This window comes from Balearica regulorum, chromosome 19 (genome assembly GCF_011004875.1).
Source record: "Balearica regulorum gibbericeps isolate bBalReg1 chromosome 19, bBalReg1.pri, whole genome shotgun sequence".
Taxonomy (NCBI): domain Eukaryota; kingdom Metazoa; phylum Chordata; class Aves; order Gruiformes; family Gruidae; genus Balearica; species Balearica regulorum.
In genome coordinates, this window is record NC_046202.1 from 9,827,778 (window position 1) to 10,116,135 (window position 288,358).

The 288,358-nt window shown below is 42.8% G+C and overlaps 1 protein-coding gene and 1 long non-coding RNA gene across 2 annotated transcripts; both read right to left on the reverse strand.

The window, feature by feature from the left end:
- Nucleotides 1-11,173: 11,173 nt before the first annotated feature.
- CASTOR2 (cytosolic arginine sensor for mTORC1 subunit 2) lies at nt 11,174-133,242 on the reverse strand. Its single transcript, XM_075771207.1, has 9 exons — nt 132,805-133,242; nt 68,547-68,617; nt 21,805-21,998; nt 20,956-21,088; nt 19,514-19,637; nt 18,834-18,944; nt 17,371-17,453; nt 15,808-15,902; nt 11,174-11,738 (listed from the first exon to the last, which is right to left on the reverse strand). The coding sequence occupies exons 1-9, from the start codon at nt 132,915-132,917 to the stop codon at nt 11,673-11,675; spliced, it is 990 nt and encodes a 329-aa protein (XP_075627322.1). The 5' UTR covers nt 132,918-133,242; the 3' UTR covers nt 11,174-11,672.
- Nucleotides 133,243-133,612: 370 nt separating this feature from the next.
- Nucleotides 133,613-135,386, reverse strand: LOC142604571 (uncharacterized). The gene is made up of 3 exons (XR_012838436.1): nt 135,326-135,386; nt 135,094-135,183; nt 133,613-133,659 (listed from the first exon to the last, which is right to left on the reverse strand). It is a non-coding gene; the product is annotated as an uncharacterized LOC142604571 (long non-coding RNA).
- Between the last annotated feature and the right edge of the window lie 152,972 nt (nt 135,387-288,358).

Here is a 288,358-nt window from a genome sequence, read left to right on the forward strand (position 1 = left end):
GCTGGGAGTAAGGCCCAGCGTGGCCATAGCTTGGAAAAATACGACAGCTACATCTTATAGACAATGCCAAGCTCTGCTTTATTTTCATCAGTTTGATCAGTACAAAAGCAGACAGCGTATCTTTCACTTTTTATTCTTTTTCATTTTAATTAACACTTTACAAAGTACAAAATATACTGTCATTTATTTTGGAACATTAGGATTTTTTTCTTTTTTTTCTGTGGTTTTTTTTTTTTTCCATACAGTACATAAATCTCAGCTTTTCAGCGTAAGACCAGCAAAGAAAAGAAGCGTGTGCACTCGCTGGGAAAGCAAAGCATCCACTTCTCAGCTCCACACTTTGTGCCCAGCGCACGATCCTCAGCCGCTGCCCCCACTGCCCCCGCCCCGCGGCGTAACGCTCCCCTCGCTCAGGGGCCGGCATGAGGCCACCGACGCCGTCGGGCTCCCCTGCGCCTCGTGCCCTGAGCTCTCACGAGCTGTTGCCCGCACGGCTGGCACGACGGCCGCAGCCCGGAGCAGAGTGGACCCCAAGTTGGTTTGCTTTAGTCTGGTAATTAAAGGGAAACAAATATGCTTTTTTTTTTTTTCCTCTCCCCCAAAGGAAAGGTTCCCGTGGGTTTCTCAGAGGTGAGCAGGGAGGTCGGGGTGCCCAGGGCTGCTCGCGCCCCCCCCCAGCCCGACTTCAGCCAGTTTGGTGGGTGTCTGAGGCCAGAGGTGGTCTTTCACTTAGAGAAACCAATACACAACTAACTCTTTTTTTTTTTAAAGAAGGTCCTGACGATGTGTTTCCTCCCTGGGCTGCCCAGCATGGCTGTTCGAGGCAGACGGGAGCAGCGGGGCAGACCCTGGTCCGAGCCGGGCGGCTGCTGCACCAGGAGCCTCTCCACTCCCTTGGCAGTTCTAGAAATTCGGGTCAATGCTACAGCCGTGCTGGGTGCCGGGGGAAAAGCTGGGCTCCTTCCGCAGTCCAACAGAAGGGGAGAACGAGAGAAATGCTTAGTCTTGTCCAAGCCAGTTGAGACACTAGTGAAGTGGCGATGCGCTACGGCCGTGGAAGGGCTGACCCCCACGCGCCCAGCTCTGGGCCCGACGCAGCGCAGCCGCGGCGTCAACCTGCACCGTGACCCCGCAGGGCAACAGCTCGCTGCATTTTACCCCAGAGGAACCAAACTAAAAATCCATCCCCAAGTACTGATGAGGATGATGAGGCTCCCTCCATGCAACGCTCTCTCCAAATTAACCCTCCCAGGCGCCTTACGGTGCCCAAAGAGCGGGAGACAACCGATGCAAGGCAGCGCCGTGCTGCGGGGCTGCAGCCGGACACGTTTGCAGGGGGGATGCTGAGGATCCGGAGCGGGTTCCCTGGGCGCTGCGGCACCGAGGAGACCCCAAATCCCAGCAGCACCAGGACCTGCTGGCGCGGCTGGTGGTGGGAATGGGTGAGCGCGTTCACCAAACTGAGGTCATCACACTCCCTAATTTTAGTGAAAACAGGGAGAGCAGGCTACCTGGGGAGCTAAGGGAGGGAGGGAGGGAGGGGGAGAGACTCTTTCACAGGCTGAATCGGAGCATCCAAAGCCGGATCCTGCTGGGAGTCACTGCCCGGCGGCCTCTTTCTCCCCTGCTGCAGAGGCAGCAGAGGAGGAGGAGGAGGATGCGCTGCTCCCTGCGCTGCTAAAAACAATAGCTCACCCCTCAACTCGGTGTCTCAGGAACTCCCGATCCGAGCCGGCTGCCCACGTGCAGGGGAGGGATGCCGGGAGGGGTGACCCAGCCACAGGCAGCAGGGACAGGGGATGGGACCGTGCTAGCTGTGATGCTGAGCGCAGCCCCGGACAGGCGAGTGCATCACCAGGGCCCTGACCCGGGCACCGGCGACACTCAGACGTCATCCTCGCACCCCTGCTACATCGATGGCCATCGCATTAGCACGATTATTGGTAGCAGCCATAGCAGGGAGGTTTTCGGGTGAGAGGTGAGGGCAGCGCCAGCTCCAGCACAACCAGAAACGCCGGGACAGAACCCTTCCAGTCCCTGTGGGGAGCTCTACCAGCGCACCAGCCAATGTGCTCCCTGTTGCCCCACGCTATCGGAGCTGTTCACAAATGCAGGGCAAGTAAAAACCCGGAGGAAGGAAAAATGGAGACGGCAGGCAGGGTCTGGGGGGAGAACGAGGGCACGATTCATTTTCTAATTCTATAATGAAACTAAAATGAGGACGAGGTCATCGAGCCAAAGCAGACAGCATCCCGTCCTAGCGTTCAGAGGAAAACCTGGGTGCTCCTACTGCAGAGCCGTCCCTCTCGCAGCTAACCTCCCACCCCGGCACGGTCGCCCCGGTGCCCGAGCAGGGCTGGCCTCAGCCCCGGCTCACCCGCACCACACAAACGCCGCCAGGGAAACCGCGGAGGTGTGCTCCCAGGAAGGAGACGTTCGAACTTCAGCGATTTCTTCAAGAATGAGCCTAGTTAAATAGGCTGCCTCCGCGTATGGCTGCAGCTGAACGGCGCGGCCGGACGGGAGAGCCCTGAACGCCCCGTGCCGCAGCACTGAGCCGCGGTGGGAAGGGGCCTGCACCCTGCGCAGGCCGGTCTTGCCCAGAGGCACGGCTGCCGTAGGGAGGTTTGCAGTTCCCACAGTTGTAGCAGCAGAGCCAGCTCTTAAGGTAATTTCAGTGACCCCAAAAATTCAAAAATTTCACAAGGCTGGCCTTAAAAATAATTACAAGAAACAACTACAAGAAGAGGCTGTGGGTTTTTTCTCCTTCGCCCTCTGCATACAACCCCCTCGCCCCTTCCTTCAGCTTCCCGCACGGCAACTGCTCTTTCGCTCTTCCCACCGACCACGAAACGGAGCAGGACACCGCCTGAGCGTGTTTCAGCGGCAAACGGGGCTGGACTCCTCTTTTGGGTCCTGAAGGAGCACCAATGCTCACAGCAGCTGTCCCGGCAAGCGGGGTGCTTCCAGCCGCATTCCCACAAGGGCCGGGGAATCTGGTACCTGGAAAACTGTTTTTCAAGTTACAAAAGAGCTGGTAGGAATCCTCTGGGACAAAGTTTATTACTGTAATTGCAGAAAGCTGGTTTCAAACCCTCAAGACGCTGAGATAGCAGCAGAAAGCCGGGGGGGCACAGCGTGACCCCAAACTACAGCCAGCCTCTGACGGCACCCTTCCAAATGCGCCATGCAAGGCAGACGCTGCCTCTGCCGCAGCCACACGGAGGGGAAAAAGCATCCAGCCCCCCCAGATGAAGGACAAAGGAACCCTTTTCTTGGCATCATCTTTTAGGGCTGGGAAGACACCGCTAAAATCGCCGGGTCTGCCTAGAGAGGGACACTCAGCAGCTGGTCAGCTCTCCTGCGGTACAGGCAGCGGACAGAGACGAGACAGAGGGGAGCGAAGTGTTCCCGCTCCACTGTCAGAGACACTTCAACATTTCACTCCTGCCAGATCCCCGCTGGGCAACTCCGTCCATCTCCGATCCAAAACCCACCCACATTTCATTTACAAAATTTTGCAGAAAGCTAAAAAAGGATGAACACAAACCCCCAAGGGAGCCCAGGGAATTAAGCGGCTGCTTTATCACCGCACCATCGCTCGCGCAGCCCGCGGCGGTGCTGAGCCGGGCCGGCCGTGGCCACGCTGGAGCCGGGGCAGGAGGTGGGCGGCTGCCGTCCCCGCGCCGCTCCCTGCGCCTCGGCTGCAAAACTTCGGGGCGTTCAGCCGGGCTGACCTGCCCGGGGTTCGTGCTCCTTCTCGGTCAGGCCCTGGCCAAACCCGGGGCAGGCAGCGGCACAGGCAACCTCCGAGCGGGAATTACAGAGCGGGGAAAAGCTCCTGCATGTGATCTGCACTTACAGGGAAACATTCAGTCCTCAGCTTCGGTATGCAAATAATCTTCCCAACCCGAAGGAGAAATGGCTGGTGCTGTCTAGAGAGACCAAGGAGGGACATCTTGGCTATCTGTGTTCCAAAGAGGTATGTTTCTCTGCACATCCACACCCTAAAATTTTATATAAGAGACTTTGTTAGATACATACTTCATTTACTCCCCCTGCTTAAACAGGGTCTGTGCACTGCTCCACGCTCACCAGAGCTTCTGCAGGCGCTACTGCTGCTACAGCAAGGCTTTGCTGATGGGCCTCCAGCGCCCGTGCCGTGCTGCACAACCCAGTCCTCTTCTTCACCTCTGCTAACTACAGCTGGTACTTCAACCCAGCTCTGCTTCGTCAAGATTAAATGGAGGCGGCCAAGGGATGGAAAACGGGGAGGGGCTGAAGACAGCAGAGTAACTCAAGATTCGCAGTCGAGCGTTTCCCTCCCGGGTGTCCTGGGAAGGTCCCGCAGCCTGTGGGACGCACACAGCGTTTCTGTACCGGCTTGGTGCTGCCAGGGTGCCCGCGGGATACTGCCGGTCCCTGGCGCCAATGGCCCACGCAGGGCAGGGACAGACGGACAGACAGACGTGCTCGTGGGGAGAAGGTATCTAAATCTGGAGGCAGATCTGCACGTCTCAGCCAATGTAAACACCCCCCAGCACATGCTATAAAATGGAAATACTATTTGGCAAAGGATTACCTGGTTTTACTCTCTAGCAGGTAATGTAAGTTTAATCCAATCCAACGCTTGCAGGCAGGACTGCAACAGGTAAGTGAGATGCCTTAAGCTGCTTACTGGAGATGTCCACAACAGTCACAGTAACAGAGAGAAAAGAAATCCTCATCAGAAAGTGATTTCTTGTCCCTCACTGAATGCTGCAGGGAGACACCTCCGCTCAGGAGCTAGCAGCCGACGCTCAGGCCTGGGCTGAACGAAGCATTTCTCCCTTGTCATTATCAGAAAATACCAACTACCCAGTGCCAGGACAGGAACAGTTGCTCTCATTCAGCACCGCCTGTGCCAACACGGGACCCAGCACCTTCTACTCAAGTCGTTGACCTCTGAAGTCTGAATGCCCCAGTGCTCTCCAACAGCACATGTGAGCATGTGGATGGGAAAAATGACCAAGATGCGACTAAACCCTCCGGTCCCAGTGCCCGACACCATCGCTGCCTCAAAACACACTGTGATACTTGGAGGGGAGGTTGAGCATCAGAAGATTTTCTGAATACCGGGGGTTTGGGAGGGCTCGTGCCACCCTTGCTGGGGTGGTGCAACCGGGACAAATGCAGCCCCAGGGGTTCACCGGGCTGGGCAGGGAGAGGAGGTCTGTTTGATTCAAAGAGGAAAAAGAACAATGAAAATGCTTTTGTGTTCAAAACAACGAGCAAAACCACGTACAGAAAAGACCAATTCCCTTGCATCGCTGGGTGCTCCAGCTATCCCTGCCTCTCCCCTGGCCTCTCCCCGCCTGGCCACCAGCAGGGACCTGGGCAGACCCCCCCGCCACACCACGGAGCCGTGCGGGACAGGGATGTGCACAGCGGGTCAGCACGGACTGAACCCGCGGCCCTTCTGCAGCCGGGGCGGTAACGGCTGCACTAGCTGACACCAGCGGGGTGGCCCCTCTGCAACGGAAGAAAATTCAAGCGTTGTACAGCAAAGCTAAGAAAAGACGGGAAACGGCTTCTTTCAGAGCCAGACTCTGATCAAACACGTGCAATTTAGCCTCTACCGTCCCAAACAGCTTCCCTACCTTCACGATATGTCAGGGTCACGCAATTAAACCCCTGTCCCAGGGCCACAGTGTGAGACCACAGGTCCCCGCACGGGGCAGCTGGTGGGAGAAGGCGTCAGGAGCTCATGGCTGGGGATGGCAAATCCAAAATCCAGCCCCTGCAAACGCGCCGCATACGCCAGTGTAGTCTCTGAGCAGAGCTGCTGTCTGCCTTGCCTCTCTCAGGTGTCCACATGCTGTTGAGAGCGTCAAGAGCATCAGCAAAACAACTGGGTGCTCATGGAGCTATGCTGGAGCCTGAGCGACCTCCTCTGCTCCACGCGCCCCGCACTGCAGTCCCTTGTTTCCCTCCCAGCATCTGCGGGACAAAACTTCACGCTTCAGAAAAATTAAACCTGATACGCTTCTGTTGGATGCCTTTCTTAGCTAAAGCAATCATGACCTTCCAGCGACATTTTCCTTTGCGTGTCAGGCCTGAAACCCCCCACGCCTGCTCTGCGTGGCACGTCTCAAAAGAGTAAATCACCATTTGCAACCCCGCGAGCAGGGTCTGACACCAACAAGCTTTTTGTTCGAGACGAGCGCTGATTCATCTCTGACCAGCAGCATTCCCTACCTGTGCCCCTGGGAATGGTAACACTGAGCTTGGAGTTCAAAATACATTCGGAAGCAGCAGCATGATGTTTAGATGATGAATGCTCTTTATAAATGGTATCGCCATTAAGTAAGCCTTAATACTAATGTCACCCGCTGCAGGTGCCACGATCTCCGCGCTCCAGTCAAATCCAAATACTTCCATTAAGGCCTCCCTATGCAAGACGGGTTATCGCACGCCACTTAAAGCACGGTATTTCAGAAACTCTGTCAACTGCAAACCAGCCTGACTCCAGTGTCTGACAAGGAACAGAAAGCTGCACAAACCTGTGCAAGCTTGCACTGATGGGCAAGTCTGAAAACCAGCAACCTGAAAAAGCCGAAAGGTCAGCTGCAAGGCAGCACCCCCTCTGCGCTCGGTGAAGCGTAACTGAAATATCAAACGAGGGGATGCTTTGGGTAAAAACCTTTTCCCACCCGGCTGCTAACAAACAGCTCTCCTGGTCAGCAGGAAACTCTGACGAGGAGATGCAAAGCCCACGCGCTTCCAGTGATGGAGTTCAAACAGCCTCTGCCACTATCAACGGGAAAAGACCCTCCAACGGTGACGTCTGTTGAAAAATAACCCACTGATTTAAGCTCCTCACAGGCCAACAAACGCGGGTTCCCAATAAATACCGGCGCTCTGCCTTAGCCACGGGTTGCCTTCTGGCCACCGAGCCCCCACCAGCCACACCAGCCAAACCCCGGCCCGGCAGAAAGCAGCCGTGCAGCCTCGCGCCGACACGCTGGGGAAGGTCGCTACGGACCGGCTCCGGAAGAAATGCGGGGAGAAGCCCGGGGCAGCCCGCAGCGCTCGTGTGCAGGAGGCTCCGGAGGTCTCCCCGCGGCCCCTGCGGGGAAGGCGAGCGGCATGGGCACCGGCTCAGCGCTTGCGGGAACTGCAAGCCCCACTGCAAACCCCCCAGCCAGGGTCTGGGCAGGCACTTTGCAAACACACCGTCACTACTTACGGGCTGAAGCAATTCAGGGCAGCAACTAAGATATATATATATATATACACACACACAAAGGAGCAATTTTCTCTGTGCTTGAGGCACCGAACTGAAGAGGAACAGGGTGTTTCTGAAGCAGGCAGGAAAACCCGATGCTGCGAATCGGCGTGGATCTCTGCCTGCTCGCAGTGAGCGGAGCAGCCACAGCTTTGCTCCAGGTCAGCTTCGTTGCTGCTCTTCCCCAAAACCGTGTCGAGAAATCCCGAGAGCGTAACTGAGTATTCACACTGCCTATACACTTGAATTAAAAATATATGGTGAATAAATGTGTGTATACAGCACTTACTACACATCTATATGTACACACACACACAGAGCGTGTGACTAGAGTATACACACATATACTCACACAGTATATATTAACCTATATTGCTCAAGTATATATGCTATGTACAGCATATAGCCATACGAACATAGAACACAGGTATTTATATATGTGTACAATAGAGACATACTAAGTATTTCTATATAAACACTATACAATTATATGAACATACGCACACACTTGCACAGTAGAAAGGAATTTGCAGCCAAAATCTAATCCGGGAAAAAAGACAAAAAGCTACAGAGGAGCACACGGACCATGAGAAAGGCTGACAGCTCTCAGCAAACAAAGGCCTCGGAGAAACAAGGAGGGTGCGGGAGGGCTGTTAGGTTCTCCCTCCCCCCCACCCCTCCTTGCAGGGCTGGAAACGCTTTTTGCATTTCACCGTTTGGTGAATTTTTGTGCAACGAGAGGAACCGAGGGGGCACGGGGAGGGTCCCGCAGCGTTGAGGTGATCCCTGATTAGCAGCACCCGCGGGCAGACGAAGCGCCCCAGCCAGCCGAGCAGGGATGCTCGGGGCAGCACGGGTGGCTGGCAGGTGAGCCGGGCTTGCAGCGACGCGGACGCCCAGCTGAAGAGCATCCCGCTAAGCCATGTTCCTCCTTCTATCCACATATCCACACAGCGTTAAACAGCACAATGCCAAGGATGCTCAGGTACATTATCATCATAAGGCATTTAAAAAAAAAAAAAAAAAAAAAAAAAAAAAGACCCTTCAATTTTTCCCCACCCCAAAGGCTAGGTGCTGGGAGAGCAGGAGCTGTGGAGCAGCTTTAAGAGCTTTATGCTCATTAAGCACTGTGGTGTTACATTAATATTATTAATATATTTTTTAACCAAGCCCCTCCAGGCCCCTTCCTGCCTTATCCAGTGAAGGTCTCACAGGCAACACCACAGCGCAAGTTTGCACCGATCCTGACCGCACGCCGGCCCCCCCTTCCCCAGGGCTCTGGTTCGAGGTTCAACCAAGTCTGGCTAAATTTGGAGAATCTCAGTTCCCACCAGCAAAGGGAGGTGGGGAACACTAAAGGGAAAGCATCAAATCACCCCAAGGTGTCCGAAACAATCCTCCTGGTTCTCAGGACTAAACAAGAGAGGAAATAAAAAGGTGAAGCCGAGGATGATGGCAGAGACAGAGAGTCCCTCAACGGCACCTGACACCTTGGGCATTTTTCAGGCTAACTTTCTCGTGTCAGGACATCAACCTGCTTCATGGAATTCTGAAACAACCTAAAGACTTCTGCAGAATTCACAAATTTAAGGAAATAAAAGTGGAAAATTTAAAGTAAAAAATAAGCCTGAGTGCAAAGTCTGGAAAAAAAAAAATTAAAACCTTTTTTTTTTTTTTGCTTTCTCTTAAGGCTCAGTAAAGTTGTTGCTTGTTTCAAGTAATTCCTTACTGTACATGTCGCGGTCCTTAGAGAGCAGCACTAGCACACACAGAGGGCAACGCACGTTGCTCTCTGATACGGAAAGTGGCTAAATAATCATTTTCCAATGGTTGACAAAACCCAGGAGCACAAAGATGACCCTGTCCTGCTGACATTGCCCACGCACGCAGGGAGAGCTCAGGCTCAACGCAACACAAAGACAACCAGAAAGCCCGGCTGGCAACTCAGTAGCTGTGCACCAACTAAATGTGCTGGTATCCCTCTCCAAAAAAATCCTGCACAGTCCTACAAACGCCCCAATCTGCCGTCCCGAGGGAAAACCCTTCAACAATTTACGTGATGAAAAGCCACCGACCGCCCTGCCGCATCCTTCAGCTCAGCTCACTGCCAGCGACGCTGTGCAGACCCACATAAACCATCTCCGAGTGCTTTTTTCTTAACTATTGCACCACAGTGCCTGTGCTCGCATCCTTACGGCACGTGGCAGGAGACCAAAGCATCTTTCCAAGCAAGTATCCAGAGACGCGTGGTGCTGCACCTGGAATAAACCTTTACTCCAGAAATCTGGAGTGAACATAACGTATCACGGGGCAGTTCTGAAAACCCATATAAAGGAAGAGCAAACCTGCGGTAAAGTATTAAACACGTGCCTAAGTGTTTCTCAGTAGGGATGCTTTAACTCAGGGCCTACAACAGAAAGTTACCCACATTTTCCTGCGGATGCTCTGACTCCCTGTCCAGCTGCCACACAACACCCCACTGATTAAAAACCAGACGGATTTGAAGTTCAGGGTCTGGGTCCAGCAGCACCAGAAACCACAAATGTTAAGCTCAGCCCTCCAGCACCATGAACGAAGAACTAAACAGCGAGCTGGAAGCTGGTGTGTGTGTTTGGACATCCCACACACCAGTATAAACCATGCCCGTGGCATGATCTCAGGTCCTTGCTTACTGCCTCCAGATTAATGCAAAACCCTGGCTCAAACCTGCAAGACACAGCCTCAGCAAAACTGTGCCACAAGCCGTCTCTGCAGCAAGGCTGGAAAGCCCTCATTAAAACTGTAAGACCTGCAATTTCTTCATATCAAAAATGAAACTGGAAGAAGTCTAGAAATGCAAGAAATCCTTGGGTTCCTAACCGTAAAAGCAGAGTCCTCTGCAGACGGCTTCTGCTCCCCACCAGCCCTTGCTGCACGGTCAGAGCACGGCGCAGACTGCTGGTCCCTACGTCTTGGGTGACGTTTGCTCTCCTGGCACCGGTCACCGCTGCCTTCCATGGTGCTGGGAGCGGCCGCAGCCACGCTTCGGAGGGGAGTGCCACCGCGGGCCCGGACGCCTGGCTCCCGCTGGCCCGCAGCTCTGGCTCACGCCAGGAGCAAACACCTTCCTGGTGCCTCACGGGCAAAGCCCACATCACCTCCCACGACAGGACCAGGAGGAGATGCCTCGGGTTTTATGTGTTTTCAGCATCATTCTGCTTTTGAAGGGCTACCCGCTGAACCCAAGGGAAAAACCTCAGGAGTCAAGTCACCAGCTGGCAGTGACTTCCACCCCGGTGATGAAGGAGCTCATGAAAAACAGCAGGAGGGTCCCAGCAGGGCTTGGACACCCTCCTGGCCATGGTGGGGACAACCCGCTGCGGCTCTTGGCCGAAGTGGCCTGGGATGTGCAGGAGCAGCTATCCATGGCCCCCGGGCAATGCTTCGTGTCCCCATGAATGTGTACCACGTGGATGGGAAAAAGCCCGTGGGGACAGGAGAAGAGATGGGTCCCTCCTCTTGCTGGCCCTGGGGGACAAGGGCTCGGGGATGGTTCTGATGTGGGGGCCAGGGGACAGCAGCTGGAGCAGGGGACATGGCGGGAGGACACTGGGGGTGGTGGGAGGGTGACTGGGGAAAACTGAGCTAAACCAGCCAGGTTTCAATGCAGACAGAAGTCTTGGTGGCACCACCTGCCAGGAGGTAGGCCAGAGCAACGCTCCCCCTGCCCAGGCTTTCTCAAAACAGCCAGGCTTTGACCGCAAGGAGAAAGGGAAAAAGGGGAAAAATCAAACAGCTGGATATTTCCCCATTTTCCAACACCAAACAGTTTTGCCAGGGGAAACAGAACTCAATTCCCATCCTATCTCAACATACGCAATGACGGACAGTCCTCAAAAAGTCTGATGCGAGGAGACAAGCCAGCACTATGCGACGTCTTTTCTGTTTAATTCCACGTTTCATTTTGTTTGCGGTTTTCAGCGCTCTCTCTGAGCAAGCGGCCCATCCGTCCCAGCCGTGCCGCGAAGCTCTCGGCAGAGCACCCGCACGTGCGGCCATCCGTGCCGCCGCGCTTTGGGGAGAGACGCGTGTCCCCGGGCAGCTCCTTCCGCACCGAGAACGTGGGCAGGTTATGCTTCGCCTTGGAGCTGAACGTCAGGAAACCATCTGAACTCCCTTTCCTCCTGCCCCTCATTCATAAATTTAATAAAATAACAATAATAATAATAACAATAATAATAATAATAATTAAAACAAAGGCTTATTGGAGCTGTTTCTGCTCAACTTTCCACAGTCTCTTTTCATGTCACTCTCTGGAATCAGATTTTTCAAGAAATACTGTGAGAAAAAAAGAATAATAATAATAATTATAATAATAATAATAATTATAATAATAAAAAGCATCTGGAACCAGCTCAGAAGATTTCTAATGCTTTTCAGCTTGACTGACTTGGAGTGCATTGACCACACCGTTTATATTTTCTTCAGGTACCTGCAAGAAAATAAAAAGAAAGGTCATGCTCCAGCAAAAGCCAGGCAGGGACGACCAGACAGGAGAGGCAGGAGCCAAAGGCAGAACGGCCCCAAGGAGCCAGGAACTTTGCTGTTGGACACCTGAACTCTGCTGAGAAAGGACTCCATCTACAAGAGACACCCTCCAGTTCGGAAGTGCTAACCCATGGTGTCCCTAGGAGCAAATGCTGCAGCGAGGTCTGGCTGTTCTGCTGTCTGTATGGTGGGTGCTGGTGGGGAGGCAACTGTTTGGGGGTTTCCCTTTCCTTCTCCTCCTCCTCTCCCCTCCTTTCCCTGCCTTTTGCTGGTAATGCATTTGTACGCCGGGAGCTCGCTCATGCAAAGGGCCTGCGCTGCTGGATTTCTGCGGCTGCCTAAGGGCCCCCTGAGGCTCTCCAGGGCATCCTGCAGGTTTGAGACCCGTAAGTGCGGGTGGGGACACCACGCTGGGTGACAGGGGAACGTGTCCATCTAAAGAACCGCCAGTCTGCTTGTGGGGGGGGGAGGTCCCAGATGGTACGAGATAGCACCTGAGCTTTCTGATCCAGCCTTCTGATGAGACTTAACCATAGAAGTCCATATACAAAATTATTAGTGGGTGTCTTTTCACACCTACTGCAAGAAAAAACCCTTGTAACAGATGCAAAAGATCTCAGAGTGACTGTCATGGGTAGAAAAGAATATCACAAGTAAAGTTACATCAGACAGAAAAGAGGGGTCTGACCGTTACATAAACTCGAAGATGACACTCAGGGGACAGGCAGCTAACGGCTCTTAGAAAGTGGAAAGGGGACTGAGGGAAAAATAAATTATCTGTGAGCTGCTGCAAGAAGCCAAAATAATTCTTGTTAAGTAAGTTGAAGAAGGGACCGTCTCCTCTGCGAGGTATTTGAGTCCTTGGCCAGGAGACAGTACCTGGATTCACTGGACATCCTCCAGAGCTCAGACAGTGGAAATACAACTGGACTGTGATTTTCTGCAAGGCTTTTAACAACACTGAGGAAAAAAATCCATGAGAAATAACAAGAAAAACATTCTATTTTCCAATGGAAGATGGAATAGGAGCGGCTAACTGATGATGTATGAACAAAAGTCAGCTAGGAAAGGCAGAAAATAATCTTAAAACAACCATACGCTGAATTCTTCTGGGTTATGAAGAAAACCCAACAAACTTCCATCATAGGAAACAGGACTTCTCCACTGCCTCTCCTCCATCATTTTTCCCAGTACGTTGAACACTGCAGTGGAAGAAGCTGTATGACTCTCTGCTTCTCCAAAAGATAATGAGAAAAGACACAGGAATCAATTTTGCAAAACCCATTCTCTTAGCCAGCCCCGGCGGATGATCAGCGGGTCTCTCCGTATGCTCCTGTAGTGCAGGACAGAAGCAGGAGGAAGCAGAACCGGCCCGTTCTGGCCAATGGACCCACCTCCTCGCTCCAACGCAATGGGCTGAACCTTCATTCACTGCAAAATGTTTGACTCCCTTAACATCAAGGGAATGGGATCAATCATATCACAGATGTTTGGGCTGGATTTTCTCCAGGACAGTTGTGCAAACAGTTATGATTTGTAGGACACATCCTAGTTTGTCACCAGTGGAGAAGTCCTTCCCCTCCCTGCCCCTTAGAAAAGATCCCTATCCCAGGGCAGCTGGTGCAACCTGCTCACTTGTCTGCCAGAGGGCAGATCAAAGCATCCACCATGAAGGGAAAAGCAAAGCTCCAAACTACATCCCAGACATAGTTTCAGCCTCATTAGGTGCAAAATGTTGGTGAGGAAGAGCAAGAACCTCCTAGCAGGAGGCAGCTAGAGCAGAGCACCTGGAAAAGGGAAAAGGGACTCTTCTCACTTGCTCTCTCTAGAGGGAGCTGGAAACCATAGCTCTCTCCAGCCCGACCTCATGTCACCCAGGGGACACAGCAGAGACCTGGAGGTTCCCATCTCAGCATTATCTCCCAAAGGGATTTCTTCTCAAGCACAGCTCCTGACTTCCAGGGCAAAACTCTACAGCTACAGTGCTGCAGGTAGACCTGAGTATTAACACCCAGAGCAAATTAAAAATTAAGCAACAAAAAACACCTTAAGATGCACAGGAGAAAAAAAGATCAGGTCAAAGGGAACGCCAAGCTTTTATAAAGCACTCTAAATTGTTGACAAGTACTGAACAACCTTAAACAAAGAAAGAGAGGATGTAGAGAAAGGATTCAAGATGCACTTAGACCTTGAGCAATGTCACTAGAAGTAATGGTGTCTGGTTGAAAAGTTAGGGAAAACATAACAAAATCTAGGTGAGGGTCTTGGCCAACAAAACCAACCGAGAGCCTGCAAGTACACAGCCCAGCCACCACTCCCGGGGCAAAGTCAAGCAGAGGAGGGCTTGAAAAGCACCTTCCACATGGTGAAAGGACTTGGCAGCTCGAATAGCGCTGTCCAGATGAAAAGGCTTTTAAAACCGTACGAAAACAAAACAGCGAGTAGCAAGGAAAAATGCTAAAATACTGATTTGAGTGAGGAAGATCTGCAGACCTTAGTGCAGATCTTAGCCCAAAGAACACCCTGCCAGCTGCTCGGAGGCAGGGATCTGCTGGGCTCAGATGCAGCAGGATGAGACACTTTTAAAAGGCGGAGCTGCCTGCAGAGTCATCACAATTGCATGGCACAAGTTTTAAGGGAAATATCTATTTTAACTGACAGGGCTTAGCTCTCCAGATATCGCTTGACAACTAGAAGCACTCTGCGTCTTGGGCTCTGCGCAGAAAGAATGCACCTGGGGCCACAACAACAGGTAGGGATGGGAGGCAAAGCTAACAGTATTGATTTTTAAATGGTGTTTTATTAGCTTATCTTATCAGCACAGTTAATATTCAAGAAAATAAGGCAAACATATATAACACTTTGACCTTTGCTATCTGGAATAATATTTACTTTTACTCTTTACACACATGACCTATAGGCTGCAAATGGTTCACACCAACTGTGAAAAACCAAAGTAATTAGCTGAAAAAAACCCGCCTTGAACTCATTGGAGCTTTTACAGGTCAAAAGTAGGGCTTGAGCAGTAAATTTACAGTGATGAAAGGAGAAGTATAATGAAATAAAGGGCACATTTAATAAAAAAAACCCAAAAGCAGAAAGCAGCTGAGTTTTGCGAGCTTCGTTAGCGCATGGGCTACTGACTCCCTCCCTCAGGACCTGGGGAATGGGCTCCAAGTCAAATGCCATCCTGTTTGTGGCTAGAGGCGTAGCAATATTCCCTTTTCAGGGAAATTGCGCATTTTTGAGGGTGTCCTATACAGCCAAAGGAAGAGCAGAGGTAGGCTCAATGCCGAGAATGTAAAATATCTGCCAGTATAAAAGAGAACAGAACCCTGCATGACTGGCAAGACCCTCACGCTGGTGACCGTGCTGCAACTGCCAATGGGCGCTCACGAGAACCAACATGGCAAGACCCTTCTCTGCTTCGGAATCACCTTCCCTCGCCGTGCTGCCAATTCTGGCGATCTTATCACAGGCCTACACCACGGGGAGGACGGTGCAGGGACAGTAGAGCTAATCAGGCCCCACAGATGGGACTCAAAACGCAAAGGTTAGGGTCATGTGGGTACCAAGAGGTGAACGCAGGGCTCTTGCTATTGGGAGACTCTCCAAAAAGTTCCCCCTCCCCAAGAGTCTGGAGCCTCCGACTACATTTGCAGGAAAATGGAGACAGTTTGTGGCTGTTTCTAATAAAAGATAGTGACGCAGTGGAAGAGACTGCTTGGGGAGGTCATGAAGTCTCCATCGCTGCAGGTCTTTAAGGACTGAGAGCAGCCCTTTGCAGGAATGACACCCCCTAACATGGCTTTGCCTTGAGGTAGGGCTGGGCTTGGTTCAGGAGCCTCTGACCCAGGGCAGTGACAGCCAGGAGGCTGGACAGGTATCTGCTCGGCTACATCAGAGCAAAGGCACTCCAACAAGCTCTCCAGATGAGAAATGATCTTCTCATCATGAGATTTCTCCCAGGGAAAAGGTCTCCTCTATTCCAAAGAAGTTGTCTTGATACTCACCAATGCGTGATCAAACTTAAAAGTACTGATGTAGTAGGCTGGGATGTCAGCTGCGGCCAAAGGCTCAGAAATCTGAGCGACAATTCCACATTCATCTGTGGGGGAGATAAAAAAATCAATCATTGTCTGAATGGCACCTGTGAGTCTTGCAGAACTCCTGGGTCTCACCAGCTCCATGCCTATAGAGGGAGGAGGTTGTCTTCACAAACTCCAACCAGAAGGGATCCTGGTAGTAAAATGTGTTCTTTCTCACAGAATCAGGCTCTTTGGGCCACCACAATACACTGCACATCGGATTTTATTGCCTTCTTTTTGTTACAAAGAAATGTAAATCCCCAAAGGCACAAAACATTAGAACTGAAAGGATTTTCAGAGGTCCAAAGAAAGGCAATTAATGATGTTCAGGAAGGAAGCACCAAAACCAGTCTCATATACCCTTAACCTCCATTTTTCTCTTTAGTTGTTGCAGTTAAGGACTTTGCCCTGCTGCTCCGAGAGAGGAGATGCTGACCTGCTGGTCAGCCTGGACACGTGGTTCCTAGACCACAGACCAGCACAGCCCCTGAGACGGGATTTCACACCAATTTAAACGGCTCATCTGTCCTGTTCATCACAGAGCACTGGTACATTGTTTCCAAATGAAATCTGAGTTTCACTAATCCAAATTGAACATTCCAACTTGATTGTAAGCTAACATATTTAAATGTCACACATTTAGGGGACTGGCAGGTGTCCTGCTGTGGCATCACTGACAGACACCATGCCATTTCTACACATTTTGCCTCTAAGATGCATAAAGAGAAGGTGCATGAAAATTTCCTTCTTGCTACTTTTGGTTGTCTGGAGTAGAAGTTGCAATTAAATATAAAAATTGGCCAAACATTTTTCAGAAATGTTCTCAAAGCCTGTATTTTGTAACTGTTTCAGAGACCATGGGATGGAGCCCCAGTGATTTCTGAAGATCAGGCCTTTGTTGCAGTATTCAGATCGGACTCCTTAAAATTACAGGGGACATAAAAATAACAAGAACACTTCTGCAGAGGTGAAGTGTTTGTTCTGTGCTACTTAGGTCCAATATTCTTTTGCGTAGAGAAAACGTTTGCAGCACTGGATGTGAAAGAGGTCTATGAACAGGACTCCCACTTGGACTGCTACAAATCTATACCAAATCTACTAAAGCCACAGAGTTGCCCAAGCAGTGCTCTGGAGTACAGCAGTGCTTTCTGACCACTGATTTCAGCAATCTACAATGCATTCTCATGCATTTTTGTCCACTTTTTCTTTTTAAACAGAGATCCAGCTGTAGCTACTTCCAAAGTCCAGCAGATGAATGCCTTTTAGATGGAGCTGTCAGGCACGTAGCACTTTCAAAAGTATATTTAGAAGTCTGACTTATTAGGTAGGAGTCAGACTCCTCCTCTCGGAAAATCTCAGCTTGCAAAGTCATGTTAAGCTGCTGGCTCTTAAAAAGCCTCAGCCTCAGATGGATTTTTCCATCATCCTTGAAGGCCCTGAGGCGACTGCCTACCTGTGCACCAACTGATCCCCCAAATGTTTACCTACCGAAGCCAAGAGGCTGCCCACCAATCCGCACCATCTTCCAGAGTTCGCCAGATGCACTTGTAAACAACAAATTATTAGGAAATCTGTAAAAGAAAAGGAACACCAAACGTGGCAATTAAAACACAGCAGCATGTCAGATTCTGCCTGCAGGGATGCTGCTGTTCCGTATCCCTGCATTGCTTGAAGCCAACAATAGCGGTGGCAGCAGCTCGGTGAAACAGAAAACTCCAGGCAAGCAGGACAGATGCACCTGCCTGCCCCTCCAGATGTCCTGTGGTCAATCAGCAGCTGATGCTGGAAGTGTGCATAGGCACCCACAGAGACACGGAAAAAGATTTCTAAAAAAAAAAGCCATGCCCCAGCTTTACTAACCTCAAGATCGTTAATCTGAAGGTGTGATTTGAGCTGCATTTAGAAATGCCTAGGGACAGAAGATGTTTTCATACCTACTCTCTTGGGCACATGAACAGTGACCACTGTTTTTGTGTCCGAACTTCATCAGCGCTTTTTCCCATACCATCCCTGGGAGGTCCCCAGGATCCCTGCAGAGATCCCCATGTCTTAGCAGGGGAAAGACCAGTGGCTAAGAGTGCCCAGGGTCATCAGGCAGTCTGTGACAGAAGGAATTGGCCGCCCGGGATCCCCAAGCCCCAGGCTGCTCCTCCAACCCTCTAGCCTCTCTTGAAGGCAGACAGAGGTTTACTCCAATTAAGGTCGAAGAAATTTTCAAGAGGGCAATTAATAGTTTGCGAAACAAGTCCCTAGGGCAGGCAAGATTCAAAACCAAACACTGTGCTGTGTGTCAAAAGCAAATCTATGCGTTGCATCTCAGTGCAACATCCTGTCTAGCCTCTGGACCTCAGAGACTTCTGTGATGTGAAGCTGCAGAAGTACACACACACACACACAAACAGGCTGATATTTGCTCCCTCGCTGACTTTCTCCCTGCCAGAAAAACAAGTCATGGGCTCCCCGCTGCACAGGGATGACTCAGTACATTATCATCACAACAAGACTGCGCACCAAGCCCAGCCACGTGTAAAAGCAAAGCAGGAGGACAGCATCATTGACATCCCCACCCTACTTTTGGCCTTTAGCAGTAAAACTTCAACCATGTACACCAGATTTTTTTTGGATTTTGCTCTTAGAAGCACACCTAATGAACAATGGAATAAAAATGTCAAAATCACTTTGTTCCAGTGTCCCTCTTTCAAAAGTGAGATAACCCTGCATTGCATTGGCTTGTGATTTCACTGAGGGCTTGGACAGAGAAGCCCAGCCTTCAGGAGCTGGGATTAACATGCCAGACTTCGCTCAGAGAAGTGACAGGGTGTACAGGCACATGGCACCCACACGACGAGGCTCCCAAGAATTAACACGTAGGAGCTTAAGCTGCTTCTTGCTCCTTTAGAACATCCCAGGTGCTTTTTTGAGGTCCAAGAGATCCTAAGACCAAAGCTCACCTCTGCTGTGTCTGGACATCCATGACCAAGGAGATGTAACCCTCAATAAGAGAAAAGGAGAAAAAGCGAATATGTCCCGAGTCTTCATTGCCCACCACCGAGTCTTTTACTCTGAAGAAACAGAAGAGAACAGCATTAACTGTGGCTAGAAGAGCAAAGGAAGGCTTTTAAAGCAGATTTAGCCACTGAAACCAGAAATGTTCATACACTGACTTAGGGAAGTGACACATTATACTGCTTTTCCTATTTTTGATTTTGCAGGGGACAAAATGTCAGTTGCCACAAAACTCTCCCATCCCTGCCCCAAGGGCCTCTCGCAGGAGGCTGAGGGCCAGGAGCCGCAGACACCGTGGGCAGCAGCACAGCCGGCCGTATGTCCTCCGGTCATGTGTGGGTATGCAGCACGCTGATCACATGGCTACTTGTAGCTTAAATTTGAAAAGGCTCAGCTTTCCAAAGCCAACGGCTGTCTCTAAGCACCCTCGATCTCCTGGTTGGCTTCCACCTGTCAGGACAACCCCCTTGAGGCTGTGAAGCCTCCCTCCCTCCCCGGGTGCAGGGCACCGCAGCAGCGTCAGGCCGCAGCAGATCCTTGGCCATCCTGGAGGAGCAACATGACTTTGTGCCTCCGGACACCGGCCACACCTCACCGGGGAGCCTGTCTCCCTGCTGGGACCTACCCATTGGAGTAAAACATCACATCCATTAGGAGTGTAGCAACAGTGGGAAGGGTATCTGGATCCAGGCTGGTGACGCAGAACATGTTACTCGGACTGGAAAGGGGATGAATGACAGGCCTCTGAACTGAAAGAGACACACACAGACACACACAACTATGAAGCCACGTCTGCAGCGCGTTGACGTCCCACCAGACATGCTATCCACGCACCGGCGGCGGCCACAGAGAACTCTGACTGTGTTTGTAAGAAAGTTCCTCATTGCTGAAGCCCTGCTGGTTCTCAGGCAGGGACCGAGAAGCCTGCAGACAACCTGCTCTTGCGATGTCCTCCCTGGGGTATAGGCTGAGATCATCCCGAGTACCCTGCCCTGCACGAGGCACAGGCCAGCTCCCCGCTCGCAGGGGCTTTCAGGACACTGGGCGCATCCACATCAGACCAGGGGCAAGCTAAAGGAGGTGGCAACACAAGCCGAAAAGCAGAAACAAATTCAGGCTTCCACCATTTAAGAGGCAGGGCTATGGAGGGCATTTCTCTGGCTGTGGTTGCTAGCAGTACAAATTCTTTTCCCTCCTTTCTGGGGGTCTATTTTGCCATAACATCTATAAAAATTAAAACCCAGCTGACATGCAGCAGCTTGGCAAACACATTTGCAGCCAGTAGCTGAGAAACAGCCGATATTTAGCCATGCAACTATTAAACACAGCAACACAGCAAACTGCATACCTGTGCATAATCAACATGTGTTTCTCCCTGCCCTTCCTTCACGCTTTTTTGTGTAAGGCTCATTTTCTTAAACAAGATGATTTATAGCTATCGAGTGACGAGGCTGAGTGGCACTTCATAATAACTGATCTCTGCTTTGTTTGGTTAAGGGCACAAAATTACACAAAGGTGTGGAGGTAAACATATGTATTTAAGTAGTTCCTTTTCCTGACTGTGCCCTTTGCTTGATGCTTGTTCCTCTAGCCTGGAAACATCCAAAGGTTCTGTACAGCCCTGGGCTGACAGTGGCCTTGATCCTGACTGGTACTGAAGTGTGAAAGTTGAACAGCAATGTTCTCTGTGCATCAATCACTGCAATACTTAAACAAGCTTTTCTACAAGCCATTTTCCTTCGTAAATGTTGAAACATGGAAGTATGGGCTACAGACAATGTTATTTTTGCAACTGAAACGAACTGTACTTTAACCTTCTGTCCTACAAAAGGCCTGTCTGCCCTAGAGATGCGGAACTAGCATGAAAAAGCTCAAATTCAGCAAAGCTCATCAGCATCGCTCAGAAAATTAAGCAGAACTGGGATATACTCAGGTAGGTGTTAAGATGGTTTATTACCTTACAACAGGATAAACATTCACCAAAACACTGAGGGCAGGGAGCAGGCACAATTCTCATGTGTCACAGAGACCAAGTCCCCGGCAAGCCGAGCCCGTGCTGGTCCTTACCCAGTTTTGGTTTGACAAATCCATTTGTTATCCCGAGGTCGTCGGCAGCCACTGTCTCCCCATTCACCACTCTGAGGATGGTGAACTCGGCAGCCAGTGTGTGCATCACGAAGGGCAGGTCTCGCTCACGTACCTGAAGGTGACAACAGGATTAGCTCGTGATGGTACGCACCAGAAATGCAAATACACTGCGGTGGAGGTTATGTACTCTCAGGGCACTGAAAAGTGGACACATCACTTCTGCTTGAGCCAGCAGGTGTGTAAGGATAATTACCATCTGGATGTGTCCAGAGAAGCGTATTTGGTGATAGCATTGCAAATATCAGTGGGATTAAGCACCACAGTGCTTTTAAGACTGTGGAAAGAGTGTGGAGACTTCTAAGAGGGAGATGTTTCACCTCTTTTCCAGCATCCCTTCAAGAACTCAGCACTGCCTGTTCTTCAGCCTTGTTTCCTAAGGAAATTGTCTATCCCCCAAACAACTTTGGAGCCTCCTGGCCATCAGTCAACCTGACAGCAGGCACTGTGTTCCTCTAACTTTCAGAAAACCAATGTCTGAGTGATGGTGGGAAATGTTGCCAGTGCCTCCATTAAGAGAGAGACTGCAGTGTGGGCTCAGAACTCTCATTAGACACCACACAACCTATACCAACAAACGCCTCATCCCATGGGAAAAGCTCCTGAGATGTCAGAGAGCCTAACTACAAGGCACAGAGCTCTGGGGAAAGCAGACTTCGGTACTTCTGCTGCTCCTCAAACATCTTGTTCCCAGAAATGCCATTAAAACCACCCAACTGAACTTTCATCTGGCAGCAGATGACTCTGCCTGGTCCTCTCATGTCCTCTTACCAGGATGAAGTCCGTCTGATAGGTGGAGAGCATGAACACTGAGATGTTTTGGTCAGCTAGAGGTGCTATTACTGACTTGGCAATTTTGGTCACTCCGATGGGCTGGGAGCCAGAGAAGCCACCTCCGCCAGACACCACGTTGAGGGCAAGCCATGTCGCATCAGCCACACTCAAGTGTTCCGAGGAAGGGAGCTCTGCAAAGAGGCAAAGGTTTGGTTTAGTGGCAGAGAAAGCCAGGTCCAACACCTGGTCCGTATGTGGTTAGCACAGACCTCAGTGCACGCAATGAAGTGAGCCCACTTGTACAGCCAGACTCCTGGACTTCCCACGCCGCTTCCCAGGTTGGTACTGTGCCGCTTGTTAGATGTACCGATTGCATCAACTTCCACTGCAGGATTCATACAGATTTTCAAGGACAACACAGGGAATTACATGAGCCTCAGGCACTCGCTCAGGTGCCGGTGACCAGCGCTGCTGACTTTCCCATGTGGGAACAGCCTGAGATCCTCGACTTAACTTGAATCTCCTCTATCAAACAATTTCTCCAAATACTTCACTCGAGTTTTTCTGGTCTCTTTTGTTTCCCTTTTCTTGCTCTACACCCCAATTTTGTTCTCCTGGACTTGAGACAGAGGTTGACAGTGCAGCCTGGGCACTATCCCAAGACTTGGGAGATGCAGAGCAGGTACTCCGTGCATCTGTGGGCTGCTGCCCCAATTCTAAAGCAGTAAGGGATGGATGGTGTAACATATATGTTAGAGATTACAGGGTGATCACATACTAAGATAATAGAAATCTTTTTAAAAATCACCCCAGTTCCATTCCGTTTGCTTCATAGTCTATTGTCATTAAGCAGTTAAAAATCTGCAGCCAAACCATTTAATACAAATTATTAACTATTTTAAAGAAACCTTAATGTCTTAACAGCCCGTAAAACCAGACGCGGACTCTGGAATGAAGGCATAAACTTCTCTAAGATTCTCTGGACTTTGGATTTTGGTTTGGCAAATTATAGAAACAAACAGTTCAGATTCAGATCCAGACTTACAAATGCATAATCCCAGTTAAATCTACTTGGCGTAAGGAAAGATGCAGATCCAGCCAGCAAAGACACAGCGGAGATCGCAGCGGAAACCTACACACTTTGCTTTGGTTAGGTGCAGCCCAGCAGCCCGAAAGCATAAATCCCCGTACCGCTGCTCTTGCAGCCAGCACCCTGGCACCACCGGCCAGCCACTTCATGTCTCCGTACCCACGTTTCCTACTCTGTCCACCCACTCCTGGCTCCTCCGTACAGTACCCTTCCCTTCTCCTCCAGCAAAACCTTTGGGAGCTGTTTCTGTACAGCTCCAGACACCATGTAATAAATTCATAACCTCACACCCCCCGAATCCCCAGGCACCGCTGCTGTGAGACAACGACAGCGCTGAAAACCCAAAATGAACTGAATAACAAATACTGCTCGTTTTGCTCTCCTCAATAACCTCAATTGTGTGTGGCATGAAAATAACCCTGAGCAAACACACTGCAAACAGTGGGGACACTGAGGGTTCTGCTTCTGCATTTTGATGTTTAGCTTCATAGGCCAATGTTTCTTTTTTACTGAATAATCAGAGCTTACATGGAATGAAAACTAGGCACCAGGGAGAGCGGGTAAGTTTGTGCATTAATCAACAGCATGTTACCTCAGAGAGACCAGTGCAAGTTGCTTGCAGAAAATTATTGCAGCAAAATACCATTTACTGATCAGACAGCCCTTTGCATCAGAAAAGCACCCCCAAAACAAAGCTTACTACATCAACCGGCATGGAGAAGCTAGGGCTCAAAACAACTGCTGCTGATCTAATAAGCAGCTGACGTCTTTTTTTCCTTTATTTCCACCTCTGCTCCTTGCCTGTGAAATAAATAAGGAGGAGGCAAAAAAAAAAAGAAAAAAAAAAAAGAAGATGTGTTCCTTCTTTGGACATGTATTTGCTCCCTGGCAGCACGGAGCGGGCAGGCGCAGGCGAGGCCACCTGCACGTCATCGGTATTTACACTTCCATTTCCCGCATCCCAAAGCCATTAAAGCAGCCAGGCAACTTAAATCACAGAAAGGTCAAGTGACACCTTTCCTCTCTGCAAACTCATCCCCAGAAGCCTCCGGCAGCGCGGCTGCGCAGGATGCACGGGCAGCTCCGCGTGCTCCGGGGTCCTGTGCTCACTGACCCGTCCCGCCCGCACCGGGCATCTGTCCCAGATGTGCCCAAGTCCACTAGTGCCTCATTACCAGCAGCGAGAGAAGATCGCAACTCATTTCCTTCTCTATAAACAGAGTAGATGATATTCCTGCTTTCTACGGGTGACGTGGGCCTGGCTGCAGTTCATTAAATACCAGTTTAAATACTATTTTGGGTCAGGATGTGAAGGAAGATGCCGTATCTCACGGTGGACAGAGGCATCATCACATTTCACTCCAGCAGCAGCGGTGCTGGAGGAGATGCCCCAAGAAGACCTCGTCAACCTCTTCCTCAAGGGGCAGGAAGGTTGATTTGCCCATTGCATTTGTAACTACTGGAAAGCGTTGATCATGTTTGGGTTTATGTGTTTAACAGGCCCTGTGAAGTGTGACAGGAGCCATTGCATTTGCTTAAGTAACCTGCCTCTCATAATTTAATTAACTTTGCAAAAAATACATAGAAAATGACTGAAATACCAATTTTGGACACTGTTTCCACTAGGCAGTCAGATGGAAAAGTACAGCCCAAATTTTAATGAAACAAATCCAGGCTAGAGGCTCAACAAATTCAGCTAAATAGCATCAAATAAGCCACGTGGGAAGGTGCTTTGCCCAGGAAGCTGTTAAATGCAGTAAACCCAAGGAGAGCTGAAAACACCAGACGTTAACATTAACGCAGAGTCAGTGAGGCAGAATAAGGTAATAAATATAGAGCAAAATGAGGAATTGCCCATGTTTCCACCAACCCAGGAAACCCACCATCTCTACCACTTCCCCACAGGAGCGCAGAGCTCCTGACGCACCACGGCTTCAGCACCGCAGCATCCCCTGTCCTCACACTGCGAGATCGGCACAGACATCTCGCTGTTGGGCTCTCAAGATCCTCTTGCAACTGGTTCATCAGAGTGCAGGTCACTCCTGCTCCTGATCACAGGGGACACCTCACCTCTGGCTGAGAAGGACCTCTAAGAGGTCAGAGACTTGGGCTTTGTTTAATATAACCAGGGGTTTTGTTTTGAATTTGCACTTGGGCGAAGCCTTTTGATTTTTGTGGTTTCACTGTGTAACACTTTGCAGACCTGCTGCCAGGAGCAGGCACCCCGGCGCGGTTCTGCTGCCTGGAGGCTCCATAGCCTTCATTTGCTGCCCGTTATCACCACCATCACCAGCAAGCAGCGGAGGGCGACAGACTCCGGCTGCCATTTCACCCAGAGTAGCTGGCATGGAAGCCCACCAACCTACACAAGATGTGATCATCCTGATAGCCCAAGCACAGCACTCATCTCGCGTCTGATTTTGCCTGGCAGTGCGACACTAGGTACCAGTTGCTGGTGGGCTCCAGTAGCCCGCGGTACCACTCTCTGTTGGCACAACGGTTTCTCCCAGCCAAAGTTCTCCGTGTGAAATCTGCAGTGCCACCAAGCAGATAAAGAGATGCTGTGCGGGACATGGATCCTCCAAGGGAGATACTAAACAAATGCCAATCCCTGCTCAAACCAAACCCAACAAATGTGTCAAATAAGCTTTAGGACACAAGTTAAACTGCTTATTCACACCACAGGTGACTGAAAAGGCCAGAGGTCTATCCAGAGCCTCACTGGACCATTTGGCAGGTACGGTTGAAGCAAAGCAGCCTCTATGGCACACGTCATCCTGGGACGCGAGGTGGTGAGTATCATATCGGCCATAATTGGCTCCTCAGCTCAAATAATCGATACCATTTCCAATGAGGACAACAAACGTTGGACGAAACCCAAATAAAGATTGAATTGCTGCCGCCGGAGCGCTGCGAAATGCTGTAAGCACTGCAAGCTGGTGCTCCACGCAACACTCTTAAAATACCTTTGGGAGAATGCTGGCCAGATGATGAGCTTCCAGCTCATGGGTCTTTGCAAGCAGCCAAGGTGATCCCAGAAAGCAGGGAAGGAAAATCTCCTGCTTTATAGCCCTGACCAGACTCAGCCCGATGGTGCGGGTCTGCACAACGGTGGGAAAACAGCAACATTTTTCTGCGTCCATTTACCATCCTGGGGACCCCTCAGCCTCACGCGCCCTGCACAGCAGGAGGCAAGACACTGGGAGAGTCCTCCTGCTCCGGAGGAGCGCTGGAAAATGTGCAAAATGCTTTGAGAAAGTGCAATACCACTAGAATTTTTTTTTTTCCCCTTTCTGCACCTAATTTAAATGGATTCAGACTTCTCATAAAAGGGTTACAATTAAGGGGACGCAACTGGAAAAATGCACAGTTGCACAGCAGAAATGCACGTCACCTACCCACATGGATATCTGGACCGGTGCTTGCAAAGCACTGCCAAGCAGGGACCTATTCCCTTCCTCCAGAAGGATACCCCGTGAGCTGTTTCCGTGGACCTCATTCCAACTTAACAGCGATCAGATGCCCACTTGAGGACACCTATTAGCTTTCAAGTGAAACTGTAGATATATGATGGATTTACTGTAGTGTCCGGAGAGAAATGAAGGTGCTCAGCTGGTTTGTTTCTTTGGTGTGGTCCGTTGGATCATCTCCTAAGCACTTATCTTCACTCAGTACACCAATTTTTGCATTACAGCAGAGTACTCTGGGTGATGTGCTACTCCTTGATTTGTTCTGGTACTCTGGATGAACCAATTGCTCGTTCAATTCATCATTATAGGACTTAGGTTTGCAGCCACGGCTAACTCCAAATGTTAAAAAATAATGAAATTAAAAAATACTGTGAGTTTTTTGATGAGCCTTTTGGCTTTAGATCCCTTATACTGTGCTTATTTCACCTTTTATAGCCTCCCTCTGCAAAAATGACAGCTAGACTCTTGCTTGTATTAAAAAGATAGAGAACAAGGCTCCTGCAATAGCAGGACTCCAATGGTCAGGCATTAAAAATAAAAGCGCTGCCAACTGCAAAATTTATGATAAATTGGGAGAGCTGTCGCCAATGCCTCTATGTGGCAGCACAGTTTATGTATATATATATTTTAACAGGATTTTTATGTTTATTAAAGGGTTCTCTTCCCACTGCCCAGTGGAAGCTTTTCATTGCTCTGCAGTTTTAAAATCCCATCTTATCATGAAGTGAGGGATTATCTCAGGTCATAAAGCCTCGTCCGAAGCCCCGGCATCTTTCTGACTCCTCTGCCGGCTTTACCACGCAGCCACTGAGGAGGGGCTGGAGAGGCACCGGCCGCCGCAGCGGGTGCTGCCGAGTAGATCGTGCGATGGCCAAAGCATCACCGGGCCCACGGGGAGCCGGGATGCCCCAGGCAGGTTTCCAGCACCCACTGTGTGGTTTCCCTGACTTCTAATAAAGCACACGTGTTTGAACTGCATGTTTCTGCTCAGAAAACTTTTTAGGAATTTTTTAACCTTGAGGGCGCCGTGGAAACTGGCTGCATGAGCTGAAAATCTTGGGGAGGGGGACAACGGGAAGAGGATAACCACCTGAGCCTCATTTTTTTTTGAGAAATTAGGGTAAGTAAATATTCTTTTAATGTTAGGGAACGGAATATTCTGTTTCACTTTCAGAAAGCCATGCGAAAGGGGATAAAGCAGGGTAAAGATGTCATTTATCAGTTTCTATAGTATGCTAAAAGCCAGAAAGGGCTCTGAAGCTGGTCCGATGCCCAGCTTTGTGCGTCCCAGTCCTCACCGCTCTGGAAGCACGAGGGTTATTCTTGCAGGACGCCTTGTTTTTCACTTTGCTCTGCCACAAGGACAAGCCAAAGCAATCCACCGCTGCGCTTCCCCCACGGAGACCCCGCCAGGGCAGCAAAAACATCTCGGGGATGTTACAATGCAAATCATAACCTTTCAGAGGACACAAATATCCTTTCTTTTTGCCTCAAAACACATATGCTGCCAGCTTCACACTTAATAACTGGGAGCAAAGACTTTTGCTGCCGCACAAACTCTAAAGAAGCCCCACCGGCAGTTTGCAGCGCGGTGCGAGATGGCTGCCAGGCAGAAAGTCCTTGGTGTCGGTTTGATTTGAGTGCCACAGCGTGCTCCCACACCAAGGGACTTATCTAAGCACAATAGCTGGGTGAGATGAAAGCACGCCGCTTGGCTTCACGTTGGGAAACATGATGATTAGGTCCAAAAAGTTAATGCTTTTGTGCACGAGAGATGGAAGAAAATCCCACAGCTCTGATTCAGCTGAAAACATCGCACATGTCAACAAGCTCAAGCTCATCCTGGGAGGAGGTCAGCACGCTCACAACCAAGCAGCTTTTGCAATTTTTTTCCATTTATGCTAACAGTTTGGTCAGCTGCCACCTTCAGAGGGCAATACCAGAGGTGGTGGGTGCCAGAGGCAGGCACAGAAGACAGCCCCGAAGCAGGAGTGGCGACATGAGGAGCGCAACGCCTCCAGCATCGCATCCCTGCCCCGCAGCATGCGCGCGGGCTCAGCCGCAGAGGCACGAGTCAGCAACGAGACATCTCATCCAGCAGCACATCAGGAATTTTTAAAGCGCTGGTAGCTCCAAGCATTCATTAGATACCCAGCGCTACCACCAAATGGGACGGCAGGTTTCTGCAGGATCACAGTGGACCATTAAACTTCCAATTTTTGTCTCTTTTATTGCTCTTTGTGCCTCCCAAATTTGCTCCTGATGGGATGCCCGTGCACCTCTGCGGGGCTGGATCCGCAGCTGGGGAACCTCGCCATCTCTAACTGCGTGCTTCTGTGTTTTTGACATTTTCTCCTAACAGAGCATGCAAAACTGAGGTTTTTTATTCCAAACTCCCTCAACAGGGAAGCTGTGAAACCTGTCATCTCATTTTCCTATTTAGGTATTATCCCACTCACAAAACTGTCAAAAGAACATTGTTAGGTTCATAAACTCAAACACTCTGCAGTGAGGAAATGACAGCTTGACATTTTGTATATTTAACCTCAATATTTCTGTGCCTCAGTTTCCTATCTATAAAGTGGGTACAAATAACCCCATTTCTTCTAAATTTTGCTCTCAAGAAACAGCTGACCTGTTCAGCGGAGGTTTATACACATCTCACAATTGAAGCATTTCACAGTTAATGCAAAAATCAGCGCTAGGCAGACAAGCAGCATGGAAAATTTCTGCCCAAAGAGGGAGTTTGGCAAAGATTTAAGTGTCTGAGAACAGGGTGAGAATGGAAGGAACTGGGAAGTTTTGCTCTGGCCTCTTTGAGCATCTTTCCGTCATCACTGGGGGAGGAAGCTGTTGGCGCTAGTGCTGTTCTGGGGATATTAAGGTAGGTTTGAAAGGCAAAGGTCTCTCACTTTCCACTATCCAGACCATAAAAGACAGACAGAGAACAGAGGGAAAGAAAGAAGAAGAAAACAAGAGGGAAGGAAGCAGGAAAGCTGTCCAAGGAAAAAAGACAGGACACCCAGAGCCTGTCGAAGTCCCACTGCCTGAGCTGGGCAGCCAGCGCTCGTACAGCACCCAGTATGGCCCCGCTCTGCCCAAATCCGCACCTCCCAGGAGTGCTCCCAAAGCACGTCGAGGAATGCAGCCATCTTCCCTCATTTCTCACGTGGAATTTATCTTATACTGGTCCTTGTCTGCTGTTACGGATTTTCCTTCAATTACGGATTAAATACATCTAAAAGGCTATTTATGGGTTTACATTAGAATGGGCGAACATACCCAGTGCAATTTTCTCTTGTTTTCCTGACAATTCAATTCATTCCCTACCCAGCGTAACGACCAGTTTGAATTTCACACTATTCCTGTGAATAGGACAAATTACATACCCAAGGAATTACGCACGGTGAGCCCAGGTCCCGTGTCCATCTGACAGAAACTACTGCTATTATTCACAAGCAAGGGAGTTCTCCAAGCCCTTTACTGGAGGGAAATTAAAACCACATTCATCTCACCTTTATTTTATAAAAATTAGGAGACTCAAACCCACTTCCAAGAGCACCGAGGTCATTTGGGGCATTTTGTCAGGCCCCATTCTCAAAGAGTGAGAAATAGCTCCTAACCAGAGACATCAAGTGATTTAAGACTGAATATTTCCAGCCACTGCGGGAGCTACTGGAGAGACTACGTCAGCTCAGCCAGATCCACCAAAGCTTCACGGGCCCCGTAAACAATTTGCAGGGGCACGTGAGTATTTTGAGTTTTCAAAACAGCTGCTAACTTTTCATGTACCTCTTTTTTCTAAGCAGCCCCATCCGCTATCCCGCACAACACAACCATTTCTGCAGGCACTACAATCAAGCGGCTCTCTAGCAAGGCTTTTGTAAAAAGTTTGTAGGGAAGGTAGGGTACACCGCCGTGCAGCTTCTCCACTGTTAAATATCTGCCCACGTATCCGCACGAAGTAGGGAAGTCTTTCTGACAGCGCTGGAGATGTCATACTCAAAGATGGAGAAGTCAGCGTATTTTTACCATTTATGGTACAGTTACAAGAAGACACCCCCAGCACAACGTCCGTGCCCCGGGATGATGGAGGAGGACAGTTTGTTACTGCTTCTCTTCGCCTGTCCGGGAACACGTGCATCCCTTTCTCAGCAGATGCCGAAGGGATCCTCACCTCTGCTGACACGGACACGGCCTACGTGGATTTTGAGGAATGAGATGAGGTAAACGCTGAGGGGTGGCACCTTCCTGGAAGGTTCACTAGCTGGTCTGTTACAATCAGCAGAAGTGGCAATGTATTTATACTAGTTCCAGAGCTTGGGAAGGAGTATGTGCTAATTAAAATTATTCTTTCTGCTCAGCACGTCCTCAACTGCATTTGTACAGAGCAGAGATGATGCCATGTGGCTGACGGATCTATTTACACCTCTGGAGTCCCCTGCTCATCCCCATCCCTGTTTCCCAATTAAGGGTGCAGACAGAAATTTGGGCTAGTTCCAGCAATCAAATACGCCTGGCACACCACTGGGGCTGAAGAGACAAACCAGTGACTTTTACCAAACATAAGCTGTTCAGGATCTCTCTGCTGCATGAAAACAGGCAATCCGAGGAACCTGAAAAGCCCATTACTGGGGAAGAGCTAAAATAAAGTGAATATTGTTGCTGGAGCCTGTTGTCAATGCAAAAAGCCAGCAAAAGCCAGGTTAAAACTGTCTGCCGCGTCTTCTGACTTTAAGAAGCAGAGGCAAGAAGGGTGCTGTGTTCAGAAATGCATCGCTTACTGTGCAGCCTCTGGGTTGCTGGCCCGGGCACGTTACGTGGTCCTGGAAGCAGCAGGGCGGACAGCCCAGGATGCACAGGCACCTCAGCACGCAGCAGCTCCGGCCCAGCACTGCTGCCCAGGTCAGGCTTGGCCAGAGCTGGACTCCTCCACAGCCCGGTAACGCTCACCGGCTCCGTGCAGCCCCGGCCAGCTGCGAGCCCACGTCCCCCCACCTTAACGAAGGTACCATTATATATTTGCAAAGATGTCTCCTCCACCTGTAGAGAAGAGAAGGCTTGACTGACAGCTCGTGAACGATCTAATTCAAAGACAATCATGGCACTGCAGATGGGGAAAAGGAAGCTTCTAGAAGACGTGCCTTTGCTGAGGATAGCAGCACCTCGGGGCTTTGGCTGGCTCCCCAGCTGGTCCCGGTCACCGAAACACCAGTGGCTCCAAGAGTGATTTTAACACTTTGCTCTGTTCTTGCAGGGATGGGGCTGTGTCTCTACACCCCAGGCCTCTGTCAGCACAGGCCACATTTCTGCCACGTGCTCGGCATACAGATCCAGAAAGCAGAGCCAGAACTAAAGAGCAGCTGATGGCTGAGGTGGTGAAGAAGCAGTGCAGGGGATGAAGCTCTCCCGCTGTGCTCTGCCTTGCCTAGATGTTGAGAGATGCCCTTCCAAGTTGGAGATGTGGGTCCATTCCTCCCTGCAGCACCCTGACCAGTGGACGAGGTGTTTACACTGGGTTATGGCCGGAGCTGCCTGTGGAAGGGACTCCTCCAGCAGGACACAGCTCGTTTTGGTACAACCGTGCTCCTGGATTTGGTGACCATCCAAATTGCCACTGAACAGTAAGCAAATATTTGCACAAGTTCACGGAAGCTCTTTATGGAAGAAAGGAGCAATGATATTTAAAAGACGAACACAGTATGCTGCAGGTAGGAAGATTTTTGTAATTGAAAATATGCGCTGAGGTGCTGGGGAGCCCACATAATGCTAACATTCATCAATATTCAGAAAAATAAGTGAAATATGTTCCTTCCTATTCCCACTGCTTATTTCTCTTTTAAATATGGGGGAATTAGAATATGTATCAACTACACGTTGGAAAAAAATGAAACTGTTTGCTGATTTCCCACAGCATTTTAGCACTGGTGTTGCCTGGAGCAGCTAGTTCTCAAGACGAATACTCTTCTGGCTGCAGCAACAGCATCTCCCTTTCTTCCAGACTTTTCCATCCTCCTTGCCCAGCTGGCTGCTGGCTTAGGGGTAAACGGAGCTGCAGGCCGTTCCACAGGTGCCCCGTCCCTGCCAGAGACAGACCGCATGCAGGGATGCCGGGGCCGTGGCAAGGGCTGCAGCGTTGCAGATGGATGCTGTGAGCCCATCACAGTGGTCTGGCCCCAGCAGACATGGCTTACCTGCCTTATTGCCGCTATCTTGTGAGGTGACCTTGAGCACCTCACGTCCTCTCCCTTACCTGTGTTTCCCTTCCACATTAAGTATTTGGTTGCTAAAGTCCTTCTCTCTTGCAATATGTATGTGAAATATTGGCAGCACAGAGCATTGTGGTTCCTGGCTGTTACAGTAATAGCACCAAAAATAAGCTCAGGAGATGTGACTTGGCCACCCGTCCTGGTGCACCTAAAGGAAGCAGCTCCCCTTTATTTGTCTCCTGGTATTTTCATTTCATGCCGTTTTCCCAAAGCCACCTGTGTCCGCAGCACCGCGGCACTCGCAGCCATCCCCAGCAGTGCCTGTGCCACTAAGGTGAGGGGTTCTCCATGCCTCCTCCTTCACGCTGAAGTAGGAAAAACAGCAACAGCTGCAGAAATCCAAGCAGTTGCTTTTTTCTCCCTCCATTAGGCTCCAACCTACAACCAAAACAAGTGACTCCTTTGGTCTGCATCTGGAGAGCAGCTGGATCCCCTTGCATTAATGAAAGGCCAGGATTTCCCAGGGGGGAAAGAATGTGTTTGCAATGCAAGTTCCCTTTGCAGGAGAGACATCTTCAGCCACGTGAAGCATGATATATTTGCTCTCAAACCAGCAAATGCTCCTCTCAATCTCAGCTTCCCCATCTTCAAGCAAAGAATTAGCATCCCTGGGTCAACCTGATGGAGAGCTGAACTCAACAACTGCTGAGCGCTGCAGCCTCCCAGGCGCTGCAGGCAGAGGCCAGAGATGCCACCTGGAGTCTGCTTGTCCCACACTGACCACGGATATACCCAAGCAGTGACATGTTCTGCTGCAACATGACCTGCTGCAGCCCAAGCTGCTTCACCAGAGGCATTTTTGTAAATGCACCCCTCCCCTTGTTCCAGTTAAAAGGTGTGGAGGAGAAGACAGTCTCTCTTGGAGACGTTCTGGATACACACGAATGACCACACTGAGTCACACCAGAGGCAGTTTCAAGTGTCCAATGACAGATGATCACACAAGTCCATTTTCTGGGTGTTCCCATGTCACTCTGAGACTACGGGATGGATCCAAAGCACTGCCCAAACAATTACATCAGTTTAAAAGGGAACTTTGGGGCAGTGCAGACATATCTGCATGTCTGCAGGCAAAACAGAGAAACCTGGGAGTGCCGGCTAGCCCGCCCATCATGGCGAGGATGATACCTGTTTGCTGCTTGTCATCTGAGCCCGTCACCATAAAACCCACAGCCCCTTCCCAGCTGGCGGCCACGCAGACCAGCTGAGCTTTGCTCCGTCCCCGTCTCCTGCCAGTGCCGGGCACACAGGTGGCACAGCCTGGTGCAGGGAGAAGGATTCACAGCAGCTCCGTTTCCAGCTTGTGAGATGTTTCTTTCTTTCCTTTCCCTCCCACTCTACCTGTGAATTTGTGGATAGACAGAAGGGATATTTCAGTGCTTTGTTTGAACTGGGAAAATCTTTTCTTGGCGGGAAGGTGCTGAATTATTCCAGAGGTGTCATCAATCTTTGTCATTTCTGGAAAGCCAAGTACACAGGTGTGAGGGCTGCGCACGCTCGCTCAGGCAGATCCTTTTGAAACGGCAACAGAAGAAATGCCACCTTTTCTAAGATTAAGTCCTTAAAGCTATGGCTTAGTGTGCATGAGCCAGCATCCCTCCAAAGGCACGGTGCGAGGCACCAGCGGAGAGCAAACCTTCCCTCCTGCCAAAGCGAGAGATCTGCCAGAGGGACGGGATTTACCAGCCAGCCTGGGAAGAGGCCGGGACTGCAAATGGTGCAAACATCTCCCCCCATCCTACCTGGTTACACGCACGCCTCAGGGCTGTCCTCCACACTGACCCAGCCGGGCTGCGGCATTTCATCAAAAGGGATCTGCGCCACGGGCACTTTCTCTGACCCTGCAAAGAAGGGGCTACTTTGCTGGAGGAGGGAGATAGGTCTTATGTTATATGTCACTTCTCAAAATCTGCTTATGATTCAGGGGTAGACAACTGCTACTCATTCCTCCTCATGCACACACACCACCTGGAGACAAGGCTGCTCCCACAAACGGGATGCAAAGCTCATTCCGTGCTGTATTCACCGGCGCTGCTGTCCCAGAGGGGTGCAGCTCCCTGCGTGCAGCCCCACCAGCACCGGGCTGCGTGCTCCCCTTCGCCCCCCTGCCTGCTCCCTGCCCAGACCTGCCGCACAAACCTTGCCCTCTTCCCTGGTTAGCAAAACAACTGCTGATTTTATTTAAAAGGTACGAGAGCAAGTCCTTCAGGTAAACCGAACCTGCGCATACAAGCTGGGGAGAGAAATGAATGCAGATGAGTTTATTTTTGCATAGCCTCCTACTACCAGAGCACCGGGAGTTGCTAACATTACATCATCCGCACACCCCCGCCCCCTCGAAGGATCAAACCCTGCAAAGGCACAACGCTTCTGCTGACGGTTGCTGGAAGCAATAGCCACAGGAAAATTAACTCTCTGCTGTGCAGGATGCATGCTGCACTCTCCAGTGGCCAGTAGTTACCCAGCACCGGTTTTTTTGTGGTTAGCTGTTACAGAAAGGGATGTCTGAATCCTCAGAGACGAGCGACCCCAGCAACCTCTGCCTCCAAGTATTTATCTAACAGAACAAGCATTTTTCTAACAGGACAAAGAGTCCGAGTTGCTCCCGGTCTGTCCAAAATGTAGGACTAGAGATGGGTGGGAGAAGCCACCTGATACCTCCAGGAACAGACTAACGGTTTTGATAGAGGGACACGACTGAGCAGGACTTTCAATTCCCACCCACAGACTTCAATTACACAAGAAACGGGTATTGTTAGTGTCAATTTTCCTCGAGACCCACGTGGCCTGACGGAGCAGCCGCCGACTGAGACACAGGCACAGGCATCTTGTCGAGAGCAACACAAAAGCTTTTCTTTGCAGGAAATTAAAAACAAGGAAACAAACACCAGCACTTGCGTAAGCCCCAGACTGGCTCAGACAGAAAATTACCTCCAGCCTGTTTGTGTTCCAGATCAATGGATCAGCTGTGGCGCAGGGCAATTAGCACCTTGAAATTATTCAGCAAGCCAAGGGGGTGGGAATTTTAGGAGAGGGTAGCAAGGGAAGGGTGAAAACAAGCAGGAATAACAATAGATCTTTCTGGATACAAAAGTCACCGCTTGGCTCTGGCTGAGCCCAAGCTACGATATGAACGTGGCTGTTGGATGCTTCTGCAACCAGGGAAAAGGGGGACAGGAGGGAGCTGGAGGGGCTGCTGACACTGCATCCTGGGAACAGGTATATGGCACGAACATGGAAAGCAGAGCAATATTTTCTGTCTGGGACTAAAGATATCTGCCCAGTTACACCACAAGCCCTTTTCCTGCTGTACCCAGCATTCCAAGCAAGGCAAAACTACTCTGTAAAAAGATCCTAGCCGTGCCAGATATGTGGACGGGCACGATGTGGAAGCTGGCCGCAAGGCAAACACTTGAAGCAGGCAGGTATCAGCTCAGTGCAGGCTCTGCCCAGGTCCGCAACGAGGCTCAGGACCAGCCCCTCTCAGAGGAGCGAGCATCCTCACAGGGGCTGGATGGTCCTCTCCAGCCACGCTCCTCGGCAGCACGCCTCCCAAAAACCTTCATCGTTCTGGATGCTATGAAGACATTAGTCTGATTATTCCTGCCACTGTTAGGAACAGGAAAATCTCGTTACTGCGTACGTCCTGACATAACGCTCACATACGTGTAACATGCTTCACTGTTGCCATCAGAGGAGGAGGAGGAGGGAGGGAAGAAGGGATGACTGTGGCTGGCTCCAGTGTAACCTCCTTCATAACCCCTTCTTTAAACAAATCAAATCTCCAAACTCACCCAGGAGAAATGAGACATTTGCTCAGATGGGCGCTGTTCCCCAACCCGCGGGGATCAACAGGAATCACTCCCTCTCCCTGTGACCCGGGGAAGCACACGTGGCCTTTGCAGTGGGACCTGGGGGCTTTCTCCACTATTTGGAACACCAACCCACAAAAAAGCCAGATACCAAAGACATAACGAGGATTAAAGCAACTACATGAGAAAGCCTTGCTCCTTTCTAACAGGTCTACATGCTTCCATTATTAATCTAGGATGAAAAGAAAACCACCTCTGTCCAAACAGTTTTCTATTATCATGAATGTGTTCGCATCTAATCTGAACATGGGGAGGCCAAGGCAAGCCGAGTGCAAAACTCTTTCAGGCACTGATGCTCTTAACACTTTGAAATCATGCTAATCTGATAAGGCACTGAGGGAATTATACAAGTAAACAAAGCCGGGCCCCGATAAGGAGTATTAGAGATAGGGCACACCACATATTTAGCGCTCGGAGGGAGGGAGGCAGCAATGGTTAGCACACTTCCCCGCAGTCCCGTGCAAGAGAACCTGCGGCAGGGCCCGCACCACGGCCAGCACGGGGAGGAAAGTCAGTCCGCCCCAACCACCGATCGCTGTAGCCCACGACAAGGAAAATTAAACAGCAGGACGTGAGCGCTGCTGCTCACAGCTAGATTTTCCTGAGCATTAACATTTGATCACAGCACTTCCTTCGCCAGGATACAGAGAGATGCAGGAGGAAGACAGGCTAGAAACCATGAATAAAAATGGCCAGGATGTAAGGGTTAGCCGCAAATGAAGCAAATGGGAGGCAGCAGGGGTTTTTTTCTTGCCTCTACATGGTTGGTTGGTGTTTGGCAAAACCCAAGTCCTCTCTGCATTCCAGGTTGCTGGTAAGACTTGAGCTTCATGCTTTGTGAAAACGATGCAGGAAGGCTGCAAACTGCTGCCTGTCCTCCCGCCGTGCTGGCTTCGCTGGGAACTCGCCTCCTGTCTCCTTGCAGAGTTCTCCAGAAAAACAAGCCTCACAGTTGGAGGAAAGTTGATCTCCGTCCTAACTCCTAAATCAACTTTCTAATTTAGGGGCAATTTTTCAAAAGCCTCTCCCCACCCTGGGACACGCAGAGCCTGGCTTTGTGCAAGCGCTGCTCTCAGCCCAGTGGTGCTGGCACTGCTCTGGGACTCGGCACCTCAGAAATAGCAGCCTGCAAATCAAACCCCCAAAGCAGACACCCCCCCCCCCCCCGCCCCCCAGCAGCAGATACTTCCTATGAAGTTTTGTTGCTACCTTCTTCATCTCGCTTTCCTTATTTATATAATGGTGATATGAACCCTGTCGTTTCAGGAATGCTGCTGAGTGATTAATAGTTGCAAAGGGTTTGGAAGGTAAAATGGTCTGGGTAATTATTACCCTGAGCGACAAAGAACAAGACAGTTCAAGACTACACAGTGATAGATTACAACATCCTACTACGAGGGAGCACCCAAAATCTCCCAGAAAATCTTGCTTGATGGACCAGGTCCAACGCTATATGTTGTGAGAGATGCTATGGCATTTTCACCTCTTCTTCAATATTTGATTCTTTTGTTATTAGGGGTTTTTTGGGGGGAAAAAGAGATTAATGGGGTGAGGAGAAGGGGAACACAGGCTCCAGGAGGGGCTCACAGTGATGGGATGAGGCAGGAATAGCCGCTCTCCCACCGCTGGCTCTCCTTCCCTTGGCATCTGCTGTCTGGAGCAGGATGCAATGGGAGCAATGCACGCGAGGAAGCCTGGTCCCCTTGATGTGTAATGTGGGACCTTTCCCTGGGGCAGGAAAGGGTGAACTGGGACACAATACCTCTCCCATTTCCCACTCACTCATTTGCACAATTAATTGCAGGAATCTGAGATCCCCGATAGCTTTTCCTCTGCCTCCAGCAAACTTGGTTGAAACTGGCCAAGCAGAGAGACTCATTCGTACAAACCTCACTTTCCTACGGAGAACCTTGGTGTCCCCGAGACAGCCAGGCTGTCGGGTAATCCAGCGCTAAGTGCCACCCAAACAGCAGTGTTAGCAGTAATTAAAAATGAGATGTTTTCCACACCAAGCTGTATACTTCGGAGGCAGCCAGTTCACCCAAACAGGATTATGATAGCTCAGGGTTTTACTTCTTTATTTCCACTCCCTTAACCACGAGATCAATGCAGCCAGCCTCAGAAGAAATAGGCACAAAATTCACTTACGCTGAGATGGGTCTGAAGTGAAAATGTATTTTTCCTCTATTTCTCCAGAACATTCAAGACAAATACAAATATGGAACAGGACTGACACTGGAAAGCAAATAGCATTTAGTCACCCACACAGACCTCTAACAAGCACTTTACTGCGTAAGTGAAAATCCCCTGCAAAAGCAGTTTAGTTCAGGGGAAGGAAACCTTTAGGAGAGTGGTAGAACTCCCTGACCGCTCATTTGTGGGAAATTAGAGGTAAAACCAAAACATACGAGGGAAACCAGAATGGTTTCAGTGGGAAACCTCCAAATTGAGGAAGCAGTGGGCTGTGGTGGCCTGCTAGCACGTAAACATATACCGTTGCTTGTGTGCATCTGTATACATGCTCCTGTATAGAACACATAAGTATGCCAGCTTCTGCACACACAGCAAGGCTCTCTCCTCCTGACCAGCTCCATTTCCAGTGAGTACCAGGCTTGCAGGACAGGCAGTTTGTCTTCAGGCCACACATGTGAGCTGGCATCAGGACCATCTGTCCCCTTTTTGACCCCAGCACATTGGTTCATTCTATTTACGTATTTTTGATCTGTAACCCAGGACAGAGGTTTTTGGCACTGCTGCCAGAAGGTCAGGGAGGGACCACAGAAGAGCAAGTCCCAGGCACAGAGCCCTTGCAGAGCATGATCCGTCAGCTGCCTCCACCAGGAATTTGCTGTTTTTTGAATTCAAAGAATCTTTTTCAAGAACAAAAAACCCACTCAGGCCTCCATGCCAAGACGGCAAGTTGGCGGCCCAGAGCTGGTGGAATAGCACAGGGAGCATCCCACGTTCAGACAGGGCAGCCGACCTTACAGAGATGCTTGGCCACAAGACCTGAAGAAGGTCCTGGGGAGAGGGAAGGAAGGGGGTGAGATGGAAAAGGGACATTCATGCAGGAGGAGAAACAGCCTCTGCAAACAGGCTCTACTCCTGCCCAGCACTAAGCATGCTGCTGGGCAGCTGGTTTATCAGCATTGCCTAGGGCAGGAGAAAGTCCATTAGGTGCCGGTGAACATCCCCTGATGATTTCTGGCACTGTCTTGTTGAAGGAGTTGATAAGAGTCCAGGACATGTGCCAGAGAGGACAGGAGGTTCAGCCAGGAGGATGACTTTGATCCTGAGCCCCTGTGAAACAGGTGAGGCTGAAGAACAGGAGATGACTAAGTGAGAAGGAGCCACGTCTACCAACAGTGTGGGGAAAAACACACCAGGGTGAGGCTACCAAATGCACGTGTGCTCTTCATGAGATCCCAGGCAAACTCATGTGTATATATGTTACACATCCTAGGAGAAGACATCAAGGGGGAGAGCTATGGGGCTGGGTTTTCAAATGATAGAAGAGCACAAATCTTGGAAGGGATGGCGCTCAGGAGTTTCCAGCAGTCCCACTTCTAAAGCCCTAATTCCCACGTGTCTGAAGAAGGTCTAGAAAAGAAGGTGAATATGGGGGCCAGGCCCTTTGCACAAGGCAGGTTTACATTTAAAGAAGCAACAGCAGAGAAGAGTTGAGTTGTACATTCCCTACTGGACCCAAACCACAGCATCCTGTTTTTCAGTGCTCAAGTTTAAAAAAATCCCCCAAACCTGACAATTCACGCGCATTGATCTCACAAGATAGTGCCAGGGGACTGTATCATTACAAATGCTTCATCACAAGATCACCCCTCTTGCAGTTTCACATCCCACGGTGGGGACAGCCCTTCCTGGGAAGGGACAATCCCCACCCACAGGATTAGAGTATTTTGCGGACGAAGCACAGGCTCCCACTGCCTCTCCACCTTCTCAAAACACACTATTTATTAAACAGGCCCAAGTAAAGATGTAAGAAATACATAAGATGGTGATTTTCCCCGGGGGGATAACAGCATCTTCCCTCCTCTGGAGGCCCACCTCCAGGCTGTGTTGTGTATCAGCAACCGGGCGCTCCCCTGGCCGTGGCTGGTGCATCGTCACCGTTCACCCACTCACGTTCTGGCACGTGCATTTTCTGTTTAATAAACTTTCCTGCAGTTTGTGTTTCTCAGTAACCCTGCTGTAGTAGTCATGGTGACAAAACTGGGGTCCTTGGCAACACACCAATGATGCTGCAAATCTATGATGACTAATCCTAAAAGCCTAATTTGTAGAACTCATTTAAATGCTTAAAGATACGCAGGTCACCGCAGGGGTCGATTTAATGGCTATGGCATATCTAGTGGTAAAGCAGTTGTTACAGGAGCAGCAGCCAGGGCATCTTCTGGTCATAAAATTAAGTGGATTTTTAATGCAAGATGTAGACTAAAGAGATTAAAAGGAAAGCACAATTTAAACATAGGCACAATAACAAACCCAGCTGACTTCCAGTCAAAGAGCTGGTCAAAGCTTCCAGATGAAACACTGTTTTAAATAACAATCCCACACAACAATATCGCTGATACAGTATTGCCTGGTTTATTTGTGCCTATTCAGAATGTAATGAATGCTCTTCTCAACACATCTTGTCCGTGAGCGTGCAAAACCACGGCGCAGCACAGCCAGTTCCCCAAATTGGCCCCATTAAAGGCACACAGAGGATGCAGACTGAGGACCTACCAGTGTGACGGTTTCCAGCTTCACTGGGACGGCCAATGGGCCAAGCATCTGCCCTGCGCCGCCTTCCCCCGCGAATCTCCCAGCAGCTCTCCTTACCTATGCAATGTTTCAGACTTTCAGCTCTTTGCTGGCACTAAAAAATTCATGGCTGCATCTTCAGTTCATATGCTGGTGATGTCACCAAGGGAAGAGCGCCAAAGTAAGTATATCGCTACGACTGTGCTCGGCTGGACCAACAAGGCAGCGTTAAAGCCATTGGCTCTTTCTTCCACAGCTTTTGCGTTTCTCCTCTCCAACTGTCTGCCACCTGGCATTTAACACACATCGGCACAAGCAAACGGAGAGTGGCTTCTGCTAACGCATGCATCAGCAAAACCCCCTCTGCACAGGCGCTCTCTCCCTCCTTACACAAATAATGCAATAAGCACTGCAGACAATAGCTTACCCCACAGAAAGCAAATCACGCTGGCCTGAGGCTGTAGAGTCCTAAATCTTTATCCCATAGTGCTAAACAATTATCGCCCACCTAATTTGTTGTGGGTTTGAGTAAGCGTTCACATCACTCTACTCAGCAACTACCAGAGACAAGCATCAACACAACCAGGTTAAGCCGTTTGATCACACGGTGATACGATTTCCATGTCCTGACCCACTGCCCTTCCTACACAGGCATCTTCCAGGAGAAGGACTTCTTTCACCTGACCAGGAGCTGGGACATGAAGCACATTCACGTGGCAGAAAGTAGGCAGCTCTAGTTAAAAGCAAGCAGCCAAAAAATACTTGTTTGGTAAAATCCTAGTTCTACTTATCAGGATTTCCCACTCCGTAAACTGGATGCAACGTGACTGCACTTGCCATTGTGGCTGACAGAGCCAACTTGAGCGCAAAGCATCGTTGGTTCCCTTCATTAGTTTGTCAACGTTTCTGTTCCTGCAGAGAAAATTAAGTTTAACCAATGAATTTAACCAGTGAGTTATCTGCACTCATACTTCATTATATTCCTGTAATAAAGCAATAGCAACAACAATAATTACTATGGGTATTAATGACTTCTACTGCACCTTCAAGAGGAAAATGCACCACACCATGTATGTAATGCTTGCTTAGATGCAATCAAGATCCTTCTTGGGTAAATTCATGCAAAATAAATGCTCCATAAGTCTTGTAGATTGGTCTTCTGAAAAACAAAACCCCCTGCTGATCTCACTGGGGACTGAACCATTGATCCTGGAGGGCTTAGACAGTTAGACACGATCTCTGGTCACCTAAAATAGCACCCATGACTCCTGCAATGGAAGCATTAGTCTCCTTGGCCACAGCGATGCCATAGCTCGTGAAGAGGATGCATCGTCTATAGTACGAAACCTGAATATAGGTTTATGCCATTGATACTGACATTCTGGTCTTAGTGCTTAGGTACAGAACAGCACAATGACTGTTGTCAATGACGAGGACCAGACGCGGCAATGCCGTGCACCAATCACAGCAAGACAGGAGTCCAACCCTGCTTTCCGAATCCCTGTGTGTGAACATGTGATCCAACTGAAGTTGCTTCAACCACAGCTCAGTTTCACCGCTGGTGGGAACAGGTCTAGGTACCCTCTCTTGGTATTACTGTGAGGCTTTAATTAAAGCACTCGTATAATTTTGCGATACGTAGTGTTATTTACAGTGTTGTAAGTCTCTATGCAGCCTGAAATCCTGGATATGTGGATGTAAAGAGGTTTTTGCTCATGGCTTTTTCAGGCAGGACTATTTGAGCTTCTCTTGTCAAAATAACCTTGCAGGGTCCCCATCAGTGATGCAGCTCGCTGCTGCCTGTGTCACCTCCAGTGGCCTGTCACGTCCCCTTGTCCCCTGACCCTGTGCAGGGGACCACAGCTGGTGCTTCCTACCCTGCCCCACAGAGGCTGCCACTGCCCCCAAGCCCCGGCCAAGGGACCTCCATCTCGCAGCGCTGCGCAGCCTGGGCTGCCCGCCCTGCCTCTGGGAACGATGCTCCAGGCCCTGCACAGCCACATCAATGTTTTTCCACAGAAAATAAGGGCAAAACATGGTCGGCATCACATCTCTCCAGCGCTGAGTAAGAGCACCTTGGCGTTTTACTCCATTTCTGCAATTGCAACTGGGCTGAGCATTTGGGCATGGATGTCAGGTCCTGCTGGCAGCTCAAGGAGGGGCTTAAGGATGGAAAAGGCAACATACTTTTAGCTGCAGCTCAGCTACAGGAGAAGAGCTCCCTATAAAACACTGCCTATGAAGCTGTCGAGTTTGCGATGGCTGCTGCATGAGCAATTGCAAAATCTATTCCCTGCTATGCTTTACGCTCACCTCCTCCTGCAAACCCAGTGTCTACCACAGACATATAAAGCTCAGCTGAAAAAAGCATTAGAAAAGGGACTGCGTGGAGCGGTGGCGCGGTCAGTGGGGTGTGCAAAGAGGTGACCCGAAGAGGCATTTACCATTTCTAAAATTCCAGGTAGAAGAGAAAAACAAGACTGCAGAAAAAGACGGCTAAGATACCAAACAGGTTGCTGTGCGGTCTAGGGGACTTGTAAGCTCTTCTTAACATCTGCAGAAGGGTTTGAATCCAGAACCAGAAACCCTGGGACAATGCTAGTTAAATGCTTCAATGAATTGGAAGTTATCTTCCCGTATATTTTTAGTTGGCACCAACAGGCATTACATAATGGCTATTATATAACAGCACTCCAGCTACAAACACTCTTTTGGGCTTTTTGTTTATTTTTCCTTTCCCTCTCTCTCCCCCCATCCCTTCCCCCCCCCCCAATCTTTTCCTTAGTGGGGGATTGATCAATAATTGCACTTTCCATCAAATGAGGGAGGCAAATCCTTAGGAGAAAAATCAAATGGAGTAAAAATATTGTTACTAAGCCTGTGAGCGCTTCTGTCTTGCCCAACCTCAAACAGAATTAACTATTCCCAGAATAGAAATTCCACTAAGGCTTATCTGTAGTTTAAAGGGACAGGCTGTGATTCTGTGCAGACACTAAATTTCTCAATACTGGAGGGTTTTTTATCTCGTAGTGATGATAGCTCAGAAGACAAAAATAAAGGGGGGGTGAGCACTATGTTAGAGACGCTGAGGAAAAACTGAAGGAGGTTTTCTTTATCTGCCAGCAAGATCATTGCCTGTTGGCGCTCCTTTAAAATACCCCCCCGGCATATTTTTTATCTCTTCTTCCTAACAGCCATACTGGCAGAGCAACAGAGACTTCTGCTTCCAAACTAGGTGCTACAAGAAAAAAAGAAGAAAGTTTCCAAAAGCTAGAAATATTTCCTTTCCTTGATTTTGTATCTCTGAACCTAAAGAGAGCCGAAGCAGGCGCTCTGCCTCTGAATGCAAAAATAAAAATCAGTTCAGTGGCATACCACGAGCTCCCACATCATGCCGCCCTACGGGCTTAGGCAAGGGCTCACTTTGCTTTTGTTATCCCAGCACAGAGCCTCTCTGACAAACACAGCACTCGGTAATTCTGCCTTTATTGGGCTGGTCCTCTTTGAAACAAATAAGCTGATTCCACAAAGAGCAAAAGACATCACCTGACAAATAATCACTTTTTTGCTAGCAAGCTGCTCCCTTCGGCTGTTTCACTCTCCCACCTCCCCAAACCCAGTAATGCCACCGATGCTCTCCTGACTCGCGCTAGGTTTATAAATAAACCAAACCCTGGGCTACCTAGATGGGAAGGCATCGTGCTGAGCGCATCGCTGGGTGTCACACACGGGAACAAAAACAACCCTGAGAGAGCAGAGAAGGAAAAAAATACAAATGCAGCTGCTTGGAGAGCACTAAGTCAATTCAGAGAGAGGCTTTTTGGCTTTAAAAGCTGTCACAGCACAGAGCAGACCCCACTCCTGATAGGAGCTCTGAGGGCAGCGATTGCTGCTCAGTACAGAAGGACAGAATGGCAGGGCTGGCATGAGCCAAAAACCCAAGAAAACAGGACAAAGAGGGAGCAGAAGGGACAAAAATGAATTAGCTGGCATGACAGTGCTAAGTTTGGGCAGTAGTGCAGATGGGGGAGAAGGAATAGCTTACAAAACTTATCGAATGTACCAAGGTATATTATTACATGAGGAGTACTGCCTTGCTCTGTTTTGTGGGCTTCTGACACCTAGCTGTTATGATCTTCAATAATTAAGTTGAGAAAAAAGTAATTTGCTGGAAGAGCTGGCTTGAAAAGTTGTTTGAGCTGTGAAGATACAAATGCATGAGACTCCTGCTCTGCAAGTGGTCCCTGCTAACCACAAAGAATACAGCCATTTGCCATTCAGGACTGAAAACATTAGAGAAAGAAGCATCAAAACAAGCAAAAGCAGTAAGTTTACTTGCATTTGTCATGGTTTTCTCCTCTATACAAGCCATTAAAGGATTTTACAGGAACCGATCTCTTGCAGCACTGGCAAATAGCAAAAACAAGCTTAAATGAGACAAACATTCCCGGTTCTCAGGAAAAACACTCTTAATTCATTTCAAAGCTCCCCTGCCCTGCTGAGCCTCCAGCCCCAGGTGCTGGGGATAAAGGCATTTGATACAGGTTCGGCTGCAGTGCTGTTTCTGCCATTGAGTGCCCTTCTCAAGATCAAAGCTCTGCGGGCAAACGCGGCACAACTGCTAAATCCCTTGTTAATGAACAAGGGATTTAGTTGTACATATGTATGGCAGTACATATACACTGGTAGCTTATTCATGCATGTATGCAAATGGAAGGGGGGGGGAAAGACGTCCTGAGGAATCAACAGCTGAACATACTGTCGGGCACTGTTTATCAGACAGACGATTGCAGTTGCTGGTGCAGCTCTTCTGTTGGAGTCGGCAGCAAACAGCCTGTCCGCAAACAGCACAGCCACAATGGGAGCGCGCTTGGGGGTCTTCCTGCCGGCGGGGCTCGCCGGAGGGGTTAGAAAAGGATGTTTAATTTAAAAGGAAGGGAGCAGCGCACAGACTGTGTGAACTTGTAAAAATCAGGTTTCACTCTGACACATTTAAAGTTTGGCCAAAGAAAACCAGCTGAGCTCTATGAGGATGGAACAGCACAGCTCTTCTCCATCAGCAGCCTCCTTTGTCCAGCTCTCCATTAATCCCAGCCAGCGGGGAGGGGGAAGCGGTGCTAAAAAAGGGCTCCATATGTACCTCCTGTGCTCAGGGACCAGACTGGGGCAAAGCCCAACACAGCACTGCTGTGATGTGCCTGGGACGCTGCAAACAGCCTGGCAGGAGGGAGAGCAGCAGACGCTGCAGAAGGCACTCCTGGATTTTACCCCTGCTCTGCCACAGGTGTGAGCTCACATCTGAGCCCAAACCATTTAACCTACCAGCCCAGTGTCCGGGAGGTGACATAAGCACATACCTCGCTCCTTCCCTCGCCCCACTTTATCTCCACACCTCCGTGGACCCAAACATGCATTCCCGTTCCCACCAGCCTCTCTGCACGTGTCTTCGCATCAGCCCGACGTCCCAATCCCCTCTCCTGTGAAAGCAGCACAGTTATCCCTCAGAACCTTGAGGCATAATGCACTGAGGTTCAGTTTGATGGTGTTTCAGAGCTCCTTGTTTCTTACTTTTATGAGACTTCTGGGGAAGTGCATGCGACAGGACTGCGAAGAATCCCAACTAACCAGCTGCACGTCCAAGCGCGAGCCTCTGCAAACATGCTGCTGCTGGGTAACAAAAAGCCAACTTCACTGTAAAGAGTGTTCCACTGTATTTAAGATGGAATTAAAACATATTTAACTCATATAAGTGATATGTAATAAATTTAAGAATAAAATAAAAAGCCTCAGCTCTGCAAAATATGAACCATTAATCAAACAGACACTCTGAAAGACTTCACTGTGAAATCTCTAGTGATTAGCTACGGGCACTCAGCCAAAGAGGCCTGCAAGCTCTGTTTCACTGACATGTATTTTTAAACTAGCTCCAGCACAGAGGAGGCCATTTGGGGCACAGAATACCAGCTTTGGGGGCTGGGACCAGTCCCCACCACAGATTATCTTGCAGAGGATCTCTTTGTATCTCAGTTCTCCACCTCTAAGACTGGGATAATATGCCCTGCTCGTAATTCCTGCCTAGCTTTTATGTCTAAACCTGCAGGGCATGGACCACCTCTTCCTACGTTTATGTTGTATGCAATGCAACTCTGTCCCTCTTTGGTGATGAGAGCTGTGTACATCTGTAATGTACACCATGAAGACAATAAATAAAAAAGGGTTGAAAGATCTTCAGGCATAACACAGACGGTCTATGGCAGGGCCAGTTAGCCCTAGATCATTCCCAGTTCTGTTTAATGCATTATTTGAAACCACCCCGCGATAGAGAGCCTGCTGCCTCTTTAATAGCCTATTGATTAAATGCAATGCCACAGCCAGTGACACAAACTACTAGAAGCATCTCTCAGACTGCATTAACATCCCCTGCAACTCCAGGTATGCCGAAACCTGCTGGGGCTGGGTCAGGAGAGCTGACGTTTCGTCAAGCTAGTGACCCTTGCAGATCTGTGCTGAGCAACATATGTATTAACTTCTCTCAGTTTGCAAATTGCCCAGAATGCTACAGAGACAAGAGGTTATACTGGTAACAAACACAAAATTAAGCTGACAGTTTTCAAAGATTAGTAAAGTGTTGCTTTCCATTCAAATTAGGAAAAAAAAAAAAAAAAAAGATTACTTATAAAAAAAAGAACTTCCCCCACAGAGTGTTTACTCCCTCCTGAGATGCAGCAACAGATATTTGCGTTGCTGCAAATCTTCATCAACAGAAAAGCAAATGTTTAAAAAGAGAGAGAAAAACATAAGAGTTTGGAAAATGATGCCAGTTCAAAGGTTTTCAGATTGGTCTGCATGAAAGAAAATGGCTAAACAGTGCTCATCCAAACTCTGCCACAGCAAACGACCTGCACCGCGGTGGTGAGCAGAGCGGGCTGCCCAGTGTGAGTCCCACCGCAGTGTCTGAACCCAGGCACCGCGGCCCGGCTGGAAGCGGGCAGCAAATTCACTCTCCTGTTCCCTTCAGAGCCACCGCTTCCCTCTCTGACAGCGATGGTGGGAGTTCAGAGTCACAGTTCTTTTGTATCTGCTGGAGATGCTCAAGCAGAACAAGGTACAGACCCAAAGGAGGGCTGCGCGGGCAGATTCCCGAGCAGGCAGCACCACTGCGCCCAGCTCCTACCTGCTAACCCTGCAGGACACAACAGCTGGGGAAAGGGAAACCCTGCGTGGGAAGGTGAGGTGCTAATTAAAAAAAAAAAGAATGGAGCAAGCAGAAAAGCAGCCATCAGTATCTCCAGCGTGCCTCACCAGCTGGGAGTGATTTGATTTAACACACAGTTTTGTTTTAAATGCTTGTACAACGTAAGTTTTTAATATAAGTTTTTACTGATCACTTTACTTGCAACAAACGGATCAGAGACAGCGGTACCTCTGAAGGGCTCTGCACTTGTTTCAAAAAGATGTTTTTTGCCCCCATGAGTTTACATTTCAACCTAATACAGAGAGACAACAGACGTAAGCAAAAATGCATTCTGGCTGCTTTCACAGCATGAGAAATGTTAAGAGAATAAAGAAGATAAGTATAGACAAGAATAGTTTAAATTCATTTCTGCAGACATAATCCGAGAAGTGCGAAGTGGAACTTCTCTGTGCATTGCAGGGAATCAAACACAAAAGAAAGTCCCATGACAGGGCTTAGCAGAAGCTCAGCACAAGCTCTTGAGCAAAGAAATAGGCATCTTCATATAAACACAAGTTCTGAAAGAACTGATTGAGAGATGATGGATGTCCCAGAGCAGGAGGCTTACAAAGTGACACAGACTAAAACACTGCTCCACAGCTTCACCCTCTCCTCTTGAGCTGGTCAATCTGTGGGGACACGGGCACACAGCCTCACCAGCAACGTCCCTGCTCAGCACGCTCTTTGGCTTAGAGTCTGGCCTTTGGGCTATCCTCCCCAACTCAATTTCCAAAGTGCTACCCTTACACAGCTAAACTCCAATTTCTAAGAATTAGAATTGGACCCAGTAATCTTAGGTCCTAAAAATATAAATAAAAGGACAGCTAACTTTTTCAACTCTACTGTGCCCTGTTGTTGTTGTGAAACACCATGGGACAGCATGGTATGAAAGAAAGCATAGAAGCGAAGCATCCTGCAGAACAAAGCCATTGTGTCTGTGTTGGACTCGCATGACCTCTTCCTTAGGGTAAACAAATCTGGACTTCTTCTGAACCAGAAACAGTTGGAGATGCCTCTCCACTCCCGGGACTCCCAACTGATCCTGAAGATGAAAGAGAGCAAGAAAACCCTAAACACTGGGTTGCTGCAGCACCATTGCTCCCATGTGTAGCATGGATGGCCCTTCAAACAGGTAAAAGCAATCTCTTGACCTGCTGGACTCAAGTTAATCATCAATTAACTACTTATTTATCATTTATTAACCTTTTATAACTTCCCTAAACATGTGCCCTTAACGAAAAGGGTGATCCTTCTTCTCAATATAGCTAGACATTATCTGCAGAGTTTCTCCATAGGCACAATTTACTCCAGATCTCATGACAGCCTGGAATTTGGGGGCCATTACCTATGCTTGGAAAGCAATACACTCACCAATGGTCAGGGATCATGCCCCACAGCACTCGTCAGTCCCCAGGGAGACGGTTCATCCTGCAATGATGCTGCAAATCAAGTAAAGCACTAATGCACGTGCCCAAGGCCCACTGATCTCCGTTAAACATTTAGCACCCGGAGCTGGAAACAGTGGTTCCTTGCAGACAACTTCTCACAAACCATCATTCCGGAGCCTGCTTTACACCAACCACTCAGCACAGCTACTGAGGATTTACCTCACACATAAAAATGTTGTTTAAAGTGGTGCAATATTGAGTGCTCTGAAGGTAGGAGGCTGCCAAACTGAGGTTGTCACAGACAGGGACACAATCCTGTTTACCATGAAACCAATCTTTCTTTTCCTGCCATTTGCTTTATTTAGTCTCCAGCTCCCAGCAGTGCGAAGGACGCAGCTGCCTGCAGCCCCCGCCCGCATTTACCACCCGAGCCAGATGCCACCCCAGTTCAGGAGCTTTGGGCACTCAGGTAATGGATCTCAAAGCAGTAGCCTCTAATGATGCAACTGAATGCTTGCATCACGAAGCAGACACGAGAGGAGGTAAATTACCACAGGCACAGTGAGTTTTGGCATCAGCCTTTCTAACAACCCCAGGCATTTTTCATAATAGGTAAAACAAAAGGCTCAGAAACAAAACCAGTGCAACTACCAGCTTAGGCACTGAAAACTGCTGAAAAACTGCAATTGCATCAGAGCTTCATCCTGTTCTGCACATGCTCCTGGTTTAGAGCCAGCCCATTTAGACCTGCTGCGTGTGCCCTGCAATTGTGGCTGGCCTTTTCCACCGCCCAGAGCTGGTGTGCAATGAGACGGCCTTTGCTGGTGAGTGGGACAGGTACCTGGTGCCATGGGTGTCCTCGTGGGCAGCGGAAGGACAGAGTGCTCTGGGTGGACAATTTTTGCTCATCCGCAAATCCGACATCCATCAGCCTGTCCCTCTTTCTTCTCTTTCCTCCTTCCACATCCCCACCCCAGTCACCCTCACCAACAGCACTTGCTCCTCATCTCCTACCACTGCCCTTGTTCACACATCTAGCTGTAGTCTTTTTTGTCCCCTCCTGTCCTCCCCACTGGCCCTGTGCCCCACACCTTCCCCTGACACTAGGTCCACGCCTCCACCCCCCCAGCCTGTCCTCACCTCCATCACTGCTGCTCTCACTCATAGATTTCCCCCCTCCAATCCCAGACTCACTATTGATACCTTCATTCTGTTTCTTCCTCTGCACTATGGTGGTGACAGCAGGACCAGACACCTCCCTTGCTCCTGCACACCCCCGGAGGGTCCCTGCTCCCCACTCCAGCACCGAGGCAGTGGTTACAAGGCTGGTTCTTCTCATGCCTTACCCACAACCTGGGGGTACAGCATGCTCTGCCAGCATGAGCCACGCTACGGACTGCGAAAAATGACGACAGAGTTGACATCACTTCTGACACTTGGGCCGAAAAAGTCCAGGGTGCAACAAAACTACACCTGGGCTGAACGGTTTTAGTCAGGAAGGCAAAGGTACGTTCTCGTGGAAAGATACCTCCCTTGCCAAAGCATGAGAGGACTAGAGCTCTTCAAAGAAAGAGCTGTCAACATTTTGCAGTATTTCCTTCCAAGCTGCTCCCAAGAAAAGCTTACTTAAAAAAATATTTAAAAAGTCAGGTGCCCTTCCATAGAGAACCTCACCCTGGGTCACCAAATCTAGCAGAGAATCAGGCAAAGCTTAGGGCATTCTAATGGCAAACCCCGGGCAGAGTTAACAGGAGGCTGTACTATCAGTCCCACCTATACCAAGTTTTAAACTTTTGCTGACACAGTTCATTATCTTACAAAACAAATTGCTCCAAGTGAACTGTGACATTAGTGTGTGTGATTCTCCAGTCACTCAGGCTATTAATGTTTAAGATGTAATTAGAAGTAAGGGCAGAAAATAGCCTTTGCAGAATATTTTTCAGACCATTAGTTGAAAGAATTTTCCACACAATTTCTCTCTGGCATTTCTGAGTACAAGGGCCTTCTCTTTATCAAGTGCTCCCCACCCCGCTAAGCAATACGTGTTTTCGGCAGTCACGCCAGCCACCCACCCAACGTGCATCAGCGACTCCAGCTCTTATTCCGCTACTTCACCAAACCGGAGAAGATCAGGTCAAATTAGACTTATATTGACAAGGAGCTGCCTTGTTGGAATTGAAATGGAAATGGATTTGGCCTCAATGGAAAAAGGCCAAATCAATCTTACTCTTTAATCTACGAGTCCCTCTTGGTAGCCAAATTGTTAAAGAATTGAGGAAAGAAGCTGGGAGAAAAACAAGAAGATTATTGCACATCTACGCGCTGCAGAAATTATATGTACTGTCACTACGCAGCAACAGAGACTCTGCCCACTTACTAACATACAGCTCATTAAGCCAGCACTTTTCTATACCAGAAATTATTCACATTAAGCCTCTTTGCCTTCTGCTCACCTTGGAAATAAGTACCTTCTATGCTTTATTTAAAACCTCTCTTGCCACCTAGAACCTTCTAGCTGCAATGGCTGCTTGGAAAAAAGGACTTGCCAAACACACAAGAGTCTTTCAGGTTTTTTGTTTCGTGGACCACATTACTATTATTATTTATGTGGTAGCAGAGGCTAGGAGACCTGGTCATGGACCAGAGCCCAGCTGCCTTGAGCTCACTGGAGGGGGAAAAAAAAAAATCAGAAAAATTCAAAAGCACAAAAAGCAGCGGATGAAAAGCGGTGTCTAATTCTTTTCTTTTTCTCAATTTTCCACCAAGTGCTTTTTAAGCATCATCTTTCCATCTTCAAACAAGGAAGCAGGCTGCACCCTACGTCAGTAGCCCAACTAATCAAAACCAACAACAAAAGCGTCCCCACCTAGAACAACCCATCAAAAACATGCCAAACTCAACCACAGGAATCTCTACAGAATAGGCTCTTTTATTCATACTAAATTTCCTTCCAGTAACTTTTCAACTGGAGAGCATTTTTAAAGCAGCTGAGGAAGGACCAAGAATCAGTGACAAACACAATCTGAAATCCTGCGGCGCCCATGAGAGCTGCCCTGCAGCAAGCACTCCAGCACGCGCCTTGTCTGCTGTACTAAAGAGCCCTGCTGCAAAGCCAGTGGTTTGCACTGCCAATAGACCATCAACTCCCCTCCTCACATAACCCAAGTCAGACACATCCAACGAGGAAGCTTTCATGCGAGTAAAACCTCTGCCGCTGCCCTCCTCCTTCCCACCTGAAAGAGCTGGGCTCCCTCCGACTGCCTGCCCTTATCCCAAAGCCCTTACCCCAAAGCCATACACTTTACCAGGCGGTACATGAAGGGGTCCAGATCTTTTGGATATTTAAGCCACGTTCAGCACGCGAGTGGTTCTCTAAGCCCCAGTGGAAGAATATGTACCACTTAATATGCTTAAAATTAAGCAGGTGCATATGCCTTAAAGGTGCAGCCATTGCTCCACAAAGAGCATTGCTATTAAACCTCCCGTTCTCGAGAGTGTTTTTCTTTGGGGCTGGTGAAGTCTAATCTGCAGTTCCTTTGAACTTCATGTTTATGAGACACAGGTTGTACTTTTGAAAGCAAACTGGTTTCAGTTTGTGGTTTCCTTTCATCCAACTGGGAGGCAATCTGAGAAGCTGGCATGGATTGTCCTTGATTCTTGGACACACAAATACATTTCCTTGTAAAGGTACACACAAGCCACTAAAACCAGGCACAGTGTGGCATGCTGCAGTATTCATCGAGGTCAAGAATTTGTTTATACAAATTCTAAAAATGAATTTGTCTGGGGGGAAAATGATCTCTTCTCTGTTTAGAGCATGAAGAGACATGGTAAACATCCATCAGAGCAGGCACTGCTGTCTGCTGCAAACAGCAGAGAGCTTGGTCAAGAGGCTGTTTTATTTTTTGTTCACTGGTTGAAATGCCAAAACAGACATCCACCAGAGGCTCATCCACGATGACCCACATAAATCCTCATCCCACATCTCCAAAGGCTCAATTTTAACTTTTCTAAAAAAAACCCAAAACCCCACAGAAAACAAACCCAAAACAACTAATTCACCAAACCTAGAACCTGCAGTCACTGAGGATTTCAGCTGTATGACAGCAGTACTCGGAGATCAGGACAGAACCTGCCATCGAGCTCCCGAGGATACCCTGCTCTGTTGGACTGCCCGCAGTTAAGAACGTTCGTGTCTGTGTGTGAGCTGCCTATTTAATTCACCAACTAAAGAAAACCCTGGTTTGGTCCTGGACTGCTGAGTCCTGGCAGATACTCTCATTAGATATATTAAAGCTTGAAAATCCGATATAACTTTCAGTTTTAAGCTAGAGTTTAACGACAAGTTTCTGAAAGAGAACAGCTAAAAATGCTTTCACTTAATCTCCTTCTACATCCCTGAATATATACATATACAAACATAGGTATATACACATATGTACACACAGACATTATATATATATAATTAAGAGTTGTCAATTTATATCTATATATAAATTTATGTCATCACACAAGTTCAGCTCAAAGTGTTTCAGTAAATAAACATCTTACCCAAGCTCAGGGAAGCAAAGTAGAAAAACAACTGTGAAACAAATACCTCGCAGACACAGTTACTTCAGCAGGACTCCAGAGATTACCATTTATTTAATGGTAATCTTACAATCTGCTCAGCAACGTGCAAGATATAAAGATAAAGGACTCGGGGTGTTGGGGACCCTCCAAGGACACGCCAGCCACAAGCCCAGCTGCTGACACCTCCAGCCCTTGAGAAGTTGCCTCTCACATCTTATAAAACTTTTCAATTTCACGTACTCCAAAACCATCTCAAACAATAAATGCAGACTGTGACCGCAGAGATACGGTTCATTCCAACTTTGAAAATTCAATAAATGTGGAAGTAGGGAAGTTGGAACCGAAGAGAGATCGGTAAGTCTTGTAAAAGAAACATGAGAATGTTTCGGTCGAACATGGAGATGGAAATCCCAGAACGATCACACTCAAAAGAAAATGAAAAAAACTCATGCAAAGCAAAACTGGAGACGTGTTCACCATTTTTTGCCTGGATGGTAATTAGAAAGCTTGGAGAGGGATTATGGAAGAAAATACTCGAGTTTTTATGCTACTCTGAACGAAGTTAACCACCGTATATTGTACCTTACACCTAAACTAGGTTCCTAGAGTCAGGATTTAGGACTAAAAAATCATGTGATTCAAACCGGTATGTGTATTCGGGGAAGGGGGCGGGGGGAATGGCGATGAACCCAAATACATTGTGATTCCCTCCATTTGTTTTCTGGGGATGAAATGTTCATATTTTAAAATTTTATTCTTCTCTATCATGAGAAGATCAACTGGATTTTTTTCAGGTTAAAAAAAAAAAAGTACTACATCTATAATATAGTTCTCAGAGATGGGATTTTAAGGGAAGACATATTGTGAAACACCTTATCAAAAGGCAGAATTTGTCTTTACACATTTTCTCACTACTTCCCTAATAGAATGGAATGAAAGCAGAGATCCTCTAATGGACTGTTAAGAAAAATAGCAATAAACAGTTCTCAATGGAGGGACTTTTGCAGGATAAACCAACAGGGACCCCTGGCAGGACCTATGTTATTTTACATTTTTATTAAGGCTCTGTTCATCCCCTTTCCTAAGGGTCTTGGAGGCACTATGGATAGTTCTTTGGGAAACATCACGTCGATGGTCAAAGATCTTTAAGAAGTGTTGGGAGGGGGACTGTGAATAAGACAACAGGCATCATTACGCTATGGTGCAAACAAACAACACCTGAACCCCAATGAAATTATCTGAGAGCAGGTTTAGAGGATCTGCAGTACAAATTTGTACAGAGCACACGCTGCTGCATGTGCTGACAGAGGATGGCACGGAGACTGAAAGAATGAAGAGGTTTCAAAAGGGGTTCAGGCAACTTTGCAGTGGATTGGTATACTGATAGCTATTAAATATGGTAATGTGGATCCCACTTGTAATTTAGGAAGCCCTCCGTTATCGACTGGTGGGGAACAGTAGTGCAGAAGGAAGAATACACACTTTCCTGCTCATCTTCTATCCTTGCAGATCTTACACAGAGGACAACCCATGGGCATTGCAATTGATGCAGTCATCTCTTTCATCATCAGGATATCAGTCACCTAAAAGGATATGGATGTACAGAATCCATATCAGAAACCTTCAAAAGAGCCCTCTGGTCAGTGGTACTGTAAAGACCGCTCCATTAGAAGGCAGTTGTAAACTCTGACTGCAGATTAGCAAACACCTAATTGATGTTGCAAGACTTTTGAGTTGGTATCCGATGTATCATAACTGCAATTCTGCATCATGGTTATATAAACAGGACCTTAAAGAAAGAGCTTAAGCTCTGCAATGATGAGGACTTGGTATGGGAACTGTCAGAATTGTGAGATCTGGAAAGAAATCAGGGAGTAAAACAGTGAAAAAGAAAAAAATAACCTATTTTCTTTTAGATTCAAGACTTCAAGGGAAATCTAAGAATTAAAGGAGGGGAAGGACTCCTGAACAACCGCTTCCTGCTGTCACAGGAGGAAATTCAGAAATCATCAATTTGTACAGCCCAATGCATAAAGCTTCCATAAGCGCAAATCATGAGTCAGGATCTAATTAATATAACCTGATGCTAACACCCTTTCCAAATTGAATAAATGATTTGGAAGAACAGTTGACTTGTATGTTTATTTCTGTCGCTGCCTGATTATGTACTAAGCGCATGAGCTATAAAAGCAACATATGGGCTACTCCACAGTGTAATAAAACCCCCAAGAAGCTACAACCCTCAACTACAGGTACATCTCTCATGTTTTCTTGTTGCCTGCGTGTCTCAAATGCTCTGCAGCCTCAGCTGTGCAAGTCCTGTTGGTCTTGCTGTGCTGATAAAACATATTTCTGGAAGGTGGTTACAGCTGAAAGACAGATTTACTGATGACACAGTCCAAAAAGACGAGAAGCGTTTTAACCACAGGGGCAGAAGAGCGGGCATGCCTTTAGCATTATGCACTGAGTATCACAAGATAGACACATCTCTGCCAAGGGAAGCTGGAAATGCAACTCGCTCGACTTTCTCATGTGTAAGCTGCATACAAAATACTAGTGCCATAGTCAAATAAAACATTCTACCATTTTAGGCACATTGCCTAATTAGAGGCCATTGTTATCTGAGAACACTGTTTTTGCAGCTGTCAGGAAATTAAATAACCCAAGGGTATCTTGGAATTAAATGAAGCTGTACAAACACATAGCCCAGCTCTGAAATCCTGACTCTGACAAGTAGCTCCTCTGCTTTCCAAGGGACTAAACATCTAACTAGGCACACAACTATCCTTTTCTATCGAGCCATAGGATAACACGATACTGGTCCTTCTCGAGTGGCTGACGCGGTAGTTCTTCAGAGACTGGCAACGTGCAAATGCATACATATGCACAGGTACTGCCTTCTCTCCACTTAAATAATCAGCACCTCCAGTATGAGTGTCCACTAAGAGAAAAATCAAGGACTAGTAAAAGAAAATGCTTATACAAACCCCCTGCTTGTGTCTCATTCTCAATGAATTACTTCTCCTCTTGCAATCCTTGTAACTTTAAACTCTGACAGCAATCTAAAAACTAAGCTGGTTATACTTTTACAGTGACTTTTTAAAAATTAAACAAAAAGGAGCAGTGCATTTCCAACGAGATTGGCGCAGTCATGTGAAATGCACAAAAATGTCCGTTTAGAAAATGTTTCTGGTGGTCTCCTTTCTTAGCTTCCTACTTGTGATTTCTGCTGTGAGAAACAAAAAACTCAGACTCACTGCAATAGCCTAAGAGCAGGAGGCGAGTTCTTGACAAGCCAGGCACCGATTTAGCAATAAATGGCATTGCACAAGAAAGTCAAGTTGTAATGTAGACGTTGTTATAATGTGATCGCACACTTCCCACCTGGCTGGGAGCTCAGAGGGATAAGTGACTCACTACAGATTACTGGGAGGATCACTAGAAAACTGTGGTTTTACAGTAGGGTCTTAGAATAGATACTCAAGTCTTTGGAATACGGAGGTAAACAAAGTCTGATTTTGAAGGGCAGACAAGCAGATGGCAATTTGGGCTTCTAGTTAAGGCAAAAACTGATCTGATCCATCCCACACAAAGTGTGTGTGACTTGAAATAAGTCGCTCAATCTCCTTTTTATCAGTTTCCTCATACGTGGGAGAAAAAAAAAATTAATTCTTACCTCACAGGGGTATCGTAAGACAGGAAGTATGAATACAGTCCACAAACAAAGCATCATTATTATGTTTGGCTAAAAATGTGGAACATGGTAAGGTAGATTCCAAAAATAATCATTATGTCCACTCTCACTGGAGAGCCGGGTTAGGAAGACAAATCCAGGTTAGGCTCCAGTCTGCTCTCAGGAAATCAGGCTGCTCTCTTCCTTCCTCTTCACAGGATAACGCACTACTAATAATGAGCAAACCTGGAAAATCAAACCCAGATCCAGGCTCCACAAGCTAGTGTTTGCTTCAGAAATTGGCTTTTTTCTTTAGTGATAAGCAAAGGAAGATTAAACGTTTGACTCGAGATGTGTTCAGAGCACGAATATGGGTTGCCTCCTGAGTGCGCTGACTTTGATGCCCTCCCTGTGCTGTGATCAAGACCTGGCTCCTTCCATGGTCCTGCTGACCATGGCTCTTTGCTCCCAGCCAGGAGAGCATCGCTGACGGCCAGCCTCTCCTCACCCACTCGCTGCTTCACGAGGAAATGGGCTCCACAGTCTGAAAGAATTGACGATTTTGTCTCTGGTAATCAGGGAACAGGAACTGCACAAATCAGCAGATTTCCCATTTGTGACAAAACTTTCCCTGTGTTTCAAAAACTCTTGGCAAAGACTTTGCTCACAGAATCTGCAAGCCGGAGGGTGGGGAGGACCTAGCCCAGCTGAGCAGTTGAAGGCAACCGTGATGGCTCAGGTTACTGTCAGCAAGGGGACACAATGTGTTTCACTGAAAAACGAGAAACACAGAAATAAAAGAAGATCACGAAAAGAAATTGATGCAGTTGGACTCACATTTCCAATTCTTTCTACATTTTGAAACAAAATAGCGCAAGGAATCCTTTTTTTACCACTTCTTATTTCGAAAATCACATTTCAGACAATATTTCACTGGACTGACAGAGCAGAGCAAATAATTAGATTTCAAACAAGACTTGAATACGGAGCCACTAAATTCCCAACTGTTATATGACTGTAACCTTGAGGTTGTGAGACTTAATCCTGTGCAAGATTAAATACTAAGATGTGAGATTTTAAAAAGATTATGCAACTTTTTTCATAAAAGGGTATTTTTTTCCACCATAATCTCCAATCTGTTCCGCTGTAGAGATGGTTTATTCAGTAGGTCTGCAAGCATACCCATTGTAAGTGAATCCTGTGGGACAGAAGCTACCTCAATTATTATTAATCATGCCCATTACCCATTATATTATCAAAGCATTTCCACATGTTTACTAATTAATCTTTATAAGGCCTGTTACGAGGTGATTTAATAGGATTATCCCTATTTTTCAGATGAGGAAACTAAGACACCATGAGAGACTTGTCCAAGGTCAAACAGAAAAGCCTGCAGCAAACCTGGGAACTTCATCACGCTGCTCCTACGCCCTGTCCCTTCACCTTGCGATTGCAGCAGCAAACCTGCTCGCTCAAGAAGGGCTCATTTGCCCAACAGGCAGCCCTTCTACAAACCCAAAAGAGACTTTCTGTGACCATCAGGCCAAAAGCCTGAAGATGATGGTTGGCCAGTGTGTCGCCATGAGCGAGAAGGAAAGAATATCCCCTCTTTGTTTTAGTTGCACAAGAATTGGCTCAAAACACCAAGCCTCCTCTCATTCACCTCAAAAGAGAATTGTTAGTTTGGAGTTAAGCACATGTATCACTGCATTTCCAGAGTTAGACACAAGGAGTTCAACTGACTAGTAAAACCCAAACAACTAGATGCATTGCACCACGATTATGAGAGTTACCCTGGATCCATCAGTAGCTCTGGAGACTGTACCGAGGCTGGCAGAAAGCTGGAAAAGACTGATCACTGCACCAGGAGAAAACTATAAAGTTGGTGAAGTTTTAGGGCACAAAAACTTGCCACCTCTGCCCAAGAGCCACTGTGCAGGTACCGACAAGATGGAAGTTTGTTTGGCTTTCCCTCCCAGGTCACTTGACCAGGAAGATTCTCCAAGCTTGCTAGGGACAGACATTTTCTCATTTCAACAAATGACTGCTGATCCTTGGGAAACCTGAGGCATGGGCACCTCCATCTCCTGCACCAAAGAGAACATTGGGCAAATCTGCTCAGAGACCAACCCTGGGGACTGCTGTGTGCTGGCATTTTGCAAAGGATTACCACGAAAGAAATGTTTTCTCTGTTTACAGGTGATGACAGATTGGTTTTTTGGAGGGTTACTGTAGCCTCACCACATCTAGACTAAGGTCACAGCAATTATGAGATGCCAAGGTGGAGAAAATCCACTTCCTTGTTAGGTCACAAACTTGAGAAAAGTATGGCATGAAACTTGAAGTAGGTGCACTAGCAATGTTTGGGAACTGAGAGCTGAATGCTTTCAGCCTTGGGAAAAGGGGTTCGTTTCTCTGCTCTATTACTGATCCCTCAGCTCTTGACTTGTGACCCCCCAGTGTAACAGCACTTCCTCATCTCTCACATGGTGCTCCATACAAAATTCACTTAAAAAGCAGAGTAAGATCACAAATTACGCTCCTAGCAGCACTTACAATATACAAATGCTTCAGAGTGTCTTACAGAGTATATTCAGCCTTGTCCCTTCCTCGTCATGGGGCGCACCGTTTGCCACCCTGGCAGACTGTGGATAGCTCCAGGTATGGGTAAACAATGGAAGCCACCAAATCCCTCTAAGTCCTGCCTAAAAAAAACCCCAAAACAAATCGAAATCCACCAGTGGAACAGCATGCAGACGGTCAAATTCTGTCTAATGAAACAAATAAGCAGGGCTGCTACTTCTCTGTTGAGCTGCATCTTGCTTTCAGAGACCAAGCTAAAATTTCGGTGAATCATTCCACCATTTCAGCCAGAAAAACTTTTTTAGGTCCTGCATTTATGAGAGCGGGTTGATAAGAGTGAACCATGGTATCTATCTGCTCATCTATCTCAGACTTTGGAAAGTACTAGGAAGCAGCCAAGACGTAATAAATTTAAAGGAGGAAATCATGGCCAGTCAAGTGGTTCAGGAAGAGATGTCTGGGCTTTCTCACCACGGGCTGTGAAACAAAAATAGATATCCATACACACCCATCTGATGGAGGAAACATTGAAAAATATGTATTAATTATGCAGTATTTCTTTAAATAGGAGCAAGCAGAGAAACTGGCCCAAAAGACTTTATGTGGCAGGTTACAACCACAAGGAATAATATGTGCTATCAAGATTTGCAAACCCACTCACATATGAGCACTACGGAGAAGCTAAAGTGCTCCCTTCCCCCAGTGACACAAACCAGATCTTGGAATATTACACGTTTCTCGTCCTTCCCTCCCTCCCCCCAAAAGCTTTAACTACCAAACCCTCCCGCCTCTTGGGAGAGGGCAAAAATCCCATATAATTACAGCCCCCATCATGCTTATTGATCTATATCAGCACATACACATTGCAGGAAAGACCTTCCCAACCAAGCACAAACTTCTAATTAGCCAGTAGTCAAATCTCCATGTTTTTAATTTGAATTTAAGTCATTAATACCACATTACTTAAAAAAACCTGAAAACCACAGACACAGTGTAGTCTGGCCAATACCGAGATCCAAAAGAAAGCAATTGTGCACGTGTTTAATAGAGAAAAACATCTTCTGCCTAGCAACCAGCAGGCTCTCCTGACGGTCCAGGGGAAGGAATTCAGCGCTATAAATGTCAGCAAGCAAATTAAGCCACCGTGCCTGAGATACAAAGACCCAGTCACTGGGCAATAAAAAATTAAAGGAGAAATAGTTATAGAAGAAATATTCAAAAAAACAGATGCATCTATTAGCTTGCTTCCCTCTGTATCTTTAAATAAAGTTACAGCTTGCTCCCAGCTAGATGGGTTCTGTGCTTCAACTTATTTATAAGCTGATTTCTTGCCCATTTTATATACAGGATGAGAGAGAGGACACTAAAAGCAATTTACCATTTTGATGTTATTGAAAAAGGGACTCAATGTGGTACTAAAGCATATGATGGTCCTGAATCCAAGGTCAGATAGAGAACAGGTTGTCTGAGGATGATGGTTATCGAAACAAAGCACTGCCAGCAGGAGGGCTTATTTTCTTCTTATCCTTTCTTTTTATTAGAATGAGGTCAACGTTTTATGAATTCTGACAAAATCTCTCTGCCACTCTAGCTAGTTGGAATTTTTCAAACAGTTCCATTATTCTTAATGTACTGGGCAATTTATTGTGAGGTATGAACTGAGATTAGGAGCCTCCTCATTCTGGAAGCTCCGTAAATGCATGGATTTCTGGCCTTAGAGAAGTTACCAGCCATATGAGGCAGCCAAGAAGGTTAAAGGAAGGACTGTCACCTCCATCTTGCAGATAAAGCTCAGTGTGGGGAGACAGAGAGGCTTGCTCTATGTTCACACAGAGGACCTTGCCACTGCTGCTTCAGTACTGAAATCAAATTGCCCTTCCTCTCTGGTTCCAAACCTAAGGTCTGCTGACTGCAGTGACCTATGTGAAATGGGCTAGCCGTTCCAGGAGACCGAAGTCCAGAGTACTGGTGATGTGTTCCCCTCCCTCATCCCCAATTTTCCTCCAACTGGAATAAGCATTTTTACCAGCTTGGAAATCACAAGGATGCACTCCTCTCTTGACTCCAGCATTTGATTTCTTTTCCCCTTCTCTGATACCTTTTAAGTTCACTGCCTACAGAGAAAGAGTGCATGCAAGGGACACCAAGCAAGTGCCAGGGGTGGGAAGGCGGTGATCTCGCCTTGAAAATGGCAGCAACGTGTTGCTTTACAATCTTCCATCTTCAGGACAGATTCACCTGGGTGACAAACTGTCACAGACCCCATTTATGCAGATGTTCATAGAGCCGCCAAGGTCACAGAAGAGGCTAAGATGGGGTAGCAACAGGCTAGGGGCTGTCCTCTCAACAGAGAAAGAAGCCTTCAAACTCCATCCACTGCCCTGTAAGAGGTCTCAAGCAGTGAGACTCCTCTTTCCATTACAAATAGGGCAGAAACTCTAGAAGTAGAACTTGCTGCCTTCTAGGTGCAAAGAGACTGTCTTCCCATAGGACTGGTAGTACAGAGGAGCTCCTTTTCCCTTAACACACAGCCAGGTCCCAGTCGTGGTGATTCTGGGAAGGTCCTTATCAAACAGCAGGGCTTTGTTTCAAGTGGATGCAAGAGATACTGAAACAAAGAAATGCCTGAGGGTAAACCGTAGCCATTTCTCACCTCCATGCAATCGGACCAACTTATATGGATGGCACTGGATTGGTTCTTCCTTCATTAGGCTGGTAGAGAATAAAGGTGGTTGAGGGAGAATTTTAGTTCTTCATTTCATGCTGTGCTGTGCAATTAGAGAAGTGCTGTAAAATAGGAGGCTAGATGGATGGCATTTCATTGAAAGCTACCCAAGCACAGCTATCGCTAAACCTAGTAGTGGTCTTCCAAGAGAAAAAAGGATGAATAGGACTGCAGACAGACCAGCTGGAGAAAACGGAAACAGAAAATGGACAATCAAAACAAACCAAACACCCAAAATTCCCCTTTACCTCGAATAAAAGGCTCTCTGGACATATGGTACAGAAGCTATGATGTGACAGTTGCTGGAGGGAAGTTGCTACCCCCAAAGTCCACTGTTTTATTCAGATGGCATCTCCAAGACAGGATTGCAATGCCAGCAACTGCTTCCCAGTGCACATACACAGGGTTTCCGAGGGCATGGCCATCTCCAGATGTGCTGGCATGCACTTTCCTTTCAGTGTGTGAAAGCTAAAACCTTTGATGAACAGAGACTACTGAGACCAGCAAGACCACAGGCTAAAAGCTGCCCAGGGATGGAGGGAATCTGTCTTTGCTGCCCTTTGAAAAACGGACAGACTACCCAGAGAGCATAGGAGCTGTGGTATATCGGCACCACGCACAGGCAGCTCCTGCTTACAGCCAAACCTTGGGGAAAAAGCAAACCAAACTCAAACAAATATTCCTGTATTTCAGGGAGCAGCAGCCGCTCCACTTTTCTGCCACATGCTGGCTGCACAGCGGGTGATAAATGCAAGGATTTTACATGGCTGTCCAAGTACCCCAGTAGCTGAGACACTTGTCTTCAATGCAGGAGGGCCCGTGGCCAAACTCCTTCTGCTAATTCATCTCAATATCAGCCAGGAAAAGAGCTTTCTGAGCACTGTCCCCCTGTGTTATTTGCTGAATAAAATTCTTCCTCATTAACAGCCCAAAGCCCAAGAAACGGTCACTGGAACAAACAAGGTTCTGTGCAGATATAATCCCCACCTCACCGCCGGGGAATTAAAGCAAAGAATTAGACTGTAGCCATTCCCTTCCAGCACGATGAATGCTTAAGCAGGTTATGGCTTTGCACTGCAGATGTTTTCTGGGGAGAAGAAATAATGACTTCTTTACCAGCCCAACTCACTTGCTACTCTCAGGGAAACAAGCCTGAGGATTATTTTTTGACAAAACAGTTAAGAATGATTACTGCATGTCAGTATGTTTGAAGTGTTAACCTCAAGGACTGCTGAAAGTACCAATATTTCTCCAGCCTATTCTTTTCCCTTCGGTGCTGTTTGTGATATGCAGGAGAAGGGGCCAACCCGAGAGATGCCAGCTAACAGGACAATCTTCTCATTGCTGCTGCAGCAAAAATTCATATAGGTGCCTGAGGAAAAAAGGTCCTAATTTTCCACACAGAAAAGCGTGCTCTTCAGAAACTTACATCGAGTTTCTCAAGCACTGGAAGAACAAAAGTTACCTGGAGAGGAAAAAACAGTCACTTCTTGCTGCTGGACTTGCTACCTAAACTGCTCACCAAAGGTAAAAATTCTTGAGCCGAACCTGGCACTTGGCTAGTCAGGAGCACTTGGGGTGGACATGATTGGTGCTGTTTTGCAAGGGTGGGATGCTGCAATTCTTAGAGATTTTGATCCTGTTCAGGTCCACGGGCTGATTACACGCTATACAAAGGCGAAGTGAGATTCCTCCTCCTGATACGTGTAGCCAGACTGAGGGAAAGCAGGGAGTGAGGCAGAGCCCTGTCACCTCATGAACCACATGAAGTTCAACAAGGCCAAGTGCAAGGTCCTGCACATGGATCGGGGCAATCCCAAGCGCAACTACAGGCTGGGCAGAGAATGGATTGAGAGCAGCCCTGAGGAGAAAGAACTTGGGTGGACAAGAAGCTCAGTGTGACCCAGCAATGTGCACTTGCAGCCCATAAAGCCAACTGTGTCCTGGGCTGCATCCCCAGCAGCGTGACCAGCAGGTCGAGGGAGGGGATTCTGCCCCTCTACTCCACTCTGGTGAGACCCCCCTGCAGTACTGCATCCAGCTATGGGGTCTCCAGGACAAGAAGGACATGGGGCTGTTGGAGCGAGTCCAGAGGAGGCCACGGAGATGATCTGAGAGCTGGAGCACCTCTGCTATGGAACCAGGCTGAGAGAGTTGGGGTTGTTCAGCCTGGAGAAGAAAAGGCTCTGGGGAGACCTTAGAGCCCCTTCCAGTCCCTGAAGGGGCTACAGGAAAGCTGGAGAGGGGCTGGTGACAAGGGCAGGGAGTGACAGGACAAGGGGAATGGCCTGAAGCTGAAGGAGGGGAGATTCAGATGAGATCTGAGGAAGAAATTCTTCCCTGTGAGGGTGGTGAGGCACCGGCACAGGTTGCCCAGAGAAGCTGTGGCTGCCCCTGGCTCCCTGGCAGTGTTCCAGGCCAGGCTGGATGGGGCTTTGGGCAACCTGGGCTAGTGGAGAGTGTCCCTGCCCATGGCAGGGGGGTGGAACTAGATGGGCTTTGAGGTCCCTTCCAACCCAAACCATTCTATGATGCTAGGAGTCACTGTTATAAGACATCCTAGATGGGAAATCCTGAATTCCTCCAGATCGTGAAAAACTTATGGCATATGGAAATGAGGAACAGGGATGGAGCAACAGTGGAGACTGCGGTCAGGGCTAACCCTGAGAGGAAATTCTGGATGTGGTAGTGACAATTCAGAAAGAAGAGCATGGGCTGGACACAAACCCAAAAGGCATGGGGGTTGTGCTAGGAGAGTTAGCAGGACGCAGAGCATATAAGTCTTGCCAGCAGATTATCACTAACTAGCAAGGAGGAAAGAAAAGGTGATGAAGCTGCCAGCTCCATGACACTACTACCCATGCTGGGTTTTGTACCTGGCCTACACACCATGCCATAGTAAAGGATGGCCTTAGCATGCTCCTGCCTTCCCCTGCATTGCCTGGGAGGCGATGTTTTCTCCTACAAAGCCCTGCTTTAACACCCCAACTACATATGGTGTATTTGGAAAAAAAAAAAAGGGACATTATATGCTGCCAAAACCATAGGCCAAGGGAAGCAATGTGAGTACTGTAACTATCAGCAGTAAATTCACATGCCTATGAGAGCCAAGGTAACAAAGTCAGAAGGGTCCAAGTAGAGAGGACTGCTGCTTTGAAGTGCAGCAGCATTGTCTGGTTCACAGAGAGAACCTGGGGCACCAGTGGGACACGCAGCTCCTCGAGGACACTGATCTGGCTAGACCTTGCTCCAAGTACAACCAGGGGCGTGCACGGTGCATCACAATCCCCCACTACTGATGAGCAAAACCACTGCCTGAGCTTGCCTTTGTTTCAAGCTGGAATAATTTTCAGAGATAAATAGCAGCGTGGCTGCTAGAGGCTGTATGGGGGTGGTTGCAATCCAAACTTGACACCAGTGATTGAATTGAAGAATCTGCCTTGTGCCAACTGGGCAGAGAAATGAGTGCCATGGATATCACAGACACAGATGTGATGCTGGAGATGAGCATGCCCCTAGCATGGCACATCTGCAGGGACAGCATGGTTCAGTGACACAGACTCCCTCTTGAGAAAGGGAATCTCCGGGTTTCTTGTTCTGCCACGTGCTGTGGCCCTTGGAAAAAAAAACAACCCTGAACTTTCCTCCTCCTTTGGTGACTTCTCTCTTAAAACAAAGCTCTTAGAGGGCAGCTTTGCACCCTACTATTATGGTGAAACCAAATTTGAATCGATTTCCCCCAGCTACCACCAATAATAAAAAAGGTGGTAATACCAATAGTAGTAATAAAATTTTTGCACATATGCTCCCTGAAAAAATGCAACAAGGGACATTCTGGCAGCAGAATCATATGTCACCTCCTCTTCTGGGAGCAAAAGCAGAACACGTGACATATACTTTCAATCAAACCCCACAACTCCCAAATTACAAACAGCAACAGCTGTAAAGGTCCATTCACCTATTCTCAACCTAGTGGTTATTTTATGAAAATGTTTAGCCACTACTGTAGTGTTCTAAAACATAATAATTTATTCTATGTTTATGAGTACTCCTGAAACAGAAAGGACAATAATTCAGCAATGCTACTGATTATAAAACTTTGACCCTGTACTAAATAAAGATGGTATAATTTCTAGTTTTCTCCTTAGAATTTGGATATTACAAACCCATTGAATATTACAGTGCCACAAGTAGCTATTCAACAGTTAATTCCTACTCAGGAATTAAATCCTTTTTTTTTTTTCATATTTTAATGAATTTTCTCCAAACCGTTAAAATGTGTAGACTTTTAATTCTAACCACAGAAAGCAGCGACTGAACAAAAATAATAATAGCTGCACAATACTTCCTCATTCCACCGCCTCAGTAACAGTGCTACAAACAAAACCTCCCCACATGATAAATGTTATTACAAACTATTTCCATCCACAAAGCCAAACCATTCTCTCCATCAGCACTCGCCAAGTGTCGGCAGCTCCCAAGCACATGCCAACCACCTTCTCTGACACACAGCTGACTCCACCTTTGACACGGGCAGAGAGACCTTCAGCCACTGCGGGCAAAGATGGCACATTTAGCATGGAGAGAGACGGGTGTAAGAAAAGGGGATAAACCACAGCTTTCAGCAATGAGCCAAAGGAGCCGATTCACAACTCCACAGCATTGCGATGGTTTGTGAGGATGATATGAACTACTCATCTTCAAGTGCTCCTTTTAAAGAGAGAGGTTGGATGAACAAGCCGGAGAGGCAAGATGTGGTGTGCTTGTGGAGATTTAGGGACAAAGGCCAGCTCATTTTAATACAATGATATGCAGATGGTTTTGCTTTTTCAAATATACTTAAGCTGCTCTTTAAGACTTGTGCGTGCTCTCCACCCGGCATTAAAATATATTCATATTCCACGTGTGAAATGCCTCGTACAGCACAGCAGCAGAGACAGTATGCTTAAGTGATCAAAGCACCTTTCATAGCTCTACTACTAGCACTGACAAACAGACCTGTTTTACAAACGCTTTGGTTTATAATCTCAGCGAGAGACGACATGTTTTCCTCCTCCACTCCCAGGTTGGATAGCGAAGTGGCACACGCTGACACTTACCTAGGAAGCCCTCTTCATCCACAATGATGGTGTAGTCCTCCGGGGTTTCTGTGAAGCTGAAGAACTTGCACCTGGCAAAGGTAAACAGAAGAACATGATTAGCTGCAGGACTGAGTGGAGCCTGGTCTTCCACCAAAACCAGAGGTCCTTTCCCACCCGAGCTGTGCCGGAGGAAAGAGTCACGGTCTGGTGTGTATGGAGAGGCCTGAGGCATTAACAGACCTGGATTTTATTCCTGGCTTAGCCATTCACACTGTGTGACCCACATTCCCTGCTGCCTTCCTGTGCACCACGGAGCTGGTAAAACACTTATTATTTTTATGACTTAGTTCTTAGTTACTTTTCTTAATTACCATATCCCTTAAGGCTTCCCGTCACAGCCCAGGACCTGCTGTATTGCACTCACACAGAGCAAAAGGCTTTGCTCACTGGTCACTCCAACACCCTCCAGAAGCCTTCCCATGGTTCACACGTGCACCCGTCTTCCCTATTTACCCACTGAAGTTTCTCACCGTATCAAGGTTTGACATCTTATCTCTCAACTGAGCCCCAGTATCTCTTCTTACTGCTTCAGAGGCTTTTCCCCACCAGCAGACAGCATCCCAATTTCCTTCGCTGGTCCTTGCCCCTTCCCTCAGTAGATGCCTCTCTTCCCTGGGGAGCTCCAGGTGAAGAGACAAGTGGTAGGGGCCATCGAGCACATGAACACAAGGTCGAGCTTCCCCCCCGCCAATCTCCCATTGTCTCCGTTCTGCTTTGTGCTCATCTTTTGACACCGCAGGCCATGTGCGGCACAGCCTCTCCATCTCATTCAGCACAGAGCACAATGTCACCTCTAACACGAGATACAAAATAAATGTGACATGGGATTCTTCCACTGGAGACACACAAACAAAAAAAGCCTCAGCCTGAAGGTTTAACACCACATATAGCTGAAAAGGTTTTTTCCCTGACACACCAACATATGCACAGCAACATCTACTTAAAAAACCCAAAGCTTTCTCCAGCTTCTATCCAACTGGTCCCCAGCAATGGCAGGAAGGTTTGCACGTTTTGCAAGCTCGCGTTCACCTTCAGCAGAGCACACACTTGCCGAGCATCAGCACAGTGCTGGCTGGCTCCCCCAACCCATGCAGTGCTCCTGCCCCTCCAGGAGCGTGCCACAGCACGTGGACTGTGTTTGCCACCCAAAATACAGGAGAAATTTTTCCCTCTAGGAACCTATATTGGGTGCAACAGGAAGACTCTGTGTCTATAAGGACCAAAAAGCAGGATTTCGCAGTTACACTGTAGTACTATGAGATTTATCTGAGGCAACCCACAGAAAATACTTTAAACACTGGAAAAAGAATGAATGTTCTTAAGGCCCCCAAATTTCACGGTGTGTTCACAGTATAGTTGCTGCATGGAGCACAGTTCAGCAGGACTCAGTAATCAGGGACTACCAGGGCTCCTCAGCACTGCTGACCATCTGTGTCCCAAAGTCTTCAGGACTTCTGAAAGCCAGGAACCCCCAACTGGTGGCTCAAGACATCAAAAAAATGGAAGCATTCACTTGATTAGAGAATCAGACTAAAAACTATCTGAAGTGTTCTTTTGACTGGCTGAGAGGAACAAAGACTGCAGCTATCCCCTCCAAAAACAACAGGGAGAAAAATGAGATGACTGCTACCCTCCCCCTCACCTCATCAGGAAAACTGGAAGAAACAACATGCAGCTCTGGTAGCGATGTGCCATGGCACCAACAGGACTTCGTGTGGATGGAAAGTATCAGACAACCTGCCTGTCCGTCACGACAATCAAGCATGACGCTCTCCCTCCTAGCACAGACATATCACTTTTAAAATACAGAAGTGGCCCCACCACAACAGAAACCACAACTTAATTATTTTGTGTCATTGGTAATAGCTACTGTGACAGCCACGTTTACTAACTCAACTCTCTCCAGGAACAGTGCCAAGAGAACCAGGAAACAGTAGCAGCCCAAATTTTTTAACTCACTTCTTAACTGCACAAGGATGTCTGTGATGGGTGATCCAAGCTGGGGAAAAAGGACTTCTGGGATGCTGCTCCAGGTGGCTCCCAGGAGGTATAAGTATTTATTATTTAGCAGATGAATTCCCTGGAGAAGTCACTGGAATAAAATTCTCTGCTACTACTGCCCCACCGAGCCACATACATGCTGACTATGGAAAAACTAGTGGTCTTAAAGGAGGAAACATTAATATTAAAAAAAAAAAAAATCTTTCCTGATCTGTGATGGCATTTGTGGAGAAATTCTGTTTCAGAACAGTAATACACGTCTGCGTGCACACATTGACCCCAGCAGAAAAAGCATGATTGTGACAGGTGCCATTTTCTTAGCACACGTCTAAAAGTGATGATATTTAAGGGATGTGTACAGATGAAATCCCCTAATTGCTGGCTCAGAACACATGTCAAAGCTTCACATCTTCATACACCAGCTCAAAGGCCAGTCCCCACCTCACTGCAATTCTGTAAAAGGTCAGAAGCATAGAGCCATCTGAATTTAAAAGCAAAGTCTTTTCACCAGTGCAGAGAAGACCCGTGGTTCTTGTAGTATACATTCTCTTTGTTCAAGTCAATGATGCACTCTTTTTCCCAGGGAAAAGCTAAAAATGAAAAATTGGAATTGCAAACATTGTGTGATAAAATATGGCACAGAAAATTTTCTTACCATCACATGCTGTTAAAACTCAAGTCCTCGCCCTCAAAGCTGTGCCTCAGCATAGATTTGTAAAAATCTACTTCCACTGCGAGTGCAACTCAAAAATTGTGTCTTGAATCATCAGTGACAAAAGAAACTCAATGTCATATTTCTCTCCTGCACTATACTACACGTGCCTCTTCCATTCACGTTATCCCAATCATTTCTCTTTGCTCTTACACCAGTTCTCGATAAGCGGAATGCCAACAGCATCTTCTGTTATCACACCAAAGCCAAGAAAGGAAAAGAATTGCCCTTTAATCATTTTGAGACATCAGGCAAACAGTATTTCTCTAAGTACGTGTGGAAAGCATATATATAAAAGACAATATTTTTAGTTTCCTAATAGCCAAACCTCGGACAGATTCTTCTGGATTTCTGCCTTCTTCGTGTTTCAGCACATTTCCACTTCAGCACTGTTGCTGACTTCGACTGCCTGACAACATATGTCTTTTTCTGGCAACACAGCAAATGTAGACCAATCTATTATTAGATTAGATCTCTGAAACTGCAAAGCTTACACTGTGTATGGAAGTAATACCCAAGCTTGCACAGAGCAGGAAAGCACGTGTAGGATGCAGCAACAGCATCATTTCAGTTTGCAAACAGCACTCAAGTCTCCACGGGAGAAGAAAGCAGGCAGGACAGCGTACTGGTTAGCCTCACTCGCAGGTCTGCACCACAAGTGTCTCCTCAAGACATTTGGTCCCCAGGACTGCCTAGATCACAGGGGCCATAATACCAGAATGTACGCGACTTCCATCGGTTCTGGGTCACACACAAAGCACACGTTTGTGGGAATACTGCTATGGGTCATCTGAAAGTTCGGCACAGACGATGCTCTTCTAAGGAAGCCCCAAGTCCTATCTTCTCATTGATAAGGAAACTGGTTAGTTAATTGTTGCCTTGGCAGGGTAAAATGTTGCAAAGCTGTTTGTTCTATGGAAAAGATCCTTCCCAGAAGCAGGTGGGTGGCTGGCCTCCCCATGTGTCAGAAACCATGGCCAAATGCCATTCGAAAGCAACATAATGCCTAAAAGGCATTCAAATGCAAAGTTTGGAGGTAACCCAAAGTTTGCAAAGAAGCAGTTGAACTGAATGTGAATTAAGAAGCAGCAGTGGAAAGCTGATCTGAGTGAATATGAAAAACATAATTTGTTGGGTTTTATTCCAGGCTGTCTTCTCATTTTAGATGAGAAGAGATTTGTATGCTTCACTCTGTACATTATCATGATAATATATATTCTTAGTACAGAAAGACAGTCTCATGCTAATCATCTAATTCTTGGTGATCTTAACTTCTTTGCAGTTTTATAAATAATGACAAGAGGTGGATTCTAGTACGACATATTGTGAAATGTATTTAGGAAAGCAGTAAAGAACACTTGTGCTGTTAATGCGTTTTGACATATTTGTGTAACATGTTAAGTACTTTACACCATCTAATTACAAGACTATACAGTCAAATGGCACTGAAAATTGCAAACAGTGAAATGGTTGGTGTTTTCTAAACAGCATATTTGTTTGTTAGCCAAAACACTTTGGCATCTTTTTGGTGAGACTGATAAAACACAGCTTAGCTGAACTCCAAAGACAAAAAAAAGCCCCTTGCAATAGGTGTCAGTTGACTTTCCACTCAACACTCAGATCAGAAAGTGGTGGGTTCACCTTTCTTACAGTAACTTAATTCTGCAGCCTGATACTAGAAGGCTGCTACCCTGTTAACAGGAACATTACTGTTCGCATGGGCTGTTTAAACAAACTGCACTACCGTCCCTACCACGGGAAACACTAAAGATGTCACAGCACTGTTAGAAACGGTCAAAGGACAGTGGCAACATTCGTTCCAGTCATTAGTTGTGCTCAGATCTGGGACGGAGACATTAGCAAATACAATCAGGGACCGCCTAAAGAGTCACTGTGATAGCAGAGTTTGGTTCATTACAGAAAGTTAATCATTTTCAAAACCAACGCAGAACAAAACTAACAGATTTGTGGCCAAGGAAAGCAAGTATTTGTGAAGAGACATAAATTCAGGGAAATCCTACAGCCTGTGCTATGCCAAAACTTCCAACATGATAACCATGATGGTCTTGTCTAATCCATAACAATAATAATGACAGTTTAAGCTACAGATTACATTGTGTAAAGTTAAAAGGGGGGACCTTCAGTCAACCCCTCTCCTTGCTACTTTTGTGTAGCCAGGGAAGTTATCTAAGCCTTTATTTAGACTTTGAGACAACCGGGAGCAGAATAATAGAAAAATGATCAGCACCCTGAAGGAACAGAAATCAAGACAAAACACAGAAAGAATGACCTGCAATACCGACAATAAAATAAACAAACAAATAGATGTGGACGTGCTGAAGAAGATACTGATCTTAAGTACAGCTTACTGATAAAGCCAGGACACATGGCAAAAATAAACAAGGATTATTCAAAAAAAATGTCAACTGGGTGTCTCCCGTTTTGGCCTTCTAAAACCAGTATCAAACTGTGGTTCAAGTCTTCACCAGAACAGTTCCATGTGGTCTGGACCACAAGAGCGCACGCAAATCAAGTTACTGCTGCACATGAAATATTAGCAGTAGCTTGAAACAATACCAACTAGCAATTCTGATACGATATCTATTTTTCTGGAGTCAGGCTTAGTTGGTCCAGACTTCCCAAGCTGCAGAATAAACAAAGCTACGATATTCAAGAGTTATCCCGCAACACAACCACAGGAGATTATTTTTTTTTGTTCTACAAACACACACTTGGAGTTTATTGTGTATGACTAGCAAAGACCGAGTCACGATGCTTTCACTAGTCAAAGCACAGCGTTTGCAGTATTGCTTTCTAAAACTGTTACTTGGGATGCTAAAACATATCTTTCCTTCATTTGTCATGACAGCATTTTCTTTAATACTTCCTAAAAAAACAATTACAAAGCAACATGCAACTTGGCTGGTTTATTTTCCCCCCTTCAGCAGACTTCTGCTCTCATATTTAGGAAGATTCTGTAAGAAAATCTGTTTTATCTCGAGTTATGTGTAGAAAAAAATTCTTGCCAAATGTGAAGAGAGAAGCAAAAACTACACTGAAGTAGTAGTAAGAAAATACACCATGTGAAGAAACTAAGGCATGTTACATGCTGGAATGGAGCGGAAAGCCCAGCTTACTGAAGGAAACTATGTAAGAGAGATGAAAAGGTCCGAGTCCACCCAAGTGCAGCCCCCTCATTAAGCGGCTCCATCTGATGAATGTGAACGATGCTGGTTTCCCATCCCAGCACAACTGCCAACACGCAAAGAGGCTGCGCTGCTTAGCAGACATGTACTCCAGGACGTACAAATGCAGTTTAAGACTGTGCAAGTGTTATTGTGCTCATCTGTTATTTGTCTATTGAAGGAGCTAAATATAAAGATTTTTTTTTTCATGAACTCAATGAGAACAATACACAAACAAATTATTTTAGGTGTGGACATGCTGAAGGTAACACATCTTCTATACCTAAGACTTGTCCTGGGCATGAATCTGCAGAATAATTTACTGACCTGATGTAATTAAAAGTTATTCTTAGCACAGATTTTTCTTCCTGGGTCATAAATTATTTCAAGTGAGCTCTGCTGTGCAATTTTTACTTGGAACGTCACCACTCACCACCTATATTAGTGAATGGGGCTGAATCAAAAACCTGGATCTGAAATTTACTGCTCTGGCCGGTGCCCAGATGATGCAAGTGCCAGGTGCTTGGCATGAGTCCTTCCTTCCACATGCTGAGAAAAGTCACCCAGTTACCTCCAAATGGCTCACTTGCACTTTGGGACTCCAGTCTGCAAGGCACCATGTAAGCATCCTCAAAGATAAGGGTGCTCAAGGGTGCAAAGCACAAGGACAGGAGCCTGCAGCAGATCTGCACCCATGTTGCACCTCACTTCAGGCAACCACAGGGTGTCATTCTTTAGGTTTTAGCGTTTACTGGTTATTTACCACGGCATGGAGTGGCAGGACAAGGGAGAATAGCTTTAAACTAAAAGAGGGTAAATTTAGATTAGATAGAAGGAAGAAATTTTTTATGATGAGGGTGGTAAGGCACTGGACCAGGTTGTCCAGAGGAGCTGTGGATGGCCCATCCCTGGAAGTGTTCAAGGCCAGGTTGGATGGGGCTTTGGGCAACCTGGTCTAGTGGAGGGTGTCACCAGCCAATGGGTGAACATGAACAGAGTGAAGTACAGATCTTTACCCCTTGACTGTATGGAAAACATCAGCATGCTTGCTTGTAGGGAAACACAGCCATAAAATCAATAACGGGCGCTCCTTCTCACTCAAAACCATTTCCTATTTTTCTCATAACAAAAATTTGGCAACTTCATGTTCTGCGAGAACAATAATTATTAGCTGATTTTGCCCACCTGTCCAGAACTCAAAATCACAAGGCTGCTCCAATAAGGGCAGGCAGCAGGCAAAGTTAAAGCCACAGCTTCCCTCACACTTTGGGATTTCTCGGTGCATGGAACAAGGAGGTGACAACTGGGTGCGTGGCTACAGCTACAGGCAGTAACTTTGCAGGGTCTTTGATGGGACGCCTGCTATTCACCCCAGGAACATCCTGGTGGGCATTCAGAGCTGTTGGGCATCTGGGTGATGAGCACTGGGCACCTGCCTGGAGTCAGTATGCGTTATTATGGTGAAAGCCTTTTTGCAGCTCTGGTTTCACAGAACTCAAGGTAAACTGAGCACAACTCTATTTCTTGATGTTAAAACCAGCTTTAAAAGGCTTGCTGTCGAGCCTCTGAGGAGTATTTAAGAAACAAGCCTTCCAGAGTCATTGGAGCTGACGCGCCCAGAGAGCCCCCCTGGCTCGGGAGTCCCGCGACACAGGCCAGGCGTGACGCAATGCCGTGTACAGCGAGCACACATTGCCAGAGTCACAAGATGTGAGACAAGCTCGGATACTCTTCCCAAGTCAGCATTCATCCTGTGCTGCCCCTTTCTACCAAATGGTGCATAAATTTCTACTGATTTAGATGGTCTTACACAGCTCTAAGTAAACACTGGTAGGGTGACAATCTGTTTGCATTGCAGGAGAAGCACTGAAGCATGTTTGCAACAGAGGCTAGTAAAACACGTTGGTGCTATCCCTGATCTAACATGCCATCCTGCCAGCTCACAACTGCTCCCAGGATCTGCTTTTTTGCCTCCCAACTGTTAATGCAAGTCAGGGCTGATGTTGAGTTTTCACTAGAAGGAGCCTCCCTTGGCTTGACTACAGCTCTGCTTGCAACTTAAGGAGTTCTACTTGCAATATAAGAGAATTAAGTGAAATGAAGCCAAGGAGTTTAGTGAATCCTGCCTTCATGAGTTCATGGCTTCCTAGTTATTGGGATACGTAAGCAAAACCCAGCTGTAGGAATGGGTCTTGCACAGGGTCGGTTTTGAGTCACTAAAGACTCTACATTCCCAAAAGGCAAAGTGTGTAAAGAAAGCAAATTTTTGTTCTGAACACTGAAAATATGGATGAGTAAATCTTCTTCCTCCAACCATCACTGCTGATTGACCTGTATATCATAGAAACGCAACTTGAAAAAGTGAACTTTCAGGGAAAACCATCTAATGCAAATTTGAATTCAGGAGGAAAACAAAACAAAAAACCAAACCAAAACTTGCAATGTTCATGAAAATATAACTAAAAAGAGCCCAGCATATATTAACATGGCTTACTGAGTTAAAAAGAAGCCACAGAAACATGTTTTTTGTCCATGCAATTCACTGAACATAACCCAGTTAGTGGTTTGCACCGGCTTTCTTCCCAACTCTTCCTACTTTCATCGAACCCAACACTAGCTTCACTCAATAGAAAACGGGCAAAGGGGAAAAGCAAAGGATATTTTTCTTTATAGAAATCTGCCTTTAACATTATTATCTGAAAGAACAGCAGTAGTGTGTCTTTATACCACACAAGACTCCAATTAGGATTGCTTTGCTCTGTCTGTATTCAGCTTTCCACTGTGGGCTCTGGGCATGTTTCTGTAGCTCCTGCCAGGGCGGTGCAGAGCCGCAGAGGACTACCAGGCAGTTCTGCAGTCCCACAAAGTTGGGAGACTGGTAGAAAAAAATTACTTGTCAAAGTGAAATACTTGGAGGCTTAGCACTAGGTAAAATGGGCAAAAGTCAAACTAAGGCAGAAGGTAAGGCACAAGAGAAAATGCCAGAGCCACGTCTCTGCCCGCAGCAGGAAGCGGGTCTCTCCAGGAGCCAAAGCCGGCATCAGTGTATCAAGAGCCTTGAACACGGACCAGCCACGGCCGTACTAAGCGCTGCCGAGGTGCTGCCTATGCGATGCTGACCCGCCATAACCATTAGTGGGAACCATAATGCCCATTAACATGCAGGAGGAGCAAGGACGCCTGCTCTCAGCCCAGAGCACTTTAGGGATAACAGAATACTGCCCGCAGGGCCTCTGTGCACATTCTCCTCTGTTAACCTAAAACCTGTATGTAAACGGATTTTCTCCCCTTCTGCCCCTCCCAAAGAATTTTATTAGAATCAAGTGTGAGAAGGGACTCCTAGCAGCATGAATGGTGTCACAGCCCTCAGACCCAAGAGATACGAGAGCAGCCGATAATAGAAATATTCAAAAGATAAAGTAGCCTTAGATAACACGTTCCTCCAGTTATTACAGCCAACTACGTGAGGGAAGTCACAAAACAGGCTGTAATCACTAAGGCAGATCCTGCTTTAGAAGTGAAAGCACCCCAAGCCTAGTTACGTTCCCAGCCTCCATGCCTGGTGGGATGGGAGCAGCTCTTTCCCAGTGCGAAGGCAGGCAGTAACACACCTCCTGGGTTACAGGATCCAGCCCCAAAGGCTGCAGGTGTATTTCCATGTGCGAGGAGGTAAGCAGGGGAGGCTGGGGCCATTGCTACTGACCTAAGCCTACATGGCAGCAAGGAAAGCTCTCTCCTTTAGGCAAACCCATAAGCTACATCAGGAGTTATCTTAGTCTACCAATTTAGATTGCAATGTCTTTGGATTTACAAACAGGAAAATGAGACAAGACTCTTATCCACTTAAAAAAAAACAAACAAAAACCAAACACCACCAACAAACCAAAAGACCAACAAAAACCAACCCACACCAAACTGCCAGGGTTATGTTACTAGCTCCAGAAACTCCAACCAAACACCTTGCTCCATACTGGTCCTATGGGCCAGCCTATGACTCAGTTTCCATTTGTGATACAGGTCTAAAACCTTCCCTGTTGACAAGTATGGGGATATAAAACCTAACCAAACCACATCATATTCTCATTTATTGTGCTAATGGGAACTAAATGAGCATCTCGGGCATGACTTTGCTCATGTTTTATTGCTCTTCTACCTCCAGCTTTTTTTTTTTGAACCAATATATCAGAAACAAAGCAATATTAGAGCAATAGTAAAAATGTCTGAATCCCCAAACTTGCAAAAATCATAAAATTATTTGCAAAGATGAAACTACTATCTGATGCATAGTGCAGTGCTGCCTGTACTAATTTCCTTCTCCAAGAACGATGGTAAAAGTACACATTGCTTCTTATTCAAGTCCTTTAATTTGTTCCTTTTGGTTTGATGCCCCCCCCAGCATCTTTAGCAATATTGTTTACAGTTTTATCATTGTTAATGACAGGAAAATTATTTTTGTTGGATGGGGCTTTGGGCATCCTGGTCTAGTGGAGGGTGTCCCTGCCCACAGCAGGGGGTTGGAACTAGATGGGCTTTGAGGTCCCTTCCAACCCAAACCGTTCTGTGACTCTACGATTTCTCAAATCTCCATAGAGGGTCAATGAATCAAAATGACAGCTCTTTGCTTCGGGAGAGAACGCTGTAATCAAATCTTTGAAGGGGAAGTTGGAGCAGTAAATTAAAAGGAAGCTTAGTTTGTGTGCATTGGAAAAGGATTCATTTATTATCTAACAATTAACTAATTGATCCAGACACACCTTTTCCTCTTCTCTCTTTGCTATCCCAGCCTGCCAGCACTCTTAAAAGCCCATCTATTGGGAGCCAACTTATCCGCACAAGAGATGTAAAAGCAATTCTTTCCATTTGAAGTAGCCCATCATTTATTTAAGCAGAAGGTAACTATGCTATAAAAACTTTTTCTTTACAGTAGTAACAGTATCCCGTGGTCACTGTCAGAGCTGAACTTACTTTCAGCATAAGAAAGTGAGGCGGAATACAACACAGGATTTTCCTTAACCTCCAAATTATCTTCTACAAATCAGAAACTGAACTGAGAAACACATTGCAGATGTGGGTGTGGGACCTAAGGTTTACAGTTGAAAACAAAGCATGATTTAACGTACAACAAAGCCTCATGAATACATTTTACCAACTGAACCCAGAAGGATTATGCTATGAAGACAATGCAAATGCTGAGAAAAAGAGTAAGCCCTGTTTCCTTTCCTCTTCCAAATCAGGCACTATACATCAGTACCGGCAAGTTTTATTCTCTCTTACATTACTCCTTCAATGCCCTCTGCTGCAGAATATTGACTTTGAAATCCTACCAACAATAAAATACAACTGAGTTTTTGTAAGTGCAGTGCTACTGCACATCCAAACCCAAATATTTGGGGTACATAGTAGCTATTATTGTGTTCAGCCAAAAACCAATGATTATTTTGTGGACAACACTGAAAAACACAGACTGCAGAGCATATGCTTTTTATTTCAAAGATGGGAGAAACCCAGGCTCAACCCAACGGGGGCAAGAAGTTCTTACGATATTGCTCCAAGATACAAAGGAAGGAGGAAGAAACAGCAAAACTGCTGTGGACTGGAATTGATGAACTTGTTTCCCTGCAGGAACCATAAACACAATTTTCCCAGCATGGGACATAATAGTTCTCCCACAAATTACTAAAATATATTTCCAGCGCTCAATATAGAAAGCTAGATGCACAAGAAATGTTTGCAGCTTCAACGCAGGCAGTAATTGAGAACATGTGTGGCAGGGGGATTGAATGGGGAGGAGGAGAGCGAGCAAGCCATACTCCATTGAAATGGAGCAGCAGGAGAAGCACATTTCAGTCCTCATCATTTTCAAAGAGCTTCCATTTGCAACAGGGTCCAAACCCCTGTGTTATAACTCCATTCAAGGGGGAACGCTGAGTCTGCACGTCAACCCCAAATTTAATGTACATTAACTATTAAAAGCCATTGATGAGCCTGAATTTAAAAAAAAAACCACCCAAAACAACTTTCATCAACTTTCCCTTAAGCACAGAGAATGGGTTTAATTTCTTGTATGAGTTAAGGACACATTTGCAGGAAAAGCTACCTTGACTCCTCTCATGCTCTTGGGCTCTGCTTTTGGGTCCTACCCAACATGGGTATTAACTAGTCCAGCGATGAAGAAGATTTCTGTATTTCAAGCAGTATTTCTGTATATTCTAACTGACATTATGTGCAAAATAGCTTTGTAGGTGTGCCTGTGGGCAGCTTTACACGAACCTGTACTTAAGGTGTTTACCAAATCTACCACACTCAGAGGGACTGAAAGGACACTTCATTTGCTTCTTTTGCTAATCAAGCAAAAGGAAGCTGTTCTTGTGCCAATTCTGTGGTTTTTTGGATAAAGTCCCCTGTACACGTAAGCAAAGGGGAAAATGCATTTCAAGAATTTTATTTTTTTAAAGTCAGTCAATACTGACAACCCACAAAGTTTCAGCCTTGAAAATGCCAGCCAGTGTTATTTTTAACAATGCTCTTCCAAAACGCTCTTTCTAAATTGGTCTTTTCAGGCTGCAAAGGAAGAGCCCACGGTAAAGGTAGAAGCATCAAACTTCTCCCCAGGCCTACCAAGAAAAACATGACAAATTATTCAGCAAGTGAGCATTACATGGCTCAGATTAAATTCTGTAGTTTCTGAATATTGTCTCTGATAATCCAGCTGCTAGGTCAACATCCAACTAGATCAACATCCAGAACAAAAACCAGAGTTCCTGGAGAAGTGAAGTCCACTGATAATGCAGAGTGGGTCACTGTTTGGGTCAGAAACAGGATCATGGCCAGTTTTCCACAATCCCATAGACATCTCTTGCTGCTCGGGCATTCTGAAGGAACATTACAGACACTCCACAGGGCTTAGCCTCTCTGGGTCTGTCTCAGATCCCTGCAGGGCCACCAGCGTGAAAGGTGTCAAACAAGCTCAAAAGCAGCTCAAATCAGGGCCTCAATCAATGCTCCAAAAGTCTCCAGAAATTAATGGACTGACTTGTTCCCTCGCTGTGTTCTGGGGCTTTGGATAGGTTTGTTGCCTACTTTAACTGGCTGCACTGTACCCGCAGTGCCTTCATATTTAGCTTTTGACCCTTTCAAAGTTTCAGCACAAGACTCTCATGCTCTCTGCACTAGCACAATGAGGCTCAGACATTTCTAGGCAGCATGTGACACAAAGCATGCATGAGGAATACTGTTTTGTAAGGCTGTTAAGTTTGCCGAGTGATGAGAAAGCAGCTACTTAGAGCCAAGGATTCATAAACTCAGTTTCCACCTAAAGATCTTAAAATGCCTGGTGACTGAGTAATAAGATGGTAGGTGAAATACTAAGTCAATAAATGGAAATTAATGCATACTGGGGGAAAATAATTTAAATTCTGAATGAAGAATGACATGCTCTAAATGAGCTATTACAACTAAGGAAAGAGATTCTGGAGTCACCACAGGCTGTTCTCCAAAAGGATCAAGGCTTTCAAGGAAGCTGAGAGAACAGGAGTAACCAGGCAGGGAGGCAAGAACATCTCATTACCCCCCCAGCACAAATCCAGCACATACCCAGGTGCCAAGTACTTCATGACCAAACCATCCCAAGGCGACCCAAGGGGTTGGAATTCAATAGCAAGAAACACAGAGAAGGAGCCAAGGGTGATCCAAGGTCTGGAAAACTGCACAGATGAGAACTGTCCAACTGCAAGAAACAAGGGCTCAGTGTGGGATTATGGGAGAAGTTATTATGGCCAAGGTGATTAAAGAAGAATTATTCACTGTTGCACAATGTGTGAAAGTGGGGCATGCCATGAAGCGATCTGAGAGCACAAAGTTTTCCATTTAAAAGCCTGGTCAATTGTGTCCTGCACGTATGAGAGGGATGGCCAGACAATAACACAAAAGCCAATATGTGCAGGGAAGAGATGGGTTCAAGGAAGAAGAGTTCACTGGTGAACACAGTGCCCCTGATGAAATCTTCCCTTTAGGACATCTCTTACACTTCTGGCTCTGGGAGGATGCTCCAGGGTACGTACACAAGCCCTGTTTCACTTCCCTGAGCAGCACAATCAGTGCTACACGGGAGACAGCGCTGGGCGACATGGCTTTTTTTTGCTTTGACCAACCTTGTATTCCAAAAGGATGCATGGCTCAAAGCAAGAGTAGACAGAAAGATACAGCCTGAAATAAATACCTGCAAGTCTTGATTTTTTTTTTTCTTTAGGAAGTACTTGTGCAATTCTGGCAATCTCTGACACCTGCCACCCTTCAGCTAGCTGGCCTGAGGGTGAAACAACCCCAAACATGCAGTCACAGAGCAAAGCCCTCTCCATGTCATTGCACCCTCTTGGTCCTTCTAGGCATGTATCCTGGAGGGACAACTCATGCTGAGTTGCCACCCTGGGGAGAAACTTGTCAGCCCTTTCCCAGGGTGGGGAAGAGAGAATTACCAGCACTGAGTTGATTGTCTGGCTAAGGTACATCAGATTCAGCCACAGAGAACTCCATGTTTCAAATCCTGATTCTCAAAGTCATACTTCTGAGCCCATATGCCAGGATGGGTAAAAGGGGAGTGTGAGCCAAAAGCCAGGTAAAGCCTGTTTAAAGACATATCCTCTTCTGGCATAGCTCTCACGGTTACTAAATTTGTAAAGTTTTTTTTAGACAAGATGAACTGTGCTGGGGAAGGGGGATAGGACAGAATGGTATCAGGAAAAAAGTCAGCATTTTAGTAATGGTTTAAAGGTTTCAGCTACCAGAGATCAGTGTTAACTGTCACCTTAGTCAAATTAAAAAGCATCTAAATGGCAGTGGTCTATGTTTTAGAGGGGCATTTAAAGTCTATGGGAAGAAATACAATGCATTTAACACGCTGGGAAAACCTTTCCACAAGCAGACTAGCAAGAAATTAAGGTAGTTCTAAGTGAGAGCCTGAGGGCGCAGACAACATCTTTCCATTTCCAATTGTCTCGGACAATTTGGAAGTGAAAGGAAATGCTGTGCCCCGGGCAGGTTTTAATACTTTAACTAACAGAGTTTTCCCTGCCCTCCCCTCTTTGCTTTAAAATGTAGATGAATCAAGTGCAGAACCATTTAAAACAGCACTTCACATGAAATAATTGCCATTTCAGTTTATGTTTTACTGCATTGTTTGTTCCATGCTTCCCCACAGAGAAGGGGAGGAAGAGAAAAGGAAAGAGGAGATGTTTCAGTAACCAATGCAAACATGTTCTCTGGAAGCAGCCAAAGATTGCAAAATGGCCAGGCCTTACGAAGACGCAACAGGCTGTAACCATCTATTTGTGTCCTGTCCTCAGCAAGTGCTGTGCAGGGTAAGTATTAAAATAGATTGAAAAAATTAAAGTGACAAAATAACAGCTGTCAAAGATTTACAGAAATTTAAAATTGTGAAAGCACTAGCTGGGATTAAAAAAAAACCCATAACAAAACTACACAATCCTCCTCCTGTAAGGGTTTGGTGAAGAACAAGTACTCTCAGAATGATACAAGGCTGATCAAGACATCTCCAAAGCATGAGAACTTAATGAGTAATAGTCTTGGATCTTCCGCTGTGTGTGGTTGTGATGAGACCCACCAAATCCAAACAAGGGTAAGGCTGGCAGTATCAGTACCGCCTCCATCCCAGGCAGCTGCCTGGGAGTACTCCTGACTTCAGTCGTCCTTCCAACCAGTAAGTGATCAAGTGGACACAACCGAAAATACACTGATGGATGTTGCTTTTAGTTTTCATCAATACAGAAGTTTAAACCATCAGATGACTCAAAAAGGGAAGATGAGACACCTCCAGAGAGGTCTTGAGACACCTCAAGCACCCGTGACCCCTGTGTGCTCACACCACACTGGCTGGGCTGAAAAGCCCCAAAGGGAAGGTTCCTCTGCTATAGAAAAATGCAACCAGCTCAGGCACCCAAGAGCTCGAGTCTCCAACAACTCGGAAGGGAAACAAGTCAAAATGCCAGTAAGCTGAGCTTTTAATAGAAAAGGCTCTTCTGTCACCTGAGTTCTGTACTTACTTTTTAACTTAAGCACTTCAGCAATATGAGATTCCAGGAACATAAGTATCTATAGATCTAAGGGAAACCACAGTCCTGTGAACTGAGGGATATGCTTGACGTATGTTAAATCCTGATTTGAGTGGAAACAGATTGTTAAAACACACTTTACAGATACAGATGAGGATTCTCATTCGTTGCCTGCATGAGTCCTTTCTGCCAATGGTATTTCAAAACGCTTCCAAGCATGATCATAAGAGAAGTTTATTGGTTCACGTGGGTGAAAAACCTAAATTTTGCTTAATGCTTCCTGAAGAGTCCGATCAAAAGTTTGTTCTTCTGAGGAACCAAAATTAGGATAAATGACAAAAACTTGAGGCGAGATGCAGCCCTGGCCTTTGCGCAATATAATGCAAGATGCAAAGGTACCAATGAAAGCGTATAGCCCAACTCACATAATACAATTCTCCCTCCTCCACAGCCAGCAAATAGTTGTGATTAGCACCATCAGAAAGCACGCTCTCAAAAATATTCTTAGGCCACAGAAAACACTTGAATATCCTTGAAGAAGATACAAAACTAAGTACAGTGTTGAACTAAGACAATCACAGGTGGAATAAGAACTAGAGAACACAAGTTATTGCTAGGCTGTGAGCGGCCCTGATAGGGAACTGCTAAATTACTATTGTCGAGGAACAAAAGAAGAAAAGACTCTTAGAAAGGCACGGTTCCACCTGGCTCCTATTTGCTGCTTTTCACAAGTAGATCTCAAAGCACTTTCTAAAGAAAGTCAGTATCAATATCAGGTTTTATTGCATCTCAGCTTCACAGGACAAAGCACAAGTGTCGTAATTCTCTCCGGCCTCACACAGCCCAGACAGATCTGAACATTTAGTGCTCTTCCAGCAAGTCCTCTAGTAGAATAAACAGTTCATAACAGTTAAAGAACATTTTTAACCTATGCTGAGGATAGAGAGAGCACAGCCTTTGGCAATACACAAGACACTGCTTTCGAGCCAAGACTTTGCTTTTTTCACAGCAGAAAAACAGGAACAAAACCACCAGGTATTGCTGTCTGCATGCTCTACTCAGTGAGAAAGCAGTGAGGAAATGAGAAAACAGTGCGGTCCCACAGGACAGCAGGATCTGACCCAAACCACCAGCACCCTGACATCTGCATCCACAGGTCAGTCCAAGCAATGGCATAAAAGCCAGAAAAGGAAGTAATGACCTGAAAAATAAAATTCAGTCCTGTACACAGGATGAATATGAATACGATTCTTTAAGCACGACTAGGGATCTACACTTAATTTGGTCTGACGTGGTGCACAGGTCTCCAGCAGGATCTGGCCTCGAGTAACCAGATGTCTCCAAGCAGCAGCTTCAGGAGGTTTCTGCGAACACACGTTGCCTGTGCTCCGGTCCCAGAGAGCATTTGGAGGATTTAGAAGAAAACTGTCTGGAACCAAGACTTCACTGCTGGGGGGAACAGAGAGTGCAGGACAGTCTGGGGAAGGTAGAACTCTCTCAATATGGACGACTTCTGTTTTGCTGAGCCCAAGGCTTTACTGTCAAGCTCACACTTTGAGATACAGTCTGCAGGCTTTGTTCTGGCAGCAATTAATTGGCTTAGTCACCATTTTTTTTCCTGCTGTCGTTGACCTATGTCAGTAAGTAAACAACAGGAGTTTTTTGATCAGACAAAGAGTGAGGGGGTGGAAGCTGCTCAAAGAACAGAAAACAATCATAAATGAACCTCTGATCCTAGTGGCTGTTATAAATCAAGAGGGGGAGCAACAGAGAAGGTGCTAGGAAACCCACTGGTTATTGCACAAGCTTTTCTTCACTCAGTGCCAAGATTCAAATCCCACTGGAAGGTTAGGAACAAAACAGCCTTCTCCACAGCTATGACAGTGTGCCCAGTTGCCAAGCCAAGAGTCGCCTTTGTTATTCCAGTTCAAGATACTGCATTAATGTACCTACATTACCATAGACAAGTCCTCAGCCTCCACCATGTCCATCTTGGTCCAAATCTAGATCATTTGCTATTATTCTCAAGACAGAATATCTCAATACACAATTCTGGTCTATTCTGCCCCACTCTTCTCCCACTGCCTAAGCTCTGCCAAGCAGCCCCTCCTTCCCCACCACCTTCACTGTGGGGATGGGAAGTTGCACAGACTACGGCAGCTGCTAAAGATGAGCAGCCACACACTTCAGATGCAATGTCCTTGGGGCAAGCACTATCTGTAAACCTCAGCAGGATCCTGTTCCACAGTCAAACACATCTGATCTTGTCACAGAGAGATATCTACTTAAAACATAACAATGCAATGATTAAAATTAGATGTGGTGCAAGTCATAGTAGTTTGGGGGTGATGAATGTCACATATGAGGTGCTCTGGATGAAGTAACTTATTTTCACGTATCTGTACAATTAAAATTTCCTTAAGTAGCAACAAAAGCAAAACTAAAAAACATGTACTTGTGTATTAAATAAACTAGACCACATCGTATTTTTCCCTGTTGGTTATTTCCAGATCCGCTTACACAGCCCTTCATAGAGCCCTGCTGAAGACATCAATCAAGCTTTCCTAATGCAGAATGACTGATTTCTCTGGCCATCAAGAATACATTTATATCTCAAAGAACTGAATAAATCCAGCAGAGGGAAGCTACCATTCATTTATTTGCCAGCAAGTTCTTTGCCATGTTGCCTTTTGCTCCTCTGCTAAAATGAGTACTTCCATGAGTTGCAGAATGATCCTCTGACATACAAAGCAGTCAATTCCTATCACACCAAAGAGTCCAAACAGCATTTTGCACCATAAACAGCAATTTCACCCACGGATTTAGGTGCTATTTGCTGTGAGCATGGGATCAAAAGTCTCGTCCCCAATGGAGCTGCAAGGAGGCTGGTAGGCATGTCTATGCACTGCTGTCTCCTACAGATCTGGCACAGCAACATGAATGTTTTGGGAATGTGAAATTTTAATTGCTGTCTTCCCTATTACCACGTTTCACTGTTTTACCTCAATAGAGGGTTGACATGTCCAGGAGGCGTTTGGAGAAATTGTGCCTGCACTCTAGCAGAAGAAGCGTGATCCAGGGTCACCCACCTAGACGTTCCTCCAGGTAAGCAGCAGCTGCTGAGAGCGGTGAACTGGCTGTGAGCTGGGGAGCTGCCTTGCAGGTAGATGGGGCCAAGTCTTGAGTCATTGAAGCTGCCCGGTGTGGAAAACGAGCAATGACCTACTGAAGGAACTAAGATATTATTAAGATGAGAAGTTCTGCTTTTTTTCTTGCTGTTCAACTGCTCAGCAGCAAGTGGAGCATGGAAGAGATGATCACTCTCTTCCCTAAGACAGTGCAGGAAACATTAGGGAAAGAAGTACTGATAGATCCCCTATTTTGGGTATAGTTTTAAAGAGAAAGGCAGTTTTAATGCAAACACACTATGCCACTTGTCTCTTCCATATAAGTTTTTGACCTATTGGCTCAATGTTAAATGTCAGAGTTGGAGGTTTCAAAGGTACTAAATTGATATATGGTTCATTAAAATGAGTGCTGGATAGAAGAGGAAAACCTGTCTGCAGCAGCGCTGAGGGAAAGGCTGTAATGAAAGCACAAACCTTAACACACAGCAAAGAATCCACAAAAGGCATGTGCTGACCACGGGAAACCTCAGGGCTCACACCATACTAAACTCCAGAGAGTCTCACTGCAAGAGAAAGCAAGAGGAAACCAGATTTGCAAGTTTGGCTGCCCATTTTCATCAGAGATGTGCAGCCCGGGCATGCTTTGCAAGGCAGAGTCCTAGCTGTTTCAGAAATCCCACATAAAGCTGTGGGGTTTCTTTACATCAATTGCCTGAAAGGGCTGGAAAACCCAGTAGTGAGTGTCTCCAGCTGAGGGAAGAGCATATGGACTGCTGTGCTGGTGGGAGAGAGCTGTTCCAGTGCCTGGGGACACAAATACATTAAAACCACCATCCCAGACAGGAACCAGACCTGACCCAAACCCAGTAGCCTATACACAGGCACCCGCATGTCCACATAAGAAGTAGGGACTGTCCCCGTGCTCGCTCCGGGGAGACTGTCATGACTGAGGGGCATCTCTGGCAAAGGACAGGGCTCAGCCAACCCTCCAGGTCACAGCAGACCTTGCTTCCCTCCTGGACCTCCTCGTTCATTTTGGAAGGAGCTCTCCTCTGCTAAGAAGCAGGGGCATCCAACATCAGCTCTGTGATTTTTGGAGGAAAGAAGGAAAGCCTGAGTATGAGTTTTTGACGGTTGAGGACTGGCAAACTTTCATTAAAGCACACTAAAAGTTTTCAGTTACCTCAACATCTGCCTGTATAAATATAACATTTCTCTCAAAGTCAACAGTGGTCTGTTTTTATCTTCACTATCCTTTGATGTCCTTGCCCAGAGGGCTGGAAATGCTACTTAGCAGCATCACCACAAAAGCGTAGGTAGCAGGATCTTCTGCATCAATAGCTGATGACTCAGGAATCCAATATAATTCAGCCTTCACTTTTGGCTGCTTCCGTTACCTGGATTTTCACCACGCTGCAAAACCTGTACAGAGTGACTAGTCTCTTCTCCTTGGAAATGGCCATCTGTTTACCCTGACACGGCTGAGTTAATTTCAGGTTTCAGGATTGCGTATTAGCTATAAGCTACTGAGCAAACAAGGCTTGAGGACAACCTCCCAGAAATGAAACTGGGGTAAGGTATGTTTTAGTCATTGATATAAGGGGAAAATCAACTTAGAGCTGCTTCTGCCTCACTGACACCAGCACTCTTCCACAGTTACCTGCCAGTCAGCCAACTTCCAAACTAAAACCCAGCGGCCAGACTTTCAAAGGTAGGCGCGGCTGCTAACAGTGCAGACTATGGGGTTTGAAAAGCATCCAGCCCTTCAAGAGAAACACAAAAGAAGTCAGGCACTTCTATACCTCTGAAAACCCGTGTGAGTAACCACATCTCAAAATGAACTAAATCCCTTTGCAGACGTGGTGCCTAGTCTCACCCTGTTAGTGGGGGGAACTTTTGCTTCCCACCCACGGTGCTGCTGTACCATAGGGTCTTTCCCAGTATGATGAGAAGGGACTTCACTAGGAGCTGTTCTAGTCTATCATTTCTAGACCCAGTGAATCACTGAGCACTGGCAGCAGGCTGGGGGAAACCCCATCGAAGCAATCCTTACCGTCACAAAAGTTAAAAAAGTTAGATAAACTCTCAGTAAAGCAGAGATCATTCACGTTGAGTTAATCTGGCTAAGGCAAAGCTCCAGCTCTCTTCCAGGCTGGTAGGAGGCAGAAGACACAACAAGTGAGATCAAAATGAGCTCGTGGTGCCAAACGCTTTCATGCTACACATGGAACAGAATGTCATCCTGCACTAATTTGTGCTATGGTTTCTTATTCATTCCTCTGCATCGGTTTCAGATATACTCAAGCTGCAGATCTTTAAATGGACATGCTAAATATAAGCTATGGAGCTGACTGACAGTTTTATTTTTGTCTTTTAAAGACATGACTGAATCTAGTATTGCCACTTTTCTCTCAGCACCCGTGTTCATCATGAGAAATTCCTCTTACGTCTCTTACCTGCTATGGAGTGGAATTTCACTCATCTTCCTAAGAAGTTACTTCTATCTTAGATAAATACCATTTACATCCTCCTATGTAAATTCACATCTGCATCACTATACATAAATATACCAGTCACACTAATACATATAGAAATTATTTATAATCTTCCCCTGTTTTTACTAGTCTAACAATCTTTGTATCTAATCAGCTCTTTAGTAAAACCCAGAAAACCCCTTCCCCAAGAAAGTGCACTCTCCTCTGAACCGCTCATGGGCAGTATTGCAAATTCGAGCCTATAGGAATTACTTGTGCAATCGATGTGAGGAATCAGCCAAATCAGTCTTACTAGTTTATCTCATTACTCTGCTGGATTTGGGGAAGACAAGTTACACAGCTTATGGCATACAAAGATGCCTTTCTAAGCCATTTGTATAGAAAAACACCATAATAAAAGGAGTGCTCACCAGAGACAAGGAAACTCAAAGGAACAACAGAAAATGCTTTCACTTAGTAAAGGTCATGCTTCACCCCATCTATCACACAGGTGCTCCAAGACTAATCTGTTTTTTTTAACAGAGACCAGCATCTACTTGTGCTACCTGATGCAACAAAGCAGATTTATTTTGGGTTTCTCTAAGGGTGGCTTTATCTTTCAAGTGATGTACCTCAAAGACAAAACCAGTCTCACGGCAGTTTCACGAATGCCAGCCTTCCAAAGATGGGGTTTAAGAGCCAAAAGGAGACATTGTCCTGACAGATCTTCATCCTAGCACACACCACAGATTTTGACATCAAGTCCAAAACTTGCATATAAAGCAGAACCTCAAGTGTGGGAAAACAACTGCACATACAGGTGCTGAGTTCTCTGGAACAAAGTCCTGTGGTTTTAGTGAAGAAAAGAAAGCCAAAAAAGATACTTTTCCATTTTAAGATGCTTTAGTGTGTGTGAGAGCTCTTGTTCTCAAGTGGCAAATGTGAAGGGCAGCCCTGTTCCCTTGGGAAAAGGCCAGCTTCTCTACTCTAAGAAAATGTCCCTGCAAAATAAGAATGCAGCGCTCGCTCCTGCATTCCTCCTTGGCTTTATGTGTATGATTGAAAAGGCTTTTTTCTCTCAAGCACAGGAGCGGGCAAATTACTACCTTCAATTTCTGCCTAGATAAAAAGAACACGTCCAAGAAAGCTAGAGCGAAAACTGAAACAGCCACGTGAGTAGAAACGCGTACGTGAGTGCACATGGTTGTTCCAACTGCCAGGATGAGCCTGGATCTTTACCTGCAAGTAACTGGGAAGAAATCTAATGCAAATGGCAGCACAGGGACTCAGGGCTCTTAGGTACAGCTCATGGCTTCAACACGAATCCTCTTCCACATATTTTTTCCAGTGAAAATCAGAGTAGAAAAAAAGCACATCAACCTCTCGGGTATCATCTGAGCTTACCAGCTGTGGTGAAGCACTATATTTCATGGGAAAGTCTTTCACCCAGCATCAGTAAAGGAGCTAATTTATTTTATTTTTCATATAATAGTTTCAGTAGATATGGTAAAACACTGAAATCACAGAGAAAAACCAGAAAATATAACATGCATGCAATTGGGGGTAACACATTATGGCTTCTGCTGCTACTACTACAACTTGGGTAGGGGTTTATGACAAGCTATCTATTCAGGACCTTAATTCAGCTCTCATGAAATTTGAAATCATCCTTAAATTTCATTAAAGTGCACTGAAGTACCAAGGCATGGGGAAAAGATAAGGAGAGAAGTATTCAACAGTGGGCATATAAGAGCTTGTGTACATGTTCTAAGTGTTCATATACCTGTCCCTCAAGATGCAACTTCTTTACGTTCATTTGTCATTTTATTGGGAATTGTAGAATACTTCATTTCAAAACAGAAGCAGTTGCCAATGCATATTAATGAATATTAGCACTGACAGCATGCTGCCATACTGTCAAAATGGGTAGCGGTGCAACTTGCTGATTTTCATGATTTTGAAGCGCAGAAGTAGGTGGGTTTGTGCACATATTATTCAGCCGCCCAAGGAGAAAGAACAAACAACCCATTGTGTCCATCTGAGAAAGAAAAAGAACCAACCTGCTGTGGCGAAGACAAATCGGTTTTTAGTAATGCTGCCGGGGACACTCTTGATGACAAATGCTCAATTCTGGCTTGAATGTGTGGGGTGGGAAGATTAAACGTGCTCTGCCATTTAATAAACTTTACACTAAGCTCTGTTTTTCTCTGCTTCGCTCCCTTATCAAAAGAATGAAGCAACTTATCAGATATTTCCAGGCATGCTTCAGATATTATTACCAACTTAAATAACATCAGCTGCCTTTGCTGCTGGAAAAAAGAAATGAAAGGTGAGGCATAGGTCACAAGTCCAGAGTTTGGACCAAGTACTGTCACCAAGTTAACTCCTTTTGTTACAAAACCAAAGGCAAGATTACACATAAAGGGTCATATTTTAGGCATCAGACAATTTCAACAAGCATAGAAGCATGAGAAGCAAAGCCTTGGTGTATTATTAAATGAGAACCAAGTACAAAGAAATCCAGTTAATCACAGAGACTGCTGGCACCTTATTGTCCCTGTGTGTCCAGACAGTCTCCATCTTGTACCAAGAACTCAGAAATTGCTGACACGCTGGCATAAAAGGGAGGGAGTATCAGAGAAAGCAATGCTCCCCACAACCTTTACCAAACTGCAGCAATTCGTTGTTGTGCCATGCTACCAAATCTGCATGGTTTTCAGATCTGCATGGTTTTCAGATTGTGAAGTCTTATGACTGCCTTGTTGCTGGTGTACCTAGAAACAGATGAAGTTTTCATGTAACCACATGCCATTTGGGGGGGGGGGGGGGGGGAACCCTTTTAAAATGAAGCAGCTAAGCTAGACTTCACAGGTGTGGAGAAAGGTCCTCAAGCATTAACCCAGAACTCGAAAACAGAATGCCAAATTATGTGCACGTGTGGAGATTTGATGTACCTTGAATGCTGTAGGTTGACATTAGCATAAATTCACAGATTCCCAGGTAGAATTTGGGATATCAGGCACCAAAAAAACCCCAATTAAAAACCCAATTTTTTTTTTTTTTTTTTTTTTTGAGTTTTTAAAAGATGTATATAACTGGGCCAATATCCAGGGAACATCCAAAACTACAAACTGGAGTTAGAGGTCAACTGCAGAACAACAGTATCCTTGGTATCCCTGAAATGCTCATCTGCCATCAGAAATAGCTTCTTGTTTATATTCAACAAGAATCAAGTCTGTAGTTGAACAGCCCTAATTCTCATCTCACCCCTAAGAGCAAGGAGGGGAGAGAGCAAACACTAACGTGTCCCCACAGAACAACTAACCCATTCCCTGTGTCCGACCCCCGAACACTGCCATGTCCATAGCACTGCTTTTACCATTTACAAAATCATTCCTTAAGTGAGTATTCAATCAGCAGTGGAGATTTGGACAAGTGCTTGAAGATATCTCTTTTAAACAACCTGATGATCTTTGAAGACAGAGACTATAGTGATTGAAGCAACAGATGTACATGAGCCAAAGTATTTCCCTAGGTAAGAGAAGTTTGATGTCCAGACCGGCACACAGCTGCATGTGCTGAAAAAAAAGCCTGCAGAGAGAATTAAGCACTTGTGCACATAAAGGAGAGCGACTGGCAAAAAATAAACAAGAAGGGGAGAAGAGAAAGAGGCAATAGACAGAATAAGGGTTTCCAAGCACATTCAGTTATGGCTTTAAAATCTAACTATTGCACATTTTTGCATAGAAATAATAACGCTGTATTGTACTTCAGTGTAGTGCCAGACTTAGCCTCCACACTAAGCATCAACATCTTGTCTCCCAATACATCCTACTGTTCACCTCTTAGCTTACAAAGGAGGAGGAACATAATTAAGGCATATACTAAGGCATTTCTGAGGATACTGCTGCTTCAGAACAAAGTCTTTTGTATTATCAAGGGCTCACCTATACACTGTCTCTCTCAGAGCTCCCTCCTGCTATCAGATAAGACAGACTTGCTAGTTGCAGGCAGTGCTCTCTAAAATTCAAGGTTTCCTGGTAGCTCCCTCTTGCTGGTATTTGACGCTGTGCTGGTACACACGACAGTCTCGGTGTTAGGAGCTTTGCTCCTTTTTATGCATGCATGTCATGTGATGCAACAGTGATACAGGCTCCCTCTCCTGCAAGACCATGACTGCCCCATTCCTGGTTAACAAGAGCTTTTCTGTGGTTTTGTGCTCCAGGTGAATTCAACCGGGACAGTCCTGTCTCACACAGGGGACCAAAAGTTGGGGTCTCTCTCTGTCCTCTATTGCAAATTCATTCAGAACAGTTCTGGCAGGATAACACAGTGGTAGGAAAGGATACATCTTTAGTAACTTTATTGTGCACAAGGAGAACCAGAATTTTGTCACCAACTTTAAGGCAAGGAGGATTATGCCATTGTAGAGATGAGGGTAAATCAGAGGCAAAAGCTTGTGATTCACTGGGCTGGAACAATCCTATCAAATAAGATCAATGCAATACCCAGCTACGAGCCAGCCACTCTCTTTCTCCTGAGCATGAGATCACCATTACTGGTTTAACACCACTGGAGTACACACCTGCTGAATTGCTACCTCAAGAACAGCTACGAAGAAAGAGTTAATTTCCCGTAAAATTTATGTCTATCAGGAAGTTATCAGGAACTTCTTCCTCTCTCTGTCCTGCTTAATTTCTTGCTATTTATTCATGTTCCTCTGCCACACAAAACCAGGCCAGCATTTTCAACTTCAGAGCCTAGAGGCAGGCACCTCCATCTGCTTGCAAGTCCTTCAGCAGCTTCTGAAGTGCCGAGCTACTGGTAATTCCTGTTGCCATCAGCTGGAGCTGCAGCGGCTCAGCACCTCTGTAGGGAACAACCTACTCAGTGTTTCAGTGCAGACGTGGCGATTTGAACGCTTCCATGCGAAAATTTTGTTCCTGATTTTAAACATTCCAGTAAGTAAAGGCAAACAGCACAAGGTCATTGCAAAACCAGCCATGGGTGGCCAGGGATCCCCTTGGTTACCAAAGTTCCCAAATAACCCTGTACATAGAACAGATTAACAGTTTCACCGTGTTCACGCTCCGGGCCTCCCAAGGCTCATTATAAGCATGATTTAGTTGTAGCACTGTTCCAAACGGTGCAATAGACCCCCCCCGATACTGATGCTCTTACTTTACAGAAAAAAAGGCTGCTTAACAAGCCCTCCCCTCCACCCCCAATTACCTCAGAGTGTTTCATTCAGTCTTTTTCAACATCTCAGATGTGGAAATGAAGCTATATTTACTAAGTAAGCAGAAAACTTCCACATATAGCATAATCGCCCCAAATTCGTTTTTGCTATGCACAAACTCACAAGACAGTTTTGCTAGCGTGGTTACGGCAGTATCCTCAAACAAAACGCATTCACAAAATCCAACCTTACTGTCTGTAACTGCTGCTACAGTTGACACACAACATTTGGATCTCCTGAGGTGACAAGAATCTGCGGAGTCTGTTTGTATTACAGTAGCAACCCCAAGCATGAAATAAAGCCTATTTATGTGGTCATCAGAACTGTAATATCTTATTTTCTGATCTGTCCTTGATGCACTTGCATTTACAAGACTGATGGAGGGGAATATTTTCCCCACGTTTTACAGATCCAATTTGAGAATTCAAAGCTGCCTGCACTATCATTCATTCTAGGTTTCTCATGTGATCTTAGGCCAGTGTCTTTGCTCTGGGAGCTCCCTTTCACATCAACTTCAGAAAAAAAGTTTGAGAAGGACTGGCATTACGAGACTTTGCCAAAAATCCCAGAAGCTCTGATGCAAACTGAGTAGGCTGAGCCCTTTCAGGGATGGAGTCAATGGAGTGGAGCACAATCACTAGAAAGCAATTAGAAGACACTGAAGTTTGATTAAAAGAAAAGACAGAGACACCACACTGCAGAGAAGCACGTATGTACCGCTAGGCTCAGCCCATGGTAACAGCCCCTATCAGCCTGTATTTTTAAAGCGAAGAATTGCAGGGATGCCAGACAAACGAGGAGAACAGCAAGAACCAATTCAGTCAGACCAGAGAAAAATCTTTATAATCGCTCAAAGTCCAAGTTAAGCAAAAACACAGCATGGTAATATAGCAACCCTTCCCCAAGCCTGCGACTCGGACTGTGGAGCAGAACTGAACCCATCCACAGTGTTCAGCCTTCTGCCCTCTCCGGTTGCAAGGGAACGGAGTGAAAACTGAGTACCTGAACCCCATTAGCGAAAGAACCCAAAGCAAGAGCTACTGCCTAGATGTCCGTAACCAGGCACTTGCCCACGTGCTCACCTTTCACAGCTAAAGTCACTGGTTTAAGGAATAACACTGCTAAAGCAGCAAAATCCAGACTAGGCACTATCATGCACAGAAAAAAAAAGTTCACGCGTTTCCATGGGGATAGCGGTGATTACATATTTAGCAGCAGTAAGATAAGGCAGCATGCATGATCAGCACACCAATTTCCTGGACGGCAGAACAGCCACGACACCTAAAAGCCGGGACAGCCACAAAATGACAGACGGCAGATTTCCATTCAGGCTTTAATGTCGAGGCAGTATTTTCCACAGAGCAGGAGCTGGTGGAGAAGGTTCCTGCTATTTCACGTCTTGAGATCAGACAAGCGATGCCTTAACTCCTCCCCGGATTTGCTTGTTATAGAAATCCCAGCGGAGGTGGCCTGCCACATCTAAAGAAGTGCAAGCTCCGCAACTCCTCCCTCTCAATTCCGGAGTGCCAGAACCTCACAACTTACATGTGGGAAGAACAGGCAAAATGCAGGGGCTGAGACTGGGGACACATAGCGTAGGGTCTTGAGGCAGAGACAAACAAACCGGATGGTGCAGGAAAGGGGGATGTAGCAGGGGACCAAGCACTGCTTGCGCAGCAGGGCATCTGCTGCAAAGCGCTGTTTTTCTGCTGAGGCCTATGCACCAAACTGTGGGCAGACCCCAGACCAAGCTGACACTTGCATGGCCAGCAGGCAAGCTCCCCCTTTGGGAACTGTGCAATGCAGAGCTGAAAAGCTCTAAAGGGAGACAAAGCAAGAGAGTTTGTCGCCGACCGTAAGGCCTGGCAGGGCTGTAGTGCAGGGCTGCAGGGCAGCCGACATGTCCCAGCACCAGCCAGTGCAGGAGCATCCTCAAAGCAGCCATTAAAACCTTCCTGACTGTATAAAACCTCTAGTGTCTTTTTATGCTCAAAAATGGAATAAGGCAAAGGACTGCAGCAAAATTAATAAAAATATAAAAATTTTCTACCAACCAAAATACTTAGAGGCCACTTCTGCACGTGTTTATGTCAATACTTTTGCACCCTAACCAGCATGGAGCAGGGACCAGGAGTTGGTTCCTTACACAGCTGCACTTTTGTGCTAATTCCTTTATGAAAGCAAACAAGCCATTTATAGGCAACCCAAATGCACACAGACACACAGCAAAAGCATGCAGTTACAGAGGGCTTGATAAAATTAAACTCCCCGATGAATTTCAATTATATTCCTTCAACAGCTTAATAAACGGCAAGCTTAAACTACTGGCAAAAACAAAGTCATTTGACTGGTCACTGAAGTACACTTCTATGGCTTATATAATTATACCCCTGTGGCAAAGCTGTAGCATTTGAAGTCCTGTTTAAAGAAAGGGAAGAAATTAAAAAACAACCAATTACTGTATGCCGGCCCAAAGATTTCGGTACAAAGCACTATGCTGGCAAATAGCCTGCAATCACCAGAACGGGATAATTTGTGTCTAATGCTGCCAGGGAAAAATGGGGCTCTGAAGACCAACACCTCAAACACCCACACAGGAACGATGCAGCATCCGGCATCACTCACTGGGCTTTTCAACAGCCTATTTCACATTACTGCCTGATACTTAGCAATTCAGGACATGCATCGTCTGCAAATGTATTTTACAAAACAGATCTTCACATCTCCCTGAAGCAAACAGGTGTAAATTGTCATTAACTTCATCGCTTTCATCTTCACACATGGAAGCAGGGGTAAAACCAACTTTCAGAGCCCAGATCACAGCCAAGTTTAACATTAATCTAGATGCCATGTCTGTGCTGAGCTCAGACATACCACACCTTCACTCCCATATCTGCTCCATAGACAGTGTAATGCTCCTGCCATGCCTCTGCGCTCCCACCACTGGAAATGGAAATTGGAAGCAGCTATCAAGCAAATTTAAGAGCTCCTGAATGAGGACAGTGACCCCTGAAAACAGAGTCATGAGAGCATGGATCTACTTTAAAAGATAAAACAGGCTTTACTGCAGAATCAGAAAAGCAGCAAATCATTAAGCGAACTCCGAAATTTATAGCTTAAGGCCCAAAAGACCATTTCATCACTCAATCTAGGCCCCTTTCAGTGCCATTATCACACTGGAGATGGGCATCAGTGGATGGAGGATGAAGGACTCTGGACAAGAAACGTTTCCAAGACCGTTTCCTGATGCTCCCCCAGACTGGGCACGCAGCAGGAAGGGTGCTGCGAGACCAGCAGATGCAGAAATCCTCAGAAACAGATGTGGGAAAACAACAAAACACAGACTGACACACAACAGGCGATCCAGGACCAGGAGTCAGGATGGTATCATCTACCCAAACCCTGTTCATTTTGGGAGAGCTTTTCACTACAGCAGATCCCATTCCTCAGATAAGCCCTTCTCACAAATTCCCAGTCATGTGCCAGGTAGTTCCTGCTGCAAAAAACCAGGAAAATACTGTTTTGTGTTTTTTTTTTTAGGGGACTATCTAGTGGGTCATTCCAAACAACCTTTTGGTCAACCAAAGGCAACGGCTGCACAGCTCTACCCCAGCCGGCAACAGCCCTTTGCTGACAAGCAGCCAAGGCACAAGGCGGTTGTCAGCTGCAGAGCCTTCGCTCACCACTTTCCTTCCCAGACTACAGCTGTTGAGTAGTAAATATCAGCATAATTAGAAAGAAGGGGAAAACACACAAACAAATCTAACCGACCAGGCAACAACAGCAGCACTGCGAGAACCCCGTCCTGAAGTCAGCTGCATTCTTGGCTTGCGGTTGATGCCCTAAGGCTGCGCTGGAGGATGACAACCTGGCAAAATGGGAGATGGGTCCCACGCGTCCCCTGTACAAAGCTATGACTGTACCACTAGCGATCTCATCCAGACAAGACACAGCAGGAAAGGGGGAAAGATTAAAGGACGTTTATCCTGCTTTGCAGATAGGGAAAGGAGACAGAGAAATTAAGGCCAGAAATGCCAATACTTGGCTTCAAGAAGGTTTTTGCTGCCCAAAGATGGGCTGTTGCTCTTGAGACCTGTGAAGCAGCTGCAGTGGCAGTACCAAAACTGAACAGCAAAGCCAAAGTCCCAGCTCAAAGACTAACCCAAGCCCTCCCTTTACAGCCTACAGAAGCACTTCCAAATCCCCATTAGCAGCCCAAGGACAAAGCCCAGCTCCTGCCAGCACCATCCCCATTCAGTCCTGACATGCTCCTTGTGCCAAGAAGGCTGCTCCCTCCAGGAAAGCTGCAGATACACCTCCAACCCCTCACTGATTTGTTTCCACTAAGGACATCTACTATTGTGGAAGGAAAAATGAAGAAAACAGGGAAATAGCAGAAGACAAAGTTCCCATCCTAGGGAAAACCAGAAGTTTCTCCCTTTCTGCTGGTGGGCAGGTCTTGGAGAGCAGCCATGGAGGCTGCCACCCCTCCCGGCTGCTGCTGGGAGCAGAGGGGATGCAGTGCTCCAGACTACGCCAGGGACTCTGCCTGCTGTGCTGGAAGGAAACACGAGCAAGACACAGCCGCAGGGATCTCGGGGCTGCCTTTCCACCTCCGAATCAGTATTTAAAGTTACAATGGGAGAAAATGGCTACCTGTTGGTGCAAAATTATTTAGTTATGACAATGAATCCCAGCTGAGCCATAGAGGAGACACACAAGGCAAGCAATTTTTCCTACCTGGGTAGTGAATGAACTATGTAATTTTACACTCCCCCCCATAGATGTGTTGTTACACGTTGAAGCAGTGTTGCTACAGTGCAGTAATTATGGCTCAAAGACAGTAGTTGTATTTATTGGTGCACTTCCAAAAGTTGCACTCTAATATACCCTGATAGGGACACCATAAACTACTCGATGATCCTATGGACACAGACAGCTCTCCCCCCTGAACAGCCCGCAGGTCTTGCGTTGCGGCAGATCAGATGGCTACATGCTGTTTTGAAGCTTTGCACACTAAGCGTTACTAGAAGTGCACACTTGCTGCCATGGACTGGGCTGGAAGACAGAGAACATAACACCATAGCAAAAGGAAGGGATCATTTCTTAGAGTGATCTAGCTGCCACTCATTCATTCAGTCCGCATACTAAAAGAGACTTCTAGTTATCAATTGCGATGCATCTGTCTGCTTACACTTAACACCACCCCACTGTCCCCTGGCAATAAATACAACTGCACAGTTACCCAAGTTTTCTTGCAACCTGATTTATAAAAAGCAGCTGGCTTCCCTTCCCTCTCCCAACGCTGCCTTGGGTTTCCTGATACTCTTGGAAACCTAACAGGGTTTTTATTGAGCAAGTTGGCATTGGGTAGCTATAAACATGAGTTCTAACCCTACCTCTCTAAATATTACTTACAAGGTCAACATTTCTCATCTACCCTTCACCCTGCCCTCCAAAACAAGCAACAAACACAAACTTTCTTTAGCCCCCTTTGAGTTTTTGGAAGCTACCAAGCATAAAATTAAGATAACCACCTAGTTGTGTATGCTGCTTAAATATCTCTGGCTGACATGGAGGGAGAGGAGTTATATTCAGGGGTACCTGAATGCAGCTTAAGTAAATAAGGGTAAAATTCCTACTTGCAACCAAAGTGGGAGCAGGCCAATATGGCATATTCTTGTTCACAGATTCCTATCCCTCTTCCTCCTCCCCTGAAATTGTTGCTTGTAAACTAGACAATGGAGGGCATCCATTTTAGAAACCCCATCATCACAAACTGCCTGCATTTCAGCAATTCTCACTTGGTCTGCAGAGATGCAAGGTTTGCAGGAATGATAGGCACATCTCAGCCCTGTTTCTTACTGCCGTCAGACCGAGGGACAGACAAAAGTCAATAGGAACAAGGACAGAAGAAAAGGAGAACCCTGCAGCAAGCAGGGGATGGGGGAGGGGGGGAAGGACTAAGCTAAAGCCAGCTCTGGTTTTTGGGAGTAATGAAGAAAGAGTAAGGTCTCCGTACCAAAGTGCCTTGCTGTGGCTCAGCTCTGCCCCAGACCATGATGCTCTCTGCAAATTTTAACTCTCACTCTGAAGGGGAAGGAAATCCCATCGCAATGGCACAGGTTAGGCTAACACTTCCAGTTTCATTTTCCTGGATTTTGCCACGCTCCTGTCCACTGCTGTGTCACCTCTTTTTTCCAGCACCTCCAAGCCTCCTTGGATTAAGCCTCTCCACAGTTTTACCCCATCTTCTACGCTCTGGCCAAGACCACAGAGAGTCATGGATCCCCCTTAAATTCCCCTAAAGCTGCATTTTGCTAACAAAACTTAGGATTCCTCCCTGCACTATGGGGTCACATGCACTTTTCATAAAATGACTGCTAATGAAAGGGTCAAGTCCTTTTTCTCTGGTCTGACATTCTTATGCTGGAACATCACCTCATTTATGGTACTCGGTCACTGTATGGCCCACGCCAGTCTTCTCTAGCCTAGGCGTCAAACACCTGGCAGGAGGAGCCAGGTATGGGTTATGTTGTGGGTTTGACCTCTCACAAGTTCATCCATTGCCTTGGTTTAAAAAGTACAGAACTGCTTGTGCAATGTCGTTTTGGTGAAGAAAGAGTTTTATTATTTATGGCATGTTTTTTCAGGGAAATATATATTCAGGCTTGAGTATAACCTTAAAAGTAGGCTGAGAGTACATCAGGGAGTAAGAACAAGTTGAGCTAATGACTTGCTCAGATTCAGCCTCTGCTTTCTGCACTGTTTACTGAGGGAATAAGCTGCTCCTACAGCACAACTCAGTATCAGAGCATTTAACCTGTACATGTCGTCTCCTCCCTGCAGTCCACACACAAGTATTCTGGGATCCGTACATGGCTATAATAGGAGGTAATTCATCAATAACCTCTCCTTCCTAGGTCCTCAAGGAGTATTTACCCAACTCTCAGGTAAATGAGGCAAGACAGAGCACGTCTTGTTCCCAGAACCAGCCCCTCTCTATCAAGTGTTAGACACATTTGCTGAAAAACAAATTAGAGCATGTTAAAACACTTCACTTAATTAAAAATAATCCTAACAGTATCACAAAGGTAAAAGTAATTCAATGTTTTGGTTAAACACTGAAAACAGAACCGAAGTCTGTGAGATCACTCTGTGCATACTAAATAGTGCTTTATTTTTTAAGCATACTAATGGAGCAAAGAGAAAAGGGGTTTGAATTGTTTTTTTAATCACACAACTTATCCTGTAAATAACTATCAAAAATCATCTGGACGCAGGTAAAGGTCATGCCAGAAAGAGATTTTTTTTTCAGCATTAAAAATGTCTAATATCATCAATATTTTGACTTTCAATAAAAACCCACAAAACTAGAAAAATTCAAATTTCTTCCCCCCTCCAGGGCCTGTCTTTTACCAAGCTTTAAAAATAAAACCTTAATTAGGCAGACAGAACAAATCCACTGCCGTTTACAAAACATGGATGAACTATTGATATGACACGGAGCTCCTCTAAACTCTAATTTACAATGTCCACCTGTGTCACAGAGGTGGTGGCTGCGTTTCCCCTCCAGCAAGCAGCAAGAGCCCTCCGTTGCCCACGGAAGCCTGACCACAAATTGTCAGGGATTTCTGTGGCTCTCCAACAGGCAGTTCCTAAGAAATGGATCTGTCTGGCACACGAATTCTTGGCTATGAAAAGCTGGAGGGAAAAAAAAATACAAAAGGAAAATGGAAGAAAAAATATGGAAGAAGGAAGCCTCATTCATTTAAAATTAAGTGTGGCAGAATAAGCCATCACCATGGCTTAATTGTTGGGTTTTTTTTTCTTTCAGTCTCCTTCACGGTACCTTCAAAGAGAAAGCAACGTACATCTTAATTTTTCCAGCACTATGCTTTAGTTCAGACTTCCTTAGGAAAATACAACAAAAGTTATTCAAAAGAATGAAAAAGCAAAAAACCCCAAATTACTCATTTCTTGGCATTCAGATAATAGGAATGTTCTAGGGAGAGAAAAGCAAAACTTCAGGTTTTGCACTCATGTACGCCTGTTTCAGAAGGTAAAGTCCATTGCTCTGGACACCTCTTATTCACTTCATTTTTACTGTTACCGTTTGATGCCAAAATACATTTTTCCTGAAGAATTATGCACTTGGATCACTAAAGCCAACTACATTTTCACCGCTGAACACAACGAAAGCAGGATCTAGGCCGCAGTGCCGAGCATATCTATGTCCAGTTATTTTGAGAACATAAATTAACACTGAAGCATCCATCTGGCATAACAGATTGTTTGGTGCACTTTGTCCCCTGCTAATTAATCGATTAGCTCTACTGGGTAACAAGAGAGTTTCCCGCCTGGTTCTCCAGTTTCAGAGGACGGGCTGCCTGACCGCAGACGTGACGAGTAAGGGCTCACACTGACATCAGGCCTTTTAAAGCCCTTTCAATGAAAAAACAGTAGGCAAGAAATTCCTTGGCCAAAAAGTATTTTGGAAAGGAGAGATGGTTAAGTTTATTGATTAAAATCTGTCCTTTCATGAAAGGTTTCCAGGTGTCAAAACTCTTCTGATTTGACAATGTGGAGAAAAGGAACTGATAAATTTCCCACCCCATCCCCAAAACCCAGCACATGCATCGCAGTAAAGGCTGAACCCACGGATTCCCAAACCCAGCGGTGGAGCCTCACACCAGATCAAATGGCAGCAGAGACCTGACCAACTCGAGGCAGGGATGGGGACCAGCCACCATTCCCCCAGCCCTCTTCTGCTGCAGTGATGCTTAGGGGAACATCTCAGGGCTTTCTGCTTGTAAAGTCCACTCTTGTCCCCAAATATAAGCTCATGAAAGTAACACCCCCAACTTGGGATGGATCCAGGCAGCAGAGGATCATGCTGCAAGTGCGGAGTGATTGCCGCAGGATGGGGAAGGCCATTCCTGTGTTAACCACGCTCCTCATCCGAGCCACCACACTGAGCTGTAAGAAAGCTTGCTGAAAGCTGAAAACAGACTTCCATGACTCTGAAAACACCTAAAATTTAGGGGATTTGCTTGATGCATCTACGTGTGCAATATGTCCTGGCGAGTGCTTTGGTACAAAACTGTGTAGCTTCAGCAGCAAGAACAAAACAGAAGTTAGGCTCTGTTTAAGCTCGCTTGCCAGTGTATTTCCTGCAGTTTTGCTGGATTTAACCACTGCTAGCTGTTTGTCTGCAGATTTTTCCAACTGCAAACTTGTGCTGCTGGAGGAGCAGACACAGCCCCTGGGAAGCCACCGAAGAGCTGAGCGCGGCTCCGCTGCCCTGACTTACTGGGTGCATGTCCCTGCCTGCACCCACAACGGTGCCTGGGCCGAAAGAGAAGCCTTTCAAAACAAGCCCCGGAAGTCAGAAGTGCCTGTGTCAGGCACCGAGAGCTTACCTTACTTGAGACATTAACAACAAGAAAATTATTGCACATGAAAATGCTCTTTAAGCTGCTTTTGTAGCTCAGTTGAGTAAGGTAAAGGGCAATAGTGATTTTATTCCTCTCTCTGAACTGGGCTGTTTCCATAAGTAAAAACTCAGAAAAAGCTTGAGGAATAACAATTTTTTCTCAAAATCTGCCCACATCATAAAAATATTCCAAATACACTTTTTGGGAAATCAAACTTTCTTGGAAACTGCCTTTCCAAATAACATTTATCTCCTTGTCAAAAGTGCATGCTACAACAGGTCTCGGTGATCTGTGTAGGCACCTTAGGGCTGGGACCATCTCTCCCAATGCAGGTCTGTGAAGTTCCTTATCACACTTGAGGGTGGCACAACAAAAAACACACAAGTGCAAGTGTCTGGAAAGAAGATACCTTATGAGCCAATGAGATACTCATCAAAATAGAAAGCTGATTAAATACTGTAACAATTCAGTAAACAGCCCGGTTCTGTGCTACAGGGCCACCGCTTCATTGCGCAGGGTTTGACTGCTAAGAGGGCACGTACGCAACACTCCATTTTTGAGGAGAGCGCTGCTCTCTGTATCTATGCAGAATTTTTTAAATATCTGATGTCAGAAAACAAGGACTTTCAGTCCCTGGCATCACCATAAAGCTGCCTCAGGTCAACAAGGAGTTTGTATAGTGCAGGATGTGGGAAAGAAGAAATATTTGGCTTATATGCTCACAAACAACATAATAAAAATTCAAATGCATTTTAGATTTCTCCTACAGGGCATGAAATTGGGGTAGGGAGCCATTCTGATACCAGAACTGTGTCTCAGCTAGACCTCTCAGTCAGGGTCTTGAGCTTCCCACCTGTAACAGGAACCAAGTAAGCCTGAGATACAAGGGAGAGGACTCAGGTCCTATGTGTTGGCCCAGGCAACAAGTCTGGGGTGTGAGGCAGAAGCTGCCAGATGGACTGAATGTGACTTTAAAATAAATGCCTATCACAAGGAAAACAACTGCAAAACAAAATGCCTTCCACCAACCAGCCATCCTGCCTGCCCTGGCTGCGCAGGCATCATCAGCGCCTTCATGCTGAGATACACTCTGTGCTTCAGCTGCCCACAGGGAGTCCATTCAAGTAATACTTGGCCACGAAGTAAAGCCTCGTGAATGATCAAACACTACTGGCACATGATGATGGCCCACATTTCCCCCCCCCCCCCCCCCGCAAGTGTTAAGTTAGATAACATGGCTTATTTTATCTCAGTACCATCCTGACTCCTGAAGCTCTTTGGTTCTATTTTTTCCCCTGCTCACTATTTCCTCACACACCTCCTGGCAAACGCTGAGCCAACACAAGCTTCGTAGCGCTGTAACACAGCGGCACCGCAGCTCGGAGGACGTAAGCATGGTGAAAAGATCACTCACTCTGCTACAAAGAGATGCAAATTATGGCTCTCCCTATGCTGAGGCAGGACAAGCCTCCTGCAACAGCAGTATGAAATCTCCTGGAAGAAGGAAATGTGAAGATCAAGGTCAGGAAGAAGAAAGTGTTACAGAAGGGTGAAGGTTCCCCCAGCAGCTCCAAAGGCCCCCTGAAAAAAATTGTGCATGTATCCTGCATGCACGTGCCCACTGGCTGGCCAAGATCCTGGTGCTGGTCAAAAGAGCAGAGCGAGCCCAGCATATAAGCACTTTCAGAAGCTGAGCACTGGGCAGCCCTGTCCACTGCGCTGAAAGTTTATCTGCAAGGCTCAGCTTGGGAGCTCTTCAGACAGGGATTTCATGGAAGTTACTTGCTGAGAGCACTGTTATTTTTCATAATCCAAAGGTGTGCAGCCATTTATCCATTCAAGCACCAGCCAACACAACAAGAGCAGTTATTATCCTTCAACTGCAGAGTCTCAAAACTTGCAAGGATGGCTATTTCCAAAGGTAAAAGAGGAAAAAGGAACCTTCTTCCTCCTTCATTTACTTCCTTGTTTTAGTTCCTTCTGCTCATCAACCAGGGTCTGGCACTGTTCTTCCAGGAAGAGCTTCCAATAGATGCCCTTCATTACCGCATCTAATTATTGCTTAACACGTCGATCACATACCAAGAAGTCACCTCTCTGCAGTCTCCTGTACAGGAAATTCTAGGCTTTGTCAAAACTTGGCTTGAGACAAGAAATAAAAGCTCTTCATGTTCAGATATCTCCTAAGTCTTCTGAGCACTATCATTTATACAGCCATGAGTATTTAGTTTTAACCTCTATCACATGAGAGCCACATGCTCATTATTCCTATCTCAAAGTCAATTAATCAACGCTTCTCTGGTATCCAAAGCCTCTGTATCAGTTTTCTTTAGAAACATATGCACACCCAGAGTTTACATCAAGGTCTTCTCGGTGCTGGGGAAGGCAGTGGGATGCAGCTTGAGATAAGGGAGAACTTTCTTCAGCAAAGGGATGGGATCACATTCAAATGAATGATCTCCATAAACCTAGAGAGGTCAGGAACTGCTGAGGTACTGCAGATTTGGAGCACATCACTCCCCTCCTTTAGCCTCCTGCATAACACTGAGCCATCGTTCATTGCAACATGGTTAAAAAAAAAGATTCAGGCTTGCTGCAGACAAATCTAAACTGAAAGCCTGGATAATAATCAGAAAGCCACACTGAATACTTTTAAATAAAACTCACCTTTTAAAGCCAGTCTTCCTACTTCTTGGGGCCCAACCTCCTGGGTTTTTTTGGATATCTGGGTATGTCGATGCTGAAAATGGAATGTCCAGCCCACACCTACCTCACACAGGTGTTCTGTGGCTTAACCACTCTTAATGAAATACTGTTGGTTCTTTGACAGCTATTTCTGTTCAGAGTTTGTGGTCACACCACTCCTAAAATAGCTGGCCAGCTATGAGAGGTCTCTGAGCAGTGTTTTCTCCAATTCTGCCTGGCTACTCACCTTGCACACCCAGGCCAGAAGCGACCAAGCAGAAGCCAGAAGAGCCCAGCCAGCAGAGTCAGCTTTCTGCACATCTTTTATGCTCATATTCCACACAGCAATAATCAAAAAAAGATCCTTCACTGTAGCAACCTGGAGAAGCAACTCCAACAAGCCCACTACATCACATTCTTTCCATTTGGCCTCTGGCAAGTCTCTGCCTGTTTGAGCAGATGCCATCAGCACTTGTCCACATTGTGCTGTGCTGGTTTTTTCTCTTATTCCACCCTTCTTTTACTTAAAAGAATAAACCAGCTTTTACAACCTGAACGTTCACCTGATGGCAAAAGATGGCTAAACATTAAACCAGAACAGTTTCCCATCCAGATCCCTAAGCACAAGTCTACATTTAAATGTTGCCTCCAACACAACTGACACTATACAATTATATTTGTGAAGCCAGTATCAGCTGTCAGAACGGTTAGCGCTAAGAGGGGATGTCGAACAAAGCTGCCCTTTACTGGGAATGTGTGAACAGTCTTGCTCTTCAGAAGTACAACTCAAACCCAAAACCTTGGCTGAGAGTCATCTGAGAAGCCCTACACAGGCTCAATCACTTTAAGTTAGACCTGAGCCTATTCTTCAGCTGAAGATACAGTTAGACACTCATCGAGTTTAAAAAAAAAAAAAGTAATTTCCATGTCTTTACTTTCCAACTTTCAACTGTCAAGCATATACAACACTATTTGGGATTTCACTTGGAATAAAATTCAGCATTGCTGATTGGTTTTACTGTCACTGATCCTGTGATATGAGCTTTTCTTAAAACGCCAGCTTATAAAAAAAAAAATCATACGAAGCTCAAGGATATGTATTTTAGGCACCTGAACTGAGAAAGAGGTAAACATGATGCATGCGTAAAGAGGATCAGACTGGCACATAAATAAGAATAGCTCTATTTTTATTTTTTTAAAAAAATTAAAATTCATTCCATTATTTTGATGACATATGTATAGTTGATCTGAGTGAAAACGTTTAAAACCATCTATCCTGCATTTTTTTTAAACTCTAGAATCCAACAATGAAAATAGCCACAGGCATGAGCAGGTTGTAAAAACTCCCTCGCTACAAAACTTGCAGGCAGACAGCATTACTGATTTTATTATTTTTTAATATATCCTTTATGTATCTCGTTGAAAAAGTATTGAGGAATATGATAAGCACTTACAGAAAGTTAGTATCTCTGTAAAGCATTTAAGGAATTGTAATCCCTTTATATCAAATACTTAAAATGGTTCAGGCAGCCACGGACAAAAAGTTATTCTTAATGATACTCCACAGAACTTAGTTGCTTTTAAAGTAAGTTTTCTGGTTTTTTCATCTTTAAATCCCACGAGCCTGTCTTCAAAAGAATCACTTGACTTTTCTTCTGCCAAACTTTGAAAAAGTTTGTTAGTAAATCTTGGAAGCAAACCAATCTTGCAATTACACCACCACAGAAGGGGTTACGGTCAGAAAGTTGGGGAACAGAACCCCAATCCCTACTTACAGCTTGCATTCCCAATTTATCAAGTTACTTAATCACGTACCCAGCTAATAAATTTTAAATGAAGTGACTCATGCGCTTGAAGTTTGGCATGCCCTGAGGCAGCCTGATGAACCAGGGATACTGGGAACCAGGCATGCTGACCCTACAGAAAAAACAACCCATCTAATATAAACCAAGTTTTTATAAAAGCACACCTTCCTATTAAGGGCATCGCTTTCAGAAAGCCATCCCCAAACTATCTGGTATTTACACTGTATTGCAGCGTACTGCATTTTCTAATGCATGCCTTCAGTCACACTGACTAGTCCATTAACAGAAATTTTCAATACAAGTTTAACAACAACTACTTTGATCAGAAGTGAAATACGATTCCTGCCAGCTTTGTCAGTCTCGTGCTACACAAGCGATCCCAAGAGTTGATGTTCTCGCAGTCTTACTGAAGTAACAGTCCGTGAGGAAGCAATAACCTTTTTCTTCCCACACTGCCCAGACAGCAGGTTGCCCTTACGTTGGCATCTCTGTAAAACACTGTCCCACTGAAACAATTTACTAATGCTCCCAAGTTTCCTGCTGTAGTTTTCCCCTCTCTTATCAAATTAAGGCAAGAGAGAATATGAACAAAGAGACAGGGAGAAAATATACAGCTTAATTACCTAGAAGCCTATGGATAATCAAAGCAAGTCACAGGGCTGAAACAGGACAAATGCATACTGACTTTTATATAAACAATAAATGCCCACAGTGTACCCCTAATTACTAAAAGTACTCCGCCACAGGCTGAATTGTAACTGCATAATTAAACCCAGTGAGGACAAACAACCAAACAGAAAACTGTGTCCAGAGTGAGCTATGGAGCTTGGAGCTTACCTCCTCATGTTTTGTCATTGCACTATGAAGAATAAATTAAAATCTAGGGACTTACCAAAGAATTCCATGCACTTAAAAATTTTTCCTCGCTTTTCTCTTTTGTGAAAGATTAAGTCCCATGTTTTCTTACTGAGAGGATGCAAGGAAGTAATTAGCCTTCATAACAAGCTTGAAAACAAAGCCTTAAATCATATGATGCTCTAGTGTCAGCAAAAGGAAATGAACATAAAATGGAAAAAAAAATTATTGCTTTATGGCTGAACACACAGTAAAAATCATGGGAAAAAAAATCATCAGTGTACAAAGGAACCCAAGAACCTCCATTAGTTTTTGGACATGCTTTAGTCAAAATACTAAAAGCATCAAGTGCACAACTTAGTCAACACTGGGCTACATTTGAGTGCATCTTAAGGTGCTTGTCTAGTGGAGTACTTGGAGAAGCAGAGCAAAGGCTTTTTTCCTGGCCCTTTTTCTGATGCCCATTTTGTCAGGGATGAGCCCTCCTGCTTTTCTGGGGTGAGAAGCACTCAGGGCTGCCAACCTCTCTACAAAGGAAGGGGGAAGAAAACTGGAAGCTTGCATCTACCTCCCAGTCATCTTGAGACAAGCAAACCAGCCAACTTACCCCAAAACGTCCCTCGCTTTACCCGCAGGGGCTACTGGTGCCCTCAGGCAGAACAGCAGCAAACAGGCGTCCCCTTCAAGGCAGGAGGGATCTAGCAATTGATACAGGGAGAGAGAGCAGACAGGAAACCAAGAGACTCCTGTACCTTGAGGATGAGAAAATACATTTGGATAAGCATTAGAACAAAATGAGGGGAGCCTCATTAAAGAGCAGGAGCCTGCTGCACACACAAGGGCTCCAAAGCACAACCACAAGGTGACTGCCAGGAGCAGTACGATATCATCATCATCATTATTGGGAGAGGGACAGACCCAGCCCTAGTGCATCAATCGCATAGGCTCTCTGATACAGACTGCTTCCCCAGCACTGGGGTGGGACACAGACACTAGCAGGAGCTCCACCCTGGGACGCACCATGAGGACCAGGAGTCACCAGCACTGGTGGCAGCTTCAGTCCATTGCCTCATATGCAGCCAGAGACAGTTAGATAAACTGTAAAGCTGGAGAGACACCAACAGATTTAAAGGTACAGGCATGTAGCTCCCAACAAACTAAAGTCATCTTCAGGCTTCTGACTATGGGCTGCCAGTGCTCTTTGCACCATTGCCCCCCAGGCTCCCAGGAAGGGCTTGCTGTACAAGTCCGGACAATATTTTCATTGGCTGGGGAGAGAGGAAGAGACAATGCAGTCCTAGCTTGAGGGGCATGGAAGGTAACAATTCTGCTTGTCTGCCTCTTACTTTACCTAAATAATTTATTCAGCAAGGCCTGCCCACTTTAAAGACCTGCTACTCAAATACATGTAAGCACTGGGACAGACCTGCCCCTTCACAGGCAAGAGCATGAAGTACCACTACACTAACAAGCACTTCCCTAAAAGAAAAAAAAATTAAAAATCCACTACCAGGCTCTGTGTTTTCAGAACTAAGTTTACGACGAGACCATACTTTCTCCAGCACTTATCAAAAACTGAACTGACACAAAAATCAAGTTATGTTTTTTTTCAAGCTGATCCCCCACTGAAAAGCCTGCTAACAGATTTTTACTAACAGTTCTGTAGATTAATCCTCCTCTGTCCCTGCACCAGGAAAATAAAGCCTCAAACAAACCAGCAGAGCAAGATACTGTACTCGGCAGATACCAGAACTGCACATGCTATAAAATACAGCACAGCCAAACACAAAGGTAAGGGGATTTGCACATTATAGGTTCCTTTTTATCTTAAAGGATACTATAGAAATTAAGTCCTAGCCCAGAATGTTTTTAACTCCATTTCACTTTAAGATTGCAGTTCGGATTATTTTAAAGCAAAAATACCATACAAAACCAAGCATTCCCATTCACATTTGCAAAAGAGTGGGAAATTAAGTAAAGGCCAATAAAACCAGAGTTCACTGTAGGTATTAATTTCCAACTCTCTGAATTTATTGACAGCCATAGAGCTCCTCAATTTCTACCTAAGCCAGTAGCATAAAGAGAGAAAGAAGCAGCAACACTTACCCAGCATACAAAGCAATTGAGCAAGGTCCATGCTACATCGACCTTGCCATCTGGACATGTGGCAAGAACAGTGCAGAGGCATTTCCAGCATTATCCTCTATAATCATGTAAAACTGCGTTCTGATGAGAAAGGCCAAAAATCCCATGCTCCGAAGATCCAGCTGATAACAGCAATCAATCCCCTTTATGGATGCTGGGTCACACACGTCACACAGTGATGCCCACATTACCACTTCACAAACATTAACAAGTTACCACACTTTCTGCATAAAGATGTTCATTTTCATTCCCCCAGTCCTACTGAGTGAGAGAAAAACAGTGGTTACAAAGCTGATCCTATGTCCCCAGTGAAAAACTGAGAGGACTTTACTGGGGGTTGCTATATGTGCAGGATTAGGCCTGAATGATTTGCAAAAGGCTTTGCAATGAATTGGTTACTGAGCTAAGAATAGAAGCTGGGAATCCTGGTGCCTAGTTCTGTACTCGCAGCACAAGCGCTGCCTGCTCAGCCTCTATAACTGCTGCCTTCTCCCAAACCGGGCACTCAGGCACACGACTGGACTTTGATGTAGCAAGAGGACACATTGCCCTTACGGGGCTTCACTCAGGAATCTTCCATCAGCTATGCTGCAAGAGTCCTGTGCTGGAAACTATGAAAACAGCTGTAGTGTCAGCTCCTACTTCAGTATTACCCCACCAGTGTTATCAGTCTCCATCTTTATGTCAGGAATTCTGCAGGAATTTGCTTCCTGCAGACTAAAGAGAAAGAAGAATGAAAAAGATAAAGGGAAGAGATGATTTTGTGTGTGTGTGTGTGTGTGTGAGAGAGAGAAGATGAAAGGCTTCGTAATTATAGCTTAACCTTCTGCAAAACATAGGCTAGAAAAACTGATTTAGTAATTCCTGTATCAAGCCCATAACTTCTGTTCAAGTCTTCTGTATGGCATTTATCCTGCCCACTATTCTACCATCTGTATTGCAACTGCTTTCAGCCTGCATTCAGGCCTCTTGCACATAGAGTCTCTGCCCCAAGAAGCTTGCTTAGCTGCGTCAGACAAACCGCACAGCTTCAGCAGCAAAGGCTTTAGCCAGCTGAGCACAAGTGGCATTTCTTTGAAAGAGCACATTTTGGGAAGAACCAAATACCTCGAAGACCTGAGATGTAAAAGATAAAGGACTCAAAAGGAGATCTCCCAACAACGAAAATACATACAACCCTCTGCCACACAGCCTGACCTAACAAGACTTTACAGGGCTTGAGGGAGCAAGCATTACAGTTAGGATATGCTGAAACAAGTAATGTCACTCATTCCTTGTCTTGTACGACAGATTGACGGATTGTCAGTGCAGAATTTGCAGACGATTTCAAAAGGCGGCAAGCTGAAGACAAACCGTCAGTGAAGGGACCAAAATCTTTTTCTGAAAATGAATAAACACAGCAATTTATTATTATAATTTATCCTGAATCCCCAAGCACTCCAGACTCTTACGAAGACACAGGCACAACCCAAGAGAACAAATCCTGATATGAGCCCACAGAGAAGAACAGTCTGTGCATCTTTTCTAAGCAGAAGAAATTGTTTACGTGAAGGATGTCATTATTTAAGGACTAACAATCCAGACCAAGAAAAACAGGTTAATTATGGAAGAAAACAACCAGGGGACATTAGGGGTTTTGAGAAAGCCAGCGATGACTCAGCTAACCAGAACTTCAGATAATTCCACTGAAGCCAGACTCTCACAATGATACTTCCCAATTGCGGGTGGACATAGCCATGACATTCACTAGTTTGGTGATGCGTAACTATATGACAGTGATTTTCTACATGGCATCGAGAAGAAAACACGCTCCCAGCCTGTCATCTGCAGAATGGGAAGGCTGCTCCACAGATGCAAACATTTCAGGAGGAGGCTCCACGTGGCCACGCAAATGCACAGGTAAAAAAACAAAAAAAAAAAAAAAGGCTTTTCAGAGCTTGTTGCTTCAAATCTGTCAGTGTGTGAGCCTGTACTGAAGTCTACTACTAGTTTAATAGCAGTGTTGCACATAGCAAAGATATGCAGGCCAAGGCGAAGCAGTTTTGACAAATTTCCTGGGAAGCTACAGTGCCAGGTCACTCTCTCTGCAGGGATGGGAGTTATCTTCATGGGAATCAGCTCACACAATGTCAAAGTAATAATTTTGTGCTCAGATGAATAAATGAAGGGGAATCTTTTAGATTAAATTGCAGACAAGCAGACAACAGAAATCCAACAGCATACCAAGGTTTCCAAGCCAGTCACTGCTGACCTGTCCAAAGAAAAGCTGAAGCGTAATTTACTGGATTTCTATAAAATAAGCTTCAGTTTCATCTGAGGCTGCAATAAGCAAAGCTACAACCGCTGTGGAGCTGTCATTGGTGCATAAGGCTTCATTCTGGAGCTGTGTGAGTAGCAGGCAGCATCTCCTACTTAAAGAATCATAAAGAACTGAACATAAGTATGCTGGAAAAAGAAAGTAACACTCAAATCTATGAAGAGATAGGGACAAAGTCTGTCCCCTTCCAACTACATTAATGTCAATACGGCCACTGCTTTAGATCAAATAAAGATTTCTCCTGTTACACAGGCTTAGCTTGCTCGTTGTCTACCAAAAGCCATTCAATGTTGAGACATGCTCCTGTTAACTTCTCTCCTTGAATGAGAGTATTGCCCTGATCGGAATGAGCCTGTATTACTGCCAGCTGCAACACAACCATACGTGGTACCCGAAGAAAGGACAAAATGAACCTCCACAATTAGAGGCAAAGACCTGGCAAAGATAAAATTATTGGATATTTTTATTGCAATTAGTTGAGTGCTAGCAAGCTTCGCTCTTTCCTGCTCTAAACAAAGGTGGTGTAAAGAAGTCAGCACTACCGGGACCCGTACCCAATGGATGAATCTCTTTGCCTAAGCTTACACAATAGCTGTGTAGAGTAGATGTTCTTCTCAAATTAAAAAACCCCAAACCTCAACACACAAAAAAATATTACATGCAAGTTTTCCTAGACACTTGATTAAGACTAACACCCCTTCTTCCCTGCTTCCTCCTTCTCCCTGCAGGGCAGCCCGCTATTGCCTAACAGTTTGAGAGATGTTCTGAGGTGTCACGGGCTATTCTCAGGGCGAAGCACCACATCTTCCTCCTGAGCAGCAATGACAGCTGTAAACAAAACACATATGAAAAAGACTCCTGAGGGTGCAGACCCATGTCTTAAACAGAAATAAAATAATTCTAATTGGCCAGACTCCCAGGCAAAGGTAGTCCCATGCAAGTCACACTCTTAACCAGCATTTCATGCCCAAGGAGCAAAATAATTTCTTTCTAAAACTCTCCATCAAGAGCCTGGTGAATAACTGTTCTTTGAAACAGCTTTGGATTTTTTTTCCTGCAACAAATTAGCATTGAACAGAATCTCACAACCACAAAGGCAAAAATAAAATGGGAAGAGGTCAAAGAGCAAGACTCAGACAACCATCACACACACTATCACTGTCTTCACACTCACCACAACGCACAATGGCTTCAAACCATGGTGGAGCTGCTGAGCAACAGGATGGAAGCGCTGTAAACATCACTTATCGAGGAGAACATAGGGATGGGAGAGCCTTGGCAAAATAAAACTTTAAGTCGCAGAAATCATCCAAATGAATCTGGAATGGGATGTTGGGGAAAGAACCGTCAGCGCTCCTGTCACTTGCTGAGTTTCCTGAGCTGGGAAATCAGTAACGAAATGTCAGGAGAAGGCGGCGTTCTGCTTTCAGCCTGCTCGTCTAGATCCAGACTGGACGTTTTGTCCCTCAAGTACAGGAACTTCACCATTTACACAATTAACCCAGAGATAATCACGACCTGGCTTTAACATAACATGAATTAATCCAAGTATCCTAATGCATGCTACATCCAGAAAAAAGGGTTATTTTCCCAGAAACCTCAAGCGTATTGACGTCCAATTAGTATGAAGAGGAGGCTGCAGAAACATTCCATCTCACATGAATTTTGCAGCCTGGGCTCTAACTCGCTGACATCAATAGAGAGAAACTTGTTGACTTTGCCAGGCATAGAACTGGGTTATCAGGGAATCCCAAGCAGATTTGTAATAAAATCATTGGCTTGAATATTGACATTTCCACTCTTGTATCTGTAGGCACGATAAAGAAAAACCTCTTGCAAGAAAAAGCTCTGGTCAAGCATAACTACCATGTCAGCTATGTTTCAATACAAACAGTAAGGTACATCATTATGCAGGGGTTTTGCTGTATTAAAGTACACATTGGCATTATTTCATACCCGGGTTTAGGCTTTCCTATTCAATTCTATTTTTTTACCTGTCAATGCTTTTCAACTTAGTACAATGCAAAATATGGTTAACTAGTACAACCTTGAAGTTTGGGTCAAATGCCATTTGTTGGCCCTACAGCAACTGGAGCCAATAAAACAGGTTGTATCTACAGCAGGATACTGCCTGAACAACTGTTTTCAAAGGAAGATGGCAAACTCCTGGAAAAATGGCAAACATTCCCACAGAAAAGAAAGCCACGCCTGTAAGCTTCAGGTATTTCCTTATTATAAAACCTGATCTTGGGGACAAGACACACTTACTCAGCATTTTTCTCACTTCTTGCTGCCAGAAATAAATGATGCATTTGAAGCACAAAGCTAAGTCTCTGTAGAGACCATCATTTTGTAACAACCTGATCTTTTCTGTTTATTAGCAGAGGCTGGGCCTAAATTTTTCAATAATACACACAAAGATCTATATAATCTGAGCTAGAAGAATACTGCCATAATTGACAAGAATAGGCACAGCCAAATGTTTTCTCATGTGGTTCAGAGATATCACAGGCAACATCTTCTCAAAACATAACGAAAGATGACACTTCATCAGACAACGTAAATGTGCCAGGCAATAAATCTTGCAGCAGAAGCCTCCTTCCTATTTTAATTCTGATCGTCACCGATCAAGAGATACAATTGTCTTTCTCAAGACAGACACAGGAGAGGTGAAACCAAAGCAAACACCTCAACTGAAAAAACACTGAACTGCTCAGGGTTTCACATTTAAATCCTGGTGTACTCGTTCTGGTTTAATAAAAATAGCCCACCCCACTGTTTGCACAATTCCTGAGATCAGTAGATACTATCCTGCAGCTGCCAGCACTATTCAGAACAGCAAGGAGGCTTGTTTCAGTCGGGAACATCCATGTTTCCCCCTCCCCTTTTAGGTGATGCATCATTTCAGCCCCAGGTATGGAACACAGGTTGGAGATCTCCCCCACCGTGACTTGCATATCTGAGCACTACTGACCACAACAAGGTGCCCACAGCTTAGGCATTCTGCAGTATTCTAGGATCTTTCATCTAAATGTTAGCAAAGCTGTTCTGCAGTACTCTACAAGAATGGGCTTTATTTTGCATCTGACCATTGTTATCGCAAGGGCACAAAGAAAGGGCTCTCCATCATGTATGTAGCAGCACAGACCAGCATGGAGTACCAAAAAAAAAAAAATCCATCTAAACCCAGCGTAAAGACTTGGTCAATTAGTGTATGCCAAGTTCTGTGCTTTACTGGTTACAGCACCAGATTTATCCAAGCTAGTTTTAAGTTATAGATATGTTACTGCTGTGTGGATTGAGGTAGGAAGTTTTAGTTTTCCAGCCACAGCCACAAAATCAGGCACTTACAAAGTAAGATCCCAGTGCCTTGTCCCCAGGTTCTCCAGCTAGTAAGGAAAAATTAAACAGTGACAGCAGTAAAAGAGTCAGAAGAGTTTAAAACATTACCTCTTAAAGAACAGATTCAGATATATTATCTAGTAAAATCTATTTGTCTATCAGTGGCCACTTTCCCTTCAGAAGAAACGCTCCAAGGCTCCTTCAGTGCTAGCAGCTCTGAGCTCACAAATAACCCTTTGACAAGAAGCCAGCATGCATTCAGCAAGGATATATGGCCTACCAGGATCGGGATTCAAACCAGCTTGCTGCTTCTCCTTGTTCTTCCATAGCTCCCTGCATGCCTGTGGGTAAATCACTCAATCTTCCCATGCCTAAATTCCACATTTGTATAAGAGGGATAATGACTCTTCCCTACTACAGAGGGCCATTGTCAGGCTACATTTACTAGTGATTGACAGGAGCCTAGGTACTACAGACAAGCACCACAAAGAATCATCCCTTTGCCCCAAATGCTTTATGAAAAACAAATGCTCCTTAAAAAGCAGGTTTCAGATTCAGTTCCCTAGTAGTTATCACAAAGAACAGCAATTTAACAAAGACTCTGCAAACGTTAAAAAAAAAACAACAAAAAACCCAACACAATGTGACAATGTCCTTTCAACCTAACATTTAAAAAAACTACATGCACAATTACGTACGATAATGACAAAACAAGAGAACAAAAAAGGTGGGCAATATTGTTCCTTCTAGCTTAAAAAAAAAAATTACAGTGCACTCAGTTTGCCAGTTTAATAGGTGATGTGACAGGTCCTTAGTTCATCTTGGGACAATTTGAGAACAGAATGATTAGCAGTGTATGATGACAGTGATCACTAGCTGGTTCCTGGAGAGCTGATAAGTTATTAAGCTAAACAATGCATCACTATTATGAGCAAGTCAGTGCACTAACTGCAATTTCCTTGAAAGCTGAGCGGTGCATGATTATACTTGTCCACTCAGACTCCCTGCTGGCAGCTCCGTATTCTGCTATTGTTCTGAGCTCTAGAGTCTTCCAGGGCCCAGGATACAGCCGCATGAAAATGTATTCTTCACCCTCAGCCTTCATTGTGGCAGCTGCCATCTGACGGATACTGGAAAGAGAGACATTCTCTATCCTGAAGCACAGCCATTAGAGCCCCTAAAAACATGTGGGTTGGTTTGTCAGCACAAACTCTCTCTCATTTCTGGCTGAGGCAATTTCCATTTCAAGACTGCTCTGACTTTGGAATGACACATATATACCTACATATGTATTATATACATACACATATATATATATGCATGTGTGTTTATGTGTTTTAAAAACACACATATATACATTTCTGGTTGTTTTCTTTATGACTCTCAGGAAGACTGCTGTTATTATTGGAAGCTCAAACAGATATCTTTCAACTCATATTTCTCTCTCAAGGTATAAGCAAAGACAACAGAGCACACTTCCACTAACGAACCTAGAAAAACTACGAACAGAAGAGGCAAAAGAAAAAGGTGACAGCAGCTGGATAAGTAGGATTTCAAGTGGCTAATACAAACATAGATTGGAAACATGGCTTTCAGCTGTCCTACCAAAGAGAAGCAGTTCTAGTGGTAGAGACAATGTAGGGACTAGAAAAAAAATACAGTCAGGTCCTAGTGCAGACCTGCCTTGTGAGATGGATAAGCCACTTGCCCTCCTATATGCCTCGGTTTCTCCCTCTGCAAAGAAAGCCCAGACCATCTCACCACCTCTCAGAGGTTACACACTGTAGTGGGCAATCCCTGGAGCACACAGGGCCTGGTGACGGCAGGGGTTACTGCTGCAGAGCGGGCAGTGCAGGGCCTGCTGCTGCACTGCTGGAGGAACGGAGTAAAGTCCCTAACCCGCACAGTTATGTGGAGAGAGAAGAACAGAGACACCCATTTCGATTCCCTAAACTAGTTCTCAGAAATATATCTTCACTCTCATCTGCGTGATCGGTCACACTAAGCCTCCCCTCCCTTCGGTGCATTTTCACCATGCTCGTGCCCTGAATGTCGTCAGCTAGTCTGTCCAAAAGGCAAAATTTTTAAAACCCCTAAGTGTCTTCCCTCCAACAGCTACAGACATTTCAGAGTGTAAGCCCCATTGGCTTCCAATGAGCCTTGGGGTACCAAGTGCTTAAGTCATTTTTTTTAAATGGGACTTAGGTGATTCTGAAAATATTATCATGTATCTCACATTAGATTTGATATAAAATGCACATTAAGTGGGAAGAAAACCTGACACTGAGAACATTTGACAAGTGCTTAAAAGGTAGGTCTTAATTCATTTTAAACTTTGTTTTATATAAGACTCATTTAAGGAGCACCATGAAATTGTTTCATTGTCCTTTTCTCTGTGCTGATCCTGCAAAGAATATATAATCAGTAATATGTTTAAACAAGCCACAGAAAAAGTACCACTCTGTTTTGAATCCAGGAACTGTTCTATTCCTGTCACTGAGTTTTTTCAAACCCAAGTAAAAGGGATAAACTGTAACTGTTGGAATTAAAAACACAAAATGAGCAAATATAATATTCAAAACATGAAACTAGTAATACATATAGGATAAGCCTGCCCTATAATTTTTAAAAAAGGTTAACACCACTGCTATTTGTACACCTTATACCTTTACAAATAAATTATTTCTATCCTTACAACAAGATCTAATCATCTGACCATTCTCCTGGGCAGTAAAGAAAGGTTAAGTCGTCAATCATTTCAACTCCAACTCCAAAATTAACCATCCTGTAGCTGTACTACTGCAACTGTCTGTGAGCCTGTGCCATAAATATAACCAAAATGATTTGGCTTCAAAGGTGTGGGTTGGTTTGGGTTTTTTGGTTTTTTTGTCTTTTCCCTGAACTTGGATCACACTCAGCAAGTTAACAGCAACCTCCCTAACACTGAAGATGGGAACTGTTGACTCAGGGCCAGGAATTTCATCAACTGCTTTGCTACGATCCTCCAACTACACCCTAGTTACTCAGCACATGGAGACTGCACTGAAGGACAAAGCCATTAACTGTTCTAAGTACAGTGGCCATCTACAAATCCATAAGAAAAAAAAACATGGTTACGTTCCAGTCCGTGGGAACTCAAAAGGAGATAACTAGCAATAGCATGCCACGGGAGGCTATCAAACATGGATTAACAGCCAAAGATGTATCAGGCCAAAGCCTCAGTGATACACTATAAACATAGAAGGAAATGAAGTTAAAGCATATGCTCACGTACATCTCAAAAGGACGCAAATCTTACACGAAGCATACGCGCACATACTATTTATCACTTCGGACTTTTTCCTGGGGTTTTTTCCCACTAATGAGGTCATTGTCACCTTTACAATGGGTGATCCATTCAAAATACGCTGCTTCACAAAATCACTGAAAGCTAATATATAACCACATTGTTTTGGCAACTATTTAAATCATTGCCTAAGATTACAATTCAACCACCATCTGAATGAACAAAGCCATTCAAATGGGTACAGGAGTCACAAAGTCCTTTTACTTTAGTCATTCCAGGCTGATTTCACACTCCTGTGCAAACGAAAAGTATTTCTGGCCTGTCAGAGCATAAGCGCAAACCCTTCCTTTAGAGACTTTCATCCTCCCTCAGACACAGGGCTTTCCCCACACACAAACACAGAGCGCTTGTCCTGGGATCAAGCCTCAGCAGCCCCTGGCTTACAGCGCTGCGATGGGAAATGTGACAAGGCATAAAGCCAAGAAAATGACTGCATGTACAGAACTTATGGAACCACTCGGAAATGCAGAGCCTTGGAGTAACTTGATACCAATATGAAGACTGCAGAGAAAACTCTTTCATATAGTGTGGTTTCATCCCATGACCACTATTACAGTAGGATTTCAGAAACTGTACAATAACCAAAGCACGACTTTTACTGTAGGGCATCCAACACACAATACTGTACATTGAAGTCAAACCAAGTAACATTTGGACCTCATGCCATTCTGATACTTTCCCTTACGTCAAGGACATAAATAAAACTCCTGCATAGAGGGCTCGGGTAGAAGTCGCTTAATTAGTCTTGTACATCCAACACCCTTACAAATTGTAATTCAGCTGTCTGCTCTGGTACAGAAGTACATGCCCTTTCCCAAGGCAAGCTTTGCTCTTAGCCCACTGTGGAATTTTTTGGCTTCTAGTTTGTTTAAGTTAAAGCAGCCTTGAGGCTGCTCTAACTTCAGCTAGTTTTTCATAGTTTACAGCCAATAAGCAGCTTCACATGAAATGCTCACGAAGAAACATAAAGGACCAATGAATTACTGCAAGAGACAGTTCTTCCTCCATACCAACAGTTCTCTCCAAAACTGAGAGGTTGTACAATCTCACTCAAGTTCAAAAATACTTTGTCCTATTTAAATGAGACATTAAATCACACATTATAATACTATGTGGAAAGTAATGCCAAATGGAGCAAGGCATTACAATGTCAACAAGGTCAACAACACATTAACACAGAAGAGAGCAAAGCTCCACGCACAGCTTGAAGTACGAGATCCAACAGGACGAAACTCTGAGCACCCTGCTCTAGTTGACTCTGTCTTGAGCTGGGGGTTGGAGTAGGTGATCATCAGAGATCCTTCTCGACCTCAACCATTCTGTGAAGATTTGCCATTTTCTAATTTTGTGACAACTGCATGGTACCTGGCTTAGGCTGAAAACAACACAGAAAGGTCAAGGCTCTGCTATGGCATTAACCGTCAAAGTCCTGCATGAGGCTCCCATGTAGTTATAGGATGATCATTCATGGAATTATCCATGCTCATTCATCAGCCAACCCTGTGCTTCGTCATCTTCTATTCCTCTTCCTCTCCCCCCAGAAAACCATAAAGCCTGCTTTGGTCAAGCTGAATTCTTGCTAACCTCTTCTGTGCTTAGTCAAAATTACACTGGTCTAGCAAAGTGGTTCCTGGCAGCCATCAAAATACTGTTACACCTGTATGCCAGAAATACTGAAAAAAGCAACTATTAAAAAAAAAAATAAATCTGTTCTTTAGGAATCCAGTCATTTTGTGCATTTGTAACTACCATTACCTTGCCTGCAATGCAGGTAACTCAAATGCACTTCACTTTCCAGAATAATATGTTAATTTCATTTGCACAGAAATTGCTATAGACTGTCTACGCTGCCGAGTTTTGTCTGAAAAAAGGCTTCTTAACAAAATCAATAATCTATCTCAATTTGTGTCCCCTTAGTCTGTAAAAGGGAAATATTGCAAAACACACAGTCCCACCACTCACTGCAGAAAACTAGTCTAAAAGCTGTGGTAAGCTCAGGAGAGAACGAACCACAAGTGTATGGTTTCACACCTTGCTAGCTCAGCAGATGCAAACAAGCCACGCACATTAAAACTCCACTTGGCTTATGAAAATGCCAAATGGGTAATAACATGCAACTCAAACGTCCTAAATTCATCCCCACAGTGGTGAGAGGTTAATTCTTACCATTTCCCTTTTGCAACCAAGTAGTTTGAACATGGAAACAATGAAAAGCAAAATTTTATTTTAACATTAGCTAATCTGATTTAAAGATATCTGAAATAATTTTTTGAGTGATGGCAACTTAGGTGTAAATAAGGTAATTTAAACAACAATTATCAAAAGAAGTATGTTTGTTGCTCAAACGTCAAAGCAAATTAAACAAGCCAATTGAGGAGAAATCGGTGACAAAGCAACTGGAACCAGTCCATTTACGCAATAAGCCAGATTTTGACAGCAACAGCATCTTCTGCAAGAAGAGAGAATATTTTTCTCATTTCAAATTACTCAGTTTAGTTCAGAATGATCACTAGTTCATTCCAGGTTGAGAAACAAATTAGGAACTGAAAAAGCAAGTAAACTTGGCAGTTTTTTTCTTCCAGTCTGCAAACAAGAAGTAGGTGTGGGAGGTTGAGATCTACTAGCTCCAATGCCTTGGCGAGCAGAATCTCAGGTCACGTTCAGTTTTGTTTGCTTAGCACAGGTCACACTACACTGCTTAGTTATAAACATAACACAGGCTGAGATGTTTTTTTCCTAAATACTCAGCACATTTAATATTGCTTATTAGTTTAAAAACAGTAAATGAAAATGTTTGGTTTCCATGTTATAATCAAACCCCAATTTCTACCCAAAAGCCGCTTGAAAAAGATCACAATTGAAAGATTAATCATGTAATAAATCACTCATCATTTTCAAAAAAGCATAAAAATAAAGACTAAGTTAATCTATGTAAATGTATACAGTTGCTTAGATGCATACAGAGTATATCCTTCTCCTTATTAAGAACAACCTTTTCCTCTTTTTGCCAAGACTACGTTTATTTGCAAGTGAGTGCCTTAGAGGTTATCAAAAGTGAAGAGTCAATCTTTCTTTAGGAAAATAAATAAAAGCTACAAATGTTAAACAAGATTAACATGGGCCCTTTCAATCAAGGTCTCTGACTTGTCAACTTCAACCAACTCACCCTGTAAAACAGGATATACATGTGGCATAATAAAGGGTTGAATACTGATCTTTTGACCACAGAACTAGGATAAATATTCAGGTATCACTAAAACCAGTGCGTATCATTACCCAGACTTTCTGACACATAACATTTCTAAAAAGCCTGAACAGAAAAAGACAGGGAGAGTCACACCTACATTTTAACTGTTCTATCCATGTCAAAACTTGTAAATTTTCCCCTCCCAGCTTTAGAAATTCCCCCAGTATATATATATATATTTTTTTAATTCATCTATTTGAATACTCTAAGGTTGCATTTTGCTCTAAACTTAAGTGGTGTAGCTTGCAAAACCTTGTGACATCTCTGGTATCCTCTGTAAGAAAACAAACTTTGCAGGCAAAGACAATGCACTTTTCCTTTACAGTTACATCTTGATCAAACACACATTCACACTTAGAAAAGGGTTGGGATCCTACTTTATAAATAATTTGTATTGAAAGAATTTGGGTCAAGGACAGCTTACCACCACCAACAGCCTACATCTCCCTACAATTACTGGCCAATAAGTAGCACAAGTATCTTAAAAACTTCTATTCCATCACGTTAATGAAACTTAATTGGACTGCAAAGGTCTGAAAAAAATCACTTTGCCTACTGAGACATCCCCACAAAAGCCTACCTCAGAAGTCCCCAAAAGATTAACAAATGGTTTGCTGCCACCAAGCAAACTCACTACTTTTCCACTTGCCAACTCTGTGCTAAATAGCAGCTCTGATACCTCAGCATTACTGCTGTGAGCCTTCTAAAGCAGGTTGCAGTTCAGAAGTAGACTTTTTATTTTAATCTCTAGCAAAGCACATTCAACAGACTGAAGTAAGGAAGTCTGTTCTGGTTGGTGAGGAAGTTTAGGCATTCACTGCTTTTTTTGGATGTGAAAATAAAACTTTATCAACCCCTACAAAATGTTTATTATACATCAGACCACAAAAATGAGATCAGATTCTCTGTTTCCATCGTCAGCACAGTAAAACTTTGTGCAGTACATCTGAAACTAACAGGGGATGGTATAGTCACAAAACAGGCTTAATCAATCTTTATTTCTTTTGTGCCATAATAAAACATTTTTGTCTGTTGTTTTCTCTCATAACAAATATATCTTATAGTTAGCTACACAAAACCAAGCTGAGCTTGGGGGGAGAAGAGATCTTTTTACTTTGAAATGATAACTGCAACTCACAGGCTTTGCTCTGTTGATTCTGAACAGCAATGAATGGAGTTATTTCCTCACATTCCTGTTGTATAATTCTTCCTTTACCAGCCTTCAGCTATCAGATCAGAGCGGGAGTTTACTCTGGAGTTGGCAGTAAACAAAAGAACAAATCTGCACTGTTTCCTCTGAAACAAGAAATTGTAGCCCTTATCCAAATATATTAAAACACTGAAACATGCAGGACGATTAAGGAGTTGTGTATTAGATAAATGAGGTAGTGTGCTCAACAGATTAAAAAAGAGAAGAATTAAGTGGAAAGATTTACATATTTATAGAGCACAAACAAGGCATTGTCAAATAGTTCCAGCCATCAAATGGAGCCTAATTTAAGTTATAACTCAGTGGAAGGAGTAGCCTATGGATTCAAACTATTGTGTTAATGAACAACTCAGCTGTTACTTCTTGATGACAAATGCACAATAGTCATACTTTTCCTTAACAGACCTGCAATACATTCGCTCTACTGCTGAAGCATAAGAGCACCCAGCTTGCAGGGGAGCCATCTAGGAACCAATAAAAGCCACATTTTTCATTTAAATATTAACTTTCATCTGAAAGTAATAAACAAATATTCAGCTGAAGGAATCATTAATGATGGCAAAAGATAGATATTTTTTCGTCTTTTTTATTTCTCAGCTCAACATCAGTTGGCACCAGTGTTGTTTCCTTTACATCACTGATGTTGTACTTATCCCCAGATGATGCACTCCATCTATGTAACAGCTCTGCCAATGGATGGAAACAGTTTAGCATGGGAAATAAGGAAAAGCAACCAACCCGCCACGAACTACAGCCAGGTATTTATTTATTTAAAAGGCAAATGTCCAAGTTCAGACAAGAGGAAGAAAAAAAAATCTTAAAAAAACCCAGCCCTGTTAAAACATCCAATATCTAAACCAACACTTTTCTAGCACATGATGCTCCCCAGCATTGCACTGTGGGTTTGATCCAGTACTTCTGTTCCACCTTTTGAATCTCATTTAGTTTCTAAGCACTCCTGTCAGCTTCTGACTTGGCATCAGCCTTAGCCTGATGGGACCACATGGTAGGCTGAGGACTACATGGCAGGACTGCTGGGCAAAGAAAGGCATAAAGTAAGGCAGTGCCCCACTGCCCAGCCATGTGCCAGAAGCAGAAAAGGGAAATAATAACAACATTTGTAGATAAACAATAAGAGACCATCAGAAAGGAAGTTCTTTCCAAGGTTTAATGTATTAAAACAGTGCAGAATGTTCCCACAGCCCAGCAGCACCTAAAACACCCAGCAGCCCTGAACACAAGTTGATGACATTCACAATTAAAGAGCTCATGTCCTTCGTTAGTCCAAACGAGTAACTTCTATTCTCTTTACTTCTCATTTATCTGATTCTCACTAGCTCTTACTCATCCTGAATATCCACCAGCAAGTTCAGCACCGTATATGCACATGGTGATGCAAACAAGAAGGCAAAGCGCTTTGGGGAAGGGCAGGCAGGCGGCTTGAGCCATGAGCATTCCCATCACTCCAGCCTCCTGTGGTGTCTGGACATCAGTGCTCGGTCCTTCTGTAACAGATGGTCACCAAGTCAGACTAAAAAAGAAGTCCCCAACCTCAGATATCACAAACACACACACCCTCAGAAAAAAAAAATAAAATAAAATATCAAGACATTTGGGAGTCTTTGCCACACCAAAAGAAAACACGAGCAACCTGTTTTAGATGAGTAAACACTGTCTTAGAACTTGCAAAAGCCTTTACTCAGTGGTATTCCTAGGACATGCAGGATGGCAGAAGCCAGGGGGGGAAAAAGGTTTTAACAACAACAGTAACTTGCCTTTGCCAGCTGACCACCCAGTGTTGCAGACCAATCTGTATTTTCATAGAAGGGTATCTATGACATTTGTTTGTCTGTTCATACCAAAGGAAACAGACTACTGATCTCTTGAATGTCCTCAAATGATGCATAGACACATTTTAAGCACTTGTTTGTCCTATTATGCTCTGAAATCCAAAATAGACCTTTTATTACAGTATCTCCAATTTCAGGGCACCTAGACAGTAAACAAGTGATCAGGGAATGAGAAACACTGATATTAATAGCAACAACAATGTTCTTAAGTAGAGGTGTCAATTATTATTAAGCAAAATGGACAGATTACCAACAATACCGCCACAAACTTAGCAAAGATAACAAACCTAGTTTCATTTTTTATTCAAAGACCAAAAAAATCCAGCTTATTCTGTACATTTTTTTCACTGTTTACTTCTTGCTACATTTTTATTAGAATGAATATTTTTAAGCACCTCTCCACTCTAAGAATACCTCCCATGGTAGAGCCTAGCCTGGCTTTTCCACCCTATCCAGCTTCTCTGGGAAGCACCTCACTTGCATGGCCAGCCTTCTGTATTTAGTACCAAACCTGCAGGCTTGCAAAGTGCCTGTAATTCTGCTTCAAGTCACCAATATACACAAACCGCACCTCTAGAAGAGGACCTGAGCATCTTGGAAAAGAAGCCAGACTGACAGTTGCTTTTGAAATGGCTGCCTTAAACACTTCTGCAACCAAGGTCTCATCCTTCACACATGCAGAACTGGTTCCTTCTCTTAGCATGCTGAAATAATGACCATCAGTACTAACGACCATCTGATACCAAACAGTATCAGAAAACTCTCAGTAAAGATTTTAAAATTTGTGATGCTAGACACCTGACCTGCAATTATTTTAGCCAGCCCTGTGAACAAACTGGCCTCTCAACTTCATCCTGGTTATAACTTAATAGCATTAGAATTTAAACAATACCTTTCTCCCTCAACTGCTTTATTTCACTGTTTACTGTCAAATCTTCATATTAAGTACCAGAACAGAGAGAGGCAAGGCTACTTGTTAACTCACACACTCCAGATGTTCAAGGGTTTACTAACATATTACCCAGAAATCAGGCTAATTACATTATAGAGATACAGTGCTAGGAAGAACCCTGACCCCACTTCATTCTCCAGGACTTAAACTCTCCATATATTTTTATATACACTCGAAAGACAAGGTCAGGCTCACCTTCCTTCTCCCTATTGCATGCACTGGTGGCTCAATGCAAGCATTATCCGAGACTGTCCTTCCTCCCCCTCCATTCAAATTTAATTCCTATGCAGTAAAAAGAGATATAGTGAATAATATTTTGCAATTAGAAATAAAAAATAACAAACAAACAAGAAACCAAGACAGGAGTGTAACAGCACATTAGTATGTCTATCAAGTCCTCAAGCAAGTTACTTGTGGCACATGACTCAATAGCATGAGATAGTTTAGCTCTGACCAAGGAAGCGGAAACGAGACACTTAATCTTGGTGGGAGGGAAGCTCTTTTTTCTGCAGCACACAGGGAGCTGAAGGTGGGAGTTTACAGATGAGCACGGTTCTCTGCCCCAGAGAACTAACATTTACAGAGGCACGTACAAAAGAAAAAGGATGCAATGCTAAAACCAGGCACCATCGTTACATTTACATATATAAACACCTGCATGCCTTCTGAATAAGTGAAGATTCATGGCACCAAGGAACTCTCAAGCCAAACACGGACACAGCACAATCAGTAAAACACTAGCATGATGATGACAGCAATAGCAAAAAGATTAGACACATGCAAATCTTCAGCATGCAACTAAAAATTAAACAGCTCTGATCCTATCCTCCGCTAGGGTGCCTGGCAGAGCTCATTTGAAATCAATAGGTCTGCACTTATTTACACAAGCAGAGCATCAAGAGCACATTGCTCAGTGTAACTGCTTAGGAGTTTCGCTATTATTTATTTCTGGACTACTTGTCTTAATGCAACTTTGCATAAAATACCTCATGCCTAACAAAGTTATGATTAATAGTGTTTTTCTTTCAGCTCAGCCCACTGTTTTATTCACTACTGGTCTCACCTCTTCACCTCGTTAACTGCTTTCTTGCTTCTGGCCATCGGAATAGTTCCAAAATTGCTGTTCTTTGTTCAAAAAAATACTGCTATTGTAACAGAAGCTAAATTAAAAGACTCACGTCTTGAACAAGGGCAGACTGTAAGCGGCAAAAGGCCAAATAAAAAGAGGGAGATTTGTTACTTTTCCTTCCCAAGAGGATTAAGAAAAATGTACAAGATTTAAAAAATTGCTCCAGCCCTTTTCCCTGGTGTGTGAGAACATGAAAGAGACTCCAATACTCCCTCCAGATCACTTCTCAGAAGAGCCTATGTAAAACCTGTAGAGTTTCTTCGACTAACATAAGGATACCAATGATGTCATTGCCACCTCTTTGGATCACATCTGTCCCACAAATCATTATTTCTTACTGGCAGCCTTGCCGCACAGGTAAAAACTCTGTTTAAGGTCTCACTGGGAAAAATATAAGTGGTGTAAGTAACTGCATCTTTGTTATCTCATCAGAAAAGATTAGCAGGGATGTAGGCCACCTCCCCCTCTCATCCCCCAAGCAGTCCTTTTCAGATGGGGTGCTTGGGAGGGGAGATTTGTCTTGCACCCATATAAAAAGTTGTTGTCTCCTGGGCACATTCACTTCTTAAAGGAGGAGGAAAAAGAAACAGCAGGATCATAAATCTATGGAGTTACATCTCCTCATACACATGGTGTTCATCAGAGCAGAAGGTCCGTGGGGCAGGGACCTTATTTGCCTCAGTGCACGTAAAAAGCGCACAAGAGAAAGCAATGATTCAGTGCTATCAGTTGTCTTAGGAATGACACAAACAAGCTTCCCCTCCTCTCTCTGCTGCATCTCTACTGTCTGCAAAAACAACAAAACAAACAAAAGGGAAATAAACAGAAGTTTCCCATGCCAACAAACCTTTCCAGAGTTTTTGTTCCTGACCAGCCAGGTTCCATGAAAGCTAGGGAAAGATTATCGATACTCACTGTGCATGGCAAGGGCCAGACACTGCAGTGACCAGAGGCAATACCAAACTGTCAAGTGCTACACCCAAATGCAGGACAAGGTATCGCACCCCAAAGGGCTTATCTTCCTATCCTAACCCTTTCACAGCTCTCGAAATGTTGAGGATGTGAAATGTAGTGTGAAACAAAAAGACAACAGGACCATCCCTGAACTTAAAAAAATAAAAATAAAAAAAGAAAGAAAAACCCCACCAGAACCCAGTCTATGCATTAGGAGTGACAGATTAAAGATTGCACTGTTGACGTTAACAGTGACATTTTAAGCATGGGACAGGGAGCAACAATCCCTCCGAAAAAAATCAGCAACCACTTTTAATTATAATGAAACACCACCTTAAAAATAGATATTTAAGATTGAAGAGCCTTTAATGCCCTGTTGACTATTCATGGACCGCAGTAAACAAGGTGCTGATATACTTTACAGTGCAAACAACAGCAGTGGTGAGCCAAATGGGATGAGCCCCAAATCAGAGTGAAATTTCAATGCATGAAGTTGAACTGTAAGATAAGGGACTGTAATCAAATTACACCACAAATAGGTCCATTCATCTGTAGGCATTATCACAGAGAGAGGATTGAATTACAGCTTGGAATAAAAGAATTTAAGAAATAAAAAGCAAATTTATTATCTAGGTATTATTTTCCTACTGCCAAAGAAAATTTCCCACCTTCATACAAGAATGCTATCCGAGATGAATCTGGAGAGAAAACTGAAATACTAATTATCAGGCTGGAAAAACAAGAAGAGTTTGAGTTGTGTTATTTACATTCCCATTCCTCTTTCTGAATAGAGCAACAAAGTCAACAAGCTAAGTGAAGACACAAGAATATGCATTTGCAATTCAAGTTGTTTTGCTGCGAAAGGCCTAGGCAGCTTATATACATTCAGTAAACTGGCCAGAGTATTTTTTTCCTCCCGTTAAAAAAAAAAATAATTTCTCACAGTGCCTTCCACTACATTTTTCTTTTTTTTTTCCCCCAAAAGCTATCACAATCCATACTACTCAATACCACAATTTTTAAAGAGAACCAAGTGCAAGGCATGCATTTCCCCTCGTCCTCCTCCAGTTTGGCAGCACTGAAAAAGCACCTTTTAAAACAAACACGCGTGTGGACGATTCGCTCTTTCAGTAAGTGCTGCAAGGAACAACAACCAGGAGGGGGGGGAAGGAAAAAGAGCGAGAGGAAAAAAAAAACCCCACTCCTCCTCCTCCTCCTCTGGTTGCTGTTGTTGCCTTTGTTGTCCGGCGGTCGCCCCGTGCCTGCAGCCTGCCCCGGCCGGGCCCCCCCGGCCCCCACCTGTTTTCATTCATCCGCTCATCGCGGAGCGCACCAGGCGGCCCGGGGAGGGCAGCAGGAGGCGGGAGCCTCACTGGGGACTGCCCTAAACCTTACGAGGGGACCCCCAACTCCAGCGCTGACTCCCATCACCATCTCCCAGGCTTGGGATGGGGGGTGTGTGTGTGTAGAGAACACCCAGGTGTATCCTCTCCCTCCCCCCCGCCCCCCCCCAAAACCCCTGCCCCCTGGCCAGGAGGCTGTCCCCCTTCATCCCAGCACCCTGACTCCTTGCAAGGAGGGTGCCCTCACCCAACACGGCACCCTGCCCCTTTACGAGGAGGGTGTCCCCCCCTCCAGCCCCCTACCCCTTTGTAGGAAGAAGGGTACCTACCCCCCTTGCAAGGAGGGTGCCCCTCACTCCTACACCCTGCCCCCTTGCAAGAAGGGTGCCCCTCACCCCTACACCCTGCCCCCTTGCCAGGAACGGTGCCCTCCATCCCAGGACCCTGCTTTTTTTCCAAGGAGAAGGCCCCCACCCCACCAACCCACCCCCTTTGCAAGGAGGAGGCTGCCCTGCCCCCTTACAAGGAAGGTACCCCCCCCACCCCAGACCCTTCGCAGGGACACAGGGTACCCCCCACTCCAGCACCCTGCCCCTCTGCAGGAAGGAGGGTGCCCTCCCAGCACCCGGCCCCCGTGTAGCAAGGAGGATACTCCCCCCCCCCCCCCCCCAACCCAGCCCCCTTGCAAGGAGGGCGCCCCCCCCAACACCCTGTCCCCTTGCAAGGAGGGCGGCCGGCCCCCTCGTAAGGGAAGCGCCCCCAGCTCCCGCGCTGCCCCAGCCCCAGCACCTACCTCGTCTTGGAGGACAGGAAAGCAAGTTTGATTAATCCATAGGTAAACAACTGGATGCTCTCCTTGGCTATGCTGGCCACTCTGAGCCTGTGCTCTAGGATGTGCAGTTCCATCTTTTCCTCTTTCTCATTTGTAGTTCATCTATCCCTGGGGTTTATTTTGTGTTTTTGAATGGGGAGGGGGAGGGGGGCTGTTATTGTCGGTGCCTTTTTTTTTTTTTTTTTCCTCCTCTCTCCTCCCTGGCTCCTTCTCCCCCTTCCCGGCTCCGGGGGCGGGGAGAGGCAGGCAGCGGGGGGGATGAGGGAGCAGAGGGTGCAAAAGTTGGACCGGCGGGGGGGAGGCCGGCGGGGCGCGGAGCTGAGCCGGGCAGGGAGGCAGCGGAGCCCGGAGTGCCGAGCAGCTGGTGCTCGCTGGAACAAACAACTTGCCACTCAACCCCGGCCCAGCGCGCCTGCGCGCCGCCCCGCCGCATGCCGGGCCTTGGAGTCCCCGCCGCCGCCGCGGGACGGGACGGGACGGTCCGCCCTGCCCTGCCCTGGGGAGGGGGCCCGGGCAGCACCCCCCAGCACCGCCTCTCTGTCGTCAGGGGCGCTTTTGACCACTTTAAAAAAAAAAAAAAAAAAAGGAAATTTATTAACAAATACTTGTAAGCCACCAGCCTTTTGTTTTGTTTAATTTTCATTGCACCTACTGTTCCACTCGGGCAGGAGGCGGCACACAGGGCATTTGGAAAATCACAAGCCAAAAGCCAGCAGGAAGAAGAGCTTCAGAAGTTTTGTCTTACAATAGGGAAATACTCAAATCTTACCCTGTTTATTCTTCTGTGTGGTAGATAGGGAGTCCTCATCTATTTCCCTGTGCAGCAGAAATAAAGTGGAAAAAACCTCAATTTCCATGAAAGTATTAGAATGGTAAAATCGCAGTATAAAACTAGCCTTGTGTGTATGACAGTTCGTAATGCTGGGAGGGTGAATGGCCTGTTCATCCCAGGACCCTCAAACCAGCCCCCCTGAAATGAGGGCTGCTCTGCCACCAGGAATGCCACAGGGCTGGCACCAAGACACCGTCCCTTGCCACGGCGGTTGGGAGCACCAGCTCCTCTGCACAGAGCCCCACTGACACCACACAGGCTAAAACTGGAATTAAATTCAGAATTGGGGTGTTCTTAAAACAGGACTTGGGCCATAAACCTGATTTTAGCTTCTGTGCAGGACTCCCTCTCACTTCGGATCACACTGATTCTGCCATGAACACAACAACAGTAACAGCAGCACCTAACTCACTCTGGCACTTTTCATTAGCAGATCTCAAATAGGCTTTATAAAGACCATCAGTAGCAAATCCTTCTGTTCTACACAGGGGGAAACTGAGGTACAGGAGGTGTCCAAGGGCATCAGTCAGAGATCGAGTTAGCCAAGCTCCACTCCAGGACATTCCTCTTCCCTCTACGGAAGGAAGAGCTCCTGCAGTTGCAAACTAAGCTTTTAGGGCCTGTGTTCTTGTGGCAGAAATCCCTTGAATCCAGCTCTGGAAACAAGCTTCTGAAACTAGGATTTCTAAAACCCTTTCTATTCTGTTAGTTCCCACTGGATAGCTGTATTTCTCCCCTGGACATGTCTGTTCTTCCTCTGCCTGTGGCCACACTTCTGAAAAGCTGTGTCTTAATTTTGTTATATCCCAAAAGGAAAAACTTGAAATCATTCAGAGGAAAGGCAACAAAGATAAAATATCAAATCTCTACTTCATTTTTTAAAAGCCTTTAAAAACTGAGGGGTTGTTTTCCTTCATTGCCTCACACAGAAGTTCAGATGACTGTAGGCGTTGCACTTTAGGAAGCTGAAGAGGATTTTTAATCTGCTTCCACTGCCAGTTCAAGGTCTTGGTCTTCAAAGCTCTGAATGTATCTGTGCCCAGCTACAAAAAGTGCCTGCACCTGCATCTACAAATCACAGATATCTGTGTTCCTCTGGGACAATGCAGACCACAGAGTCCAGAAGGAAACAGCCAGGGACAAAACATGCACCGTCAAGGTTGCTGTGAGCTGCCAGAGGAAATCAGACAAATGTAGCCTGAATCACTTCTAGGAAATGCTGCAAAACTTTCCTCTCTTAAAAGATTTTTCCATCATAATCAGGGCAACATTCACAACATCAACTCGTCCCCTTCCCAGTTAGAGAAAAAATATGCTGCCCCCAAGCAGAGCTTTCTCAACCCAGAGAGGCCAAACACTCTAGGAAGGCCACCAGGGATTATGCTATTACCAGTCTAATTACCACAGAAAATGCTTACATGAAACAACGAGAGATGGTAGAACAGACCCAAAGGTAAAATCAGTGGGGACCTTTTGAAGCAAGCAAATCATCAGAGACTTTGTTCTGCCTGCAGGGAAGGAGAAAAGAGGCCCTGAGTTAGTCATCTGGATTTACTAAAAAAAGAAGAATCAAGCAAACAAGCAGAAAAAAAAAAAAAATCCCCCCAAATCCACAAAACACAAAACTACTTCTTCATTTTGTAAGTTTACATCTGGTGCTCTCCAAAATTACAATTTCTTTCCTGGGTCTGTTCAGCTGCTATGGTTTTCCAAGTCTTTCATAGAAGGCCTGAAGGCTTCTTTGAGCTGGAAACTCAGACCTCATAGCTACGTGAACCTTCACATAGTTGACTGTAGGAAGTATTAAGAAAATATAAAGCCCTACCAACACCCAACCTAATTTTCTACACATGAAAAATACGCCTAGCTCAGCACAGGCAAATTTTTCAAGAGCAGGCAACCTGGCAATTAGCCAAAACACTATTACAGGCCCCCTCCTCCAGCTGTCATTAGTATTCAGATCTCTCTCTCTCCCTTGTTGCCAGGTATACCTGCGAGATTCCATGCAGGGAGCAGCCTAGAATGCGTTGTTGTTATATACAACATGCTATAATATCTTTTGATTATTGCAATTCCAAGTTTTCCCTATTTTTGCAGCTCAAAAGGACTCACTTGGCCAAGCCACAGAGCAGGGACCTGTTGTGCAAGATGGTGTAACCACACTTTTTTATTAAAGCCAAAAGCCATTCCCTGCCCACACAGCTTCCAATGTCAGTTACCGCAGCACATGCCAGGCAGACAGAACAAAGAAATGAGGAGAACGGACAAGAAAACAGGAAGATGAGATAGCAGCAAAAGAAATCTCAGTACGAGGACCAGGCACCATGACTCATCTCCTGCCTGGATGGAGAGCGGAGCACTTATGAGCCATCACAAGTAGATGAGATTTCTACGTGCTCTAGGTCAGATACCATCCATAACGCTAGGCAAAACTTGGATTTTGAAGCCCTGAGGCTGGTGGGGTTTCCCTGGTAGGAGAATGCAGACTGTACTTGGACTGACGGGCAGTTTTTAGATATATCAGCTTCTGCTCATGTTCACAAGGAACATGTTCTTACTGGTGAGCAGGGCAAGAGCCATCTCCTGTTTGCCTCGGGGAATTGTTTGTCTAGAAATGAGGTCCTCAGAAGGAACAGCAGTGTTTTATGAAAATCCTGAGTTCAAGAAGATGGTCTGCATTTTTTCTTTGAACATTTATCTCAGCAGCAACCAAGGTACAGCCAGGTACAGGTCACCAACACTCCTTTGGGAGACTCTAGCTCTTGTGAGTCTAAATTTTGTCTGAATGCAAAATTTCTCATAAAGCACACTGCAGTCCAACACTCAAGTCTCTGCATGCAGATTGCTTCCAGACCCAACTGAAACACTCCACAACAATCAGTGTTTCAGGAAAAAGAAATTTAAAAAAAAAAGGAGAAATAGTTTAGGTGAAAGGAATGTAATTACACACTGTGACGAACAGTTCATGAAGATCAGCACTGTACACAGAGGAAAAATAAAGGAAAATTTCTAATCACGTGAGTCGTCATGTTTTATGCAGTTACTCCAAACTGCAGCAGGATATTTCAGTATTATTTTATTTAGATGGTGGAAGGAAGTTCTTAAATCATTTGTGGTCTCTTCTGATACCATAAAAAAGTCCCAAATTACTCTATTTAGTTCTCAAAGATGAAGCTATGGTAGCCTTTTACAGATGGATTTTAACATGCAGTATCTAAATTCTTGGCAATAAAACCTCATTTTCAAAAAAATAAATATAATTTAGATTAAATTCTCTCACGTGATTTGTATGACATTGTACTGCTGCAAATCTAACATTGCTCTGCTGTTGGCAGAATCACACTCTTCTTTCAGAAACATCTGAAGTTCAACAGCATCTTGACCTCTGACTAGGGCTTGTAACAGCTTCTAAGATCTAAAATAGCAGATAATACAAGTCCTAATGTGAATGATGTAATGGCAATACCCTGGATAAATATGCCCAAGGCAAGATGAATCCCATGTCGCAGTTGTTTATACTAGCATTTGGTTTTCTGCAATAGACTGAGCATATGAAGTTCCTAGCACGTCTATAGCTCTGGTGTGAAACCAGGGTCAGCGTGCATTTCTGGGGTCCCTTTCAGACTCAGTACTTAAGGGACACAGCAATCTGTCCCAGCTTCTAAGCTCAGATAGTAATTTCTGAATGCAGACTGTGTTTAAAGCTTTGAGGACTGGAGGTATCTTCAGGTCAGTCACTGGTTTTGACCAAAAGGGAAGCTGTCACATTTCTTAACAGCCTTAACCAGTTTATTCTGAGATGAAAGTTACTAAGTAACTATAATTATCCTGGAACTCCTTGCTGAAGTTAAATAGGCCTTTTTGACCCAGGGAGGGTAATGCTTCTTTAGACAAACAGGTAAACAAAGGCACAGAAAGGCAGGCAATGAACCAAGGTCACACCATTAGTTATTATCATTTTGGAAGGACAATCCATAGGCCACTACTTGATCATGAGACCTCTACAAGGTCGTTTGAGACAGACAGGATGGGTTTACAAGATGCTATATTACACTTCAGTGACAATTTTCTAAAATAAGCCCAGTTCTTTAAGAATAAACACGTGTGAAATACAACAAAATAAAAAAGGACAAAAAAAAAAGCTTCCCAAATGATAGCTTCTGGGCTTGCTTGTGAAAAATTACCCATTTGTTTAATTGAAAAGAGCGATTTATCAGGCTAATTTCCTTCTAGCAACCAGAGACCTTTCAAAACTTGATTGCAGTTAATGTGCCAGTGTTTCAAAGCATTTTATTCAACTATCAAACAAGCTAATGAAGACCTTTAATTTACTGTTGAAGTACAAAGTGGGCTGAGCAGGTCAGACATTTCATGCTCCCAGGGCAGCAGAGGTGTGGATGAGACTCTGCTGTTGCATCAGCTCCTCAGAGGCCCAGATGTCCTGCAGGAGAGCTGGGGGAGCTCTTTACTGGGGGACCAGGAAAAGGATACACAGAGGCAGCTCCCACTCTGGGTACAAGCCATGTTACCCCTAAGCTGAATAGCAGCAAAGAGCTCCAATTAAACATCCACAAACCCAGCTTGCAAATGAAGATTGTACAGCTAAATATCTTGGTCAGGAAGGACACAACCTCACCTCTTGGTTGTAATCAATGTTACAGAGCCTCTGGATAGAAGAGATGAAATAGCATGTACCTGTCATGTATAGCTGGACATAGCAACTACCAACTGCAGTACCAAACAACTGCACGTAACTCACCAAAACTCAGTACACCACAAAGTGGCAGGCTAATACTGTCCCCATCTAAGGCAAGCAAAATTTGCTCAACCTTGACCTATGAGGAGCCAAGCACAAAAGTTTGGTCTTGGTATTTTGCTCCAATTCCTTGTCTCTTAGCTAGTGGCTGGCAAATCTTGTCTACATCCTTGGAAATTCAATGGCTACAGTCTCTCCTATGAATCCCTCATTCTCAGTAACACCTACGTGCATTAATAAGTTGCACCTATGACTTTACTGGAAACATTCAAAGTCTGGGAGGTAAAATGATTATTAACAAAAAGAGGAAAAATAGTGCATGTGTTGCTGAACCAAAACATCACATGAGATAGAATGCTGAATGTTTCCTAGCCAAGATGCTGATCACACTGGTTTAGAGATCAGGTGAGCTACTTAAGCCTGTTTGCAGCAGTAAGCATTATTGAAACAGACCCAGTTCAGCCCATTAGCTCTACGCAAAACCGGGTGAAATGACTAAAGTCATGTCCACTTCATGAAGGCAAAACTCATTGTGATGCAAAACTGAGACAGCATGGCTCAGGATGTGGGAAGAATGTCTTCACAGCTACTAGGAGGTGTTAAAGATGACCTCATTTTCTCATTTACTTCTGATACTGAAATAGGCAATTGAAGAAAATACCCGCTTCTCCCCCCCCCCAGCCTCCTAAAGATCAACACATCTGCAAACACATTCTGCAAACCTAAGGGAAGAAAGCCAGATTGTAACCTGCCTTATCTCTTCTGACCTGCTAAATGTATTTCAGGCCTCAAGCATCACATGACTGTAAATAACGAGTGGATACAATAACTAATGTGGCTTTCATAACGGATCATCAGGGATCAGCAATGTTGAACAAACACCCTTATTTGCAAAAGCACCTTCCCAGTCCATGAAGCAGGTGACCTTGTCTCCCAAGGGTTACAGTGCAAAGTTAATGATCCGCAAATTAAGGATTAGAAACTTGTGTGAAATTTATCCACAGCTCCCCCTTAACCTCACTGTTTTGCACTGAATCAAACAAAAGCTGTCACTGCTCTATAGACAACCTAGTGCAATAGAAGAAGTGCCAATGCAGGAGGCAGTGGACGGTGCATTTCCTGCAAGAAGGTACCTGCTGGTGTGGACAAGATTTCATGAGAAAGCATAGATCAATATCTTGTTGAATGTCCTTTGTTGTACCTCCAACTGAAGAACATACACATCTCTCACATAGTCTTACCTAGACACGTGTTAGATAGGTAGGACTCTACAGCAATCTGGGGACTCCTAAAGACCAGGTCAATGTACAAGCTATTAACATTTTCCAGAACAGTTTTCTACACACTGAAAAGTTCCGATTGTACAAGACAAAATCCTCTATGCTCTGCTGGACCACAGGATTCAGATATTCAAAAGATTTAATTCCTGATGAAATGTCACATGGAAAGATTCCCTGCACATTGCCTCTCAATAAATTACATCCCATATCTAGACAGTAAGAAGTCCTTATTTGCCCATGTATTTATAGAGTAACCTTATGTGTACAGAAGGCAGCACACTTCTGACCACGCTACGCTTCTCTTACAACTGGTGTAGCTAAGTTGGACTCACAAGGTTTTGCCATTTCCACTTGAGGACTCCTTGAATCTCTTGGCCAGTATAACCTCCAGATAAGTCCTGGGGCTTTTTTGACTTTGTGGGCCTGTGAATGCCATGCTCTTTACTCTCTAGGGAGTTTTTGGCTGTGGCAATGCATTTACTGCTGTTGAAGTTGGCTTTAGAATTTGCAGCCTGCCCTAAAGGACTAATTTCTACACATTAGCAGCGCTAGTCAAAATTTTTGTCTGGCTACAGGACCGACAAGGAGCTCCTGTGACAGAAATTCACCAAAGAGGAGGAAACAGTGAATATTTTAAATCCACTCTAACGCCTGCCCTCTTTAAGAGAAGCTAAGGCAAGCTGGCAGGAATCCCAGTTAGGCAAGGCAGCTTTGCTGAGACAAAGCCAGGCCTGTTGGTCATTTGTCTGTAAGCAGTGGAGGGCCTGAGCTGACACGTCCAGGTCTCTCTTGGCAGGAGCTCCTACAGGTAAGCAACCCGGTCCCTCTTACAGCCTCCCTTTCCTCCAGCACATTATCAGCATCCATTCCATCCTGTTTGTCGTCTTCAGAAGGGTCTTTTTTTTATATGATTACTTTGATACAAATGAGCCCTCTTGGAATGGTTTAGAAGCTAAAGCCCATGGTTTCTAACATGGGGTCTTCCTTCAAATATTTCAACCTTTTTGATTCCAGACAGCACATTCCAGCAAATACTTGAAAATACTGTCCTCCTCTTACCTCCTATACTAGGATAAGATTTTTAACCCATTGTTATCCCTTGAAAACAGGATACAACAGCATGCACAACTACTCTCATGCACTCCATGGAGTTTAATACTAGAGATAGACCAAAACCAAAATGAAGTATGTACTAAAGAGACATAAAAAACCCTGCACAATTAGGAAACGTACGCACATTTGCCTACACAAGGCCTGCTTCTATAACACCTGGGAGCCATGTATAATTGTTTCAGCTTCCAATTTGCAAGTGCAAAATTCCTAGAAATGTCACCTTTATCCACAGGATACCTCTGCAGAGAACTAGAAATATGTTTTCACATCTTCAGACTGTGTGTTCCACCATAGTGACCAGGGAATACATTTTACTTGGTTTATCCACCATATTTGTAGATTCATAGATGCTACAAGGGAGGAGATGCTGAAACAAGTTCAGTGATGAATATAACGAGCTGCAGAACTGGACCATCTTGCCTTGGATCCTGTTTCTGACAGTAGCAAATGCTGATGGCAGAATGTAAGAATAAGACATTTTTGCAGCCTCTTCTGCTGCACACTGTCCAGTGTCTAACAGGTACAAAACCTCACATTTTTCTAAACCACTCTGTAGACCTTGAGCCTTTACTTTAAAGGTAAAATTTTAGTAGTAATAATCTGAGTGCCTGTAGGATCTAAAGCTGAATTGAGGAACAAAGCGTCTTTAAGACAGCAGGGTAAAAATCACTGAGATATTTTAAAATGGAACATAACAAACACTGAAAACAAGCAGACTAAAGAAATGGGACAGCGAGACACACAGGGGAACAAGTGGAAGGAGGCAGAGTCAACTGCATTTAACTGTATAGAAAGTTTGTTTTATATAAAACATTTCCACTCCAAGGCTTAAATCATGGCTTTCCTCTGCCACTGGCCCCAATAAAAAAAACAACAGCAACAACAACAACATGAAGAATGTTCCAGCTTTGGGATCAAGTGAGAAATTCAGGCATGAGGTTCTATAATACGGTCACACATATCCCTCTCCCAACTGTTTTCTCTCCCCCTGCTGTAACCACCCATGTCCTTGTCTGGAGAGTTGACAGGTTTAAATAGAGCATATAAAACTGCTTGTTTCCAAGACCCCATTTCTGCCTGTATCAGACAGCATGTAACAGACTTCTTTACACACAGAGTCACTCTTTCAAATTTCAGTTTTGATTACTTCACGGCTGTGTTTCATGCTATGCTGTTATTTATTTTAATGAACTCTGCCTACTCTATCATTTGGTTCAAACTAGGAGATCTCTGGAGCTGTTATGCTACACACAAATTCAGGATGATACAGCAAAGTAACCTAAATGGAATGAGGCCAAACAACATGTAATCATGTCTAACAAGGAGGGAGGGTAGAGAGTGCAGAGGGGGATGGGTGGGGAGCAGTGGAGATGCAATAAATACCATGCACAGAAAACCAATGCTTCTTACTAGACACGATGCCTGACAAACAGGAGAACAGCTCTAGCTGAGAGGGGAGAACAAGATTAGGCGATCAGGTGGATGAAGAGTGAAAGCCATTTGATGATTTTTTTGTAGTGGTCTGTTTTCACAAGGGGGGAAATGTAGTACTGGAGAAAGAACCCCACAATAAATTGCTCTTAGTTATTTTGCATTGCTGTTCATGACTAGCAGAAAGCAGAAAAGGAAAAAAAAAAAAAAAGAGGTCACACCACGAAGAGAGACTCCAGGCAGTTACCTGCTTCCTAATGTGCTTGTTACCTGAAGACTAAGCCTTCTCAGTTCTTGGTGTTAACTAGAGTCTTCCTTACCTCTCTTCCCATGTAACTCAAATTCATTCCTTACTCTTTAAGTGGAGTGAGTAGGCAGTACTTTTGTGATCTGCTTCTTCGGCAGAACTAGAAATGTGATAAACTTCTGAGACAGAGATAACACTAAATGGGTCTAAATGTTTGCAGAACAAATAGATGAGTTGAAGGTAAGGCAACATATTCACCAGAATATTTCACTGTTTTTGCTCCAATAGGCTGAATGACAGAAAGGTCTCTGCACTGGAATGATTTGTCCCAAGGGGAAATGATAATGAAGTAAACTAGTACACAGTATCTAACTTAGGAACATGCAAAAAGAAAGAACAGGAGATAATGAAGCCTAAGGAAGAGCAGAAGTCCTAGAGGCTTTTATTCTTTCCTTGTATACCAACCACACTCATGGAAGCACTTTTTGTTGTTCTCCAAATTCTTGGACATGAACCTATAACTAAGCATACCAGAACTCCCCCTACTGAGGAGCTACCACAACCACAACTAAATATTTGGGGAATTTCTTTGGCGAAAGACTTCTCTGTTGGAAAGTGCTGATTTGCTGAAACCAAAGCTTTCTGTGGAAAAATGTCAGCTTCAATGAAATATTAGCTGGGAAGAGGTTCTTGTGCTCAGAGCGCAATTGCTTGGCAAGAGCAGGCAGACACAGCATTCCTTCTGGGGTTCTTCTGCACTGTCCACATACTGCAGGGTCAGACAGACATAAACACAAACCACAAAGGGCAACCTCCTTAGTGTGGAAGGCCAGATTTAGAAGAGGTGTTTGAACATGACCTTTCCCCCTGGGCTACTACCATATGGGAAGGGGGCTGGTTCCTGTCCCAGTATCTTTCTTCAAAAGATAGACTTAGGCGCTTTGGTTTTCTTTTTCAAGAAGAGAACAAACAAAAAGACAAAAGCATTAAACTTTTCATGAAAACAGCACTCTGTTCCCACTCTCTAGTTTTAACACAAATGGTATCATCGTACTTACACTAGGGACTTGATAATTATTTTGGCTAAAGAAAACTAAACAAACAAGAACAAAACCTTGTAACTCCGTGTGATAGTGCTATATTTAGAAAGATTAAGTATAAGACTTGAAAGAAATCATGCCTTGCTCTCTACCCTTCAGCCTGAGGCTGACTCTCCTTGCATGCACACTTCCATACTTGTTGCCAGCACCATTTCACTGAATCAGTCGAATAAGGTGCAAGCTGGGCCCCCTGACTAGGGGAACAGCATCTTCTGACGATGTTTAAAAGCCCTAAAATCTGTCCAAAAAATGCCAGATCCTCTGTTTAAGTTATGTAGCTGCAGTAGGATTTTGTTTGAAAGAATCAAACCACAGAAAGTTGTGGTTTTTTAGCCCAGATGGAAAACAGAAAGGCTTTCTGGTTCTCGAATCTCATTCTATGCTATCACAAGCAACTACATTGTTTAACTCCCTTCCCAAACACCTCAGGCTCAATATATGCCAAGGACTTTTAAAACAGCTCAGCTACTTGACAAATTTTTAGTTAGCTCAACCTGGGTCTCCATTTGTCCATGGTGATGGCTGCACGAGGGCTGCTGCTGCATGTGCTCTGGGTTGAGGAGCTTGGTGTGCTGCTCTGTGGTGTCTCTGCTAAAGGCAGGTGATGCACATTTCACTGTAGCTGTCCTGAGTCCAAAGAGAACTCTGTTTCCAAGGCAGCATCATCAACTAGCTTCCAGTCACTATCAAACTTTGACAAAAACAAATGAAAAAGTTACCTTCTGGATATATTTATATGCCTAACAATAAAATACGCCATTTAAAAATGTTTTTGTCTGTTTTTTTTTTTTTCTGGAAGCCACAAGCCATGAAAACAGGATGAAGATAAAGTCTTGCAGATGCTGGTTGCTGGAATACAGTCGAGAGTAAATTAATTAAGGTTCCAAGCAACAATGAAGACCACTCCACAAACAAGCTGTGAGCCCACAGCCACCTTGACACAAATCTGCAGTTAGGATTAAAAGCTGAACCACGGCCATTTCAAAAACCATGGCATTATCTCAAGACGAGTCCTTTTGCTGGTCAAAAATAAGCTTTATTTGTGGATCAGTATTCTGCGATTGACATTTTTATGTCCCTCATTTTCTGTATGCAGTCACTCTTGTGGCAACAAGTGGTAATGCCTCACACTTTAGGGTTTGCTGATGTATAAGCCACTCCAGAGGGAACTGCCCAGGGAGAAAGCAACAATGTTCCATGCATTAGCCATCTACAGTGGGTTGAGAAGAGTTAAAAAGCATGTTGCTGTGCCATCAAACCTTCCCAATCAATTATTAAAAAAAAAGGTTAGCAGAGACACTTTGGTTCATCAGGTTTTTGAGCTGTAAAACTGAAGGGCTAGGAGAGGCCAAGAAAATTCAAGAGCTACTTGGCGAGAGGGGCTATTTGCCAAAGCATGGATCAATGGAAATCTACTGTGACCAAAACAGTAAGTAATACAAAGATTGCCCCCACATCACAGCTTCTATTAATATCTTTGACTTCCAGCATCCACATGATTGCATCTGGCTGACAAGGCGGCCATGATTCAATTAACAATCTGTACAGACCCACCTTCAGTACCATCGTGGACATGAAGAGGTACATCTAAGAAAAGGAATAACAAATACCATAAAAAGATTATGTTCCTAAAATGCAGATGTTGAGTGTCTGACTGATGCCAATCACTGACAAATTACGTTTTCTTCCTTTTACTTCACAAGATTTTTTTTTCCCTGAAGATATGCGTCCCACTTGCTTAGATAATCCAGTCTAAATACTTACAAGCTTTGTAGGAAGTTATGGCTTGGCTATAGCTTTTTGACTAACGGTAGGAAAAAGATCCATAACCTAATCCTGTAAGGCTTGATTCAGTCACACTTCAAAATCAGATTTTGGCACACTTGTCATCTCTGTATTTAGAATCATTGACAGATATTTACAGCCTTTTAAGTCTGTTTCTTCCCAACTTTCAGTCTAAACATTTCCTTGAAAACACAGAAATATCCATGACAAATTAGAAGATATGCCTCAAACAGCTGATCACAGAAAGCTTCATCTAATAGGCAAGAAGAATATTACTATTACACCACTGTCCAACACAGAGGCAAAGATTCTTTATGAGAAAGGTACCCTGCTAGTAATGCGAGCTTGCCAGACATTCAAATTCTCTGAACACAAACAGCTTGATAATGAGGAGAAATACCATGTTTAGACCAGCACTGCAAAGCTACAGTGTTTTGGTTTGTTTTGTTTTTTTCCTTTTTACTTGTCACTCAAAAAAGAAAAAAGGAACTTCTGTTCAATTATCTTTGCTGTAAGTTATAAGAAATGATTACAATTGGTTGTTCTTCCCCCTTCTCCCCCCCCTACCTCTCAGAATACTCCAGGAATGGCAAACTATAACATCATACATTACCAGGAGTTGAAGTCCTTCTACAAAAAGCAGAAATTGTTATTTTGCTCTGTTCATTTATTTACAACTAGGTATTTTCCCATCCCTTAATTTTTTAGAATAGAATGAGAAACACTCTTCCAGCCAACATGAATATGATATTTAAAAAAATATTTCCCTCGTTTAAATTAGAATGAAAAATTCAGCTTCATTTTTTCATTGAAACTATTCATTTTGCCTTATCTTTTTCAATTTAAACTTCCATTTATGTGTTTCAAACAGTACAGTTTATAAAAGAAATCATTCAAAGCAGATGTTTCAACAATGTCAAAACCTTTCCTGTAAAAATGATTTTAAAAGACAAAATGTGATAGGATACTCTCAAAACAAGCCCTCTCCTGAAAAAATGTTTGATTTTAATGAATTATCATTTTACTACACAGACATTTCAATAAGAAATTCTTGATTAATTCCTTCCAATAACCTCTCAAGAAGGAACATCTTTTTACTATCCATGAGCCTGGTATTACTGTGCAAGTGTGCTGAAGAGTGCTAGAGACAGGTATGTGCTCAAAGCCACCTGGGTACTTCTCCTTCATGACTCACTCTGGTAACCTCAAAGGAAGCACAGAGAAACCATTCCTCTCAAAATGACAACAGAACAATGCAATCCCTACGCCCTTGACGAATCAGGCCAGAACAAAGTAGGTTGCTTTATTTTCACTTGTCATTCCAATATCCTTTTGCACGCTCTTCAACAAGGAAGACAAGAGGAGTGCATTAAGTGGTTTTACCCATTCCACATTATCCTGTTCTGCATCTGTATTGATGATATATGCTGAGTTAAATTCATTGTTTAGAGCGTGGCTGTATCTGAAGTTATGTTCTCTTCCCAAGGATGTGAGCAGGGACCATGTTCTGAACCTTGAGATTCCACTCATCAGTGGAGTATGCTGCCGTTATAACGCTAAGCTGCCATGAAAACAATAGCTTCAATTACATTTTCATGATGAGAAGTTTCCACTAAAGCTGATTTAACAATACATTACACTGCCTATTTTCCATGCTTATACCAATGACTTGGAAAATTGGAAAATTGTGAAATTTTGTACAAGAGAATAAGCCAGACCTAATTGCAACCTCCAAGTGTCAGCACTGCAGTTTCTTCCCTCCCCACTCTGCAAATTTCAAATCCACAACAATGCTGCAACCAGCACCCAAATGTAGGACTTACTACTTACTCGTGCACTTATATGTTCCTTCTCCAAGCAGGTGGATAGAAGTCTTTCCACATGGCTTAAACTCTCTCAGTACAGGCTTGCTGACTTTTATAATTTCTCATTATGCAGCAGCAAATATTGAAAAAAATCTTCACAGAGTACAGATACCATTAATAGACGAGTAGAGAAGGGAAAGAAAAACATGTTGGTAACAACTATATGATTGTGAAATTCTAAAACATTGCCAGATGAACACTAATATAGGTTCCAAAGGGTCACTTCTGCAGTTCATTGTTGAACGAGAAGTTTGTACGGTCAGATGACAATGAACTGAACATATTTTAAAGATTCACCTATATATTTAAGTCAAAAAGTATCATCAAGGATACCTTGTGTTGATGACCTTCATTCATCTCTGAAGAGACATCTTTCTCCTCTCTTCCATAGCTAGCGTACCTTGCAAACAAGATTCTTTTCAGCTTTATAGCTCAGAACTGACAAGGGGCTACATGTTATATTCTACTGGTTTACTGTTCATTAAAAAAATAAGGGAAGAAAAGGCATACACAAGTGCATGAAATGGACAGATTAGACACCTAAGGCCACAGACAACAGCAGGAATACATTTGCTTCCCTGATTTGCTTATGTTTTGTCCTAGAAAACACGTTAGGAATACACTACTAAGAAAATGTCACATGCCTACTCATACTGAATGTAGAAGTTTAGCATTTCTTAGGGTCAGGCCTTGAAGACAATATAATTGCTATAAAGTAGCAACAGAAAATCAGTTATTTCATTTCTTCAACCACAGTAAAAGAAATGACTGTTTCTCTTAAATTGAGCAGGTCTAATTCCCCCCCAATAAATTATTGGGCAAAAACCAACACAAACCCTCCCCAAAACCAACTCTGTGGCAATTTCTGCCACAAACTAACAGTACAAGATACTGTTAAAAATTAAAAACATGTGTTTTCCTGCATAACCACAGGTGAGGTATCTTTTTGATATTAAAAGTTATACATAAACATCTCTCTTCCAAGACAGTTGACAGCATTTCCCTGCAGATGGTCACTGCAGTTTTCTCCAAGCCCAGCAGGAGCTGCTGAATACTTGCAAGCAGTCCACAGAAAGATAAGGCAGGATTGGAGCCCAATAAACCCAAGACCATTTACTAATCGCTCATCCCATTGCTTCCAATCTCGCCTCTCTTCTCATTTCCCTGGGGCCTGAGGCTCCCTCCTTTCATCAAACACTGAAGGGCAATAATCTAGATAAGATAAAGGGAGTGAATTCTACTGTTGAAAAGACCATGGGGGTAACACACACAAAAAAATCATACAAAGAAACATGGTTAATTGGAAAGCTGAAAATCAAATACCCTTCCTTTTCCCTGCTGCAGAAAGCATATACCCGCATACATACTTTATCAACAGAAACCCAATGTTGGCCACAGCCAATGTTCACAGGGAAATACTCTGCTCAGTGAACAGCCATAGGTCATATGCCTATCTCTGTATTCAACTTCAGCTGGCCGCAAAGGATGATATTATCTTTATAAATGATGTACACAAGATCTGTGGAAATGTAGTACCTGGTTTTAAAAAACCCTCTATCAAGATCATATAATCTAACAAATATACGTCCCCCCAACTAACCCCCACGAGAGCCATGTTTAGAAGGAAATACAGAGCTCTGGCATTATATTTATGTTGCTGGCTAAATCTACTGGGTACTATCAACGCCAAGTTGTAATCTTCCTCAGAGAGCTTACCCGTCCCTTGCAGGGCAGAATTTACTTAATTCACTGGGACCACTATTTAGCGCTCAGAGCATAAACTACAAAGTAGCAGCCAGGCCACACTGCTGCAGCTCACACAGCCAACAGCAAAAAAAGGAAATGAAGAAGCTAGTACTGCCAGTACTTTGTAGGGGGAATGAAAAGGTCAGCATTTCTCAGATATGTTATGTTCTGCACATAGACACGTGTGTATACACATTTGCAAGAAACTTGTTCCCTCCCCCTGGTGTGCTACATGTTGTTTTGTACATGCAGCCCTCTGATTTCTGATTGCAAGCCCTGAGGAAGTACTATTGGAAAACATTCTGGACACAGATATAATTGTTTGACTTGTCCATATTCTACTTTATCAGGCTTTGACACATAAGTTTCACATCCAGAAGATAAAAGGAGCCTCAGAAACAGGGAACTAGTTTAGACCCCTGTTTTAACCTTGGCACGCTGTTAGTGCCTAAGCCTTATGCTGCACAGACTTGTTTCTGTCACTTTCTACAAGAGCAGCAATAGTTAAATTGGCATGAGGTTCCCCACTCTATGTCATTGACATTTTTATAGTACTGGAATCAGGTGGACTTTTGCTGTTTCATCTCTATTCACTTGTTTGTTTTATAATAACCAGTCTATTTTTAAAAACAGAATCATCTGTCCTGGATATTTGGCTGTGTCTGCGTGTGGTACATGAATTAACCTTCAAATGTTCAAATTTAACAGCCTGCAATTATTGCAGTCATCTTTCATTATAGACCCTTTATACAAATAGGCTTTTTCCACGTAGGATGAGCTTCCCCAAACCTAGCAAAATCAACAACACAGGCATCAAAGTTAATCACATGCTCTCTTGCAGGCAACAGAAAGGAGGCAGCAGAGGCACAAGCCAAGAAGTGTCAAGGGCTTTGGAAGGTGAACACTGCCGCTCAGCCCAAGGCCAGGGAAGATGTGACTGTCCCTGCTGTCCTCCCTGCAGCTTTGCCAGGGGTATTACCCCTGTGCTGGCTCCAGAGCAGCTGCACATCACCACATCTTAGCTTGAACTGTTGTTACAAAGTGCTTAGCTCCCAGCTATGGCTCAGGAGTCGGCACACAAGTGGTTCTCCTGCCATTCTAAGCAGAGGCTTCTGGCCAAGTAGTGGTACGTAGAACTGTGAGAGGTGATGTCCAAAACTGTGGCAGTAATAGTCATCTGCACTCATCTACCACACTGCTTAAGCATATGCTTACCATTAACCCCTTCTTAAAGTCTTCCTGATCTTAAAGGGACCTAGCATGTGCTTGAGGGCTCTGTTGAACACATGAACTGACGCACATGCTTAAAAGTGGTCAGATGAACTGCAGTCTCAATAGATTGAAAAGTTATTTGTGAAGGCAGTAATGAAAGACAACAAATATCTTCCAGAAGGCTTAACATAAACCCCTCAAAAATGGGATGCTTGGGGTCACTGTCAACATACTGTAAACCCAGGAGTTACTGGGATCATATTTCATTAGAAATCAGTGTGTACACACTGGGAAAGAAAGATAGCAAAGGGGTTTGTAGAACTTAAAGAATATTTGCTGGTACCTAACACAAACTATTTCTAGATTGTATGCTTCATCACAGTTTTTGCTTTTTATTTTTGTTTAAAGTTTGCTTATAGATAATTTCCCCTACTTTAACTTTTTTAACATGTCTTTTTCCTAATTTAAGTTCCTTAAAGATGGAAAATACTTCTTATATACATAATCCAGGTGGATTTTCAAATTCAGTTTTGCAGAATTTCCAGAATGAAATATGTTGATTTATTTAAAGAGCTGCTTGGATGGTTGAAGGCACTAAGACCCTCCTATACCTAGGGGAAACTGAGCTACATAGTTACTACAGAATAACTATTTCACAACACTCCTTTCAGTGTTACTTAGTTATTCAGAGCAGCTCCAAACATACTCCTGCAAAATAAAAGTCACTTTAGTTTTAGATTAGTGAGTGAAAATAGGATAGGTATGCTAATTGTGCAGCAGCTAAGCCACAAAGAATTTTCCTTGGCATAAAAGCATGCCCATTTCCGTAACTTCCCTTTTTAAGGGAACAGTTGTGAAATGGCCACAAAAAAAAAAAAATCAATGTTAGGGAAGAGCAAGAGTGTATTTTGCACTCTTCCTCTTCTACAGATTTCATTGCATGAACCTTCAGATGTATATTGGGACTGAAGAATCAGGCTTCAGCAAAACAGTAACCATAATATTTTCCACAATGCCTAGAAAATTTCAGATTCATTTGAGTGTATTAGTAATTCTTAGAAATTAGACTTTGTATGACGGTGCAGTAGTGAACATTCTTTTTAAATGAGTTTTTCATCCTGTGATCTCATTGGTTTCTGTTATTTGGACACTCCCCCACACCCAAATTTCTTTATAGCAGTAATTTAAGATAACACATTTTTAAAATGTAATAAATTAGAAGTGAAAGATAGCAGTAATTACAAGTATGCACAGAAACTACCCTCTTTGTTTGTTTTCCATTGTACAGAAGCTAAGTTAGTAGTTGTATTATTTTTGGAGGTGTTGGCTTGATTTTCAAAATTTATCAGACATATCTAGTGTGTGTCAGCTTCAATGGAACTTGTGGTTTCCAGGTCTGGCTAGGTGAGAAAACATAGCATGTTAACAGGGCACACATGGCCAACGTAGCTGAAAATTTGCACCTAGTCTGATGCAGCTGGTTTAGTTTGAAAGACTTTTTTCCATTTTTGTGCCTTGTGCCATTCAGCATTGAGAGTACCTTTGCTGTGAAAGGACATCGCTAAACTTTCTGTCAAGAAAGGCTCACCTGACCCTTCCCTCTCACCTTCCTGCTTCCAAATAGCACCCATTAATTGTTCTATTCAGCAATTCCCTGCCCTTTACTATGGAGAAAACATCTATTATCCAAGCAGTTTTCAGTGACCTTGGCCTCACTATCATTGCTCAGGAGGCCTCCAAAAGACAGATGACTCCAACTACATGGTCTGAACTTGGGCACTGCAGCAAACATCCTCTTCTCAACTGACCGAGTCACTCATCTTCCAGCCAGCACTCATGCCTGACCTTGAATTTGCCAAACTACTCTTGGCTTTGGGGACAAAACAGTGATGATTTCTTTCTTTTATTGCTTTCTGTACCATTTAATAGATATAACTATTTATCTGTGACATTAGTGTTGCACTTTCTTCCACAAGTAAACTCAGAGAATTAGGCACTTACAGAGCAGGGCCCTGAAGCAAAATGGCAGACTGACTTTTGAAAATAATGCGATTACAGCATTCTCATTGCATTGCAAAGATGATTCATGGCACCTCTTATTAGGTACTCATGTACACTTTTTGTCTTTGATTTTTTCCCCAACGTGCAATAGAAATGCATATCAAAGTTTCAAAACAGGTGACGAATTCTCATTCATGACAGTTAACTACTTTAGTGGCAGTTTTCATCACCGTATTCTCCAATAAGCTGATTAACATTTTTAGAGAGGCAGAAACTGTGTTTCCTCTCCAAATTCAGGGAAAGGAGAAGTCCTGTTCTCACACCTAAATGTATTAAAGCGACAGAACACTACTAGACAAAAATAGCATCACCATATGCTCTGATGGGCATGTCCCCAATTTGTTTTTAATTTGTTTAATTTAAAAGCAGGAAACGGGCATTTGCTCTGGTTTAAGCAAACTGCAGCAGAACCTCAGATACATGTTCTCTTCATGACATGAGTAAAGAAATCAGTTATCGACAAAAGTTTATTCAGCTCAGAGAGTACCCCAGAAGTTTCAGCCAGACACATCACCGCTCATCCACCCCTCTCAGAGCTCAGGCATAGTTCCAGAAGCCTGAGACTATTTTTGCCATCTACAATGCTCATCTTACACTGGCAGTGCTCGGCTCAGGCTGAGAAAGGCCTACACTCTACTTCCTCCACTGGAGGTTTGGAGACAATACATAGGAAACAGAAGGAAGAACTAAGAATATTCGGTATCCTTCTATTTGTGCTATGCAGTTTAACAAGCTGTTTGGTGGTCTGTCTCAGGCATGTGGAAAACAGTTACCCCAAGCTGGTACAGGTTCTCATGCCTCCGAGTAGATCATATTCATATCGATAGACTGATAGTAACCTCCGGCGGTAAAAAGAACAGGCTGTATAACCAATGTCTGCTGACCTAACAGTTTTTTTGAAGTTTACAAATAAGAACACCAGCAAACATTTCTGAAAAGGTTCGTAGGCCTCACTGATATTTTAATATTTTGTTACACTGAACTTGGGCCTTGAAGCCTCCACCAAGTTTAATTGGATAACCCTCAACAGACTGAATTAAAAAGGAAAAACAAACAATTAATTTCTCCCATAACATGCCAAACTGTGAGCGGACAGATTGCTTATTGACTTTCCTTTGCTCTTTGTCTTTCAAACCTCAGGAGCACAGTGTGTGTGTGTCCCATTGCACTGTACCTTGTTTAACCAGGGACCAACCCCCTCCTCCTGGTGGTCAGGGAATGCTAACAGCAAAGCAAGCGCTGGGGCTTCTTAGCCCAAACTTGCTATTCCTGACTGTACACAGCAAAACTTTATTGGGAAACCACCCATTTGCTCTCCACTTGGCCAAGTACTCTCTTATTCTAAAATATATTTTTAATAAGCTAAATACTCAGACAACCTCATCTCTTCGTAAATTATATGAAACTATATTGTTTTCAGTCCATAAACTGGGTCATAATAGGCCTAAGCATAACATATAATAAGTCTCAAGATTTTAACTTTAGTATTTTGTACTAAAGAGTAAAGAGAAGCATCATGTTCCCAAGGCTCTCCCTCTCCAAAAGGGTATTACAAGAAAATAGCACTCAATTTTCAGTGTAAGGCTCGGCTGCCCCTTCAAATGCTCAAGGCTGAAAAATGTGGCAGCTTCCATCTTCTTATCTGCTAGTTCTTCCTCCTCCTTATCAGGTGCTTACAGACAGCAAAAGGATGATAGGGAAGTTGCTGCTTATGCTGCATCAGAAAGCAAAAAGCAGCACGGATGTGTACAAACATGTGACAACCAAGCCAAGCTCCAGTTCCCCACCTGCTTGTATGAGGCCAAACAACCAAGAACCAGTTGAGAATACACTTGCTTAAACCTTCACATTTAAATTGTTCTCTTGCCAGAATACACACATACAGGAAATTTGATTAACTCCCACTCCAGAAAGGGCAATACAGTCCTTCAATACCTTTTCACTTAATGAAAAGAACAGGCTACAAAACTACTTTGAACAATATTCAGCCCTGAGATGGTGCTTCCCTTTGTCCAATTTGTATAACATGCTTGTCAAAAAAAAGCTCATATATCACTTAGAAAGACCTAATGGTTGCCACAGTGGTCATTACCAAAAAAAACACAATCTGCACATGAAACATTGGTAACATTCAACCTGCGACCACTGAAAAATCTCAGAAAACAACATGTACAGAAAGTTAATTGCATTTAAGCTCTAACTCTGAAAGGGAAATAAGCTTCCAAGACACTTGATGTACAAAACTTCACATGGATGTCATGGTCCTGAATAGCAACAGATGGCAGGAAAAAACCCCCCAAAACCACACCCTATTTTCTCCCCCCCCCCCCCCTTTTTTCCCCCCCCTGAAATCTGTCACACAAAGTATATATTTTAGGGGATGCCAATAAATATAAACTCAGAATCAGGCTTTTTTCTTACAGAAGAGCTGAAGACATCCTTCAGTCATTCACATTCTTAATTTAATCAGGAACATAAATATCATGGGTCCAAGCACAATCAATCAATAAATGCTTTGTCAGCACAACTTACAAATAGAGACCAGTTACTGAACAGCTGACCACTCAAGTTTTGCATCAAATTTAGATTTTTTTTAAATTTAAAAACCTCAAAGATGACTAACTAGGCAAAATAACAATAAAAAAGCCATATCGGCAGAAAGATAGGAGTACGCAAAAATATTTTCATATAGATACGCTTCTTTGAAAAAATGAATTTTCTGTTGATGAGGTAAAGTGGAATCTAGATCAAGATCTATCCACATGCATGATAACAAAAAAATTAATCTTAGCTGTGTGTCTGGAGTGCATAGCCATTTGCTGTAGATGCAAATATTTTTGGCTAACTTGCACAAAAAAAAAGCAGTAGGCATAGGTTTTGTCCATATAACACAGCGTCCATTGGAAGCTGATCCCAATCCTTGCACATTTGCCGATCAAGTATTTTCTTGTATGTCTTTTCTAAGAACTAAAGCCTGTCTTAAGTCTTAGAACTGAGGATAGATCTTACAAAGCAGTGTGTACAGAGGAGCCCTACAAAGCATACAGCCACTGCCTCTGGCGTAACAAACAGGGCACACTCACACCACATCCACCTGTCAGGCAGGGTTTGCTGTTCCAAGCTGCAAGGCTGGGTGGAAAAGATGGGTAAAGAAGGTAATTTTCCTGTGCTTCTAAATCAATTATGCAAGAGTGTGTAAATTACTGCCGTACTACCATGGTCAGCAGAAAGAAATGCTGGATTGGCATCCTTGAGTCCTGACAACCATCGTGACACTGAGATTCTGATGACATGCAAAGATCATGTACATTATCCACTATTTTACTGCTGAGATGCAAAAAAATCATGATTCATTAAACACATCGATGCAGATTTTATGCATTTCCTGCATGTCATGCAAACTAGCCTGGAAAGGACCCCCTTGAACTTTCTCTAGGAATGTGCTGTTTGGGTGAAAGAACACATTTCATAGGGATTAAGTGGAGTAATCTCTTCGCCTTCAAATCAATGAGACTCTTGACAAAGTAAGGTAGAGTTCAAGGGATCTGGAAAATATCCAAACCTAGTCCATAATCCTTCTCAATAGAGTGGAAAAAAGTTGGATATTGTTCTATATCCGATCTGATTTTATACTGATTGCCATGGTAGCCTCTGATACCATTTTGACATGGGGTACATGCATAGTCTCATGGGGGAGAGGAAAATTGTTTTCTAGTAGCGTTGGTTGACTCCGGCAGTTTGCTGAATTGAGGTGCCGTGTATTTGTTAGTACCTCTCCCCTGGATACACACCTGGTTTCCAATACTTTGGTTCTACTTCAGTTAGATCCTCAGGTAAAATTCAGACGAAAACTCCCATGGCAAATTAGCTTGCCAAAGCTTGCACAGACATTAAGAAATATACCGAGCAGAAGATAAAGACATATTGCCTCTCTACCCAGGGACTGATGATTCTGTGAGTCTCTACAGCTTAGAGCTAGGTTTTGTTTGGCAGTAACAAAAAGGAAAGAGGCTGTGTAACGACTAGTGTTCAGTAAGACCCACCTCAGAATCTTAGAAAAGCACTGTTGTGGGTTCAGGAAACAACCACTAAGATTAACTATGAGATCACCATCATAATAAAATTACTTCAGCTTAAAAAAAAAATAATTCAGATCTAAGACTTAAATCCTACAAATTCCTGGTGCTCACAAGGAAACTTCTTCCTATAAATGTAGTTAAGAAATTGAATTTTCCCAGAGGATCATAAAGCAACTATTAAAAATAATCAGTCACACAGGGCATCTCGTTAAGAATTAAATTGACATAGATTTCAATTAGTCTAATTTCTAACTAACATAACAATAGACCTACTGGGGCAGACAGCAAGATCTGAAGTTTCCTTTGGCTATCTTTTACAGATCTTGAGAGAACTGAAAAAAAAAAAAAAAATCCCACCCAGACAAGAAGTTACGCAAATCATAAAACATACTGGCACATTCTAACAATAAGGGAAAGACACAAGTTTGCATAGGGTGAGGTAAAGCTAGGCAATGTACGTCAGAGAATATTTTGACTAGAGGTTTTACATTACCTGTCATGCGTCTTCTGAAAACCTACATGACTAGCCTGGTACATAGACAATAGCTTGGGAAACATAGGAATAGGGAAAACATAACTGTTCGTCCCCAGCACCTTTCCAGCCTTCACAGACTTGCAGCTGAGGGAACTTCCTAAACTAACAATGGTTCCTCATATTGAATAACTCTTAGTTTTTCTCAATAAATTTGTTCAACTGTTTTTTGAAGCCATGTAAATGTTTTTCTGTCCACAACATTCTGGCTGTTTGCTTTACGGTTTATTAAGTTACTTAAATTCAGAGCAGGACTTGTCCCATTTCCTGTTGAGGAACAATTCCTGTAAATGATTTGTTTTGTAAAGTTTTTGTTCACTTCTTCCTGGAATCTAGAGAAGATCTTCTCTGCCTGAGGATGATGCACTGATAGTTGTCATGAATTCCAGATCCAAACCTGACAGACTCTCTCTGTAGAAGGGGGGAACATGAAATCCAGTGATACTAATGAACAGAAATGTTTGCTCATAAAGGTAGACAAATAGACCCGAAGCTCTTCTATTTAAATTGCCAGTCTCACTCATGAGTCCCTTCCTGCCACTGATCATCTTTTTTTTCCTCTTCCCTACAGTCTCCATATGAGGAGCTCATGCCAATCCCAGGAAATGCCAAAGAATAGCTAAACTCCAGCCTCAAACCTCCAATTCACTTCTGTTCCCCAGCCAGGAGCAAAATTCAGAAAGTGGCTGTAATGTACTATTATTACTATTATTTTTATTATGGGAATCATTGAAAACATTTTTAGTATCTTTTAGATGCAAATTACCATGAGACAGCAATGGCCTAAGCATTATCTGTAGCAGATTAAGTCTCACTTTACCTAGAGAGACTTTCTCAGAATAATCAACGTATAGTAGATTTGTAAGCAAGCTAATAAACAAATTCAAATACAAACACAGCATTATCTGTAAAATTTGCAATAAGGCACGTGATGCTTTCTTTAGCCTAAATTTCCTCTTTGTCAATGCATGAAAGAGAGGGCAGTGATATAACCCACTGTTCAACATGCACTGCTTCTTCCTTCTGTGCTTGATATACAGATGATGTGAATAAATGTTAGCTTCCAGCCAGGGAACATGTTATTTCATCTTAAGCTATAAAGGTTCTTGCTCTTAATTCTACAGATCTTTCAGTGACAAAGATCATGACCAGAGCATCACAGATGAGTGGTGAAGTAGAAAAGAATGCCCTGTGCAGTCAGATAAGAGCCAGAAGTTGCAAAAGCAAAGGCTACTAAGCTACAATTTTTAAGGAAGCCTGCTTAATGTTGGATATGCAATTTACAAGCTTCTGTGATACGTCCTTCACAAGACCTAAGTGATCCTTTAATTTACCAGAACATGTGCTTGCCTTTTGGATGAGATACAGAAGCAGAGGCTATTAAAAAGACTATTCATTATAAGATTATTCACATTAGCAGCATTTCCCCTCATAGCATTAGTGATAATGGTCATGGTATTGACCCTGGGTTTGGTACAAGTTAGATGACTTACATTAGCAGGCATGTATTTCACATTAACATGAATCATGAACTCCTGCTAGTGAGCTAAAAAACAGTGTAGCAGCAACGAAAGGTTGTAAACAACTGCTTGACCAGAGATCCCAATCCCTCTACAGTACTCTAAAGCAGCAAGAGGAAGTTTGGCACATAGACAAAGGTCTATTCAGTGGCAAGTCTTGCAGCTTTGCTGCCTGAAATGTTGTCTGGTAGGTTAGTCCAGAATAGGGTTGCACATTTTCAAAGGTACAACTCAAAGTCCCCTGGGTTGTGCATCAAACAATTTAACAACTGACTTGGAGAAATGCTCAACTATCATTTATACCCAACAAAGATTTTCCTGAAATCTCTAATGTTTACAGCTAGCTGTGTCAATCCGCATCTGGGATCCAGTTAGTGGGGTCAGCTAGTATTTCTTACAGGGAGGACAACTCTACCTCTCTACCTTTTGCCCCCTTGCCAAATTCCTTGCATACATTAAGTCTATAAGGCCTCTCACTACTCACCTTAAAATCATACCACCAGCCTTAAAACACATCACTGCTACAGTCCACAACATGTGCTTGTTTGTAATGTTTGAGCTGAGCTGTTTCTACATACTTTTACACTCAAATTAAGTACATTTCTAAAGCGTGCATTTATACTGCATCATATTGCCATATCAGCTGCCAGTGTAGCAAAACATCACAGTGAGTTACCTTAACTGCTTGCTTACCATCATTTTGATGGCAGCACTATAGCCATATGTTGTGCCAGGTAAACCATTTTAGTAGCTTTAACTCAGAAAGAAGAGAACTGGTGAGCGAAGTCTCAGGGCTAGATTCAGACACGATGAATAGGGAAGAAGGTGCAGAGCTATTATCCGATACCCCTTGACCACATGTAGTATATGCACAGCGTAGAGTGAGAGGATCTTAGACCCACCAAGGGCAATGGAGAACAGTTAATGTGCCTTGGTCAAAGCCTCAGCGCTTTTCCCCTTTTCTTCCGTGCCTTCATGCATACATGCATATATATGTGCACATACACACACACAATTAAATATGTATTTTATCATGTAATTTAACCATTTGCAACTGCCCTGAGTATCTTAGAGGAAAGCCTCACATGCAAATGCCACTCTATGCTCTAACAAGTGGTGGTCAGGAAAAATGCAGAGAGATAAATTAATTTTTGGAAAGAGGTTATGCATTTATGTTCTCACACTGTGCTACTTGTTAATCTAGGCAATGTCACATTATACTTTGAAATTAGAATCATTTTGGAGAAGCTGGCATAGGACAAGAAAACACTGTAGAATCATGCACAATGAAAAGAATACAGCCATACTATTGGTATCAGCAGAAGACAAACAAAATCTTTTACCTTTGTCTATATTCAGTTCCCCATTGCAAGGGGAAACACAACAAAGGGATCAGAAAACTATCAACCTGGTAAGGCAAGATCTTACCTGTGGTTTCTTTAGGTATACATTAGTGCCCAAAGTGCAAAGGAACAGAAAGCTGGACTACACATTTTAAGTACAAACTACTGCATGGAGCTTAAACATGGGACCAGGTTTCAGTTCAGTGATATTTCAGTATCACTGAAAGCAGAACAACAAATTAAAAGCTAAAACAGATAGTAACTTTATTTGCTGGCAACCTTCTTCCCCCCCCTCCTTTCTTTTTAACCTAGCTGCTTTTGATTCAGAAGTAATGTTTCAAAAATCACCTAACATTTCAAATAAGGCATACAGAGTTTTAAATAAGCTGGTTTTCATGTCTTTTTCATATTTTAGAATTTTTAGACTAGACATGCTGATAAGACATTTTTCTTTCCACTTCTTTGCAAAAATATTCCATATTGGACTATGCCAGTTTTTAAGTGAAAAATATTAGGCAAGTTTAGACACATTTTTATGTATATGCAAAACTATCATTGTGTTTATCTTCATGTTGTAGAGCATCCTATACACAGCACTGTGGGAAACCTAGACTGGAAAGCAGTTATTCTTCAGAATGAGCATTTCATTTGTTAAGGCTCACACTCCTTCAATTTACAGAGGAAGGATTCACCTAAAGTAAACAGCTCAACCATTGAAAGCCATCTCTGAATTTTAAAATAGCTATCAGCTCATGGGAAAGGATTTCCAAGGAATAAGAACTTAGAAAGAGTGTTCACAACATCATAACTAACACCCCCCCATACCCCTTCATATTTGTAAATAGCAAGCTGTATATAAATTAACACACATTATCTACACATTCCTTGCAGACATTGTCACAGCCTGAACAAGTTAATTCCTTCAGGGCGATTAGGGTGTAATTTTCCATTTAAAATGTACAGGATGCATGCACATACAACTTCAACATCCTATACCCCCCAACACACCAAGCTTTGTGTAGAGCTGGGAGAACTGCACCAGACTAGCACTATTTTGGACGATGACAGCCAGCTGCTGCAGGGCAGCCCAAAGCACAGCAGTGCAACTAAGAGTCATAAACCCCCATTTTGCAAGCCTCCACTTACAGATCCTCTGTACAGATATACATTCAGTGTAAAAGGAACTTGGCCAAAGTGCAATATAGTTAATTGCATTCACTGAACACATGTATTGAAAACTCTCCTCTGAAAGACACGTTGCTGATGTATTTGGTCCTTGTCTCCTCCAAACAAAAAAACCACAAACTAAAGAAAAGCATATGGTTGTAAATCAGTTCTTTGTTTTACAGAGTTAGGAAAATATTTTTGCTTTCCTTTGAAGGCTTCTTGCTTGAAAAATCAGGTGAGACTTTGCCAGGTAGTGAACACGACTTCTAGTACAAAGCCAGAGCTTTTCAATTTTGCTCATACAATTTTTCTTGTATGCAGGCACCTGCTTCAGAAGGCACATTGATTTGTGAAGCAGTAAGTACCATTTGCCTATAATTAAAGGCTGCCTACATTGATTAATATGCATGCATATAGAACACACAAAACAGATCACAGGGAGGAATGATGAAAAAATGCTTGACCTATTGGCAGAACAAACAACTCACTTTCCCCAATTTCTCTGATGACACAGTGTTTGCCTGGAACATACCAGTCATGCACATTACAAGAACTTGTATTTAATTGCAATCACCAACATCGTTAACAGAAGAGGCCATCTCCTCCCATGTTCTGGGTTATGGATGGTAGGTTTTAATTTACTAAATGAAGACAATCTTACTGAGAGGAAGATCCTCATTTTGAGAGAGGCATGCTCTTGGGCACCTGTGTTATCAGCCTGCTTCTCTTGCCAAATGCAGCTGAAATGAAGGTCAAAAAAGCATCTTTCCTTCTCAGGAACAGCTTAACCTCTCCCACCTGCAAGTTTTAATCAGTCCAAATGAAGACTGGAGGTCAGTTCTCCAGATTGTTTGAACAAGGCTGAACAACTACAAAATCATCACCTCCCTTAAAAAGACAGCAACAAGGAAGCAGAGAGAGGTGAAGCCACTGAAGGGGTTAGCCCTCTTTGCTTCACTATTCTTAAGAGTTAAATGATTACATTGAAGTCTGCCTGTCAGCTAAGAGCATATCCAGAAACACAAAGCAGAACTCTAGCTCCCAGTTTTATTCTCCCACTTCCACACTTGGAGTAATACCTCACACTGTCATCACTGCAAGGAGTAACAAGGATTAATGCGGGGGTGGCAGGCAGAAGATTGTGCAAATTAAGTGAAACATGGGGCAGTGCAGCGTACACTTCAGTGAGATGTGAACAGGAAAGTCTTTCAGTGGAACACACCAAACTCAAGACAGGAAAAGGGATGAGAAGGCCATAAAGGGAAGACTAACATGGCTAAATATTTTTAAGGATAACTCAGCATGTGTTCAGAAGATAAGACTTATAGACAGAAACAGGAAGACAAGAGGTTCTATGCAACATACTGATCACCTGGATAAGAAATGCAATATCCTGTTTTCATGCATACAATTCTCCTGAAGTAAGAGAGCTGTGAGCTTCAGAGCTGAGTGTACAGTCTGTCATCTTTCCTCTCTTCTGCAGCCTTTGCAAAACTAATGTAATGTTCCTTCTTTCAGGTCTTCTTTAAAGGCCTCGGACTACTTTACCATACACAGACACTGAAATAAAAGTTGTGAAGGTCTTTAGCACAGCTATTAATTTCTTATTCTTAACGGTAGCGTTAACTCAGCCAACCTCCTCCATCCTCTTTAGTTGTCAGGTTGAAAAAATTGCAGAGTTACACCAGGTTACAACCCCAAACATACAGCAAAGCCCATAAATTACTGTTACATTTTCTTCCCCTATTCTTTCTGGAAGAGTCACAGATATCACCTGTAACACTGCACACAGAGAGGCCTAATGTGTACTGCTGCTGATCAGCTCTAACTCTGAATCCTCATCACAAGTTTCTCTCTCCTTCTGCTTCTAGTTGGAGTATCCTGTGGAGCTAGTGGGGGGATGCATTTGCAGCTCCAAGTTCTTCTCCCATTAGTATCTGCTCACCAAACTACTGCTTCTGCATGAGCAGTAGCTAGAGGTGCTCCTGAGAACACAAATGCTGGCAGGAACACTGACACTCAGCAAGGTTACTTTTCTGGAGCATATAGTTACTTTAAGGAGAATCGCTGTTGTTTAATTCTTTATATGAGAACAGGGCTACAGCCAGACATTTGCTGCGTTCCTCCTTAAAAAAAAAAGATGCAAACCTAAAGTACCACAAATACATCCTGCCACTGACATACCTTTTCTAAGGCAAGATAACCCATCTGACTGACAGATCCACCATCACTGGCTTTGATTCACAAGGCTGTATTCTGAAGGGTGAGCCATTTGCTCAGCTGCTGTTAGGCTATAGCTGATAATTCAAGTGCATTCAGAACAGAACATTTGCTGAGTTCACCTCTGTGCTTTTCGTGACTCTGAGATACCAGGCTTTTCCATTCATCAGGTTTGTCAGCTTATTTGGGCACAGCAGAGGCCAGGAGACTTATCTTTGCTCTACGCAGGGAAGCAAAGATCCATACTGCAGTGCACCCAGCTGATTTTCCTTTCCAGTTATCTGTACAGAAAATACACCACCTTCTGCACTGCCCTGAGCTGATGAGCCCCTACCAATCGCCTTACTTGAAAGCAACCTGTCACGTTCATTACACAAGACACTTGAAAACATATTATTCCCAGGCAAAAGATGCATTACAGGGAGCATACACTTACTTTAAGTAGAATGGTCTTTTTGTCTATTAAAAATGATAGAAAGTATCCAGCAACCAGAATTTGACTGCAAGTTTGACCTGCACAAACTGAAGTAGCACAGTTCACTGCTGCCTACAAAGATTAAAATGATCAGATCAAAACAGCGTCCATGGAAGCTAGCTTATCCTCATTGTAAACACAGAGCAGCCCAAATGATCATTTGTTTGAACAGTACAAGTGCCATTAACCAAATTCTTTACAAACCAATTTTTATTAGGTATATTTGTCTGTATTATTTCAGGAGGATACAATAAGTAGTACAAATAGAGATAAACATAAGCATATTTAAGTGCCATTTTTGAAAAAAGCATACAATTTTTATTACCAAGTAAATATTGGGTTGGGCTGCACTTTTGATTAAGATGAACCGAGACATTAGAAATCAAGTATTTAAGCTATTTGCCTGATTCACTTTGATTCTCTGAAGGAGTTCTCAGATCTAAGAGACTATTAACCACTAGCAGGAAACAAACAGGTTAGAGCAAAACAGGAAAGGAACCTCTAGTCTCTTCTGTCCTTGCTGAGACACAGCTGTGGTCTACCACAACAGGTAGCTGTAGGAAACAGTCCTATTTCTTAAGGAGATATTAATCTTGAAGCTAAAAGAGGATCCATCCTTTCTGGTAACCCCGAGTATATCAGCTCTTGTAAAATGCATCATGGCTTATGGCAGAGGGCACTTAAAATTATTTTAACAATGTATGTCTAAGAATCAGGCAGGGAACAAATTATTGGTTAAGTATGTGGAGAAGCAAAGGGAGAGCTTGAAATGGTGGCAGCTGAAAGAAGCTCAGTACAGAATGCATGGAAAGAGTTTCTGGTCATTATGACCAGAATTATGACTCTGCAAATAAATAAGGTTGGTTAGATTTCTAATTATCCGAGTTAAAATGAGTAGTGCTACCCTATATCCAACATACTTACTGGGGAAGCCCACAGCTATCATTTAATTAAGCATCATTTAGACTTCTGCAGAATTGGTGTAGGCAGGATTCTCTACTGTATTACACTACTTCACATACAGTTAGCCCCAGTGAGGTCAGGGGAGTTAAAACAACTGAACTGCGAGTTGTGGAAAGGAAATTTAGATCCACTGTCTTCATAATTTTGAACAGCCATCTGACCACTCATCCATAGCTCATACTTTTACAACTTACTGAACAGATGAGAAATATTTGAAGGCATTAGGTTCTCATTTGAATCAAGATCTTTATGCTATGCTTTCTTTAAACAGAGAGTTTGCCTGTGCATGGCTGAGCAAAAAGTGGATCATCTAGAGTACCACCAAATGAATGTCCTTGCATCTTCTGCAACACAACTTGGTTTGAAGGCTCCTTGGTGGCTCAAAGGTGATACAGTGTGAGTCATTTTCCTCCCTACACAATTTCAGAAAGTAGGAAGTGTGCATGACAAGATGAGCCCCTTCCAACTTGAGATATTCTGTGATTCTATAACAAGATGGTTAAAGGGAGAAAACCAACAATGGGCAGCAAAGTGCCACTGGAACAAAGTGAGTAAGTAAAAGAACAAGCTCTGAGTCTTCCAATGTGTCCTTATTACTCTTCTTAAGATACCAGGAAACTATGTTTCATTCAAACTATGTATTTTAAACAACTTCATGAGTTTGCCGAGCCTGGTATTCCAAGAATGAGTCTGTTCAGCATAAGGAAATTACAGTGGAGAAATTAGTTACAACATACTTGTAAATTGCTGATATTTTACAAACAAAACAAAAGAAACAGAAAGCAAACATCGCAGACTTACTGGAATATTCCCCAGGAGAAATAAAAAGGTGATTTATCAAACTTGGGATCCCTGTGAAATTCTAAAGAAAAGTGCGATTAGAGAATTAATGATGCAAAATCCATACTAGCAGCTGTCATATTCAATGTAGTAATTAAGCAACTCAAAGCTTTTGTTACAAAGTATAAACATAGCCATCCCTGTTTTACAGACAGGAAAGGAGTAGGAAAGTTCACCATCATCACCACCACCTAAATATAAACTCAGAAGTATGTGACTCCAAGTTTCATTCTCATTTCTTTGAATCATGATTACTAACTAAATCAGTTCCATTACATTTGTTCTACATTTGTGACACACACAGAAGGGCAGTGAGTATGCAAGCTACCTAAGTCTGTGTACAGTTGGTACACAAAGCACCCTGTGGTTACTAAAGTGAAGTAAATAGGAATTCTATCAAAATACAATATGAAAGATTAAAAGTGCATCAATGAGCAGGGAAGCCTGAAACTCAATTAACTAAATTCACCAGTTTGTCAAAAATACCTTCCCCATCTGTAAGAAGGATAGCTACGCTGCTCTACTTCACCAGAGGGCCAAAAAGGGTACCAAAGTAGCATTGCCACAGAAAACATATAATACATTTACCAAAATATTTTTCCTAAATTCAGCAGCCACTAGATTTTCTGCATCTAGCCTAAAGCACTCTCGCTGTCCTGGAAGAAGTCCATCAGATTTTCACCTGACTTCCTGGGCTAACAGTGGTAGGATAGAAGCTGTGAATTCATATATGCAAAACAAGATTTAACAAAAGCTTCCTTGAGAATAAATATGCTAAAGTGAATAAGTAAGCACAGAGATATTAGTCATAGTAAGGTAAAAAGTACATATGCAACTGTAATTGTAGCTCCTTTAATATGTGCTAGATACATTTCCTTCTTTATCTTGGACAAGTACCCATACAAAGAAGAAACAATTTAAGTAGTCATAAAAGATAAAACTAGAATGAATGATGACATAGATTAGCTATATATTTAAATAGAAATTTAGTACTAGAACTGCCCATACTTAGCTGAGCCATCTGAGGGTGGAAAAAGGGATTTTATGCACATTTATAAGACATCACCCTGTGACTTTTTTTTTTTTTTTTTTAAAAGTACAGTTTATGCTGTCGCCCTTTATGATAAGTCTCAAACAGGTAGCATCATGCCTAAGAACAAGTACAGATACTGGAAAATCCTCCAAAAAGCCCTCTTTTCAAAAGAGAGAAATTTCCAGACTCTGGTTCTGTTCTTGCTGCAACACTGAGCAATTCTGACATTCAACACTGGTGAAAAGCATGAAGTTTTTGCGTGGCCAAAAGGTTATCACTATTGTAATTCTTTATAGAGACATATAATTTTTTTTTTTTTTTTTTTTTTTTTTACAGTACAACTGTTCTATCCTAGAATTTCAATGTTTAAAGAGAAAAACACTTCTTTAAATAAAGCAAGGGACTTGGAGAGCCTTATTCCAGTTATGCATTCTGGTCAAGAAGCACTGACATTACAGATCTAAGCACGCAGCAAATGCTTATATTCAGCCTCCTAAATCCAAATGTATCACTAAAGCTAAATTAAAATCTACAGGCACAAACAGAAGACCAAGTCCTCTCCTGATTTAGTCACTGATAAAAGAATTATATTTATCAACACGTGGCACATCTGGAAAAGTTACAGACATGAACCGGATGGGGAATAAATCAGGACATAATTGGACCTCTAGAGTGTACGGCTGTATGGCAGCCAGATGTGCTCTCTGTCAACAAACATAATCCCTTTCAAGTCATTGACTCCATCACCAGCAGAAGTGGCATTATTAGCCAATGCTGTGCATGCAGTTTCAATAATGTACACCCTCCGTTTCAGGGATAAACATATGCATAATCCTGCACTGCATGACTCCCACACACTAAAGAGGAGTCAGGCAGAGTGGTCAGACCACCCAAGCTGAAGGTCAAACAGTGCAACTTGTAAAACGTCCAGACTGCAAACCCTCTACTTGTACTGGTAAGCAGTCTCCTTACTTCCAGTTCACTGAGTCAATGGGCAACTGCTTGCCAGAGGATTCACAGCTTCATCTCGGAATACCAGAGATACTTTTATCTTAAGAAACATGAACCGATTGCCATAGTATATGCGACAGTAAACTAGGGCAAAACAAACAGAGAATTGATAAATAGAAATACTGCAACCATCTCAGAGAATTGTCTCTGATAGATACCCCGAAGATATTTGCAGAGCCTGGATCATGTTCCATGTTCTGCAATTAGAATAGCAATGATCTTTCTCTGGAAGTGATGACAGATCAGATGACCCTGCAACCTCTCTCCTAGCCTGTATATGGTTTGATATATGCTACTTCTAATTTTCAGTGGCTACATAATGCACGGAAAGGAGGGCTAAAGTTTTACTATTCAACATGGATGAAGAGTAGAACACTGAACTCAAACAAAAGTTCAGATTCCTCTACTGATAAGCAAGGTAATCAGCATTTCACTTACGTTATTGATGCCACCAGGACTATTCCCGGAGAAGAGTATCACCCTAGCCTGCCTAAGGATGACAAAACATGACTCATGGTAACTTTACACAAGTATCACTTGCACTCTGAAAACAAGATAATAGAATGTAAATCCTTTTAACAAAGGAGAGCAAGTTTAAAGCTTCTTGACTGGCACTCCTATGTCTATGGAAGCAAGGACCTAGAATGCCTTGCTAATTGATGAAGAAAAAAAGCAAGCATCAAATCAGTGAAATGAATTAATGTTCCCTGGAAATGACATCAAGGAGGCATTTAGAAATATTTTTAAAGGTGTATTATGCTAAAGCGACCAACATTTTGTATTGGGCCAGCAAAAAAACTACTGTATTCAGCTGTCTGGCTTTAGAGATGAGAGTTTCAGTCTAACAATTTAAAACATGATAGCTGCTCTTAGACACACAAAGATTACCTAGGTAGCATCAGAGGTATGTAATGTCTTAGCTCATAAAAGGTCACCTCAGTAGTTCATGCTACATCCATGGGAGAAAGTTGAATTATTCTCAAGTAGGTGAATTAGGCTGACAGTTTTATTTGGCAGAATTTATTGAAAAAGATGAACAATTTTCTCAACTGATATAGAACAACAGGAACAAGCTTTACTGTTAAAAGCAGTATACTTCTGAAATTGCCTTATGCAATACATTTTTCTAGGTTTAATTCTAATCTAAAGAATTTTTACCATTTTTCTTAACAGGACAACTGTTCTCATGCTGTGTGTTGTAGCCTGCGTCATATTAATAAGTGCTATGAAACTTCTTTTGAAAGCATGCCTGAAAATGGAGTTAAAAACCCCGCTCCTAGGTCAAGCAAATAATGCACGAGCCTTTCCCAATACCCTTATGAAACAGCTGCACTGTTTAACTGGTGTACAGACAGCTAATTACAGAGACAAGCACAATGGGGATTGGCCTACTCCTGATACACTGTCTTCTCCCAGCTTTAAAAAGCCATTTTCACAGAGCTTTCAGTACAGTGAAATATTAGTGCTTGGTTTAGAACAAATAAGCAAGTTGCCAACCAATATGAGCAGCACTGATTTATGTTGCTTCCCCACTGAAAGTTATTTTAATAGCTGGTATGAAATCCCAGGACTATCTTTTAAATTCTGTAAGTTAAATACAGGTGTTTCATATGCAGACAATAAAAATCTACCCTGCTTTATATCTTCACTGGGCTATGGAGATCTCAAACATTCTATACTATACAAATGACAGCATCACTCTGCCATACATAGAAGAAATGCAGAGGGATTATTAGTCAGGAAAATCTTTAGCAATCCAATACATTCCTTGCTGCAGCTGTTTTCAGAATGGAAGTGATCATTACTCAGACTTGCCAGAATTCCTAAAGGGGTGGAAAGTCATTCACAGTTCAGCATTTTCTGCCTAGAGACTGTAGGACTCATGGGAGGCATGGAAAAAATCAGCACATTAGAGAGATTACGTAGGAGCAGAAGTCTCAACTGGAAAAATAGGTAATTTTCACAGCACCTCCTTCCCTATTACGTAAGTGTTCCTAAAATAACTGAAATACTAGACAAACAATTTTCTTGGTGGTGCCTACTAGTGTAAACCAACAATTTATTTTAACTTTAATTTTGCATTTTATAGCAGAAAAATAAGTTTAATGCCTGGTGCTATGACAATAACTAAGGGGCAATGAAAAAATCCCTTTCCAGGGCTGTGCAAATAACCATAGGGATTATAGAAACAGATAGGTATGTTTTCCCTGTAGAATTAGATCAGGTGATTGGCACAGGAGACGGCAGCACAGGAAGATCAAAAAAACCCCAAAAACCACCACATTAAAGAAACAACATCAGAGATCTGGAGTAATTTTGGGAGCTGTGCTCAGTGTTGCTTCTCCCTAATACTTACTATGGAAAAACACCAGGAAAATACCATCACTATTTAGAGTACTTCCTCTGTGTACAATAGAAGCACCACTGGCCATGGTGAAAGGAATAGCTGACCTTCAGCATCTAGCCTCAGGAAAACCAGTCTAATTGGTGCTGAAGATTTCTCTGCAAGCTCTAGGCCTCAGACTAGAGCTCTCTGTACAGCTTATGAGTTGTATCATAAGATACATATTACATATGTAATACATATCATATTTATGTACATATGATATATGTAATTATACATATATCATATTTATGTATAATTATGTATACATATACATAATTACATATCATATTATGTGCCTGTATCAGCAGGCACATGTGAAAAAAAATTGTTGCACTAGAAACAGCAGCGCTGATTGGTTTCATACACTGCCTGTAATACTGAGTATTTTTTAAAAAAAACACCCAATGTAAGAATTTTATACATAATTGGATTTCAAGTAACAAAATTAAAGAGGACAAATAGTAACAGTATCAGCCCCAGTTCATTTCTTCCTTATTTGCATTTAAGCACTATCAAGCAACCAAGCTGTTTATTTTAGAAAGTGCCTGTGCTATTTCATTGAATAAGATTACTAAGAGAAAATTAAAATTCCCTTGAGCTAGATGAATTTGGGCTGAAACTATCACAAGTTAGCCTTATCCATGAACCCTCTGATTCAGGGACAGAACATTTCTGATCATAAGCAGCAAGCTCAGCATCCCCAATCTACAGGTCCCAGCGCCTCAGCCCTGCAAGCCAGGCCTATGCACTGGCAGGGGAGGGAATTAGTTTGCCTCAGGCTTCTGAATGGAGTGAGGCTTTAATCTGTGAATGTTTGCAAACTCCTGCCCAACAACAGCAGCCTTATACCTTTTCCCTCCCCTGACAGCCATTTTGGTTTATTTGGGTTATTGAGGCAGGCTTACTTAAGAGTTTATTACACAAAACCACTCACAGCATTAAAAAAAAAATAAAAATCAACACACTATCTATATAGCCAGTGTCATCCTGAGCTAACAATGATTTTCTAGCTAGGGATTCACATTTCCTTGTTGGTATTAAAAGCTGACTCACCTGCTGAAGCACACCCGTCCTGCCATCCCAGCATCTACTGCTATGCTTCTGCTGACAGCAAACAAGGAGACAATACAACCTACTTCCTTAAAAGACTTTCTAAAAGTACCAAAACCACTCATTTTAAGGATTTGGTGCTCTAAGTAGTTGAGAGAGGAAGAGGTGGGTTCCTCAACTGAGGCCGTTCCTCTCTTCCTGCATTTCCCCTCAGGAAATGAGGCGGCCGGCTTCACCCCGCAGTACCGGGTACCATTTTGTTTTTCCTCCTCAACTCTTTGCTCTGCCTCAGCTCTACAGCGCCCTGAAGAGGGTGGCAGTGGCAGGAATGGCTTGTAGCTCCCACCTGCCCCGCCCAGATGCTTAACGTGATACAAAGAAGATGTGTTTGCAGTGACTTCTCGTTAAATTGCCTCGTGAAAGCTCAGGTACTGTGAGTTAACAGGTCACTCCTATGGTGAGGGTTGTGCTTGATGCGGTCGCTGAACTGGCTCATGAGGGAGAGCAGCCTCCAGGGTGTTGTATGATTGGACTCTGAGTGCTTTCAGCTCTGTTGTGTTATACTTGTTGCTGTTTCTTGAGTCAGAAAACCTTTTGGGCAGCCCAGTGCAATTACAGCTGTGTCCAAAGTGCTAATGGCTCCAGCCTGTGTAAGCCCTGGTACTCTCCTCAGGCTGTGCAAAGGTAGGTGGGGAGGGTTGGGGCTTGGGGCCCATTTTACCTCAGGGATGTTGGCAGCTGCTCCTTCAGAGGATTTGGTTCTGGAGTGTCTCAGTGGGAGTCTCTTTACAGACTTCTTGCTGTGTTTTAAGAGACTTCCCTGAAATCTGTTGTGCCAGTCCAAGTAAGAAAGGTTTTGACCTGAGGTAAATGAGAATGGATGTTTAAAATACACATGGAAAAAAAAAAATCATCTTTCCCAGCAGAGTGGGACTTTAAAAAGTTTGGAAAATTAATCCCAAATACATTTATTTCTTTGCCATGCAGCATCAGTTAGTAATGCCGAATTTTGCAGCATGTTACATTCCCCTTAAGGCCTAGCTCACCTTTATTTCTGTGCCTATCTGACAGATTTCCAGTGCTTTATTAGGTTTTCCTGGTTGGAATTGATTTTTTTCTTTAAAAGTCTTTTCCCTGATCAAGGATTTTTCTGCATTAATGAAGCAGTATGTTCTTGTATCTATAAATGGAATAGCATACGCTATATAGCAACTGAATGGGGAGCAATAGAGAAACTTCTAAGAAAAAAATACCTCTTTCTCTGGCAAAATCAGCAAATGCATGAAATCAAGGAATATTTTGTAAGATCATCGGTGTGGCAGGAGTGCTGCATATGGGCCGTACCTCATTAGCCTTAGGTTACCGTAATATTTGTTTTGTGACCTTTGTGCTGTAATTCAAAAGCAAAGCCGTATCATTTTTTTGCTTTTTTGGTATTAAGTTAGAACAATGTGATCTTTAAAAGCATTTTTTAGTTTCTGTATTTTTTTTGTAATCCTGCTCAAGTTTTCTGTTGGCAGTCCTGTAAATGTTTCTAGCAGCATGGTGTTGCTGATCCTGCTAATTGCTGTGTAGAACTCGTGTTGATTTAGCAAACTCAGTTGTCATTTTGCTACTAACACAGATATCCATTCCCTGTTTCTGGCTTCCTACCAACCCGTGGTGAAAGCTTGCTGAATATGAATGTTTGGCCGCCCAAGTTTAACTCATTGGGGTTATAATAAAGATAGAGTTCATATTGGTGTTGTGTGTGAAACATTCAGCTTTAATCCTTCAAAGAGATACTTAAAAAAAAACCAAACCCAAATCAAACCTCTTGTGCTAGATAGTTACAGCCTGAGAATCCTAAAGCTGTCCCTGAGGAACACTGCTTCAGAGAGAGATGGCAATATAGGACAATTAGATAAGAATTTGGTTGCTAGATGAAAGGAAATGTGAACTCCTAAACCCTCATGGGAGCAGCACAAATTGATTTACCATGAAGTGCAAATGATCAAAATGAGTAAAATGCAAGGATGGGGCAATTTTGCCACTTTCTTTCTTGCTTCTCTTTCCTTTGTCCAGAGGCAAAAAAGATAACATTGTGCGCTTTAGTAATTTGTTTTTTAAATTGAAGATTTATATATGGTTCTAAGCAGTCTATAGTAGTTACTTCACCCACAAGTTAGCATTAGGATTTCATCCTCAAGGCATTTGTATATGAAAGCAATTCTTATTAATGGCAAGAAGACCTATCTGGTTGACTGAGTGATAGCTTAACTTGGTGTTTGTATTTGTTGGTAAAGTATACACACAGAATTCCTAGGAAGGTGGTAGTCTGAGGAGAAGGGAGATGTGCTTGCAGGTCAACTCCTGAGTTTAGTCTATATAGCTTTCCAGGTTCTGGCTCGGGCAGAGGGGACACCATGATCAGAGTGTTTTCCTAGGGTGACGTTAATGCCTTATGTTTCAAATATGCTGACCCTGAAAACCTGGCTACATCACTTGTGGGGTAAATGATGTTCAGAGGTAACAGCATGCTGCCCAGGCATTAACCCCTTTTGCCTAAAGCTAGAGTGGGTTTCGCATAATGCGGTAGGTTTTCCAATGCTGGGCCATGCGAAGGCCTTCAGACTATTATGCATTTGAAAGAAGTTGGCTTATAATTGCTGTGCAGAATGAAGTGCTTGAAACCTTAAGTACTCATTCTGCTGCAGGATGAAAATAAATGTGAGACTTAAGTCCAAACATTCCCTGGGAACTGTATAACAGGCCTGCTGTTTTTCAAATAGTAAAATTTTTCCTAATTGTTTCCCTTAAGAGACTAGTTAGAACAGCATAAGCACCTTTGGAGCCCAGTTCACAGCTGTGGGAGGTGTGGCACAGCTGTGTTGTATTATTTCTAAAGCTAGAACACTGTACCACTGTAGATCTTGCTCAGCATGCCAAAGTTAACCTAAATGTTTAGGATGAGAGTTGTAGTCTCACTCACTGAAAGCTTTTTCCTGATGCTCTCCCTCTTTTTCCTCCATTGTTCAGTATTTTGCTAAGGATGTGTATTTCTGTCTGAACAAATCCTGCTGGGTTTGTCTCTGTAGAGATAGGCCCAGTAGACTTGTGCAGACAGTCTCTGCAGAATGAGTGATACCTGTGAGTTGGGCTCTTCCTAGCTGAGGCAACTTGTGACCTGTGTCCTGTTTCCTCTCAGAGGCTCAGCTAGAGCTTTCTACGTTGAAACCATGCATGTTCAAGCAAGCCTGGGAATGAACTGCTTGCAGTGTGGGAAGTAGCAGCTGAGGCAGTGGGTAGAGGAGGGACGTAGTCCTGATTAGTGCTGATAGCCTATCCAGTTTCCTTGACTTCTGTGATGTTAGTAAGGGAGAATGAGGTCAAAACAGATTTTTACATTTATATTTTAAAAGCAACAAAAGCTTCCAGGAAGGTAGAAATTGAAGAAACATAATACAAGGGATGGAGAGCAGAAGGAGGATTCATTTGCTGTACAAATTAGTGTATAACATAAGGAAGATTAGATGACTCATCAGGGAGGTACAAGGGCTTTTCAAGGCCCAGGCTACCTGTTGTGGTTTAACCTGGCAGGCAGCTAAAACAACTACATAGCCATTTGCTCACTACTCCCCCCATTGGGATGGGGGAAAGAATCAGCGGGGAAAAAAAGGTAAAACTTGTGGGTTAAGATAAAGACAGTTTAATATGACAGAAAAGGAAAAGAATAATAATGATGATGAAAGAATATACAACCAATGCATGGCAGAATTGCTCACCACCTGCAGGCTGCTGATGCCCAGCTAGTTCCCATGCTGTGGTCCCAGCCCCCAGCTAGCTTCCCCAAGTTATATACTGAGCATGGCGTCTTACGGTATGGAATATCCCTTTGGCCAATTTGGGGCAGCTGTCCTGGGCATGTTCCCTCCTGGCTTCCTGTGCACCCCCAGCCTCCTTGACTTGGTGTGAACATTGTGTAGCAACAACCAAAATATCAGTGTGTTATCAACATTATTGTCATCCTAAATCCAAAACACTACACTATACCAGCTACTAGGAAGAAAATTAAATCTATCCCAGCTGAAACCAGGACACTAACTAATGGGAATCTCCCACTGATTTTTAACTGTTTTGGGGTTATGCTTCTACAGAGAAGAACTGAGACTGCTTCTAATGAAGTCATGCATTTTTAAAAGTGATAAGCATGTACAAAAGCTCTTCCTTGGGATTCCTCCAGAAAACAGTAGGAATACAGATGAAGCTTTTAAAACAAAGCCATGTGAAGGCCATGTAACATGGGAGAATTGTGTATGAGATATCCAATACACATAATAATTATTAAACCAGTGATTGTATGCTTACTGGAACAGGGGTAACCTTAAAGAATTTGTGTTTGAACAGTAGCTAGCACAAAGGCTTGTTGGTCCTTGTTGGTTATACAAGACCTTGTGCATGATTAATAACAAATTAGCAAATTTACATGAAGAAACAACATTAGTCAAGGTTTGAACTAACAGGGTATCCTTGAAGATGTGCAGGGTTTAGATCGTTACCCAGTTCAGCCTATCAGCTGGGAGCAAGAGAAATACTCTGTTAACATGCAGGTTATATGAAATCTTATCTTTCTGTCCCTGTGTTGACTTAGTAGTTCTGCTAGGAAAGTTTTGTCTTAATGGCATTATAATGGTAGCAAGGCTTATCCTGCTTCTTTGACCAATACCTTTTGCATTCTGTTCCTGCTCTCTTTCTATGTGATCCCGTTTGCTTGGATTTGTGTGTCGTTTGCAAACATATGACTCAGAAGGGTGTAACTGTCACCAGCTACATTAATATTTACAATATATTGTGATGTTCCCCTCCAATGTGTAAACACCAAAGCAACTCAACAACCATTATTTATATGTAGTCAAACAGAATGGCTTATAGATCTGTGGCATCCAGCTCTGAATCCCAGTTTGATTACGGGAGACTCAGGAATTCAAGGTCACTACCTGATGTACTGAGCAGAGGTTTATGGAGGCAAACTTAAGAGGCAGAACAGTAGTAACATGCACCATTTAAATAAAATTTAAATGGGTGGGTCTTAAAAAACAGATGCAATAATTTCCCCCTTATTTTACAGGTGAAGAAACCGAGGCACAGAACAGTGGTAAGTCCTGTCTATCACTATGCTGGAGGGACAGAGCTGGTAAAATAACATGGATTTTCTGAATCTTAAATCAATGATTTCTCTAATGACATCAAAATATCATGGTGGACAGTTTTTGGTCTCAGCTCTTGGCACTTCCTCTCCAAAGGGACTTGTGTGAAACTTTTTATGGGTCCATATGCAGGTTGCTATATGGTGTGCATAGACCTGGTTTCCTTAGATGTCTTTTGTGGATTTCTCCTGAATAATTTGTGGTCAACCTCCCTGCCCCCCAGAGGAGTGTGAACCACAGGATGAAAATTGCTGGTGTAGGAGTGTTATTAGCCAAGGTTGTAAGGACTGAAGTGTGAAAGAAAATGTGTTTGAAATCAAGTCTGAACTTGCTAGATTAATGTTCTACTTTGCTCCTCAGATAGCTGCAGCTAGAGGAAAAGCTTAAGTGAGTTTCTGTTTTTGTGTACGTCAGACCTTAGGGTAGGTCAGAAATGGAAGGTTTTGAGCTTTTGTTTGTGGATGCCACCTGTGTGACCACAGGTGATGCAGGTTGGGGCAGGGATGGGGGTCTTCATGTGGAGCAGCTGTGCTTGTTGCAGGAATCAAAACTGGGAGGAACTTATATGGTATCAGGCAGATATTCCCTTTGTGTCCTGGTACTTCAGTAGTGGTTTATAGCTTATGTTTGGGGATGGCTTTAGCAAGCTTGGCTGTTGTTAGGATTATCACCCCAGTGGAAGTGCTGACAGAAAGCTGCCTGGCAAGTACTATGAGTGTGGGTTTTAAAGGAAAACAGGCGGTGGGACAGTGTGTGGGATTGGGAGCAGGGGTTTAAAACCTATGTGTGGGGTTGTGGAATGAAAGAAGTGCTGGACAGTGCTATGTAGGCTTTATTGGTGTGACTTTTTTGGATGTATTTTCTGAAAGATGAAAATAGCTTTTGGGGTGAGGCTTTTAAGCTCTGGCTGAAGCAAATACATGCTGGTGCTGCAAGGAGCAGCTCCAGAGTGTGTTGTATTTGTGTTTCTCCTCTTGGAATGTAATTTATTTTTCTGCAGGTTCTATCCTTTTCTAGCAGATTGTTTGATATCCTCAGTGTGGGGCTAAGACTGTATAGAAACTGTAGCTCTTTTGTTGGCTGTTTCTGTGTGTTTAGATGAGGTCAGTGGGACATTAATCCAGTTACGAAATGAAGAGGTTGCCCATGGAAGAATGGCACCTGAGTGTGTGATCCTGCTGTGTTTGTGTATTCTCTGTTAACTTAGACCAAATATAAAAGGGGAACAGTAAATCATTCCTTGTTGTTATCTATCTGCAGCTGGTTCTCTTTGTTCTGAATTAAATAGCAGGGGACTTGCAGTGGAGTACAGCACAGATGATGGAAGGCTAGGTCAAGCAATGCCTTCAGAAAACTTTGCCTAAAAAGCTCTTGCATAACTGCATTATTCTCAACAACCACACTGTGCCTAGCCAGTGCAGAGCTGTTCCTTGGTGGTATCTGTACTGGTTCCAGGGCAGGAAGCATAGCTCATCAGTGTGCGTGTTGGATCACGCTGCAATGGCTTCAGCAGAGCTGGTATCTGAGTGGGACTGCCCTGACCTGAGTACCTGTTGTAACTTTAGGGCTTTCAGGTAGCGTTACAGTGCATAATGTAGGCTAACCTCAGCAGGTTTAAACAACAAAGGTGAGCTAAGCTGGTACCAGACTACCAGGAATCAGGGCTTTAGAAATGGTTTATGTTTGAATATGCCTTTTTGGAGTTCTCCAATATCCTAGAGTTTAGCAGTTCCCTCCTCTGCTGAGGATGGAGCATACTGGAAAACCATTGGATCAGCTGGTGAAATAAGGTTAGAAGTGTAGCCACCTCAGGTGCACTGACCAGCTTCATTCACATGTTTTATTCTGTGTAGAAAGTGCAACCTGGCAGGTATGAGTTACTGGGATCTTTTTGGATCCTCTCCCTGAACTACAATATGCAAGAAAGACCATGGTCCAGAAAATCATAGTTTCTTCATAGTCTTTTCAGTTCCAAGTTTGATGATAAGAGGAAGTAGATTTGCTAGAAGAGCACAGTGGCCTCTTAATTCAATGCAGTTCTGTTAGAAGATCTGGACTTGGTTTTTTGGTTCTGTGATAGGATTTCCAAGGCCTAGGGCTAAGACACATCCTCACACTAAACTGCCTCCCCGCCTTCACTGCATGAGAGTGGCTTTAACTCCACGTTGCTGGCTCTGAAACTCAAGGCAATCCAGATTTACAGGGCAGTCACATTTGCTTCTGTCATCCCTATGTCAACTGGTATCACTTAAGTGGTCACAGTTTATTCATATCTCTCTCTTCATGCTTTGGGACGGACAATTTTTCACCATTTCTCTGTAACAGAAATGATTGCAGTGGTAGGTTACAGTTACAAGGATCACAGTATGACCCTTGTCCTTTGGGGGCAATTCATACAAAGGAAGGCTTTGCAGACTTGAGCACCTTTCCCCAGTTGTACCCAGTAACACTAGCTGGTACAATGTGTGCTCCTGTATCCCATGATACCACTGAACAGGAGTTAAGGATTGCATTCAAGTAGTTGTTCATGAATTTACGACAATAATTGGAAAGTGGAAGTTGTCCTTGTAATGAAAATCTGCATCATGTCTGTTAGAGCTTACTGCTTTGAATCTAGAATTTGATTTCTTCTCTACAGAAACAAATTGGTTTTTAAACACTAATTTGATGTATTTGATTTATTTGTATAAACATGACAAATTTAAATTCTAGCCACCTTCAACCCTTCACCCTTCCGATAGTAATTAATTCATAGGATGTTCTAGTACCACTCAGTGCAGGCTTAGATCATCAGTTGTGGATGTTAACCGCAACATCTGTGATGTTTGCATAAAACTTGTAGGAGCCTGATGCTGTATGAAATGTCTCTCATTACACAGTTCATTTTGAGATTGTAAGTAGTGATGCTGCTCAGAAAACAGGATTAGGGTGAAGTATTCTATTAACACATTTAATCCATAACTAAAATAATATTCATTACTCCTATCCTGTTTTAGGAGACAAATGTTTTATTTAAGCTGAGAATGACCTTTCTGAATAGGACCTATGTAGTTACATTATAAAATCGAAGTCCATAATGAGAAAGATTAGCTGGAGCTTGTAATACACCAAAATTATATGTCAGATAGGAGACAGCTGTGTCAGTGGTGTCACCACTTTATCAGAGTTGCTCTTCTGCAGCTGGTAAGGATAATAAAATGGTAATTCCTTTCTTTAAAAGTTGCACTGTGGTATATGTTAGAGAGCTCCAACCACTGTGCCTTCCCTGGATGTGTCTGAGTTAGGCATTAGTTTTTCAGACCATTGACACTCTGCTGGTATTTCCACAATGTCTGTGTTGCAGCCACAGTTTTGGCTCATCCTCCAGGACTGAACTGGAGGACTCCAAAGCTAAAACAATGAGTGCCGACAGCTTGGGTGAAAGAGCCAAGCTCCTGTCGTGGGTGGCTGTCACAGCACATATGCTTTGCGTGTTCATTAGAGGATGGACATGAACAGTAGTGCTGTGTTTTTCTCCACACACAAAGGCTGTCTGTAGGCTCTGTCAGGATTACTTCTTCTGGATTGGAAACAACCGCAGGATCTTTGTCAGTGAGCATGCTGTGGAAGAGTCACGCTGGTGACTGCCTTTAATTGAAGTGAATGCAAAATGGCTGCCTGTCTCTACAGCAGAGCTGTGGCATTGTACAGAGAAAAGAAAGGCACAGCAGTGATGCACTTACCTTGCACAACTCACTTGCCCGAACTCTAACCTTATCTTATTCCTAGTCCCAATTAGGAATAATAATAAAAAAGATACTTGTTAACAAAGTATTAAAGGTTTTCTATGACTGGAAACATTTTAACAACCTTTGGGTACCTTGGTCATTTGAGACAGTCTTGCTGGAGCAGAATGAAGTTTCTTCTCATGCTGCTTTGGAGAGGATTTTATGAAAATGGATTTGCACTGGGGAGAGGCACGCACATGTGCGTTCCTTTGGTTGTAGTTTGTAGCCACAGCATAGCTGACTGAGGTGTAGGAGGCTCTGTGTTTAGTTTCTGTTCTCACTGATTCAGAGTGGAGTTTTTTTCATTCTATCTTACTTCAAATGAGGCTGAGCAGGGGACTAGATTGAGAATCTCCCTGGTCAGTATACCGCAGTTCATTTTGCCGAACTTCACATGCCTAAATGCTGTTTTTTCTGAAGCGTAGAATCAGCATATGGGTGAGGAAAAAGAAAAGACAGTGCTGATGCGGGGTGGTGGTGGTGGATAGGAATGGGAGAAATAATGGTGAAAGAACAGGTAAAAAGTTAGAAGTAACAAAACTGAGGTAAAACTATTGATCTGTACATGTCTTTGTTATGTACATGAAATCTTGCTGAATGTCAGTGTCTAGCATAGAACAAGGAAGGAGAACGGAGGGAAGGAAAACATCAATTAATTCTGTAACAGTTTCTAGATTTAGGTTTTTTCATAGTATTATGAAAGAGGAAGCAGCAGAGCAGCCCAGGATCTGGTTTGGATAAGGAACAAATCTGGCTAAAGCTAGTTCTTTGGTCAGATAAGACAAACAGAATTTTATGAGGAGACTTCCAATTCTGTGAAGCTTCCTGTGGCAATAGGCAGAGGAGCATTCAGGGTTTCTTTTCTGATAGTGAAGATTTTCTGATGCAAGAACCATAGAGGATACCCATAAAGCTAGCTTTTGAAGGTGCTTTCCAATACTTGCTTGGTGTCAAGACAATCTGGAGACCCTCCTGTGGCAGGCCTCTGGGGTGGTTTGGAAATGAAGGCCCATGTCTCCCTGAGAAAGGCAGGGAACCAGTGAACCAGAAAATAAGAGACTTTCTAGCTCAATGATGGCATTTGTTTAAACCAAGATTTAAAATATGCGAAAACATTTAGGCATTTTTGGACAAAGGTATAATTTTTGTGTTAATGCTAAGCTGCTGTGGGAGAACAATCACAATTATGTATTTTTAAATCAGTTTTTAATTGAAGTTGATCCTAGAAGCAAGGGATAAAAGTAGATAACAAACACAATTTAAAAAAAGAACTGTCAAAAATATCAAGGAGACAAATGGCTCAGTTAAAAAGCATGAATGTTGTGTTCAGATATCGTTTCTTCAGTAGTATGATCATGTCAAAAACTGTTCTCTCCTTCAGAATTTTCTAATCTTCCTCTATTAAGCTTTCAGGGATTGTTCAAACATGCTGTAGATTATCTATCATTTTCTATTACCATTTTATAGGCTTTTGTATGTCATTTATGAAGAAACTATTCAATTTTGTCTGTAATAAATTGTATGGATCTGCTCCATAAAGGATCTGTATGTGACTGCCAGAGATCTAGAGTATCATGCAGCCCCTTTTAAACACTTTTCTGAGAAATCAATGTAGCAAAAATCTCTCTATGAGTATATGACTTTATTCAAACTGTGCTTGCATATGGAAACAAACACAAGCCTTGCCAGACCAGCGGTCCTTATAAAGTAAGCCCTGGTGTTTAGTTGCTTGGTTTAGTTTTAGCCGTAATCAAAACCTCTGGTTACTGTCAATGAAAAGTGATTGTATAGGCTGTTTGCTTCCCATGGGACAGGACAATGAAAGTCATGCCATGTTTAAGTATTTGTGATGCACTTCATTTCATAAATAGAAGGCATGGGCGATTTACGCTGCTTAATAGTGATGACAAAGGTGCGAAATCATTGGTGCCCTTTGGTTAACGTGGAGTGGGGAGAGTTGGCACCTTGAGCTGCTGTGTCTGCGGCCGTGCTTGGCTGAAGAGCCCCTGGGAGCCCTGTGTCCCTCTGCCCTGGCTGGGAGCTTGTGGGGAGCCGTGCCCCAGGCCTTGGAAGACAGCAGAGCCAGCTGCCGCTCGGCTGAAAGGCAATGGCAGGCCCTGTGCAGGGTGAGACGGGAGCAGTTTTGCTCGCCCTCTTTTCTGAACAGGCTAATACAAGTATTGGTTCTGGTTCTGTGATTTTAAAAAATAGGAAGGCAAAAAGAAAACCCTTGATTGCAGAGATTTCATGTAGCACAAGATGGCAGTAATGCTCTACTGTTTTGCATTCACCTTTCTGCAGTTGAACAGACGTGAAGTTAGAACTGCAGAATGCAGAGCTGAGACTTTTTTTTTTTTTTTCCTTTGGAGATTACTTCATCTCTCCCTTGGCCCCCTACTCATTCTTCCAACTTTTCTCTGAGGCCCAGGAATGGGTGGGGTGGGACAGAGTGGGAAATGCTTGTGACCTAAGTCTGTCCTGAGTCTTCTACCTCAAAGACACAGAGACCTGACTCCATTTGAGGCTGGTGCTGTAGAAAAATGGCTGGGAGTGAGTTCCTAGGGTTCATTAAAACATGCTTACCAACTCTACTGACACTGCAAAACCTGTGCTACCTACAGAGCCCAGAGAGCCGCGCAGGTGCGACGCTGTAGAGATAGCATGGTCTGAGATCTAAGTGTAAGGAATAATCAGTCACGTGATTATGTACATCTAGTTCTGTTACTGCACAAAGGTTTTTTTTTCTTTGCTGAGCTTTCTAGAGACCTTCTTCAGAACAGATCTGGATATTGACCTTTAGCCTTTGCTCAGGAGTGGTACTATGTTGGCCATAAACACTTACCCTTGTTTTCAGTTGATGAATGCAGAACTGTAGACTTGGCGTGTGAATGCCAGGTCTGTGTCATTGTGGAGTTGCTGTCCTGCCCTGGTGCCTTGCATTGGCCTTTTCTGCTAACGACTCATTAATTATTTCCATTACGACTCCATTCCTGAATTTGTTAATACTGTAAAATATCTGTTCTAAATTATAATTTCACAGAAAATAGGCTTTTATTCATTCAAAAATAGTATTTGCAGTCATCTTACGACTAGATCTGGGATTACTTACTTTAAAAATATCTGCATATTATATGCAAAAAAGAGAAGAGGTACTAAAGCAATGAAATTTGTTGTACTCAGTCAGCTGTTAGACTCTGTGATAAAAGCCCCTATCTTGGGACAATTTCATGTCCTTTTGGTAAATTTGGGCAAGTAGATAGCTTGCATCTGATTGCAACAACATTGTCTATTGTTTTCCTTCCAAGCTGTGATCCAATACTAGGTCTGAAGCTCAGATATGAGGCATCTTTCTTTGTCTGTATTGCTAAGATAAAAATGTTTGAAGGTAGTATGGTTTGAGAGTGTTTTGTTTTTTTCCTTGTGGCCATGTTCTGTGTTCCACTTCTAAGGTGGTATCACTGTCCCTGTAAGTCTTGTGGGACAGGGCTGGAAAGGATTACAGTGCTTTTGCCCGTTCACATCCCTGCTTTTTGTCTCTTTCACCTGCCTGAAGTGGACACAGTTATCCTTTCTTCCTGACGCATAATTGCTGCTTTTCTGCTGCACGGTTTTGATATTGTGTGCCAACAATTTGTCTAGATGTCTCTTGAGTGTGCGGGGATCCCACTGAAGTGTTGGTACTTGTGTGTGTGTTTGCACAAAGGGCTGTCCAGATCAAAGCCTTTGATGTGTTGGCAGTCAGCGCAGTGAGAGGTCTCTGGGGTGGGCCCCTCCCAATTCTTTCAGATGAATTAACTCATGTGCAGCAGCGTGGGTCCCGGCAGATGTCACTCTTGGCTCACGGGAGAAAGCTGTGTGTTGAGAAACCCCCTCCATTCTGTCTGCAGAACTGCTTTTCCCTTTGCATGCTGCTGTGATGCTACCTTGGTGTGGTTGTCTTGTGTTCTGGTACAGTTTTGCTTCAACTGTATGTATCACAGGAGGAAAACAGGATGATATTCCTGTGGCCGAGTGTGCAGTGTGTAACTGCCCAACATTTACTGGCTTTTGGCAACACAAATTTAGTACGGTTTATGGAGGTAGTTGTTTCAGAGGCATCCATGCAGTGTCTGTGCAACAGCATGCTGTGACTTAAAAAGCGTCTGTGATTTCCCTGTATGTCTGATTAACTTTGAGTAAGCAATTATATTTCCACAGTTATTTTGGTGCACTGCAACAACTTAATTCTTGCTGTATTTCAATACGTACCACCTTCCAAATGTGCAAATCACATCACCCTCATCCTTCTGGATGGCACGTATTGAAGATTAGACCTTGGGTTTCTTGTCTTGGGCCTTGTCACCAAGGGTTAGCCAAACATGCCTAATCTAGTTAGTGACACTGAGTTTGTAGACTTACCACAGCTGAAAGATTGCCCCTTGTCCTGCTGTGTCACACAGCCCTTTACAGCTGTGTGAGTGTGTGAGAGGTCTGGGTTATAGGATGATGTTTTGGCTCTACTGTTGGAGAAGTAAAGGCTTATTGGACTCAGGCTAATTGTGGAAGAACATCTTTCTCTTGACTGATGATTAAGATTTTTGTTTTTAAGATTTTGCTAGGTTCTGAGGAACTAGGACACCTTTTTATTAGCTTACTTCTGCATTGCTTAATACAGCCTAAAGCGCTGTTTGACCATGGACAATATGTGGTGTTGAGTAATATCAAAGCCTGCATGGATATTTTGACATACATGAATGCATCCATATGTGTGTTTCTGTATACAGTAAGAAAGTGGTATCATTGCTCAAAAAAGCAGACTGTAGCTATTAAGCATATGCAAAAGCTCAGAGTTTCCATTAATTTAATATACCATACGTTGCTGGAGAATATACTGTGTTAAACAGGAGATTCCTGTTCTAAGCAGAATTGGGATTTGACATCTCATATGTTTTGTATCACTTCCTTGTCTTGACTCCAGCTTAAAAGTATTGAAGTGCTTTTTGGTAAAGTTCCCACCACCTCCCCCCTCCTTTTTTTTTTTGGTCTCCCCTCCAAATACTTTCACAAATTATTAGCTTCAAAATTAATATCATGGCTCTCATGGTGCAAAAGTGTAATGGGAGAAAGATATTGGCACTCCAAGCTGTTAGAGTGATTTTTTTTTTTTTTTTTTTTTCTCTACCTATGGGCTTCATTCTTTGGCATGCAGTCTGACTTGTGTGGGTTCCTGAAAGGAAGGCCATCCACAGAGACTTGTGTTTTAGGCCAGGACCTGTGCAGACAGCCTGAGTCAATAGCGTGAGACTGTGAACCAGAGAACTGTTCATTGGGATGTACTGACTTAGGCATGAGCCAAGGCTTCCCTGGTCACACAGAGCTGGCTGGCCCCGCTTCTTCTGGAGGCAAAGACACCACGGTTATGTTTGTGCCTTCGAAGGAGGGGTCAGACTGCAGCGTGCTTTAGCATGCTGGGGGGAACTGAGTGTGCCTACTAGCTAGCAAATGTGGGGAGGATGTAGAGGAGGGCACTTCTCCTTGCTCTTGGCACATCGCTGGATTGTTATTCTCTAGTTTTGTGCTTTGTTGTTTATTAATGCAACTGAGACTACATGGGTTAAGCTAGTAGATGTACCATATGCTAATGGATGTACCTGCTTGAGGTTACAGCCACACCTTTGTCTCTGTGTGGACATATCCTGGGAAGGCACCATGCCAGGAAGCTTCAGGTGTATGTGTGGTCCTTTGTACCTCGCACTGTGGTTGAGCCTTTTAGGCCTGAAAAGTATCACAGAGTAACTCTGTTTCCTTCCTGTGCATTTGACAGGCAGGACGTTTTTCTCTTGTCCCTGCCATGAATTGTGACTATTGCCTCCTAAAATTCTTGCGCTGCTTATTGAACATGTAATTATTTAGCATGTTATTTTAGACTGACGTCTTTTGTACATGCATTGTTGGGTCAAGGCAAACAGTGTGTTCATTCATGCATGTAGACCTAAGCCTGCCTTCTGCCAAAGCAATTAAACTCTAGAAATGCACCACAACTGTGGCATCAGCCAGCAATGTCAAAATCTGCTTGCATAGCAGTGGGTAGACTGTTCTTTTCTCTTGTGACTCGCACACGTGCTCTCTCCTTTTTCCTTTTTCTTGGTGGAGACTAAGAGCTGGATACTTGTCAAATGCTATAACATGAAGTTAAACATTTGAGTTGGGGAGAATGACACATTGACACTTTTCATAATAATTGTTTCCTACACTGGAAACCTCCAGCTGTTTTGGTGGAAATAACATGATGTGACTGTGACAATAATACAGTCCCAAAGCCTGCAAACTGAAAATAGAAGCTTGTATGTCCAATTTTAGTTGAAAAGTAGGGTTTTTAACCTTTATGACACTGATCATAAAGATGACCAGATATGGAAATTAAAGGAATCCCAAGAAAGTTCTTCCAGTTGTTCACACATATGCATAGGTATTTGTTGGATGACTTTATGAATAAGGATTATTTTTACATCTTTGCAGCAGTAAATGTCAGGAATGCCCTTTGAAGAGGAATAGGTTTAGATACTCTTTTTCTTTGGAGAATTCACATTGCAAAATCTGCATTGCAAGATCACCCTGTTCAGTTCTGATGCTATGCTAGTGTAGGCAGCAAAAGAATCTCAGAAACTCTTGCCCTCTGAGGAGTGTATGACCAGTCCAAGTTGAATGGAAGGTCATCTGAAGGTTAGTCCTTAGTGAGACAACTCTGGGGTAGCTTTCCATCCTATAAGCAAAATTATTAATGTAAATAACAGTCATTAAAGTTAGAGCTGAATGGGGAATATTTATTTTTAATATTTTTTGCCCACATGAAACATTAAAGATTGGACAGTAAGTATACTTTTAATGAGACACATAACTATTCTGTGAAAGGTTGAATATGGTAACTGTATTTCATTATCTATTTCTTTGGAATTAATGCCTCTATTCTCCACTCCCCCCACACTCCCCAATAAAAACAGGATGAACATACATCTGCTAAATCTTTAATGTCTCTAATGGCCTCTTGATCATTTGCATTTCAGATCCTTCTTCATGCACAGTAGCAAATTGCAATCTTGGAATGTGCTGCTGATTGAAGCTGAAGGTGCTGCTTATTATTATTATCCCCACCCCCCTTCAGCCCTAGGATGCAACAGATAACTCTGCTGTGATATTTCTGGAGATTCACTGCTGAGATCTCAGCATTGAGAGGGTACAGATGCTGCTTAATTGTGTTCTAAAGGGAATATGCATTTATGCACCTATCTCTTTTATGACAGGAATTCAGAGAAATCATTTTAAAAAATGACATTTGTTGAAGACTGTAGAAAGGCAGGTAGACAGTAGTGCAGTAGTAGTCATTCATGTTTAGAAGATGATCCTGGAAGTCCCATCATGTGACTTCATTAAGATATGGCTTAAAATAACTTCAGTTCCTTGTGATTTGTCAGTGGTGACAGAGCCACTGATAGAGCAACCACTGAAAACAACAACTCAAAGGACTAAAATATGTTATTAAACCACAGTCCACTTTTAGAAAATACAAAGTACAGGGATTTGAGTGTAATTTAGGCTGTGTGAATGTGCCCACCAGAGGAACCTGTCCATAGAACAAGTTACTTTCTTAATTTGCATCGTGCTGAGGTTAGTTATGCCAAGTGTCACTATAAAATATCAAATCCAAGAAAAGCTTTCTTATAGTACTGTATCCTAGTCTGAATTAAATTCTCTTATGTGTGTCTGAAGAAGAGCTGGAAGATAGTTTGCTACTCTAATTGATTTATTATGACTTAATGTCAGTCACCAGGGCATATAGTTTACTCTCAGTTTTCAGTAATAGGTACTGAAAAGTTTCTTCCCTTTTAGTCACCTTTGTGTGAGGTACCTTAAAAGGACCATTTTTGTTAAGGCAGGAAACTAGATTTGCAAGCCATTTGCAAAAATGTGGTTATTTACAACTTGAAGTCTTTGTCTTTTTGCGGGGATACCAACAGATACTGTGGTTGATAACTTTTTCTCCCAAGACAGCAGCTTCTCTTTCTGGGCCATATCAGATCCTGCCTGATCTTTTCTGGGAGCCCTTCCGTATTATTTTTGCTCTTTTGTGCCTCTGTGAGTGTAAAGCCATTGAGGACTGAATCTGGTACACATCCAGAATAAACCCTCTGCTCTTACTGGAAGGTGCAACTAGATACAAGAATTTGCTAGTTGCAGTTCAAAGAGTACACAGATGCTATAACTATATCCCTGATTTTCCAGCTTAAAATGTTAGACTGAAATGTATGCATCCCTGTTACGTAGGATTTTTTTATGGCACCATCATTCAAAAGTCTCAATAGCTTTCCATGTTTAAAGTGTAGTGCCAGCTTTACTCCAAAAGATACCTAGTCCCTCTCATCTTAAGGAAAGACCCCTGTTATTTACTGCGCAACTGTCATTGTCACTTCTAGTTATCATGAATAGCTGTTTAGTGAGCCACTGCAGGAGGACTACAGGTAGATTATTCAAGCTCCTCCCTGCCTATAGTGGATCCAGGTGGATGCGAAGCTTGCCAGAGAGGTTTGTGGTGCATATCCCCTTGTCTGCTGTGGACACAGACCAGGTGTCAATGCTGATTCTCAGCCTGCAGCCTTGATCTCGGTGCCAGTGACAGGAAAGAGATATGTCTGTTGGACCCTGGCAAGGATAGGTTAGATGCCCTCAAGTGTTTGTGTTGTTCTTTGAGAACCTGAAAGTTTCTATGTGATTGCTCATCTGCCTTGAGGGTTAACTCCCCAGTGGTGGGATAGAAACCTGTGTTGGCATCCCTGTTGTTCAAGGCTATGAAGTGATCTGAGCAGCAGTGTATTTGGATGCTGTAAAACTCCCCTTGATTTGTTTTGCTTGATTCATGTGCTGTTGACACGTATACAGGGGTTGAAAGTGGCCGGCTGAAATGTGACCTAGATGTTGAGGGAAGCATCCAGCAGAAATGGCCATAGTTGTGGAGTAACTGGTGAGATGCGTCTGTATTTTCTCACTGTAACTTAATATCTGGTGATTCTTTTGTGGACTGAGGTGACTTGAATAGTACTCCAGCATGCCTCTTCCACTTTTTAAAGATTTGTTCTTGCCTGTAAAGTGAATGTTTCTGCAAGATATAAACTGGGTTTTGTAATCTGTACAGTATCTCTTTTGCAACTCCCCCTGGATTTTTGCAGTGTATTTTCCTTGTGGTTTTCGTTGCCTGCTGTTGGGTGTCTTTAAGTACCTATGCAGTTACGTGTCTGTACAGTTCAGCGCATAGCTTCATGGCAGCTTGTGTTCAGTGTGGTTCCTGTTCATATGCAGGTACAACAGTGGTGGTCAGCACTCATCTTGTGTGTAAGGTCAGATGCTGATACAGGGATGAGAAATCAGAGGTGATTTTGAGGCTGTTCTGAAGACGAGAATACTTGGCACTTCATGAAAACAGAGGTTTGTTAAGGCATCTGACTAATAACAGGAGAGGATCTGATAGTCCCTGAATGGGTATGACTCCATTTCATCCTATTGAAATTTGAAGGACACTAAACATATTTTCTCACGCTGTAGATCTTAACTTTTAGTAATGCGAAAGTGGACTTGCTTTGCAAGAGAACTCTGCTCCTTTTCCTCATGGAAAATTTTAAAAAAGTGTTTTAAAAGAATTAGTAAATGGAGCCCAATGATCTGTAGTGCTGGCTAACATCATCTGCCTATTTTTTTCCAATGTATAATCACTTGCTCTTTTAAAATGGCTCTTCACATCTGAACAGCAACACTGTTGAAACAGTGACCATTTAAGACCATGAATCTGCTAGTTTCATAAATTTTTCTGGCTAAATTTTACTACTTTCAGAATCTGTATTTTGTTGACCATAAGACTCATCTATTTTTCCTGTATATAACAACCTGGTTTTGATATACTATATTCCATAGTTCAGTACTTAAGACAAACACGTTATTATTATTATTGAGCAACTATATGCAAGAGAGTTTTTTGATGTAGTACATATTGCTCAATCTGTTAAACTGAGGCCTTCAGACCGCCTGACCACCGTACTCGCATCATTTTTTCATCCCTACTTCCAGTTCTTAGTTGGTGACTCATACCACACATTGACACCATATATCGTCATTTGAGCAGTCCAATTTACATATTGCTACGATCACACTGAAAGTTCTAATAAATTTCCCTCAGTGGCAGAAAGCTATTTGAATAATGATTATGTCTAAAACTGTCATCTTAATGCCTTTGAGCTTGTCATCTTCGTGGAGCTTATTACTCAAGTTTTAACAGTATCTTGTAACTGATGTCCTGCCTGCATGGTTGTCTTTTAAAACCTGTAAACTTTCCATTGCCTGTGGTGACAATGCAAGCACTTGCAGTCCTTCAGGGTTTATATGTGCAAACTGAGTCTTCATGTGTGCTGGATGAAGTGCTGATCACCTTCTTCCATGCCTGTTTAGTTGTTTGGTTGTTTTTTTTTTTTTTTCAAAGGAGTGGATGAGAGCCTTCATGAACCTCGTCACAGGAGAGAGCTTTTGTTTTTGTCATGTATTTTATTACAAAGACTGTCTTGGAGTGGCACATCACTACAATCATGCATGATCCAAGCATTTGTCAGTGAGGTTAGGTACAGGCCTGTCTCTCTTCTGTAACAAATCTTTCTTTTTCAATTCAATACTTATCCATATTTTTTGTGCTAAAGAATATAGAAATATTGGTGATGAGGGGAAAACATTGGATCCACACAGGAGAGCTGAAGTGCTATTTGGGTTACGGTTTGCCTTAGTTATGGAAAGAGATGCTAGGAGCTATAAACTAGAACTGAAAGTTGTTGAAGCTGCATTGGGAAACAGCAGGTATTTATAGGAATATGTATGTGACGGGCAGTTGTTGCAGGTTCCTTTTTTTTTTTTTTTAGTCAAATGCACTGTAGTTGCAATTATTGTACAGAAGGTATTGTAAATAGCACTTTGTTCTTTATTTTTCTTGTGATTATGCAATCTATCTTAGCCTCCTCTCTTCTTTGGGCTTTATTTGTTGTTACTTGCCACATTCATATGTGTTTCACGTCCTCTGACTTGACTAGTTAGAAGCAGTACAGAGAAAATTAATGTTGGGGCAATCCATTGCAATAGGTCTGTTTTATGAAGACAAACCACTTGCATGTAATAGATGAGTTGAAGTTTTTCTGTTAGTGTCCTAGACAGGCTATCTACTCTTCAGCAAGAAAAAAGAGGCTATTTTCATCTATAGAAGGACCTCAGTCTTTGAATGGATCAATACACAGATGCATGATGAAAATGAGTGTGACAAAGGACAATGCACTTTTTGGTACAGAGCTGGTAAGATCCCTCACATGGAAGCGCAGTAGTCGGAGGGGTGTAGTGGGTATGTGTTTGCATACGGGGTGTGACTGTTACTTGAACATGGTGGTAACTTTAATGGTCTCCAGTCTGATGAGAGATTTGGGGTGTGAGTATGCATGTTAAAGCTTTAGAGTGGTGTGGGTTTGGTGGAGTGTGTGGGTTTTTTTGTGTGGTTGTGCCCCCCATATGCTTTTTAAAAAAATACAGGTTATCTGATTATGAAACACTTGCACAGGCTGCCACCTTAGCTCTGTGCAAAATTGTGGACTTGAGGCCAAAGTCTTAATGTTGTTCAGGTGCTCAAATCCTCTTGATTTCCTAGGGATTCATTGATTTCAGTGGGAGTGAGTTGGTTTCAGCAGTTCTGGCTCTTGCTCCAGATCAGAAAATGCCTAGTTTTGTAAGAACACTCATGTGTTCTTACTGATGTTCCAGTAATGCTTTGGTGGACATAATACGCAAGCCTGCTTTCCGAAAAGACAGTTAGTGATTTCTAGGGCTTTCTGAACATGCTTATGAGAGAGCCTGATCTTTTCTCCCCTTTCCCCATGTATGCAGAAAAGAAGACCTCTCTAATACTCCTCAAGGTGAGCACTTCCGTATCAAGGATCAGTTCAGAAAATTGTATTTTGTTTCACTACTTATTATTTATAAGATATGGATGTAAACACCCACACAGAGTAATAATACATTCAGAATGCCCACAGACTGAAAAATACATTTTTAAAAATGTTATATCTTAGGTAAAAGAAAGTAGAAAACAAGTCTAGAAAATACCAAGCAAGAGCAACATTGCCTGTCTGTTCATCTCCTCTTCTATGCCACTAGGTATTGTTTTTTTGAGTTGCATGTAGAGTTTTATATCCTAGATGTAAGTAAACAGACTGCCTCCCTGTAAGATATTTACTGCAGTTTGTCACCCCATGCAGCATTCCAGTGATTTCTGTACCTCAGTTATACAAACACATGCTGAGTTGTTGGAGCACAGACAGTCTGGCAGGTGGCTGCACAGTGTCTAATTACAAAAGGGTAACATGGATTTCTGTTGTACCTATATGTAAACATAAATCAGGCAGGAGATAATGAAAAAATATTCTTTGTCCCAGTTGGGCAGCAGAACAGGAGGGAGAACTACATGGCAATGACTTTACTGAACTTTTACACTAACTTTGCTGGGTGTCTCCTTAGGAGCTATGGCATGTTTGTCTGAGCTGCTTGCATCAGATGTGGAAAAAATCAAACCTACCTCCTACGAACTGAATCAGGAGGTAGACAGAGGTGTGAATTACACTCTCCTCTCTTATGTGTCTGTTCACTAGTGCTTTTAAGGATCTGTTCTAGCAGATCCTTTTTGGTTAACATTCCCCTATTAGAGGGAAAAATGCAGTTGCAGATATTAGCTATGTCGGTACTGCTCACATGGAAGAAGAGGCTATAGTCATCCAGCTTTAAGAACTATTTTTCAGTCTGATTTAACTGAGTTCTTATGACATACCTGTTTTGGGGTGGAGGGATATCGATAAATCAGCTGCAAACTCTTCATACTGACTTTTTTTTTGTTAAGAATAAAAGTTTGGAACACAAAGCTAAAGTGTCTTATGTATCAGCTAACTATTAGAAAAGGCAGTCTGAGCTACAAGCTGCTACATAAAATTCGTAGTTTAGTAGACTGTTCCCATCTTAAACTAGCTTGTTATTTGTGTGACACTGGCACTTTGAGATTCCAGTGGAACTTGGACACTCATTACTCTGGGCACTGCACAGAATATACACAGAGATACACTGCCGTTAAAGAACTGCAGTCCAATGTCCAAGATAAGCAAAATACTGGAGCCTGTAGCTGGCTGGATGTCCAGCTGGACACAGACCCCCAAGTCCAACATCTCACGGAGTGGAGTGCGTTACCTCCTAATTGAAATATTTTTGTTTAATACAGCCATTGATCCATGAAGAATCTGTCATACAAAAAGAATGCAATAGACAATAGGTTGCCAGTGTCCTGATGCTATATATTTACAAGACTTGAAGGGAAGGACTGTTTTTAAGCAACCTGTGTTCTTGGTGCAAGTACTAAGCCAGCTGGCATTTCCACACTCATTTTGATCCTAGCTTTATGCAACACAAACCAGACTCTGCCTGCACAGTAAAGAGGGAAAGAGGAGGAGGTGAGAGGATATCTCTTTACTGTTATTGGAGATAAAAGTACAGAATTTGGATTGTGCTGGTACAATAGTATGAATAGTATGCCACCTTTGATGCTAAGGCTGCTGGCAAAAATGATGGCATCTGTTAAAATACGTAGCCTCTGAGATGGCTGAGAACTGTTTTATTTCAGGTTGAAATCTGGCACTGGGAGTGCTAAGGAATATTTTTCTTCTGCTTTTCATCTGTGACTAATTGATGAATAAATTACTGTTAGCGTGAAATGAGAACTGAATTATTTATACTTGTATTTTTTCTGGTAAAGACATGTCAAGTCATGAACAAATAGTGATAATAAATTTTGGTTGGTGTAAAGTCAATAACTGACTGAAGCACTGGAGCTAGATGTTTTAATAATGTGCCTAACCAACTGGAGTGTGTGTGTTTTTTAGGCAGGAGCTCTGTGAATACCTAGAAAATTGCTTTTTAAAAGTACCTGACAAACTGCAATGCCTTATTGAATCCATTTGACCCAAGGACTTTCAGAGGAATACTTCCTGTCTACAGGAAAGCCACCTACATACACAAAGATCGTGAAATCACCATGGAGAAACCCACAATCCACCCCCCGTTTTAATCTAGACTTTCGAATGATAGCTTGCGTGTCTTTGATTTCTGCCACCCTTCCCTATTTGTTGTTAAAAGGAGAGCGCTAAAATACCAGTAAGTACTCATACGTATGCACTTCCAAAGGTAAAGAACTCTTTTTAAGGCCATTTCCCCACAAATATGGGAAAAGATTAAAGTATGAGATGTTTTAATGTATCATGCTAAAAAATTAAGGCTGTGTCTGTGTTGTAGTTCAGAGGGACGATACCAAGTTGTAGCAGAGAGCGCTGTCTTGTTCAGAGAGAGACCAAGTGGAGAGGAAATACAGTGCTGTGGCCCTGAGCTGCACTTACACCTGTCACAAGCGCTCTAGGAGACCTTGAGGAAGCCCTGGTGGAGGTTTCTGTCTCAGCTTCCTAGCTCTGGTTTTGCAGTTATCTTTTTAGGTGGTAAATATTCAGAAAATGCTGTCTTGAGATATGTACAGCAACTAGCACATAGAGTCTTGCTCTCAGGGCACTGTGGCAATGTGAATAATAATCCTTAGTCTAGGAAGCAAGGCACGTTTTCCCGTTGCAGCATAATAGCACTTTAAATTCCTCTGCTGTCCTAGGTTAGATGCATGCCGACTCAGCAACGTAAGGAGATGCTACAGAAATATCTTTACGTATGCTATGGGTTTGTGACTCTGCTTCCACAGCCATGTACATCAGTAGTAACTCTGCTGAAATCAATGTTTTATGTACTGGTATATAACTGTGGGAGAGAAGAACAGATTTATTTTGAAAAATGGGAACGGCAGCTTGCTTAACGTTTCTTTCCTTGCATTAAAAAACCAAAATGTGTTGGTGATGTTTTTCTAATGGGCTCTAAAGACTCAGCCCTTAAAATGAGCAGGTTCATGAATAAAAGAATTGTTCCTGGCAAGGGAGAACTGCCAAAAAATATGCTTAATTTATGACACTAAGAAAGAAATACTGATGTAATATATGAGTTAGTTTTGCCATTTGACTATGCAGCTAACATTATGGGTACTATAATCTTAAAGTTGTTTCCAGTTTCTATTTAGTTACCTTCCTACATCATATAAATACTGCAAGGTAGTTTCTAGTTTAAAATGGGTGAGTACTGTGAAAGGAATGCTTCCCTTTGGTCTCTCTCAAGTTAACTTTCACAATGCCATGTGAATGCAGTTGCCTATCAAACACATGCCAGCTGACCCAGCCATCCTGGTTGTCTGTTCTCATTAGATGATGTGGATAATGTCCATGAGGGAGAAGGCTGCTTCATGTTGACAGGTGCCCTTGTAACATGTTTCTCTAAGATATTACCTTCTAATTACAAAACTAGAACATTCTTCTGTGTTGTGTTTTCCCCATCTAGTGACTTTTTGCTTTGGTAAGGTAAAGGACTTTTAGTTTTCATATTTTGACATAAGCAAAAAATAAAAAGTTGAAGGGCTCAGGGTGGCTTCTGACTTTGTAGTGTGTTCTGCAGTGGACCCTGAGCAGTCAGCATGAGGTCTTGGGTGGCATGATGCCCAAGAGAGCAAATGATAGAGTCTGCTCTCATTTTGAAAATTAAGAGAACAGGGGACTTGGACCAACAGGTTTCATGATGGTTATATAAAACTCACTGAGAAAACAAGATGCCTGACTGGCAACTACTCTCTTTGCTAATTACCTTGGTTTGTTTTGTTTTAAAACTGAGGTGCAGTCATTCTTTGCCAATGCTGTGAAGGAGTGTCATCTACTATGAGGTGCTGATTACCCCTTAGTACTAACATAATCTTACTATTATGTAGTTCTCAAAGCATGGTATAACAGAGATTATATTTATCTCCATTTATCAGCTGGAGAAACAGTCAGATAAAGAGGAGCTGATGGCCTCCCTGTGGTGTAAAAGCATCTTCTTAAGGCAGAATTAGGAAAGAGTATCAGTTTGCAGGCAGTGCTCTACCCACACAACATCACTCCTCATTCAGTTCGTTGAACTCCAGTTGAATTCTTATACCTGATATACCCATCCAAAGTTTAGTGCATTCTTACTGCACAGCAAATAACACCTGATCAGCTAACACTGCTGCCAAAAGCTGCTGGAAACTGAAGCAATTTATGATCAACCTTGGTTTTTTCAGAAAGTAATATAGGTGCAGATTTACAGAAGTGGGCTAGTTTTGTCTGGTAGAATAGGATCGAGGTTGGGACTTGGAACATTGGGTTTTAGTCTCTTAGATCTGTTAGGAATTGGGGCCAGTTCTGTTTAACATCTTTACCAGTGATGAGGGGATCGAGTGCACCCTCAGTAAGGTTGAAGACGACACCAAGCTGGGTGAGAGTGTTGAATCTGCTTGAGGGTAGGAAGGCTCCACAGAGGGATCTGGACAGGCTGGCTGGATGGGCTGGGGCCAATTGCATGTGGTTCAACAAGGCCACGTGCTGGGTCCTGCGCTTGGGCCACAACAACCCCAGGCAATACTAGAGGCTTGTGGAAGAGTGGCTGGAAAGCTGCTGGGCAGAAAAGGATGTGGGGGTGTTGGTTGACAGCCAGCTGAATATGAGCCAGCAGCATATCCAGGTGGCCAAGAAGGCCAACAGCATCCTGGCTTGTATCAGAAATAGCGTGGCCAGCGGGACTAGGGCAGTTATTGTGCCCCCGTACTCAACGCGGACGAGGCTGCACCTTGAGAACTGTGTTCAGTTTTGGGCCCCTCACTACAAGAAAGACATTGAGCTGCTGGAGCGTGTCCAAAGAAGGGCAATGGAGCTGGTGAAGGGTCTGGAGCACAGGTCTTCTGAGGAGCAGCTGAGGGAACTGGAGTTCTTTAGGCTGGAGAAGAGGAGGCTGAGGGGAGACCTGATCTCTCTCTCCACAACTACCTGAAAGGAGGTTGTAGCCAGGTGGGGGTTGGTCTCCTCTCCCAAGTAACAAGTGATAGAACAGGAGGAAATGGCCTGAAGCTGCACCAGAGGAGGTTTAGATTGGATATTAGGAAAAACATCTTCACTGAAAGGGTTGTCAAGCACTGGAACAGGCTGCCCTGTTCCAGTGGTGGAGTCACTATCCCTGGAGGTATTTAAAAGATGTATAGATGCGATGCTTAGGGACGTGATTTAGCAGTGGACTTGGCAGTGTTAGGTTAAGGTTGGACTTGATGATCCTAAAAGGTCTTTTCTAACCTAAATGATTCTATGAATGTGACCACCACTTAGATGTGCTCTCTTTCTCCATGGAGGACTTGGTGAGCTTAAGAGCCTTATTCACAGTGATGGATGGCACTGGTGAAAACAGGTTAGGTATCTGGTGCTCTTCATGACAAGAAACAAGTCTCTTTGGAGAGCTGGTCCTTGTCTTTGCAGTTCAATTCCATGCTTATGAAGACAGTAACCAGGGCTGCAAAACTGGAGTGTTTTGCATACCCAGTATGAAATGGGAAGAGAGTTTTGAATCTAGCAGACCTAGAAGTTTTGTTAAGCAGAGGAACTGTCAAGGCCTTTTATGTTACAAGGCTTTTTGGGTAAAAGTATGTCTGGAATATGTCATGAATGTGTAGATCTGAGGCTGTGGAATGGAAGGCTAAGGCCTTCTATTAGGTCTTAAAATATGCTTTCTGTGATCATATAGGGGTCTTGCAAAAATTGGTGGAATTTCACATATGTGACTTCTGGATTATCTTAAAGTAGAAGGCAGGCAAACACCACCTTATTTCCTCTCCAAAATAACCTTCCTTAATTCAATACCCTGTCATTCCTCTGTAAGCTTGACTGTTATGAGCTTGTCTGAGTAACATGAGGGATGATTTACATCAGAGTCCCTGCTTCTGTTAGTCCTCAGATCTTTGCATTTGATTTTGACAGTTTATCTTCTTACTTTATTTGTAAAAGGAGGTTGGATGTATGAGCTAAGGGCTTATGTGTGCAAAAAATGTGCTATTAGAGTGCTAGAGAAATTGGGATCTATAGTTTATTCAAATGTGGCAATTCCTGAATTTCAACAAATCAGGATACGGTTAGTCTTTTGAGAGTGGTTCTTGCTTGTATGGTCCATTAGTGTCTGAGTCTGTAGCTTTTAATTTGCCTAAGGAACTCTGAATTCAGAAGGATTTTATCTGGCTTCTGCAAAGGAAATTTCATTCATGGCGGCTGTTTTCCTCCACCGAAGAAAATTCAAAGCTATTACCTGATAGTGCGAAGAGGTGAGTGGATAGGGCATTGCTTATATTGGCTGTGCTTGTGGTAAATATTCCTGAGGACAATGCAATGAATAGAAAGCCAGAGCTTTAATTGACAGACTCAGGCATGAAAAGAGAGACCTGTTTGATGCATTTCTCATTACTGGGCAAACAGAAGGTCAAGCTAATTAGTTCTCTTGATAACTTGCTTACTCCACTGTGGGAAAACTTGAATGTATCTTAACAAAACTGGTTTGCAATGCACAGAGAATTACCTTCCAAAATCATTAAAGAAACATTAAGTAAATCACAAGTGTAATGCACCTGAGCAGATTACAAGGTTCTGTTAAACCAGTGCATATTTAAAATTAGAGCTAATTTCTGCCTTCATTTAATGCACCCTCATCTCTTTAATGAGGACTCTTGTGAATTTTAACAAAGGGGGAGCTGAAAGTGTCCCAAGATGGCACTGGTTTTGCACAAATAATTCAACCAGTTGTTCTCTGGCCAGATTTAATGGCTGATAGTACTTTATCTAGTTTGATTCCTATGAACATGCACCCTGCACTGAGGCTAGTTTTGTCTCTTATGTTTGGCAATATATGTCTTGTAATTATGGAAGGTTAATGTGGTCTTGATAAGGGGAAATTAGTCAAGTTAATGTATTGCAGTTTTTTACCTAAGAGTGAAGGATGTTCACAGCAATCTTGTGACTTGAATCTTCATGGAAATTTGATGTGGTATACTCCACTAGATCAGTGAATGTGCATTTATTGTTTGGGGTAATCTAGTGGAACAACTTTTATGATTAAACAATTTTGTAACCTTTTTGCAAAGGTCTAGCACTCTGCTTCCTTGTTCTATATCCTACAAACTCAGAGGAGAGGAAAGCTGTGCCTGCAGTATGATCTGTTGTTGTAGCTAGTATGCTATTTCACACCACCCCAAGCTCTCGGGTTTTGCATCCAGATCTAGACAGTGCTGGTTCTGTCACAGGTGTAAACCCGGATGTGTGCCTAACAGTTTTATTTTATCTGGTAGGGCTTTTTATGCACTTTGTTATTAGCATATACCAGTGGGAATCAAACAGGATCAGGATCCTAGACTGTTGCACTAATATAGTTTTAAAATCTGCACACCTTGAAATCCAAATCAGCAGGTACAGAGGGGAAGCAAAGAAATACATTTGTTATCAACATATGGGAACCGAAGTCCGGGAGATATCAAGTAATTTACTGTAGCTCCCTTGGGAGAGCAAGTCTAGGGGAAATAAGAAGTTGGAATCCGGATCTCCTGAAATGTGGCCTGATTCCCAAGCAGTGGAACTACTTTGCACATTGATGTCCAAAAAGCAGAGTGTGTTTCAGTACTGTGGGGTTAGCTGCTTTGTGTAGTGAAAGAATAAGCCTCTGGGAATGTACATGAGTGCTTTCTGAGAACGGTTTCAGAGATAGCTAGTCTTTTAATGAGTTATTCTTCTCCTTACAGCTGTTCTGTTGTTCAAATCAAAAGTGGATACAGACTTTGAAAGTAAAAGTGATGTGTAGGTAAGCTCGTTTTAAAAAATGGGAAGTATTTAAATGTATGTTCTCCTGTTGGCTTTTTTTTTTTTTTTCTTTCAAAAAGGGCCCATGTTTTAGTAGAATATAAGAATATAGAAAAACTTGGTTTAAGCACAGGGGTCAAGATACTTTTTTTTTTTTTTTTTAAGATTCTAAATATGAATGTTGTAGGGAAAGTGTGTCTGACTTTAAGTTTCTCGTAATTGTGTTTAAGGCTTAAATGTCAAGTCTTTCATATCAGTAAAATCTAGTTTTGTGTTTAACTTCCCCTTTGAAAGAGAAGGGAGAAAAAATGGTTTTTGTTTTCATTGGTATCTATGTAGCTAATCCTCTCTTCTTACCACTTTCTTCTGTGGTATATTCCCTGCTGGCTCCTTCTGTTTTGCCTTGACATCCAGACTTGGATCATGCATAAACAACACCTGATGGTGTCAGTGGGACCACTGCATACATGAGTGTCCTCACAGCAGTGCCCTGCCAGCAGTGGTGACATTCCAGCCCCGAGTTTGACATTGATACCTGTTCCAAAGGCAGCGAGGAGTATTATTGCATGCTTGTGTTTAAAAATACATGCATATGATTTTAAAGGGTTTTCTTTTTTACTTAATATGTCTGAAAGGCTGCCCACCCTCACTGCTGGTTTAATTCTTGTCTATGAAACCAGATATATTTATATGAATTTTCTGTGTATATAAGAAAAAATATATATTAGAACTGTGCAAACATCCTACTTCTTTGTGTTTAGTATTTGCATTTGTCAGTTGCTAAATGAATCTTCGAATTGTTTTTGTTGCATAATTTATTTTGATGCATTTATGTTATTTTTTTGACTTTTCAGACAAATCTAAAGTCATTTTACAAACTTGCTTTTTCTTGAGACCTTAGACACTCTTTCTGTAGCTATTGTCAAGGTAAATGGAAATCAGAGTTTCCATGTGCCAGATGTCCAGTGAAAAGATCTTTCTTTTTGCTCTGAAGTGTACAGTTCATGGCTTTTTTTTGCCGCAGAGCTACATAAGAGATGTGAAACTAATCTGGATGCAGTTCAAATAATGATGTCACTTTATGCAGGTTTACTGTGTGGCTTGTAATAATTAGAAACCATGTGTAATGGTGCTTTTTATTTTCCCACATTTTGATTTGTGTTAATGGATGGCAGCTGCTATTTGTATTACTGAAATAATCACAAATTCTTTTGATTCTGGCGTTAGTATGGATGAAATCATGTTACTGGTCACAGTGCTTACTACTGTTAGTGTTCCCCATGGCTTTATGTGACAAAAACTGCCCATGTGTGTAAGTGAAGTCTACTTGAACTGAATTACTGCGCTTTAATGAAGTTCTGTTAAAATTGAAGTCCTCATGGAAACCTACTATTAAAAATTCAAGATTTAAACGTTGTGGTGTATACTGAGAAAGTAGATGGCTGATCTCAACAGAGTTTTATTGCGTAAACAGTGAATAAGGCCTAGTGGAGTCGTACTGATTTGCATCAGCTAAGACCCTAGACCAGCAATATTTTTACTGTTTGACACCTTTGTTCTTCCTTGCATGAGCATCTTAATAAGAGAGGAAGTCTGCTTTAATATTGGATTTGAGAAATAAGTTTTATTTGTTAGACATGCAATAAGAGATGACAGGTAACCATATTGCTGGAGGTGGACCAAAGTGAAAGTCATACTAGTATTTTGCTGTTCATGGCCTCACTGTGTGCAAGGTATGTGGAACTGAGTCATCTCAGCCGAAGAGGCACAACTGTACTAAAATCTGGAAGGATACCAGGTGTAAACGGAAAATAGCTCATTTCTTTTTCCTTTCAAGCAGAAGTGCTGCTACAGCAATGCAGGATAGCTCTAAAATGTTTTGGACTTTTGGAAGGTCCGTCTCCTGCAACTCTTTCTTCCCCCCCCCCCCCCCCCCCTTTTATTTTTTTAATCTCCTCCCACCACCCACCCACCATGCCAGCAGGCATCATAGCAATAACATTTATAACATCTCTCTGATGCTCCATGGTCAAGAGTCACTGTGAGCAGAAGCTGATCAGGCTGAACACCAGAACACTGCAGAACACCAGTTGTAAGCATTGCTATCCAGTCCCCCTCACATGCCAAGAAATGAGCCTAGCAGTTATTAAATGGGTCTTCCCAAAGTCCACATTCAGAAATATAGATATTCCAGTTAGTGATGTGGGACTTATTGCCAGTTGAATCTTGTTTTTCTCCCATAAAATTCTGTTGTAGAGCACCAGTGTAACAATTTTGGTGAGGAGGCAAGGTGAAGAGGAGAGCAGTAAGGGTAAGACGAACTTTCTTGCCCTGTATAGCTTACTTGCCACAGAACCTGGAATGGGAGAGAAAGGGAGGGGTGCGTGCAGGCTGTCTTTGTGTATATAGTGATAGTTCATTCCTTTGTGGGTATTTTCCATAAGGCAGCACTTTGGGTGAAATGTATGCAGCTCTGTCATAAAATACCAAATGTGACAATCGGCGCATTCCCCTGTAGCAAAGATTAACTTCACAAAATCTGATTCAGGTGGAGCATGTCTGTTTTCCTTTTCTGTCCCAGAAGCCGCTGCTAATGATTGCTATGGAGCATTTACTCCATTGTATTACTGTCAAGACATAATGTTTTGCTAAACTTTTCAAAAGTAGTTTATATTTAAGACATATAAATTAATTTCTTAATGTAATGCCCCTCCTCAGAGTGAGGATACTCTTGCTTCTAGCTTTCCCCCCGGTAGATAACTATGTACTGTCTACTTAAAAAGGTGAATAGCTGCTGATAGGTTAAATGTATCTGCCTTAAAACTGCTGAACCTGAGTAGGGTGCTGCTGATGCTTTTTGAACTTTGTTTTCTTGCAGATCGGTTACCAGACAACATCAAGTTTTTAATAAACACTATTTAATCCCTTAAAATAGGAAAATGAAAATATTTTTAATGCTCAGGGAGAATCATGCTGGAAATACATTGAGCAACTTTGTCCACTTCAAAACTGGTTAAGTTTTGATGTTAGTGTTTGTAGGACTACAATTCCTGAATGGCGAAATGGTGGGGTTTGGTCCTATTTTAGTGCTTCTAAATCCAAGAAGAAATATCTTCTTTTTTTAATGAAGTAAATGCTAAAATTCTTCCTTATTGTGTAAGCCCATGGGTATAGTGCACGCAAATAGGATGAGCATCATGATAAAATCACGAGTCTGGCTGCAATGTGTCTTTGTAAATCATCCCTGAATGGATTGTTCTGTAACAATAGCAAGTACTTTGAAGTCTTTTTGAAGTAGGCCAGTTTTAGATTAGTACATCTAGCAATGGCCTGCTTCCTATTTTTCTTTCTGTCAAAGTTTTGAGGCTACTGTTCTGCAGCAACAGTGGATGTGGAATGGGGACTCTATGTGACTTCTTCCAGGTCTCTTGCCTGCTAGGAGCAGCTGGAAATAAAAAGGTCCTGAGCTCTAACCGTGACATAGCACTGCGTGTCCTAGCAGGCTGCCATTTGCTAAAACTTGAAGTGCACAGTTTGCAGTTGATACTAATTACATATCAGTATTAAACACAAATGAAGTAATTGTTCATGCAAAAGCAGTGAGATGTGGGCCTGTGTTGGTGAACAGAAGTAGGGGACGCAGAGATGGCAGCTCATGTGGAGCAGAATTCAAAATACAAAGTGTTACACGCATATCTAGGAGAAGAGACAACTGAAGCCATTAAGTTACAATTGCTTGACTCCCTTTGCCTCTGAAGAACAGAAACAGTGTGCACATTTTAATAACGTTGTGGTATGAGTAAGGACATCATTGTGCACAATTCTTTTGCTGACTCTGGTAATAAAGCATTCTGCCCTTTATTTATAGGACTGCCTCAAGGATCTGACAGGAGGAATTGAGTATGCTGCCATGATATTAAATGAAATTCCCCAGAAAGACATGCAGTGCACTAAAAGAGCCTCAAAGGCAGAAAGGGAAGGAAATGGGCAAGGTAAGTCATACATAATGATCTCAGTTGGCGTCCATTGATCTCGTCCAGCATCCTTTGAGTGGAATATCCATAAAAGACTTTTAAAGTCACTCGGATATTCTGGTTAGTGTTTGCGCTCACAGACATGCATTGTGCAGCAGTAAGGTTAACTGTGACAAGCCATTTTCTTTTGACTCAACTAATTAAAAAATAAAAATAAAATTGTTGCCTCAGTCCATTGCTGTTAGTCTGAAAAATCAGCAAAGAAATACATATTTTGTCCTGAATATCTTCAGCTCTCTGCATTTTCCACTGGTTTTCCCTGAAGGAGAACCATCAACATGGGACTGTGTTAGGGGAGATGAAAGGTCTCTTGAGCTTGTGCTCTGTTTCCAGCACAGGCCAGTGATGGGTACCTGGGGTGAGTATAGGAACAGGGCAAGCACATAGTGACATTCTTCAGAATCATCTTTACTGGCTGTCTGTGGCTCGGAGCCTTCCTGAGCCATATGAATTTATCTACTTGTTTTTTGAACCTGCATAAGCTACAAGCACTCACAGGGCCTTGCAGCAAGAAGTTCTAGAGGTCAATTACATGTGTGTAGTTAATTATAATTTTTATGTTGCTCTTAGTGCTTCCCCTGAAGTTTCACTTGATGCTCCCTAGTTCTTACGCTGTGGAATTCACAGGAGCTGACCATTCCCTTTATGCTTCATATGATTTCAAATCTCCCACCCTCCCCTGCTATCTCCTCCTGTATCAGAGAAGTCCTTATCTACTTAAGTTGTTGTTCTGTTCATGTATCTAAACTACCTGCTCGTGAAACTTTTGTGGTAAAAGGAAAATGGGTGTTTTGGAGGAGAGCTGTCTAGAGTTCAGTTTTGTAACATCCCTGGCCTTGAAAATGTAGCTCTTGAGATGAGAAAACTCTGTTCTTCCCCATACCCAGCAGTAACCAGGAAGGTCTACATTTCAGGTGACTATGTAAAGCAAAAGATATTGATATCTAGATATCTTTGGCAAACACTTTATCTTTTGGAGAATTGCATTTTGATCAAAGGAACTGCTTGTGCTCTGACAAAGACACTAGTAAGTTCCATAAAAGCTCAGAGCATGAGATTTGTTCTTGGCTTTGGGTCTTTTGTGTGGGAGGGAACATGTTTCAGAGTTTAGTTAACTCTTTAATGCTTAAACAGCTTCTCTGAGGAGATCTGATAGGAAGCACAAATATTTTTCAAAGGATCAGTAAAAAGTATATGCCTGTTCCCAAAATGCTCTTGAGGCTGTAGGTCAATGTTTTCCTAAAATACAGGAAGGCAACACAAATATTTCTTAATATTACAGTTTGCTTCTAACCCGTATCTAAAGAAGATGGAAGACGGAAGCTGTGCCTGTGGCTCTGTCAGTGAAGGCACAGGGACTGATCAGAAAACACGCAGTCACTGTCAGCTCAGAAACAGTTTCTCTACAGCTAGCTTACAGTTTGCATTATTTTATTTACTGTTATAGATTCTTAGAAGTCTTGTTGTGCACGAATCTAGTTTCCTAACTGAGAAGGATGAAAGCACATTTTTGGGGATTTTTGGAGGGTTTTTTTTTTGGATGTGATACAGTCAATCAGGATGTCAAACCCAAGAGTTATCATGAATCAAGAACCATTTAAATATCTTAAGCAGGTTGTGGTTCTGTGTACCACATTATGGTTCTGATCCAACCTGTTCCCTCTTCCAGCAGAAACATAAAGGACTACTCAAGTTTTATCATGTTCTTAAAAAACAATACTATGTATTATTGTTATTTTTAAATTATGATGATTAAGTGCTTGGAGCTGTACAAACTCTACAAGAAATATTGAGTTTATAGTGTCTGAAACATGACAGTCTCTATAACTTTGCTCTAGTTGTGTTTATTTGGGTAACTGGCAAAGGGTGTAAAATGTCTTATTCTTTTTCCTTGTTAAATCAATCCTTTAACTCTATTCTCCAATTTATGTAAGGCAGCTCATCATATGCATTGTATTCACAGGCACTAGATAGCATTGGGGAGGCAGATGCAAGCTTCGTGTTTGAGTCTCATATTTTGTTTTTACTGTTTAGGGTTTGTTTTTTTTTTGTGTGTGTGTGTGCTCAGATTGCTCTGGGGTACAGTAACAAATAGAACTTTCTCATTTTAATAGCCCATGTCTTTTTCAACAGGAATGTTACCTGCCTGGTACAGGTTTAGTGATTGATGCTATTGCTGAAAAACTGAAATTTGTCTATCCTTTTTATTTCAATTAAAATATTAAATCCCTCTAAGTTGAGGGACACCACCCTCCTTGCTGTGGCTAAGGATTATAATAATCTACATTCACACTTCCCTGGCCCCAAATTATGCTAGTGTCATGTGGGTTAGTCTTTTACATAAATATAATTCAGGTTTTCCTCCAGTAGGGGAACAATCTAGTGATGCCATGTAAGATGCTTTGCCACGCAAATATGTAGAGACTTGTTAAAAAGAGCCTAAAGCTGGTAATAGGCTTAACATAGAGTTGTTCTGTTCACCACTGAAGTGCAGTTACTAAGCAGGAAATACAGCAGGCCTCCTGTACCAAAATTAAACTGCTTTGGGCATCTTTATTCCTATAACTGAAACAACTCTGACTGCTTTGGAAAAGCAGTAAGCTATGGCCTGGTTGGAATGTGGCCTGGTTGGACTTCAGCTGAACCACCTGTGTGACACTAAATTAAAAAATCCTTCAAGTTTTGATGACCAAAAGATGTCAGTGCTTTAAAAAAACAACCAACCAAAACCACACAGACAAACCAAACCAACCAAACAAAAAAACCCCAACAACAACAAAACTCCAACAAAAAAATCACTTTGAACCTGGGTGAATACCCTGTTCCATGACATTTTTAATAGAATTTTTATTGATTGCAGAGGGAGCTTTAAATACTGGTTTTCTAGCATTGGACCTCTTCACTAAACAGCTGCATCTAAATTTTAGCAGATGTTTCTCTATTTTAGGCTTTTTGAAACCTCTAAGGATTTTTTTCCATTTAAGTACATTAGGACCAAATGGTGAATTACTGAAAGTCGAGAAACTTTGTTTTTATCATAAAAGTGCTTTCTAATAACAGAAAAGGCGATATTAAGGCCTTTATTATTGTCTTCTGGATCAAATTGCTACAAATTATTACATATTTATTCCAGTAAAACACTTGTGATTACTTTGTATTGAATATGAACTGTAACGAAGTAATGTGGCAGTTGAATGAGCTGATGAATTAAAAAGGAGAATCTCTTACAGCTGGGAAACTGTCTTTGATGTGTCATTTATTATTTCCATGCTCCACCACGTGCTAGTGGTAAGCGTGACTTCTTTATAGTCTGCCTGCATTTGTGTATGCGGACTAGGGCTATTTTAGTTTAATCCTGATGTTAAGACCGTAGGAACCATTGCTTATGGGGTGAGTGTAACTGTTAGAAACTCAGATTGAGAAACGGTTTTTATTCCAATGAGCAAATAACTGAGCGTAGATAACAGCTCACTGTAGTTAGGAGAAAGAAGTTTTGATTGGTGTTTCCATATAGTTCAGGAAAGAAATATATCTAGCAAGCTCGTGGTTTCAGTAACTATATTATGCCAAAAATGACTGCTGTCAGTTATTTGAGTGGAGCAAGTTTGCAAACCCTACTTTTTTTTTTTTTTTTAAGGGCTGTAAAATCTGCATTATGGAAGGAGTTAAATGTTACATCCTCCCTGCAGGTTTCCTGTTGGGATCTTTTAGGATGTGCCAGGTTTTCTGCAGGGCGCTTTGACGTATCTTTGAATCCGAGGTAGTGGTGTCTCCACTAACACGTTGTTCTCTTGAAGTCTTGTGCAGCGCACAATTTTTTAAATTATTTTTTCTTCTGTAGTGTGTAAATAACTTCAGTTGCTGCTGTCTGTAAAGGTAGTAATTTCCCATCCTTAGCTGTTGCATGGAAGCCATACATCACCCTTGGCAAGACGAAGAGTTCAACCCTTTTGGGTTGTTCCATCCTATGTTCTTTTTCTAATTCTGTTGGTTGACTATCCAGGATTTTTAATCAAAATGTAGGAGCCTGCCTTTTTAACTACAGTTACACAGTATTGAACTGGTAGTGCATTGCGTTGTATCCAGGCTTTGAAGACCAGCTGGCCTTTCCTTGCACTGACATCTCTGGCAATAGTGCTTTCCTGGTGGTGTGAAGGTTATGGTACAGGAAACCACTTGCCTTAGTGGCAGTGTGATACAAAAGAATTGTATCTTAAACTTAGCAGCCTTTGTGGGTCTTTCAGGTACCTGTTTCTTCCTGAAAAGAAAACTGTACATGAAAAAAGGTGCCAAGGAGGTATCCTAATAGACTAAAAAAATAACTGTTAAGAGGGAGCAGCCTTCGTTTCTATTCACGCCACAGGATGCGGGAGACTCTAGCAAAATGCTCTGAGCCCTTTCTCTGAAGTGCAGAATGACCTTTCCTGGCACTGCAGCCAATAGTCTGGAACTGTTCTTTCCTGGAGCTCACAATTTTATCTTGTGTGAGTTGTGTAGAGGGTTCCGATTTAAAGGAGAACAGGAGTGACCATAGAATTAGCCCTGTGGCCAGTTCCTCTTGCCTTCTACTCTGGCTACGTGTTTTGGCATAGTTTACTGGAGAGGCTGAGGAGAGATTTGCCATCCAGGGGTATCCCCAGTTACAATGATTTGTCCAGTCTTTCTAGATGCTGGCAACATCTAAGCAGTAGGCACAGGGCACGCACAGCTGGCAAGATGGTTCTTGTCCATCATCAGTGTGTACATCAACAGCAATCCTTTGGCTCCGGTCAAAGGGTTCTGGCCAGGAATTCCTACCCCTCGTCTGGGTCAGAGCTCTGTCTAGGGGCTGATGAGATTGGGCCAACGATAGGTGGGTGAACTCTTTATTTGGAAACTGTGTTACTGAGTTAGCTCACATTGACATTGAGCTGTTAATCCTCACTCAAAGACACGGACTATTAGATTGTGCTCAGTGCTAGACTAATATAGCTACATGCTTTCCAGCTAGCTTGGAGCACGGCCAGAGCAAACTTGGAGCCTGCTCACAAGAGTGTGTATAGCTATCCTTACAATAAAAGGTATAAAATAAGTTTCTTTCCCTAATTGCTGATTAGTCCCTAATAGGACTGATTTTTGTTCCTTGAAAAATGACTTTTCTCACCTTTATATAGTTGAAAGTTCTTGTTGTATGTTTAAATTTCTAATTTTATGTGAAATGCTAGATGCGAATAGTCTGTGGAGTTTAGTGTTTGTTCAGCTGGATTAAAAGCCTTTATTGTTTTACCTCAGCTACTCCTTTGCAACTTTTTCAGCCTGAGCATGGAAGCCCTGAAAACATGGTAGAAGATTGTTGCAATAGCTGTACTCTTTGATTTAAAACTAAAAGACATTAAAGCCATTTATGTGCTGGCCTTTACCCCTATATGGGTTAGGCTGAACATAGCATGAGAACATTCGTTGCAAATGCTGAGTATCTTCTGGCAATTTGACCTCACTTTGTCTGTACAGAATTATTAAGGAATCTGTTTGGGTACATAGGTATGAAATACTCTGCTTTAAAAGAGCTAAACCATATTCTACTTAGAAGAGCTTAACATCCTTGAAGGAGGAGAATCTGAGATGCAGAAATGAGGAAGATAAAGAACGAGGCTGTGTGTCAGAAAAGGCTTATGGCCATGTGGGACCAATGTCTGATGACTCAGTGTTTCCTGTGATGAGACACAGACTTTGATTCCCCAGAACAACCAGCAATGTGGCCCCTGGGAACCTGTAGATCTACTAACTTTTAGGGCCATCCCTGCCAACCTCCTGAATATCGGTAGTAGCCCTCATGGGCATCTCCTATTTTCTGAGCTCAGAATGGCTTTGTTTAGCTGCTTCTGTTTGGATTGATTCAAGGATCCCTGAGTTCTAAGATAAATGAGACTGCCATTTGAGGAGGCTGCTGTCGTTTAACTATAGCATATATTAAGTTTACTTAGGGTAAACATGGGGCAAAAACAAAACCTAAAAACCAACTTTGGAAAGTGGACTGGTTAAAACAAGAAACTAAACTGGTGGGCAATTGGAGAGACACCATGGCAGAAACAGTAAGGGATTTTGTTTATTTAAGATACTCAGCTGGTAATTTCTGCTTGGATAGGTTTTTCTACTTCTGTCATATAAATTAGAACATTTCCTTTAAAATTAGAAAGTCAGTGTGTGCAATAAATTGGTGTCCTGTCTCACAGAATAAACAAATTCATTTTCATCATATGTAGGTGTTAATTCCTGTCACACTAATTCAGAATTCTTAACAATATTTGGTGGTCATTTTTGGAACAAAGCCAGTTAGAGGGATGTATTTTAAATGGAGATAATATTAGGAAGGATATTTATGCAGCTAAGAAACTATAGCAGTGGCAGAACAAAGATAATTTATTATCCAAAATAGTATAATTTTAGACCAAAGTCTGGAAAAATTTGTGCCGACTTCTGTGAATTGTTTCAGCTGAAAGAATAAGAGAATTGAAACTTTTTCCTGGCTTGCATGCCACCTTGATTTAGATTAGATGTGTTTCAAAATCTAAGCTAGCACGAGAAATTTAATTTTTCACCTTAACATTGTGGCTTTTATTGGGCGTTTTGTTTCACCATGGAAACAGTGCAAACAACCCCCCCAGCTAGCCAGCTTTCCTTCCCTCCCCTCCCCATCTCACCTTGCACAGTTCTGTTAATGATTTTTTTCCACCTCTCGTCGCCTTAGTTTGTTCTGTTAACCAGAGATGTCATTTCCTTCTTACAGAACTTTAATTTTCAAAACAGTGACTGCTACAGAAAGAAAAAGTAGTTCTGATTTTTACGGCAGAAGGGGCTATCTATCAGAGTGAGACTGAAGGACTTGTTCATTTCTGCACTGATGGACGTTTGGGTGGTTTGGAAAAGTGGTTTTAAAGTGAGTTAAGAAAAATGGATGTGATAAAAATTAACATATTTACTTTCATAGTTGACTTCTGTCCAGCAGCAGCTATCTTGAATGTAGCAGCTCTGAATCTGGGAGTAAATGTGTTGTAGATATATATTTTTATTGCTTGCTTTTGCCCACAAAATAGCTTAAACATTAGCAATGAATTGAAAAGATGCTGCCTTTGGTAATATTCAGAGGTGGTTATAGTTGTTTATACTTTTGCCATACCTTCAATCCTAATGGTCATCTACCTTCTTTAATTTCTCTTTTGAAAACAAGCTACCTTTCATGGGTATTTTCTTTCAATGCTGCTATTTTTATATGCAAAATGAGTTTTGGATTATATTTTTAGGAGGTGCTTCAGGACAATAAGTTGTACTTGATTCTGGCCTTTTTGACCATTGCTAGGTGTCGGGGATAGCTAGACTAATGCCTCCTCTGAGCTGATGTTTCTTAAAATAGATACTAGATTATTCCAGACACATACATTTATTTTAATAAAGTTGCCTGTAATTATAGCTGCTAAATTTCTACTTTCTTGCTTAGCTGCTGGGTCAAGTTTGAAGTCGTTTAAAACTCTGGGAAATTTGCGTTTATTTTTAAACCATTTTAAATGCACCAAGGACCTATATGGTTGGTATTAGAAGGAGGAATAAAAGCTTAATTTTTATTTTTAAAAAGGCAATTTGTATAGTAATATGGACATTTCTTACAGGGGCTATACGCTAACTAATGTGCAATTACTTCTGGCAGCATGTATTACTATAGTAGTACCAGTTCTTCTCATATATTAATGGTTTTACGATTACTAAAACGATATTTCCAAGCCCAAATGTGGGGTTGGATATATTTAGTCAAAGTTTTCAGATTCTCATTCAGGAAAGAATGAGGTGTCTAAGTGAAAATGTAGTCCTTGGAGATATTACTTAGAAGGCACATTTTCTCTGCGTGTTATACATTAATCTTTATTTTCCCTACCTTTCCACCCTTCATATTAAGACTTTCCTTGGAGAAAAGACTGCAAAATCCAAATCACCATCATAAGACATGAACAGAATAAAAGGTAGGAGCTGTAGCAGGTTACCATGCTAAGTAATGGAGCTTTCTCCTGGGTTGCTTCCATTAATGCTAGGTGAAAATTTTAGATTTTATTGTATTTTTATTATATTTTATGTTGCCAGTTATATCCAGGAAGGTGCAAATCATTGTTTCTAATTTCTAAAAAGTACAAGTAAGAAGAAAGGTGTTTAAAAGCATAGAGGACTGAAGTCCCATACCTGACTAAGAATATACTGTTGTTAGCATGAGTTTGCTGCAGTCATGGACCCACAGATATTCCAGGGGCTAATATTGAAACTACTGCCCTCTGTGTTACAGCATACCACCACAGTGCAGTGGTTTGGGGTCTCCAGCAAAATGCCTTATGTCACGCTGCTCCTTGACAGTTCTTTTTCAATGCCATTGCAAACAGCTCTGAACAGCAACAAAGCTGTTCACTTTTACAGCTTTTCTCTGATTTTTTTGAGAGAGATAAAACACGTTTTTGCTTCTACCAGGAATCTAGTTCCATTGTTTAGCTGGTTGTCATGTTTAGAGACCTATCTAGATACAATCATAAGGTTCTTGCACACAGCTCCTGCTTTACAGATCTTTTAAAAATTGCTTGTCTTCAATTAAAAGTGGCTTGCTTGTGTTGTTAGTACTTGATGGGTTTAGTTCATACTTGAGTAATTGCGTTGTTAAACCCTTTGAACAGAGAGGCTTTATACATACTTTTGAGTGACTTTTTTTTCCGTCACCCTTCTGTGGTTAATGGATACCCTGGATTCATATCTCATTTTGTATAGTGTGGCGGCATCTTCTGTGCTCTGTAAGTCTGGCTGCTATCATACCAGGCTGTGACACTCAGCTCTGTGTAACATAAGTCTGCATACTTTGCAGCACCAATGAGACTTTGTTCTGGTAACTGCTTGTCAAAGTTGCTTGGTTTTTTTTGTGTACGCAATACTAACCCTTATGAAGGACATTGCTTGACAGAATGAGTCTGATTTCCATGCAAGAAAGGTGTCTAGAAATGATCCAGTATTGTGGAATTTGTTCTCAGTGGGCTTTTTTTGTTGATGTTCATTTAATTCTCTAGGGTAATGTGATTGCAGGTGCTTTGCAAGGGGTTATGCTACCATGGTTTGAGATATTTTTCAATCCTAAACAAGCACATGCAATTCCCTTTTCAGAGGGGAACCTTCAAGCAGCAACCGTGCCAAGTTCTGTGGCAGGGTATGGCTCCATGAAGGGAGAATGCTAGGCACGTTTTCTGAAGTTTCTGTTTAAAAGTAAGAGGGTCACCTAAAGATCAGTGTGTCCCAGGTGATGGGGGAAGGCATCTCCCTTATGTGGGAGGAAGACTGAAGTCCTCAGCAAGTGAGGAAGTAGAATTCTGACTCAGGAGCACACATAGCTCAGTCCCTGCCTGACCTGGGACTCTGCCATTGTTTCCCAGAACAGGGATGCTTCCTTTTCATAAGGGTGTAAAAGAACGAAGGTGTCACTGAATTTTTTTCTGATTTTTTTTTTTTTTTTTGGGGGTGGTGGAGGGGGATGGACACAGGAGAGGAATTTTCTGAAAACTTAGAAGCTCTCAAAGGAAAATGGTGAGAGGTTGTCTTTCTGAGGCTTCAGAAACTAAGTTGAGCAGGGTACCAATAAACAGCACTGGAGACTCTTGTGCTTCCAGGGGAATGCATCAGCTGAGATATTCCAACAAGCCTTATCTTGTCTGTCTTTGCTATAATTATCTGTCTTGGAGGCTCAGTGTACTAAGGCACGATGACTACAGATGTTATCTGCTACATGATGGAAAAACAAGCACTTTAAAAACCAAACAAACATGGTGGTTACAGTAATCCTCCTTCCCCACAGCGGTTTGCAAATCATGCAAACATAAACAAATTCTATAGAATTTTGAGCAAGCGTAATCTGCTCCCATTCAAATAGAGCAGATTGTTGCTTTTCACAGCTTTAGCTTATGAAATCTGTAATGTAATTATAGTGTAGAAATAGCAAGAATGGAAGGAATTTAGCTTAATGTGCAGCGAGTTTTCAAATGGGAGATAAATACAGATATTGCAGGAAACTATATGCACAAATTGAGCAACACACACACTGAATGAAAAACATTCCGGCCTGGAGAGTGTGCTGACCTCTTCCTGAGCAGGCAGCTTTGGAAGGAATGCATCGGAGTTTTGCAGCCTCTTTTTAAGAGATGAGTGAAAATCCCATGACTGACTTCTTGTCAGAGATGGGTTGAGGTTAGCTCTGTTTGGCCCATCAAAGAACTAGGAGCAGAGCTGAGAGGAGGGTGGAGGTGAGAAAACCATGATTTGCTTTCCTTATACTAGGGCTCAAGAGCACAGTTTAGTACTGGCTGCACATTAGATGAGCCTCCCTGGTGTTAGCAGGCCCTCACTAATGGCCCTCCTGCTAATGGCCCTAGTTAGCTGTTGAACTGTCTGGGGAAGTCCCAGAGACTTTCCTCTCCTGTCTGTTCTAATGCACCAGTCAAAAGCAGGTGAAGAGAGCTACTGCTGTCCCATAGAATCATTTTGGTTGGAAAAGATCTTTAAGATCAAGTTCAGCTGTTAACCTAGCACTGCCAAGTCCAACCACTAAACTATGTCCCCAAGCACCACATCTACATGTTTTTAAATACCTCCAGGGCTGGTGACTCAGCCACTTCCCAGGGCAGCCTGTTCCAGTGCTTGACAACTCTTTCGGTGAAGACATTTTTTCTAATATCCAATCTAAACTTCCCCTGGTACAATTTGAGGCCATTCTTTTGGGGACCTCTCCTTCCCCTGCTCTGTTAAAGAACAACTCAGTTGCCAAGTAAGGGCATGTGTATGTCCCTTTTCTGTTGCTTGCAAGGAACTTCATGGAGGACCTACATCTGACTGCACCAAGGGGAGAGTCTAGGTGATGCTGTGAAAGTCTGAGGGTTTTAAAAATGGCTGGTGTGATGTGGTGAGTTGACCTTGGCTGGGGGCCAGGTGCCCACCAGAGCCTATCACTCCTGTGATTCACTAGACAGGGGAGAAAAAGTACAGCGAAAAGTTTGTGGGTCGAGATAAGGACAGGGAGAGATCATTCACTAATTATCATCACAAGCAAAACAGACCGAACTTAGAGAGAAAATTCATCTAATTTATTACTAAGCAAAACAGACTAGAGGAATGAGAAATAAAATCAAATTTTAAAACACCTCCCCCCCCACCCCTCCCGTCTTCCTTGGCTTAACTTCACTCCTGGCTTTAACCTCAGTGGCACAGGGGGACGGGGAATGGGGGTTACAGTCAGTTCATCACATGTTATTTCTGCTGCTTCTTCATCCTCAGGGGGAGGACTCCTCTTAATTGTTCCCCTGCTCCAGCATGGAGTCCCTCTCATGGGAGACAGTCCTTCATGAACTTTTCCAATGTGAGTCTCTCCCACAGGGTGCAGATCTCCAGGAGCAGACTGCTCCAGCGTGGGTCCCCCAAGGGGTCACAAGTCCTGCCAGCAAACCTGCTCTGGCGTGGGCTCCTCTCTCCACGGGGCCGCAGGTCCTGCCAGGAACTTGCTCCAGTGTGGGCTTCCCATGGGCTACAGCCTCCTTCAGGTGTCTCCACCTGCTCTGGCATGGGGTCCTCCATGGGCTGCAGGTGGAATCTCTACACCCCCTCATCCTTCCTCCATGGGCTGCAGGGGGACAGCCTGCTTCACCATGGTCTTCACCACGGGCTGCAGGGGGATCTTGCTCTGGCGCCTGGAGCACCTCCTGCCCCTCCTTCTGCACTGACCTTGGTGTCTGCAGATGTTCTTACATCTCCTCACTCCTCTCTCTGGCTGCAAAAGCGCTCTCTGACTGTTTTTCTCTTTCTTAAATATGTTATCACAGAGGCGCTGATTGGCTTGGCCTTGGCCGGGGTGGGTCCGTCTTGGAGCCGGCTGGCATTGGCTCTATCAGACACAGGGGAAGCTTCTAGCAGCTTCTCACAGAAGCCCCCCTGCTACCAAAACCTTGCCGTGCAAACCCAACGCATGTGAGTATGCCACCCAGAAGCGTGAACAATTGTGGCAAGACTTTACATGTTTTTTTTTTTCATTACTAGAACTACAAATATAAAGGTGATATTCACAGCTCTTGTATCTTTCACAAATAAATTATGATAGGAAGTGCCTTTGTTGAAACATTTGAGTGGTGTTAGTTAATAATGCTCAGTTATTGGTAGTAAGATGCTGAAATGCATCCATAAATAACAGTGACCACTCTGTGGAACAGACAAGAAATTTGCTTTGTGTGTATAGTTTGCTAATGTACCTATTAATACAAATGCTAAGTAGTCTGATATTATTTAACATTAAATCCTCTCATTTGAAGTGCTGACCCCTCTTGTCAGAAGAAGATGGGCTCAGCTGGTAGAAATCAGCGTTGTTTTGTTCTGGTGGTAAATCCTCTCAGTTTCATGAAGGTCAGTGAACTTCGGCTAGCTGGTGTTTCAGGCTTGCTGGGCTCAAATCAGCAGACAGAGGTCTGTGTGGGAGCTTGCTGTACCTGACTTGACAAATGTAGGTGACTGTATTTGGAACTTCTGGCCTTAGGTTATCTGAGAGCTGGATGGGAGTTTGGGGTGGGAGGGGTGGAGGAAAGATCTGGAGAGAAGAAAACAAAGATAAAGTTATAAGGAAAAGTGGAGAGAAGGTAAGTAATTTTTGGGGTCTGAGCAGAAAAAGGATAAGGTGGTTGGTTTTGTTTGGTTTTGTTTTTTTCCAAGTGGGCTTTGTCCAAATAGGATAGAACTCCTAATTCAAAGCTGGAAAGCATTTGTTTTGTACTCAGTGTTCAAATGTGTTTCAAAATTGGCATCTTTGTGTGCCATATAGCTGGGGAAATCTAACATATTTACAAAAATCCTTTCTCTGCCAAAAAAGGTCAGTCGTATTTATGTGTGCTGGCTGGATCTCACCTCCTTAGAGGAACCCCGTGTGTGTACTGGAACTCCGTCAACTTTGCATTTTAATGTTGTGTGATTTGATCTGTCCTGTGTTGTTGCTGTTAGCCTCGAGGCTAATTTTTAATATGTTCTCTGCCTGTGCCAGTAATATAGAGCCTGTCTGTCAGATGACTTCGGGGCTAGGCAGGCGTGCAATGGATAACACGCTCTACCTGGTTGCTCACTGCTTCAGCTACAGCAGTGGCATGAAACTTGGCAGAAGGGCAAGTCCTCTCATTACAATTCCTACAGTCTGCAACTGCTTCTTCACTGCCTTTTTCCTCACTGATTCCTTAAACGTGAGTGGGAAGTGGTTTATAGTCATTACTGATCCCATGAAAGTACATCTACCTTGTTACCAAGTGGAATTGGCTTTTGTCATGGGCTGGGGGAGTCATAGGGGGGTTTTAGCTGTCCTCACCATGGGCTGCATGACCTTCCCAGCCAAAAGGTTCCCTATCCAGGACATAAAGTGAAGTCTTCACTCTTGCGGACAGTTTCTCTCTTCAGTGTTTTGCATTAGCATGAGGGAGACATGCAAAGACTTACAGGGACAGGCATGAAAATTAAGCACTAGTGTTCATTCTTCAGGGCTTTGACCTTCACAGGAATGAAGCTATGGAAGAACTAGTTGTATTTACATCCCTATTAATCATATTCTGGCAGTAAAATAGTTTAAAGCTTGTCTCCATTGTGGAGATAAGAAAACACAGAAAACAACACAGAAAAGTTGTTTCAAATTAATTTAAACTGTGTATTGAATTAAACGTGTTAAACCTCTCTATACAGGCACTGTATCAGAGCTGGAGTGGCTTTAATTTGCTTTACATGTTAAACAGCATTGAGGCATTTTCATTTTTAAATGAGAGGGTTCACTCCAGGGTTTATAGCACTTTCTGCAGGGAAGCCCATATGCATGTTTTCAGCTGAAATGTTTCCAGACTTTTGATGAGCAGGTTATTTTGTAATTGTTCAGCTCTTGATACTCGTGTTTCATTTTAATGATCTGTCAGGAATCAGAGAGGACTCTAGATGGACTTCTGGCCTCTTCTTGTATAGCTACTCTTGCCTTCATTGAGATGGTGGAGGAGGGGCATTAAGAGAGGATGGCAGTGAATTCATGTGCTGGCTGTGCATTTAAAACCACCTATTCTTGGCATCTCTGCCCTAGTAAAACTGGCACATCACCTAGTAAGCAGGCAGTATGCCATCCTGACAGATGGCTGTGGAAGCAGGCAGCCAAGAGGCTATACATGAGCATCAAATGCATTTGTCGAGGGCAGGATACCAAGACAGAAATGTCAAAGTGGTTTTCAACCCTGAGCTGCTGAACTTGTATGCAAGAGAATGTCATTGATACTTCAGAGCTGGATTAACTAGCTAAAGGTAAAGCGGAATTCTCAGATCATAGTCAATGAATTTCTGGGAAGTCTTAGATCAAATTTTGCCTGCCACGGGGCATAAAAGGGAAAGGGCTATCACATTGACCCTTCCATTTTTCTCTCTTAAAATGCTCTCTATAGAAGTGACAGTAGTACATCCTGATCTGTTTCTGGTTAATTAGATAAAGCTGCTGGCTACCTCATGGGTTACTTTTTTTATTTTTTTTAAACTTGAACAATATTTCTGTGGTTAGAAGCCTTTGGCAGCCTTATATATTATTGCTAAAATATTACATGGTGGAGATAATGTCCATGTTGTAGTAGTCTAGTAAACAGCTGACTGGCTTTCTCAGGGCAATTGAATGGAACTCTAAATTTTTAAATCCAGCTCTTTGCTGACGTAGCACCATGATGCATGACATTATTGTGCTTCATCTTCAAAATGTAAGCTTTTGATGCTATCTTCTGATTGGAAAGCAAATGGTAGGAAAATTCTTCAATTCTTTTTCTATAATTGAATTTGAAAGAATAATTTAAAGCCAATGTATTTTTTGTAAAAGAACTTGATGAAAAACTCTAGTTTAGGAAATCTGAAACACAGCTGGCACCTAGAGAAGTATTGACTGTGATGATCTGTGGGTCCACAGCATGCACTTTTAAACTGTGTAATTACGCTGATTAGCTTTATTCATACAATAATCAGATCAGTGTCTGGTAAAATGAGGGTTTTTTATTTTGTGACATAAGGAGATTATTTTCATTTAGTAGGTTTCAGAGTTTGTTAGTGCTAATATCCTAAAAAAAAAAAAATAAATTGCCTATAGTCATGTGGGACAGTTGGAACAGAGTGAGTAAATCTGTGTTCAGACAGGAACGGATCCCATGGGGAATGTTTTAGCATAGATTTCCATGCTTTGCAAAGGCAATAATGGTCTTTAAAACTGTCAGTTTCTCACCTAAAAATTTATTTATATTGCAGTGATACCCAGAAGCCCCTCCTGATAGGGAACCTATTGCACTGAGAAGTGGAGCTGCTGGTGCAGGGACAATTGATGATAATTGCACACCTCAACTGAGCTTTCCCAGCACCTCCTGTCTCTTACAGCAGTGTTACTGGTAGATTCAGAATTTTAATCCATTTTCTCTATGCCAATCTGGTTTTCTGCATAGTGCAGTCTGAGAATCCTAATCTTTATTTTCTCTATCATGATTTTATTTTTCCCTTTTTATATTACATTACAGAAAAATGAAAACTGGAAAAAAACTTGTTGCAGTACCTTGAACTTTCTGTTTAGAGATCAGTTCTGATTCTGTGCTCCCATCTTACATTTGACCTAGGAAATATCTATAAATTACATAAGGAACTCGGAAGATGTGACAGCCTCAATGATTTTTAAACCAGAGTTAAATCTACTTTTTTTTTTCTTTGAATTTTAAAGAAAATGAAAGCTAATTGATACTCTTTAGTAAAAACAGGTTGTTTTTGTATCAAACACTATTTTAGCCTTATTAATAATTCAGCTAAGGTTCTAGTGTTGACCTCTTGGGTTTTTTTAAACTTTATTACATATTGTTATGTCTCCATAGTATTATGACTGAAGAGTGCTATTGTGAGTCTTCCAAAATTCAAATGACTCCATAAATCTCCCTCCATCCAGTAATATGTTAATTAAAAAAATGTATTGTTCATGCCTTTTGAACACAGACATTCATTATTTTGCTTGATGAAGTGACCTTAGCCAGAACTTGCTAATGTCCAAAGCAGTAAGCTTGTGACCTCAGTAACATGGTTAATTTTAATTAGTCAAAGACATGCTCAGACTCTCTTTAGCTTTGAAACATTTGAATTCAGTTTTGACAGCATTATTCTCAGGGAGCATGAAACAGATGCACATGATTCTTGTTAGCGTATTACTTGAAGTTGACTTCAAACATGTATTCATTGTAAATTGTTAGACTGCGTTCATCTACTGGGAATCCAATCTGCCTATTTGCCTTTTTTAATTCCTATTACGCTTATTATTTGTAAGTCACACCTAGGAGTCTGTCATATGGTGGGCACTGTTTATGCTGAGACCTGTATTGAAAAAGTTTCTGCTCCAACAGTTTATAGTTTAAACCTCAGAATTTCTCGCTTGGTTTTGTCTTACACAAGACTAGCTTCTTTAAAGGAGACATTTTATTTTTATTTCCAATTACAATTTTTATTTTTTACTTTTCTGGAGACAAAATAATGGTGATAGCCATCTGAGTATATTCTTACAAATGAGAATGAAAGTACCAGGATCACCTGCTGCGCACAGCTGTCAGCTTTGAGGTACTATCTTGAGTGTGACAGTTTGCTTGAATGAAGGAGCTCAGATTTTGGCACTTGGCAATAGAAAGAGAATTTCTCATAAGCAATGTGTTGCTTTTTCCACACTTAAATGTGTAATATCATATTTGTTGGTCTAAATGACAATATTATGTACTACTGTGTATGTTCATGTTCATACAAAGCTGAAAAGATCCATTGCTAACTCGGTAGCTATTTTTATAAGTCACTATTAGGTTGGGACGAGATTTTTTTTAATAGGGAAGGACTGAAGAGAATTTTGTCTGTATAGAAGTAGCAGCCTTTATTTAAAACTTCAGCAATTCACTGAGTTTAGTGCACCTACATGGGCCTAAAATAGGAGGAAGAGGGATCAGAACAAGACCCTTCATGATCAGGTCACCTGTCCTTTATAAATTCATGCTCCTGTTTCTTTCATGCCTGCTTGAACATCTTTGTGAAGTGTTTGTATCACAATACCAATGCGAAGAGATCCATGTTAAAATTGCATTCTCAGAGGTAGCTTGTTGCTTAGGTTTTTCTGCCTCTAGCCTGTTCAGTCTCCTTTCCCAAGCAGAAGTCTTAGAAACTGCCAAGACATCAGGCGTTAGTCTGCAACCAGCCTTCCCAGGAAATTGAACAATATATTCTACTCACTCTTTTCAAGAACTGAAATAGGAATAATTTGATGATTCTGATTGTGACAGTTTAAATCATAGAATCATAGAAGACCAAGTTGGAAGGGACCTCAAGGATCATCTGATCCAACCTTTCTTGGCAAAAGCATGGTCTAGACAAGATGGCCCAGCATTCTGTCCAGGTGAATCTTAAAAGTGTCTGATGTTGGGGAATCCACCACTTCACTGGGGAGATTATTCTAATGGCTCATTGTCGTCATTGTGAAAAATTTTCCTCTTGTGTCCAATTGGAATCTTCTCAGGAGTAACTTTCACCCGTTACCCCTTGTCTTTTCCATATGAGTCCTTGCAAAAAGGGAGTCTCCATCTTCTTTGTAGCCACCCTTTAAATACTGGATCATGGTGATGAGGTCTTCCCTAAGCCTTCTTTTTTCGAGGCTGAACAAACCCAATTCTCTCAGCCTTTTCTCACATGGCAGGCTTCCCAGTCCTTTGATCATTGTGGTGGCCCTCCTCTGGACCTTCTCCAGCTTGTCCACATCTTTTTTTTTTTTTTTTTTGTATAGCAGGGACCAAAACTGAACACAGTATTCCAGATGTAGCCTGACAAGTGCTGGGTAGAGTGGGGTAATGACTTCCTTATCTCTGTTGGTGATGCCCTTATTGATGCAACCCAGCACCCTGTTGACTTTCTTTGCCACAGCAGCGCACTGTTCACTCATATTGAGTGAACTATAACAAAAACAAATAAATGGAAATTACTGTGAAAATAAAAAAAAAGTTATCCTGGTGGAGAATCTCTACTTTTTAATACTTTAATACTTTTTTTTAAACTGAGATTAAATGTTTTTACTTCTACATCCAAAAATAAAGGTGGAAGAAGAATATTTAGAAATCACGTAGGTATCTCATAATCTATTGTAAGCTTCTGTGCATTGGTTCATTGTCTGAGTATGAATTTATAAGCTCCTTTCCTCACCAAAATGTTCCTAGCAGAAGTGGATTCCAAATGACTCTGCACTTTTTTTTTTTATTACTTCCCATGCTCTAAAGACAAGAAAAGCTCTAAATAATCTTGTGCCAGATGAGCATGCCTCCTCCTGCATAGTGCCACTGGTTCACCAGGGTTCCTTGTTTTTGTCTTCAATTTGTTGTGGTACCCCAGCTGTAGAATAAGGCCTTGATTTTTGGACAGAAGCCTGTTTGCAGAGTGTGTAAGATGTGATTTTTACCTAGATGAAAATGTTGGCAGTTTTTTTTAATATGGTGGAATAGTAGTTCATTAATTCCCCTGTGTGGCCACTGGTTAGTATATTTTGGATGAATTTTTTTAAGCAAGAGAAGGTTTCATGGTTGTTTGTGTCATACCATATCTGACATTATTTTTCTTGCTGAGATGGTATGAAAGAATTGGTTGAGAGTAAAAATAATGCTGTACCTTGCTAGGCTGGGGCCTTAGTTTGCAGTCTTGGCTGTAGTTATCTTCCTCCCAAGCCTGGAAGGAGCTATAAAGTTAACAGTTGTCTGCAAAATTTACCTCCCTTCTGAAAATGTTGGAAAACATTCTTGGGGTGATAGTAAGTATCAACACCTCTTTAGTTGGGGAGAAATAAGGTAGGCAGCCAATTTCTCCTGCTGCTCTAAACTAAGTCATGCTTTGCATGACACTTAGTCTTGAATGCTTTCAGTATGTGTTGTTTCTTTTTTCTTGTAATGTTCTCATTAAATGTAAATGAGAGGTTTGAATTTGTGGGTTTTTTTTTTTTGTTTTTTTTTTTTTTAATGACATAGAAGTTGGATTCCAAATACTATAAGATGTGGAATAAGTTTGAAGAAAAAGGATGCCAGCTGAGTTTATGTAGTGTCTAGCGACAGAGGACTTAAAGCTCAGGGAAGTCTTTGGCATCTGGGCTTGCTCACAATGTGCTGCGGTTGTCTCCCCAGCATGCAAATACCTTTCATTTCCTAATGTCTTTAGGGCTCTTTGAAGTCCAGTCAATAGTCCAGTCAAATCATACAGTGATGATCTAGAAGTTTTTCATCAGAACATCAGTGTGTATTTTTTTGGCCCTCATGTGCATGTGAAATTTTACAGAAAATACAGATAAAATATGCACAAATTTAAAAGTAAAGATGTACCTAATAAATTTCACCAGATAATGAGCTAGCATTGTTACAGGAGGAGACATTCTGCTTCTGACCACTTTGTCTTTTCCCTGGGCCAAGTATGTTATGCCCCTGTGAGCCAGAGGACAACATGGATCAAACCAGCAGTCTCCCCTGCTCTCCCCTCTTGGTTCATCTTATCAGAGTGGTCAACTCACTCAGCTGTCTGATCCGCTTCCCAGGGTGCTTTCAAGAACATCTCTCTGGGTGGAGTGGCAAAGTGAGACCAGAGGCATGTATCATGGATAATGTAAAACTGTTCCTTTACCAAATTATGATGGGACAGCATGCTGAGGAGCCTGCAGCTCTAGCAGGGTCCTCTATTATTTGCTGAATTACAGGGAATGTTGTAGATACTGGTAAAAAAACAAACAAACCGCATGAACAGCAACACTGTTGAGAGGGAGGGAGAGGGTGTTGTCCAACACAACATCTCTCCGTCTTCATGGATAACCACGTGGATACCCAGCCTCTTAACCAGGTGGAAAGAAACTACAAGACTGCAGAGAAAGTATGGGCCTTCCTCTGAGGCTCAAGTCGACCTGTGAGGATGTTGCACCGGGCTATTCATTGTTCTCTGTCGTGTATATGATGAGAGTGTGTGTTGAGTGATCTGTTAGATGACAAAATAAGACTGAAGCTGCTTGTGGGATGTGCTGACTGGTATCTCCACCCTGTATACTTTCTGCAAAAGGCAGACGTTCCAAGTGTTGATCTGTTTAAACCATGCTATAGCTAGGAGGCAGTTGAGTGACTCTGGTATGTAGTTTGGCTGCTGCACAAGAGAGCTAGTAAAAGACATTGCTTGTTTTATTTATTTTATTTCATAAACAGACTTCTGGGGGCATATTAGACTTCAAAAGACCTTTCTTCCTCCTTCTTCCCTGAAAAAGAAAAAAAAGTTTCCCTTACGCATATTGCTTTAGGCCCATATTTCAAACTGACACATTGGTACCAAATATTGTAGAGCTGAGCACATCGCTCATGATGCATTGCTCCCTATCCACATAGTTCCTCCACTTTATGATCAAAATAAAACACTTAAAATATGTTCTAGTCTGCTGGGTGGGAGAGAGAACAAAATGCTGGAGGGGAACCTTTAAGTAGTATCTCTCTGGACTTATTTATAAGATTGCACTATTTTTCCCCCAACCCCTTTCCCTGTTTCTCCTCCTCTTTTCCTTCAAATATTCTGACTGGTGCTGACAGAAATGATTACAGCTTATGAGTGATAATATAATTCAGTTTCCCTCAAGGAGAGATGCTATCAGAGAAGGTTTTTTATAAATATACTGGTTGAAAAGAGCCATCTTTCTTCCTAGAAGAACAGTTATTAATCTCTTACTAGTACATTTTCATATCATTTTGGACATTTATTTCCATGCTGTGATATTATAAAACCAGGCATTTGTGTCAGTTTTGATGCAGTGCAACATGCTGGAACATGAAAAGCCGTAATTACCACTGTGGTCATTTGAATTGCTAACCAGATCCTGACATTTTCAAAACGGACCAATTTCTTAGTGATCCAGAAGTAAGCCTGGGTGCTATATGAGCTGCATTTCAATTAGGCAACTCAACATTTAAAAAGAAAATGTGGAGCATTCACATCCCCAAAGCATTGCTAAAATGAGGAAGTACTTTGCTGGTTTTCTATTGCCTCCTCTAGATTGAATGTTTTGCTTGTGAGGATTTTTTGATAAAACTGTAGTTACTGTTAATTTTGATACATTTTAAAAGTTTGAGAAGATCTCTTTAAGGAACTCTTTCTGCAACTCTTAACTCTTTTTAATTGAAGTACTCATAGCAACCTGCTCTGGGTGAATGTGCTGTGTACCTCCATAGGTGTGAGTCCTCAGTGCTCCTGAGGTTTTGTGTTATGGATTTTGTTCTCTGGGCCTTGTTCATTTGGGTTTGTTGTGGTGCAAGCCTCATAACTTGAGTTTCTAAGGTGGCTGGAGAGCTTAATTTTAGCTAGTGCACTTGTTCACACTTTGGCTTGCTGATGGTGCTCTGCTGGTTGGTGTTTGGAGAATTTATTTTGTTAGAGCCTTCTGGCTACTCTGGCTGGGAGGAGGGAATCTGACAGAGCAGAGCCACAGTGAGAGAAATGTTCCGATGATTAACAACCCTACAAATGAAGAGTGTGACACCCTGTGACATCAACAGTTTTATCTTTGAGAGTAATTCAGAGGCTCTCAGCATCCCAAACCAGTAAAGTAAAATATATATGTATATATGAATATATATGTATAATTAAGAGTCATGTACTTTTAGCCTATTGGACCTGAGGAATGCAGCATTAATAGGTAAATGGTATCTCTTAGACCTGAGACCAGAGAAAACCATACAACAATCATCTTCTAAGAGTGAGGAGGGAAAGCAAGAAGAGAGAATATTTACTTTTATTCTACAGAGCAAAAGTGGCAGTTGCCAAAATATCTTCACATCAGTTCAGTAACTCTGGAAAAGCAGTACCAATACTAGACTAGACTAGATGAGGAAAGCAAGCAGAAAACAAATTGAAATCTATTTGAAATAGGTGGAAATACTTGTATATGATTACTCTTTTTTTTTTCTTATTTACTTGCAAAATTTTGTATCTAAAAACCTGAAGAGTCTGATCCTTTTTCTGCCCTCTCTTTTCTTTGTCTTTTCTTTCTTTCCTTGAGAAGTGCCAGAGTGTTTTCCCCACAAAGAACAGGTGAATTCTTGGCCTGGTCTGGGGAGGTCTGTTTTTTTCCTTGTGTGGACAAAATCGTCATTTTCCTTAAGCTGTGGATCTGCTTATTGAATCAAGGAGAGAAAGCAAGATGACAGAAGCCAGCTGCAGGCTTCTTTTAAAGATCAGACTTCAACCTTTCCTATATAGGGATTTCACCTTTCCTGCCTGAAAATATCAGATTTGCATATCTGTCATAATGTTTTTATGTATTGAACTATGAAAGTGTAGCTGTAGACAAATGAAGCTAAAACCTGGTTTAAATTAGCAGTTTTCTTTATGACTGTTTTTTGCTTCTTAGAGGACTGAGAGAAGTGCTTTAATCTGGTTTTGTGAAAATATCTGGAATATATGATTTTTATATTTCTAGCATGCAGTGCAGTAGTTGTTGGAATATTACTTGTCAAAGCTACCATTCCTAATTTAAGTTCATCTTTTCTCAAAGTGGATTTTTTTAGATCTGTTTGAATTTCATGTGAGTTTTGGAGTGACTGAAACAGTGTTGATGATGATATGATGTGTGGTATTTAATGTAGTCTTTTAGGAGGTAAAGTTGATCTTGAGAACACAGATAATTTGGACATATTGTGCTTTGCACTCAAGTTGGCAGTAGATAATTTTCATGCAACAGATGTGTTTGATTATGGCAACCTGGGGCATGAAATTACTCCTAATGCTAAAACTAGTGGATTCAATACAGTGCTAGGCTGTGCAGTTGTTATTTCCACTGCAGAGATGTCTAGACACCTCACCCAGGGAGCCAGGCCCCCAGGTACTAAGCACTGTATGTCTATGTAACAAAAGGCCTCTCCCAGACAAACAGCTTTAAAAATACACTTGAAAGCATGTTGGTCGTTCCAAAAAGGAAGAAAGGTCTATTCTGATTGTGAAACTCCTATGTGGGGAAAAATAAAAAACCTCTGTGTGGTAAAAAGTGAATGAGTCACAATATGCACAGCTGCTGATTGACTCATTACTTCTCTGGGTTTTGTCCTTCTTGCATGTCTCGCAGTCTGCTCAGCCCAATGTGGATCACAGCAATCGCCCATATGCCTGTTGCATTAGTGATAGAGTGCTTAGGACAATGAAAAGTATGTATGATGCAAAATGTTCAGAGGCTGAGATTTTGAATTGACTGTTCCTGGGCTGCTTGATTCACCTTCTGCCAGTAATCTCTGGACGGCATGGGGTTTGTTTGTTTGTTTTAAAGAACAATGTATGTAACTGGCTAATTAATAATATCGATGTCTGGATCTATGAAGTCTGAAGTCCAGAATATGAAGCAATGACTAAACCTGTTGGCATTTATCCTTGTGGCTTCTTCTATAAGGTGCATCATTTTATCTGAGCCAAATCAGCCACTTCTGCAAATGCTTTCATAGGCATGGACTGCTTGCGTGTGCACTGATACTCTCTTGAATCAGCATTGTCCTGTTTTTACTGAAGCACAAATACCAAGTTTCCTTAGGGCAGTACTGCAGATGGCATTCTTATTGCTAAGAAAAAACAGAATGTATGTTTTTGTGTGTGTCTATAACATGGCATATCTTCCCGAAATATAATTGGTATCACATTATTAAATTGCAGTCTCATTTCTGTGGCATTTTAGAAATATGCTGGAGAATATTGCCATGTGTTTTAAGTCGGCCATGGTAGAAAATTGGAGGATTCTGACCCAGCCTGGAGATGAGACAAAGGCTTGCGGACACAGCAATGGTCACTGCCATCTATCACTTCTTCTTCCCCCCTCTCTCTGACAGGGGACAAGGTGAACCTCTTGTCATCCCTTTTGGGGGCACTCTGGCCCTCTGTCATCTCTCCATCAAGAAGCAGTGTCACCTGCAATGACAGCACTGACATGAGTAAGTGGCTTGCAGGGATACAAGAAAGCATTGCAGTGAACAAAACTTGTCAGCTTTAATTAGCAGTGTTGAATGATGTCTTGAAAGCCTGTAGGTATAAACAGACAAATAAGCTGGTAGAATTAAAAACAGATGTTAGAATTTAACTCATTTAATAATAACATCCCCTGCCTCTTCCCCAGTAAAAAAATCTAATATCAGTTAATGCCCAATTCTATTTATACCTTTCTCATTTACATGCAGATTTAGCATAATGTATTCAGGAAGACAACGTGCTTTTTATTTGAACGGCAGTGGCTTTTGGTATTTGTCAAATCTCTCTGCCCTTATGTTCTCCCTAGCCCCTTGTCCAGAGAGAAGGGACTTGACTTAAAAATTGACCAGGCCATATCTCTAATGCCATAAATTCCTGATCCTACAGAAGAGGGTAAAAAAAATCTGTAGTAAAATTCTAGAAAAATGTCACCTGGAATACTAGAGAGTAAACTGAAAACTCTTAGTGTGAGACTCATTCAGTGCAATAGAGAGATGGTTTAATATGAGGAAGCCCTTCCAGACGCACTATTTCCAGGGTCTCTGTGCCTTTCCAAACCAAGCTGTTAATTGTGACCGTATGCAACTGGAAACTGAAGCAGCCACAGTCCTCATCTGAACAGCCTAATCACACAGCCTCTAACCATGGCTGTGGCATGTGCTGTAGAACATGCTAAGCCAGCTATTAATAGTAAGACGGAGGAAGTGGAAAGAAAAGACATCATGGCTCCCTTAGCCCTCAGGTAAATCTAGATCCAATTCGGTTTGTCTTTGAATTTTTTTATTTGCAAAATGTCTTATGTTGCTGTAAGTCTACAGAGCATAAGCAAACTGTAGTCTTTTATCTCCAAAGTCTGGATTTAGGCTGGAGATGCCCAGTGTCTTGGAAAGAGGACCATGGAGATGAACACAATATTTGAGCAAAAGGCTTTTTCAGTAAGCCTGATTTGGAAACATGCAATGTTTCCTGATTGAGTGAGGAGACGCTTGTGTTTTCTAGCCTGTTAATTTAAGGATCAACAGTCTGTGGCAGGCATGCCAAAGATGGCACCTAAGCAAGTTTTGAATGACGTTTGGTAAGGCTGCCATGCTGTGACAGGAGAAATAGCTGAGAGAAACAGGGTCTTCTCATTACAATGTCCTGTTGAGTTGCAAACATGGCCAGAGTTGGGAGCCTCATCTTCCACAAGAGGTGGTAGATAACCAACAACTCTTCTCTGAGAGGCAGCATCTCCTGGCTCTGGTGTCTGCCTCCATGCTTAATACTGAAATTGGAAAGAGAAAACATAGTCAGGCACAGGTCCTCTGAAGCAGAATTCAGCATGTCCCAGTGATGGGAACACAACTCAGAGCACAGCTTTTCCCCATCAGCCTCCTTAAGAAGTTCAAATCTTTAGGAACTTCTTTAAAGATAAGTCTCCCTATTGGTATGTACTACTGGTAGGTACCAGGAGAGAAAATAACAGTATCTCTAACTGCTCTTGCTATTTGAAAGTGTGATATATTTTTCTGGATGATATATTTGATGTCAGGCTTTGCTTCTGGACTGTACTAGCACCTGAGGACCAAACAGTGAGCGAGCATGGATGTACTTCACAATGACTAATTGGAATGCTTTCTTTCAACTATTAGTCATTGTTTTTCCTGCAGGCTAGACCTGTATTTATGATATGAGCTGCAAATGCTCCAATAAATTATGAATAGGCATGTAAATGTTTAAATCCATGTTTTGGATGAGAGGCAAGACTGGAAAAATAAGAGCAATTCTTGATCTACTCTGATTTTCACAATACGACAGACTGTCAAGGTTAAAAGGACCTTCACAGATTTTTATTCACTTTTATATTACTTGCTTGATGTAAAATGTAGATGGCAAAACAGAAGAAAGTCATGGCGAGGTGTCAAATTATTAAGTCTTAATTGCTTCTATAGAGTACACAACTGAAGATGCACAGTGCTATGATGTAAAAATAAAGTACATGTTAAATAGATTGGCTAAATATGCAGCTTGAGGACATATCTTCTGTTTTTATGTTTTTGGCTTGTTGATGCTCACAGCTCCATAAGACATGATTACTCTCCAAATCATTAATATGATACTGCTATAAAACAGTGTTCCTGTTTCTATTCATTTTACTGAACTATGTCCTGCTGAAAACAGAATAATGGGCAGTTATAACTGAAATCAATAGCTATTGTTTCTTCTTTTTCAAAGCATTAATATGGTAAAACTAAACACAGGCAGTATAGATTTCGTCTCAGAATTATGAAAAAAGTTGTTGGTTATAGAAGATGTCTATGTATGAAAGACTCCCACCTTTGTATTAAAATCACCTTTTGACCCCTTCTCTCAAGTTCATGTGCATGTAAATCTTTAAAAATGCAGAAAAACAGAATTTGTAGGAAGAATTCTTGGGCACCTGAGGGACATAGTGAGCTAAGGTCTGCATCACCTGGGTTCTGGTGAGTGGAGTACTTGAGCAGCGCAACCCCACCTCTGCAGGTGGCTGTGCTTTTTCCTCAGAGGCATTGTTTTGAGCTGAACCAGCAGTTTGATGACTGCTTTTTGAAGATATTTGTCATGGTTGAAGATTTTGCTGTTTTAAAAAACAACAAACACCACCACAAAACAAAAAGCACACACACATAAAAAAGCCTCCTGGGGAAATATGGGAGCTGGTAGTTAATATGGCCATGGTTCTGCTCTGAAAATGGCTTTCACTGTTACCATGTTATAATTAGCCTGTTTTTCTCTGTGACATGGAATCTGAAACTTGCTGTATTGAAGCTATGAATTTGGTATAAAATTTTATCACTGAAAGTAGTTAACCCTTAGAATGACATCGTTCTAGACAAGAGGGATCCTTCACTGAGGAGTTTAAGTTACTTTATTTCTAAAAGAAATAGTCACGCTCAACCAGAAGTAGTTATGCTGCTGTTGAATATATATACTGCTGAAGCTGTGTCACACTTTAAATAAAAGACTTTATGTTCTCTCATGTCCTTAATATCTGACTCTCTACTTTTTTTTTTTTCTTCTTTTTTCTTACAGTAATGTTTTTGGCAAGGAGTAGATTGGAGGGTGGTAATTTTCCCTGGTTTTCCTTCCTGGGAGGTAGTCACCTTCATCTGCCAACAGCAGACTCGTTTTGTCCAAATGAGGCAGTGAGGTGGCTGCAACTTTCCTCTTTTGTTGTGAGAACTTTCTGTTAAAGAATTGTATCGTCCATTGAAAAGAGTCGAATACATAACAATTTTCCCCTGTTCTATTTAGAACTTGGACAAAGATTGGTCATAACAACACTATTGTCCATTGTGTTGGTAGGACCTTATCTAAAATGTAGTTGGAAAATTATGAGCTGCCATTGGAGAAAGATGAATTCACACTGGGACTGGGTGAAAAGGGCTACAGGAGTGATATGGGGAGTGAAGAGCTCGTAACAGGAGATGGAGTGAGCTAGCTCAGGTGTCTGCTGTACGGCACTTCCTTGTGCTCTGCAAGCACGTACTTAGATAAATTGGTTTCTATCTTGCCAGTCTAGTCTCTCAGCAGAGTCCATATTTCTCAAAAACAAATATTTTTGTTTAAATGTCTGAAGCATATCCTACAGTGACAAATACACCATTAACTCTGGGAAAGCAGGAAAGGCCAGAAAAGACTATCTGGATCAGGTTTTCCACACTGGTGCCCCCTCCACACCATACTTTCTGGCTGTGCTGGCAAAAAATTATTCTTCTTCCTTGTGAAATGCAAAGCACTAGAAATAATCCGTATTGGATTGTTCTTGGCTGGTGATGTTGAAAGCTTTATTATATTTCCCTGTAGTTGGTACAATTTTGCTGCCAGCTTGCTATTCAAGTTTGTGTGTTTCTCATTTCATTTTCAAGGAGTTTAATACCATGGAATGCAGAGAACAGGATTGGGACATTGGATTCAAAGAAAATAGTTGGGGGGGGGGAAGACTGTTTTCAATAGAATCTAAAATACTGAGATATTTTTTTTTTGCTGGTTTTGGTTTTTAATATTGATGAATTCCTTTGTCTATTCCTCCAACATTGTCTGGGGTTTTTGTTGTTTAATCTATTTAATAGCAATAGTTGCAAAATCAATAAGAAATGAGAAAAACCAACCCCTAAAACCCAAGCTTATGCCTCCTTGGCAGAGAGCGCTCTGCTACACATCTGCTAGCTGAAACTTGAGAAAGCAGGCTCTGTGTTCATGCTCTGAGCCTGGAACCTGATCTGGTGTCCATTTATGTGGAAGAGAATCTTGCCATGAGTTCACTGGGCTTTACTTCACACAGTCTCTGTAGCAGTGGTTTATCAGTCAGAAATTTGAACCCTTGTGGGTGTGTGGTGGTGGTGGTGTTTTGTGGTGTGGTTTGGGTTTTTTTTTTTTTTGGTGTTTTTTTTTTTGTTTTTTGTTTTTTTTTTGTTTGGTTTTTCTTTTTTTTTAGTTCAGATATCTCATTCATTTGCTTTGCACTTAGAAATGCAACTGTGTTAATTCTTTAAACCTTCAGTCCATTTTTTGGCAAATCCACCTCTGCAGTTAAGGTCACATAGCCACAGCTATTTTCCTTCTGTAACAAAGCTGGCTGGAAGGTCGACGCTATCAGTAATGGCAGAAAATATTGGTTAACAAAGAAATAAAAATCTACTTGGGATTTTATTGCCTTAATCTTGGAAAAATTTGGCTTGTCCATGTGGTTTTAAGACATACAGCAAATTTAACATTACTAATGATGGAAAACAAAGTACATTTGAATTTTGGTTTTCGTTCAGATAGAGGGTGACTTCCACTCTGTGGGCAAAGTGACGGCCCCACGTGTCTTCTGGTAGTGCAAAGCACTGGAGCTTTCTCGATAGCCTGATTATTTGATTTGCTTGTATATAGACTTCTGTTTTGGAAAAACTAGACGTAACACCACATCCAGTGGTCTGGTACTTCCAGTGGGAATGCCCAGGAGGTCTTCTCCTAGATAGAAGTATTTGTAGTATGTTTAAAAACTACTAAATAAAAAATATCTGTTTGATGCGAAACAAATTGATGTTTGCATCAAGGAGGGCAAGATGATTACTTTCTCTAGGCTGTGAGAGAACACTAACATATGCCATCCTTACATCCAGTTAGATTGATGAATACCAGATGGAAGTCATGCAGAATGTTTTCTGTAGTATGTGTAAGTGTTGCTGGCAGCTTTTCAGTTTTTGATATAGCAAAAGACAGTTGTACTTGCTTTAGTGAGTTGAGATTAAATGCCTGCAGACTCTAAAATCGGTCCAGGAGAAGCACTGCAACTCAAAGTTTTCAGTGATCCTTCATTTGTTGTTGAAGTATCATGACTGTGGCTATTACTTAATACAAGCACTCGATATAGACAATCTCTTAGTAGCCATTAGTGCAGACAAGTAGCTTTTTGCACAACTTTATTTTTCATGAATTTTTATTTAAATCTTAGATGTATGTTCTGTTTTTCCTTTTAATAACCAAAGACGCATGTTGAAATGTTCACTAAATAGCTTTTCATGAATAACACATGCCTGCTGAATTTCACATTCTTCTGTTTCTTTTCCCTAGCACTTTGCCCATCTTGTCCATTTGGGTCTTGCAGCTGCATTTAATCTGCATCAATGGAGTCTTGTCAATTATGACCAAAAACAATGAGCTGTGCAGTGCCAGCGTAGTCATCTTGTGTGCATGTTCTTAACTGCATTACTGTTTAATTACTAACCGTGTTTTGGTTATTGACTAGCAGTAACAAATCTTTGAGATACTATAGAGTGTTCATCTATTGAAATACCCGCGCATGCAGCTGTTATATTTTGGCACTGTATTTTTATGGTCTTCCCCATCAGTGGGTTTACTCTCAAGGGGCTTTACTGACTTTGTTATTTTGCAACTTCTAGTTTTTAAGCTAATGGTCTGCAGCAATTTGTCTTTTGTAACCTTAGCCTGTGATCTGGGTCTGGTTTGGGTGTGATTTCCTTGTGGCTATTGTTTGTTTCCATGAGCCCCATTTGTGACTGTTTGACATAATTCAGTTCAGACCAGTTTGACATAATTTCAGGTGAGAACAGAAATAATGGAAATCCATACTGAAAAACCTTTGTGGCTCACTTATTCAGGGGTTCAAAAGAGATTATTAACCATGTGGCAGTTATAGGGAAAAACAGTTCTGTAGCTCATTTCCTTTGGGAAAAGGGAGTGAGACTATATGACTGCAAACACTTACTCTGGCTGGGGAACTGCAAACTGTCTTCAGTTGCTGGGAGCAGCCCAGTCTCCCAAGGCAGGGGAGTGTGTTACCTCCCACAGTTAGCAAATACACCCAGTTCTGGTGTTCCTTTGCCATGGAAGAACTGAACTGCTGCAGACTGAGGAGACTGCACAAAAGCAGAGCGGCCAAGTAAAGGAAAGGTTAGACCAAGTTTGTTTGAACATGTTTGTGAAACGCAATAAAATTACTTTCCCCCAAAAGTGCCCAGAGGAATAGCATAATAATTTAGGATAATAATTGGAGCTGGTTGTGAACTTTCAGTGATTTTTTTTTTTCCCCCAAATATTAGAAAATGCTAGCTTCTCAAATTGAGAAAAATGTTTTCTTGAAGCATATTGACTTTGTTAAAACTCTTAAGGTTCCTAGTATGAGTCTTCTGAACATGAGATATGCCACAGATCAGAAGCCTGATTGTCAGAGCACTCACCCAGGATGGAAGACTGACATCCTCAAGTCCTTGCTTTGCTTCATCAAAATGGTCCTTAAATGGAGTTGGAGGCGACAGCTGGATGGACCACAGAGACTGCAGTGCTTGCAGTGACTGAAAAGGCTACTGTCCTCAGCACCTCCCTGCTCCCCAGGGGCCAGGTAGCTGAGCCACTTCTGAATTCGTCGAAGTGCTACATTTTGCAGCAAGCAAATCAATGATGTTTACTTTAAAAATCACTTGGTAAATGCCCTACTGCAACTTCATTAGCCACTCAAAGCTATGCAGTCCTGGTTTATCAGTCCAAGTCCTCTGTGATTAAGGTTCATCAAACTCTGATGCCTGCGTCAAGTTCTCCAGTGATTCAGTACTGTGAGGTATACTACACCGTGCTGTGTCCCCTCCTTTGCAGGGGTTCTGGTAGCATGTCAAGTAAGGAAAGTAAAGGAAGTTTGAACAGCTTAAAATCCTCACCAGGCCTTTAGAAGCAGACATGAACTAAGATGATTTGATATTTCAAATGTGTCCCAGGTAGATACCAAAAGCCTGCTGCATGATTTGGGTATGTTGTGTTGCAAGTTGTTCAAGTGCTTATGGCCTGCTGGACAACTGAAAGGCCAGACTACTTCTAACCTGTCTCACATGAATAACACTTACTTCCTCTCACGTTGTCTCCAGCTCAGTACAGTGCTGGCTCTGTGTATCCCCCTCTTTCAAGCAGTAGCATGCAAAGCTCAGATACTGGCTAACCTAACTTTTTTAGTGGTGGTGGTGGGCAACAAATGTCATGAATACAAGAGACACATAGTTTAGTTTATGTGCTTTATTTAGAGAGTGGAGGCATCCAGGTGGTCTTGCAGTTTAAAATGAAGGCTATTCCCAAACTCTTGAAAAATGTGAATAGTTAGATTTTTTAAAAATGTGTTTACAAAGCTGTTCTAAACTCTGAATCCTGCTATTGTTCACCACTGAAATTGTATTTTGCCTTGTTAAAAGTAATACCTGTTTAGTAGTTAGTAAGTTTAACTTAAACGATACTTGCGATCCTTTGGATGACTTTAAAAATCTTATGTCTTTGCATAGTTTCAAGGGGTTGTGTTACATGGTTGTCTTTGGTAGCAGTGGAGGGGACCTAGTGCTGTTGGTGATCCCATTTCACATGTGTCTGCTTTAGGCCCTAGTGCTATACATTAATGGTAAGGGTTGGTACTGCAGAGTAAGTGTATACTGAATACAGCGTTGGAAGGAGGTCACTAAGCTAGTGGTGACCTGGACTACTAAATCCATCTTCATCATGTGCTTCAGTGCTGGGAGAGGCTGGGCCAGAGGCCCTAAGTTCAGCAACCTGGTCTATGCCATCAGTGGAAGCAGGAGGCAGCCTTGGCAACGCGTGTGGAAGACCTGGCACGTGCTGGCTGTGCAGGTGTATCTCTTTCCCTACTTTATCTGTTTGGGTTCTAAATGTATAGGGGAGTGACTGATTACCAGTAACTGTGTGCGCTGTGCCTGGTGCAATGAGCTGCTGGTCTGGGTTAACTCTTTAATGCCAGCGTAAAAGCACAATGTGTGTTCACAGTGTGAATGGTATGCTAAAGCTGAGGACATGATGGTGGGTTGTAGTAGTTCCTCTGAGTTCTTTTAGTGAAGGATGAAGAAATTCCCTGGTTGCTTCTCTCCCATGATACGGACGTGAACAGTGTGTGTTTGAATGGGAAAGAGGGGAGGGAGGGCTGAGGAGCTGGGGTGGCAGATCAAGCAGTAGAAGTTGTAAGCAGAGTGCTGTCTCCTGTCCCTGTGGGTGCTCAGGGCAACAAGACTTGAGGGGTTTTATCATCTGATTTCTCAGTTTCTGGCTAACAATGTCTGCTTTCAGCTCTCTCCTCTTTGGCAAGAGTTCTGTTCTGCCATAGCAGGTTTAGAGGGTGCCTCAGAGAATGAGGTAGTAGAGTCATCGCATCTTACCTGGTTGCATGGGAGGCAGAGTTAAACCTTCACTGGGCAGGAATGTCTCTCTAATTTTACAGTTAAGAAATATTTTAAAATAATAATACAGGTAACATGCAGTAAAGCAACTATCAGTCTTCCTTTCCAATAGACTTTTTAGGTTGTAAAAAGACTGGATTTGAGCTGTAGTTGGATTTATATTTATCTTTATCACTGTACTAGCAAAGCTGGTTAGGGATTTATTTGTATTTTTCTGGATGAGGGATTTTTCCAGAACTCCCTTGAAGATCTTCTGCTTTTGAAAATCCCCTCCTGTGAGATGTAGGGAAAAGGAAGAATTACTGGAACTGGCACTAGAAAGACAGTGATAAGATGGTAAAAAGAATACTGAGCAAATTGCTTTTTTCATTCTAAACATAATTACATAAAATGTGTTATGCTGTAATGTAAAATCCTGTGAGATGCTGAGATAGGTATTAAATGTTTATGCTCAAAATAATCTGGTGATAATGTAAGTGCAAAAAGCAGTGCAGGCATTTTACCAGATGATGGTGCTGTGGTTTCACAAAAATTCTCCCCGCTGTAGTAAGTAAATTTTTTTGATGTGGCTATTATTGAGTTTTCGTTCTAGCTAGATACATCAGCAATGTTAGCCCTGCAGTGCTGTATCACTTGGGACTCCTGGCCATGACTTGCAGTGATGTGGAAAGAAAACTGCTTCCTGCTCCACAGAGCGAGACTCACAGTGAAGAATGGCTGGCACTGCAGCATCAGCTCTTAGGGTGAATTTGGGATAATCTTAACCATTTGAGCGCTCTGTACTACTGTAATGTACGCATATAATCAGCTCCAGTATATGGTGAGGGAAAGCATCATGTAAACCAGTTTGGTACTCTTCCTTTAGCCTCTGCAAACCTCAGCGCATTGTGTCCAAGTCACATGTTGAATACCACAGAAGCAAATAACCACCTGAACATGGGATGCAACACATGGTGGCAAAGAGTGTGTGTAGCAGCATTAGGAAAAGATGTGGTACCTCTTCTTTGAAGCATTGCAGAGCAACACAGTTCCTGTTGAGGCTTGATAATCAAAAGCATCCAAGCAATTAGGAATGCAAGCCTCCTGGATTTTTTCAGTGGGAGGTCTTAGCATTTGTTCCTAAGATCCTGAGTGACTATGTTACGGTGGCTTAGCAAGCAACTCATCAGCCAAACTTCAACAATTGACCATCTGTGTGCTCCTAGTTGGTAAATGTGAATGGTTTAACTACAATCATGTGTCATTATATTGTAGTAGACAGTATTTTCTTTAGCGGTTTTTGAGCCCTGTGATGGCATTCAGTAATTGCCATCATATTGCTTTTAGCAGAGCAATGTGAAAAGCTGCATAAGCAGACTAAGGTCCTAAATAACTGTTTTTACTTGAAACATACAGGCAGGTGAGGCTCAGTTACACAAGTGGCTTTTTCACCTTTTTTTTTAATGATTCTTAAGCACAGAACAATGATAGAGAAATGTAGATAATTAAGAATATTGCAATCTCCCTGTATACTGTACTTGGGCATCTCAGTGGTAACTTAAACTTCCCAGCTAAGCCTTCTGCATCCCTACTGAATTCCTTTAGCTGTCTTTAGGGGTTTATCCGTGAGCAGTCAGTGCTTGTTTAAAGTATCTTAACCAAAGCTGACTGTAAAGAATCAACTGGTACCCAGGGAATTGTTAAAAAGGCTATAGTTTAACTGTTGCAGAATGAAGTTTATTCTCTTAACTGACTGTTACAGTGCTACTACATCTCAAGTAAGTATGCCATCAAATGGTTTTGTCCAATTGGGTTTTTGCTTGGGGAAAGGCTGCCAAGAGAATGACTGTTGAATGCTTAGCTTCTTGGTTTATCAGTTCATCAAATAACATTGTTTTTGTTATCAGTCTTAATGAGTTCAGGGCTTGGACAAAAGATGCTTCCTTCAGGTAGGTTTTCTTCAGTTACAATATAGCTGTGTGAAATTTGGGGTGGTAATTTTTATGGTAACAAGGAACCATCACATGGCGTTTTCTCTGATTTACAAATTGGTGAGGCTTATCATCCCTTTGCTTTCCTTCACTGTGATTTAGAATTTTTCACTATTTTGGTTGCTTATTGAAAACAGATAGATGGGACAGCACTGAAGAGCACATATGCAAATTAGCAAATTCAACCACACGGGCAGGCTGATTGCATAGATTCAGTCAAAACATAGCAGGACTGTAGAGAATTATAGAGTCCAGATTATAATAGTGATCTCTATTTAAGATTAAAAAGATAAATTCTATTGCAAGTGATTTGCAAGTCAAACAACATTTCCTGAGCATTATTTTACAAGTGTTACTGTACCAGCATGTAGAGGCCCTGCCTTGCCATGTTCATACATTGACTGTGGAATCTGTGTGGAAATTGTAAGACTTTCAGAAATATAAGCTGAAGTGTTCCTCAAAGTTGGAGTTCATTGTGGTAGCTGGAGCCCTAGGAATAACAGGTACAATAATTAGTCTGCTGGCAATCATATGAATAGGCCTAAAGATAAACCAGTAATGTTTCACATCATCTTTAGGGAATGTAATAGTAGTACTTTTAATAACATTGTCAATGTATAGCTATTTTATGTGATTCCATACTGGAAGTCATAGCAATTTGATTTCCTGCTGATGGAAATGTGGGAAGAGAATTTGGTTTAAGGTAAAAACCCACAGAAAGCTTTTGAACCAGTAGCTGATACCTGCTAAGAAATGTCTGTGTAGTCATGCTGATTTTGCTTGGATGTAACAGGCTATGAGCACTTCAGCATCTTGGTCTAGACAGATGTGGGGTGCCAGGTTCCTAAATGGTAATATGACAAAGACTGAACTGATGTGATTATTGTGGGATAGATTAAATCCCATGATCACACTGTGATTTTTCTGCACGTTGCAATTTGAATTAAGTTTGTCACTTACCGGGGAAAAAAAGACTTCATTTAAATGGTGTCCTTGAAATCACTGTATGAAAGAAGTATGCCACTGTTGTGGTGTGTTAGAATTGGTTAATAAAGAAAATTTTATATTATATGTTAATAAATAGGACCAGAGGAATGCCTGATGTAATCTGTATTTGATTGAAAACGCTGTATCCAAGAATCACCTATTAAGCTACAGAGCAGGTGGTTTAAATAAAACTAGAACTGTATTGGTAATAACTACTTATAGTAGCAGGCAGTAAGACATGTCCAGACAGATCCAAGAAAACTGAAGAAACTTTGTACTGGGATGGGAAAAGAGAGGGTGGAGTTCTGTCTTGATCTTACGTGCTGAGGTTGCTAATACACTTAGTGGTGCAGCTAGCGTGCAAATTCTTTGTGAATAATTGCTACTGTGGCTGACATAAGATGCACATTTTCAGACAAAAAGTTTTAAAGACACTTAAAGAAACGTTCAATTCACTCTGTCTGTCTGTCACGGGATATACTCTTCCCCTGTTCAGAGCTTTCTAGCATCAGTAAGTATCCAAGCTGTGAAAGTGTATGAATTATTAGTCAGCTTTAACAGTAATGGTAGAACACGGAGGTTTAGTTCAGCTTGGATAAACATCTGAAAATGTGGGTGCTTGCTTATTCAGATTTACAGTATTTTAGTTGTTTTGATACAGAAATCGAATTCTTGTAGAATTTTAATTTCTTGCCAGATGATCCTGTGTTTCCCTCTCACCAGCCTACAGACAACAAGACATGAGCTATTTTTTTTACCTTCTGCTGCTCTAGTCCTAAACACAATCTGGAAGTGGAAACTGGAAATACAAAAGCAAATGGAGAAACAAGAATTAGATGTAACTCAAATGTCAGAGGCCTTATGGAAGATTATAAAAGCATATGCAGGAAGTGCACTTATTAGGCTTTTGAACATTTGAGTGGTTTGCTCTATTTAATTCATCTGGTAGGTGCAATTTTCAGAAGTCATCTTACTTTTGAATTGCTACAAGAAGGCATTCCAATTACTTTATTTTGTAAAATAAGAGAATAAGTAAACAACTAACACACTGAAGCTTGCAGCAAGTCCATCTCAATAAATCAGACATGCCAAAGCCAGCTTTTCAACATCATCCGTAGAACCTCACCGGAATGAAGGCAATGAGATGGCAAAAAAAATAGGAAGCTAAGGCCATGATTCTATACTGTAGAACTTCAGAGAAAATTGTCCACTTCCAACAGACAGGGCCTTTCTTAGTCTTCCCAGAGGACTGAACGCAGAATTAGTTTGCGGTGTTCTGAGCAGGAGGTGCAAAGAGATGGAGGCAGGCAGCAAACCAGCTGCACCAGAGATGTTACTACCCACATGCGTGGATGAACGTGAGCTTCTTTGCTTTTGCCTGGCAGGGATCCTATGCTGATGGAAACTTGGGGCGCAGGTTTGAGCAGGAGCCTTGCAAGCCCAACTCCATACTGCTGCAGGTGTGCTGCCCTGGCATTCAGAAGAACTTTGCTGTCCATCTTTTTTCTTTCTTTTTTTTTTTTTTTTTTTTCCCTTCAGGCTGCTATGGCTATCAGTCCTTAGGAAATGAGTTTATTTCTCTGCAGCTTGGGTTCATCTGTAAAATGTGGATAAATGTGCTGTCTTTGTAAAGTACTCTGCTAAAAAATGCAGGGTGCTGTGTGGCAGGCAGCGAAGTGCTGCAGCTTTCTGTTTAAGGAGGGTTATCATTCTCTTCCCAAGTCTAATATGCAGGGCTTCTCCCATGAGGTTTTGAATCACAGGAAGAAGGGAGGGGAAGGTCTACTTCACGGTGACTTGTGACTTCTACATAAAATGTTTTCTCAGAACTAATTAAAACTTTGAGAAATCATCAGAACTTAAATGAATCAGTGCTGCGTAACTAACAGCTTATGTTAAAGGCTTTGAACAAATATCCATAATGCATCAGTAAACATGCAAATTACTTTTTCACGTCAGGATGTGTCTCACTACAGTGCTGTGCATTGATAAAAGATTTCTCTGTGTCTGTAGCTTCCCATACTTTTAAGTTTATTGGTTTTCCTAACCTCTCTTTCAGGCCTTTTAATATATGGAGACACAATCTTTAAAATGATTTACCAAGCAAAATTCACTGTGCTTCAGCAATAACTAGCAGTTAACAAAGTGTCTAAATTAAGGACTGAAACAAAGCTGGGACCAGTTACTGTTCAATCATGGCTGTTAACTTTGGTAATCTCCTTTAAAGGGGATTATTGCAGCTATAAAATATTTTCCCATGGTTATGATGGCAGTTATGGAGAAGATTCATGACTTGTGAAACTTCTGGTGGGCATAGTTCACTCCTGGGTTCTTTAACTGATAGTGTGAAGTAAGCCTCAGTTTGGAGAGGGAACGGAGGGGAGAGGACTGGATCCAGTAATGAATAGAATTAACAACACTGCTGTCTTTTTCAGTTTTTAATAAGCAATAGCCCCCTATTGCTTGAGCTGTTTCTAACACCGTTAGGCTTTTTGGATCACTTCAGACCTTCCGTCTGTGTGCATAATACATACCAGCAAGCAATACTGTTCTGCCTTTGTCTTGTTGCAAGGTGGTTATAAGCTTGCAACTGCTGGCTGGCAGAACTGGTACGTTTGCTCAGTGGGTAGATGCTAATCTTTCTGGATTCTCAGCTGAGTCGGTACAACTGGCTCATATGCTGATGGCTTCCTGTTATGGATTCACACTAGGTGGACTTTATGCTGCAGGATAATGGGGACTTTGAAGGACTCTGCAAATAGAGTATTCAATGTAAGTAATGGTGCTCACAATGTTGCAGTTCTATCTACTTGTGCCATTGGTATCTAACTTTTCATTCTCTACACACCTCTGCAGGTTTTCCAGAATCCATTTGTGGTTGTCACCGCTTACAGATTATTTAACCTTGGTGCTTTTTCGTAGCTAAGGAGGTTCTTTCTGTATGTGTAAGAGCGCAGGTCAAGACTGAAATGTCTGCTGGCGCAAAATCTCTAGTTTGAGCTGGCCACTCTTCCTCGGTGGCACAAATGTTGCACATCTTTGATGGTTGAAATCTTTGTTTGGACTTCCAGACTGACTCAGAGACTGTCAAAAGAAAAGGTGTGAACCTTCAGGGAAGACAATAGCCCATATTTCCTAACCTGGGAGCATCACCCTGGTAATGGACTAGGGTGAACTTTTGGCCCTTTCAAAGCCAGTGTATTCATATGTGAACTTCAGAAAGCCAGTGACTAGTGCAGTGCTGGTGAAAAGCAAGCTGCATCACATTGGATTGATTTGTTAGGACCATGTGTCAGCCTGTAATGTACTGGGACAATATTAGTGCAATAGTACGTTACGGACAGTGACCACTGAGTTATGTTTTATGTATATCAAGTCACTTCTGTTTCCTGGGCAGCGTGGGCTGCCTTCACAGTGGGATGTTTATGGGGCTGTACTGGAAGCAATTAAAAAAATTCCAGTACTGTTGCAGGGATAGTGAATAATATCCCAGATTACTGCAGGGATGAGCTTATATCACAACATTCAGTTATATTGGCACAACTGAAGGGAAGAGCAGAAAACTGCAGCATTTTAAGCTGGGGACCTGAAGCAAGAGGTGTAGTGGAGCAGGAATTTCTCATGCTGGCTTTGCCACCAGGGAATACATATTGTGTAACTATACTCTGCAAATTAAATGTTACGCTTTCATGCCCTTCTTATTCAGCATGCCTTAATTAAAAGCCCCTTTCCTTTGGTTCATGGGTTCAAAACTGTGTAATGATGTTAAACAAACAAACATCTGACTAAATTTCTATCCACCAGATTAATTTTGCTATAGTTTAGTGAGTAATGGCATATCATTAAGGGTAGATAGTGTATTTAAACCCAAGTAAGACTTGTTCAGTGGAAGTGGGTGTCTTTCTCTGATATTCTGGATTTGAACTTACTTACTTTTAAAGAAAAAGAAAAAAGGTCTGTATTTTTCTTCACAAATTATTTAAATCTTGCCAACTATTCCACCACAAAACATGCATTCATTTCCCAACTACTCTCTACATAAAATATAAAACATGAGCATGGAACAACCGTATTTCTGAATAGTGGAGTTGAAGAGCTGAGAAGTATTCATACACTTCAAAAGTTGATTATGAATGAGTTTTTGTCCAGTCCTAGTTACAAGAATATACAACAATATCATACTAAAATTGTCGGGCAGTAAGGATAAAAAGATCAGTGGCTTATGTAAACTAAATTCAACTAATTAACACAAAATGATGGCATGTAGTTTCTCATTTGTTTTCTGATAGCCTGTTGGCTCTTGCCTTGCCTGATTAATGCCAGACATTGTTTTAGCCAGCGTTGAGGCAGAGCTTTCAGAGCAATGAACAGCCCCTCTTTTAGCGCGTTCCAGGCTTTGTGGGTTATTGTGGTGAATGGGTGGGTCATTTGCTGGTGTGGTTGGGTTGTTTGCTTCATGGTTTGTGCTCTGCTTAGTAAAAGAGTGCTGCTCTTTAGCTCTCATGGAGAGGAATCCTCAATGTTTGTCTGGTAACAAACGTTTGTTACGCGAAGAAACTGTTTTCTCCTAAATAGACCAGAAAGTAAGAAAGAAAATTTTCTGACACTTATGCCAAACACTTATTATTTGTATTTTGGAAGGAGACCTTATTTTGGGTTAGGACTTCTGCATTAAGATGAGAAACATGCTGTGCTGGACCCTGTGTGTGCTGATCATATTCCTGCAGCCCGGATTTTCAGTGTTAAGTAGTTGAAAGTGAGTTTGTGTAAAGAAATGGCTATGGTTTTGTTGTATGTATTTGAAGGCTCAACAAGTTTGCTTTTGTGCAGGGTAGTTTAGGAAGTGGAAATAGAAAATGTTTTGGTTTGTTTCACAGAAAATTTTCTTGATTTGTTTCAAAATGTATGCGATTGTAGTGCTTTGTTTTATATGAAGCTAGATGGTGAGTCTAGGTAAAATGAGGCATAGTAAAGCATATGTGCAGAATTACATAATTGCCAGAAAGGTGATTGCATCCTCTAATAACAACATCAAGTTGGATTCTTTTTTTACTCTTGGCTTTTAGAATCAACCTATTGGTTACTCCCTTAATTTTAAAATCTCTTTCTCGGTAACAAAAGCTGACTTAACCACTTGATTCCAACAACTGGGTCCTGACCAAAAACATTGCAAATAGCAAAGCCTGTGAGTAAGCTTTCCAACCCTGATAGTGCTGCCCTGGTTTCTGAAACACCTTGATCCATGATTATGAAGGAATCTCCCAATACAGGGCTGAAAGACTGCCAGGGTGAGATTAGCAAAAGGTTGTTCCTTCTTTTTTGCCAGGACTTGTCGCACAAAGAACGCTCTACTGGCTATGGCCTCAATTTTCAGGCTCAGATCCTAAGTAAGTACATCTTCCTAATGTAACATGATGCAACACACCTACAGGTTTTTCTGCTTACTGGTGTGTGACCACCATTAACTTTCAGTATTTTTACCCAGTCAGGCTGCTCACGCCTGTCACATACCATATGCAAAGCGCTATTCCAGAAACAGAACTTCTGTGCTTATATATGCGTGTGTGTGACTGTTCGACTTGTCATGATTGTCAGTTCCTACTTTCTTTCCCTTGCATTACACTGGTGAACTGGAACTCTGATAAAGGAGTTATGTACAGTGATGACAAGAATTGATTTCCAATTTCCTGTAGAATGACTCTATCATTGCTTGTGACTCAGGCAATTTAGCTTATATTACAGTGCTAGCTAGGGGCTATAGATCACCCTGACAGTCGTCTAGTCACAGAGCATGCTCATTTTGACAAGATATTGAAAGAGATTTTTACGAGAGTTTCCTTTGTGAAACAGCTTAAAGTGCCATTTTCTGTTGTTGGATCATGTACAAAGAGATTTTGTATGAAGCAGAATAAAAGTATTGGGCTCGGTTTGTCTAAGTTGCCCTTAATCTTTGTGCTTGAGAGCCTTTGGAAAAACTGAACAGCCCTCTCATCTTGGATCTGGTTTAGAACATGCAAGTATCTGTGTTAGGTTAGACAGAAGTCCCAGGATCTTTTTAGGAGTGGTAAGTAGCAGATGCTTAGGGAAAGAGTATAAGAAATGAGGCAGATGTAAGAGTGGACCTTTCCTGGATATGCCCTGGCAGGTTCAGCAGTCAGTGATCTGGAGCCTTGCCGGGTTGGGTGAATAACACTGTACAGAAATAGATGCTATTGCTGCCCTCATTCAAGAATTTCTGTTGCTAAATGATCATCTGATTTGCGCTCTCACTACTGGAAGCTACAGCGCTCTGCTTTTTAGTGGTCTCATCTTTTGACACTGCTGACCTGTAGGTAGAATTGGATGGGAGTTCAGTGTCCTGTTGCTAATGCAAACTCCTTCAAGCATGCCCTTACTCAACTGTGTCACTGCTAACTTGAGTGCAAGGCTCCCATGACAGCTGAGGTGAGGGCTGAGGGGCAGTGAGTGATCTTGGGCTTCTCTGACATTCAGTTATAAAAAGGCAGGAGAGGACTTCACTGGGAAGGTCTCTCAGCTTCCCAGCTGTGGCTGAAACACAGGCTTTGATGTGCCATTTAATCTGAATGGGGCTGAGTGCTGCTGTGCCCTGTGTGTGCTCCTAGAGGGCTCACTAGAGACAACAGCATTTTAATAATCACCCATTTGGAGATCAGGAAAGATATTTTGGGGCAGTCTGTTCCTGTTCATATCAAGCAGCCCATTTTCTTCTAGATGCTCTGCTAAGCAAGCACAAGTGTACTTATAATGTCTTGGGCACTCATGTTCCTCACCACTCTGAGTGCTTTGCATTTTATCCTCACAAATGTGTATCGAATGGGAGGTGCTCAAATCCTTAAGTTGCTGGCAAACGGAGAATATAGAGTAAGACTTGTGAAGGTAGATAGTCACTCAAAGATGCAGAGAATTCTTCAGAAGTTGCAATATCTCTCTCCCTATTTCTTTTTACATCTTTATCTAAAAATATCAAAATGTTGAAGGCTTTCTACTTCAGTTAAGCCTGAAGTATATTTGAGACTTGTGATTTCTTTAACTTCCCTAAGTACCTTGTGAGTCAGGGAATTAAACTTGGGGTTCCTAACATGGTAATGGCATCATGAGTCTGTCCTCGCAGCCTCAGGTTAAATGGAATAGAAGTAGGCATTACTTGTCAGTCTTAGCAAGACTTTTTCTTACAAAATGAGCAACATGTCAAAATTAGAATTCAGGTTTAGACAGCCCTATACAAAATAGGGCATTGAAATGATTAGCACATGAAGTCCTTAAAAATATGAGTCAGACACAACTGTCCTCCTCTAAACTTCCTTAAATTAAATCAATTCTCTTTCTGTCTTTAAATGACAGTTTAGGGTTTCATTCTCCTCAGATTGTCAGTCATGACAAAAACTAAAGAGACCAAGCTTGAAGTATTGGATTTTTAATTGGATTTTCAAATTCAGCATTTATAGTAAAATGGCAGTTATGAAAGTAAACCATACCCGATGTTAAGCTTGGAAATAATTTTTTTGAAGGATTTTTAAGGTCAAAGATGAAGACTTTAGATGGAGGAGGGATAGCAAGTGTCACTGGTTCAGTTCTGATGCACTAGGGAAAGTATGTTTATAAAGTATCTGTCATGTTGGAGTTCAGCCGCTGATAACAAGCAAAACGCTAACTGTGTTTTGGTTTCAGAGCTTCCACCTTTTTGAGGAGCTGTGGGTGGAACCTCCTTTTGCTGTTTTAAGTATCACATTTTAATTCTATTATGGAAACCTTTGAAGTACTTACTGAATTTAGATTAAGCTCTTTGGGAACCTGGGAGACTAAGTTCTGCAATAGCATTCACTTTTTTTTTTTTTTAAATTGTGTTGCGTGTCTTACTGGGGTTGTAACGGTCCTAACAGACTCAGCCCAGGAAAATGATTCTAAGAAGATCTAATAGCAGCTTCACAAGGAAATAGGACTCTTTGCAAGAGGTAAATTGTGCTAGTCTACGCAAAGATGAAAAAGAAAGCTTTGAAAAATGGTGAGAAGTGTTTGGAGAAGATATGGGTGCCACAGTAGTAAAATATGTTTATTAATGATCGGGAATGATAAAGGTTGTCCTTTTCAGGCCGTTTCAGTGAGATTCAGTCAACTTTTTGTCTGAAATAAGCAGAGTTCCATGAAGTTTTCACTTGGAAGTCTTGTGAGTTGATAACTAAATCTCCTTTCTCTGTTATGATATCAGAGAACAGTGATAGTTTGATGAAAAGTAGTAGCATTAGTTTCAGTATTTCTGATGATTTCTAGGATTTTCAGCATTTCTGCATTTCAAGGTACTTGTTTGGGTAATTAAATCTTTTTTCCTTTTTTTTTTTAACTTTATCAGTTTATGCTTTTGGAAGTAGTGATTATGCAGTGCAAATTTTGTCCTTGATTTGTGGTATTGTCTTTTGAGGTGGAAAGAACTATGTGTTTTCTCATTGTTTTGAAAACTTTGTGAAATTTTTTGGCTATTATGGTATGTTACACTCTGGTAAACTTAGAATGAGGCTTCCTGGGGCTCTGTATTTGTCAAAGTCTATCCTGAAAACAAGTTTGGCTTTTAGTCCTATTGTAGATTAATCCATATTTGGCAACTTAGATTGGAAGGCAGTAGAATAAAAAAAAAAATGCTCTCTGCTCTTAGCAGCAGAGAACAATCTCAAAACACATCTACCACCCTGGCTCTACGTATGGAAAGGCTCCAGGAACAGCGAGTATGAGTGGTATATACACGTTAATTAGTATATCACAGCATACTTGGTTTTTTGTACATAATGCAATGAAATTTTTTTTCCCCTGCCTTAATAATTAATTAGTGTTTGGAAAACATTTAAGAAATGTAAAGCTCTAAGTAAGATGTAAATGCTAGCAATTGTAATTACCAAGTGGTTATTTCTTGGCTTTCATGTGGTTCCATTCCCTCTGGATAACCACCAAGGGATGTACACCTTCAGGACAACTGAGTAACTCCTGTTCTCATAGCAAAGCCAGAGATAATACAGTTCGTGCTTGTTTTCTCCATGAGGGGGGTGGACCATCTACAATGCTAGAAATTTTCCAGGGATTGCTTGGGTGTGTTTTAATCATGACATGGTAAAAATACCTTGTCTGCAAAACAGTCAAGTTTGCTGAAATAAAATCCCAGTTAGGCCTCTGACCTGAGTGACTGCCTGACCTGCATTTCTGAAGGTTGCTGTCTGGACCTGTGTAAACAGTGATTCTAGCTTATCTGTCCCCAAAATGTTTTTTTCATCTTAACCTCCCTATGCTTCATCCCCTGTACCTTACAAAGCCTCTGACACTGTCACTCATGTTGTGCTGCATTAAAGGCTTCAGAGGATTGAATGTGACAACATAATAGCTGTGTTCATACCTGTCAGGTACAAGCTGTATTAAGCAGTGCTGGCATCTTCGGTCTGGGAGCACTGGCAGGACGTTTTTGATTTTGAGGCTGGATGCTGGTAGACAGTGAGAGAAGACAGTAAGGTGCTGTTAGGACTGTTTCGGTGGCCAGGCGAGCCTGCAGCCCCAGTGTGAGCAGGGTGTGAAAGGGCTGCTAGGGGAGGTTTCAGGCCAGCAACACCTTTCAGTGCTGGCACCTTTCGTCTGGGAGCAGGGGCTGGACGTTTTCAGTTTTGAGGCTGGACGCTGGTAGATGGAGAGAGAGACAGGTGCTGTTAGGACGGTTTCGGTGGCCAGGCGAGCCCGCAGCCCCAGTGTTAGTGGGGCTGTGAAAGGGTCGCTGAGGGAGGTTTCAGGCCAACAACACCTTTTGGTGCTGGCATCTTTCATCTGGGAGCAGAGGATGGATGTTTAGAGTTTTGAGGCTGGACACTGGTAGACAGCAAGGGAGACGTAAGACACTGTTAGGACTGTTTAGATGGCTATGCAAGCCCGGAGCCCCATTGTTAGTGGGGCTGTGAAAGGGCTCACAAGGTGCCACAAGCAGTGTATGTTAGGCATTTTTAGGCTGTGATCAAAGTTATTGGAGGAGATATACCCCAGCAATCTTATTTAATTGCTGTAAAAATCACTTTAACAGACAAAGAATCCCTGAGGACAGCATGCTGTGGGAGGTGCTCTCATGCCTGGGAATTAGGTCTGTAGCCTCATTGGGATCACAGAGATGTATGAAGATGCTCATACAGCTGGACTGCTTCAATGTATGATACAAGGCTGGGGGCGGCCAGAAAGAGTTGCCCTTTACGTGAGAGCAGCAGGTATGCATGGAGTTCTGCCTTGAGGCTGATGATCATCCAGTGGAGAGTTTGTGGGTCAAGATTAGCTGGGGGACGTCACTTGCAGTATTGTGGTGGGTGTCTGCCATGGACTGCCTGATTAGGAAGAAGAAATAGGCTAGGCCTTCTTCGTACAGCTGGAAGAAGCCTCTTGTTTACAGGCCTTGGTCCTCATGGGCAACCGTAGCCATGCCAGTATGCGCTGGAAGGGCAACCTAGCAGCTTACAAGTGATCCAGGTGTTTTCTGAAGTGCACTGTTGAAAATTTCCTGACAAAGATGATCAAGGAGGTGTTCTGCTGGACCTCGTACTTAGAAACAAGGAAGAACTGGTTGGGCATGCGAGTTTGTGGGGTGTCCTTGGAGACAGCAGGCTTGAGATGGTGGAGTTCAGGATCCTGAGGGAAAGAAACAAGGCAAGTAGTAGTAGGATTGCAAGAGTGGGCTTCAGGAGAGCAGACTTTGGCCTATCTGTGGATTTGCTTGGCTATCTTTCAAGGATTATCTCCTCCAAGCTCAAGAGTGGGCCAAGTGGATGAGCAGGAAATTAAGCACAGGTGACAGGAGGCCTGCATGGATGAACATGGAGCTCCTGACCAAGCTGAAACATAAAAAGCATACAAGAGCTGGAAGCAGGGTCAGGCAATACTGGAGCAATACTGTTTTAACATCTCCATTAATGGCATAGATGATGGGACAGAGTGCACCCTCAGCAAGTTTGTAGAATGTATAAAACTAGCAGGGATCCACCACATGATTGCATTGTCATTCAGAGGGACATTGACAAGCTGGAAAATTAGACCGAGGGAACCTTATGAAGTTCAGTGAAGGGAAGTGCAAAGTCCTCCAGGTGGGAGGAAACAACCCCATGTATCATATGGACTTGAGGACTCATGGGCAGGAAAAGAACCTGCTCTGCTGACCCTGCTTGAGCAGGGGGTTGGGAATAGATGATCTCTAGAGGTTTCTTCCAACCTTGACTATTCTGTGGTTCTGTCATATCTGTCTTCACTCCAGAAATCACTTGTATAGAAATTATGCTTGATCTCTTCTTTTTAAATCAAACAATTCCTGAACAATGTATATCTTATAAATTTTAGTAGGCGATTATAAAATGCAGCCTATTATTAAGTTTGTCTGTTACGTCATGGTGAGCTGCACATGATTAATATGGTTCTTATGTCAAAATAAGGTAGTAACTGGAATCTCTCTGACAAAGATGGCTTCAGGAGATAGAGCTGGCATCTGAAGTTGTCCGTGCACTAAGTAATTGCAAGGGAATTTTGAGCATTTTGCTTTCAGTGCTGGCATGACTAGCCTGTGTAATTATACGTGGTAACAGCACCTACGTTGCTCTTAATGATAAGGTGTTTACCCTTGTCCTGCCTACATCCCATAAAAAAGGGTAGCCATTACAGAGATATTAGCTAAGGCGTTCCATGTGTGGGAAGAAATGGAAGCTAAGGAAACTAGAGTGTATTTTAAGTCAGAAGTAGTGTTAGCACTTCTAGATCTGTCCCAAGAAGCTAAATGGGACTTTCATTCAAAATATCAAGCTAAAAAGATTAATGTTTAGAAGAAGGATAAGGGCATTGAGAAACAGAAATAATTCATGTCCAAGTGTTGCTTTATAGCTAGTAGTGTTGGGGAAAAAATGGTCTTGTAGAAGTGTTTTAAGAGGGAGCAGGTGTGGAACTGACTTCATATCTGCTCTCCTTGGCTAATCAGATGTGTGTTACTGCGTGTTGTAGTTGACTAGCAGGTAGTAAATGGTCACGGTAGCTGCAGATGTGTTTATTTTAACCTCTGATACGTGCTAACACAGTTGCAGATGATCTTACCTAGAGCTGAAGTGAGAGGGGGAACTGGACATGCAGGGAGATGCCGGCACAGATTCTTGCAGGGCTGACTGCAGAGTCTATGGATGCTGTCAGTGACGGACCTAGCGTACATCCAGATCTGTAAAGAAGTTTTGATTCCTGTGTCCTCTTGACCTTTTGAGACTGATCTTAGTCTTGGCAGGCAGACTGTTAGGGAGACCTCTGCTCACAAATGACTGCATCAAGGCAGATAAAATTCAAGGTATAAAGGTCTGGGGGCACAGTTACTATGAAACTGGTACACAGAGGGAGCTGTGAGGTGTTCCTCCTCTGGCTGTCTCAAGGGCAATGGGGGCAAGAAATCACTCCTTTTCAGTAAGCTGCGTGGAACTGGAGTAAAAAGTCATATGTTCTCCACCATTCAAGTTTTTTTTCTGCAGTGATATCCACTTAGTGCCTAACAAAAAATGTATTCAAAAGATTAGTGGCAGAACACTTGGAAGCTGGAATCACTGAGAAGTAATGATATAATTACTCTATAAAGCTATTTGTAAAGCTATTATGTACTATTGTTCTCTTTTGCTCTGTATCTTTATAAGAGTGAGCCATCTTGGCAGGTTGTGATGTGAATGCATTGAGCTGCTTGTTATGTAAGAATATGAATAATTTGTGTGTATGTTTATAAAAGAAAAATGATGATTTTACAATGACTGAATTGTTTACATGTAAAAAAATCTTTGTACAGAAACAGCTTGCTGTTATAATTTCTGATGTGGCCAGTGTTTTCCAATAGGTAGTCTTGGCGTTGTCCCGTTCCACCCCCCCCCCCCCCCCCCCCAAGAAAATGTTATTAAATGTGTTGTTCAGGTGCTAGAGGTAATATAATTATTATAAATAAGAACTATTATGAATAAAAGGTGGCTTTTCCCAATTTTTTTCATTTAACAAGCTCTTACCTTCTAATTTTCACCTAATTCTCCAGAAGGGGTATGTGCATAGCTGTAACCTGTCAGTATATGCTTAGCTTTTGTTTGCTATTGCGTGTGGGCATCAGATTTTTTTCGTATGTCTAAGCACCATTTATCTATTTGGCCTGAATTGTGAGTACATAATAAAGTGTCAAGCCAGGGTGAGGTTCCCAAGGACAGGCTGAGTTAACTTATGGTGGGAGGTGGTGCTCCCACTCAGTGTCTCTCCTGTGTCCATGCTCCTGTCAGATCCTCTGTCAACCAAGTCAGCCTGTTTAAAGCGAGATAAAGCTCAGCAGAAACAAGTTTTGTTTTCTGCTGGGTTAGTGAGCTGAACTGGCTCACAGACACTAGAGAGGTGCCAGAGCCAGCACAAAAGGGAGGAGTGAGACTGCGTGGCTAAAACTGAGGGGGGGAAATGGCAGGGAGCAGTAGCAGCAAGATGTTAGGTCACTGCAGCCTTTTGCTGGCATTAAACCTGAGAGGCTGGCGTGAGTGTGGTTGAGGTCTATTTCGGTTACTTGCTCGTAATGCAAAATACACAAAAAGGAAAGGCATTGTCCACCAAGTAGGTTTTCTGGATAACGTGGAGCATCAGCAGCGCGCATCACTGTTGTGGAGCATCATTTCTTTCAGTGTTTCACAGCTATTGTGATAGGCATTGTGCTTCCTATCCCACAAAAACTGTAACATGTGGCTGTAAAGGAGTGGAACGCTTGTTTTAAATCTCATATGAAAATCTATTTATAGTCTAGTCTATGTTGAATGTGGAATTTTTTTTAGTTTAAAACTGTAATTTGCATAGTGTAACCTGTATATGCCCTGACACTATACACGAGAGTGGGAGCAAGTTAATTCTATGCCTGCTTTCACCTGGAGAGAACCTACCTTGTCAGTGGTAATGTTTTAGACAGGATGCATGTGTTTGTGTGACATCAGTGTTGCTTTTGGCTTGATTCAGCTGAAGACCTGATGATAAAGTGCATTTTGTGTGCACTGGAGCTTGTTGAGTCACTGCTACTCATGACAGAGAACACTGAGCTGCAAAGGAGAGGGCTAATATTAATCTGTACGTAGTAGTAAGCTCATCTGCAGAAAATGTTTGAATTGAGTAAATTTGTGCTATGCTAAAAGCATGGGTGTATATTGGTCTCAATTTGTTAGGCTGAATTTGTTTATGTTAAGGTATTAAATAGTCTGTAATCTCAGTTTAGAACACGTACTCGCAAATTTCTGAAGGCGCTTTAAAGAAATACTAGTATTTACTAATCTCTTATGTACAGAAAAACAGAAGTCGGGCGAGTGATCAGGCAGTGGTGGAGTTGAGGCTTGAAGAAAAATTGCAAGTATTAATCAAAATCTCAGGTGTAAGCAGAGAGGGGTAAATGTTACAAAATATTTCCAAAATCTTATTTTTTTTCCATGTTTTTTTCTCTAACTAAAGTGGAGAGAGAGTTGTGTAATACAGGGGCTTTGAGGAGAGAATGAAACATTTACACTCAGAAGACACTTTCTTGCTGCCTGTGTTCTAGTTTGATGGAGAAAAGCAGGCCAGTTCATTCTTTTTTGCATTTTGTTAAAACTTACCTTTTACTGTAACGGAGTGGGTAATAATAATGATAATAAAAAGAGCGCTAGGAGTTAGAACTCATTGTTATTTATTGCATTCTGTGTTTCCAAGTGAGGGAAACCTTTGTTCTGTACAGCTTTGAAGGGTGCATCATTAAACTAGGTACCTAAATTTCAGAGTTCCTCAGAGGAACTCTGATTACTCCTCTTTATTTTCTGTTGGCAAAATATTCTTAATAATGTGATATCACAACAGTTGGGCAATTGAATATGAAATGAATGATCTTAGATTACAGAAATGCTGGAGAAGTTGAAGATAATTGTGTTCATCATATGTTAATCTCCAACTTGGCTTCCTGTGAATCACTGAGTAACTTCTACAAGAAGAGATTATGCTCTCCAAGCATTTATCATCTTGATTTTCTTCTACATAAAACACAGGATATGAGAAGTTATTATGAATCTCTGTAGAATAAGGGATCATAGGGATTCATCCAGCTTTATCATATGTAACTCTTATTTCCCACATTAAAATCCTATATCCAAACCCTGAAAATCCTAGTTAGATTATGCACTTGAGTTCCCAGGAATTTCTGAATAGTTTCTAATGCCACACACCCCCCCCCCCCCCCCCCCCCCCGGCTCTTCTTTCTTTTTTTTTTTTTTTTTTTTCTTCTTCCAGATAGGTTGCATGGTTGAATTTTCACTTCTGCATGGTGGTAATACTGATTAATTTCCAGTTATTGTTGACTGGGACGTTCTTACCTGATAGCCTGTGCTGCTTCCATGAATGCAAAATACAGCCCAGGAAGTGCCGTGCTTGTTACCTGGCTGAATTTGAATTTGTTGAAGTTTTTATCTCTTGAGTCATTTTCCTGATTTTGCTTTGCATACTACTTCAAAGAACAGGCTTGATGATGGAATCTAACGAGCAATTTTATGTGTGGTATGAATTTTGTTTTCTGTTGAAATCTGAATGCCAAATGACTGTGATCGGAACAATAGGAAGCACCTTCCAGTTAATACTGCTGAACTGTGTATAAAGAATCATGAAAGTATTTCAGGTGTATACATGAGACTCTGCTCCTTGAAACATCACAGAATTCTTTGAAGTGGAGGTGTCTGCAGCATTAATAATACAAAAAATTGGCATGATAGCAGGAAAGAGCTGTCATGAGGTATTGTCAGTTCACCTGCTGGAGCCTTTAAAGTGCTAATTTAGATATCTAAAACAAGCTTAGACCAGAGATACTTTGCAAATCTGAATTTGGCCACTTCAGGCAGGGTTGAGGTAGGAAAAGGAGTTTCCCTTGTTTAAAACACAAGTGAAAGACGACTGAAAATGGGAAAAGGACACACAAATGACATGAAATTACTACTTTGAAGGCTTGTACACTTGTATGTATGTGTCTGTCTGCTCTTTTTGCCCCTTTGAGACTATTTCTTTAACATCTCTTAACCAGGTCTAAGGTCAATCCTGGAAATTCAAACTTGAATTCAGGAACAGAATTGGGGACAGGCACAGCTATGACACAACACGAGCTGGGCCTTAACACCTGGGCTTGAGCTTAGGTGGAGCTGCTGGGCAACAGGTAGCGGGTTGGGGGGGAGTCCCAGGCACAGACTGCAAATCCTCACCAACCAGTGCTGTTAGCCCTGCTGCCAGCACAGGTGCTTGGTTTCCAAAGAGGGCCCGCATATCTAGGTGTTTCTGCAATAAACCCATGAATATTTTATATTTTTGCGAAGAACATGAAACAAAATAATTTCATGTGGATGCTGTTTCTGATAATGTAGATCTATGATATTTCTTAAAAATGCTTATCTGAGGAAGAAGGGATGTCTTGCCAAGAATGAACGCTGACATTTGTTACAGCAAATGCTGCTTTCTTTCTGCCCAGTCTGCAGCCTTTGAGGAAATATCAGACACATGGTATTTTGCAAAAGATGTATATTATTTCGACAAAATTTTGCCCACATTTTCATGTACGATGATTGAGAGTGACAGTGAATTCACATAGTTGTAAGTGGCTTTTTGGAGCTGATAACATCTAGAGCAGGAGTGGGAGTAATTTATACGCAAATTATTTGCCATGCATGTCTGTTGGTGCCATTTTGTAAAAAAATATTAATTGTAATTAAATTAATCTGGTCCTGTGGAAATATAATCTTGACAAAGTGTGTTTCTTGCTGCCACAGAATGCTATTAACTCACTGAGTTTTATGTGTTGTTAGTAATTTAAGTACTGTACCAGTCAAAATAACTGCAAATTGCTGGTACCAGATGTCATTAATGCAGAAAAGCATTTCTCCGCCCTAACCTTATTTTCAGTAATGTGAAGGAAAAAACTGAAGATATTGTGCAGTTAATTAGGAAATTAACTGTTACCTAGTAATCTTGCATTTTGTTTTCTAAAGAAAATGCTTTCTTCTGTATGCAAATCAGAGAATGAAACATGGCATTATTATTAATTTCTCCACTGGGGGAACTGGTGGGGAAACTTTGCTTAAGCATTTTCAGTTGGCAAATGCAGATAACTTCAAGACAGTCTTTTTATGTACAAGCTTATGTGCATGAATTAAAATATCACTGAGGAGATGGGGAGGGGAACTGGGCAGGTGAGGTTAAAGTTGCTTCCCAAAGGCGGTACGAGAAACACCACTGAAAGTGATGGAGACCCAGACTTGAAGCCCTGCTCCATGGGACTGCCAGCAGGACTAGAATTTGGGCTTCCAGCCTTTCCCTGGGGAATGCCCTCAGCATTTGGCTGTTGCTGTTCATGGGGATAGATTGTACTTAGGCTGCACAGATAGTCATGGTGTGTGTTCTTTGCCTTGCTCCTTTTTTGCTATTGGCCTAAGTAATTCATTAATTTTATAGTGTAAAAGTGTGATAGAAGTCTTGAGCTTGAAAATGTGCTTTGGAACTAGGCAAGGTTTTTCTTTGCTCCTTTACTGTGAACTTGGATCAAACTGAAGTGAAAGGGAGAGATAGTAATGCTGGGAGAAAGGAAGGCATGTCAGCCAGAAGGTATTCATGTAACAGCCGCATAAGAGAGGAGATCAGAACTGAGACAGGGTATTGAGCAAAGAGAAAGCAGTGGTGGGGAAAAGGTAGAAAAAGAAAAGGGGAGAATAAGGGTAAGCAATAAAATGAATGATCAAATATAAAAAGATGAGAAGTGGAGGAGAATCAAGGTACAACTGGAGTTGAGTGTTAAGTTGCAAGTAGAGAGAGAGCAGGACAAGCAGTCTCATGCCTCTAAGCAAAGCTGGCTGAAAAGAGGTGAACAAAGGAGAGAAGGGTCAACAGTCTATTGCCTGTCAGTCAAACTCTTGACCTGCTTGGTTGGAAGAACTGATTTTTGATACTGGAGTTTGGGGCTCATAGTATGTGAGTGGTGAGAAGTTAGCCAGAGTGCTATAGATGCAGAAGGGGAGCCATAGGAATTTACTACATCCTCATGAAACAGTTCCCTTTGAATGGTAGAAGGCTTACTAAGATGAGTAAGGTATTTTCGCAGGGAGAAAACACAGAGTCCTAAAGGCTGTTTTAATCTAGCTGAGAAAGAATGAATGAGAAACAGTTACTGAAAAGTGAAACCAGATTAATTCAAATTAGAAATAAGGCAAGTGTCTTTCTTGGTAATCTGTTTCACTGTTAAAGAGTTGAATTTTCTATTTCCAAATATCTTTATGTTAGTATCCTCCTTTTAAAAGTGGAAACTAAGGCTATACGCATAGGCAGTCTTGTCTACTCCCCTTTTAACGTTTTCAACAAATGCATCGAGTCTTTGCCACAGAACTGTGCTTGGAGCTGACATTGTCACTTCTTTACCACAAGCCCTACTTTTTTTTTCCATTGCTATTTTCCTGAGTATTGTTCCTTAGTTTTGAAAACAAGATCAGGGAGGAAAAACTGAACAAACTTTTTTTGTGAAGAGACAATGGAGCGGAGATGGGCTAACAGATTGTTGCACGCTGCTGTTGTAAGAGGGACTTGTGAGGACAAAGTGTGCCTTGTTCATCACGCCCATTGGGGACTGGCTAAGAAGTAAATGGGATCTGAAATTGTAGTTAAGGATGTTTTAGTCCAGATGTGAGGGGAAGCTTTTCACGTTATGAAGGAAAATGGGAGGCTAGATTTATTTGCCAGCCTGTGGAATCTCAATCATTAGAGATTTTCAAGAAAAAGTTAGACAAATATCTGTCTGGATGGCTTAGATCTCAGTAGGAGGATGGGCTTGGATGATTCATAGACCTTTCCATTTGGAATTTCTAGGATTTTTCCCAGATGAATATGTTTGTAAGTTTTGATTTAAAACACATTTTGTTCAAATGGGTCCGGTTTCCCAAGTAGCTCTGATTTCTTTGTCAGTACTCTCATCTCTTCCTCATTTATCAGTCTGCAAGTATTGGTAATATAAATTTTTTCTACCCGGTTTGCTTTAGATACTTCTCATTGATGGGAGGATTCCTTTGTAAAGGGTTTCATCCCAGCCCTTTGGGAGCTTGCTAGTAATGGTGCCTCAGATGTCAAGTCCCCATTAATGTCTATGCGTTCAAGCAAGGTAGATGTTTTTAATCCATTTAATGTGTACTTTAGTCATGCTGTATTCTCAGGTGCTAACTTAGAGGTCTCATATGAATTTAAGAAATTAGCACTATTGACCTAACTTGTAATCAACTGGAAGACAAAATCAGGTTTGTTAAACAAGAGCTAGTCTCCAGCAAATAATTTTTGCTGGTACTTATTGTATTACTGGCTTTGTTTTGTGTTGCATGAATGCTACGTTAATCATTCTATTCACCTACACCTATTAAATATTGGAATTATATTACCGCTTTTGCAGTCTTTGGGAATGCACAAACTTAGCCTTGGGATGGGGTTAGTCTCACTTGAAATTAATTTTATCAGTTAAGGGGGGGAAAAAAACCCCACCAACCCAGGATTTTGGGACAGTGAGGTTTTCCCACAAATTTTCACCTACTTTGGAAAAAGCAGATGTACAAAACTTTTTATATATTAAAAGCAACCTCTTTTTTCTGTGTAACCATTGCTGGTTTACTATGTTTTTCCTGAAGCTAATAATTTTAGCTCCCCTATGGAAAGGAATGCATGGTCATGGCTGAGGAAAACAGGGAAGTGAAGAGTTTTCAGATGTGCCCTCCTGGAGGACTGAAGTGCACTGCTGGTTCATTGCAATGCAGGGCTGTCAGTAGCACAGGAAATAAGTATGTAAACGTCAGAAACCACTGCAGATTTAGTGGGCCAACTTTCACAAGAAATGTATCAGCTTGGAGTGATCAGCTTTGAGAACACATCAAGAGCTGTCAGCACAGCCCAGAGCCATAAATATTTAATTTATCTTGACCCTTTTGATGTTGACAATCAATGTTGTTCTCTTCTGCTGCAGATCTGGGACTATTATGCTGACAGTGATACTAGTCAGTTTGTCAAACGGAATGACACTATCTCTCCATATTCTGTTCTTCATGGTCATGGGATTCTGTCAGAAGCCTGTGCATACAGTGCATAGACTGTGTGAAATTTATAGCTGCAATCCTACTCAGAAGTAGAACAGACCAGCATAATTAGGTAATATATCTTGTTAATGATAGTTTTATGCAACAAGGTATACAATGCAAAACTGCCTGCAAAAAAAAACAACCCACATGAACTAATGATAAAATTCTGAATGCTTATAAAAGTGTTAACATTGTGGTTTTGCTTTACCACCATTTTTCTGAGTTTATCATTGCATTAAAAACATTCAAAAATATTTGCACTGAGTTAAAACTATGATTTATCTGTAGCAACCGTTCTTTTTTTGGCTGCCTGTTATAAAGATTGCTGGAGAAATAGGGTATGGCTGTCCAGCAATTACACTGGCATATTGATTTTGTGAGCCTGGAGAGTACATCAGTGTTTAAAACTGAATGTTTTAGTGAAACAGGTAAGGCATTTGAAGTAAGGCAGTTAAAATGGTTGTTGGTTTCAGCTATCACAGAGGGAGAATGACACCTAAGGTAAATGGATGATTATTGGCCATCAGAGCGATGATAATTTTTAATGTAGCATGTTTCCTTTTAGTGTAGCAAGCTCCTACCAGTAGGAGCTCAAAAGCATAAGATTTCCTATGCAGTCACTTCAGGTAGCAGATCTTTTGTGGAGTTTGGTTTGACTCAGCAACACTTATGCAATGATTTATAGATTGGAAATAGAGTGATGCTACCATTTGAAACTTGATAGAGCTCTTTTAATGTCCATTAATGTGTGTGAAGGCTGAAGAAATGCCATTGCCACCCAACTCTTCAGAAAAGTGCTACAGACATTTTGTGGTTTTGTATCTCCCCCAGAAAAAGGGAAATTAGGGAAACTATGTCCTAGTATCACACAGCAACCTTAAACAAGGTGCCACCTCTTATGTCTGTATAGATTATTATTTCTCTGTTTTTTTCCCAATCTGTGGCAGGCCAGCACTGTATCTGACTGATGCCAGTCATATGATTGGAATCCCATTGCATCTGAATTCCAAACAGTATTGCAACTCTGGTGGTAATAAAAAGATCTAACTTACTTTGTAAGTAAGAGTACAAATAGGATGAATTAATGTGAATTCCTATCTTGAAGTGTTTCCTTCCTTTTTGCTTTGTAAGCAAAAGGATGCAGCTGATGAAAAGGTGTCAGAGCAGGGTATTTTATGCCTGGATCACAATGGATTTTTCACAGCTACATATGAGATACACATACATTTTCACAAACAAGTGTTTCTCACAAATTTATATAACTGATGATACATATTATGCAAGATTGTGATTATCAGTATTTGTGGTTTTATTTCTTTACCACTGTGGTTCCCAGCTATTGGTGTGCTTCTGTATGGAGCAGTGGGGTTGGATGGAACCTGCTGGGAGGTGTAGTTTCCCCAAAATATGGAGATAATGACTCTTCAGATCTTGCTTTCACCTACCAAGGAGCCCCAGGTGATTGAAAACCAGTGGAACTGGCCATAATGTCATAATTTTCTTCATGATGGACCCTGAGTTCCTTTGTTGGACTGGGAGCACTTTTCCTCCCTGCTTTAGGATAAAGACAAAACCCAGCAACATGACTGTATTTCTGAGAGCAGGCTGATGGAGCCTTGTTGGCAGCTAGAATGTAATTTCATCCAACTTCTACTGATTTTCTTAGTCCCGAACACATGCTGCTTTTTTTTTTTTTTTTTTTTTTTTTTTAAATCCTGGTTAAATTGATTGCTTTTCTCTAGACTGTGAACGAAATGCATTGCAGGTAGGTGACTGAGTGAGCTCTGTCTGTCACTGAAGCCTGTGACCTGTCTGAATAAGCACTATTCAGCGCTGGCCTGTTACGTGGTGACTGAGAAGGGAAGGGAGCATGGGAATTCAAACAAGGATTTTGCACAAATGCTTCTTAATTAAGCTGGTGACTAGCTTTAATAGCTAGCTGCAAAATCACACCAGTCGGGAGTGTTTTCATATGGATTATAATCTTCTCTGCTTCAAAGCAGTGCTCTTAAACTAAGAGCTATAGGCAACATCCAACCCAGAAGGGATATTAAGTGATCTGCCAGCAAGGAGTACAAATTGTCCTTTTTACCTCATGGCTCTGGGCAGGTCGAAGGAAGGGAACCAGTTCTTGCTTTCTTCAGCACTGGACTATGCTCTGGTCTGATTTGAATTTACTTATGCTCAGGGAAAACAAACAGCACACCACCTACTCCACTTTTCCTTCAAACTATGTGCATTTAATTAAAATCTGGAAAAACTTGAGTGAAGAGGTCAGTTTGGAGAGTTCACTATAACTTCAAAACAAAAAGATTGACAGTATTTAGTTTTCAGTTAGAGAGGTTAAATGCCTTGGGGTTTACAATATTTTCCTCTTAATTTGTGATGGATAAACCCAATGTGGTGCAATGCAGTACACGAATAGCGTTTTTTGAATAAATTGTTTAGCAGGTGACAAAAATACCTAAATTAAAATGTGATGGGAGTCAGAGCATAAACATTTACAAAGGAGAATAACCAACAGGTCTAAGTGTTGCATCTTGAGAAAATACCCACAGAAAGTTTGTTCTGAAAGAAATCCTGCCTCAAGGCAAAATAAAAAATGTGACCCAAACAAACAGGAAAAAATAAGTATGTTGAAAGAGCCTCATTCTGAAGGAGGGTGAAAATGCTCTGTTGCAAATGTATGATGCCTTTGCTTGTATTTGATGCATTTTGCGGCTGTCTTGCAAGTTTTATATAACAGAACATAAATGTTTAAAAACATTTCCTGAGAATTTCTTCTCCCCTGCACGCACACATCTTTAGAATTGGGGTGAAATCTTGTTTTTGGTAAAACTAACATTTTTTTCTTTCAAAAATCCACTAAAATTTACACGTCTGCTGTACAGTAATTTTCCTTTTATGCAGATTTTAAGATAGGATTTGTGTGTTTTGGAGGCATGGATTAGATGATATTGGCTGGATTTAGACACACTACTTGCATTAAAACAGGAAAGTAGTCTCAGGAAAACGGTATGAGTTCCTGCAAAGAAGTGTTTTATCTATTTTGCAATTATTTTCATAATAGTAACAAGTCTGTTGATACAAGGTAAAGAGCAGTTTGTGTTCCATTTAATATCTTTCCGTGCATAACACTTCCATGTGCAAGACTCAAATTGTCTTATGAAGAAGAAGAAAATCTCTGACCCATTGAGTACACGTAGAAGCCAGAGAGTGGCCAGCGAAGTGACCATGGTAATTGGCTAAGGGGGGAATCAACAGGCAGTCCAGTGTTTGGTGTTGAAGGATTTCCTCTCTCTTTAGATGCATTGTTGTCTCTCAACTGCACTCAGGGACCATAATGTTCATCCCAAGACCTGTATTTTATGATCTTGCTTAGTTTTTTGGTGCTTTATCATCAGCTTAGATGGTAGGCTTAGAGCAGTGTGAAGAGTGCATGTGCATTACTTATCTGCTTCAGCTGTCTGGAGGGGAGACAAATTGAGCAGTGCAAAGCTAGCTCTTATCAACTGTCTGGGGCACACTTATGCTCTCTGCTATGCTTAGTACCTGGCTACTGTACAATTCTCCACTGTGCTTTTCCTGAAAACACTTTGAGATGCTGAAGTGCTTTTAGCTCTGGTTTGCTAATGGGGAATTGAGTTTTTCTACAACCAGAGGAGACACGGAGTCCCCTTCAGATGCTCTGAAGTGCTTTGGACCCCTTGCTTAAGAGGTGATGAATTTCCCTCTGGACGTACCCACTTCTCTGCATAAGCTTAAGAAAAACATGAACAGCTTGCTTAGACTTGTGCAATTACCTGCTAGTGATTGCCTACCTAGAGGGAGTAGTCAGGACTTTCATACTGATTCAGGCACCAAAAGGTAGATCAAGGGAATACCTAGATTGTTGTTCAGTGAGGTTTGTGTGCCTGCCCAGGAGACTGAGAATATCCTGGCTAATGCTTTGCCATCCTTCCTATTCCTCACCCAAGTTTGTTTGCTATTTGTTCCCCTTTCAGAATTCCTTCTGGTGAACTTTCTGGTGCGGACCTTTGCTTATGGGAGGTGCGGGGTGTGGGTGTTGGGATCTTACTTTGTGTCTTTGCTATTTCAGTTGATGCTCTAATGCTAGAGGTGTCTCATCTGGTTGGGAATTGAGTATCAGAAGAATTCAAATATGGGTTTTTTGTTTGTTCAACTATATTTGCATTCTGAAATCATAGAAACCTCCACCAACCAGTGTTTATACTGTCCTCAAAACTTGAAAAGTTACAGTTGGGTCGTCTTGTTTCACCATGATGTTTTGCATATCTGCCATTGTGTCTTTCTAACTTACTGGAGTGTGTTCTATCTGAGAGTGTATTATTCAGTACAAAATAATTCTATATTACTTAAATTTCAGGCTTTGGACAAATTACTTTTTAAATTGAAAGACGGTGAGCTGACCCGATGATTCATTGGTTTAGGAAGGTAACTGCTGGGATTCAACTGCTCACAACCAACACTTACTCCAACCTTACTTTTAAGGATTGCAACCTCAATAATTAGCACTGACTTGTAATAGTTCAGACAGGAAACAGAGGGGATTATTTGTCTGTAGGGTCCTTTTTTATTTTGTACATACAAGGTTTATTTTGCACATGAATTAAATTTAAAAAAAAAAGTGTATGTGTGTGGCAGATGGGCTGGAATTCTTTCCTCTGAGGAATCCAGTTTGGAAGTGAAATGTATACTATGTTTTGTTTCTGTCTTTAAAGTTAGGAAGAAAGCAACTCTACGGGAACTTGGGGAGAGGTGTTCATGAGATGTTTATATCAACTGTTGTTCACAAGCAGACAGAAGTGGATGCTGTTTAACAGGAAATAGGAGTTTAAAACCCCCTGTGCATGGCACTGAGGAGGAGACACCCCAGATGGTGAATCTGCAGCCTCATGGGGTGACACATCCAGGGGCTACTTTCAAGCTGCCAATGCAGCTGGTGCTGAATCTTCCAAACGGGCCAGATGTTACTGCTCACTCTTTGCATGGCTGGGACCCAAAGAAAAACAGAGGTCATTTTCTCTGTTTTCATACTACCATATGGGAGTGGGGCACAATATGGATAAATTGAATTGCATGTAGTTTTCTAGATGTATTTTTCAGTTTACCTCCATTCCATGTTACAGCAACTGCTGATACTTGAGGGCCTTTTAGGTTCTTGCTTTCATTTGCTGAGGTAGGCATCCAGAAAGGCATAGATTCAAAAGTCTCAAATCTGCAAATGGTTTTAGAAAGATGTTGGAAGGAGAATAGTTTTTTTTCATCTGAGGCAGCATTGGCAGTGTTAGAAAGTGCATGAATAGGATATCCTAGACTAAAAGGTCATTGAAAAGGAAGGTAGCAGAAAACTGTTCTCGTTACAAGAATAAAGCCCAAGAAGCCACAATCATGAGTAGAGCCCTGTAGTGATAAGTATTGGATAAGACTTTGAGGGACAGTCTGTCTGACACTTTACAATCCACTTGTTAAAAGCAGATAGTGTGGTTTGATGTGGAGCGTGTTATCCCAGGGATCTTGGAGGACGCTGCACTTACTGTCAGAGCTATTGCTGACCGTGGCCCATTGATCCAGCGCTCTGTGGCTGGCTGCTGTGCCAATTGTCCTTCTGAACTGTTTTTGGAAACCATTTGCATCACATGCAGTCCTTTCTCAGCTCCTACCAACAACGGGTATGTATATAATGGTAAGCGGCTCTACCGTCTGCCATTGATAACTGCTATCATAATGGAAACAACAAATGGAAATACTGAAGTCAAAAAACCTTGTGTAGACTGTGCACCTTACTAGAGTGTGGCAAAGCGTTTTGTTTGGGTGCTTGGACTGAAGTAAAGATCTGTTTTGGGTTTTTTCCCCTGGCTAAGGCAAATTGCCATCCTGAACTCCGGGCCCCATCTGTTGAGGCTGTTGCTGGCAGCATTGGCTCCATGCATGTGCCAATTGAGGTGCTGGCACTTCATGCATTTGCAGGACAGGACTGTGTTTTTTCTTGTGTTTCAGGCTGTGCCTGTTGCATAGATGTGTGAAGTGAGAAAGGTGCTGCAGTGTTGCTCCGCACCTGGAGCTCCAGCTCTCAGTGCTTCAAAGCTTCCCTGCCTCCTCTTGTGCAATATTTTCTCCCCCTACCAAGAGCAATTATCCCAATGCTTCAGCAAACCAGGGGCCTGTTAATGGACCACCACAACACACCCATCAGGTTACCTGCTGGTAGAATGGGACAGGCTACCATTAGGGTACATTAAGAGGTCTTTGCAGCAGTCTGCCTGTGCTAAGGTCCTTTGTTGTACATCTGAGCAATAGCTTTTAAATCCAGCCATCTGCATTGTGGCAGCATGTGGGTGCCTAGAGGCACTGAAGTACTTACAGCCAGCAAAAGGGAAGTGGGGAGAGTGAATGTGAATTGCTATTATTATTAATAATAATATTAATGAAAAAGCTCCCAAAGATCAAGGACTTTCAAATTAATTATTCTTAGTTACAATATACAGCATGAAAAGAGGCTGCCTAAACCAATAATGGACTTCTAGTCCTTTCCTGATTAAATTAATTTTGTTTCAGATCTTCAGCGTTTTCCCCATCTGTGCAAATTTTTTATAAATATTTAAAAGAAGAATTAGAAAGGAAAGATTAAGGAGAGCAGAAGCAGCAGTGAGCCAGCTGAGAAAGGAGTATGGAAAAGAAATAACTTATGAGATACTGAAGCATTTTTGAATAAATATCCTTTCATTTTTATGACTATTATAATTCTTTTTCAAATAGTCTTATGACCAGATTCTGCATTTCTTGTGCATTTAAATCTTCCATTAACCTCAATGCCACAGTATTCAAAGGAGGCCATCTTGCCTTCCATGTGTTCAGTGGGACTTTGGAATTGTGAGGAATGAAAAATTGCACCTTTAGGATAATTGAGCCATCCTTTATTCTAAAACTGATAGTAGATATTGAAGGTAATCAGATACTTCTGTATGAATCATACTTTCCTAAAATATGATCATTGCCTAGGTTAATCTGAATTATAAATGTGAATTTTACTGCTGACCATATGGATGAATATTAATTACATAGTTCTGTGGTTAGCTAGCTTCTCTCTGAGCACTAAGCCCTGTATGGCAGTCCAGAGGTGATACCCTGTTTCTGCTGAAATCCCTGGCAAAATTCTTGCTGACTTCAGAGGACCCAGGAAGTCACTCCAGATACCTTAGCAGAATTGCAGTGGAAAACATTTATCATTAGACGCTTGGGAACTTTTCCGGAATGCTTTGCTCATATGCACACCTTTTGTTAGGTAAGGCCATTTATTCCAAGTTTATCCTTTGTGAATGTGTTGAACACCAAAAAAAATTCAAAAGATGGAAGGAATGCTCTAGTTGCTTTGTGTACTTTTTGCTACAACTCTCTGCATAATAGCATGATTTACACGTGGTTTTCCATTGTTGGTATTTTATTTATGCCACATTTTTGAGCTGATAATTTGAAAGCTTACAGTATCTTTTGAAAGTGTTACTTAAATAGATCATTTAATTCTCAGCAGGGAGTCTCTATTTTTCTTCTCCAAGAAGAATGACATTATAGTTGCAAAGTATATTGCAATTAAAAGGAATTGTTTTGACCAAAGGGGGAGAGAGAGAAAACAATGTGCTTTACTCTTCTGTGATTCTATACCCCCCTCTCCCCCTCCTTTACAAATCATAGTCATAGTTGCCTAAACAATAGGCATTTGGATGCCTAGCTAACTCTTAGTGTCCGTGATTAGCTGGTACATACTCGAAATAACAGGAATTTTGCACAGCAGATACGGATATTCCAGCTTGGAATCCTGTTCAGCTCAACCTGAAGACAGCTGGCTGGCTGGGAATCGCAGGGGAAGCTGCCTGGGGTACTGCAGCAGAAGGCGTAGTAGGGGTGGAGTCTGTCCTGTCTTTGCCAAGTCAGTGGTATTAAAGGGCTATTATAGTCTAAAGTGTGAGTTGCTGTGCTCTGAATTCATCCTGAAAATAGGAAGCTGCTGTGACCCTTCCTTGGCAGCCTCTTGTCCCTGTTGTGAATCTGAGTGGGAATCTCTAAGTGACTCCTGGCTGTGCTTGAAAAACAAGTGTCAAATGTTTTTCCATTAATTGTAAATAACTGCCTGTTGGGATGCTTGTGCTGAGATGCCTGTGTACCAACCCAGTACAATCTGTTTCCTGACTTCTGCATTCATCAACTTACCAGCAGAGCTGCGTGCCTATGGCATAATATGTACTATGAATATTTGTTCAGGTCAGACTGCAAGTTTGGGTTCAGCTGTACCCAGGACCTGCTTTCACTGTCAGAAGCTTTGAGCACTAGCTTGACAAATTAGTTTCAGCTAACTTTGCTCAGTTCTAATTTTAAAACCTCTCATTTAGAGGGAGGAGAAACCCCCACCCAATAAACCCCACCTTTCTTCCTATCTGCCTTCCTCTCTAAGTTGCACTGCTTGAGGGCTGTCAGGTCTGCCCTGGTTGCTGCTGGTGTGTGGAGCTCTGGTAACCCTGCAGCTCATGCCGAAGAGATGCCATGGTGTCTGGCAGAGAAATACCCCGTCAGGGCTTCCAGCGTGTGATTTGGATTGCCCGTAGAGGTGCTTCTTCCTGTGTAAAGGAAGTCTGTGTTGCATCACAGGTGTGATGAGTTGTGTCACTGGTTAGAGAGCACTATATGCTCTCGTCTTGGTTCTTAAATTTGGTCATTGAGTAGAACTCTGGGAACAATTTCTTGGCATACTGTCAAACCCATTGATAAACCATTCCAGATCTTCCGTCGGTCATTGACCTGCACAGAGACAATTATGACTTGAAGAAGGGTCTCCGTGACTAGAGCTATCAGGGCTGTGAAACAGTAGAGAATAGGACGTTTCAAAATTACTTTTTGATGACATCAAGATTTTGGGTTGCCCTGCTTTTTAAAAAGAACTTAACAACAAAGAAAATAGTGACAGGGAAAATAGCCTATAGAGCTCTAATTAGAGCAGATTTCAGTCTTGTTTACATCCAAAGTGTACTGAACTTGATTGAAAGACTTAATAATCAATATTCCCATCCCTTGTGTTTAAACATGAAAAATGGATTTAGAAAAAGCAGAGAATTATGCAGCTGTTAATTAACCTGTGCATATTAGAGAAATCTGGATTTTTTTTCATGCATATGGGAATTAATTTTTTCTGTTTTAACACTAGTAGAAGTTAATAAAACAATTTTAAAAAATTAATTGCCCAGCTTAGACAAAGCTTTAACTACATAACCTATTATTTGTATAGCCTTCTCTTTCAACATGCTGCTGAAGTGCATTTGTTGCTTTTTCATTTTCTTCCCCAAAGAAAAATCAATCTTATTAGGTCAGCACTATATTTTAAACCACTGTGAAATGTCCATTTTATTATTTAAAAGTAGAACAGCCTTTGAATCTTCTTCAGGGTAAAATATTAGTTAATAGAGGAAAGGCAGATGGTGATAAAGAAAAGCTTGGCAGGGAGTGGGGAGATCTGAGACCTTACAGAGAAGCCTGTTCAGCATGTTTGAGGGGATGTCTGTGCGTACATGGCCTTGTTCCTTTTGTCCCTTGAATCCTTGCAGTTTGTAGCCTTCGTGAGCATGGTGAACCTCAATGACATTTAATGTATAATAAGAAATTATTTTGCTGGTCTCACTTGGGAATGTGAAATTATTACTAGTCTCAGATCTATTTCTTTTCTTCTTTTGTAATGCTTTTCAGGGAGGGAGGCTCCTCCTAACAAAATGGAAGTGTTCATTTAAAATTTTTCTTCTTTTCTGTTTTGCCATGGGTGATATGTAGCTGTTAAGAACAAAACAAAAAATAGAACAGATAAAACCAAGAGTAAATTCTACATGGTGAGAAAATTGAAGAAAATGAAGGACTTGCCTTCTGTAAAGTAGAAGCAAATATCATGCTTAGTTTTTTGTTTAGTTTCTTAGAATTACATGAAACAGTGTGGATGATTTTCTTCTAATTCATATGTTTATAGGAGACAATTCTTAGTACATGTAATAATAATTTCAATTTGCATTTCTGAACTACCTGTTTCTTGCAGTATAGCTTTGCAAGGGTCCTTAGTCAGACATCCTATTAGCTATGTTACTCACTTTTCTTGGTAAGTATGGAACCGTAGAGTTAATATTCTAGTACTGCTTATACTTCATGATGACAGAAGAATTGAATCATCACAAACCCCTTCAAGAAAACCCCTCATGTCAAGTTTAGCAACATCTGTAAGGTCACTTTCAGTATCATTCTGCATTTTCTTATCACTTCTAATCTGCTTTTAAAATTGTACTGGAAAACAGGTAGCATTTGTATTCCACTTAACTCATCTCTGTACCAACTCATCTAGAGGTGATGAAATTAAACATCTCTCTGGCCATTAGGGCAAAGAATAAATGACCCTGACCTGATTAAGGAACAACATTGATCTAAGCTGCTCAAGAGCAGCTAAGGAGACACAGTCCTTTAGAAGTAAATGTGTCTTGAAGACTGCCAGGGGGCAAGGGAAACTCTCCAGGGCTACATCTTTTTGAGGTGTACAACATGTTTGATCACTGAGCTGTGCAGGCTGGTGTGATGTGGATATATAAATCTTAATGGAACTTCTTAGCATCCCCTTTGGTACAGATAATGACCCCAGGGATATTTAGTTTAAAGAAAAGTCACTTAAAAAGAGGTTTGATCAAGGCAGACAAAATGGGTCTTCAGTGGGCACAAACTGAAATACAGGAAATTCTGTTTCATTGTAAGAAAATACTGTTTTACTTTGAGGGTGATCAAGTGCTGGAACAGATTATCCAAAGGGGTTATAGAGTCTCCGTCCTTAGAGATATTCAGAACCCAAGAAGACACAGTGCTGAGCAACCTGCTGTAGGTGGCCCTGCTTTGAGCAGTGGGGCTGGACAAGATGATCTCCAGAGGTGCCTTCCAACCTCAATGACTCTGTGATTCTGTGAAATAATGATGGGGTGAGAAGATGAGCCAGGTGACCGTGGCTTACCCTTTTTTATAACAAGGTCAAGCAGACATTTGAGAAGTCTAATGATTAAAGTACTGTGCTCCCCTCTCGGGGTTTTCAGTCCCAGAGAGACTTTTAGTATAGTTGAGGAGCAGGAGAGGGTGTGGAGAAGAGGGCGAATGCTAGCAAGTTTTGGATTTCTATCTGTGGGCAGTGGAATGCAACTAATTTCATGCTTGTATGTGCCTTCAGTGCTGGGTGCTAGGATAAAGACTGGATTAATTAGCTTGTGCAATAGTGGTTATACAAATCCATGTGTGGTCCGTGCATTCTCTGTTCCTAGAAATGAGACAGGGCTGCTGCAGATTTTGTTTTAAGAAAAAAACATGGAACTGAAAGGGAAAATAATGGTGTTTTTGAATCACCTAGCAGCACACATTCATTCTGGGCACATACTTGGCTCAGCAGGTGGTATTATTTAGTGACCAAAGAACATTAGTCAGCATGGCAAGCTATGGGCATTTCAAATCAGAAAAAAAGCTAACAATAAAGTCTTCCCCTGAGTATATAGCTGCTCTTTTTAATTTATTGTTCACAGTAGGTGGAGAAGATTGAAATTATAGCCGTGATTAAAAATGAGCAGACAGAAACTTAGTGAAGCAGTCTGACAGATTTGAGAAATATCCAGATCTAACTGGACGAAGTCTGAAATCAACTGCAGTCCCTCATTCTGCACTCAAAACACGCCTGCCAGTGTCTGGGTCTGGCTGTTTTGCAGCCACTTTCTAGCATTTGGGTTGGTGGTGGGGTGCGTGGGGAAGGCAAGATAGCAAGCCAGCATTTCAGTAAACTTCAGTGGGTGGGCTAACAGTGATCCAAATGTGAAGCTTCACTGTAATCGTGAGAGCTGCATTAGAAATGTGTCTTGGAACATAATCAGAGATTAGTGATATGTTGTCTACTTGTCTCCACATGGCTCGTGAATGAGTATACTTAGACAAAAGGTCCTTGAATCTGGTATTCAGTGGATGCAGAAGATCATTCCCTTTGGGTAGTTACAGCAGTCAGTTGTTCTAGTAATATATTATGTATTGAAAGATTAATAGAATTCTGTAGAAATTGCCATAAAACATCAAAAAATTTAGAAGAATGGAATTCTTCCATTCTACTGGGATGGGGGGAGAGAGAGGAGAAGAAATTACTGAGATTGACCATCATACTGGAAAAAGTTGACATGAAATAAATATGCAACATCTGTAAAAGCCAGATGTGAATCTTCTGCCAGCCCTTCTTAAGAGAATCGTATTCGAAGGAGAAGAGGTTGTTAGTCTTTGAAAAGTGCTGCATGTTTGGGAGGTCAAGGCTAACACGTCACAGATCCTGCTGTGGCCCATCAGGAGAGGCCTCTAGCAGAACCCAGGTTAGGAAGTCATCTACTCCAGAGGTCATGTATGCATGTGTTTAAAAGCCCTTGATGTCAGTGTTAGCCATGCGAGTGCTTAGAGGTGAGTATGTGCTCAGGTGCACTCAGCAGGGACCAACTTGGAGCAAGTGCTTAACTCTCTTAATGAACTGGAGCAAAAGTGCGTCAAGTTCTTTGTAAGACTGGGACCACAGTTTGTCGGCACAGATGCTGTGTGGCCTCTCTTAATTTCTCTAGTCACGTGTGCACGTTGTCAGTGACTCCCATTCAGTATGCAATGCACGGAGCCTTTTTCAAGTAAGGAATATTACCCTGCAACTAAACTTAAGTTCTCCCATTAATCTAAGGTTTAGAATTCATGATGACAAATCTAATTTAAGGGCCTATGTAAATTTTGACATTAATAATTCTCTAGCACTTTGACTTAAACATGGGAGCTCCCTGCAATGCCCGACCTCAGAATCGTGCTACAATATATTTTTCAGTTGCTTTTATCACAGCAATTTGTCTAAATCTGTCGCAGAGCATTGTCTCTGAACACACAGAAACTGTGAGTCATGACTGTTTAGTTAGTTCTTTGTTTTGTGACTATACAATGGCAAGTTTCAATTGCTAGTGTTTATTTGAAAAGCTTGATAATACTTTAAAATGTGTTCATTTCTCCCTGATAGGCTACAACTTGTGATCTTTAACTATGGAATGCTTTGATGCCATCCCATGCCATGCACTACTGCCCTTTCTCCCCAAATATTTATTCAGTGCTGGACAGGAGAACAAATATGACTTCTTCAACTTAATGTTTGAGACTTCCCAACCTTTCTTTTCCACTTTTTTAAATAGTGTATGTTTTTAATTGTATGTGTTCTGTACAGGTAAAGATTTTTCCATACTGCAGGAACGCTTGTGTTCCCAGTCTTCCTCATCTCCCTCTTTCCAAAAACTGACTTCATTCTAACATAGCAAAGTGACACCTGCCATCTCTCACTGATGACATCTCAACATTGATTAAACAGAACACTAATCATCATGGCATATTCTATCCTGCTGTTCCTTTTTGTTTCATGTTGCAAATTCCCATAAAAAGTGTTTGGCATTTCTTAATTTCTTCCATTTTCAGTATTGCTTAGGTTCACGGACTACTGAAATCCAGCTGTGAAGGACAATTTTATCTGAACGTGAATTACTTTTAATTTCTAGATTTTAATTAGGTGGTTAATTACTTATGACCGTATTGTATCATTGATGACATTTCAATTTTTAAGATAATTACACAAGTATGTGAAGCTAGAGAATTATTCTTTACAGTTCTGTAAATCTTGCTGTTGTTATAATACAGATATGAAATAGACCCTCATAATTCTGAAGATTTCAGTTTCCATAAGTTAAATAACTACTAATTGTTTAGTGAAGTTCTCTAATGTTTCTAGAGCCACTCATGGTAACGCAAAAGGAATTATATGTTATATATAACCATACCATAGAGGGCAGACTAAATACTTATTGAATTTATTTATCCATAGTTTGGATTTTCAATTTAGCTTCACGGAATGGTATTTTGTTGGCTAAATTACACTGTCTATGAAGTGTCTAAAGCCACGTAGTAGCAAGTAGAAGTGATAGCCATAGAAATAAACCAAAAAAGCCTTCCCCCCATCAAATCATAACTATTCCTTCCCTCACCCCAGTTCTGGTATATTAACCAGGAAATCTTCAAAGATGTGCTGTGTCCCTTGTGAATGGGACTGTGTGTATCATCTGTCATAACTGAACAGCATATACTAACTTTTTAATGGCACCACTGTTGAAAACACATGGGCTGCGGTGGTCATGTACCTACAAATTAGCTTTCTAATACTCACATTTTGGTGGCTGTTCATTACATCTATTTTAAGCTGGTGACTTCATGGCAGTTCAGAAGAGAGACCGTGCTCAAGTTACCAGCTAAGTTAAGCGGCACAGGGGGATGGGGAATGGGGGTTACGGTCAGTTCATCACACGTTGTGTCTGCTGCTTCTTCATCCTCAGGGGGAGGACTCCTCTCATCGTTCCCCTGCTCCAGCATGGAGTCCGTCCCACGGGAGACAGTCCTTCACCAACTTCTCCAACATGAGTCCTTCCCACGGGCTACAGTCCTTCATGAACTGCTCCAGCGTGGGTCTCTTCCATGGGGTGCAGACCTTCAGGAGCAGACTGCTCCAGCGTGGGTCCCCCAAGGGGTCACAAGTCCTGCCAGCAAACCTGCTCTGCCGTGGGCTCCTCTCTCCACGGATCCACAGGTCCTGCCAGGAACTTGCTCCAGCACGGGCTTCCCACAGGGCCACAGCCTCCTTCAGGTGTCTCCACCTGCTCTGGCATGGGGTCCTCCATGGGCTGCAGGTGGAATCTCTCCACCCCCTCATCCTTCCTCCATGGGCTGCAGGGGGACAGCCTGCTTCACCATGGTCTTCACCACGGGCTGCAGGGGAATCTTGCTCCGGCGCCTGGAGCACCTCCTGCCCCTCCTTCTGCACTGACCTTGGTGTCTGCAGATGTTCTTACATCTTCTCACTCCTCTCTCTGGCTGCAAAAGCGCTCTCTGAGTGTTTTTGTCTTTCTTAAATATGTTATCACAGAGGCGCTGACTGGCTTGGCCTTGGCCAGCGGCGGGTCCGTCTTGGAGCCGGCTGGCATTGGCTCTGTCAGACACAGGGGAAGCTTCTAGCAGCTTCTCACAGAAGCCACCCCTGTAGCCCCCCTCGCTACCGAAACGTTGCCACGCAAAACCAACACAATATACCCTATGGTTTTAGGTAGGAAACCCATGGAAAAAGGCTGGACAGTGTATTTCTAAACTCCCCTCCTTCGGGGCAATGAATTCCTCATATAGCTTATTAATTTTCTTATTTAACAACAGTTATTACATCGTAAAGGACTTTTTACTGAGGGTGCTGCACCCACAGTGAGCCATACTGTCCATCTGTATATGCAAATGACTTTCTAGAAGAAATTAATCAGAAATATTTCTCTTGCTGCTCTTTTCTAGTCCAGGCATCAGTCACTTGATCTCACTTAGTGCTGCTTAGCCCTAAGACTGATTTCCAAATCAAGCAAACCTCATTGTATTATGCACATCCTGTCCACTCACAACTTCAGATTCTGCTGACAAACTTTAACAAAATTAGATTTTAAGTTGTGGTGTCAAATGTAATGAAAATTGACAGCAATGAAGAGAGGATTAGGAATATCTTAACTATGGGGAAGATACCAAGAAGAGAGGGGAAAAAAGAAAAACATTGTAAGAAATCAGATTTCATTGTTCTGCTGTTCATGGAATAATTTGTATTTTATTTTTATTCCCCTCAAATAAAGAACACATTGCTTTTTAGAGAAATCTTGGACTAACATTGCTGGGGTGAAATTAAATATCCCTAGCCACTGCAAAAAGGCCTTGGTAATCTGCATTTGTGCTGTAGTCCCATGGCTCTGCTTCAAACTATTGCCTCTGAGGCTGAATCCCTAAGTTTACTTATTCCTTTATCTGACTGCTTAAGATAATTACCAAATACTTGTTGTACTTGCCAGTTAGAGGGATGGAGTGAGACTGACAATTCACTCAAAATACGCTGTCAAACAGCCACCAAGTGCCAAGAACCATCTGTCATTTGTGACTTAGGCTGTGTTTGAATCCATAACCTTGAGTGTAATGAGTGTGTTGTCTCTGTGTTTTATTCTAGTATGCCTTGGGAAATGTGCAGCTCATCTCCCTGTATTCACCGTATTATTGTTTAAATTTGAGTTTTAGCTAATTGGAACTGTTAAGAAATATAATAAAATATTGTATGGTTCTATCCCATTCTTTTTTCTTCAGTGCTCACATAGTAATAAGCACTGAAATCTAATTTGTTGCTGTTGCTGCAGTCCCAGTCCCTCTCCACAATGACAGGGAAGGTACTTCTCATGACTCATGGCACAGCGTATGTGGACAAGAAGGTTTCCTTTCTGTTGTTTGGAGGAGTTGTGGGATATGTGGGTGTGCCTCTGAGAATAGCAGGCAAAATGGTGGAAAGGTAAAGGCAGAAGCTGTAGGGGAAGATTACTAAACCCTGGCTGGAACAGGAAGGGAGCTGAGGGCAGCAATATTTTTGATTCCTGCTATATTCAAGGAAGCAGACTTGGTTCTGCAGGCTTTTGAGCCTCAAGAGTGTCTTTGCCTTGTAGTAGGCCTAAAGGAGTGTGATCTTGTGGATGGAAGGCTTTGATTATGGCAGAGTAATTGTTGATATCTGGTTCATCTCTTTTCCACAAAGCAGCAGGGTGCAATAGTAAAACAGCGTGCATTGGGATTAAGGTGAGCACAGAGAGTTTTTACTACAGATTGACGTTAAGTGCCTAAACATTGGGGGTGTGACTTTCCATCAGCTGGAGAGGACTCTGGACTCCAGCTGCATAAACCAGAGACTAGCTTCTCCTTTAGATTCCCCTGATAATAACTAAGCTGAGATGCATTTTATTTTGCTAGTCAGTTTTACAGTCTGTAGGCTATTAATTGTAAGTTTTTGGTTCTTTTTAAAAAGAAAAGTTCTTCAGAAAGGTTGCTTAATATTCAGTTGTACCATCTGTTTTGTAGTAAAGCTTTGCTCTTCTGTGTATACTGAATGTTGCCTAGATTTTTTACTACCAAAAAAAAAAAAAAAGACGGACAGTCTGAAGTACAAGATAATGAGTACAAATCATAAGTGCAATTTGCATGTTGAGTGAATGCCAGCCTAAGAGTTTTCTGTTACATAGTTGGTGGGATGGCCTGCTTGTCACAACCCTTTGATTCTGAAAATGCATCTGGTTCTTCTCTTGTGGTGTTAATATGTCACCTTTTGTTTCCATATAAGTTTTTCCTGTTCTAATTATGAATCTTGGAATGTGCATACACAGACTGGTAGACCTTACACAGGATTCCAAGATGTTGTTAGGAAATTATCTTGCAGTGATATGTACATTACTTTTTACCTTTGCTGAAGCTGAATTTAAAGCGCACTCTCAAGGTGTGTGCATGGCAGGACCGCATTGCTGCAGGCCAGTATTATGAATATAAACGTTTTATACGAATATTAATATGAGTATTTGCTAAAAACAACTGTGTTTCAGCATGGATCCACTTGAATGTGAAACAAAGCATTTATGTGGACAGCAACAGCAGTACTCTCTGTACAAGATGGATGCAACAGTACAGCAGAAGGATGGTATTTTGAACCTTCTACTGCTCCTGAGCTGAGATTGTGCTTGTTACCGTTCTGAGTTTTTGTGAAGAGATCGTATAGAACCACAAAGTAATTTAGGTTGGAAAAGGCCTTTGAGGATGATCAGTCCCACCCCCTTGCACAAAGCAGGGCTAACTTCAACATTAGATGATGTTGCTCAGGGCCTTGTCCTGTCAAGTGTCAGGTATCTCCAAAGATGGAGAGTCCACAACTTCTCTATGCACCTGTACCAGTGATTAACTGCTCCTTTCCTGCAATCTTTCATTGAAAGATCATATCCTGACCTGTTTTTCTCCTTTTAGGATTGCAAAATTAGCTATCTTTTGTTTCTCTGCCTCTTCCCATGCACGTCTTTCACGTGTAGTGCTGTCATATAACCTTTGTTAAAAGTAGTCCTTTGCTTACAACCAGAGCTGTGCCTCTAGTGCCATACTAATGTGACAAGGTTGTGACAAGGATCCACGGAATGGACTTCAGCTTGTGATGTGTGAGCCACCTGAGAACCATGAATAGAATCATAGAACCATTTAGGTTAGAAAAGACCTTTTAGGATCATCAAGTCCAACCTTAACCTAACACTGCCAAGCCTGTTCCAGTGCTTGACAACCCTTTCAGTGAAGATGTTTTTCCTAATATCCAATCTAAACCTCCTCTGGTGCAGCTTCAGGCCATTTCCTCCTGTTCTATCACTTGTTACTTGGGAGAGGAGACCAACCCCCACCTGGCTACAACCTCCTTTCAGGTAGTTGGAGAGAGAGATCAGGTCTCCCCTCAGCCTCCTCTTCTCCAGCCTAAAAAACTCCAGTTCCCTCAGCTGCTCCTCAGAAGACCTGTGCTCCAGACCCTTCACCAGCTCCATTGCCCTTCTTTGGACACGCTCCAGCAGCTCAATGTCTTTCTTGTAGTGAGGGGCCCAAAACTGAACACAGTTCTCAAGGTGCAGCCTCGTCCGCGTTGAGTACGGGGGCACAATAACTGCCCTAGTCCCGCTGGCCACGCTATTTCTGATACAAGCCAGGATGCTGTTGGCCTTCTTGGCCACCTGGATATGCTGCTGGCTCATATTCAGCTGGCTGTCAACCAACACCCCCACATCCTTTTCTGCCCAGCAGCTTTCCAGCCACTCTTCCACAAGCCTCTAGTATTGCCTGGGGTTGTTGTGGCCCAAGCGCAGGACCCAGCACGTGGCCTTGTTGAACCACATGCAATTGGCCCCAGCCCATCCAGCCAGCCTGTCCAGATCCCTCTGTGGAGCCTTCCTACCCTCAAGCAGATTCAACACTCTCACCCAGCTTGGTGTCGTCTTCAACCTTACTGAGGGTGCACTCGATCCCCTCATCACTGGTAAAGATGTTAAACAGAACTGGTTGCAGTACTGAGCCCTGGTGAACACCACTTGTGACCGGCTGCCAACTGGCTGTAACTCCATTCACCACAACTCTTTGGGCCCAGCCATCCAGCCAGTTTTTAACCCAGCGAAGCACATGCCTGTCCAAGCCATGAGCAGCCAGTTTCTCCAATGCTGATGTGAGCACCTGAATCCTGTGACAGGATGTTTCACCCTACTGTGAAGAATAGCAAAATTGGTAAGGCACCTGCCCCTTCTAATGGTGATAAATTTTGTCAGGGTATCTTACTTTCATTTATTTAGATATATTAAAATGAAACACTTTCTGTCCTCATAAGAGAAACAGAAATTATTTTTGTGCTTAGCCAGCTCAAGTATAGACTTGCACAAATGTTTCTATGGCATGAGAAAGACATGTCAATGTTTTCTTTCTCTTGGGAGGGGGCAAGAAATGGAAATGTAACTAAACTTTCACAGAACAAGATGTATGAAAAATTAAATTTGGTAATGCATTTGGAACCTGGGATTCCAATGCACTGATCAGGGCCAAAGGATTTTTCTCATGATATAGTATGCTATTAAATGTAACTGTTCTGTTGTGACAAATTGCCTACAGGAGCTTCTCTACTTCACGATTTGTTGTCCCTGCAGGTTCAGTGTTATGTCTAGACAATACTACTTGTCTTACCTCAAAATCTGCATTGTGGTGATGGCTCTTTTATTTTCTAGGAGGTTGGGAAGGGGTGAGCTGCCTCTGGAAGAGAACTATTTTTTGAACTACTGGACCCATAATGTAATGGTTTGTTATACTGATGCAAAATAAAATGTTTGGGGCAGTTGTTCTTTGTTTTCTTTTTGTTGAGTCTGTCCAGCTCTAAATGTAACAATTCCTTCAGGGCTTGTACTGGAAAATTTTGCTTTTTGTAGCAAAAAATGACAAGAAACTGTTTTGTGCAGGAAGAGAATAGAAATCTTTGTTTTACAAAAAATGATTCCTTGGAAAATTCCCAACTATCTCAACTGACACACCTTGGGAAGTTCTCACGACGTTACAGCCTTGTCTGATTGTTAGAGTAGAAAACTGATCGCGTTTGTAAGCTGGTGTTTTCTATCTCAACTAAAGATTCTATTTGTCTGAACTTAGTGAGGTAGTACTTGTTTTCCATGTAAATTTACTATCTGTAAAATAGTCTGGTGGTAACTCCCACTGTCTTGCCTACTGAGACCCTCAATTCTTGTTGTCAGTCTTTACACAGCACTTAAAATGGTGGGGCCTTGAACATAGCTAGATCCTCTCTCGATTCTGAAATGGGAGAAATGGTACGTAATGTACGTTTCAAACTTGAGGCTGAACTTGAGTTGCAGCTGTCTGAACAACTGGGAACATGGCTTGGTTGAACTGAGCCCAACCAGTGATGGAGCAGGTACAATGCCTTGTAAATGTAACCAAGTGGCAAATCAGTTTGAATATTTTCAGTGAACTATCAACACACGGTCCGCAAGCATGAGTTATTCGTGAATAGTTTTGTGTAACGAATACATGCCAGAATTTCACAAAATGTTCAGAGAGATGAAAGGTGAAATGCAGTGAATAAATTATTCATAACAAATTATTCACTAAGCTCTATTCATCATTGAGATGAGACAGAATTATTGACTGGACATGGAAACAAAATTTCATTTCAGAGAGATGATATTAAAATACCGGTACGTTAGTGTAATTATGCTGTGACTGTAAAGACTTTACTATTCTGCAGTAAAATATGCCTTGGGTACTGCTGCAAGATTGATATTCTCCAGGGCTAGTACACTGGATTTTTCCTTTAGCTACATAATGGAATTTAGGTACACTATTGATCTTTTCCCATAGCGAGACATGTTTTTGCTTATTTCCTTTGCTTATAATTTGCTAAAAGGCAAATACTGTGCTCAGCTGGACAGAATGAAGAGTGGTTAAACTGGAAGAAGTATATATGTAGGTATTAAGCATTCTCCCTTGTCCTTGGACAACAGTCTGCAGTGTCTTAAATGTCCCTTTGATATGAGAAGGAGGGTACCTTCTCTTACCACTTGCATATTCAGTCTGTAAGCATTTGGGTCCTGCTTCAGCTGTGTGTGTGTGTGTTGTGTTGGCATATGAATAAGCTTTTGGCCAGCAGGTTGGGAAACAGCAGTTAAAATGTTCTCCAGTACAATTTCCATTGTCACTAGGATCAGTGGATCTAAATGGATATTGTGAATGTGTATTCATGTTTCTCCAGCCCAGGGGATGCTTCCTTTTAGTCAGCTCCTTAGGGCTTTTAAACATTTTCTTCTTGATTTGCTTCTTAAGGTACAAAATTATTATTTGTACCTCTGCTGCAGCCTGTACATGATTAATTATTATTGACATGACCCTAATGCTCCAAGTCCTATATGAATTTGATGTATCATTGTGTTAAGAGCTGCATTTCTACAGAAAGGCCTCGTATTTCCTTGAGCTGTACTGTGTGGTGCTTTCTCTTCTGTCCATGGGCTCTTAGCATTGCAGTCCTGTTAAGCCATTGATGAATTCAGGCATAAATTATCATTCTTCTTCCCTCACTCAATCATTGTGTTTTGTCCCTACATTGTGAAATCCTTGATGCATGGACTGTCTCTGTGTGAACGGATACTTCTACTTCATAGAAGGTATGCTGTAAACAGTAAGTACATGGGGTCACTGAAGGGTGCGACTGTTCTCCCTTTGAACTCACTGCCTGAGGGACGGAACGTGGGATAAACTGAGTTGCCTGATTTTAGCACAACAAATCTAGTGCTTGAGTCAATCCAAACAGTACACAGTTTCAGATTAGGACTTGAAATCACTTTAGTACTTTTCTGCTCTTTTTTAGTTGTCCTGGGCTTATTTTCAAAATCACTTAATAGAACTGCTGTTTATTCATGGCAGATGAGCACATATTGGTTTGTACTGGAAGGCCCAATTTGTTCCACCCCAGTTAAGGATGTTGGCCTGAAAACAGGAAAGGGTCATGTGAAGACTTTGTGCAGCAACATTTTTGATGCTGCTGTACTAGCTGTAGCTTTGGCTTTGGTTACTGACTTGCTTTCACTCATTACTGATAGACAGTCTTCCAGCAAAAAGGGAGGCTTTTCAAAATGCTAATAAAAGCATTAGTGCTCCATCATCATCATCTTGCAGAAAACAATGTCTAGATCAATCTATCTCCTTCTAAATCTTTAGAGAAACAAAATTTAAACTCATTTTGCCAAGGCCAAATGTCAATCATAAGAAAAAATCTATATGAAATTTTAATTGCAAGATGTTCAGTGCAAATTTAATGAGTGAAATAAGAGATCTGAGAATTCAAGCATGCTCAGCTCATGCATAATGTTGACTTAAATTGGCTCTCTAGAGGTGCAGGGAATTGCGTTTTTAGAATTTACACACTGATAGAGCAAATGTACTGGGCCCTGTAGGTTAAGGTCATAAATCAGAATCATTTAACTGCCTTTGAGTGATTGCTACAGACTATAATGGTTGGGAGAACTGGCTTCAGCTACAAGTGATTACTCTGCTTGGATTATTGAAATGCTACTCAATATTCATAAATCAGTGATCATTAATCCCCCAAATAGTTCCTGTCAGCTTTCTAAATAAATTTCCTACTAGCTAATTGAGATTGAAGGCGACTAGCATGTACTGGTTCAGAATTAGGACAAATGAGCTGCTTTGCCTACCTAGGATCAGAAACACATCTATGGGGGAAATGGAACCATACTGAGTACATATGTGGCTGCTAAAATTGTCACATTTAAGCTGTTAACTGGAGAAGCCTTTCTTAGTAGGTTTTGCCCTCATGAGTTACGATGATTATAAAAAGACTTGATTATGGTTTTTTATGATGAAGATATTGTGTGCTACGCATCAAAAGTAGCTAAACTGTCAATTGGTGGCATTCATCTCAGTGCAGAGGGCAAATACATGAGAGACCAAGACCTGTAACGGTATTGGTGCAAGACGCTCGTCATCCTCTTCTCAACAGCAGTTGAAAGAAATTAAAATTTATAACTTTGGTCTTGGGATGTAATTGGAATGTTTTAGCTCCGCAGAAGTTTTTATTAGCTGCATATATTAGCTTAGTTTAATTTTGTTTACCACTGTAACTGCTTATTCTTGAATGTGAGGAGTGTTTTACAGATACTAATGATCTGTCTTACCTCCTACTACAGTAGGGGTGGGATTGCAGCTTCAGACACCAGAGTTCTCTGAAAGCAGAGGTTTGAACTGTAGGAAATCAGATTTGAAGCCCATGTAAACGGTTGTTTCGGTTGCTCCTACAGAAGGACTCACTACCAGCTGAGTAACAGCTGTGAGGCACAGCTTGTTCCTTCTGTACAGAACCATGTAAATGGCCCAAATGTATCTGAAAAATGCTGTCCAGGATACCTCTGGCACATTCCCTATGGTGGGATTTTTTGTTGGCTCTCTGAGGAGATGAGGATGCTGTGCCAGTACCGGTGTGTGACTGCACAGGTGTCTGTCTGCTCTTCCCGCCTGCTGCTGAGTGTGAATCTGTGGGCCAGCTCTCGCTAAATGGAGCAGAGCAGGAGGGGGGTTAAAACTATCGGATTCTGACCAGTGGGCAGGGAAGAAAAGACCCTCTTGCTAATCCGCTCTGAAAGGTGGTGGGGTGAGCTCTGCCCTTGTCAGGCACTGGGGAAGCCATGTGAACCCCACAGGAATCCATGTTTTTTCGTAGCTCAGGTACTCACAGAACTCCTTGGTTTTTTTCCTGTTGAAATGGTGCTGTTGCCATGGGCTTGGAGAGCATGTATTTTTAAAAAACTCTTATTGTTTAAGTGCTGCTCCTTTCTCATAGTTTTCCTCTTCTCTCCTGTTCGTTTCATTTATGCAGACGCGTCTTTAAAAAAAAAAAAGAAAAAAGGCAATATTTAGTTGAAGGGCAATAGACAAATTAAAATGGTATTTATAGGTGCTAGTACTGGCAGGGATGCTACTCAGTTGTCATGATGATGTACAATATCAAAAATCACTGAGGAAAGAGATGCTGGTTCCTCATTGTAATTATCTCAGAATATCTCTTGTTAATAGGATTTATGAGAAGATGAGCTTGAGAGGAAGGATTTATTTTTTTATCTATTTCTTTTTTAAATGCAGAACTTAAACCAGAACTGATGTGTATCTAGATTCCTTTCATATCAGGACCACCAGAGCTCTGGGCAAAAAGCTAATTATATCAAAAAGCCATATTTAATTTGACAAAGAGGAATTATTTTTGAAACATGTATGGAAAGATTAAGCAATGTACTTAAGAGTAAGTGTACTTATATTGCTGCTGCAATGTATCCTTTTATTGCTATCAACACTGATATAGATGTTAACATAAGTCCTTTATCTTTAATTGAAACTAGTAATATATTTAAAGTTGAGGATATGATGAAGCAATTTGAGGGGAAAACTTCGTCTTTTGTCTCTCCCTCATTGCTGTTCCACTTGTATTATCTCCAGCCCAAACCTTCCGTAGCTGGACGCTGTGTTTAAAATGTGAGTGCCCATCCTGTTAGACAGTTACACCTTAGGGTGGAGTGCACACACTCGTTTAATTGACATCAGCTATACCCTGAAATGAGCTTTTAAATCCAGACAATCAAGGTGTACTTACAGTTCCTTGTGCTGTGAATGCTTTGTTCGGGTTTTTTTTTTTTAATTCCTATTACAGGTGCTTCCACATAGTACAAGATCCTAGAAATATTATATTTTATAGTGTATCATTACTTAATTACTTTTCTTGGTGTTGCAGTTTGGTTAGTGATAAACTGTAAATACTCCTGTAATCTCACTTAAGCTTCTTGAGTCAGAGAATGAGAAGTATGCTGAGATAGTTGCCTCCTTCAGGATAGTTTGAGCAGGCTTTTGGGAAGTACTGCTTCACTGGCAGGAGTAGCAGTACAGCATGGGAGTGGGGAAGGTTCTCTTCTCATACCTTGTGCAGGTGATGGATTTTAACTTACTGCTGTTAAGTAACCCCTCCAGATGCGAACTGAGGCTTCTGCTGTACTAGATGCTGTCTGCATTTAGATCAAAAAGTTGCTCTAAACTTCAGTTTGCAATTAAAATATAGAGCAAAAGACACTCAGTAGGCAGAGAGTGAGGAACTACACATGTGGGGCATTGGTGGGGGTTTTTGTGCTGGTGCTGTAGAGATGTGGCTCCACATGTCACTATCTGTAAAATTCTTCTGCAGTGCTCTGTGACTTAATTTCCTTTCTTTAAAACGGTGTTGTTGTATCTGATCAGCCTCTGTGGCTAATGCTAGAAACAGAAATAAGCTGGTGATAACTTCTTTACTAAAGCCAACTTGGGTTTGTGCTGGGATGGGAAAACATTGCTTTGTGTGTAAAGCATGCAGCATGTAGTCTGCATCTCTGTTTCCCAGATGAGCAGGGAGAGAGCGCTTGGAGGAAACAAGCTTCCTCCAGGCAGACTCAAGTGACTTTGTTTTTGATACAAGAGGCAGGTAGAAGGTAAGCAATGCGCAGAGACTCCTGGTGAAGAACATGATTGCTCAGTTTGTTGGCTTCGCAGATGTGGGAGCAGAAGGCAAAGGTGCAGAGTATCTGAACAGAAATAGGACAAAAGGACTGTTGAAGGTCAGGCTCGTTTTCTTGCTGGCCTAAGTATCACCTAGACCTCTGTGACCCATCAGTAGTCAGAGCAAAGCATCCTTTGGGAGCTGCGTGAGGGAAGCCAGCTGGTGGGAAATGGGACTTAGTTCATCTGACCGTGGTGCGTGGTGTTTAGCTCTGTTGTCATTGCTGTTTTCTAGTTTGGCATAAAGTTGAGATTGATTTGACTCGGCCATTCCCTACACCCTGTTCAGTCCCACAGGCAGCCCTGTGGAAGAGGAGGAAGCAACAGTGGGGTATTTTTGTTTTTCAACCTCAGTTTTTAAGTATGTTTATATTTGTTTGGAACAGAGGTGGTGAAGACAAAAATGACAATGTCAGTGCAAAGTCTATCCAGATGTTTGCCCTAGCTTTTCTGTATAGATAGCTCTAAACTGCGTTGTTTGCAATTTAGCCTTAGTTTACTTTTTAGCCTTTTTGTATACCTGCAACTACCAATATCTGGCTGTAAGGATTTTTGTTATTTTTATTTCCATTGTTATGCCTCCAATTCTTAATTCCTTCTGCTATTGCAGGGTTTTTTTTCCCTAAGAATAGCCTGTTTGATTCCATAGAGCTTGGCATCCGACGGGAGCACACGCTAAACTGAAACAAGGATATTCTCGTGTCTGCATTTTTCATGCTGATTTGCCAGCGCTTCCTTCTTGTACTGTGAAAACTGATTGTGAAATGATAAATAGCCAAACCTTGTTATGTCTTGTTAATAGTCTAATCCCATTGTCATGTCACATCCTCTAATCTTGATCCAAATTTTGTCTGTTGATCTAATTAGGTTTTTCATTTGTTCCTGGCAAATTTCTGGCTCTTGGAGTTGCTGGGCTGGCTCTTGAGACTGCTGAGGTGGAATGATCCATACGGTTCCTAGTGGCTTTAAACAGAAACATCTGTCAGAAACGAGCAATTTGTTGGCTGAGTTCAGCAGTAAGTAAACTTGCATTTGACAGCACTTGCTCTTGCTTCTGAGTGACTTAAGTTGGTGAGAAAAGCTATTAGGGATTGCAGAGCCAGCAGAGATCATCTGTGTCGGGCAGGATCTGTAGGAGGCACCATGCTCTCTGGTAACCTTCGCAGGAAAATTAAAAGTTCAGACAGATAATACCAACACACTTTCATTCTTTGTTCATGTTTCCTTCCTTTCCTTTGTTGGAGAGGCGACTTCAGCAATCATATCTTCATTTTCTTCTTGCTGGCTAAAGATTAACTTTCATTTTTAGTATTTTTTTTTAAGTCATCAGGGACTTTTGCTGAAGTGTAAAGCTATGAGTTTAAATACTGTCTTGAGTAGAGGTGATCTCCTGTAAATTAAGGTCTAACTTAAACTGACCTGGAAGGAGGGCATACATCTGTAGCATGTGTCTGGAAACTATATCTGTACATATGTACACATACACATATATAACTAAAACTAACTGCCTATTTCCTTTTGTCACCTTATGTTGTATCATGTCAGTCATCCTTAAACGGTATGTTTTCATATGAGAAACCAATTCAGCCACCACTTAAGCCAGTGGCAAAATGTCACTGATTTAAAGGAGAGTGGCACTGAGACAGTGAGGAAGGGGAGTTTGTCAGTACGTTTCTCTCCTTAGGCCACAGCTCCCAAGAGAACAGCAGGAGTCACCAGGCAAGGGTCTCTAGCCTGTGGATTTTTTAAATTAAATTGCGGTCACAGGCCTGATCGTGAACCTGCAAGAAAATGCAAAGACCACAATTTCGTTGTAATCCTGTTTGCTGCAGATACATTACAAAACATTACAGTCATCTGCTGGGGCAGCAGCTTTTCCGGCCTTGCAGTGGCTCTGTCGCTGCTTGTGTAGTGATGTGGAAGTTCACGCTGTGTGACAACAATACAAGGACTGTAGGAAAAACAAAATGCTGCTCTACTTAGGCTGAGACATGAACTGATACGAAGCCTGCTGAGAGCAGAGAAAGGAGCTGCCTGCACACGTGTGGCCTTTGCAGAGCAGGCAGCGCTTCAGCAGTTATTTGCAGGAGGGTATTTGGCAAGGTGGCTGACATGAGATTGACAAGATTGCTGTCAAAATTCATAATTAAGATTTGCGTATCTGAGTAGTCTGCTATGTGTTGGAGTAGTTGTGCCGTATCTCCTACTAAATAAAGGCAGTGTAAATTAAAACTGGACAGGACCTGTGTTATGTAAAGTGTAGCTTCTCCATGACGGGCTTGGTGCTCAGGAACCTGACAGCCGCTGCCTTCATCCTGCTGGCGTGGGGCTGCCTGCCACAGTGCACAAACAGATGATGCATCTTCATGTGCGTGGCAGGTCAGGCCCCCACGTCGTACCTGTGCTGAGTCAGGAAGTGCTGGAGTTTGTGGCTCTGGCATGGACAAAATTGTGCAGTCAGGTGATCGTGGGGCCTTTCCTTTGAACCAGGGATGGGAGCCCAGGTTGGGGAACCTGCTGCTGGAGGCAGCCCTGTGCTGGGGCAGAGCTGTGCCTGTAGGACCACTGGTGAGGAATTCATTCACATTCTGATATTGCAGCTTGCAGCTGGTTATCAGTTCGTTCATATTGTTTGATCTGCCTTGTCACAAGTGCTAAGGATCCTGCACTGATCTGGTTGGTTTGTTTGTTTGGTTTTTTTGTTTTGTTTTTTAAAAAAGAAAATATGAAAATCCTTGACTTTATCATGAAATTGCTTTCTGGCTATGAGTGATGTTGATTGGAGTGATGTATATAGCACATTCAGTTTATTCCAGTCCTCAGTAGCTACTCCAGATTTGCGGGTTGATGGGTTGCTGCACTTTTTAGCAAATACTCCCTGTAGAGGATGTGAATTTTGGAGATAACGGTGATGTGTGAAGCAACACTTAGTTAGCTATCTTAGCTTTACTTTGCATGGAAACCTAGGTGTTGCTTAAGTATGATTCTTAAATGTTTCTGCTCTAACTCATAAATCTGGAAAGTTATCATTGGAAAATGGGAAACATGTTTTGTTTTGTTTCTGTTCCATCTCATGCAAAACTTGGGTTAGTCTCTCCTGAGATAAAATTCTTTTGAACTGAGGTGGCCCGAATTAGAAGGACATCCATTTGGGGTGAAAATGATCAAA

What these genes read in the sequence shown, in the direction of transcription:
- CASTOR2 (XM_075771207.1), bottom strand. Translation starts at nt 132,917, where the DNA reads ATGGAACTGCACATCCTAGAGCACAGGCTCAGAGTGGCCAGCATAGCC. An exon ending in GATGTCCAGACACAGCAGAG is followed by an intron (nt 17,454 to 18,833) that starts GTGAGCTTTGGT and finishes TTTCTTTTACAG; the next exon opens with ATTTCCTAATAATTTGTTGT. An exon ending in TGGGCAGCCTCTTGGCTTCG is followed by an intron (nt 15,903 to 17,370) that starts GTAGGTAAACAT and finishes TCTCCCCCACAG; the next exon opens with ATGAATGTGGAATTGTCGCT.